Raw genomic sequence first — 227,890 nt, 5'->3', positions numbered from 1 at the left:
TGTAGTTTTTGGATGGAAATGTAAGATATGCAGACACAAAAGACGTTTGCAGGGCTTCCCTGGTGGCGCAGTGGTTGAGAGTCCGCCTGCCGATGCAGGGGACACGGGTTCGTGCCCCGGTCCGGGAAGATCCCGCGTGCTGCGGAGCAGCTGGGCCCGTGAGCCATGGCCGCTGAGCCTGCGCGTCCGGAGCCTGTGCTCCGCAGCGGGAGAGGCCACAACAGTGAGAGGCCCGCGTACCGCAAAAAAAAAAAAAAAAAAAAAAAAAGACGTTTGCAAATGATACAGTTCCATACAGTGTTAGGGGATATTACGGGCTCAGCTGTGGCTTCAAAATTCACATGTTGAAGCCCTAACCTCCAGTGTGCCTGTATTTGGAAATGGGGCCTATAAGGAGGCAATAAAGGTTAACTAAGGTCATGGAGGGGGGCCCGGCTAGGACGGGTCCTAACGAGGAGCCGCGGCCCTGTGATGACCCAGCGAGCAGGTGGCCGTCTACAAGCCGGAAAGAATAGCCTCGCCAGAAACCAACCCTGCAGGCACCTTGATCTGGGAACTTTCAGCCTCCAGAACCATGAGAAAATAAACTTCTGTTGTTTAAGCTGCTTAGTCCGCGGTGCTTTGTTATGGCGCCCTAATCTGACTCAGGCAGGGGATTAATATTTCACAGCAAGCTGATTTTAGCAAAGCTATGAACCTCAGTTTTCTCATCTGTGACGTGGGGATAGTACTAGTGCTGCCTCACAGGTCGGAGGACGACAGGAAGGTCCTTGTGAAGCCCTCAGCACACGAACGGGGAGCCCAGTGGGTGTTTGCTGCTACTAAGTTTATTGTTATCATTAAAGTTCTGAAGGATGAGTCCAGACACCCGAATGGCCCCCTGGGGGATGTTTGGGGCACAAGGAGGGCCTGACCCTGCCTGCACCTTTCCTCACGTCTGTCCCAGATTCCCGCTGTCACTCTGCCACCACGGCATCCAGTCCGTGTCTTCCCCAAGTGGCCTTCCGTTTGGTGGCAGCAGCCCTGGCACCACCCCCTTCCCTCCTGGCCCTCCAGAGGCCCAGCCAGTGTCAGGGCCGGTGGGCAGACCTGCTGGGCAGGGGCCCTTGTGACGGGCTGGCCAAGCCCTGCCCTCCCCACCAGACTGACCCCGCAAAGTGACTGGAGTTTAGGGCCCTCGGCCCCTTGCACAATGAGCCCAGCTGCCCTGCAGCACCACTCAGCGGTGCCTGCAGAGCCCCCGGCCTCCTGCCCACCCTGTCCCACAAAGGCCCCCTTCTGCACGGCCTCCTTCGGCCTCTGCTTGGGGACTGTTGCCCCCGGGGAGGGTCAGGCGTGGGCCCTCGGCCTCCTTCCTTGTGATCTCCCGACGCCTCTTAGCCGCGTCACTGTGCTATACTAGGGAGGGTATTTTTGCCTCTCACACCCCAAATTCCTCAGGGGACTGTTGGTTCGTCCTGGGATTCCCACCGGGAAGAGACTTGGAGTTGAGCTTGTCTGGGAGGTGGTCCCAGGAAACCCGCTGGGAGAGTTGGGGGGGTGGGTAGCGGGAGGCGGCCGGGGTGCCTGGAGCTCAGTCCCGTCCTGCCGGGGCCTCGGAGATCCCACCCCAAGGCCCTGCCAACTCCTACCCCACCAGGCCTCAAGTGAGAGCTGTTTCCAGAACAACAGAGCCCTGCACCTTCAGGCCAGGTGGGCAGGTGGCTCACGAGGGCAGAGAGACGTCCCGGGAGTCCCTGCGGGTCCCACAGCCGGGCTGCGGGACCTAAGATTTGCAGGCATGCACTCTGGGCCCCTGTGCTTTCTGTATGGTCCGCGGACGCCCCTTCACGGATGAGGAAACTCCCAAAGGTCAAGGCCACGCCTCGAGAGGCAGAGCCGGGCTGCAGACTCTGTTCTGAGCCGAAGGCCAGTCTCTCCATCCCATCGGTCTGTCTCTTTCAAACACATGACTGAGTGGCTGAAGGGCCGCACTCTGATTAACCCAGGGCTCCAGGCAAGAGTTCACGGCTCCACGGGTGGCCTGCTGTTTGGTACTGAGGTTATAATACCGCACTGCCAGGTGAAACAGTAAAATTCCAAGGAATGCAATTTGGTCTCTAATGACTCTGAAGCCTTGTCTAGGGCCCTCGGGGATCCCCCCACGGCTCTCGGATAACCCAGAGCCGGCGCTGCATGCCCAGCCCGGCCTGCCCTGCGCTTCACTCACACGACCCCTCGTGGGCTTCTGTGGGGACATCACGGAGACCCAGCAGCGGAAGGGGCTGCGAGGCCGGGGGCTCGGGGCTTTGTGTGCCCAGCTCAGCGCCCTCCTGCCATGTGCTCGGGAGCTGGGCCCGGGGGAGCAGCGGGGAGGAAGAAACGGGCCTGCCCTCCCGGGTGCTCAGCAGTGCTGGGTCAGGGGCGCGGGACCTCTCGCCCTGCTGGACGGCCTCCCCACGGCAGGCAGCCTGGCGGTCTTCTCCACCCTACACCGCCGAGGCCGGAGCAGGAGGGCTCACCTGCCTAAGATGCAGGCACTCGGGTGCACCTTGCAGAAGCTGCTGGTTCTCCCTCCTGGTGGGGCGTCAGGAGCGATGGTCCAGCTCCCAGGACCCGGCCGAGCAGGGCCACCGTGGGGGAGCGGCCACCGAGAAAGCGCCTCAGGGCCCCGGCCGGACCTGCAGGGCCCGAAGCGACGGAGCCACCGCTAACGACAGTCCTGCACTTCGAAGAGAAGCTGGCAAAGGGAAGAGATCTGGCGTCAGTGAGAGTCCGTCCCCCGACCCGTGAGACGCAGATGTTCCCTCCCCAGCGTCTCCCAAAGGCCATGCCCTGGCCTGGAGTTTGGCCCATAAGAAAGCCGTACTGGGTCTCTGTCCACTGTTCCTGGCACAGAGCTCCTAGAACCCTTGGCATTTCCCCTGCTGAGAAGGATGAAGGTGTCTTTCCGCACGTCGATGAGGTGACTCTGGGAAAGCAGCCAAGGATGGGGCTGGATGCCAGGGGAGCCACCGCGTGACCGAAGGCCCGGAGCGTGGGTCCCAGCCCGACCTTCCGGGAGCGGAGGGGGGCCGGAGGTGGAATCAGTCACCAGTGGCTCGTGATGTAGTCAATCACGCCCGCGTAAGGAATCCTCCGTAGAAACCCCGAAGGAGCGGGTTCAGAGGGCACCCAGGCTGGGAAGGCGTGGAGACTGGGGAGAGGAGGGGGGGTGGGGGGAGGGGCGTGGCAGCTCGGGACCCTTCCCCACACCCTCCCCGGTGCGTCTCTTCCATCGGGCTGCTCCTGAGTCACGTCCTCTTATCATAAGCCTACGATCTAGTAAGTAAAGGGCTCCTCTGAGTTCTGCTCTGGCAAGCTGCTCTCGCAAGTTCATCAAACCTGAGGAGGGGGGCGTGGGAGCCTCTGATCTACAGCTGGTGGGTCAGAAGCACAAGTGACAACCTGGCTTCAGCTGGCATCTGAAGTTGGGGGAGAGGTCGGGGGGGGCACCCCTGTGGGACCGAGCCCTTAACCTGGGGGTCTGATGCCCTCACAGCTCTAAACTGTTGTGCACTGTGCAGAGACTAGGCACAGATTTACAGGTGAATAGGGTTCATCTTTCTCCTGCTGGCGGTGAGTGCCAGCTCAGCTCCACCAATCACCTCACTTGCCATTAACATTAAAGTCTCTGCTGGGAGAGTTTCAGTTTTGCAAGATGAAGAAGTTCTGAAGAGGATGCTGGTGACGGTTGCATGGCAACAGGAGCGTACTTAACGCCACCGACCTGTACACTTGAAAGTGGTTAAGATGGTTACGTTTTATGTTATGTGTACTTTACCACAATTTTCTAATTTTGGAGCCTTTCGAAAACGCACAGGCCCTGATCAGGCCTCACCCACTTTGCAGCTGAGCCCCCTGGTTCTACCGTGAGAGCAATCTGAATTCAGGTTAGTTGCCAGAGCCTGAGCAGACCCCAGCTCTCCCGCCTCTATGTACTAAAGCACATAATGTTTTATTTAAAATCCCTTTCCTTTATTTCTCATCTGTATTACAGTGAGGGCAATATATTAATTTATTTAGATTACGTGTATAGGTGGGTAATGTGAACTGCAAATCATTAGAGGATATAAAAAGGGTGATATAAAAATATTTGTAATATAAAAGGAAGATATTGGGATGGGCAGCATTGAGAATATTGACTTTGTTTTGGATGCTCCAAAAACGTACGGCTTTACTACAGCCTCCTATAGTCTAGCCCTTCCTTCCCTGCCTGAGTCCTATAGTCTAACCTGCACTGAAACATTGACTCAGAGATTTCACTTCTTAAAGCTGTCCGTGTCAGTTAGCTTTTGCTGCACGAGAGACCACCCTGCCACTGCAAGGCTGGAAACAGCAGTCATATTTATCCCACGATTCAGTGGTCAGCGCTGGGGCTGGTCTCCTCAGATCCTCACCCGTGAGTCTGCAGTCAGTTCACGGCCACTTGGGTGGCTGTGCTCTGGGGCCCAGCAACACTGGGCCCACGCCTCTCACCCTCCACGAGGCTGGTTCAAGCGTGGAAACTGTGTGTCTTCTTGAGGCTGAGGCGTGGACCAGGCACTGCATCACATCTGCCATACCCTACTGGTCAAAGCAAGCCACAAGACCTGCCCAACCCAATGGACGGAGAAGCAACCCTGTTACTTGGTGGAAGCAGCTCCAAAAATCGTGGCCGTTTTTAGGACTCACCATGTGGGTCCCACCTCATTCCCTCTCCCTGCAGGTCTTTGCTCAAAGCGCCCCGTATGAAATAGCAGCACACCACCCACTCTCCCCACAGACAGCAGTCCCCATGCCTTACTGCTGTGGTTTTCTCCCAGCGCTTATCACCAGATCATATCTACTATATGAAATAGAAAGCAGACGCCTGGCCACTCGACGTGTCCTCTCCGCATCCCCTCGAGTACAGAACCATCTCGTCTCTGGGACCATGTCCTCTGGAGGGGAGGAGGGGAAGGAGCTTACACAGCATGCCCCCCTCACCCCCCCCCCGAGACCCGTGGGGCCTCCTCCCTTTGAATCCTCTTTCCTTTATTATGTGGAGCAATCCTGTGACCATGTTTTGATCCTGAACGTCCCCACCAGCTCCAATATTACCTCATCAGAAATTTTTTCCTGAATAAACGCAAGGCTTGGCCTCCGGTGAGTTCCACCTCTTCAAGTCCGATCAGCAGAGAGCTGAGGGCAGCGGTGTGGGCAACGGGCAATGCCAGCCCCGCTCCCACCGAGCCCTATGGCTGGAGCAGGGGTGCCCACACCCCAGCTGCCCTGCAGGGGTCATAGTGGCTGTGGTCGGACGCGTCCTCTGCTCGCCTTGCGGAAGGTCCTGAGAACGACCGTCTGAAGCTTACCGCTGTGGATGAAAAATTAACCAACAGTCAAGCTGAGAAAGAAACAGAAAATTTAGTTTGAGCCAGCCTGAGGATTACGACTCTCGGGAAACTCCGCGGACCGTCCTGAAGAGGTGAGGGGGGAGGCCGGCGTACGTGTGACTCGGACCAAGGCCTACGGGCAGCCAAGCACACGGCTTGGTAGGAGGTTTTACTGCTGTTCACGAGGGACAGATACCTTCACGGCTTTAGTGCTTTTCTAAGTGTGGGAAGAGGTACGAATCCAGGTTCATAAAAATTTTCTCCAGAAAATATCGAACCCTCTGAGGGTCAGTCCTGCCGGTGTCCCCCGAGCCCAAGTGCCTCATCCTGACCTTCGCCCTGAATTCCTTTCAGCGTGTCCTGTAGGTCAGCGACCGTGGTGGTTGATGACTTCATTCTCGGAGGACTGGATGGTGGGCAACCTTCTTTATGGCACAACCCCCTCCCTTTTGTCTTAATTTTGACCAAGGTTTGGGAGGCATGTCAGGACCAATTTATCCCATGGCGCTAGGAATGCCCATTCCCAGGTCAGGCGAGGATTTCCTCGATAGGCCACTCAACATGCTGTTACTGGACTAGGTAGGCCCCGTTAACAGTAGCCCAAAGCCTCTGGGCCGCCTGTCCTACTAGTCTGTTATGGTCCGGGATGTGGTTCCCTCTTGTAGCGTCTTCCCATGTCTAGAGTTACACTATTGCAATCACTGATCTTACAGAACTGTGTATTTGACAATTGTTTTAGGTCACCTAGTCATCATTATTTTTATCGGGTTTAGTGATGCAAGAAACAGTCATCTTGTAAAATAGGCAGAATACAAGTCATAGAGCTAGTGACATTAATACGGTCAGAAGTAAGTATCTGAGCTAAGAACTTCTTTTAGGTGCAGCCCAGTATGTCCCCAGGTCGTCTGACCGGTCTGTTCTGCACCAATCACTATCTTTAAGGGAAACGACAGAGTGGCCGTGCCCATCAGGTCCACCAAAGATGTCTGCACGTGCAAGGTGAGTGGGGGGGGGTCATCGTGACCTCTTAGAGGATAAGGAAAGAATGTTACCTTCTAAGGAGTTCCATGGCTGTCGCCAGAAGGAGGAAAATTGATTTCTGTGGCTGAGCAGATATTTCTGCCATTGGGGAGGTCAGGTTACACCCAGTGCGGACGCCCATGCACACTGGTGGGGAGGGAGGAGGCCAAAGGGCAGAGAAGAAGTTTATGTTTAATTTTTTCTTGTCTTGCTTTAAAGTATGAATTGTATCTCATCCCCACCCTGTGTAAAATCGTGTAAGACAGTGGTCATCACATTGTAAAAGGTGTTTGAGGAGGACTCATAAGATGAATTTCATTCCCTTCTCCGGAAACACAAGCTTGTTTCTGTCGCACAGGCACCGCGAATTAGGTCACTGATCAGGTTTCCTCCCACTCTCTGCAGCTGGAAAGCCCTGACTAAACTGTGCTCCAGCTTTAGAAGCGGATAGAGTTTCCCTGCAGGCAGCGTCGGTGCCAACCGCGTCCCTGCTCGTCTTCCTATTGCACTTCTCTGCCCTGATTCACCCACGCATGTTTCAACTGTATTATTTTTCTAAGCTGCCTTGAACTCTTCGGTCAACTCGGTGAGGACAAATGCATTTAAACATTATAAAAAGGGAGGGGCAAGTTCACCGTCTCCATGTAACGGGCTGCTGGCGGGTCCACGGCCTCAGGGCACCACCCTGCGGTATCCGCTTGTCCAGAAAACGCCCACCACCGGCTCCACCCGGGCCGCTTCCAGCCCGCCCCAGGGGAGGAGGGAGGGAGTGACTGACAGCCTGAGCCCTGACTCCCCTTGCAGGCCGTGCCTCGGGAGGAGCAGCTACCACGGCCACTGGAGCTCCATCCACTTGACTGGGCTCTGCGGCCACGGCCCGGCTGCAAAGGACGCTGGGAACTCTGCGTCCTTCACGCAGCCATGTGCCCGGGTACAATTTGGGAGTTCTATGACTTAGGAAAGAAGGGGACAAAGGGAAAGAAACGGCCGATAACTCATGTCTTATGCTCCTTACTGTGAGATACTAGAAAGTACATGTTTTCTCCACCCCAACTCCTGGCACAGAGCCCCTGAACCCTTGTAATTTCCTAAATGGTAAGAACACCGGGAGCATCTTTTTGTTTATTGAGGCGACTCTCGGGGGCTTCTGGTGGGGTTGGTCACCAGAAAGACGAGGCCAGGATGAGAAGCTTCCGATTCTCAGCTCTTCTCCTGCCCCCCACCATATCCTCCAGAGAGGGGAGGGGGGCCACGAATGGAGTTAATGATGGATCACACGTACATGAAGAAGGCTCAAGAAACCCCAACAGGACAGGGTCCAGGGGCTGAGCACATCCACACCGGGAGGGTGGCACCCCAAGTGCATGGGACAGAAGCTCCTGTGCTCAGACCCTCCCAGGCCTCGCCCTACGCGCTCTGGCTGTTCATGGTTCCTTTATCACATCCTTTAATAAACTGACAGGTGTACGTAAGTGTTTCCCTGAGTTCCGTGAGCTGCCCTAGCGAATGGATTGAACCCAAGGAGGGGGTCCTGGGAGCCTCTGCTTTGCAGCCACGTCAGACAGAAGTTGCAGGGACCCTGGGCACCCTGGTTGGGACTGGCTCCCGGGGGGCGGTCTTGCGGCGCTGAGCCCTCAACCTGCGGGTCTGACACTAGCTCCGGGCGGCAGTGTCAGAATTTGGTTAGATTGCAGGACACTCAGCTGGTGTCACAGAGAACTGCTTGGCGTGGGGACCGGCCCCCCGACATCTGGCGACCAGAAGGGACCTGTTCCGTGTGGAAGTGAAGGAGCCTCACTGGAGAGACAGAGCCAGGCCGGAGCACTGGGTGCTTTGCTCATATGCTTGCCCGTGGCTTCTGGAGGATCCTTGAATCCCTTCCGGAGACAGGATGCAGGACAAAGCCAGGCGCCGCCTCACACCTGAACCAGGATTCTCAAGTGCAGCTTAGTCGCCCGGCCAGCCAAGCCCCGGGCCACGGGGAGGAAGGTGTTTCCTAGCTCGACCTGGGCGAGGCCGGGCTGTGCTGCAGGCCCTGCCTGCTCTTCTGCCTGCGGGGCTGTTTTCAGGGATGCCAGGCCGGGCCCTGGGGACCCTGCAGGCTCTCAGCTGGCGGGGGTGGGGCAGGAGAGCAGCAGCGGAGGGCCAAGCGGGCTGCAGAGCCCCGACTCTGCTGTGGATGCCCTGGCCCCGTCAGGAGATAAGAAGGCAGGTCCTGTCCCCTCCACCGGGGGTCCTCACGAGCGGCCCCAGGCAGGGGACACAGTCCAGAGACGAAACACATTTCTCCCCTCTGTGGGCAATGGGACTGGAGACCCGGCACCTGGTCGGGGGCTGGCCCTGCCTTGGGCAGGCAGGTGGGCGTGGGGCGGGGTCTGGCTCCGGGGCTGCGTCGCCCCTCCAGGCGGGGTTGCTGGTTCGTCCTGACCCCTCCGAAGGTCTGGGGAGAAGGGCCGCCTCACGCGGAGAGGACACAGGGAGAGAGGCCGCCCCAGGGCGGAGCGAGTCTGGGACCCCTGCCGGCTCTGCGTTGGTGGGCTGTCCTGCAGGCAGGGGTGTCCGAGGCCCTCGCTCCTGGGATCTGAGGACAACGACGTCCACTCGGCCCCCTGGTTTACAAACGGGGGAAGCCGTGGGCGGGGGCAGGGAGGGGCTGTGCGGGGTAGTGTCTAGTGAAGCACAAGGAACCCCCGCCTCGGGGCTCTTCCTGTCACTCCCCAGGGAGGGCGGGGCGCTGTGGGCGGGGCGGACGGAGAGGTAGGGGCGGGGCGGGGGTAACGGGGGCGGGGGGGAGGGGAGGGGAGGAGCGGGGAGGAGGGGAGGGGGGGAGGGGAGGAGGGGGGAGGGGAGGGGGGGGAGGGGAGGAGGGGGGAGGGGAGGGGAGGGGAGGAGAGGGGGGGAGGGGAGAGGGGGGAGGGGAGGGGAGGAGAGGGGGGGAGGAGGGGAGGGGAGGGGCGGGGAGAAGCGCGGAGGCCCCTGGGCCCGGGAGACCCAGAAGACACAGGCAGGGCGAAGGGCGAGCACACCCACCGGGGCCAGCAGCCTGGGGCCCGAGCGGAGCCGGCCGCCCCCGCGGGGCCCTGGACGGCTCTGCTCGGCAGGGGGAGGGGGGGGGCGGCCACTTGCTGGGGAGGCGTCTGCGGCCCAGCCTGCTTCCTCCCTGGCGTCTCCCGGGGTCACCCCAACAGACGTGCGTCCTAATTTCATCTCAGCTCCCGGTTTCTGAGGCGGGAGCCGACACCCTGCCCAGGAGGGCGCCTGGCTCTCCCGAGCCCGGCCAGCTGGCCCGAGAGCAGGACTCGCGCGGAGGGTCTGGGCACACAGACGGGCCCGGACGCAGGGCGCCAGCCAGAACCTTTATTCGCACGGGGCCACTTTCTGCCCGAGCCGACGGGACAGGATGGGGGTCCCAGGTGGGGACAGGGGTGCAGGCAGGAGGCTTCCAGCACGTTCGGGGAGGGCCTGTGCCCTGCGCGGGGCGAGCCCACAGCCGGGGACACACCCTGAGGCCCTCCTCAGTACTCGAAGGTAACTGTCTTGACCCGCAGGTACTCATTCAGAGCCGCCTCTCCTGCAAGACACGGCGAGCCCGGGGGCAACGTCACGGTCCCCGCAGCGCTGGGGTCTCATGACCCCCCACCCCCGGAGTCATCTCCCAGATCCCCGTCATCTCATGACCCCGGTGGCCCCGTAGCTGACAAGGGCATTCTCCTCTCCTGCACCTTCGCACCCCCCCCTGCCCCGCTGCAAGCTTGACATCAGAGTTGATCCCCGACCGGACCTAACGCCCAGCTTCTGGCTTCCACAGTGGCAGGAGGCGGGGAGTGGGACCCACCCTACATTACAGAGCAGCCAGGGAAAGAGGGGTGCCGGGCGGAAGTCCTCTTCCCTGGGCAGGCAGGCCCGGTGACACCGTCTCTACACTGGGACTCACGTCACCACATCGGGCACGCTCGGCCCCCACGGGTTCCCCTCTCTGAAGCCTGAGCCCTGACAGTGGTCCCAGGCCCCACAATCCGGCCGTTACCTGCCTTCCTGGCCGCCTCCCCGCCCCTGGGCCCACTCCAGCACTCGGCCTCTCTCTGCAGCTCCAAGACCAAAGCTGGTTCCCTCAGGACCCGCCGTCCCCTCTGGCAGGAATGCACGAACCTGGGCCTTCAAGGCAGCTCCTCTAGCCACTCAGGTCTCAGCCCAGAGGACACCTCCTCAGGGAGGCTCACCTGGCCCCCAGCTAAAGCCACCCTCCAGCCTCCCGTTCAGATCGCTCTGTCTGGCCGGCCTCGGGCAGGATCCGGCTTCCAGCCCCATTTATCACCGACCCTCTCCCAGCAAGAAGTGAGCAGCCGTCTCGTCAGCTCCACCCCTGGCCCCTGGGACTGAGTGGGCTAACCGATGTTTGTTGAATGAATAAATGAAAGCGGGCACGATAAGGTTACCCAGGTCTTTGCCAAATCCCGACTGCTTGAACCCTCCGAAGGGAGCAGCCACGTCGGTCTTGTTGTACGTGTTGATGAACACGGTGCCCGCCTCTAGCTTGTCGCTGGCGTACAGGGCCTTGCTGACGTCCCTGGTGAAGACGCCAGAGGCCAGGCCAAACTCTGTGGCGTTGGCCCGAGACAGCACCGCATCCACATCACTGCAGGGAAAAGCCAGGAGGGCCTCCGTGAGGAAGGCAAGGGTCTAGCCCTGGACGTGGGACCCAGAGAGAGCTGCGTCCCCCGCCCCAGAGGGGAGCCCGATACGGCACAGGGCACACACCGGTCAGCCCCATCGACCAAACTGCAGATTCACAAGCGAAATAAACAATGTTTGCTATTCCAGCCACAGAGGTTTGGCTGGCTCATGACGCAGCCGTGGGTGCTCAGGGCTGAACCCAGCACACCGTGGAGACGCCCCGACAGATGCGGAGGACACTCCCGGGGGGCCCAGCCACCCTGCGGTCCCCTGGGGTCTCCACCCCCGCGGCTGCGAGGAGTCCGCGGGGGCCGGGCTGTGTCCACAGCCCCACCCGTCTGAGCTCCCCTCCCGGCCCCGCAGCTCATGCGAAGACCCCAGTAACAAGGGCAAGAATCAGGCTGTGGTGACCCGTAGGCGGGCTCCCTACCCATTGGCGAACCGAGAGATGATCATGACGGGGCCGAAGGACTCCTCCTGAGCTATGAACATGTGGTCCTCCACGTCCGTGAACACAGTCGGCTCGAAGAAGAAACCTGAGGCAGAGACAGAGGCGTTCGTGACACTGTGGGTGGCATTCCTACCCCAGGAGCACGAGTCCTGACCCTCACAGCCTCTCAACTAAGTGCTGTAAGGAAGTGAGGTGATGCTGGGAGCTGCTCTGTCCACCGCCAGGGCTGCAGCTCGCAGCCGGACAAAACCTGGGTTTTTCTAGTGACCTGTAGTCTGAAAGCACATCTGGATCCTGCGGCTAGTACAGCCTCCGGAAGGCCCTCCATCGGCCCCGTGGAGGGGAGCTTGGACAGTGGTCCTGGCGGACGGGCCCTCCCAGGACAGCCTCTCCATCCTTCCTGACCCTGCGGGGTGGGCGCTGCCTGCCCGGGGGTAGGAGCCGGTGCTCTCGGCCAGACACACCTTCTCCCATCCCGACTGCCGCCCCACAGGCCCTGGCGGCCCCACAAAACCATTTCTGGCAGCAGAAAGGCATTCTCTGACTACTTCTCCTCTGGACATAGAGCTGCGGGCCCTGAGACCTGCTGGACTAAGGTTTAGTTTGGCCTGATTCAGGGAAAACCAAGAGACTTGAAATTTTCTACCTCTAGTGTCTAGAAGAACAAAAAAAAATTTATCTTTAATAAAATACTCCATATTTTTATAAAATTTATAAATTACATTTTAAGAGTCATTACAATTTCTAAAACATGAGTCATGTATGAACACATGTTGACCCCTGGGGTGTGACCTGTATTCACCCTGTCTGCAAAGGAAATGCGCCCCCAGGTCCCGGTGCTCCGGGGTGGCCGGCCTCTGCCCACACCCCCGACCCCCTGCGCGCCGGGCCCCGGGAAGGAGGGCCGCACGCCCGGGCTCCCTCATCCTCTGGCCTCCGGTTGGCTGGGCCACCGGGAGGAGCCTGTATTCACAGCACTGCCCCCCATGGGGTCCCAGGAACTCTGCCCCCTGCTCTTGCCCATCAGGCCAGGGGGTGGTGGGGAGCGGCCCCCACGGCTCCTGGGTGCTGCAGCCCGAGCTGCTCCGCAAAGGTGCCTTCACGTCACGTCAGCCCCAGACCCTGGCTTCGTGGAAGCCCAGGTTCGTGGGGGCAGGGAAGCGGGCAAGCAGACAGCGGCGGCACAGTGGCTGCAAAAGCTCTGTGCAGGTGGGAGGTGCCCCGGGACGCCCGAGACCTGTGGGAGCACCACGGCTGCGGAGCGCGCCATGCCCGTTAAGGGTATTCGGCCTGGAGGGGCACGGCCAACTGAGCACAGGCTCCCAAAATAGACGCAGGCATTCGTGCGTGCCTCGAGAAGGCTGAGCCTTCGCTCTGGGGACTTCTCCAGCCACGTTTTCCCCGAGGTGATCAGTGCATGACGAGTGCAGGTGAAGCCCCTTCTGGACGGATGGAAGCCCCCTTTTTTGCTAATGTTTATCACAAGCTCAAGAACAATATGCCCAGTCATAACAGAAACTTTGGGTACAAACAGAGAAGTTAAAAATATTGTTATCAAGAAGTCAGCAGGATGAAGGAGAGACTGATCCCCAAAGGAAGAAACTAACCTAATCTTAAACAGAACCCAGTGTGCCTTAACTCCCCGAACTTCCTGTCTCTGCATATTATAAAAGCTGTGCATATACACAGTAAAATTGACACTTGTTTGCAATGGCCCCGTCCTCACGCTTTCCTCTTAACCTTTCTCTTCATCCCCTGCCGCCTGCATTCGCGCCCTCGGTCGTGCTGGCAGCGACGCACGGCCTGAGCCCGAGGTCAGCTGAGTGATGAGGTCACCAGGTGGGCACGCTCAGGAGGCGTCTGCTACGCAGAGGAGCAGGTACCACACCGGGCAGGAAGCCGCCCGGCGTATTTGGAGGGAGAGTTAAGGGCCGCAGGTTAGACACAGGCGGTGAGACACGCTGGAGCGAGCCTGCCTCTGTGGAGGTGCTCCCCGTGGGAGGTTTCGGCACGGGGGACACACAGCCAGCCGCGGCAGCCGCGTAAATGCACGACTGGGAGCTCAGGAGGCCCCCAGGACCCCGGTGCCGGTCCAGACTCAGGGGAGAGTTGCCACGATGGTGGCAGGAAAGATCTCCGGGTTTGAGAGAATCGGGCAGTTAATTAAGAGCCGGGGTCAAGAAAGAGAGGAGCCTGGAATCCGTCGCCTCCTTCCCTCCCTCGTGCCATCGGGCGGACAGGCCGGCGTGAGGCTCGGTGCCGGCACCGAGGGTTGGACGGTGAGGGTGTAGGAAACAGACGTGTGCCTGACAGGGGGAGCAGGTGGTCCGAGGGGAAGCAGCCCAGGTCGTCCGAGCCCCCTGCTCCGGCTTCGTGGGCTCGGTGACTGGATTGGACCGAAGATTCTAGAGGGGCAGGTGTGTGTCTGGGGTCAGGTCGGGGCTGGGGGTGCTGTGACGAGGTGGACTTGGCACCACTGAGACTGAGGGGCCTGGGTGACGTGCAAGCGGAGAGGTCCAGGGGTCAGGAGTCTGGGCGAGGAGACAAGTCCTGGGCGGGTCTGAGCCGCTGCAGGGAAAGCGTCCAAGCTCAGGACAGACCTGGGGCTTTCCCTACATTTAAGGGACCGGTGGAGAGGGCGTTTCCGGCCAAGAGTGGCCTTGGAGGGGTGATGGCCAAAGACAGGAAAACCATGAAATCCAGCACCACGGATCCACGGGAGGAAAGAGTTTCAAGGACGCAGAGACGCTTGGGCAACCAGGGCCACTCCAGCAGAGGTCCCGCCGGCTCCAGGGCCTCATCTGAGCAGCCCCACACCTGACCTGGGCTGGCAGGTGTCCAAACAGCCAAGGCGCCCCCCAGGCCCGAGGTCCCGGATGGGGGGCTGGAGCCTGGGAGCCCGGCCGTGCGCCGCCCGCCCCGGAGGCCACGCCGCCCGCTGCCTTGGCTCGCCCACGCGGCCGGGAGGGCCGACCGACCTGGCCGGGGGACTTGGCTCCCACCGCAGACCAGCGTGGCCCCTTCCTTCACGCCGCGCTGGCAATACTCCACCAGCTTCCGGACGTGGGCCTGGTGGTTCTGTGGCCCGTGGCTGGTGTCCCGGTTGAGGGGGTTGCCTATCTTCATCTTCCCCACCTCCTCCACCTGCAAAGGCCCCCGTCAGGGTCGCCCGGCGCCGTGGTTTCTCACCAGTCGCCGCCTGACCCGCCTCCCACGCGTGCCTCTTCTTCAGCGACCAAGCGCCGGCCCCCGAAGAAAGTCCGCACGCAGGACTCTGACTCCTGGCACCATGTTCTGGTTCCAAACCTGCCTTCCAGGCCGAAGCCCCCAGCGCACCCTCTGGCCAAGGAGACCCGGGCCTGGTGCCGGGGGCTGGACTGACGCAGGTGTGCAGAGAGGTGGGAGGTGGGGGGGGCGCGGGGGCAGCACAGCGCGGTCCTGCGCCCGACCTCCCAGACGGAGGAGCTGCGGGCCACGGGGTGGGGGGAGGGGACCGTGACGCCCCGTGACGAGGTGGGCACACAGAGCGGGGTGCAGGGGCTGCACCTGGACGCCCCCCGGCCCAGCCCCACGTCTGCCCGCCCGGGCGGCACCGGGAGGGCCCCGCCCGAACACGGGCCCCGCTGCTCACGTCAGGGGAGCTGCGGGGTTGCCGTTTCTTGCCGAAGTAATAAAAACCGGGGAAGACTTGTCACAGCGCCCCCGACCAGGCGGCTGGCGCCTGGCCCGGCCCTGGCTGTGCCCGCCAAGGCCCTGTACCCGGTGAGTGGGCAGTGCCCAGGCCCTGCGGCACAACTTACCACCCTCTGCACAAACTGGTCGTGAATTGAGTCCTCTACAAAGAGCCGGCCGGCGGCAATGCAGTTCTCGCCTTTGTTGAAGAAGACAGAGCTCATTCCCTTCGCAGAAGAGGGGACAGGGCTGGGTTACGACCCCCGGGCGCCAGCCCCCAGCCCCCACCGGACCCAGGCGCCCCCTGATCGGGAAGGGGAAGAAGGCAGGTGTCCTGACCTCCGGCGGCCGTCCAAGCTCACCGGCACTGGGCACCATCCCCAGAGAGGAGAGGCCACAGGGGAACAAGCGGGAAGTGAGGCCGCTGGGGGACCAGGCCAGCGAGGGGAGCACGAGAGGGCGTGCAGTGGGGGAGCCTGGACACCCCGCAGCCTGGGTGGGCTCGCGGGCATGACGGGGCTCAGGAGTGCACCCTTGGAGCTGAGCCTGGAGACGGGGTCTGCGCCCTACAGCAGGCGGCAGGGGTGGGCCTCTCGGGAGGGATGGTGCCCGCCCAGGCCCGAGTCCCGCAAAAACATCCTCAGAGGCCCCAGGGAGCCTGTTCTTTGGACCTGGGGAGCCGGGGGTGCGGGGACGGAGGGAGGGAGAGCCAGTCAGGCTCAGCGCTCCTGGAAGAAGCTGGGACTGCACTGCCCAGAGACACAGACAGGCCTCCGGCCTGGCAGCATCGGCCTCTGCTTGGCCGCCAAGACCCTGGGCCGACAGTCTCCCTCAGTCTACCCTCTAATGAGGCTGGAGCCCCTCCAGGCGGCGCCGGGCTCGCATCCTCCTCCGGGTCACAGCAGCACCTGGGAGGGGTGGGGGGTGTCTGGGCCCCTGCTGAGCGTGGCCTGACCGCCGGCTCCCGCTGGTGTGCAGAGGTGTGGCGACGACAGTGACGCCGTCAGGACAGCTGACCCACAGCGCCTGCCACGTGGACCACGGCCTCCAGGCCTGACAGCTGAATCCCGTACTCCCACCCTCCCCACCATCCCGGGGAGAGCGCAAGGCCCGGAAAGGCTGCGTGACCGGCCCGGCGCTGCCCGGCGAGTCCGTGGCGGCGCCGGACCAGTGCGGGCGAGCCGCAGCCGGGGAGGCCGGTGCCGGTGGGGTCCCGCCCAAGTGCCGGCGCTTCTGCTCGCTTCGCTGCGGGACAGGAAACCCGGCCGTGCCGATCTCAGAACAGACGGAACACTGGCTCCCGTCTCCCCATCTCTGAAGCCAACGGCAGTTAACCCTGCAGTTGTGAAACTTCCCGGGGGGTCTGTTCCGCAGCTACGTGCCACTCCTTGTCCCCAGGAACTCTTCCTTCCTTCTCTGTGGTCCAGGCTGACTGTGCGTCCGCCCGGGGACCCTGAGCCCCGCCCCCGGCCCTCCATGGCCCTCACCATCTGCACGGCCTTGCTGAGGTCGCAGTCAGCGAAGATGATGAGGGGAGACTTCCCGCCCAGCTCCAGGGAGACCTTCTTCACGTTGCTCAGGGCACAGCTGAAGGAAACAGAGAGTTGGCTAGCTGGGTCCCCGGAGCCCGGGACATGGGGTGCGGGGGGAGCGCGCGGTGGGGGACGAGGGCTCAAAAGGACGGCGGAGGGTCCGGGCTGGGGGGACCCCCATGTGACCCAGGCCGCGCCTTCTCCCGTCACCCTCCCCTTGTCCCCCCGCTTCCCCTGGCTCCCTGCCGCCTTCCTAACCCAGCAGCCCAGCCCAGCCCTGCCCCAGGCCTTGCTCCCACGGGCGCCCCTGCACCTCTCCCCTCGCAGACGAGCCTCCAGCGCGGCCTCCCTGTCTCCAGGCCTGACCCCAAGAGGAGGCCACGGAGAGCCACTCGGATGGGCCCCCGTGTGGTGCCCGCTCACGAAGGGGGACGTGGCCCCCACCTCAGGGCTGAGGGCTACAGAGAGGCCTGTGGGAGCCAGGGCGGGGGCAGGGCTGCAGCTTTAATCCCCACGGAGCTGCCCCGCCACAGATGGACCGTCCTGAGAGGTCCCACGCGTGACCCTCGGAGCACAGCAGTCAGGGCGCTCAGGTGTCCTCAGAGGAAGGGCTTGGAGACGCTGCAGGTCAGACGGCTAAGCAACCCCCAGCTCCTCTCCCTTTGCACCTGTCACTCAAAGTGCAGATGGCTGCCCAGACCTCACCCCAGAAATTCAGCTGCACTGGCAGGGGTGGGGGGTCAGGTACCCTGTGAGGCTTGGGGCAGCCAGAGCTGCAGCTGCTGCCCTGGGGTCCGGCCCCATCGACCTCTCTAAGCTCGTCAGCAGCACGGACCAGAGCCACCGACGTGCAAACTTCCTTCCCAGGACTGGGGGAAACAGGCCTGGAAGGGTCAGAGCTCGGCCCACGTCGTGTCATAAATCAGCGACACGACCCAGTGGGTTTGAGGCTGAAGTCCAAGCACTAAGCCGGGAGTGGGCCCTCGGCCAGCGCTGGTCAGCAGGAGAGGGCGAACGCCTCCCATACCAGCCGCAGGACATGGTAATTTTTGTCTAGTGGGCACATTAAAAGCAAGCTCAAAAGAAATCGGTGACATTAACTCTATTGTATTTAACCCCATCAATAATAATATCATTTCCACTGGTAACCTACATAGAAATTGTCGCGATGCTCTACTCTGTGCTAAGTTCCCGAGATCCGTGTCCCTCGCGCTCACAGCTCGTCTCAATCGTGGCCCTGGATCGCAGTCAAGCCCCTGCCGCTTGCTGGTCCCACCCTGCTGCACCGGCCCGACCGAGGGCTCGTCAGACCCATGCAACCAGGGTCTGCAGTGGCCCCTTCCCGTGACAGCTGCGGGCTCGGGCTCACGCACTGCACCGTCCACTTCACACGCGGGACCAGAGGCCGTCGGGCCCACAGCGCTGGCCCCTCCGCTCACTCCAACCGCCTACCTTTTCATGATATGCTTTCCCACCTCGGTGGAGCCCGTGAACGCGATTTTCCGCACGTCGGGATGGTCCGAGAGTCTCTGGCCGACCACTGAGCCTGGGGGAGGAGCGGGCGGGGGATAAGGATGGCCACGGTGCCAGGGCGAGGCAGGGGTCCGGCCACCCTCCTGCACCCCGTCCTCCCAAGGCCAGAGCTCGGGGCCCACGTGCCAGGGCCTCAGCACCCCGGGCTCACCGCGCCTTGGTCCCTGGTGTGGGCAGAACTGTATCTCCCCAAACTCACAGGCTGCAGTCCTGACCCCTGACCTCAGATGTGACCGTACTGGATGTACAGTCTTTAAAGGGGTGATTGAATTAAATGAGGTCATTAGGGTGGCCTTAAACCAATATGACCCATGTCCTTATGAGGAGACAAGGCCACACACACACACAGAGACACAGACGAGCATGTGGGGATGCAGAGGGAAGGGTGAGATCCCCCAACCAGTACTCACTACCCTCCTGTGGGGATGCCTGGACTCCCGGACCCGCAGGGACCCTCCCCAACGCGGCCAGCGCCTACTGACCCTCCCGGACCCGCAGGGACCCTCCCAACGCGGCCAGCGCCTACTGAGCCTCCCGGACCCGCAGGGACCCTCCCAACGCAGCCAGCGCCTACTGACCCTCCCGGACCCGCAGGGACCCTCCCAACGCGGCCAGCGCCTACTGACCCTCCCGGACCCGCAGGGACCCTCCCCAACGTGGCCAGCGCCTACTGACCCTCCCGGACCCGCAGGGACCCTCCCAACGCGGCCAGCGCCTACTGACCCTCCCGGACCCGCAGGGACCCTCCCAACGTGGCCAGCGCCTACTGACCCTCCCGGACCCGCAGGGACCCTCCCAACGCGGCCAGCGCCTACTGACCCTCCCGGACCCGCAGGGACCCTCCCAACGCGGCCAGCGCCTACTGACCCTCCCGGACCCGCAGGGACCCTCCCCAACGCGGCCAGCGCCTACTGACCCTCCCGGACCCGCAGGGACCCTCCCCAACGTGGCCAGCGCCTACTGACCGTCCCGGACCCGCAGGGACCCTCCCCAACGTGGCCAGCGCCTACTGACCGTCCCGGACCCGCAGGGACCCTCCCAACGCGGCCAGCGCCTACTGAGCCTCCCGGACCCGCAGGGACCCTCCCCAACGTGGCCAGCGCCTACTGAGCCTCCCGGGCTGCTGTGCAACGAGACCTCAGGGTCACCTCTGCGCAGAGTTCACGCGAGGCCCCGGATGACGTCTATTCCTCTGGCTGGTCTCCTCCTCTCCTGCTTCCCTGACTGCCTTCCTCCACCTCCTTGCACCCCACTTCCCTCTCCCCACTCTTACAACACCCGGTGCCTCTGGCTGCACTCTGGGCCCCCTTCTCCTCTCAATTCACGGTCTCCTCAGTCATCTCACCGCGGCTCACCTCTTCAAACGCCATCTGCAGGCTCACCACCCTCTCAGTCTCTATCTCAAGTCCAGCTTCCCTGCATCCCGACCCATCCATCAGTCCTCGGCCTGCTCGGCACCTGCCCTTGGATGCCTTACAGCCGCTCAAAGCCAGCGTGTTTGACCCCGACCTCCTAAGCTTTCCCAGACCTGCTCCTCCCCCACGTTCTCCATGTCGGGCAGCAACCTCTCTGTGCGGCCAGCCGTTCAAGCCAGCGCTCAGTCCCCACACCTGCCCTCCCCCACCCTCCACTAAGCAGCTGGTCCTGGGGCTCCTCCACCCCACCCAGTCCCCCCATCGCCATCGTCCCCCTGCCTCCACACCTGTGGAACTGCCTGTGCCCAGCGCACCAGTGAAGGTCCGCTTCGGAAGGTTCCGAGTAGGACACTTGCATTCTCTCTAAATACTTCAGGCTCCATAAGTGATTTCGACGCTAATTTCATTGCCCCCACTAATGTTTTAAAAAATCACTGTTTTGGGGAGAAAATATTTGCAAAAGATGTACCTGATAATGGATTATTATCCAAAATATGCAAAGAACTCAACAATAAGGAAACAAACAACCTAATTAAAAAATGAGCAAAATATCTGAAAAGACACCTCACCAGAGAAGATATTCATATGGCAAATAAGCACATGGAAAGACGCTGAACACCGTATGTTATCAGGAAAATTTAAATTAAAACAACAGTGAGACACCACTACACATCCACAGAATGGCCAAAATCCAGAACCTTAACAACACAAAATAATAATAACACAAAATTTAATAATAACAATAATAATATCACTGTCTTAGGCTATCCACGAAACATTTATAAGAAGCTATCATATAGTAGGTCACAAAGAAATTCTCTATTTTAGAAAGTAGAATGTTTACAGGCTATTATGAGCTGGATTGTGTCCTACCCAAATTCACATGCTGATATCCTAATACCCAGTACCACAGAATGTAATTTTATTTGGGAATAAGGTAGGTTGCTGTTGGGACAATGGTGTCCTTATAAAAGGGGAAGCTTGGATACAGACACGCACAGGAAAAATGCCAGGTAAAGGTCAAGTCACAGGTCAGGGTGACGCTCTACAAGCCGCAAGAGGCAAGGAAAGGGCCTCCCCCAGAGCCTTTAGCGGGAGCACGGAGCTGCCGACACCTGGATCTCGGATATCTAGCCTCCAGACTGTGAGCCAATACATCCCTGTTGTTTAAGCCCCCTGGCTTGGGGTACTTTGTTATGAAAGCCCTGGCAAACTAATATACAGGCTGAATTCTCTAATTATGACATAGTAAAGCTAGAAATATTAGAACAGAAGTTTAGGGGGGAAAAGGCACCTGAAAAAAAAAATCTCTCTTTACTTAGCAGGTCAGAGAGGATACCAACATTACAACGACGTATTTTTTAAGAGTAATAAAAACATAAACACAACATATTCAATAGGCATGAGGTGAGAGTCACCACCAAAGGCCAGTAAGAGGGGCCCGATCGGCAACTTCTCAGGCAAACAACCAAAACTGGTGAAAATTATTTAAAAAAACCCAACAATTTAAAGTCTCCGTAAATTTTCCTAAAGGCGGACAGCAAGCGAAGAGGCGTTTATTCAGGAGAGTCCGTGGCGCCTGAGCCGTGAACCGCTCTGCCCTGTCCTCCAGCCTAAGCGGGTGTGGTCAGGAAGGCGGTCCAGGGACGCGGCACCTCTCCAGGAGGGGAGGCCCGCAGTGCTTCTCATCTCCTGCAACCCCGAGTTTCAGACGCTATAAATTCTCTGTGAGTATGGCTCGCCCCTGCTATTCTTGTAGGGTGACGGCTCCCTCCCGGGCGTGGCAGGCCGAGTCTCCCGGGACCTCTTCCACCAGGTCCCAGCTCCTGCGCCTCTGCCCAGCGCCCGAGGCCGTGCCTTATAGATTTTGGCCCGGGGAAGAGGCTTTCTATAAAAACAGCTCCAAAACACTCCCCAGAGGAAGTGACTTTATTTGAAACTGTATGAGGAAGTTCAATCCTAAGGACATGCTCAAAAACACTGGAGATTTTGGAGGTAAACGATTAAGAGGAGGCGGGTAGCTCTATGGCAGCAATAAGATAAACCACAGGTCATCTAGTTTCCCAGAGAGAAGCCGGGAAGAGCCCTTCCGAGCAAGAACAAACCTCAAAGGCTGAGCGAAGAGACAGGAATTTAATCAGGTCAGGCTGGGGAGCAGTTTCTGCCCCAGGGTACTGTAGAAGACACTAGGGCAGCCAGCCTGCAGCGAGAGGAGCTGAGCAGCTGGTGTGATGCCGACAGAGGCGGACACATGAGCCGACCCGGAGAGGAAGAGGCCCCTGTACACCGGCCGCCGCTGCGCGACTGCACAGCCCACCGCGGCGCTCTCTGGGGGGCGACCTCACTGGCCGCACCCTGCAGGGGAAGGAGACGTCTCTGAAACCGTCCAGCAGGTCACTGAACAAATAAACAAGAAAATGGTGAACGCAAGCTCTGGAGAGGGCACGGGGGACAAGTACCCAGAGTTGGTATGATCTGTTAACCTAAAATATCTACTTTTTAACAAAAAACTTATGAGGCATGCAAAGAAACCGCAGAATGTGACGCATCACAGGAAAACAAGAGCAGGCAATATAAACTGACATGGAGAGGACCCAGACGTCACACTTAATAAAGACTTCAGGGCAGCAGTTATAAAGACGTTCAAAGAACTGAACAAAACCACATCTAAAGGCAGCTGTGATATGATGTCTCATCAAACAGAGAATATCAAGAAAGAACAAATAAAAAAACAGCGAGGAGCTAAAAAGTACAACTGAAATGAAAACTCAGTAAAGGAGCTCAACAGTAGCTTTGAACTGGCAGGAGAAAGAGTCAGTAAACTTGAAGACTAATGGAGATAATGCAATCTAAAGACTAGCGAGAAGGGACTTCCCTGGCGGCACTGTGATTAAGGATCCGCCTGCCAATGCAGGGGACACGGGTTCGAGCCCCGGTCCAGGAAGAACCCACATGCCGCGGAGCAACTAAGCCTGTGCACCACAACTACTGGGCCTGCGTTCTAGAACCAGCGGAGCCACAACTACTGAAGACTGTGTGCCTAGAGCCCGTGCTCTGCAACAAGAGAAGCCACCGCAATGAGAAGCCCACGCACCGCAACGAAGAGTAGCCCCCGCTCGCGGCAACTAGAGAAAGCCCGTGGGCAGCAACAAAGACCCAATGCAGTCAAAAATATATAAATAAATAAATTTATTTTTAAAAAAAGAATAGCGAGAAAAAGAATGAAGAAGAGTTCCTCATAGAAAAGTGGTGCAGCAGTAAGACCATCAATATACTCATAATGAAAGTGCCAGAAGGCCTGCAGAAAGAGAAAACCACAGAAAAAAATATTAGAATGAATAATGGCTAGAAACTTCCCAAATTTTATGAAAGACATTACTCTATGAATCCATGAAGCGGAATGAATTCCACATCAAATAACCACAAAGAGAACCCTACCCAGATGTATCATAGTAAAAATGCTGGAAAACGAGGACAGAGAAAACTCTGAAAGCAGCAAGAGAAAACTGACTTGTAAATAAGAGAACTCTAAGAACTATAAGATCAATAGCTGACTCCTCAGAAACAGCAGAGGCCAGAGGGTAGTGGGATGATACAATCAGAGTGCTGAGAGAACAGAACTGTCACCAAGAATCTTACATTCAGCAAAACTACCTTTCAAAAACTGAAGGCAGGGCTTCCCTGGTGGCGCAGTGGTTGAGAATCCGCCTGCCGATGCAGGAGACACGGGTTCGTGCCCTGGTCCGGGAAGATCCCACATGCCGCGGAGCAACTAAGCCCGTGAGCCATGGCCGCTAGGCCTGCGCGTCCGGAGCCTGTGCTCCGCAACGGGAGAGGCCACAGCAGTGAGAGGCCCGCATACCGCGCAAAAAAAAAAAAAAAAAAAAAAAAAAAAACTGAAGGCAAAAGAAAACATTTCTGGATAAACAAAAACTTACAAAATGTGTTGCTAGTAGACCCACCTATGAAAAATACTTAAGGAAAACCAGTGACCTACATGGTAATTCACATCCACAGAAAAAAAACAAAGGACACCAGTAAAGGTGATTATATAATTATAAAAGACAGGGTAAATGCGTATTTCCTTTCCTTTCTTAACTGATAATTCCCAAGTTGTGTAGTTTCTTCCAGGGCACACACACAGGTACAGAAAATGGAAAACATCTGGGGAGGCATCTGAACGCTAAACCCTTCCAGGTGCAGCTCTCCCCCACCGCAGGGCAGCGTCCTCCGCCTCCAGGCAGGCCTCCCCACCGCTGCCCCGCCCACCAGGCCGCACCACGTAGAAGGCCCTGTTTTGACCAAATGCACCTCATGCCCCCGACCACGGCCCTTACCAGGTCCTGGCAGGATGTTGATCACGCCCTTGGGAAAGCCAGCCTTCAAGGTCAGCTCTGCAAACTTCAAGGCTGTGAGTGGGGTCACCTGAGGAGGCAGGACAGGAGGGAAGTGGGCTCCTCCATCCCCTGCTGGTGGCCGTCCCCTGCCCTCGACACCCCACAAGCCAGCAGCCGCTCCTCTTCTGGAGGAAAAGGGGTAACTTTCCTCGCCTGGTTCGGTGGTCCACGCCCCCGCACTGCTGGGCCTCAGGCTGAGAGGTGCATCTGTGGGTGCCCAGACTTTGTGGGGGCTGGGTGAGTGGGGCCTTCCAGGGACAATTGCTTTGACCTCTCAGCATCCCCCACGCTAAAGAGGAAAGTTAAGGGTCACCTCGGGGGTTAGTGAGCAGATGTATGCAAGTTACTGGGAAATTTGTTATGCATGTTAATATGCCTGAGGAGTGCCTAACTCAGGGTAGATACTATAAACCAGTATCGTTTTGCTGGTTTTTTACTATGTTACTATCCTGGAGGCCAAATCACCCCAGCGGAGCTGAGTGAGACGCCCTGGGCCCACCACCCCAGCATCTGAGCTCCAGCTCCTAACTAAACCCTCCGAAGTACAGATGAGGGTTCGAGGCTCATGGGGTGGCCTCACCGCAGGGCACCCTGCTCAGGCGACTCAGCCTGCATGAGGGACCCCGTCACATGGCTTCTCTGAGAGGGGCCTGGGTGGCGGACACACAGAAGCTCCCCCAGGATGTCTGGGCCCTGAAGCACCAGCTTTAACAGCAGACACCCAGGGCTTGGAGCCCGGATCCCGGTTCCCGGGGCCGCACAAGGGGGCTGAGCTGGCGTCTGTGAAAGACCGCCGACCACTCACCAAGCAGCTGCACGCACAGCCCGGCTAGCCTGACTCGGCCCCGTGGCCCACACACCACCAGATCCGCCCAAGGCCGCCTCTGCCCGCCGTGCGCCGGCCCACGAAGGCCGCCCCCACCCGCAGAGCCCTCCCCCTTGCCCATCAGCCCTCGCAGGTGCCCCCGCCCTCCAAGCCCTCACGCCCCGCCAGGACGTGCCCGCACCCACCTGGGCAGGCTTGATGACCACCGTGTTCCCCGCAGCCAGGCAGGCGGCCGTCTTCCAGGACAGCATCATCAAGGGGTAGTTCCAGGGGATGACAATGCCACAGACCCTGTCGGACGAGGGAAGCGGGCCTTCACCTCTCCGCTCGGCCTGGGTCCCGCGTGGACCTGCCACCGCCGCCTCTCCACTCCGGGGCCAGGCTCCTGGTGCGGCACCAACGGCCCCGCAGAGGGGCCGCTGACACCTGCCCTCCCAGGCCCTGATGGGGCAGCATGTCCAGGCTGGCAGTGGCCCCTCTTCCCCGCAGGGTGTGATGGCAGGGGACACCGCACAGCTTCTGATGGGACACGGTCTAGGGACACAGTTAGGTACGGGCAGCACCAGGAGCTGGGGAGGTGACAGCAGGCAGGGGCTGGCAGACAGTCAGGGGTCACAGGGGTGGCCGGGGGGAGGCGGGAGAGAATCAGGGGTCGTGTGTGTGGACCAGGAGGATTCGAGGGAGGGTCAAGGGTCTCACAGGTGGTTGTGGATGAGGATCCTCCTGGGCATTAGGCCAGGGTCAGGGCCAAGGAGACAAGAAGGATGCAGTCAGCCTGGGGACCTGACGAAGCCCGCCTGCTATGCACTGAGAGCTGGTGTCCAGCGTCAGTGCTTCCCCTTTGTCCCAGAGAAGCCTCTGGCTGGGCGGTGTCTCCATGGGGGGAGCCCCCACGTCCTAGGAGACCTACTGATGACACCTGTGCTCCCAAGAGGCATGTGGCCCTGCCTCCTCCTGACCCCGTAGAACTCGGTGATGGCAGCCCCTCCCTGTGAATCAGACAGTTACATGAGCTTGTCCACATGGAGCCCCGTGCAGACCAAGTGACTGCTGTTTCATCATCGTCACTGCCGTCTTCACCATCATCTTCACCATCGTCTCCATCACCATCATCTTCATCACCATCATCTTCATCACCACCATCTTCATCACCATCATCTTCACCATCGTCTTCATCACCATCATCTTCATCACCTCCGTCATCTTCACCATCATCTTCATCACCTCCATCATCTTCACCATCGTCTCCATCACCATCATCTTCATCACCTCCACCATCTTCACCATCATCTTCTTCACCATCATCACCACCATCTTCAGTGTCAACATCTTAACCGTCGTCATATTCATCACCGTCTTCTTCATTGTCATCATCCTCACCGTCATTACCACCATCCTCTTCATCGTCAGCACCTCCATCATCATCAGGGAACGTTTCCCTAAACGACGGTGGCTCAGCTGACCCGGAAGTGGGAAGAGCACGCGCAGAGGCCAAGGGCATGGCGGGTCGCTGAGCGGCCACAGGGCTCATGGGCCAGGAGAGCGGGAGTGCAGTGGGGCCTGGGGCCGGCACGGGGCCCCCCACACCGTCCTGGGAGTGGTGGGGTGTGCTGAGGGGTTAGAAAGCTGGTCCTCACCCCACATACACCCAGCACACCCAGAGGGACAAGGCAGCCCCCAGGGAAGTGGGAGAGGTCACCGAGGAGGAGGAGGCTGAGGCTCCGAAGAAGAAAGCGCAGCAGAGACATCCTGCCCTCGAGGCTGAACCATGCCCTCACATCCAGTGCCCCAGGCGTGACCCGATCTGGAAACAGGGTCACCCCAGGTGTAATTAGTTAAGATGGCGTCTGGCTGGATTAGTGTGGGCGCCTAACCCCGCGTGACCGCCATCCTTATGCACCGAGAGCCCTGTGGAGACAGACCTGTGGAGAGAGAGGGCCGTGTGGGCGCCAGGGCAGAGCCCAGGGGCACCAAGGTGGCCGCCATCACCGAAGCCAGTGGGGCAGTCTCAGAGGGAGCCACCTCTACCGACACGTAGCCTGGGACCCCCCGCCCCCAGACCGCGAGACGACCAAGTCCGCGGCGCGAGTCTCGCAGGCTGTGCTGCTTGGTTACGAAGCCCCGACAAAGCCCCCCACCCGCCGGTACGGGGAAGGCCTCCCCACCGACTCGCCCGGCAGCCAGGCACCCGGGCAGGGTCGGCGTCCGACTCGGTCTGACGGGCTGGGCACCCTGTGCAGGGGCTGAGGCTCGGGGACCTCGCAGACTCGCGTGACCGGCACCCGCACCCGAGGGGGGCTCCGAGCAGGGTCCTGGCTCCACACTCCTGACACCTTGGCTGGGTAGCTCTTTGCTCGGGGGGGGGGTTCCTGCAGCCCCTGTGTCCTGACCCCATGCTCTCCCCCGGCACTGAGCCCCTCCCGGCGGCGTCTGCATCCACGTGCTGAGCCCTCAGCTCTGCCACATGCCGTCTCCTCGGGTGCCCGTCCCGTCCTGCGTTAGCGAGTCCCGCGCTGAGCCTCGCGGGCGAGACGCCAGGTCTCAGCGGTCATTGCCGGGTGGCCTCGGCCGAGGCAGTGGACATCGGATGGTATGATGGGGCCCCTCGCTGCGGGTTTAAAATCCCTCCCAAACCTAGTCTTTCCACGTTGACTGGAGGTCTGTCCTCCTCCTTGTGCCGCGGGCTGGTCTCGCCGAGGGTTCCTGTCCCCGCTGCTGTGTAGGAATTCCTTGTCCTTAAGTATACCCACTGGTCATTACGCTCGTCAGATACAATTTGGGGGCGTGCCCTCTCTTCCACCCGTGACCCTGACTGACGGAGGGTTACTGGAGGGATTAAATACAATTATAGCCTCAAAGTGGTTCAGCAGTGCCTGGCAGGGAACAGGGGCTGTGGAGGTGAAAGCTGTTTTCACCCTGAGGACAGGAATTTTCACTGGTTTTTCTCTTTGCTGCATCTCCGGCCCTCGCCATGTCTGGGAGGCAGTGGCTGGCAAATAAACAGCCGTCTGATAAACACGCAGAGAGGGGACGTCTGAGCCCCCCGCGCAGTCCTCAAACGTGCCCGGCGTGTGACTCACCCGATGGGCTCCCTCCGGGTCAAGGTCAGGTTCCGGTTGGGTCTGGCCTGGTTGACGGGGATGGTGGCACCCTGGAAGAAGCAGCAGCATCGCCGGGAGGGGCTCTGGCCCCGCACCCCCCTCCCCCTGCAGGCAGCCAGCCTGCGCCTGGGACCCAGGGAGGGACAGGGGCTGAGTCCCGACGCGCCCGCGTGCGCAGGACAGGACAGCTGAGGGGTCCAGAGCCGGGTGGAGCGGGCAGCCACAGGGGGTGAAGTGCTGAGCCTGGCTGAGTCCTCAGGCCGGAAGCAGGTCCTGCACGGGGACGGCCTCTGGGGCAGAGGAGGGCCAGGGTGGGGGCCAGGTGCCTCCGGGGGCTGTGCTGGCCCAGGAGGCCTGCGATGCAGAGGCTAACGGGGAGCGGGCACCGGGCAGACCCCCTCCCTCGAACTCACGCCTGCACTCGGAGTGGGTGAGAGCCCAGACCCGGCAGAGACACCGAGAACCCCGTAGCCGTGGGCCTCCCTGGAAGGGCTCACCCACCACTGCCTGCGGCAGGAATACCTCCAGCAACGGCCCCCAAGCGAGGCCCTGGCCCCCGGGACCCGGTGAGCTGCCCGTACGACGACACAGTATGACAGGGTGGCCTTAGGATGGGGAGAAGGTGCAGGTGGGCCTAGCACAACCACAGGAACCTCGGGGAGAGCCGGTGGCTCTCCTCTAGGCCTCTAGTCAGTGGCAGCAGAGGGTCACAGGGGTGGGGTGTGGAGGGCTGGGCGAGGACCAGAGAGAGGACTGCAGGAGCCCCGGCCGCAGCCCTGCCCCCTGGGCGCTGCTAACGCCTGGTCCTCCCCGGAGCTGCCAGCAAGGCCCGGCCCGGTGACACCCCGACACCGACCCCTGAGACCCTGGCACAGAACCCAGCCCAGCCCGACGCGCTTCCCACCCGCAGACCCGGGAGCGAATAACCGGCATTTCCTCAAGGCCACAAAGTTGTGGTGGTTTGTGGCGCGGCCTCCAGAGTGCCGTGCCGCCCTCGCGGTCCCTGCCGGCCCGGACGCCCGCGGGAGCCCCACCTGGATCTTGTCGCACCAGCCAGCAAAGTAGCGGAAGGTCTGGATGGACATGCCCACGTGGGTCCTCAGGGCCAGCGTGTAGACGGCCCCTGCGTCCAGGGCCTCGATGGTGGCCAGCTCTGCCTGGTGCTCCTCCATGAGGTCGGCCAGCCTGAGGGGCGCGGGGAGGGGGCTGGGCTCAGGCCTGGCACGGCCTCGCCTGCCCTTTCGGGGCCCTTCCTTGGGAGCCGGGGGCCCTGCCAGCACCGCCGCGCTCAGGTGCTGGCCTCAGCGTCCTCATCTGTGAGATGGGACGGCGGCGGCTCCTTGGCTGCAGGGCCGTGAGCGTGGTGCCCTGTCCCCCTCCTCTCCTCTCTCTCTTCCTTCCTGGTATATCGACGGATCCCCTCCTTCCTAATTACACCTCCTGCCTCTGCGACAAGAGTCCTTGTCCGGGGACAGCATGCCGGTGTCGAGCGCCAACCACCCCACGCGGCTGTAGCGGGGGTGAGGGGCGGCGCATCTGCACAGCCTCCTCCAGGCTGAGCCCACGTCCAGCCGCCCTCAGCGGTCCCTGTGGGCGTCTGCTGTGGGCGCCTGGGAGTTGGGACGCCCGCCCCCGGTGTGTGAGGGTCTCACGCATCAGGGGCTGGTGGCGACCACCAAGCCAGAGCGGCCCTCGGTCTTGCACGTGAGGAGTTCCGCTGTGGGATCAAAGCCGGCCGACCTGCCCGTTCTGCACCTTGCCACTGGGACAGCCGCCGGCACGGCCCCAATACCCCAGGACCCCGAAGCTGCCCACCGCACTGAGGATGCGGCCTCAACCCCTGCCTGGCCCACCGGCCCCGAGGCCCTGACCGTGTCCTCCCGGGACCACGGTGCCACAGCTTTCTTCCCCCTCCATGTCAGCTTCGTCCAGGCGCTCGGGTAAGTCAGCCCCGCCCGGCCCTCGGGAGCCTCGTGCGTGCGTGCGTGCGTGCGTGCGTGCCGTGGGCCTGGACGGCTCTCCCCACGCCCCCGCCTGCTTCCGCCCCGACCGACCGCGGCGCCTCTTTCAGGCCGGGGAAGCGACTGTGGCTCCCGCCCACCAATCGCACCCCGCAGCGTCCTGCCGGCGCCCTCCCGCGGCCGCCGCCCTTCAAACTCTCCGGCGGCCCAGACAGGCGCCGGGACAGGTGTTCCAGACTGCCTGCCTCTCCCGCGAGCACGGAGACAGCTCTGGCCTCCTGCCCGCCCCGACCTCCCGCTCCTGCCGGGTGCACGGCCCGCACGCAGCGTGGCGCTGGCGAGCGGGACTGGGGACTGAGCGGAAGGGCCCACCGTCACCGCAGAGACAGGGACGTGCCACGTCACTCTCCGGGTACGAGAGCGAAGCTAAGTCACTTTTTGAGAAAAACTGTAGACCAAACAGTGGAGATACCGTGTTGTTGGCGTTACAAGGACAAGGGTTCCATCAGCTACGAGGACAGAAGGCCAAAGACATAAACCAATATGAAAGTCAGCATGAGGTGGCCTGTGTGTGTCGGCCCCTAGGGTGTCATGTCTCCTGTCTTTTAAGGTGCTTGCAGCCTGAGATACCTTGGCTCAAAAGCCTGCCAGCGCCAACTTTTACGCATCCAGTTACTTTAAAAATAGCCCAAACGTGCACATTTTTAGCCACCGATGAGTGGATGCGTCCCCCAGGAACCTCACCCGACAGCTGTTACCACTGGTGAGACAGGCTGTGCAGTTACAACCATGGGCCTTCCCAGTCCTCTGACGCAGAGACCCTGGCGTGCGTGCTGCTGGGTGACTCTGCCTGGACACGGGAGCCCCTCTCAGGTCCCTCCCCCGCCGGGAGCGCCCCTGTTCCGCCACTACAGCCTCGGGGGGGCCTCCCGCTGCCGGGGTGCCGCCCGATGAAGCCTGCGGTGTGTTGCTGGCTCTCGTGGCCACGTCTTCGTCCTTGGTCAGCCCGCGATCCCTCCATCCGCCACACCTGTGCAAAATGCCACGTGCGCGTGATGTGGCCGTGTCACGAGTCCCTAAGTAATTGTCACCTGAGTTGCTGGGGGGCAGCGTGGGTGAGGGTGCCTTCTGCCTGCCAGAGCCTGGTCCCCGCACAGCACCAGGTCAGGGAAGAACGGGCAGGCAGCGCTGGCCTCCTGAAGGTCTGCGGGATAGACACCAGGAGGGGCAGACGCCGAGGTGCCGGGCGGCTCGCACCCCCTTCCCCGGCCCCTGACCACGGCGGCCTGGGCCACCACCAGACTCTGGGCCGGGGACCCAAGGAAGTGTGGGAGCACAGGGCGGCAGCTTTCCAAGGACGCCCGCCCGCTCTCCAGGGTCCATTCCGGCAGCTGGGTACACGGCTTCCCCGCCTCCTGGGGGTGTCTGGTGACTTTCTCTGACTCTCCCCCGGACCTTTCTGCTCGGTTCACCCGCCAGCAGCCCTCTTCTGGAAACACCAGCCCGCCTCCTGGGGCACCTGCTCCTCCCCAGTGGGACCGCCTGGCTCAAGGAGGGCGGGCAGCACCTCTCCTCCGTGCCTCACCCCCACCCGGGTCATGAGCCGGAGCGTCCCCGACCCTTCCCTGGACTTCCGACCGGGCCGAGGGCTTAACAGAAGGGGAACGTGAGACAGGAGACCCTGGCGGCCAGAGCCAGGCTGGGCCAGGACGCGCGGGACCAGGACGGCCCGCCCCGCCCCGCCCCGCCCACCGGCTCCTGGGAGCCCCACGCTGGCCCCGGCCGCCCGGCAAGCAAGCGGTGCCATCTGGGGCTCCTGCCTCTCAAGCTACTTCCCCTGGGCCTCAGGCCGTGGTCACACTGTCCTTCTGAGACCGCGTCCTCCGAGAGGAAGGCCCGGGACAGGCAGGTGGGTGCGGGCGAGGTCCCACCTGTACAGGAGGCGGCCCCGGTCCCGCGCGCTGATCTTTCCCCACAGCCCGTGCTCAAAGGCGTCCTTCGCAGCAGCCACGGCCTTGTCCACGTCGCTGACCTGGGCCAGGGACACCTGGCAGATGACCTGCGGTGGAGCGGAGCCCTCAAGCCCTGCCTGGCCACCTGGGCGGCCGCAGAGGCGAAGGTCGGCGGACAGGAGGGCACGGGCAGGGTCTGCACGACGAGGGGAGAGGCGGCCTGCAGAAAGGGCCGTGCTCCTACGTCCCGAGGGCCTTCCCTCTACTCTCCCGCTGACCCCAAACAGGGCGACGGACTCAGGCTGCAGCCGTAAGGCCGAGGGTCAGCTCAGCGTTTGCAAACCGAGAGCAGAGACCCATCAGTTTAGTGAGGCGCAGGCGGGAGGTTCGCTCCTGAAGTGACATAAGCTAGCCCAACACCCCGGCATCCCACGTCCCGAGGGTGCCCACCTCCCGGCAGCACAGGCCCCCATACCTCCCGCCACCTGGACGGGGTGGGAGGGCGGAGGCCAGCGCCTCCTTGCTGCTCACCACAGGTAGGCTGTGCCCTCCCTGCCCACGGCCCCGGCACCAGGCATCCACACAGCCTCCTGCCCGGGCTTCCCAAAACTGGCCCCGAGGTTGTGGCGGCAGCGCCTGACTTTCCTGCCTGAGGGCACCTGTCTGGGCCCACACACCCCGCCCATCACTTTCTTAAACTCCCCTCAGAGGACCGTTCCGAGGCCCTGTCTTCCGTGGCGCGTGCAGCGTTTTCTCGCCCCAGCAGAGGCCCCCAGCCGGGACCCAGAGGCCCCCAGACCGGGGAGGGGGAGTAGATGGGAGAGGGGGCATCGGGGGCCTGTGTGGGGCAAGGGGGTGCTGGGCCCGCACTCACACTTCCGTCTGTTGGGTTGATGGTCTCATAGGTCTTGCCGCCCTCGGCGTCCACAAACGCGCCTCCTATGAAGAGCTGGTGGGGCATTCGGAGGGTCAGCTTGTTCACGGTCTTTTCCACCTGGGGACGAAGGGCCACAGGCCGGAGCTGCAGTGTGGATTCTTTGCGAACGGGCATCCTTGATGCGCACGACCCCACCAGAGACACAGGGACCGCTCGCCCTGCACACCCCCCACAGATACTCAAGCAAGGGCCCGGGCTACTCGGTCTCCTCTTCGGATCCAGCCCTGCTGCCCAGGGAGCTGTCGTGTGGGCAGAGGTGGCAGCTGAGTGATAAGAAGAGATGGAGGGCCAGACTCCGCAGCTAGACTGCCCGGCTGGAGCCCCGGCTCTGCCGCTGACCTTGGGCTGGTTGCGTGGCCTCCGCATGCAGGAAGCGCCGGTGGGCCGACAGCACTTGCAGCCCCCAGACGTGATGCGGCCCCGACTCACTGCCCCTCGGGCCTGCAGTCCCACGCTGAACGCGGAGCCTCTGGGATGCCCCCCCCTCCTTCCGCAGTCATCTGTCCACATCCCTAAGGCCAGCCTGGCGTCCACCCTGGTCACCCATACTTTCTTCATCGGCCCTTGTTCCAAAGCGCCAGCCAGACAAGCTATCATAAAGCTAATTCCCACAGGAGTTGGTAGTCTACCGAGATACCCCAGGGATGGTTTTTCCACAGTTTCTTTAAAAAATACATTTGCAGTTAGTTACTTCCTCATACTTCATATATACAAGTTGAACGTAGAGGATCATTTGTTTTCCTTATCGGGAGAACATTCCCAATCCCTTCCTCCCACTCTCTCTCTCTCTTTTTTGTTTCAGCCAACGGAATTCCACGCAGGTGACTGTTTGCACAGGTGATGGAAGAAAGAGCTGAGAAGCCGCGAGTCAAGCCAGAGGCTGACACCAGCAGGAAGCCGCTGCCGTTGCTGGGAGGTGGTGGAGCCAGGACTAGGGGCGAGGGTCACCCGGGGGTACAGGATGAGTTGGCAGGGCTGGAAGCCACGCCAGAAAACCCGCCACAGGAGAAAGGGCGGGGAGAGAGAAGCACACTGTAAAAGTCCCTCGATACCCTGTCTCCTGTCTTGGGACCGAACTCGTCCCCTATACTGAGTCTTGGACAACAGTTTCCTCCGTTGAGTTTGTCCTACCGCCTGGCATCTTTAGGCGATTTGCAATTACCAAGGGAAGCCTGGGTCGCTAAAGCTTCTGGACATCCAGGCTCCCCCCAAGTGTCACCGTGGATCCACAGGTATGGGTGCCTGGGGGGTGTGCAGGCCGGGCCCGCGTGGGGGGCCCGGGACTCACGTGGTCAATGACGCACTTGCTCTCCTTGTTGTCCCCTCGCATCTTTCTCACTAACAGCTGGAGGAAGTCCCCGAAGGTGGTTGCCATGTAGATGTCTTCATTTTCTAACTCCAGGCCGTCACACAGCTCCTTCACTTCCTCAACCAGTCTGGAGGGAAGATGGAAAAGCGAGGGCCTGGAGGAGGCCTGGCAGGCCTGCCTGGTTCTAGCGGCAGAGGTGGTGGCTCATCTCGGCCCCCGAGACATGGGTGTCAGTCTAGAGTTAGGGTTAAAAGCCCAGTCTGGGGATTCAGAGGCTCTGGTTTCAAGTTCTGGCCCCACCACTTATGAATTTGTGACCTTGGGCAAGTGACCGATTGCTCTGAGCCTAGTTTCTTTGCCTGTAAAATTGGACCAATCATGGCTCCTCTACTATTTCCTGATGAGTAAATGAGACAATCCACGTGGTCATAATTAACTGAAGATTAATAATAATCATTGAAAGTGTGAAAAGAATGAAAAGACAAGCCACAGGTTGGGAGAACATATTTCCAAATCACATACCTGATAAAAGACTCGGCTTCAGAATACGTAAATAATTGTTAAAGTCAATTCTAAGAAAAAAAAATCCACGTGAAAATAGGCAAAAGATTGACCAGATGCTTCACCAAGGAAGAAATATGGATGGCAAATAAGCACATGAAAAGATGTTCCACGTCACTCGTCAATAGGAAATGCAAACCAACCACAACGAGATTCGACTCCGTACTTCCCAGCATATCTAAACTTCAAAGCCTGACCGTACCAGCCACTGGTGAGGGTGCAGAGCACCTGAGCCCTCGTACCCGGCTGCTGGGATTGTAAAACGGCGCTCTGGAAGCCACTTTGCAAAGCACTTTGGCAGCTCCCTAAAAATTAAACATCTACTTCCCAACACTTTTAGGTATTTACCCAAGAGAAATAAAAGCCCATTTATAGCCACAAGACGGCAGAGCAAGAAGCTCCCAAACTCCGTCCCTCCACCTAAACAGCTATTGAACGGGCAGGAACTGTCTGAATCAAATGCTTTGGATTTCTCGAGTCTCGTCGACACTTGCAGCTTCCAGGGGACAACGTGGTGAAGAGCCGGGGTGTGGCAGTAACTTCCAGCCTTTCCATCCCCAGGGCAAGAGGCGGCAGTGGCGGCAGGTCACTCCTGCCGTGGCCTCCTGGAGGCGGGGGTTGGGGGGCAAGGAGGACCTCTTCCTCCACACATCTGGGTCATGGGGTCCAAGTGCTGAGGCTGCTTTTGATCGCTGAGGGGCTGGCCAATCCCATACATGCTCTGCATAGTGTGTATGACCACAGGGATAACAGAAGAGAAACTTCAATGGTTACACACAGCAAGGAATACACACCATGCCAAGAAAAGTTTGCAAAAGTCACAAATGGATGGCTCCAACCCTCAACAAGCAAGATCTAACAACCTCCCCGGAGTGAGAGAATCAGATTCTCAGAGCGGACACAGCATTACACTCAAAATGTCCAGTTTGAGTGAGACATTGCAAAACATACAAAGAAACAGGCCCATTTACAGGAGAAAAGAATTTGGAAGAAACCATCCCTAGGGATTATTATCAAAGACACTTAAATCAACCATCTTAAATGTGTTCAATGACTTAAAGGAAACTAGGAAAGTGATTGTGAAAAAAATGAGAATATCCAGAATGATACAGAAATTACAATAATAAACCCAACGAATTCTCAAGGTGACAGATACAATAACTGAAATGAAACACTCACTAGAGTCTTGCAGAGCACGTCCGAACGAGCGGAAGAAAAGAGCGTGAACCTGAAATTATCCAGTATGAGGAGTAGAAAGAAAAAAGAATGAATAAGAGTGAAAATGAAAATGAGCCTCAGGGACCAGTGGACCATCATCCTCAGATCCTACTCATCATACCAGGTCCAGAGAAGAGAGAGAACGGGACAGGAAAAACATTTGAAGAAATGATGCCCCCAAAGTTCCCAAATCCGAGGAGACACATGAATATACACATTCAAGAAGCTCAGTGAACTCCAAGAGGGAGAAACGCAAAGAGAATCACACCGGGACACCTGACCGTCAACCTGCTGAGACCCAAAGACAAGGACGGGATTTGGAAAAAGCAGCGAGAGAGAAGCTAATCACACACAGAGGATCCTCAATAAGATTAAAACCTGATCCCACCCCCCCCAAAACCCATGGAAGCCAGAAGGCAGTGGGATGGCATATTTAAAGCCCTGAAAGAAAAAAAAGTGTCAACCAAGAATTCCATATGTGTCAAAACTATCTTTCGAGAATGAAGGAGAAATTAAGACATTTCCAGATAAACAAAAGCTGAGGGAGTTCATTGCTAGTAAACTTGCCCTAAAGGGAGTCTTTCAGGCTGAAATGAAAGGACATTAAACAGTAACTCAAAGCCATAAGGAAAAGTAAAGAGCACTAGCGAAGGTAACCACGTAGGTAAATAGGAAAGCCAGGGGCTTCCCTGGTGGCGCAGTGGCTGAGAGCCCGCCTGCCGATGCGGGGGACACGGGTTCGTGCCCCGGTCCGGGAAGATCCCACGTGCCGCAGGGTGGCTGGGCCCGTGAGCCGTGGCCGCCGAGCCTGCGCGTCCGGAGCCTGTGCTCCACAACGGGAAAGGCCACGGCAGTGAGAGGCCCGTGTACGGCAAAAAAAAAAAAAGGAAAGCCAGTATTATTGTACTTTTGGTATGGTTCGCAACTTCTCCCCTTTTACTGTATTACATAATAGGCAAATACATAAAACAAAAATTTAACACCTATATTAATAGGTATTCAATGTATAAAGATGTAATCTAGGATAATAACAATATAAAGGGTTGGAGTGACTATATATAGGATACAAGTGTTTATATTTTATTGAAATTAAGTTGGTATTATTCAAACTACATTGTTATAAGTTAAAGATGTTAACTGTAATCTCCAAGGTAATTAAGAAATAGCTTAAAAAAAAAGGGAATCAAAGTGGTATAGTACCAGAAAAAGGCAGTGATAGAGAAACTGAGGAACAAAAAGCATAAAAGACATAGAGAAAACAGACAGACAGCAGAAGTAAATCCTTTATCAGTAACCTGGTTAAATGGAAATGGACTGAACTCTCCTATTAAAAACATACGTTATAAGACTGGATAAAAACAGCATCCATCTATATTACCACAAGAGATTCACTTTAGATGAAAATATGCAAAAAGGCTGAAAGTAAAAGGACAGTAAAGGTATTCCATGCAAATAATAATCAAAAGAGAGCTGGGGTAGCCATACTCTTATTAGACAAGATAGATTTTAAATCAAAAACTGTCAAGAAAAAAAGGACACTGTACAATGGTTAAAGGGTCAATTTACCAAGAAGATATAACAATTATAAGCATATGCGCACCCAACATCAGGCCACCTAAATGTACAAAACAAATATGAAGATAATCGAAGGGAGAAATAGCATCACAAAAAATCCATGATATTTCAATACCTCACTTTCAATAATGCATAGAATAAACAAGCAGAAGATCAATAGGCAAACAGGGGACTTAAACCAGTCTGTGGATGAAACGGACCTAACACACATACACAGAATATTCCACCCAGCAGCACGGCACCAATTCTGCTCAAGGACAGATCACGGGTTAGGTCACAAAACAAGTCTTAGCAAATTTAAGAAGACTGAAATCATACCAAGCATCTTTTCTATCCACAATGGTAGAAACAAGAAATCAAAAACTGGAGGAAAACTAAATTCAAAAAAATGAGGATACTAAACAACACGCACCTGAACAACCAATGGGCCAAAGAAATCAAATGGGAAATCAAAAACTATCTTGAGACAAACGAAAGAGGAAACACAACATACCAAAACTTATAGGACACAGAGAAAGAGTTCTGAGAGGGAAGTGTATGGTGATCAGTGACCATATTAAGAAAAAAAATCTCAAATAAACAACCTAATTTTACACTTCAAGGAACCAGAACAAGAAGAACAAACTAAGCCAAAAGGTAACAAAAGAAAGGAAATGACAAAGATCAGAGTGGAAATAAATAAAATAGAAACCGGGGGTGGGGGGGGCAATAGAAAAGGTCAACAAAACTAAGAGTTGGCTTTTTGAAAAGATAAAAAAAGGAGACAAATCTTTAGGTAGACTATGGAAAAAGAGAAGACTAAAACAAAAAAATTAGATGAAAGAGGAGACAATACAACAGCTACCACACAGATAAAAAGCATCATAAGAGACTCCTGTGAACAATTACACATCAACAAATTGAATGACCCAGAAGAAATGGATAAGTTCCCAGAGACACACAACCTACCAACACTGAATCATAAAGAAACATAATCTGAACAGACCAGTAACAAGTAAGGAGACTGAATTGGTGAGCGAAAACCTCCCAGGGAAAACCTGGAGAGTCCCACCCACCATTTAAAAAGAATTAATTCCAACCCTTCTCAAACTCTCCCAACAAAACGTAAGAGGAGGAAACACTCCCAAACTCACTTTACAAGGTCAGCGTCACCCTGATACCTGAGCCAGAGAGTGACATCAGAAGACACAAAACTACAAGCTAATGTCCCTGATGAATGCAGATGCAAACTTATCCTTCTCCTTATACAAATTAGAACTTACGACCACTGTTAAAGGGCAAGAGGGACAGTTCACATGAAGTTGAAGACTGGGTGACCTGATCTGTGGTAACAGATCATCCCTGGGGGCCGCCGACTGGGGAGGGGCAGGAGGGATCCCCTGGAGTGAGGCTGGGGCCCACGTCTTCATCAAGGTGTAGCTTGTGAGATATGATCGTATCACATAATATGTATATTATACATGTGCTATAATGTGTGTGTTACACGTGTTAAATCGAAGCTACCAAACTGTCCTCTCAAGATCTGTGCACCTCACCGCACGTAAAGTCATTCCTAAAATTTAAAAAGACTTGCGGGACTCCCCTGGCGGTCCAGTGGTTAAGACTTTGCCTTAAAATGTAGGGGGTGTGGGTTGGATCCCCCTGGTTGGGGAGCTAAGATCCCACGTGCCTCGCAGCCAATAAACCAAAATGTAAAACAGAAGCAATATTGTAACAAATTCAATAAAGACTTGAAAAAAAAATAAACAACTATCCGTTTTAAAGAATAAAACGAAACAGAAAGAGTCGCAATCATGATTCCCTGACTGCCCGTGCCCCAGCCCAACGGGCCCACCTGTGCCAGGCCTCACCTGCCCGGTCCCTCCCCACACATGCTGGCTTTCACCAGGGTGTTGGGCTTGTGGCAGTTTTAAAAGAGCCGCACAGGGCTTCCCTAGTGGTGCAGTGCTTAAGAATCCGCCAGCCAATGCAGGCGACATGGGTTCGAGCCCTGGTCCGGGAAGATCCCACGTGCTGTGGAGCAACTAAGCCCGTGAGCCACAAATACTGAGCCTGCGCTCTAGAGCTCGTGAGCCACAATTACTGAGCCCGTGCGCCACAACTACTGAAGCCCGCAAGCCTAGAGCCCGTGCTCCGCAACAAGAGAAGCCATCGCGACGAGAAGCCCGCGCACCGCGACGAAGAGCAGGCCCCGCTCGCCGCAGCTAGAGAAAGGCCGCGTGCAGCAACAAAGACCCAACACAGCCAAAAATAAATAAATAAATTTACTTTTAAAAAGTAACTAAAATAAATTTAAAAATAAAAGAGTCACACATTGTTTGATCTTCCTCCCATGAGGGGTGGGTCTCTGTCCCACCCCTGCCCTTGAATCTGGGTGGGCTTGTGGCCACTGAGACCAGTCAGGCCAGTGGTCCGCACCTGTCTGCTTGCTGGCCTCACGTTTGCACAGCCGGGAGCCACCAGCTAGACGTCCGAGTCCCAGAGTGGCCGCTCTGGGGCCACGACATCCCGCCGGTCCACTCCCGGTGGGCCCGAGGCCTGCACGCATGAGTCCTTTCTGGATCCCTGACCTGCATGGTCTCCTGCCACTCCGTTTTAGGGGGACTCCTGACCCACAGACACCTGGGACACGCCCCCCACTCCAGGCCTTACCTGACGATGTCCACCGACGCGGCCCCCGACTTGAAGAAGTCAGTGGAGTCTTCCACCTCCGGGACGTTGGGGAGAATCCGTTTCCAGACACCCTGGAAGGCAGGAGTGGTGAGCACACGGCTCCCGGGGCCCGGGAGCGGGCGGCGGGGGCGAGAACCGCCGCGGTGCTCACGCACTGCCCGGCGCCAGGCTGGCCCGTCCGCTTGGCTCTCTGATGCTCCCGGGTGCCTCACGGCACTGGGGTGATAGCCTCGCTGGGGAAGCGGGAGCCCAGGCTGCGGTCCGCACACCCGCCTCACCTTGACCGCAGCTTCGCAGGGGCCCCCACGCTGGTCCAGGGGTGGGGGGGGGACAGATGTGCCGGAGCTGCCCCCGAGACCCACCCCCCGCCAGCCCCACCTGGAGGGTTGCCCGGGGTGGGTGTCCCCACGTGACACTCCCGGGGGGTGCTGCCACGTGGAAGGGAGAGCAAAGCGGGGGGTGGTTCTGTGAGTGAACAGGGCCACCGAGGGGGCTCGGGAGCCCTGGGTCTCGTCCCCACAGACAGGCTAGCTGGCTCTGTGCCCCTCTGTCCGCGCCTGTGGACGGCAGTGGTTCCTGCCCCCGGCCTCGTGGGCGAGCGTGGCAGGGCAGTGAGAGCCGAGCGGGCAGCACAGCAGGGCCGTCCTATGGGCCACGACGGGACACAACGGGACGACTGCTCTCCGGGCAGCTCCCAGCCGGGCCTTTCAGGGCAGGCGCCCGAGGGCCAAACTCAGGCCGGGCCCCAGGCTGTGGCCCCACCAGGACCAGCCCCCAGGGACCCCTAGGCTGACCCTCCCTGGCCTCCCTCAGGAGGCTGCCCTGGATCTGCTTCCGCCCGCCATCCTCCTGCGGACCATCAGCAGCCGTCCCGAGCCGTCCCCGCCCCACACAACTGCGCCTTCTCCCCGGGCCTCCACCCAGGCTCTCCCCCTCTGGTGACATGCTTCCCTGAACCCCCAGCTCACGCTTAATCCTGGGCATCCTCCACGGTCAACTGCTAAATCACCCCTCCCCCCAAACCTTCACTGACTGCGGTGCTCGCTCAGCCTGGGGCCAGCAACCACGGTCGCCGTGAGGGCGCTGCACGCCGGCCCTCCTGGGGGGTGTGGACCCCGAGTGGCCGCGTGGCCTTGTCCAGACCCCAGCTCGGCCCCTGACAAGCCGTCAGATGCAGGCAGCCTCCCCTGCCTTGGTTTCCCATCTGGACAAGGGGCTGGGGGCAGCCCTGGAATGAGGCTGGCAGGGCTCGGGGTGCAGGAGCCCACGCTGCCTCAGAGCCCGTGAGGCCTCTGCTGCACACCTGGAACTCAGTTTAGAGTAGCCCGGACATTCTAGAAGCATCTGCTTTTCTTATGACTGTTGGGCTCACGGCCAGCGGTACTGAGGTCCTGACAGGTGCCACTAAGCTGTTACCTCTTCTGCCACCAGCCTCAGCCATCCTGGTACCACTTGGCCACAAGCTCCAGTAGGCGGTCTGTCCAGCTGGCCCCGTAACCCCAGGGCAGGCTCAGGCCCAGGGCAATTGCTCCAAGAATACTTTTTGAATGAACAGGCTTTTTTTTTTTTTTTTTTTTTAATAGACATTCAGAATGATCAGCCTCTACCTGAGGAGGTGCTCGGTGCCCCCCGGACCGGCAGGCTCCCCCGTCCCCCCTTGCTGGGTCCTGCGTCTGCACTGGTCACGGGCACGCGGTGGCCCCGCGGCCGCCACCCGACCCTCCGCGGCTCCCCGGCTCTCAAGGCCTCGGCATTTGCCGTGCCTGCCGTCTCTCTCCACTCGGGTCTCAGCAGAAACCACCTCCCCACCCGGGGGGCCTTCCCCGAGCTCCCTCCTGCGGCATCCCCGGCCTCCAGGCACCTCGTTCCCATCACCGTTACCGCCCTCTGAGCACACTTCCCGTCGGAAATTATTTTATTCCCTTGCCTGGTCGTTCGCCGGCTCTCTTCCCTGCGAGAAGGGACACACGTGACAGCAGAGACGCCGCTGACCACCACACCCCTCGTGCCTGGACGTGCATCTCAAATAAGCAAACCCACGACCGGATGACTGAAGAGCTGAAGACCCATCGGGCGGCCCCCGAGCAACCCCGCTAAACACCCTCCAAACCGCGCCTTCCAGGGACACGGAGGTGCAGGAGAGGCAGGAGGGGCCGTTCTGGGAAGTGGCCGATGCCTGGACTCCAGGTGGGGGGGACACCGGGCCTCAGAGAGGGCAGTGGCGTCCAGCGGCACACGGGCGGGGGCGCCCAGAGTCCAGGGCGGCCGACTGTGACACCTGTGCTGGTGACCACGTGGGGGTCTCCCTCTCGGGAAGCCTTTCCGGAAGGTTCCGGGGCACGTGCCCTACGGCAGGACAACTGGGTCCTTCAGCTATTCCATTTGCCCACTGTTGACAGTGTGTCCCCGGAGGAGTCGGACCCAGCGGCCGAATCCTAGGTCCCAGTGGCACAGGAAGCGGGGGCAGGGGGCCTCAGGAAGCCCCGTGACAGGACAGGACCGACGCTGTGCCCGGGGCCAGGACATACGTCCTTAGAGGGTGTGCACAGCCCGACCCCAGGGGGCGCGATTCGCGAAACGCACCTGCTGTGCACGACCTGCCCCAGCAGACGGCAGCCCCGCAGGGTCTCTTACCCGCACAGCCTCCGCAGTGACCAGGTCCTCCTCCGTCAGCTCGAGGCCAGCGCTGTCTGCTCCCCTGAAGAACTGCGAGGCCGGAATCATCTTGCCCCCCTCCAGCTGGATGTTCTTCACCAGCAGCTGCAAAAGGAAGGCCGTCAGGACCCGCGGCTGCCCGAGCAGGGGGCACACCTCACTCCATCTCCCCCCGAGGCAGGCCCGGGAGCCCAGGCCCGGCGAGGAGGCTGCTGCCACAGGGACTCGCTCGAGCTCCTTCCCTGTCGCGCACCCCCCCATGCTCTCAAGCTCGAAAAGCTGTCATGGTTGGGTTACCCTACAAAACTGACGCCTACCCGTTACACTGCAGTAATTCAAGCACTACCTTGAAAGTCACTGGAGAAAACAACTCATCACCCGAGAGCCCAGCTTCCAGAAACTCCTAGAAACCTGGCACAGGTCACCGAAGCAGGTGAGCTCACGGCAGAGACCGCGCCTGTCGGGTGGCCGTGGCCTACGAACACGGCACCTTCTGCACACACCGGACGGAACCAGAGCCGGGTTCCCGGCTGACTGCCCACCCCTGCTGTCTTCCAAAGATGCTCTGGAACTTTCTGGAGCTAAAGCCTAGCCAGGCCCCAGCTGGAAGTTCCTGAACGACGCTCAACCGAGGGTGGGTCTGTGTGAAGGCTGCTTCTTTACTCTGCTGGATTCAGGGGGGCCTCAGGCCAACCCCTCCTCCTTCCTCAGCCTGCAGCTAGTGCTCTACACCTGCGCCCCTCGCACTGACCGCTGTTGGTGGGTAAGCATGGTCACGGCCACGCCGAGAAGCCCAGGGGCTCCGCCTCGCTGCCCCTCACCCTTCCCCAGGGGCCGCGGAAACCCAGGCCGGAGCGCCGCGAGGATGCGGGGGCATAGTCGGCAGAAGCAATTCCCAGCGCAGAGCCCGCCCGGGGGCCAGAAAGAGGCCGTCCGGCTCCAGAACCTGTGTCTTTGCTGAGTGTCTTCCTCTGCCCTAGCCACCTCCCTCGAGAACTCACAAGCTCTAGGACTCCTGTTTCAGATCTGCTTTGGGAACACGATCTGGGACAGACACGTAGCGTCTGACGGCGTCGGCCACGGGTACCCGAAACACCCAATCACTGCAGATTGCAGGCAGCCTCGGGCCAGCAGCGTGGGCACCCGGCGTGAGCTCACGCCAGTCCGAGCCAAGCTGCTCCACACCCACCCGGCCTGTACGAGCCACCGCTACATCCACACATCGACATCCACGGTGTTTGCTGAAATTCCCCGAAGTGCTCAAAGACCCCTGCCTGACCTCCTTCTCCTCTGGCCCTGGGACCTCAAGGCCCAGGTCTGCCCACCGCTGCGTGGGGTGAGCGCTGAGGCAGAGAATCACGGCTGAGTGGTGGGCCTCAGCGCCAGAGAGCTAGGGCTGGGCTCCAGCTCTGCCACAGGCTAGCCTGGGTGGAGATGGCCAGGTGATTTAACCTCTTGGCTTCAGTGTGCTACTCGGTAAAATGGGTATAGTACTGACACACGTCTCATACGGTCGTCGGGGAAACTAAATTAAATCGCCCAACTCTTTGAGAACGGTGCCTGGCACGCAGGCGTGCTATAAATATTTCGTTGCATAAATCGTAGCTGTCACTCTGAGCCGCACTCCTCTACGGTGAGTCAGAGCATGTCATGTGCCCGGTGTGGCTTCCTTGTTCAAAGGGAAGGCAACTGAGGCGCAGAGGTCCAGTGACCGCGCCCGGGGCCCCCGGACTCCAGTTCCGGGCTCCCCGGAGAGGGCCTCCCCAACTCTGACACCCACCCAGGGCATCCAGCTTGGGTGGGGGCACCTGGGCAGGAAGAGCCCAGGGCCAGCCTTCCCGGGACAGGGAAGAAGTAGGCCGACCCAGCAGTCAAGGGTCTTCCCTCCTGGAGCCTGTGGTCTCCTTCTCCCCTGTTTTCTCCAGAAAAGCCTGGAGTCCCCCTGTGGGGCCCGAGCCCCCGGACAGGCGTGTGTGGCCTTGAGCCTACAGTACGGACAGGGGACCCACAGCAGCAACGCTACCATTCGGTCGTCATTCCCGAAGAGGATGAGTCCCGCTCCGGTGACCACCCCTGGCCGATGGGCTCCTGGGATGGGCAAAGTCTCTCCCTCGGGCACCAGGCCTTCAGTGCTCAGCGTTGAGTTGAAAAACGTCAGCTTCTGTTGAGGACAGGAAAACCAGAAAGGTGCTGGATGAGAGAGGCCCACTGTAGAGGACCAGGAGGGGCTGAGGGGGGCTGGGAAATCATGGGGTGGGGGTGAGGGTCAGGGCACAAATGGGGGCACAGACGAGACCTGGAGAAGGCACTGAGGCCTCGGAGGGGCCCTACGTCATCGCACGTTGGCCCTTGACCTCCGACCCGGGGGGACAGACACCGGCAGGAGGCCTGCTGCAGCATCACTGGGTGAGGGTGCTGCCTGGGGACACCACCAAGCCCTGGCTACTGTGCAAAGGGTCTGGTGGCAGCGCAGGCAGCAGAGACCCCAGAAGGTCTGGCAGCCAGCCTGTGAGCAGGGGTTGGGACAGCGGGGGGCTTCGTGGAGGACAGGGCTGCCCTCGACGGGGCTCGGCCAAAAGGCCCCACCCCCGGGGCAAAGGCAAGTCAGGGCTGGGCCTGGGGTCTCCGAGAGCTGCTCAAATCAAACACAAATGCAGACCAGCCTTGAAAAGTCCCTGAGAAGACAAAACCATTTCAGTCACAGGAGCAGAGCTTAATTCAGCTTATTTTGCAAGTTGGTCAAGACCAACTTGACCTTAGTCACGTCTTGCTTGTGTCTCTGGAAATCGTAAGCAAAATTTGAACTGCTCCTCAAAATGGATATGAAGTAACCGTTAGCCAGATCCCTATCATTTGAGAAAATTCTTGTTATAACCAGCCACTGCCTCTTCAGTTCACAAGCTCACCAACAGACCGCGTGTGGTCTGAGGGCTCCTGGTTCCGGAACTGTCTTTTCCGTGTGTGCACAATAAACTTACTTAGCAGTACTTGGCCGATTCATCGGTTTTACTTCTGCTATTCTGGAACTTTTGACAGCCCGGGGCTGAGAGTCGAACAACCAGCACAGCTCGACCCCAGAGCTGCCGCTGGGTCTGGCGGCCTTGCTCTGCACCAGCCCCTCTCCTTCAGCCGCGGGTCCTGAGGGAGAGGCCGAGGGGGCCGGGGGCACCTGGCTGGGGTTGGGGGTCTGGGCGATGGCTATGTACCGCTTAGTTCAGCCACACGCTGATAGCTGTGCAGCCGGGGGACACACACGGAGCACTGCCCGTCCCGGCCACGCAGGGACGCACCTGCCCACAGGCCTCCGTCCAGGCACCCGGCACCTTGTCGTTCCCGCGGATCCAGTTATGAATGGCCTCTGCTGGCTGCTCCCAGTTGATCTGCGGGGCAGGATGTGTGTGCTCAGCGGTCCCTCCCCGCTCCCTGACCATCTGGGCGACCCCTCTGGCCGCCCCTCCGGCCCCGATGGCGCTGACACTGGGTGGAGCCCTGGGCACAGGCTGGGAAGTCTGGCTTCCTCCCGACTCCAGTCCGAGGCCCAGAGCTGGGCTGGGCCTCCCCCGGCCACCCGGCTCTGGGTGCGCGTGCAGCCGCCGTCTTTCACGGGATGGGAACTCCAGGATGGCTTCGGGGAGACAATGTTCTGTGGCCAAGACGGCCAAGGCCCTACACAAAGTGCAGGCCTGTCCCATCCCCTCCCTGCCCCCCAGCGGCTTCTCCTCACTTACAGGGCTCACACAGATCCCGACAGAGCACCCCGCGAGCCCTGAGCACAGCTACAGCCCGTGGGCCCACCCAGTCTCCCGACCTGTGACAGCACCGAGGAACTGAACTCCCTCTGGCGTCTCATCGCAGAGATGAGGAGCCAGCACCACGGCTGGTTTTTACCCCCTCCCCACCTCACGGCCCTTCTCCCTGAGGGCCCCGCCTACCTGTTCCTAAGGAGGAACCGGGAAGAACCCAAACAGACCCTGCGCCCTGCCTGCCCAGGTGCCCGCCTAGCTCATGCTTCCTGCCCTGGGGCTGCTCTTTCTTCTGGGCTTAAACAGGTACGTCCTGGCCGCCTGTTTTCCGCAGCCCGGGCACAGGCAGCCTTTGGGTGGGCAGGGCCCTGGCGCTCACCCGGGCTGCTTCCTTCTTCTGAATCCCCTCGTAGGTGGCGCCATCCGCAGGCTGAGGGAGCCTGGGGGCTCTGCCCTCAGCGATCAGCTTCACGGCCTGAACCTGGGGAGACACGGGTTGGTTGGCGTCCCCCACGTTAGGGCCCCCCCAACTCCCAGACCCTGGGTTCACACTTGAGTCTGGACCGGGCCACTCGCTGAACAGACCCACCCGGCACCACACGGGCACGTGACGGGCCCCCACGGAATGGGTGCGGTAGGGACAGGTAAAATTAGCTCGAACCCACTTCCAATCTGAGCAGTGAGTGCAAGACCGCGCCCTCTCTCCCACACAAGGCCCAAGACGATCATGTAAGCTAAAGCCCTCTCCGGGTGTAACACACACCAAGGTCCACGTTTTGGTCTAAAACCTTCCCTGTCTCTTAGGGAGAATGGCTCCTGGACTGCGTGATGGGCTTGGAGGTCCCGAATAAGTTAAGCGGGAAGCAGTTTCTCTGCTCCGGGAAAGAGGAGGGTTGTGAAGAAGAAGTCGGGAGGGAGGGGAGGAGAGCCAAGGCGCCGGGCCCGGAGGGAGGGAAGGTGGTGGTGAGAGCCCCCGGAGACCCGAGGCTGAGAAGCCAGGAGAACTCAGAAGCGTCTAAGGCAGGACTGCCCAGGGGGCACTTCCCTGGTAATGGACGTGTTCCACGTCAGCCCCGTGTGGTTTCTGGGGACCTGAAATGTAGCCAGTGAGCCTGATGACCTTGATCTTTAACTACAAGTCATTTAAATTAATTTAATAACCACCCATGACTAGCGGCTGCCCACTGGACGCTGCCCTGAAGGATGCTCTTGGTTGTTTTCTGTAGGATGAACAAGATGACCCCTTCCTGCCTCTCACGTCAAACCTCCAGCAGGTCTCCCTGCTCACTCCTGTGAACAGGTGGATCCAAGGCCGCATAATGGGGCCCAGGGCTGGGGACGCAGCCATTGATGTGCTATGGAAACGTCCCCATCTGACTTCTGTCCTGGCTGGCCTCCCCGGCTGGACACACCGCCTCTACGGGCCCTGCACAACCAGCTCTGACATCAGCCTTTTGGGTCGGCCCTCCTCCTCCTGCGGGAATTCAGTGCAGTGACCACACCTGGGCCAGCCTTGGCCAGAAGCCCCCAAGACTGGAACATGTGACAGAGGCTGCCAATCAGAGTGCTCCCCCATGCTGGCCAGTGATTGGCTTGGGGTCATCACATGACCTGAATCGGCCAATCAGAGTGTCCTCTGATTTTTTATTCATAATTCTAGGGGAAAGAGGGTTTCTCCTCCCCTGGAATCAAGGGGTGAAAAAGTTGAGACAACAGTGACTACTTTTCCTCCCACTTAAGGGCAACCTGAGGATGAAGCTAATCAAACGGAGGGAAGTAGGATCAGCGTGAAGAAATAGAAAGATAGACTCCTGTGACAGGCCTTAAGCCTCTGGATTCAGCAAGGCTTGATGGCATCCTGCCTGGAGTCTTCTATCTTTTTTTTTTTTTTTTTTTTTTAATCCGTACGCGGGCCTCTCACTGTTGTTGCCTCTCCCTTTGCGGAGCACAGGCTCCGAACGCCCAGGCTCAGCGGCCATGGCTCACGGGCCCAGCCGCGCCGCGGCATGTGGGATCTTCCCGGACCGGGGCACGAATCCGTGTCCCCTGCATCGGCAGGTGGACTCTCGACCACTGCGCCACCAGGGAAGCCCTGGAGTCTTCTATCTTAAATGAGCCAAAAATGTCCCTTTTTGGCTAAAAGCTTGTTGAGTTGTTCTGACAGTTGTAAGCACGAGTCCCGCCTTATACAATAATATATGTCCTAATCCCGCCTCTGAAACCCTGAAATGAGCGATCTCCCCCTCCAGAATCCTGGCCAGCTCAGGGCAGCAGGCTGGAGCTGGGCGGGGTGGGGTGGGGGTGGGGTGGGGGTGCCAGCAGGGGAGGCCCTGGGGGCAGCCTTACCATCCCTTTCACGCCTTCGGGGAAGAGGAAGCGGCTGTACAGCGTGCTCACAGTGTCGTCCGGGAGGATCTCGCACTCCTTCTGGAGCAGAAGGTCCCCGGTGTCCAGACCATCGTCTGCCCAAAAGATGGTAAACCCCCCCTTCTTGTCTCCATGGATGAGGGTCCTACGGAGCAGAGGAGTGTAACCTGAGTCCGGAAGGAAGGACCACGGAGAAGGAGGCCCTGGGGGCTGCCCCCGTGACCGCCGCCGCCCTGCAGCACACCCCATCTCCCCAGGGGAGGACCGATGAAGGAAAATGGTGTTTACTGATGCCGACTGCGTGCCAGGTATTGTGCTAAAAGCCTTAATGCCTCGTGTAACTTTATCCTCCCCACACGTGTAACAGCACCGTTTGCCCCTTTTACAGATAAGGAGACTAAGGCCCAGAGCAGTGAGGAGCCATGACTGGCGGTCAGGGAGCCTGAATCCTAATCGGACCAGGCTGACTACAAACCCGCTCTCTCGTCCAGCTCAGAGGTCTCCCCCCCACCCCCGACCGCTCCTCCGAACAGCTCCAGCCTCCAGATACGCACATCGCCTCCCGTCTCACACTATCTTGTTCAGGTGACTCTTTCGCCCATCGCTATCTCTTTCCAAGAGGGGGGCTGCTGAGAGCACCGGTAGCCGGTGGGGGGGAGAGCGGGCCTCAGGGAGCCCCTCGGGCCACTCTGCCCCGGCAACCCCGCCGCAGGGCGGGAATGCAGCGCGCACGGCGCTGCCTGAGCGCAGTTCTTGCTCGGGGATCGTGCTGCCATCTACCGCGTGGACGCCGTCCGGCGGCGCACACAGGCACCGCGTGCGCAAAGCCGCAGAGGGAAGCTCGGGCTGAGGCACGGGGACGACGCAGGCAGGTGGGGTGTCTGGGCCCCGTCTCACCAGTTGATGGCCGAGGCCCCCCGGTGCCGGGGGAGCAGACTCGGGTGGTAGATGATGGAGCCGTGGCGGGGGGCGTTGATGATCTCCGGGGGGATGAACTGGCTACAGAAGGGCAGCACGTTGAGCTCGGCTCCCAGGGCCTGGTGCGTCGCCACCACGCTGGGCAGAGCCTGGCCCCTTACCCGCCAGCGGGGGATCTTGAACACTGGCACTCCGTCCTGGTCGGCCTTCAGGCCTGTGGGACAGCGGGTGAGAGACTGCCCCCTACTGCTGCGCCCACTCCGACGTGCCACCTCTGCCTGCCCCGCGGGGGGGGCTCCCGCACCTCCGCCCCAAGCGTGTCCCCCCAGCTTCCCCCACTGCCCAGGGCAGCCCAGAGGGGACGGCGCCGGGCAAGGCCCGGGTCTCAGGAGCTGCTGTGCCGGGCCTGACCTCTGCTGACCGCCTCCCTCTCCCAGACGCCTGCCTGACCCCTGGCCTCTTTAGGTGCCCGGAGCAGGGCACCCTCCCCGTGGGTCTCACGTGCAGTCCACAGGTCCCCAAGTTCTAGAATGCAGCTTCCTGCCCCTCAGAGGTGGCGCTGCCCCTGCAGTCACTGGCCGCTTCCTCCGAGCTCCCCTGTGCCTGCCCCTCAGCCCCTGTCCAGCGCTTCCCAGCCCCTGGCTCTCTGGAACACGCCCGGCTGACGTGTGGCCCTGGCTGACCTCCCCCACCATCGGTCTCTCTGGCTCTGTGCCCTGGGTTCAGGGACATGGGTCAATGTAAGCAGACTGGGCCATGCTTGCAAAAGTTGTCCCCGCTGTGACCAGTGGCATCTGTGGACATCTGAGGTCAGGTCAAGCAGCAGCCCCAGCCAGGCTCAGAGCTGCTGTCAGGGGCCCCCGAGCGGCTACGGGCGGGACTCAGGCTGTGCTACGGGTTGCGGCGGGCTCAGATCTGGAGCCGAGGCCTGGCTGACGTGGGGGCAGCCTGCACGCCCCATCTGGGGAGACTCCCTATTCCTAATGCACCAAGCCCTGGGGCCTGGCAGCCCCGCGAGGCCCCTTTCCTCGTCCGGACCCACATTCTGAATCCATCAGGCCTGAGAAGGACCCGGGAGGGGCCTGAAGGTCTGTTCGTCGAGCTGAGGGCCCTGATTCCTGCTGCGCTGCTGAGGTGCCCTCGGGAACTTGTTAGAAATGCGACTCCCAGGTCCCTCCCGTCCCTCTGAGCAGAAGCTCCGGGGGGCCGGGGGCAGTATGGGGGCCTCAGCGCCCTGCTCAGCAGGTGCCCCCTGAGACGCGGTGCAGGGCACGCTCACGTCTGAGAACGCTGGCCGCGGAGACTGCCGCCTGGGGGCCTTTTCAGAGCGTGGGTGCCGCGGTCGGGGGGAGCCAGAGTGCTCACACTGAGGGCCCTGGGAGTAGGCCAGGCTTCTGCACGGCCCTTCTCCAGGACACAAGCCCCGCCCTGCGGTCCACCCGGTTCCAGAAAAGCCCGGCGGCCCACTGGCGCCTCAGCAGGGTCCGGGGTGGACCGCGAGCGGCCGCTTCTGGCCGGGGAAGCCCACAGCCCCACCCAAGACCCCGCAGGCTCTGCGCCCACCACCGCCCACGGGGCACCCCCTCCCCGTGCTCCCGGGCCCCCCACTCACCTAGGGGGTCCGCCTTCCCGTCCTTGTCGGGGACAGTGAACACGCCCACGACCTCGTGACCCGCCTCCCGCAGGTGGCAGTAAACTTCCTGGCCGAACAGGCTCTGTCCGATCACTGCGATCTTCATGGCGGCGGGGCCGGGCCGGGAGGACCTGGGAAAGGAATACGACCTCAGCGTCAGACAGGGCGCGCTGGCCCGAGGGGGCAGCCCACCCGCCCCCGCCCCAACCCCTCGGCCCAGCTCTGGGCTCCCTGGGCCGCCGGCCACTGCGGGGAGGCGGCCGCATGAGGAACGAAGGAAGAGGTCCTGAACGGTGGGCCTGGAGATACTGCAGCGTGAGTCGCATGCGAGCGCAGCCTCAGGGACTCCTCCCTGGAACCTCCAACACGGCACGGGGCCCTGCGTGTGGTGTCTTCCCAGGCGTATCTGAGCATGTTTCTGTAACTGACCAGTCCTGTCACCTCGGTCAAGTCGCATCAGCTTCAGTTTTGTCACTTGTTGATGAGAAAGATACTCCTGAAATGCTTCCAGCCTGCAGGCCAGGCTCTCCCTGGGCAGGAAGCAGCAATGGGCCCGGACTTCGGCTGCATAGAGACAGACGCCCAGTGGACGGGCCGAGGACGGAAGGTGGCGTGGGAGGTGCGCCAGGTGCCACTGGGCTGCGTGGGAAGACGCGCGGCTGGACCGAAGTTTGCTCATTCACTCACCACGCTCATATCCATAAAACCTATTCTCTACTTGATACGTTTCTTTAAATTATCTATCTACACAAACACACATTTCTGGAGAAAAGTTTATTGAAGTATTACATGCTTCGGACATACAGAAAAGTGTACAAACCGTAAGTATGTAGCTCAATGAATTTTTGCAAACTGAACACACCAGTATAATCAGCGCTCAGATAAAGAAACACTGCAGAAGCGCATTTAGATGACAGAGAGGTAGAGCGCGGCTAGACTCCATTTACATGAATGGAATCACACTGCGTGATGCTCTGTGCACCGTTTCCCCTGAGCACTGTCCACGCAGCTGCGCTGTGTCCGTTCTCATTGCTCCACAGTGTTTTCCTGTGCGTGTAAATAAACACGCTCATGTATCCATCCTGCGGTGGGTGGACATTTGGCTAGTTTCCAGCTTGAAGCTGTTACCAACACGGATGTGATACAGACTCTGGCACGTGGTTCTTACTGAATACAAGAATACACTTCCGCTGGGTGTGTACCTGGGAGTGGAGTTCCTGGGTCCCAGGTGTGAACGTGTTCAGCCTTACCAGCCTCTGCCAGGTTTCCAAAGTGCTTTTACCGATTTCCACGTGCTTTGCATGGCAGCCTCCTATCTGTTCATTTTACTGTCCTGCTGACAGGGACTGCAGCTGTCCTGCTGGGGTTTCCTTGGCGATTCCCTGATGGCTGATGAAGGGAGCACCTTTTCCTACGTTTATCAGCCACTTGGATTTCTTTTTGTCTGTTTTTTCCACTGGGTGACCTTTTTCCTTCCCGATTTTGTAGGAGGTTTTTGTTTGCTTGCTATTGTTTCATTTTGTTTTTAAATAATCTAGACCATGAGTCCTTTGTCAGATCCAGTTATGAAAAACATCTTCTCCACTTCTGTGGCTGGACTCTTTACTCTGTGGTGCCTTTTGATGAACGCAGTTTCTTAAACTCAATATAGTACCGTGCATCAAAATCTCCCTTTATGCTTAGTGGGCTTTCTATTCTGTTTAAGAAATCTTTCCTTCCTCCAAGTTCCTAGAGATGTTCTCTTCGCCTTCTAAAATCTTTACTGTCTGACAGGGGAGCAAAGGCAACACAACAGAGCGAAGATGGTCTTTTCAACAAGTGATGCTGGAACAACTGGATGTCCACACGCAAAAGATGAATCTAGACACACATCTTACGCACGTCACAAAAATTAACTCAGAATGCACCACAGATGGAAAAGTAAGATGCAAAAGTATAAAACTCCTAGAAGATAGCACAGGAGAAAACCTAGATGACTTTGAGTATATGGTGACTTTTTAGATACAACACCAAAGGCACGATTCAAGAAAGAAAAAAATAAGCTGGACATCATCAAGATTAAAAAGTCGGCAAAAGACACTGTCAGTGAATGAGAATGGTGGTCCTGTGTGTGGTGTGTGTGTGGTATGTGTGTGTGGTGTGTGTGTGGTGTGTATGGTGTGTGTGTGGGGGGTATATATGTATGTGCACGTGTGTACTGACAGAGAAAAAGCCTGAAAGGACTCACACAGAAATATTAAAAGTCACCAGGTAGGGTTCTGGGGTTTGGAAGTCTTTTGATGGTGGTAATTCTCTTTTTCTTTCCAGAATGTTTTATTTTTATTTTTATTTTTGAGCGTATATTACTTGTGGAAAAATAAAGGGGACAAAGAAGATCCCTTCGGAAGCAGGGAGGCAGGGTCAGGGAAGCCACCTGTGGAGCTGGTGGGGCAGGAGCCCTGGGCGAGGACAGCCCACCTTGGGCTTTGGCGACAGTTAAGTCAGGTGGGGGAGGCGCAGAGCCCTCGGTGCCCTCCTCCCAGGGACGCTGTGGGGCTGAGGTGGCAGCAGGGGGACCCGTCGGGCTCCCCAGGCCCCCAGCCCCAGCCCAGCGTCCAGACCCTGCCCGGGGCGTTGGCCCCCTGCTCCAAGCACACTGAATTCCGTCTCCACACTGAATTCCGTCTCCGGTACCTGAGGGAGATTCCGCCTCCCCTAGGCAGGTGGCAGGTGAGGGGCCTGGACACATGCGCCAAGGGCCCGGGCTCTGAGTACACGCAGCTAGCGCAACCCCCAAACCAGGTCGTGGGGCGGGGCTGGGGCTCTGGGATCCAAGCTCCCCACCTCCCCCCCACCGCCTCTCCCCCCCACCGCCTCCCCCCCCCCAAGAAGGACAGCGGCGCAGGCGGGGGTAGGGCTGGGGCTCTCCAATCACAAGAGGTCCTCGTTCCCGGCGCCCAGATCTGGCCAATCAGGGGGGACCATTCCCCATCCCGAAAATGGGGTGAGGGGCTTGGCGGGGGACAGCCGGCGCAGCGGGGCAGGACCATCTGGTCACCTTCGGTTCGTCTCCTTCCCTCTCCGGCCTCAGTCTCCTCTTCCGTACGCGGGGCTGATAAGCCCCCAGGCCGCCCCGCCCTCCCCCACGCCACCGCTGCACGATCCTCCGCAGGCCCTGCCCCGCACCGCGGTCCCGCAGCCAGAGGAACCCCCGCCAGGCTGGAGCCTCGGCTGTCCCCCGGGAGCCCTGACTCGCGTCCCCGCGGCCAGGCTCGCGCGGCCCCAGGCGCCTCCGCCGGGGGACCTGAGCCCAGCGCCCCCGGAGCCCCCGGAGCCCCCGGAGCCGCGAGCGGGGGCGGCCTCCCTCCCTGGGGCGCCGGGGAGCGGGACTCACCACGCACGGGAGGAGCGCAGGCGTCGCTGGCCAGAGCGGACCTCTGAGTCCGGGTCCGGGCAGGGGACGGCGCTGGTGCTGGTCCCGCCTGGGCGGCGGGGAGGTGGGGCCGGCCCCTGCCAGTCCCGGAGCCCCGGCCAAGGCCAGAGCCCGGGAGGGGAGGGGCCGGGGCGGGCGGAAAGCCCCGCCGCCGGGCGGGGTGGGGAGGGCGCTCCAGGGCTGCGACCCGCTCCCGGATTCACAGGGCTTTTGCAAAGGCCCCGTGGTTGTGAGCACCCCGCAAGGCCGACGGGATAAGTGGAAAGCGGCCCGGCGGGTCACTTCACTCACTGGCTCGGGAACTCTCCACGGGCTGTCACGGTCTTGCTCCGGGAAACGCACCCGTACTTCAGGAGGCCCCTACTTCAACGTCCCATCTTAAGGGACGCTTTCCCTAACCACACCCCCGCTAGGAAAGACCCCCTCGTCACATGACCACAGAAGGGCTTCAGCATTCCTTCAGGCACCCTCTCAGCCGCACGTCTATCACTGCTTTCGGGATTATCTGACTGGCTCCCCCACTGGAACACGAGGTCAAGGACGGTCTCAGCACCTGGCGTAGTGCCTTGTGTTTAGCAGGTGTTCAATAAAACTTGTGGAATAAATGGCTGGATGTGAGGAGCCTGGGGTGGGAAAGTTGTGTGAGAACGTTGAAGCTGGAACAGAGAACAAAGAGCGACAGGTGACACTGAAAGAATGGCTGGGAGATCGAACACCCCAAAACGGTGTTAGGGAATCAGAGAAGAAGCCACAGTCTTAGGGGGTGTACAGAGAGGAGGGGAGTTTAAGCAGCAAGTCTGGCAGCGCTGCCACCTGCACTAACATGGAACGCAGAGGACGTGCCAGGGGACCCCGGCTGTCCAGCTAGGGCCATTTCCAGGCAGAATGCTGAAGGTGCCTCCTGACTTCTTCTTGCTGCTTATACTAAATGTGAGAGAAGACAGGTAAGCCAAAGGAGGACTGTTAAATAAAAAGGAACCAGAATTTGCTGGTTTTCAAATTTCCTAGCTTCTCTGGATGTCAAGTGAGGCTAAGATTAACACACAACTCCCAGGTGAAGGGAGACATGAGGCATGGCCATGGCAGGAAAAGAGGGTCTAAAGATGAAGCCCAGTGTATGCTGTAAGATCCTTTGGTAAGTTCTCAAAAAGGTCAAAAGTGGCACCTCAGAGTATTCGGTTCAACGGTAGGACTTCCGGGAAGCTTAAAAGCTGTCATTCAGGGCTTCCCCGGTGGCGCAGTGGTTGAGAATCCGCCTGCCAGTGCAGGGGACACGGGTTCGAGCCCTGGTCTGAGAAGATCCCACATGCCGTGGAGCAACTAACCCCGTGCGCCACAACTACTGAGCCTGTGATCTAGAGCCCACGAGCCACAGCTACTGAGCCTGTGTGCCACAACTGCTGAAGCCCGAGTGCCTAGAACCCGTGCTCTGCAACGAGAAGCCACTGCAACAAGAAGCACACACACCTCAACGAAGAGTAGACCCCGCTCAACACAGCTAGAGAAAGCCTGCACGTGGCAACAAAGACCCAACACAGACAAAAAACAAAAAACAGAAAAAAAGCTGTCATTCAGCAGAAGCCCAAGGTAGAGAAGGGTGTATCTCAAAGAGGTTGAGTGGGTTTGCCAGCTGATCAAAGGACAGAACCTCAATAAGATTCATAGAAGACACACTTGGTTTTTAAAGGAATTATATTGGCAAAAGCTTGGACTGAAAGTATCAGAGACAGTGCAAAATGCAAAGAGACCCCTGGAACTCCCCTCCCCCACCCCCACATTCTTCTGGCAGGAAGCAGCCTGAGAAACCACACACGTGCAAACAGAGACCAGAATCAGACCGAGTCCGAATGAAGGAGCTTCCAGGACCCGCCCAGGGGATTTCAGGGCCGTATGGATGAGTGACACCTGTGCGCCTCCCAGTCCCGCCCCCTTCGAGCACCTGTCCCACTGTCGTGTGCTGGGTGTGGGCTGGGGTTGGGAGCGCAGACACCTGGTCCTTGAATCCACAGGTGTTCAGATTGAGAGCCGCTGTCCCCCAGGAGCCTCCTCCACATCAGAACCTGGTTCAGACGCAGACTCTGGACTTCGAGCCCCGCCTGCCATGGCTGGGATTTGGGGAGTGCGTACGTTTGGCGTGAGGGAGAACTGAGTAATTTGCGGGCTCTTGGAGGACTGCGGCGGCTTAGAGGTCTTTAACACGCCCCTTCAGGAGAGGAGTGCAGCTCCTCGAGCCCTTGGGTGTGGCCTGAACTCCGTGGCCCACTTCTCACACGTGCAACGTGGTGGGGGTGACGGTGTGTGACTCTGGGTCCATGCTTTCCAGACCCGATCCCTCGAGGAATGGGGCCTGAGGTCAGACAGCAGCAGAAGACAGCGCTCTGTGGGCGTCACAGCGCACCCACCTCTGCCAGCTCAGCTCGCTCTGCGCAATGCCCCCGCCCTCGGTCTATCCGAGCCTTGCTTCGGCTCAGGGATGGGCTCCTGCGGCCCCAGCCCTCCTCCCCTGGGATCCCACGTTCGTAGCACAACTCACACCCTAATACACTTTGCCATACGCTTGTCTGTCTTTCCACAATGGCAAGAGTCCTGAGGAGGGGGAAGGGTCTCCGTCAGCGGCCTTTAAAGAGGCCCCAGTGGGCAAGTGTGGATGGAGGATGCCCCCAACAGACAGGGTCTCTGCTGAGCCTTCTGCGGGCCCCTCGGTGGCCGGGAGCACAGTGGGGGCTTGCGCGGCCCTAGGCTGAGGGTGAGAGGCAGTCTAGGGGTAGCTTAGGGGGTGAGTGTGGCTCAAGCCAGGCGGACGAGTGGGCAGATGGAACCTCTTTCTGTTGTGTAAGGATGATTCAGCTGTCCTGCAGGGACTCAGGAGCCGGGTGCTGCGTGTAGGCTGGAAGGGAAACATTAACTAGGGAGGTCTGTGGCCTTTGGAAAAGCAAAGTCAGTGGCTGCATGACCCAAGCTTTCTTTTCCAACTTGGGGCCAGTGTTTCCTTTGCCCAAGTCCTAAGGTCTCCTGTTCAGGTGGAAAGTGAGACCCGCCCCCTCAACCCCTGCGTCTACCCACCTTGTGAATTATTCATGGTGTCACCTGATGCCCAGCCCCCATGGGGACTGAGAATTCAGGATGGTTTTCCTCCATATTCCCCCTTGAAATGGGCAACATGGGATTTTACATATTGTCTTGGTTCAAGGCTGGTAACACGATACCACAGGCTGGGCGGCTTATAACAACAGACACTCATGGCTTGGGGTTCTGGAGGCTGGAGGTCTGAGGTCAGGGTGCCAGCATGGTCGAGTGAGGGCCCTTCTCTGGGTCACAGACTTCTCTCGCTGTGTCCTCACGTGGCAGAAGCAGCGAGGGAGCTCTGCGCTCGCTTTTCTAAGGGCACAAATCCCCTTCACAAGGTCTCCACCCTCATGACCCGATCACCTCCCAAAGCCCCCACCTCCTAATACCAGCATCTTTGGGGGTTAGGATTCAACATACAAATTGGGGGAAACGGACATTCAGACCACAGCACAGACAGAGGTAAAGTGTGAGTGAACCTTCACAGAGCTCCGGGCTCTGAACCGGGATCCACCCAAGGACCTGGAAATAAAAACAAGTGTTTCTGGAGAGCTGGGCTGACAGTCACAGAGTGCACAGCTGTGCTCCTGAGAAGGGCTCGCTCGCGCAGGGGCCTGTTGACCGCTATGTAAAATCAGACCTTGGTGGGGGGTGGTTGGGTTTGTATCCCCAGCGCCTGCGACAGTGCCTGGGCTGCAGGTGGCCCCCCCAGGAGCTCAGTGCAGGGGAGCGAGTGAGAAAGGCAGAGGGTCGGGCGCAGTGTCCCTCCTGGAGGTGCTTGTAGCCCAGCGGGGGAAGTGCTGTGATCAGTGAGAGGGGAGACAGCAGGAGTGGGGCCTGGGCTGCACCAGGCCTCCCTGGGAGGATAGGGCCTGGCAGGACCCGGATGAGTTTAATCAGGAAACACCTGATTAAATCAGTTTAACCATCAGGAACCCCAGCTCAGGAGCTAGGAAACACGTGCAAAGACAGAATTGATCACAAGTTCATAATGAAACTTTCAGCTCAAGTTCAGCTGCAGCATCTCACTGAAGCCTCTGGTCTTCCCTCCATGCTGCTCTGCTCCTGGGACGCCGACGGTCACAGCGGCTCCTGCATCTCCCAGCACCGCACCCTGGCTGGGAGCAGCCGTGGTTCCGCTCGCATCTACGCACGCTGCCCGGTGGCACCGTCCCGCACGCACGTGCACGGCAGCAGGCGTGGGCTCACGTGTGGCCGCTGGGACGGCATTCTGGTGCACGTCGCAGGGTTTCACACCCCCCTGCCCCCCAACCGACAAAACCGTAGCGAAGATCCTTATGTGCTGGAACTTTTCTGAAGGCTACTTTTCCAAACGTTGAATCGCTGAGTTACGTGGTATGGACAGTTTTGATACCAGCAGCTATTACCCAAACGTGCTCTTCGGAGATGTTACAATATGTCACGCTTCCCCCTCACGCCGCAGGGTAAGAGAGCACGGGGGAAGCTGTCTGACTTTTTCAGTTCTGCCAACCAGGACCTCAAAACCAGAATCTTACTGTCGCTTTAAAATTGCAACTTTGGGCTTCCCTGGTGGCGCAGTGGTTGAGAATCCGCCTGCCGATGCAGGGGACACGGGTTCGTGCCCCGGTCTGGGAAGATCCCACGTGCCGCGGAGTGGCTGGGCCCGTGAGCCATGGCCGCTGAGCCTGTGCGTCCGGAGCCTGTGCTTCGCAACGGGAGAGGCCACAACGGTGAGAGGCCCGCATATCACAAAAAAATAAAAAATAAAATAAAATTGCAACTTTGTGACACCAGAGAAACACCCTATCACCTTTTACTACGTTTATGAATGATGTGGATTCTGCTTTTATAATTTGCCTGCATTTTCCCTCTTTTCTCTCTGTCTTTCTGTCAATTCACAGAAGCCCTCTGTATACTGGAAATAAGAAAAGCTTTTACGTTCTGAAACAAGTTCGTATGAAAAGTGAATCCTTTGAGACACTCTTGAATAATGGCGCGTCATACCCTTCAGGAATCGAAGGACCAGGACGTCCAGATGGAAAGGACTCGCCTGGTACCACTTCCACGAACGGAAGAGCAGGTGTCCACGCAATTTCAGAGCAGGGAAAAGGGAGGGCGCGAGACCCAAATACAGAAGGAGGCTTTCTCAGAAGCAAGAAGCACTGCTCTCCAAATTATGAGGGAAAATTACTTTCAAATAGTTCATTCCCAACTCCAACTGAGACACCCAGGGAGGATAAGGGACACTCTGAAGACAAGCTACTACTCAAAGTTACACCCAGACACACACACACACACGCAGCATTCTTGCCGAGAGGCCGCTGGAGCACGTGATGCAGAAAAACAACAAAATAAACCCAGAGGCAGCGGGATTTGGATCAAGGAAACAGGGTTCAGCATAGGAAGTAAAAAAGGACAATCTCGGGGTGGCTGGCCAGGCCGCACAAGCGTCCACAGAGAGGGGCTTGGACGGAAGCCCACAGACTCTACATTCGGAGAAGCACCAGGGAAAGAACATCGCTGCGCATGGGACAGGCCTGATGGGGCATTTCAGAAAAATAAAAAGTAAAGACCCATACGGTGAAATTGAGCACATCTTAAAAACGACCTCTAAGAATAACCAAGAATTGGACCGGGGAGAAAAATCACAATGTCCTACTGTGTCTCTGCAGTGCCTAGTGAGGCACAGTCATGACAGGTTCTTCAGTTTATAACCGATTATTCATTTTACCAAACCTTTGCTCTTCGTGTATCGGAAGGTCGGGGGTGAGGGAGACGGGGCAGTCAGCGCTGAGGACTGGACCCTCGCCTGTGTGGTGACGGACTCGCGGCTCTGGTCAGACCTTCTCCGCGAGCCGCAGTCCTGGACGCCTGCTGTTTGCAAACACTGACCAAGTCAGAGGCCACCTCACGGTCCTGGAAGGCCCGCTGCCCGGCAGGCAGGCACAGGGACAGGGGGGCGAAGCCAGCGGCTGAAGGAGCGGGCGTGCTGTGGACGCGGCGCCCGCGTGAGGCCGAGGGGCGGGAGGGGACGGGGTCCGGAGGCCTTCTCGTCCTGTGCTCTGAGTGCCGTTCACGTGTGTAACCGCGTGCACGTGCTGTTTTCGTAAAAACAGACGTCAACAGCCGGGTCATTCCAACTCCCTTCCTCCCTCACTCTCTCTCCTACGGGGACTAGAAAAGCACCACGCAGGGGACACGGTGTGATGGGCTGCGTCCCACGCCCTCGGGAGGGCCACCCCCCATCCCCTCCCAGACCCAGCCTCTGTCCACGGGGGACCAGAGGCACCTGCCGGGTGTCAGGCAGACCCCAGGGCACACTGGTCAGCGGCAGGCGGGGGGGGGAACCCCTGGGCTTGGCGTCGTTGCAGCGTTCTCGGTTACGTGTCACCAAGTGCAGGTGAAGAGGCGGGGAGGCCGGGACAGGGCCCAGGCAGGAGCTGACGTGAGGCCACCAGGCAGAGGCCACCCGCTGTCAGCTGCGTGCCAGCTCTCGGGGCTGGGGTGCTGCGAGAGGCGGTGGACAGCGGGCGGCCAGGCACCGGGCCCTGCTGCTCACGGACGACCCGACGAAGCTCCGCCAGTGTCAGGACCACACACCGCAGAGGACGGCAGACTTAGGGGCCTCCTTACAGCACGCACGGAGGGGGGCCCTCGGGCCTCGAGCCGGAGGTGTCCCCAGGACACGTCCCCCTTGCCCGGAGTCCAGAGCAGTCCCCAGTGTCCCGCCCCCCCCGCCCCTTCCGGCAGGACACGTGCACACGCGCTCCCTGCACTAAAACTCCTTTGTGGTGACACACGCTCCTGAAATGGAGTTTTTGTTTCTGCAAAGCAGAACGGACACAGACATGGCAAGGGGACGTGCTTCTTCATGGCTAGAGACGTTCACACCTCACCCCTCCTGTCAAAGCGCCGAGAGGCCTGGACCTCCCTCGGATCCAGCTGGACCGGCCACGGCCATCCCGGCTGGCCTGGGGGGCTGGCCCAGCCGAAGCCTGTGACCCCACGCCACCCAAGGTGGGGCTGGAGGGTGGGCAGGACTCCGCGGGCTCCCTGGACCCTACACAGACGACGGTGGAACGTGGCGACCAGAGCACCCCAATTCAACGTGCGATCAGGGCGGAGTCAAGAGGCTGCTCGATAATTACGTTTCGGAGAAGCAGAGTGCGACGAAAAACGACGGATGCACGCGAACGAGCTCACGTGCCTGTCAGACGTAAGAAGGCCGGTCCCGCGGGGCCAGCAGGAGCAGACTGCAATAAGCAGGTCGGAGTCCAGGACCGCGAAAGGACGGTCAAAAGTGAGGGCACTGGATTGGAAGGGTGTCTCTTAACCGGGTTTCTGTAACTTCTTTTAAAAGTGAAAATGGAAGAAGAAATAATAATAAAGGTCCACACGACCACCCCAGCTCCCTGCAGATGCAACTCCACACCTGTCCCAAGGGCCCGTGAAAGCCAGGCCTTCCCTGGAGGCCTGGGCGCCTAAGCCCTGCACCGGACGCGGCCGTCGGGTCACCACGGAAGCGCATCTGTCAAGGTGCGGCTGGAGGATGCTTGCCGGGCTGCTGTGGGAATGCCTGCCCATCCGGACTCGTCTCTGCTGGGTGGTGGCAGCCACAGCTCAGGGACCTCCAGCCCACGAGGCAGCCCTGGACCCGAGGGAGATGGGGTGGACGGCTAGGAGCTTCCCCTCCCCGGAGACGGCGAGAGATGCGTTTCCAAAGGCTCCTCGGGAGGCTCGTGGGTTGAACAAGCAGAGGCCACCCTGCCAGGAGGCTGTATGGCTCTGCGCTCGCCATCGCCTCCTCCAGTGCCGCCTTCCCAACCCAGGACCCACCCGTGCGCCCCGGTCCAGTACTCTCGCTCCGGTCGCCACGCCGACCTCAGTCCCTAGAACGTCGCGCACACACTGAGCTCTCCTGGGGCCCTGCCCTCGCTTCGGACCACACTCCTACTCACCGCGCAGGTCACGTTCGCGTCCCCTGCCTGGGCAGTGCTGCTCTCTAGGCACCGTCCACTGGGCAGGGCTGTGTGCACCAGCGCCTGGGCTGGGCAGAGCAGCTCACCATACTCGGCTGCGCAGGGCTCCCCCCCAGACACACACATACACTGCTCCACGCGTGGGGTACTGGGGAGCTGAAAGGGCCCGAGAGTTCTGCGGGGCCAGTCGGGGGGTTACTTGGCTGGAGTGTCTACGGACAACCCGCTGGTTGTGGCCAGGGGACGGCCCCCGGGTGGCCCCGAAGGCCAACGACAATCTCTCCGTGGCCTCTTCCTCAGGGGTGCCCGGGGCTCATGACCCGGGTGCTGTCTGGGGGAGCTCGGTGTCACCTCCGAGACCCTCTCTGCTGGGGCACTCCTGCAAACAGGGGCGTGGCACCCTATCCCCGGGCTGACGCATCCTCCGGCGAGCCGCCTGCCGAGGCAGGTCTGGCTAGCCTCACAGGCGGCTCTCCGTCTTAGGGGTTGCTCTGGTGAGTTTGATCCCCGAGCAGGGAGTTTGGACAGGGAAGGGCCGCCCCAGCTCTCCTGTGCTCTGAGGTTCGCCACAGGAGTGACACCGGGCTTGTGAAATTTCTCTGTCGGTCAGGTTGAGTAAGCCCCGCCGAGGTCACTGCCGGCACAGGAGCTGGTCACTGGGGAGGGAGCCGTCCCCAGCAGGGCACAGGAGAACCTTTCCCGAAAGGGTTTTCTGAGCTTCCTGGAAATTACTGGTGTCCCTAGCGGCAGATGGGCCACTGAGTTTAACCAACATTTGAACAAACACCCGCCGTGTGTTGGCCCTGATGAAAAGGACGAGGTTTCTGTGCTTCTGAGGTTCAACGTCGTCGGGGCAGGGAAAGAGAGCTGCCAAAGACCACTCTTTCTCTTGCTAACGGCGCGCTAAGCACCTGCTGTGCTGCAGACGTTGTTCTGGACGCTGGGGGTACAGAAGGAACACAGATCTCAAAACACACCTCGCCCTCCTGGCACTTACATCCGACGGCTGGCGGAGGACAGTAAACAGAACAAACACGGCGGGTACAGAGTATGTGAGACGCAGAGAAGTAAAGTGGGGAAGAGGAAGAGGCGGGTGGGGGACGTTGTCTTTTAAACCGGGTGGTGAGAGAAGCTTCAGGGGACAGTGACGGCGGGGCAGAGGCCTAGAGAAGGTGAGGGAGCCACGTGGGCCCCGGGGAAGGCCATACCCGGGGGGAGACACACTTAGGGGAAGATACACCTGCGGAAGGGCACACGTGGAAGAAAGGGGCACCTGGCGGAAGCACACGCTGAGCACAGGCTCTGGGGCAGGGCTGTGCCTGGCAAGCTCCTGGATGAAGGGGAATCGGGGTGCATCCAGCACCTGGGTCGTGGGGGGCCACCTTTCCTCGCTCCTCGTTCACTAAGGGCTGTGAGCGCCCGCTGTGGGCAGGGAGAGTCACATGGGGAGGGGAAGCTGAGGGCTGGGCCTGGGAGCAGAGCCGGCTCCCCCAGGCCCTTGCAGGCGCTGGCCCCCACTCCTGCTCTCCTCGGCCAGCTCCTTGGCCTCATCAAGGACCCTACTGTCCTCTTTCCCATCCCCTGGTATACTTCCTTCCAGTACCAAGCAGTGCCTGAAGTTGTCCACTTTATTAACCAAATCCTACTCACTTATTTGCCCCCTTTCAAGCCCCACGAGAGCAGGGACGGTGCCCTAGAGCAGCCCCAGCCCAGCGATGCTCAGTAAATGCCTGTGGGAAGCGTCCAGGACCCCGTGCCTGGGAGGGTCCTGCACCCGTGAGGCTGGTCCCGGTCCCGGCCTCCTCCTCTCCCAACCTTCGTTCCAGAGGAGAGGTGCCCTTCACCTCCCGGGCCTCCCAGGCCCCAGGGCTCTGGACCCCATCCTCCGAGACACCCCAGGGCCTCTTCCCTCACTGTTCGTTCTCTCCTCACCGCTCTCTGCAGATCACTGCCCAGCACTACGCTGTGTGCTCAGGTGTGCTCCGTGCTGCAAACCATCTCCCCCGTCTCCCTGCCGACCTCCCCCTCCCCTGGTCACGCAGACCTCTAAAACCCAGGCTCTGCTCACCTGGGGGTTGGGACAAGATTCGGAGTCAGCAGCCGTCAGAAGCGTCACGCGGGAATATGTGTGCTGTGCAGGTGGGCTTCTCCCCGAGAGCGCGTCTGTAGCCTTGGTCAGAGTCTCGCTCCCAAAGGATAAGAACCCTGGGATGCTCACTGCGTTCCTTCTGCACGCGAAGATTCCTTAGAAACTGTATTTCTAGAGGAGGGGCACCTGCCTTCTTCTCGGGGGCCGTCCGCCCAGGCCTGGGCTGGGCACCCACCGAGGGACACGGCTCAGTGGCGTCGGCTGTGCTTGTGGAACCCATGCCCGGGCCTGGGGGCTCCGTCTTGCAGGTGATTTTATGCTTTTTCACGTTGGCACATACTTCAAAGAATTTCCCAGTTATGGTCCAATCAGACCAGCTACCCTACTTTATACCACGTTTTCCAACCTCAGCACATACACAGTAACATTTTAACAGTTCAGAAGAACGTTTTCGGTCATCTGGAAGATGCAGGAAGCCCACGTGCACCTTGGCCGGAAATTTCCCAGCATGCAACCCTGCCAACGCACCCACTGCAAAACCTCTCCCACCTCCCTGGGGCCGTGCACCAGGAACCAGATGTATTCCAGGTGCGAACGCTGTTTCTAGATATTTTATTTTTGTTATTGGGGCTGTAAATGGGATCCTCACTCACTATATTTTGTACGGGGTCATGGCTAGTGTGTACAGATGCACCTTATCCCTGTGTTTGTCTTGTATCGAGTCACTTTCCTCTCTTCTCTACTCTGGTCCTGAGCACTTGCAGCCCCTCTGAGGGAGGATGATATTTCTCTGCCCCGTGGACACCAATTCTTGGCCAATGACTTGGGCGTTCAGTGCTGGATCCTGAGAGGGGAAGTGGTGTGTGCCCCTCTAAGCAGGAGCTCTGGGCATCGACTCCAGCTTTAAGACCACCCCCGCCACACACACACAGCGGCCTGAAACACAGCAGGCCACCACGCGATGACGCTGGGGGCAGGAGTTCTTCCTCGGGGTTTCTCAGGTCTTTGCTGGGGCTGCAAGTCCTCTGAAGGCTCAGCTGGGCTGACAGTGCAGCGTGGCTCAGTCGCGTCGCGGGCAGGCAATGCTGACCGCCACCTGGAACCTCCGCCGGGGCCCGTGACCGGAGCACGCGTGCTCGGCATCCCTGTGGGGCCAGGGCTGCTCTCAGTGACAGTCCGGTTCCACGGGGGAGCGACCAAGAACAAGCGTTCCCAGAGTGAGCGCGGCGGGAGTCCGGGTGGGGGTGACGAGGCCCATCGCTGGCCTGGAAGTCCCAGAACGTGGCTTCCCCCACCGTCTACCCGTCAGGCCAGGCACTGACACAGTCCAGAGTCCGGGGTGAGGGAAGAGCCCAGCTCTCGCTGTGAGGAGCCTGGCTGCGGGCAGCGGGCAGGACGCTGTCCGACGCCACCTGAGCCGTAAGGACTGTCACAGGGTCCTACCACGCTGCTTCCCCGCCACTGCGGAGCCGGCCCGGCCCAGACGGAGCTGCTGCAGCTCCTTCACTGTCCACCAGGCATACACTTTAAGCCAGGAAACACGCACCGAGCCCCCACTCTGTGCCCGAGCCTCTGGCCTCACAACCCAAGGCCCCTTCAGCCCCACCCAAGCCCAGGTGTGGAAGGGGTGAGGGGGCTTGGCTCCGTTTGTGAGGCGGAGTGGTGATAATTACTCTCTAACACTTATGTAGCAGCCACTGTAGACCAAACACTGTTTTAAGCACATCAACCAGCATCGTGTTTCCAGGCAGAACTTGAGGGGCACACGCATTAGGTTCAGGAAGCAAACGGGAGCATCGGCTGCTGTTTTCACCGTAAATTTCTGGGGTAGTGTAACAAAATAAAAACAAAGTAGAATACACAATAATTAGAAGAGATAAAGTACTACTACTTTAAGTTATGATTTTGATCCACAAAATCCCAAGAGAGTGAACAGAAAAACTACTAAAATTAGTAAGTACCATCCTGTGGGCTCTGTGGCCGGGCACGCGCCCCTTCCTCTCACTTCTCCCATCCGAGTCTCTGTGGAGCCTCCTGAAAACGGGGGGGTCCCCTGCCTGCCAGCTCGAAGGCGTACGAAGAAGAGCCAGAGAGAGTGGATGTGAAAAGCAGCTGAGACCGCACTTGCGGCACATAAAGGTTGGTGCCCACGTGGGACGTTCACGTGCTTCCGACGCTGTGATCCCCCTCGAGCAGGTGCGATGTTATCCTGAATGGTCCTTAGAGAGCCCCGGGCCCGGGGGACGCGGGGACGGGGACAGGCTCTCAGGAGAGAAACCACCCAGTGGAGGGGCTGATGGACGCTTGCCCTCTTCCTTCCTGCACCCCCCAGACCCAGTCCCACTTCCAAGTGCTGGTTTTGCTTTGGGGCCTGCAGATCCGCAGTGCACGCGGTTGTGGCGAGAAGTCGATCAAGACCCCTGCAGGCTGTGACACAAGCCAAGACTCTGGGTCCCTAGGGACCTGAGTCCTGAGCAGAGCGCTGCAAACGTGGATGGCAGGAGACCCACCGTCACCCCCGAGAGGAGTGTTCTCCAGCTTTTCAGTGGCAGCTGCCCTTGGCTCTGGTTCTCAGCAGTTTGTTTTCACCTCCTCCTCGATTCCGTGAGCTGCCCCATCGCTATGTGATCCTTGCTCCAGTTGACCACACACAGGTCCTGCCGCCTGCGATCCAGGCACTGCCAAAGGCAGCAGAGACCCGAGGCTCCTGGGAAGATGGGGAGTGGCCCGCGCCAGGCCCCGCGGCCTGCAGACCACAAACAAGCCCATGAAGCAAAAAACCCATTTTGCAGGTGAGAGAACCGAGGCTCGGAGAAGAAGCAGATGGCCCAGCGTCACAGCGAGCGAATGACAGAGGGAGAGCTGCAATCCATCCAGCCCAGGATCGGGTTCCGCAGCGCACAGACTGGTTCTTCCAGATCCTGCAAAACCTCCAGCCCAGCAGGCTCCTGGCCACCTGCGGAGGGCGAGTGCTTTTTCACCACCTGGAATTTCTCTGCTGGTCCAGGCGCCCCCGCCCCCCGCCCTGCCCCCAGGCCCGTGCAGGGCCTGAGCTGGACAGAGGTCTGGGGAGGCCGGTGGGCCTTTACAAAACCTCGGCCACATATTTCTCCTGAAGCGACGCCATCTGTTGGCATTCTGACAAAGGAGCCATTTGAAGAGTCTGGCTGTGGTTTCTTTTCCACACATCTCCTTTCTGATCACGATCTCTCCCAAACCGCCTGTCAAAATTCCCACCACGTTTTCCTACCTGGAAGCCCCATTTTTAAGCTCCGAAGACTCGAGCACCCAGTGTGGCTCTTTGTTCATCATTAAGGTCAGTTAGGCGGAGACACTTCCAAGATGGGCCAAGGTCCTTGTTGGAAACGACTCGCCACGCACAGACGAGGGGACTGTCCTGCCCAGGAAGGTGCCAGCTGGGAGGGGCCCACGCAGCCCACCGTGGGGGAGCCCTGTATGGGGCCCGGGTCCTCCCCTCCTGGCCTCAGAGGGGGTCGTTTCCAGCCCTGGCCCGGTGGCGAGACCCCACTGAGTCCCCCTTGCTCACCCGTCACACGATTTACCTTCAGAGCACTGTGTCTCCAACCCGAGTCCCTTGGTTTTCATGGCATATTTGGATACTATAGGCAAAATTATTAAAATTTTCTTTAAATCAAGTTATATCTTTGCTTAACATCCTTTGAAAAATATGTGTGTGTCATCACTGAAAATGAAAAACCAGCCTCTCACGTGGACGAGGGGTCCCGGCCCAACACGGGCCCAGGACGAAGTTCTCAGTCCCAGGTTTAAGCCAAGGCACAGTGAAGAGACGGGTACCTCCCCTTCCTTGGCCATCAGCAACCTGAGGTAAGTGTCCCCTAATTCCTGGCACATCTTGTGGGCACAGGTTCCCCTGCCTCAGCCTGAGCTCCACAGGAGGGGCTCTGGGTGGGCCCTGGGCTTCTCTGCTGCTCTGCCTGAGCCGTGTCCATCCCTCCCGACCCAGGCGCCGGTCCTGGGACCAGGACAGAAAGCCCACCAGGGGCCCAGAGCCCACAGGTGGGCCGACGCCTCGGACGGGCTGACACCTCTCTCCACGCGGGCTTAGGCCGCACATCAGGTCCCCCTCCGTGGGGTCTCAGGGCCAACCTCCCGGCCAGGGGCTCACCGTGTCCTGTGGACCTCACTGCCCAAGGGCCCCTGAACGCTCGCAGCCCAGGGGGTCAGCAGGACTGGAGGGGTCACTCTGAGCCTTCTGTGCTTGCTCCAGGAGACCCAAAGACCCTCTAAGGGGCTTCCCAGGAGGTGGGTCAGGCCACGTCGAATCTTCTGTGAGCCGGGTCTCCTGCAGGGGAGGCTGACAGGGTGGGGGCCCGTAAGTCCGGCCCGCGTGATGTGCAGCCCTGGCCCCCCGGGGCCTCGAGGTCAGCGGGGATGACAAAGGGCGGAGCTCCCACCGGTGCGTCTGCAGGAGCGCCAAACGGCACACGCGCGCCGGGCGCGGCTCAGCGGACCCCACAGCTCCGGGCGCCGTCAGAAAGAGCGGGAAGCCCTCTGTGTGTGGGGGGGGAGAGAGAGAAAAGGCGGGCCGGGCAGAGAACGAGGAGAACAGTGCGGCGTGGAATGTGTATTTCACCTGTGGTGAACCTGGCACAGACGTGCAGAGCTGATAAACGTGCCAGCAGGGGGCGCAGAAGAGCAGGTACACAGGGAGGGACAGTGAGGTTTTAGAAGTGAACATTTTTTTCATTTTGTTAAAAATCATTTTGATTTTGAACCAGGTAAACGTATGACCTGCTGCAAAAAATTAAGAGAGAGAGAGAGAGGGGGCATGGAGTCGGCCCGCCCCACAGACCCAGGGGCACCACCATGCCCTCCCCCAGCTCCTCCCCCCCACCCCGGACCTCTGGGCCTGCAGGACACCCCCAGCCCCTGGAAAACCCAGCCTGGAACCACACTAGGGTCTGAGATCAGGCGTCTTTGAGCAGGAGTCAGCGGAGCTGCCTCAGCTCATCTGCATGGCAAGAGCGTCCTGCCGCCCTGGCCTCAGTCCTCCGTGGCTGCCCTCCCAGAGGAGGTGAGGACAGCCAGCTCTGTCCTGCTGCAAATGGGAACAAGGGCCCGGAAACCCGGGGTGGGCCCCAGGGAGGGGACCCGCCGGTGCCCCGCTGCCTCGGCCTGCCCACCAGAGCCCAGGGAGCCACGGAGGGCCAGGGCCACCCGCTCTCCCCAGCCCAGCAGACCCGAGGGCCTGGCGTCCTGCCTGCTCCTCCTGGCTGCACTTCCAAGCCCACGGACTCCTCTCTGCCCCTCACCCTCCGCCATCCCATCTGCCTGCAGACCATGCGGCTGAGGTCCCAGAGACGCCTCCAGGATGGCAGCCAGAGTCACTCAGCCCAGAATTCCAAAGGGCTGTCTCCCAGGATGTGGGGCTTCCCGCCCAGGAGCTCCAGAGTCTAAAGCCACGGGGGAAATGCCTTTGTGATTCCTGGAAAGACTCCACCCCTCTTGGCCCCCACCGACACTTGCGCCAGTGGCGGCTAGAGAGCTTATCTTTGTGGGTACCGCCTCCCACCCTGATGGTTCCCCAGGCCAGAGTCTTTTTCTTTCTCACTTTTGGACACTCAGTATGCATGCAGGAAAACAGGCATCCCCTCGGTGTGCAGCTGGGTGAGCTTTACACGAACACACTCATGTCACCGTCGCCCAGACCCAGAGAGCAAACATTACAAGCTCCCAGGAGCCCTCTTGCTCCCCGATCTCCTGCCATCAGGGGAAACCCCTTCCTGAGTTCTGCAACCATTCGCCCGTTGGGCCTGCTTTGGGGCCTTTATGTGTGTGAATCTCATGGCAGATATTCCCTCGTATCCGTCTTCTGGGCAAGCGCACAAAAGTCGTCCGTCGGGTTCCTCCCTGCCACCGCCTGGCTCCCCGCCACGTGATGGACTGCAGTCTACTCCCCCTCCTGCAGAGGGCGCTGTCAGGGCCGTGAGGAACAGCCCTGGACGAGCTCTCGAGCGCATGCTTCCCGCTGGACGTGCACACACGTTTTGAGTGACACCCGGGAGTGGAGCTGCTGCTGTCCAGCGCCTTGGGGCAGAGCCTTGCCGTGAGTTTGCAGCTGGAGGAAGCCGCTGCACCGTTCAGTTACCGCCCGGTCACGTACCCAGGGGAGCAGCCACGCGAGGGAGGCCGGACCGTGACGCACTACTGCCCCCTGGCTTGTTGACCACAGGTGTGGCCGCGAGGTCCTTGGGTCAGGAAGGAGTTCAAGGCCCGGGCAGATCTTCCCGGCTCCTCCCTGCCGGGTTGAGTGTGAGGCGCCGGTCAGCCCTCGACACCCTCGGGAGGTACGGCCCGTGACCTGCCGTCTCCCGTCCACATCCTGCTTCCGGCCACACAGGGCCCTCGGGCGAGGGGGCCTCGGTCCCCTTCTCTCCACCAAGAGGACACACACCCTGCCGGGTGATGCCACTTGCTCAGCCTTGAGTCAGGGAGGGGTTGGTCCCCTGGAGGCTGTGGTTATTTATGTTTGCCTGGTTAGAACAGGATCAAAACCGCCAAACATGAAACAGAAGAAAATGCTGAAAAGTTAAACCTCATTCAATGAATTTCTATTCACCAGAAGACACTGTTAAGAATGAAAACAGCAACTAACGAAAGTCACCTTTTATCCAGTAAAGGGCTCATCATGACCAGAAAACGGGAAGAAGAACAAATCAATAAGAAGATGACGTAACTCAGTAAAGACTGGCTGCTGAAAGGCTGGAGGAGATATTTCACCAAGGGGGAGGTCCAGATGCTCAGTCTACACCTGAGAAGGTATTTAACATCCTCACTCACCAGGAAATGCGAATAAATGTCACCCCAAGAGAGCACGCCCCACCTACCAGAGTGGCTACATCCCCCGTATCAGGTGCGGCCGGGAGCGTGGGCCGTGCACTGCCGATGGAGCACGGCTGGCGCAGCCACGCGGGAAACCACGGGGGAGCGTGTGATGAGCAAACTGACCGCGCGAACCGGCACCTCCACTCCTGGTACAGAATCTACGGAAATGAAGGCTCACACCCCCCAAAAGCCACAGTCAGGAATACCCTCGACAGCTCTGTTTTTTAGCCCCAAATGTAAAACAACACAATCGTCTCTAAACAGCAGAAAGATCAACTAAATGGTGGTGTTTAAGAATGTAATGGCACACCACACAGTAACAAAAACAACACGAATCCTTGCAGCAACATGGGTGGACCTCACAGGCATACTCTTGAATTTTCATTCATACAAAACAACACACAACTGTGGATTTCATTTTTTTTTCTTTTTTTTTTTTGCGGTACGCGGGCCTCTCACTGTTGCGGCCTCTCCCGTTGCGGAGCATAGGTTCCAAACGCGCAGGCTCAGCGGCCATAGCTCACGGGCCGAGCCGCTCCACAGCACGTGGGATCTTCCCGGACTGGGAAATGAACCCGCGTCCCCTGCATCGGCAGGCGGACTCTCAACCACTGCGCCACCAGGGAAGCCCGCATTTCATGTTTTAAGATACAACAGCAAGCAAAACTGATCTACAGTGTGAGAGGTCAGAGCAGAGGTCTGGGGCCAGTTCCCTTGGAGCAGCCACCAGGATGCCCTCTGGGACCTCGGTGTCTTGATCTGGGTGCTGTCGCACACAATGTCCATCACATAGCTGTCCTCCTACGTGTAAAACTTCGTCCCACTGTCTCACGAGATTCGTGCATTCTGCTGGATCAGTTGCCCTTCAAGAGAGAGGAGAGAAGAGTGCCAAACCCCATCCTTCACCTTTTCTCCTCAGAACTGCCAGGCGCCAGGGTCACGGCAGCAGGCTGCTGACCACAGCCAGTCGCTGATGCTTTTGTCATGAGTGGAGGCCCTGGGACCAGCCCTGGCCCGGGAACAGAAACAGGGAACATCGATTCCAAGCTGAAGCTCTCCGTTGCCCGTGTTGGACCCTCCAGTCCCTGTTGCCCTGCTGCAGCTCCCCCAACAAAGTCCCAAGGTCATCACGGCCTAGACCACGCGTTACTGCATCGAGAACACGGCCTGGATGCGCAGTGGACTCTGGGTGAGGGACAATACAGCTTGACCGTGTGAAGCCACTGCTGTTTCAGGCTCGTTTGCTACCGTGCTGTAACCTAGCCTCTATCTGACACAAGCGTGTTTAGGAGCCTGACAGAGGAACAACAGACCCAGGTCTCCCAAGCCCGTTCTCAGTCTTGGCCAGGATCACACCTAGCGTCAGCCACCAAAAGCCCTACGTCCATATTCGATGGAACCCACTGTGGTGGCTCTGGGTGACGTTACCCCAGCGCTTCCCAGGGGTGAAGTGCTGGCCTCCGACCCTCTCAGACCACCCTCGGCGTGCCGTTCCCGCTCGGGCTGCCCTGAGGTGCCCACACTTGACGTAGGTCCTTGCCCACTGCCCAGGGCAGAGGGCCTCCACTGGGCGTAGTCAGGACCGGCAAGGTTTCTTCCTGGGCTACTTCCTTCACTGCTTTGAACTCTTGTTTCTTGGCAACACGATCGCTCCAGCATTTGGGGTTAACAGAAAACAGGAGGTGGTGAAATGATCCAACAACTCTGAACCCAGCCGTACACTGAGACGTGCAACCAGACACAGCACGCGGCGGTGGGGGGAAGGGCGGCCAGAACCTCCGCAGCAGGTGCGCTCGCCCCAGTGTGCACGTGAGGACTATGAAGAACCCACATTAGCTCAGCTCAGGGCTTGTTTCCCAGTGAGTTTGCCACAAACCTATGAAAGGACTTTGAGATTTCAGAGCTCTTGGCACTTCGAAACTGCAGTGTTGACTGAAGACCTAGGCTGTCAATCAACATTGCCCACAAAATTGGAGACGATGCAACAAGACCGAGAAATGAGGCAAAAGCTTTGGAAAGGAAGGAGACGAGTGTCATGATATTAACTGTCTGTTTCAGAACAGGAAGAGGGCAGTGGATTTCAGAGTTATGCTTTTTAACTTTGGTGTTGGCGTATGTAACACGCGTGTGCACGTGGCCACACATCCGTGCATGCGTGTGAGAGTGGGAAGCCGCCTTTCTCCTCTCCCGGATGGAGACCGAGGACAACACTCCCTGGCTAATAATTTCGTCCAGGCTTTTCCGGACTGTCCATTTCTAAGGCTTCCGCCGTGCTGCCAGGGAGCAGCCTGTAAAGGAAGGGGGTCTGTGGGCACTTTCTCTCCTGGCGAAGCCGGAAAGGGAAGCAGGAAAAGACCAAACTTCAGATCATGGTGTGCTTTACTGAGTCCATGGAAGGGGTGGGCTCTCTGCTAATTAAGAGGCAGTTAGGAGACGTTTCCTTCCTCAGTGTGGGGAGAACTAAAACTGGTCATTAAGCACACGTTTATATTTAATTCAAGAGATACTTCTATACCGTGCTCAGATTCATTTCTAGAAGGATTAAATACTTAAACATGAAAAATCAATAAAATTATTTCAATAAGATATACAATAATAATTCTAAAAACTTGGAGTAAAAAGTATTTTGTTTTTCAGAAGTCAGAAAGGAAAAACATAACTGATTTAATCATGTAAAAATGTGAATTTTTATGCTAAAAAGTACTGCAAATATTAAAAGAGGAAGAAGTCACTGGTAAAAAAAAATTCGCAACCAAAATGAACATCGCAGGGTGTTACAGGCTGAATTGCATCCCCTCCCACAAAGAGGTATGTCCTAACCCGCAGCACCTCAAAATGTGACCTTGTTTGGAAACAGGATCTTTACAGAGGTAATCTAGTTAAAATGAAGTCATCAGGGTGGGCCCCAATCCAATACCTTCCATCCTTATAAAAAAGAAATCTGGACACAGAGACAGACACACACAGGGAAGAAGGCCGTGTGTAGACAGAGGCTCAGAGTGATGCATCTTCAAGCCACGGAACGCCAAAGATCACCAGCAACCCAGCCGAAGTAGGAAGAGGCGAGGACTGATTCCCCTGCAGGCTTCAGCGGGAGCGTGACCCTACCAGCACCCTGATCTCAGGTTTCTAGTCTCCGGAACAGAGACAATTCATTTCTGTTGCTCTAAGACACCCAGTGTGTGGGACTGAGTTACCCTAGGAAACTAACACAGAGAGTTAATAGCATTTAGGTATAAAAAATTCTTAAATATCAGTAATAAAAAACGATGAAAATGAAATGTAAAGGTGATCACAGGATATAAACAAAGAATCTAGCAAATATCAAGTAAGACAGGAACCATGAAAAATAAAACATAAGAGGTTTGGAGCAGTGCATACCCAGGGCAGGGCAGTGGAGGTCCTGCCTCCAGTTCAGACACAGGAGGCTTGTCTGGAGACAACTTACAAAACCAACTAAAATAGAGTCAGCTTTTTATTATCACAACGCACTGGGAAGTCTCAACATTATACAATATAATTGTCCTCAAAAAAGTCTTGTGTTGTTCTAAGACTTACATACTTGCTGCAGTTACTGGTTTTTAAAAAAATGAATTTCTTTTTTAGAACAGTTTCGATTTACAGAAAGATTGAGAGAATTTTAGAGTTTCCATCGACTCCCTCATCCAATTCTTCCTAAAATTAACATCTTACATTAGTATGGTCTGTTTGTTGCAATGAACGAGCTACTATTGAGACATGATTATTGACTAAAGTCCAAGTTTATTTAGTTTCCCTACTTTTTAGCTAACATCTTTTTCTGTCCCAGGGGTACCCATTATATTTACTTATGTCTCCTTGGCCTTGGCTGTGATATTTTCTCATATTGTCCTTGTTTTAACGATCTTAACAGCTCTGAGGAATGAGTTTTGTAAATTGCCCCTTTATTGAAATTTATCTGATGTTTTTCTCATGATTAGACTGAGGTTATGGGAAGACCGCAGAGGCAGAGAGCCATTTTCATCACATCATATCAAGGTTACATGCCATAAACATGGCTTGTCACTACTGATTCTGACCTTTTGTCAAAGAAAGGTTGACTCTATTTATGTGGGTTCTCTACTCTGTTCCATTGATCTCTTAGTCTATTCTTTAGTCAATACTAGACTGTCTTGATTTCTGTAACTTTATATCAAGCCTTGAAGTCAGGTGGTATCAGTCCTCTGACTTTGTTCTTCTTCAATATTGTGTTGGCTCTAGGCCTTTGCCTCTCCATGTATACTTTAATATTTATGTATGTATGTATATATGTATTTATTAATTTGGCTGCATCGGGCCTCAGTTGCGGCATGCGGGATCTTCACTGTGGCATGTGGGCTCTTTCTTTGCAGTGCGCGGGCTTCTCTAGTTGTGGCACATGGGCTCCAGAGTGTGCGCTCAGTAGTTGCAGCACATGGGCTTAGATGCTGAGGCATGTGGGATCTTAGTTCCCCAACCAGGGATTGAACGCATGTCCCCTGCATTGGAAGGCAGATTTTCAACCATTGGACCACCGGGGAAGTCCCTATATACACTCTAGGCTCAGTTGGTTGATATTTGAAAGGTAACTTCCTGGAATTTTGATGTGAATTGCACTGAATATGTAAGATCAAGTTTGGAAAGACCAATTTATTGACGATAATGAGTCTTCCTTCCATGGATGCAAAATATCTTTCTATTTATTTAGATCTTCTTCGATTTTTTTTTCAAAGAATAACTACAAAACTCTACATTCTTGTTCTGGACCCTAGATCTTGTTCTAGGGATCCTGTACATATTTTGTTAGATTTACACCTAAGTATTTTATGACTTTTGGTGCTGATATAAATGGTGTTGCGTTTCTAATTTCAAAATCCAATTGCTCATTGCCTTCATACAGGAAAGCCATTGACTTTTTTATACTAAGCTTGCATCCTGCACCTTTGCTACAATATCTTATTAGTTCCAGGAGTTTCATTCAATTCATTGGGCTTTTTTACATATACAATTATGTCATCTGTTAACAAATACAGTTTAATCTCTTCCTTCCAAATCTGTATACATTTTCTTTTCTTGTCTTGTCTAATTGCATTAGCTAGGACTTCTAGCATGAAGCTGAATAAGAGTTGTGACAGGGGACATTCTTGCCTTGTTCTGGATCTTACAGAGAAATCAGGAGGTTTCTCACCATTAAGTATGATGTTAGCTGTAGGGTTTTTGTAGATGGTCTTTATCAAGTTGAGGAAGTTTCTATGTATTCCTAGTTTGCTAAGAGTGTTTTAAAATCATGAATGGGTATTGGAGTTTGTCAAGTGCTTTTTCTACACCTACTGATACCATCATATGATTTTTCTTCTTTAGCCCATTGATGTGATAGGTAACATTAATTGATTTTTGAATGCTGAATCAATCTTGCATACCTGAAAGAAACCCCACTTGGTCATGGTGAATAATTCTTTGTATAAGTTGTTGGGTTGGATTTGCTAATTTTTTTAATTAAAAAAAATTTTTTTTTGAACTTTATTTATTTATTTTTGGCTGCGTTGGGTCTTCGTCGCTGCATGCGGGCTTTCTCTAGTTGCGTCTCTAGGTGTGCGGGCTTCAGTAGTTGCAGCACATGGGCTCAGTAGTTGCAGCACACAGGCCCTAGAGTGTGTGGGCTTCAGTAGTTGCGGCGTGTGGGCTTAGTTGTTGTGGCTTGCAGGCTCAGTAGTTGTGGTACATAGGCTTAGCTGCTCCGCAGCATGTGGGATCTTCCCAGACCAGGGATCGAACCTGTGTCCCCTGCACTGGCAGGTGGATTCTTAACTACTGCACCACCAGGGAAGTCCTTGATTTGCTAATATTTTGTTGAGGATTTTTGTACTTATATTCATAAGAGATATTGGTGTGTGGTTTTCCTTTCTTGTAACGTCTTTGTCTTGTTTTGGTATTAGGATGATGCTAACCTCAGAGAATGAGTGAGGAAGTCATTCTTTGACTTCTCTTTTATGGACAAGATTGTGAAAAGTTTATATCACTTGTTCCTCAGATGTTTTTTAAAATTCACCAATGAAATACATCTGGGTCTGGTATCCTGCATTAGAGATTTTGAAATTCAAACTCTTGACATTTATACAATGGAATAAAGAGGATGAGGAAAGATATACACAATATGTTGATAAGGAAAAAAAAATCAAGTTGCGTTGACAGTATGAATGGAGTATTTCCATTCATACTGTTGTAAATTTATTCTCCCAACTTTTAGGAAAAATTTCAAACATACAGAAAAGTTGAAAGAATACATTAAACAACTGTGTATCTGTAGAGTCCCCACCTAGATAACAGCTATTAAAATGTTCCCATCTTTGACAGCTACATGTAAAAGAATGAAATTAGAACACTCCCTAACACCATACACAAAAATAAACTCAAAACAGATTAGAGACCTAAATTATAAGACCGAACACTGTAAAACTCTTAGACGAAAACATAGGAAGAACACTCTGACATAAATCACAGCAAGATCTTTTTTGATCCACCTCCTAGAGTAATGGAAATAAAAACAAAAATAAACATATGGAACCTAATGAAACTTAAAAGCTTTTGCAAAGCAAAGGAAGCTACAAACAAGACGAAAAGACAACCCTCAGAATGGGAGAAAATATTTGAAAATGAATCATCGGACAAAGGATTAATCTCCAAAATACATAAACAGCTCATGCAGCTCAATATTAAAAAAACAAACAACCCAATCCAAAAATGGACAGAAGACCTAAATAGACATTTCTCCAAAGAAGACATACAGATGGGCAAGAAGCACTTGAAAAGGTGCTCAACATCACTAATTATTAGAGAAATGCAAATCAAAATGACAATGAGGTATCACCTCACACCAGTTAGAATAGGCATCATCAGAAAATCTACAAACAACAAATGCTGGAGAGGGTGTGGAGAAAAGGGGAACCCTCTTGCACTGTTGGTGGGAATGTAAATTGGTGCAGCCACTATGGAGAACAGTATGGAGGTTCCTTAAAAAACTAAAAATAGAATTATCGTATGACCCAGCAATCCCACTACTGGCCATATACCCAGAGAAAACCATAATTCAAAAAGACACACGCACCTCAATGGTCATTGCAGCAGGACTTACAACAGCCAGGTCATGGAAGCAACCGAAATGCCCACAGACAAACGAATGGATAAAGATGTGGTACCTATATACAATGGAATATTACTCAGCCATAAAAGGAATAAAAGGAATGAAATCGGGTCATTTGTAGAGAAGTGGATGGATTTAGAGACTGTTATACAGAGTGAAGTGAGTCAGAAAGAGAAAAACAAATATCGCATATAAACACATATATGTGGAACCTAGAAAAATGGTACAGATGAACTGGTTTGCAGGGTAGAAATAGAGACACAGATGTAGAGAACAAACGAATGGACACCAAAGGAGGAAAGTAGCGGGGGAGGGGGTGGGATGAACTGGGGAGATTGGAATTGACATGTATACACTAATATGTATAAAACAGATAACTAATAAGAACCTGCTGTATAAAAAAATAAAATAAAATTGAAAAATTCCAAAAAAACCCCAAAACCAAAAAAAAAACCAAAAACACAAAATGAAATAAAATAAAATGTTCCCATCTTTATTCTCTATTGATCTATCTAAGCTCTATCATTTGAGTGTCAATTGAAGACATCGTGATGCTTCACTCGTAACTACTTCAGCCCGCATCTCTTGAGAATAAAAATAATTTCCTATAAATCATAATGCCATTATCACATCTAATAAAATTAACAATAATTCTGTAGCATCTAATAACTCATCATTATTTAAATTTCTCCAATTATTCTAAGAATTCCTTCTACAGCTTTTTCTTAAAGTGGGGATGCAATCTACATTCATGCATTGCATTTGGTTATTATGCTTTTCCAGTCTCTGTTGTTCTAGAACAGTCACCCAGCTTATTTTAAATGGCACTGACTTCTTGAAGAGCCCAGGTCTTGTAAAATGTCCCACATTCTGATTTGCCTGATTTTTTGTAATAGGATCATTTAATTTGTTCCTCCACTTTTCCAAATATGGAAATTAGGGGTTGGAGCTTAATTAAGTTCAGGCTAAAGATTTGGAGCAAAACACTTCATAGGCATGTCCTCTTCATATTGCAGCCTAGAGGGGGCACCCAGCGACCAGCTGTCCCACCATGAATGATTATACATGTGGCCACTCAATTATGCTGGTGAATGGCAGGGCCCCCACTAGAAAGCACAAGGTTTTCTTTGAATATCCTGGAAAAGGAAACCTGGGAAGGGCACCAGCACTGCCCACCACCAACACCCATCAACTGCACATTGGTTCACGGAAGTGCAGGTCACCCATGCAATGACATTCTCTGCAGCTATTAAGAAGAAGGTTTCAGTGGGTTCAAGGCATATTCTGAGCTACATAGGATAGAGGAAGATTTTCCTAAGCATGATATCAAACCTAGAACTCAGAAATTAAAAGACTGACAAATTTTACTGTATTTCAGGGTTAAATAATCCCGAGAATGCAAGGGTGGTCCAATAGGAGAAAAATCAATCAGTGTAATACACCACATTAAGAGCATAAAGGGCGGTAACCACGTGATCATCTCAGTAGATGGATGAAAAGCATTTAACAAAACCTGACACTCTTCCATGATAAAAACCACTCATTAAGTAGAAGGGAACTTCTGCAACACGATATAGGGCATTCATGAAAAACCACAGCCAACATCATACTCCGTGACGAAAGACAGATTTCCCTCTATGATCAGAAAAAGATAAGGATGCCTGCTTTCACAACCACTATTCAACACTGTACTGGAGGTTCTAGCCAGATCACTTAAGCAAGAAAAAGAAATAAAGGCACCAAAGTTGGAAAGGAAGAAGTAAAACTATGTCTATTCACAGATGACATGATATAGGACAATCAAAAAGAATTCACCAAAAACCCCCCCCAAAACCAAAAACCAGCAAACAAAAAACCCTACGAGAGCTAATAAACACATTTAGCAAAGCTGAAGGATATAAACGGTCAATATACAAAATTAAGTTGTTTCTATACATCAGCAATGAATGAACAAGCTAAAAAAGAAATTAAGAAAATAATTCTATTTATAATACCATCCAAAAGAATAAAATACCTAGGGATAGATATAACCAAAAAAGTGAAAGACTTGTACACTAAAAACTACAAAACAACGCTGAAAGAAATTACAGAAGACCTAAATAAATGCAAAGACATCCCATGTTCCTTGATTGAAAGACGTAATACTGGTAAAATGTCAATGATACTCAAAGCAATCTACATATTTTATGCAATTCCTGTCAAAATTCCAACAGCCTTTTTTGCAGAAATGGAAACGCCAACTCTCAAATCCATATGTAAGTGTAGGGGCCCTAAAGAGCCAAAAACAATTTTGTCAACAACCTAAATATAAAATGCTTAGAAGAAAACACAGGGTCAGTGGGCTCTTAGATTTGACACCAAAAGCACAAGCATTTCTCTAATGATTAATGATGTTGAGCGTTCTTTCATGTGTTTCTTGGCAATCTGTATGTCTTCTTTGGAGAAATGTCTACTTAGGTCTTCTGCCCATTTTTGTATTGGGTTGTTTGTTTTTTTGTTATTGAGCTGCATGAGCTGCTTGTAAATCTTGGAGATTAATCCTTTGTCAGTTGCTTCATTTGCAAATGTTTTCTCCCATTCTGAGGGTTGTCTTTGGGTCTTGTTTATGGTATCCTTTGCTGCGCAAAAGCTTTTAAGTTTCATTAGATCCCATTTGTTTATTTTTCACACCAGTCAGAATGGCCGTCATCAAAAAATCTAGAAACAATAAATGCTGGAGAGGGTGTGGAGAAAAGGGGACCCTCTTGCACTGCTGGTGGGAATGTAAATTGATACAGCCACTATGGAGAACAGTATGGAGGTTCCTTAAAAAACTACAAATAGAACTACCACACGACCCAGCAATCCCACTACTGGGCATATACCCTGAGAAAACCATAATTCAAAGAGTCATGTACCAAAATGTTCATTGCAGCTCTATTTACAATAGCCAGGACACAGAAGCAACCTAAGTGTCCATCAACAGATGAATGGATAAAGAAGATATGGCACGTATATACAATGCACTATTACTCAGCCATAAAAAGAAATGAAATTGAGTTATTTGTAGTGAGGTGGATGGACCTAGAGTCTGTCATACAGAGTGAAGTAAGTCAGAAAGAGAAAAACAAATACCGTATGCTAACACATATATATGGAATCTACGGGAAAAAAAAAAAAAGGTCATGAAGAACCTAGGGGTAAGCTGGGAATAAAGACACAGACCTACTAGAGAATGGACTTGAGGATATGGGGAGGGGGAAGGGTAAGCTGTAACAAAGTGAGAGAGTGGCATGGACATATATACACTACCAAATGTAAAACAGATAGCTAGTGGGAAGCAGCCGCATGACACAGGGAGATCAGGTAGGTGGTTTGTGACCACCTAGAGGGGTGGAATAGGGAGGGTGGGAGGGAGGGAGACGCAAGAGGGAAAAGATATGGGAACATATGTATAACTGATTCACTTTGTTATAAAGCAGAAACTAACACACCATTTTAAAGCAATTATACTCCAATAAAGATATTTTAAAAAATAAAATAAGTTCTAGGATAAATACAAAAACCTCCTGATTAAAAAAAAAAGCACAAGCAACAAAAGAAAAAAAATAGGTAAATTGGATTTCATCAAAATTAAAACTTATGGGCATCAAACGACATTCTCAAGAAAGTGAAAAAGCAATCTACACAATGGGAGAAAATATCTGCAAATCACATATCCGATAAGGCCTACTATCCAGAATATATAAAGAACTTTTAAAACTCAACAAACAAAAACACAAACAAATCAATTTAAAAATGGGCAAAGAACATGAATAGATGTTTTTCCAAAGAAGATGTATAAATGGCCAAAAGGCACTTGAAAATATGTTCAACATCATCAGTCACTAGGGAAATGCAAACCAAAGCCACAATGGTATACCATTTCACACCCAATAGGATGGCTATAATAAAAACAAAAACAAACAAGCAAACAAACAGAAAATGACAAACACTGGCAAGTGCTATGGTCTGAATGTTTATGTCCCCACAAAATTCATATAATGAAATTCTCATTCCTGATGTAATGGTATTAGGATGTGGGGCCTTTGGGAGGTACTTAGGTCATGAGGGTGGAGCCTCAGGAATGTGATTAGTGCCATTATAAAGGGACCCCATGGAGCTCCCTCACCCCTTCTACCCTGTGAGGACACAGTGAAAAAGCACCAGCTATGGACCAGAAAGAAGGCCCTCACCAGACCATGCTGGCACCCTGATCTCAGACGTCCAGCCTCCAGAACTGTAAGAAATAAATCCCTGTTGTTTATATCCTATCCAGCCTGTGGTATTTGGTTGTTATAGCAGCCCGAACAGTCAAAAATAGCAAGAATGTGAAAAAATGGGAACCTGTACGTTGCTGGTGGGAATGTAAAATAATTCAGCTACTATGGATGTGTGTGTAGGAGCTCCTCAAAAAGTTAAAACATAGAATAACTATATGACTCAGCAACTCCACTTCCAGGTATTTACCCAGAAAATTGAAAACAGATAAACACATGTTCATAGCAGCACTATTTTCCATAGCCCCAAAAAACCGTGCAGACAGCCCAAAGGTCCATCAACGTATGCGGGAATAAACATTGTGACATATATACAATGGAATATTATTCAGCCATTAATCTGGTGGAAACTCAGCTGAGTGTACCGCGATTCAGTCTTGACTCTAAACACCTGGGGTTAGTGTCAAGACTCCAAGGCTACCCCCACTTCAGACGCCAGCTGCAAGTCTCAGGGGTTCCGCAAGCCACCACACTTCTGATTGACTGGCTATAAATTCAGGCGTTCCTATGACACCTTCAGCTTCGATAATTCACTACAATGACTCACAGAACCCAGAAAAGTGTGAGAGAGGATGATTATGTCTTGAAGCTTGGTATTTCTAAACTAACACAGATAAAATCTGTAGAAGGTTCATGGAAGAGGAACCGTGGAAGAGTTCTGTGTGTGATCAGGATTGGCTAAGAGTAGAGTGAATTTAATTTAGTGAACTTTATGGTTAAAAGTAAGCTGGTGCCAGGCTAAAGTTTGATTTGCCCTCTGTTAAGAGAACAAAGTTTCCTGCAATACTTAGGTGCTCTTGACCTCAGATTGTAAGTTTCTTTCTCTAGCTAGCTTGGAGTTTTCCAAAGGGCCCCTGAGCCATCTCAGAAAGAGCTATGAAACCAATTAGGATTGCTTGGTATGTTAAATTACATTGTCAGATGAATGGTGATAAACATTCTTAGGTTATACTGTATGGGTAAGTGTCATTAAGGTAAATATTCCAGAAAAAAAGTTATATAAAGGTCCTAAAAATTGAATATGTTCTGGTATAATGTTATCAGTCACAATTCTAGTTATTATCTTAAAATGTTGCGTGTTAGGGCTTCCCAGGTGGCGCAGTGGTTGGGAGTCCGCCTGGCGATGGAGGGGACACGGGTTCGTGCCCCGGTCCGGGAAGATCCCACATGCTGCGGAGCGGCTGGGCCCGTGAGCCATGGCCGCTGAGCCTGCGCGTCCGGAGCCTGTGCTCCACAAAGGGAGAGGCCACAACAGTGAGAGGCCCGCGTATGGGGCGGGGGGGGGACGACACGTTGTGTGTTACAGCATTGTCAAGTGCATTATAATCCGATCTTTAATCAGGTTTTTAAAAAGTCTTTTGTCATTCATAAACAGTTATTGTTTCACTCTGATGCTTTTACAAAAATGCTTTATCTTCAAGGAAATTCATAGAAAAGACTTTTTGACAAGTATAGGTTTCTGATAACTTTTAGATCATATCACTGAACTGGGTAAATAAATTATTCTAATTGAAACCCTGACAGCTTCATAAAACTGTTAATAAGAGACCAAGGAGTAGTTACATAAGACTGAATGAACTGGTGAATATGGTTATAATTTTTACGGGCTCTGTCTGAAACATTACTGGCTTTTAATCTGTGTTTTCCAGATATAAGGAAATCCTTCCCCTCAAGCTAAGTATGACTTACAGCAATTTGGTAAAGTATACCTTCATAAGCAGAATTGAAACATTTATCTTTTCTCTCTACCTGATCCCTCCAGAGACTGGAAGCTCCTAGGTTCCCAGCAGCCTTATCAGGTGAATAAAGAAAGCCATCTCTTGACAGGTACAGGAATCTCAAGATATTTTGGGAATCTCAAGAAAAGAGGAACTCATCCAGCTCTACAGATAACGTAGGAAGAATCTGGTAGCAAGCCCTTGGCATGGCTTTCCTGGCCTTGAGAGGTCTTTTAAAAATTCAATCTGAGATTCCTTATAAAAAATTCCAGGGCTTCCCTGGTGGCGCAGTGGTTGAGAGCCCGCCTGCCGATGCAGGGGACGCGGGTTCGTGCCCCGGTCCGGGAGGATCCCACGTGCCGCGGAGCGGCTGAGCCTGTGCGCCGTGGCCGCTGAGCCTGCGCATCCGGAGCCTGTGCTCCGCAACGGGAGAGGCCACAACAGTGAGAGGCCCGCGTACCGGAAAAAAAAAAAAAATTCCAGCAAAGCCAATTTTTAAAGAATGTGTATGATCAACTACACTTATGGAAATCATCAGACCAAGTTTATTGAAACCAGACTTATTTTGCAAATAAATTAGCCTTATTTTGGCTATATTTGGTAGAAATGAGGGTAATTTTAGAGATAAAAAGATTATGTTTCAGTGGATTTTAAATTCTGGTTCTGTTAATTGAGGTCTGCATTTACAGTCTAAGACTCACCTGCCAGATAGCTCCTTATTATGTTACATAATTGTAAAGTTTAGCTGGATTATTAAAAAGACACTTTGTTTCTGAAGCTTATCACAGTGATCTATCCTCACATGAAGATCAAATGCCCCGTGACCTGCAACCAGGCCCTGTCAGAATTGAAAGCTTTTGTGTTAACTGTACTGTTGCCCCTAATACTTAGGAAGAAAAGGAAATTCTTTAGTTGTCCCAGAGTATAACTACCATGACATGTAACACTTCTCGCTGCTAAGCCCACGTGTACAATGTCTGTGTGACAATTTCATGACTGATAAAATGCACAGCCTATAAAATGTTTCTCCCGTCACTGTACCTCTGAGCTGGTTCATGGTATCTGACTAGTTTTCCCCAACGTGAATAGCTAGGCAAACGAATAAACAGAAGGGAGGCCTACCACCGAGGGACATTATGGGTCCAGGGCAGGCAGAAACCACCCTGGACAGAGAGTAAAATATTTTGATTTATTAAAGGAATTACAAACAAAAAGGGAAAAATGATAGAAAAAGTTTCCACATACTGAGGTATGCGTTATATGTGATTTATATATGATTTAACTTAACTAGAATAGTCTGCTTTTGTGGCCTATTGAATATGCATTGTACATCTCCTTTAATTATTAAGGAAAAATACATTTAGAAATCAAAATATAGTAACTGTGTTTTGGGCATCCTAAACAGAGCTGGATGGCCACTGTGGGCGAGACTTCAGACAAAGAACTGAAAACTTCAATTTTCTGAGCTGTATCAGACCCAAGGACACCTCCAGTCATTCTCAAAGCAGCTGCAACACTGGGATCTCTAGGTCTCCTCAGATCCTCTGTTGACACAAAGGAATAACCTTACACATGCAACACCCTGGGTCAGACGGGCTCTGGACCCTGAGCTCCTTATCGCCGCCGCGTCAGACTCCCCTCGGCCAGAATGCATACGCGAGCCTCTTTCTGACCCCAGGGTTCTGAAGACAACTAACACCGCCCCCAACTAGAATGCAAGGGTCGATTCTTCTTACGGTCCTTCCTGTTATCTCTCCCTGGCAGCTTAGAGTTTTCTATAACAGCACACGAGACGCCCAACAGGGCTGGAATTTTACGGACTCTTGGGTCAGCTGTCAGCCTCAATCCGGGAATGAAGATTGGCCCCTGGACCAACAGGGGGCCCCACTGACAACCGGGAACTTCACCAAACTCCAGTTTAATTCCTCTACGTCTGTGCTCCTACCCAGGGACATCAAGGGTGTCCCCATTACCAGTCCCACCCCAACAAAGGCATGTGCGTTAGTTGAATCCCCGTTTTCTGGGGGCCCAACCAATCTTCCCACCTGGAGCCTGGGTAACATGATCACACCGAGCCTGGAATGTGTCTGGCCTATGCAGTCAGTGCCCTGGATGTCAGGGCACCATCATTAGCCCGAAGATGACTAAAGAGAACCCCACAGAGTGTGTGCCCCCGAGGGGCATGTGTTCCTGGGCCCCAGCACAAGGGCACCCAGGCCACAAACTGCCTCCAAGAAAGCTCCAGCGGACGTGGGGCTGTCGGCGGTGTGCACCCGACCCACGCTACACTCAGGTTTAAAACTCACTCACCGGACTTCCCTGGTGGCGCAGTGGTTGAGTCCACCTGCCGATGCAGGGGACACGGGTTCGTGCCCCGGTCCGGGAAGATCCCACGTGCCGCGGAGCGGCTGGGCCCGTGAGCCGTGGCCGCTGAGCCTGCGCGTCCGGAGCCTGTGCTCCGCAACGGGAGAGGCCACAATAGTGAGAGCCCCGCGTACCACAAAAAAAACAAAACAAAACAAAAAAAACAACCTCACTCACCACTCCTCCCGGCTGCAGAGCCACTCTCCCGGGCAGGAGGAGAGCTGGGCTGGTGGCCGCAGGCGTGGTCGCCCCTGTAGGTGCCCGGGTGAGCCTGGCGGGAAGGCCCTCGACAGTGGCCTGGGTAACTGGAGAGCCCGGTTCCGACTTCAGAAGGCCAACCTTCACTGGACTCTCGGGCCCACAAGACACTCAGCCCCCGCATTGCTCCTGATTCCCTGCTGGCTGGTCCAGGGGGGCTTGTGCCCCAGCAAACACTTCCGCTGTTGCTATGGTAACATCCACGGTCAAACAGACAGGCGGCAGCCTCTGCGGGGAAGGCCGCGGGGCTAATCGCTCGGAGCCAGGGCCTGACTCAACAGGCCTGGGCGGCCTCCCAAGGGCGCTCCGGCTTCCAGGCCCCTCAGTTATTCGCCGGCCCTGGCTCTCTGGTCCGTGTGTCCTCAGTCTGCCCAGTGAGTTTTGTCTCTTCCAGAAGTGAGGCCATCAAGCTCCAAATGACGACGCAGGGGTACAAGAAAACGCGGCGACGGCCGGGTGACCACCGGGGCTCCCTCGGCTGGCCACGGACACCCTGCTTCTCAGCCCAGTGACCGCCTGCCGTCCCCTTGAGAATAAGGAGCAGTTACGAGGCAGGCGGTTGTCACCAAGGCACCTGAGGGAACGCGGGCTGTGGGCGGCGCCGGGAGGACAGGAAAACCGGAGGCGACGGAACCGGAAGCGGCCAGGTCCAAGATGGCGGCGGACCTGCATCCGGCCGCCCCTCCTCCAGGTGGGCTCGTCGCGGTACCTCAGCACCCAGGTGCACCTGCCGGGGCCCGTGAAGGACGATGAAAGACGGGAGTTCCAGGGAGAGGCCCCCTCTTCCCAGAGGACGATGCCTGTGCCGCCTTCAGCAACCCTGCCTTGAAAACCGCGCCCTGATCCCCAAGGAGAAGCCAGCCCTCTGCTTCTCCAGCCCTTTCTGGCCCGTGCGCTCCAGGCAGATCCTCCAGGCTTCCAGGGGCTTGGGCCGGTGGGGGCAGGCGGCAGGAGGGCAGGGCTAGGGTATTAGTGCCGCTTCCCGCCACCTCCCCGTAGTGTAGCTCTGTCCTCTGCTGCCACCGGCCCCTCCTGGACCTGCCCCTCGTGCAGCTGCAGCCATCGTGGGTCCAGGAACCACACACCTGCCTGCCCGGCTCCCGAGCAGACGGCCAACAGCGCCCCTGACTCAGCCCTCCCCTCTGCAAATCATCCCTTCACCTATTTCTCTTAAACTCTGTAAAGCATGTGGTCTGTCTGCTGCTGAGACGCGGATGGATACATCAGCCGTGTAACACCTGGCACCTGGGACCCTTTGCTGCAGGGCTTGCACCTGGACATACGGCCCCTCGGGCAACAGATACAAAGAAACTAGTACAAGGGAGTAGCAAAAATTATCGTATGCATGCTCAGTTGGGGCAAATTATGAACAACAAGATACAAAAAGACCAGAAATCCAACTGCCACTTCTGATGAGTCAGGAGAAAAAGCAGGGTCCTTGGCATGCACGCTGCACACAGCACCACCCATGGGGTGCGTAGACCACCTAAAGTCACCCCTCCAGACCGACCCCTGGACCCACCCCATAGAAGGAACCAGATCAACCACGCCAGGGAGCAAGCAAGGGCACCTGTTACTTGCTTTCACTCTCTCCAGCTATAGCACGAATCCCAATAAACCCTTGCCTGAATTTCTCCTCTGGCCTCTAATCAATTTCTGTTGATTAAGGAGGCCAAGAACCGTGGTCAGTAACACTTAGATGCAAGAGGAAAATGAAACAGTGAACCTGCTGCCAGCCAGACTTCTCTGCAGCTATCACGGGGCCCTGAGAGTCACAACTGCTGCGTTAGCCAAAAGGTGAAGAAGCAAGTGACACTACAGTATGTACAACAGAATCCATGATAGATATTTAGATAGATATAGACAGACGATAGGCAGATGATAGATACATTATAGATAGATGGATGATATATAGATAGATGATTGATAAATAAATGATAAATGATTGACATAATAAATAGATACACAAAAGATAGATGGATGAGAACATGTTTTATAAAAAGAGATTTGGGGGACTTCCCTGGTGTCGCAGTGGTTAAGAATCTGCCAGCCAATGCAGGGGACATGGGTTCAATCCCTGGTCCAGGAAGATCCCACATGCCTTGGAGCAACTAAGCCTGTGCACCACAATTACTGAGCCAGCGCTCTAGAGCCCGCTAGCCACAACTACTGAGCCCACGCGCCACAACTACTGAAGCCCAAGCACCCTAGAGCCCGTGCTCCGCAACAAGAGAAGCCACTGCAGTGAGAAGCCCGCGCACCGCAACGAAGAGTAGCCCCCGCTCACCGCAACTAGAGAAAGCCCAGGTGCAGCAACGAAGACCCACCGCAGCCAAAAAGTAAATAAATAAATAAATAAATAAATAAATATTTTTAAAAAGAGATTTTTGTAAGATTTATCTGGACATTGGCAGTGATTGTCTTTGACAGAAATACCTGGAGGCCAGGCTTCACTTTCTCCACTCCAGAGTTTTTTACTTTTCACAGTGTCCATTCCTTCTTTCTCTTTAGCGAGACAGACGGCATGGAAGGGTTTACTCCGTTGTCTGTTGTACATAAGAAACTACCCAAACTGCAGTGGTTTCGTTTTGCCCACAGGCAATCTGACCTGGCTTCACCCGGGCGGCTCCGGGCATCTGGCCGCAGGTCAGCAGGGGCTCTGCCCCCGGCGTTTGTCTGGTCATCAGCTGGGGAAACGCGGGAGAGTGGCCGGCGTGCTTCTCATCTTCCCGCAGGCCGGTCCGTGACACCGCAAATGTCCCAGGGGAGCACCACCCACAAGCACTTTCCAAGCCCCTGCGTGCCTCACGGGGTGGCTGCGGCCCTGTGGGGAGGCTGAGCAGTGATGGTGGCCCCCAAGGGTCTCCCCAGAGCCAGAGGCAGCCTGGGATGCTAAGGGCACTGGGCCTGGAGGGTAGCACCTCAGTCCTGGGGCAGCTCCAGCCCTCAGCCGGCCTCGGTCACCCACGGAGTAACAGTGACAGCGTCACTGCTCAGAAGGTTTAAGGCCAAGGCTCAGGACCCTGCCCAGCTCCGAGGGGCCCCCGGGCTGCGTGGCCACGTTCGGCAGGGCTGTGCAGGCTCAGGACGTGCCCTGCTCACCAACACCCCTCGAGTCCCTGACACCGTGGCCACCACCGCGGTCCCGAGACGGATGTTTTTTGTTAAGCTTATGCCTTGCTTACTTATGGGCCTTCCTGGCCCCAGTGAGTGTTTGGCCTTGCGACTCGGCTGAGTGGACGCAGTGGACGCGGAGACAGTGTTGACTGAAGACTGACACGTGTGGGGACCGAGGGCACAGGAGAGAGACGGGGAGGCCTGGGCCGGGGGCAAGGGGCGGGGGAGGGATCCAGCGCACAGCGGTCCTGGGTGCGTTCGAAGGCCCAGGCCACTGAATTCAAGTCCTATCTCCCCGCTGGCGGGCACCTTGCTGGGGGGTGGGTCTTGTGGGGCTCTTAGGTCTCTACGCAGCCGCCTCCTGTGGCACAGGCTCGCTCTTCTACCTCACAGCCGGTCCACACGGATGCAGGGGGCAAAGAGAGGGGCTTGCCAGCCTGTGCTCTTTCCGTCTTCCTCCTTCCCAGCCTCCACAAAGGGAAAAGGCCCCGTTAGTGCATCTTTTCCTGGAGGCCGGAAACGTTCTTCAATTGCCCTGCATCTCAGTGTCTGGAAGAGCACAGAACCGCTCAGCCCAAGAGCCCCAGGTTATGGATGGAGAAAGTGAGGCCCCGGGAGGTTGCACAGCGCCTGACGGAGCAGGGACAGTTCCTAGATCTTTTCACTCTCATGAAGGAGAAAGAGAGCAAAGAAAAGAGGGTGCCAGGCTTGGCCCGAGGCTGGCCCGAGGCCAGGAAGGTTCCTCTTCTTATGTGATGCAAGTGAGCTGGCAAGTCCCCTGAGGACCCTCGTACAGATAACAACAGAGGCACCATCCCGGCGCGAAGGGCCTTCCTCCTGGTGCCCTGACGCACGGACCAGACCAGGGCTGGACCTGTGGGCGGCCCTGCAGCCTGACCGGAGGGGGGCGGTAGAGTGCAGCAGACCATCTGGAATCCTGCTTCTGCTGGAAACCTCTGGGGGCCACGTTCTAGGGTCTGGGCAGGCCGCTCTAAGGTCCCGGGGAAAAGAGCCGCGGGCGGCCGGCCTGGCTGAGTCGGCACAGCCAGGCGCCTCTGCCGCTGTGTCAGGGCGTTGCGGACGCCGCTCAGCCCTGGGGTCCAAGACCTTGGAGGAGCCTGGGGAGGGCACAGAGGTCCCGGGGCCTGGACCTGCTGCAGGGCGGGAGGTGCCAGGCGTCTGTGCTGGTCCCACCGGGGCTGTGGGGCACACGGCAGAGCACCCAGTAGGCGCTTCAGCATGTAGCGGGCGCCTCGGCTCCTGCCCACCGGGCGCCCTCCTGGGCGGGCATGGCCGGCCAGTGTGTTGGATGATTTGGCCCCGTCGGACGGCTGCATGAGACCAAGTTCCCGCGTGTGCTTCCCCTCCCCGCTGGCCCTTTCATCCCATTGCACAATGGAGAGAGGGGTTACATCAGCTCGGCGGCCCAGGCCAGCGTGTGATTCAGCATTTCCAGGGCTTTCTGCTGCCTCTTGAGAAACTGGCTTGGACGGGGCACAGAGGGATGTGTGGCAACCCTCCTGCCAGGAGCAAGGCCCCAAGATACGCGGCCTCTCGCCCTGGCCTCCACGGAGCACGCGACCACCTCCTCCTCCCCTACTCCCGTCCTGCCGGTCCCGGCCGCTCCGCCCAGAGTCTCAGAGCAGAGAAAGGGCCTGTGAACAGCGGCCCCTGTCCCTGTGGGGTGAGCTGAGCTCCCCGAATGCAGGCCATGAGGCTTCAGCAGCGCAGAGGCCTGGCGCGGAAGCCCCCCAGGCCTCAATTAGACGTGAAACATGAGAGTAAAGAGCAATATAAGAAATAAAATCAACCAAGTTTTGATGAAATTAAAAGTTAGAGACTTTCTTTAAAAACTTAATGCGAAGTCCATGCGGTCGGATGAATTTTAGCCCGTAAAGCAGCATCTTAAAGGGAACTCATCCCTCCAATTAATCTCTCTCCACTTCCCATCGTAACCAAACCCCAATCCCAGTCATTTCAGGAACACTCCTCCCCTTTTCTGGGTCTGTGTCCATCTCTGTGGGTCGGGAAGGCATCGGCACCCAGAGTCGGGCCCAGGAAAGCAGGGGGCCAGGATGGGCGCGGGCATGACAGACTCGTGGGCTCACACCCTCTCCCCGGCATCGGTGGGAGGAGGAGAGGAGCAGGGCCACGCCATGGGGCGAGGGCAGGGAAAGGAACCCACAGGCAGCTTGGGGGTGTGGGACACTTCCCGGGCAGGTCCTCTTTCCACGGGGCCTGTTGCCCGGGTGTGAGGACACAGACCCCTTCAGAGACAGCCTCGCAGAGGGACGTAGCCGACCCCCCCCGCTGCGTCACCCTGCTGTCGGCAGGATAGCTGTGCAACTGTCCAAACGTCCTGTTGCACCTTGCACTGTGTTCTCATTATCAGAACAAACAGACCACCCAGGAGTGGACGTGCAGGTGCTGGGCCTGAACTGGCGGGGCGATGCCTCGGGGCTGGAGGACGTGTCTGGGCCACTCACTTGGGCTCTGGACCTCAGCCTGCAACCAGACGTCCACCAATGAAAGCAAAGGACGACGCAAACTGCAAGTCAGAAACGCGGGGACGTGTCATCAAAGACTCGGAGACGGGAGGTGGCCCGGGGCTCTGTGGGGTCAGAGCCGCCGGGAGTGGACCCCCCCCCCCCATCCCGAAGCCTGGCCACGCAGCAGCGGGTGTTCCTCCAAAGGGGCATCTCGGACAGAAGCGGGCAGCGCTCCGCTTGGCTTCACGTAAGCGCAGCGCCCGAGATGTTTCAAGCTACAGTCATGTATGAAGAATCCAAGGCTTGCCACCTCGTGGTCCCATTGGCCTTTCTCCCAAAACACTTAGATTCCCTGCCTGCCTCACGTTTAAAACGCGCATATGCCCAGAGTTCCAAGTTAGGGGAGTTCATCCAGTTCCTCCAGCCACTGGGGGCTGCCCCTGCCCAGGCTGGGGGCCCCGCCAGAAACACCCTGTGGGCCAAACACAAAGGTCGACTTGGAGGGGGGGGTCAAGCAGCCCCAAGATGAGCACAGCCCGCGAGAGGCGGATGGAAGGGTGACCCCCAGGAGGCAGCTGGGCAGGCCTGACGTCAGAGAGTCCCAGTTTTTCCAAAACGACAGAAACCTGGGGTCTATAGGAGATCAAAAGTTTTAAAATCATAGCAAGGCCAAACGGAGCGCATCTGTGAGCTGGATGCTCGCAGGGGGGTGGGGGTGGGGACTGGGGCGTCCTGAGTGACAAGCACTCGGCAAGTGACTCCTGGATGGGTGGGTGAATGGCGGGACCAATGAATGAAACTTTTGGCAGGGTGCCCGGTTCCCATGAGGCCCCGAGGGTGTTTACCCGTGGGACAACATGGCGCCCAGGGGGAGCTTGCCCACGGAAGTGCCGGAGCCCACAGGGACCGCAGGGTTGGCTGACGGCCACGGCAGCGGCAGCGAGAGGCTGGAGGGGAGGGCGCGCGCTGTGCGGCCAGGCCCAGGGGCCCTACCGCAGCTCCGTTTTCCTGGGCAGCGGCTGCCACTCCTAAAGCCCTCCTGTCACGGTTGGACACAAGCACAAAGGCACAAGCGCTGAAACCTCAGCTAGCGGGAGCCCCCGAGGAAGAAGCCTGGCCCCCAACAGCCCCTTGGGCAGCTCTTCCCAGGAGGCCTCGGGCCCCAAAGGCCAGGCCAGCAGGGCAGGGGCTGGGCTCGGCCAGAGAGGAATCGAGGGTGCTCCTCCCCCTGGGGGAGCTAGACGCGGTTTTCTGTGCCCAGGACTTCAGGGCCCTTTGCCTTTGGCTTGTCCACTAAGGAGACAGGCCGCTCACCGAGGGCCTCCCTCCAAGTGCGTTTGAAGGTCGTCTGTGTGTGCACTCCACTGCAATGCTTATGTGCACATGTAGGTAAGCACCTCGCCTGTGAATGCATGGCTCTGTGTGCGCAAACACCCTTACTATGTGTATTTGTTTGCGGAGAGCGTGGTGTGGATGGTATAGACCACTGTCTGTGTCCCACCTGCACTGCCTGCTTGTGCACAAAGGCCGTGTGGTCCCTTTAGTGTGTCGGTGCATTCTGCGGTGTGCGCGCGCGCTCGCTCCTGCGCACGTCCTGGGCTGAGGTGCTCGTGCCCCCGCCGCCCCGGAGGCCAGCGCCCCCCTGGACGTCGCCCCCCAGACGCGCTCAGCACCACCACCGTCTCCCCCCCTCCCCCCGCACCCCCGTGCCTTCCCCCTGCGGGCGGCGGAGCATCCGGCTGGGCTCTGGGCGGAGCGCCGCGCCCGGGGGAGGTCGGGCGCATTCCTGCGCGCGCTCAGGCCGGAATCGGTACATTCCATTCATAACACTCCCTCGAGCGGGGGAGGGAGGACGGAGCGGAGAGTTAGTGATTAAACGGAGGAAGAACGAGGCTCCGCTTGGCTGGGCGCAGGACCAGCGCTGGAGACGAGGAGCACGTGAGCTGCTTCCCGGGAGCCCGCCGGCTGCTCACAGGTGGCCTCGTGGTTGTGCTCGGATACGGCACCACGGGGCACTGGGCCCAGGGGGCCTTTGGGCGGCCGAAGTACAGGTAGTCTTGCTACCGCAGGCCCGCTCTAGGTTCTGTTGTCACTCCCATTCCACGGATGTGGAGACTGAGCCTCAGAGATGAAGGCGCTTGTGCCTGGTAGCGTCATCGCAGCAGCAACAGCCTTTGCAAAGCCCTGGCCCACGGAGGGGAGCTTTCGGTCGCCTGACGACGTCCACATCTCCCTCAGCTGAGTGCCGCCCTCCTCCGAAGCCCCCTATGCCCCTGCCACTCCCCTTGGCCCTGGGAATGCTGTCCCCTTTGCTTTGGGGAGGATCTCACCTCCCCGGCTGAGCTGTGCCTTCCCCAAGAGCGGGGCCCGGATCCCACCTGCGCTCGGCCGGGAGTCAGTGGCAGCTCAGCTGGCGGGACACTCTGACGTGTGGGACGTCAGGGCCCCGCCGGACACAGTGGCAGAGAGAACAGGCCAGAAGCAACTGAATCTGACTCGGCTCCAGGGGGACAGGGAGGTGGTGGGGAGGAGAGGGGGCTGTGGCCGAGGGGACGGCCCGCATGGCTGGCACAGCTGTGGCCTCGTCCCAGCGCTGAGCAGGGATGACGTGGAGTAGACAACTCAGTGCCCAGTCCTGGTGGCCCTGGCCGGGGCCAGGCCGCCGAGGGTGCAGCCTCTGCTGTGTGTCTGCGGCCAGCCGGGGGGAGCTGGGGGCTGGGGGAACGGCTGGCACAGGAGCTACGTGAAGAAAGGCTTCTGTGGGGGCCACTGATGGGCCTTAGCATCACGAGGACCATCGAGAAGAGAGTCACGTGTCCCTGTCCGCTGCAGGCTGCCATCCACCTGAGGCCCCGTGACCACCCCGATTAGCCAGAACGATGCCTAGAGGTTCTGTGATTGACGGGGGAGCTGCTGGAACAGGGGGGCCTACGGGTCCCGCTCAGCCAGCCAGCCATCGGCCACGCACCGGGCGGGGGCCTCTCCTGGGCTGGGAGACCTGGGCAGATCACTGCACCGTTCCAGCAGGTCACTGTGACCGGGCAGCCTCTGTCTGCTCAGTGTCGGTGGGCAGGGGTGGTCCTGGTGTCCCCGGGGCAGCGGCTGGAGTCGCTGGGCAAACGCGCTGGCCCCCTGGTCCCCACCTCACCCTCTCCCTCTCCTCTCTCCTCCCTCCTCCCCGTCTCCTTATCACGATGGACTTGTCTGGACCCGTCCTCCCAGGGAGAAGCAGAGTCACCTCCATTGGTGCCCACAGAGGCCTGCTGCTCCGCGGTTTATAGCGGGGGTTCTCGACGTTGGTCCAGAGAGCTCTGGGTCCCCAAGACCCTTTCAGGGGGTCTTGGGGTGAAACCATGCTCGTGGTAGTGCCGGGGGGTGTTTTCCTCTCTCACCTCTGCTGAGGGTACAGCAGCATCTTCAGGGTGACGTGCTGTCCTGCAGTCGCAGCTCCGACAGCCAATGAGACCTGTGCTGTGTATCCTTGCGTTTCAACGTTTCTCCATTCTAATTAAAATTAATTTATTTAAAAAGGGATCCCAGACCAGAATGTTTGTGAATCGCCAGGTTAAACTCGGTTCAAACCCAGGTTCTGTCCCTGACTGTCTACAAGGCCTGGAGCAAATACTTAACATAAGGGAGACGCGGGAGGGAGGAGATGTGGGAGCGTATGTGTGGGTATGGCTGATTTGCTTTGTTGTAGAGCGGAAGCTCGCACACCATTGTAGAGCAGTTGTGCTCCAATAAAGATGTTAAAAAAATACATATATATACACTCCAGGGGCTTCCCTGATGGCGCAGTGGTTGGGAGGCCGCCTGCCGATGCGGGGGACACGGGTTCGGGCCCCGGTCCGGGAGGATCCTACGTGCCGCGGAGCAACTAAGCCTGTGCGCCACAACTACGGAGCCTGCGCTCTAGAGCCCGTGAGCCACAACTGCTGAGCCTGCGAGCCACAACTACTGAAGCCTGCGTGCCTAGAGCCCATGCTCTGCAACAAGAGAAGCCACCGCAGTGAGAAGCCTGTGCACCACAACAAAGAGTAGCCCCCGCTCGCCGCAACTAGAGAGAGCCCGCGCGCAGCAACGAGGACCCAACGCAGCCGTAAATAAATAAATAAAAGAATATACTCCCCAAAAAACCACGTAAGAACCTGCAGCCCCTCTTCTTAAAGAGGGCAGAAAGGCACCTCCCTCCTGGTGCCCACACGGGGGTGCGGGCATGCGTGAGGCTGGAGACAGAACACAGTGGATGGTGCACCCCGCGGGTAAAGCCATGGGACTCTGCCTTGCAGACACCCCTCCGTCCTCTGGGGAAAGGCGGCCAGCTCCCTCCAAGGCCCTGGGCGCCCGTGGGGTTTGCAGGGACTCTTAGCAGCTCTTCAGAGTCTGGCAAACAAGAACGAGCCGAGCCCCTGGCCCAGGGCATTCACCCCGCCTGGCACTTTCCCCAGGCGGGCGCTCGGCCAGCTCCCTGAGCACACATTTTCCTGCATGTCCGAGGTGTGAGAAAAGTAACACGTTTGTTGTCGATCTTGCTGGAAAAGGCCTGGTTTTAGAAAGCGGTGTGTTTTGAACTTGTTGCAGAGTACGTTCTGTAAATCCTGACCAAAATACCAACTGACGTAAAAGAAGCTCCTTCACGGAAAAAATATTTTGCTTGGAGATGGACCCCCGGATGCTGATGGAGGGTAAAGTGCCTCCTTCCCCACGCCAAGCCGGAGCCATCGGGGGAGGAGTGCCTGGATTCAGCCTTTGCTGCCTGGGCTGCCACCTCCGAGGGAAGCCACGGGGGGAAAAGCTGTTCCAGCTGAAAAGAGAATTCAGTTTGGTGGCCAGTTACAAAATAAATATACAAAACCTGTGGCTTGCCCAGCGCCCTAAAATAACTGTAACAAAATATATTGGAAAAAAGATCCCATGCACAATTCAATGAGAAATTAGGAATCCCAGGAATAAACTAAACAAGGAAACACACACACAGGACAGGAGGCTCCAGCTCTCACCTGAGAAATAAAAATCATTGAGTTGATGGAGAGAAACACGTGTCTCTGGATAGAGAGACATACTATTTTTTTTAACATCTTTATTTGAGTATAACTGTTTTACAATAGTGTGTTAGTTTCTGCTTTACAACAAAGTGAATCACTTATACATATACATATGTTCCCATATCTCTCCCCTCTTGCGTCTCCTTCCCTCCCACCCTCCCTCTCCCACCCCTCTAGGTGGTCACAAAGCACAGAGGTGAACTCCCTGTGCTATGCGGCAGCTTCCCACTAGCTATCTAATTTACATTTGGTAGTGTGTATAAGGACATACTATTTTGTAAATGTCCATTTTCTAGCAGAAATATTTGAAAAGGAAAGCAAGAGGGTGGGGGGTGCAATGGTCAGAGATGAAGGCTAAAATCCTTTAAACGCTGAACTCCTGATACAAGAATGGAATGGAAAACAATAGAAAGTCTACATGTCAGCCTGAAGTTACACAAACATTTGATACATAAAAAGATGACCTTTCAAATCAGTGGAAAAAGCAAGGGCCTTTTTCAATTAACAGTTTGGGCAAATCGCCAACCTGCTGAAATTAAATAAAATTAGATTCCCGTTCCGTGTTCTAGATGGATTAAAGATTCAAACGTAAAATGAAACCATGAAAACACTAGAAGCATTCTAAAGTGAATATTTATGTAATCTTGGGGGTGAGGGAGAACTTAATAAACATGAAACCAAAGATTAAAACAATAAGGAAAAGGTAATGGGTTTGACCAGAAAACATTTCAAAACTTCATTGTGTCAATAAATACAAACAGATCGTCTCCTTAGAAATGGACTAGGGCAGCTTTGGCTGCAACCCTTCCAAGTTCTCATCAACACAGGAAAAACACAAAACTCGCCACATTCATCCAGGCAGCACATTTTCATCTATAGCTGTGAAAAAAAAGAGAAATAAAAACAGAAAAGCCCCTGCCGGAAGGGAGCTGACATGTACGATGAGAGAAAAACAAGCGAGGTAAACAAATGAAAAGACCTGCCCACTGAAAACGCAGAGGGAAACCCAAACCAGCGACTCTGGAGAAGCCGCCCGTGAAAAGGCAGGGCGAGGGCTGCCATCTCCCTGTGGTCCTGCAGGTGGTCATTTCAGAGGCACCTCCCTTCCCAGCCCTTTTAACCCTCTTCTGTACGTTTCTGTCTCCTCAAGCTACTTACTTTGCTTCCCCTCTTCCTTGAAAGGTTGAATGTTCACAGCGGGTCACACAAACAATTGCAGATGAACGCGTGATTTCGGAAGGTACTAGGAGGAAGTGTTCCTGATGGTAGGTGGTCCTTGGATGAGTGTTTTACATTTTAATCGTTTGCTATTTATTTTAAGGTCTATGAGGAAAGCACTGGTATTCCTTGTATGGGAGACCTACGGCGTTTCCTTTAAGATAAGTATGTTTAAGTAGGGGGTTGATTTGAAAAGCAAGGTTAAGGGCAGGATAACACACTTTGTTCAAGCACGTGGCCGAAGTCGCGACCTCGGGCGCGGGAGCGACCGCTCTCCGGGACGGAGGTGCTGCTGCGGGCCAGGGGCCGCCAGAGGGCCTGCCCCGCCCTTTCAGGACCTCCGGCGAGAAGCACTGCGGGGTGAGGGCTCCCCGTGAGGAGGTGGGCGGGGCGGTGGGGCTTGAGCCGGGGCGGGACGCCAGGGTCCTTGTGGAGGGACTGAGCAAGAATGAGGGCGTCTCGGCTGCGGGGAGACCCTTGGAGGAGGCCCCTTGGCCCCTGGGGCTTTGAACACAGACTCTGATGCCGGGCTCCTGGGCCCAAGGTCCCGAATCGCTCTGTGCCTCTGCTGGCCCAGGGCACAGGCCCGGCCGCCCGGCCACGCGGGGTCACACCCGCACGGGGGGCGGGGGGGACCCGCAGCCCGAGGCCCCAGATGGAGGCTCCCCCCCTCCCCGGAGCTGGCGCTGCTCCGAGTCGGCTCCCGCCCTGAGGGCGCAGGCACGTGGCTCCCTGGTCCCAAGTCAGCTCTTCCCGTCGGTCTCCTCCCGTTCAGGGTCCCCGGAGCTCACCTCCAGGACTCCCAGGCTCCCTGCCCCAGGGTCTGAGGCTCTCCGGCCCTGGGAAGACGGGACCAGTACCCGCTCTCCTTCCCACCCGCCCGGGGGGGAGCGCGAACCACCCCCAAAGGCCCGCGGGGCTGTTGTCCGGCCGGACCCTGCTTGCCCGGGTGTGAAACCAGACGGGGTACCTCGGGGCAACATTAACCCTGCAAGTGATGGGCGTGCGACGAGTGGTGAGCAAGAAAGGGCCAGGGTGGGTCTAAGGAAAGGAACCCGCTCACAGATACGGTGTTTTCAGACAGAGCGACAGCCCTGCCACCCAGTCTTCCGGTTCGCAGCAGCCTCTGCCTACTTTTCTCCTCCCTCCCTCCCTTTCTGTTTTTAAATAAATTCACTTCAGCACTAGAGTTGACAGCAACACTTCAGTAACTCATGGCACAGTCTCCCCTGTGCAGACACCACAGAGGCGATGCTTGTGAAACACAGAAAAGTTTCGACACTGCTGGAATTAGAACCATTGCTCAAGGCCCACGAGAAGCTCCCGCGCCCTGTGTGCTGGCTGCGCGTGCCCCAGCCGCTTCGCGCCCACCTCCAGCCTGCGTTCCGGGTGATGGGGGTCCGGCTGGCAAGGGGTACACTCCTTCATGGAAGGACAGTCAGACCGCAGGATCAGGAGACCCACCCCCGGGACAGCAGGGGCTCCTGGAAGCAAGGAAGTGCCAAGAGGTGGTTGCGGGGTAGGGCAGCCCATTCACTGTTCACCCCTGAGCATCAGCTTGGGGGCTTTGTGTTTCAGTCAATGAGGTAAGTGGGGCCTCTGCAAAGATCAGGGAAGACAGAGGACCAAAGAAATTAAGAAAGCCGGCAAAGAACCATACTCACAGGGGAAGAGGTATCCGTTGAAATGACCGGCTACAAAAACAACATGTAAATTGCAGGCAGCATTTGCAAAGCTATCTCAGTGAGATTCTAGCAAAGCTGGGAGCCCGTGGAACACGATATTAATGGTAATAAGGCAACAAGCTGAGATTAAATGGGAGATGCTGAGGGAGGGGCAGGCAGGAGTGACACGGGACGTGGGTGGGCTTCTAACTCTTTATGCCAAAACGGTTCCAAACCTGCAGAAGAGCGCGCGGGCGTGAGGACAGTCCGGAGACGCTCACGCTCTTCTCCCGGAGCGGCCTGTTGTTAACACTGCGCTACGCTTGCATCATCACCTCCTTTCTCCCTCTGAACTACCAGACTAGTGCAGTCCGTGAAACGTGACAGATTTAATTCTGCTGGTAGAAGAAAGCATCCCGCCCAGAGTACAAGGACCAGGGAGCAGAGGATGAAAGCAGAGAGAGCTGGCAGCCCAGGGGCCAGATGGCTTTGAACTCGGATGATGCCTAGTTTGGGAAGCTGTGACGGTGCGTACACTCTGTGTCTGTAACGCTCTCCAGGGTTGGAGGAGAGCCCCCCAGAATCAAACACATCAACCTCCCTTACGGCCCCCGAGAACATTCAGACCACAGGCTAAGTTCAGACCACAGTGGCTCGAGTCATTCCCATCAGGTTTGGCGACCACATGAGTCCAGGTCAGTTCGGGGTTTTCTGGCAAATGGTTATGGGCAGAATGTCCATTTTCAGAGCCTTGTGGACACTGGAGGTGCGGGTGAGGCACTGTGGTGGGTCCCCGTCCCCGGGCGGAGCAGATGTTCCAGAAGACCAAGGTCAATCGACACAGGATGCAGTAAACAGGACTCTCACGTGGGGATAAACAGCTCAAGAAAGCGGGCCGGGAGGGCGAGGGACAAAGTGGCCCCGGCAACGGGGAGGTCCCGCTGAAGTGGGACCCCAGGGCGTCCCACAGACAGCACGGGGCGGGTGGGTGTGGACCCTGGCGAGGTAGGGGATTCTAAGAGGGGCGCGGGCTACTCGGAGAGATGGCTTAAAAGGTTCAGTATCTGCTGGGTGGGGAATGGACGCTGGGAGGCAGAGGCGGCTGTGGGGAGAGGAGGAGAAAGTGAGGGACGGACGACAGATTTCGGAGGCAGAGCCGACAGGGAAGACGGAGGCAGAAGACTCAAACGGCTTCTCAGTTTGGGGCCGTTTTCTGAGATGGGTCTGGGGCGGCCAAGATTCGGAGGCGCGTGCTGGCCGGTGCTGCGGACAGATGGCGTCTCCCCAGGATGCAGGTGCTGAACCCCCAGTGTGGGGGCATCAGCTGTGCGGGTCATCAGGGATAGATGAGGTCGTACGGTGGGGCCCACGATGGAAGCAGCGCCCTCACGAGAGGAGACCAGAGCCCGCGCTCCCCTCCACGCCAGGACTCGGCGAGAAGGTGGCCACCGCGAGCTGGGGTCCAATCTGCCAGCACCTCGATCTTGGACTTGCAGCCTCAGGAGTGGGGAGGAATCAGGTCTGTTAAGTTCAGCCCAGGCCGGTGCCTTGTGGAGCCCGCACCCCTGGCCCAGGCCTGGACTTTATGGGAGAGGCCCGCTCTTTGGTGCTGTCGGTCCTCGGTTCAGAGCCACGACCAGCTCAGGGCTCACACAGGCCCTCCGTGCTGCCCCGAAGACGAAGCAGCAAGTGCACCCTCGGGACCGCGGGCTGCGTTCACAGCCCTGCTCGTCCCTGCAACGCGAGGCCCCAGGAGAGGCCGGAACAAGCAGCGCCGGGTACACGCGAGACTCACAGCGCACCCAGCGCCTGTTTCCAGCTGAGAGCTCGCGCACAAGCCCTTCGCGTTGAGATCAGGTGAGGTGCACAGAAGAGTTCCTGCCTCCCTCCCCCAGCTCCCCCCTCCCCGTGCGGGCCTGTCCCGAGATCACGCGTGTCCACAGCTGGGGAAAGACCAGGGCTGCTGCTTTCAAGGTCCGTCGTGGGGCAGCAGGGCCGCACTGCTGTGGGGCTGACCCGCTTTGCTCTCGCTCCACCTACACGTATTAGCTGGACTCTGTCTGTAAGGAAGACGTTAACTCACGTTTCAGCCTCAAAAATTAAGCCACGCTCCCTCGACGGAGCCGGGCCCGGAGGGAGAGCGAGGCTCCCAGGACAAAGGTTCCCCGAGCTTCTCCCCGCGCGCGGCCTGGCCCGAGCGCCCTTCGTCCCGGCTGGGACTGGTCTCCTCGCGCTCTGGCCTGTGCTTCCCGGGTCTCTGCCCGGAGCGAGACCTGCCACGTCCTTTGTGCGGAAACCTCTCTCTCAGAGCTGCACCTCTTACAGTCGGGGGCCTTGTGGGGGGGCCTCCCCTCCACACACACAGACACAACTGTGCAGGCACGCAAGGCACACACACACACAAAGGTACACATATGTATTCCCACACGGTGCACACACGTGTGACACACACTATAGACGTCAGGTCATTGTTTCAAAATATCAAACAGTAGGGCTTCCCTGGTGGCGCAGCGGTTGAGAGTCCGCCCGCCGATGCGGGGGACGCGGGTTCGTGCCCCGATCCGGGAGGATCCCACGTGCCGCGGAGCGGCTGGGCCTGTGCGCCGTGGCAGCTGCGCCTGCGCACCCGGAGCCTGTGCTCCGCGACGGGAGAGGCCGCAACGGTGAGAGGCCCGCGTACCGAAAAAAAAAAAAAAAAATCAAACGGTAAAAGAAGGTAACAGTAGCTCAGGCTGTCACGTAGCTCAATCAACCCTTCGAACAACTTTGAGCAGACACCGCCATCACTCCCCTTACAGACCGTGGCTTCCACAGCCCCAGGTGATAGGTGACGTATCTCAGGAGCGGCAGCTGGGAACCAAATCCAGCTCTTTGTACTCAGGCCTGTGCCCCCAGCCCGCTGCCTGTCTGCTGTTCTCAAAAAAAACAAACAAAAAAAGACTCATCCGAGAGTCGTTGGGCGAAAAGTTGTCCACATTTGTGCCTCTAGAGCCCGTGGCCAGACCGACCGCATCCCTCCCTGTCACCTCTCCTTCCTCCCAGAAAGGTGGTCAGCTTCACAGCCTCGCCTGCACCACAGGGGCCCCACATATCTCCTGTCTGTCCCCCGATGGGGCTTTAACGATCGAGGCCTGTCCCCTGGCGGCTGACCACCAGGTAGACCACCAAGCGGGCCTAGAGCTTCCACCGCAGGTTTGGACACGTCACCCAGAGTTGCCCCTCTGCTCAAAACTCAAAGTAGTAAAGAAAACGAACATCTCAACGTTTAAAAGAAGGACAAAGAGTTGAACAGACATTGCACCAAGGAAGATATAAGGATGGCAAATGAGTGCATGAAAGAATGCTTAGAATCAGGCAGCTTTAGGCCCCCGATTTCATTCTTCAGAGCTGTTTTGACTGTTCCAGCCCTGTTGCATTTCCATATAAGCATTAGAACGAGCCAATGTCTATGAAAAAGGTTGCTGGGAATTCGAATGCGATCGCCTTGAATCTATGGATCAATCTGGGGACAAATGACATCATGACAATGATATCTTCCAAACAAGGAACAGAGACTCTGTTTATTTAGGTCTCCTTTGATGTCTTTAAAAATGCTTTGCAGTTTTTAGCCTCTTAGATTTATCCCTAAGTTTAATATATGTTCTACTATAAATGGTGTTGATTTTTTATTTCAATTTCTCGTTGTTGCTAGTCTAGAGAAATTGATTTTTGTTTATTGATTTGTATCCTGCAGTCTCGCTAAACTCAGTAGTTCTAGTAGCTATTTTGTATAGTGCTTGGGGTTTTCCACACAGGCAATCATGTCATCTGCAAATAAAGACGGTTTTACTTCTTTTCCAACCTCAACGCATTTTGTTTCTTATTCTTGCTTTACTGCACTGGATAGAACCTCCAGCACAAAGTGGGCTAAAGTGGTGGAAGTGGACCTGCTGTCTCTTTCTGGTCTGAGGAATTTAATGGTCTTCCACCATTAAATACAGCGTTAGCGGTGGCCTTTATCAGACAGAGGAAGTTCCCTTTTTTCCTAGTTTTCTAAGATTTTTTAAAAAATCTGATTGGATATTGATTTTTTCAAACAGCTTTTCTGTTTCTACTGAGATGGTCATGCGGTTTTCCTTACTTAATCTATTAATATGGTGACTGATTTTTTTCAAATGTTAAATGAACTTGCATTCCTGAGACAGGCTTTGTCGACTTGGCTGCCCTAAACAGCACTCTGCAGGATTCGGTTTCGAGGATGTCTCCAGTTAGGGTGTCTGAAGACACATTCCTTCTGTGGTTTAAGCGGCCCAGTGTGTGGACAGGACGGAGAGATAATAGCACACATTCAGCCCTCAGTTCCTCAGTCCACCGCAGACCCCGCTGGCGATGTCAGGACTGCAATTCCTTCATTTGACCCTCAGCCCCATAGGAAGGCAGGAAGGCCCAGCAGCCAGTATACCTGCTGGGCAGGTAAGGAGACTGGGACCCAGGGAGGGACTTATCCCTCGAGGTGACAGCTAGAAAGGGCGGAAGCTGGTGGCAAGGCCTCAGTCTGTGGTCCTCACCTCCCCCTGCCTTCGGAGCGCTCCCAACACTGGACTCAGGGGAGCCGAGCCCCTCAACACCCATTGGGGGCAGGTCCAAGAGAAGTGATCTCCACGGGAGCCCTGAAACCTGAAGCTTGTATTGGCAAGGGTCCTTGTCCACCCCCATGGACCCGACGAGGCAGCTGAGGCTCCAGGAGCAGGGACACAGCGGAGAAGCCACGTCTTGGGGGGTGCGGAGCCCCTCAAAGTGCTCAGGCCTCGGCTCCCGGCCAGAGCTACGCCCCGCACAGAGATCTGCAAGGCATACAGAAGGCTCAGAACACATGCGTGAACATCCCAGAACGTTTAGCAGAGAAGCACCCGCCTAGCCCGCGGCCAGGCGGCGCCGCACGCATGGGGGCCGAGTGAGGACGTTAAGTGGGTCCCCAGGAGAGAAGGGGGTGTGGGCCACGCCCCCCTCCGCGCGCACTTGCGCCGGGCACTGCGCCGCTGCTCCGACTCCGACCGCCCGGTTGCACCTCCCGGGGGCGGGGGAGGGGGAGGGGGTGGGGGTGGGCGGACGCCGCCGCCAGGAGCGTCCGCGCACCTTAACGGAGCGCCGTGCAAGAGCGGGTTGCACAGGTGCGTTCGCGGAGGTCACGCAGCCCCGCCCGCCGCCTCAGCGTCGGGGGCGGATTCTGTGTTTGCTTTCCATCCTTCTCTAGGGGCTCAGTCCCTACGCGCAGCTGAAACGAAACAACCCGCGTGCGGCCGCTGACTCGACCCCACCGACCCCCTGAGAGGAGAGAGGCACCTTCAGCCTCCTCCGCTCCCTCCCCTCTCCTTCCCGCCTCGGCACAGCTCGCGCTTGGGACTTACATGTTTATTTTCATTCTTCCATGGTTACGTGGATTGACTTCCTACAGCCGCCGCTGCAGCACATTCCCACGACCGCTCCCACTTCTGAAGTCAGAAGCCCTAGAATCAAGGCGTCGGCAGGGCTGGTCCCTCCAGGAGGCTCCAGGGCAGAAAGTCTCCTGCCTTTTCCAGCTCCTGGAGGCGCCTGCGTCCCTTGGCTTGTGGCCCCTCCTCCACCTGCAAAGCCTGCGGAATAGCAGCGCCCAACCTCTCCCTCTGACCTCTGACCCCATTGCCACGCCTCCTTCTGACTCGCTTGAAAGGACCCACGTGACTACCCCGGGCTCACCAAATCCCGCGTTATCTCCCTGCGTCAAGATCCTTAACTTGATCACAGCTGCAGAGACTCCTGTGCCCCGTAAGGGAACGTACTCCCAGGTTCTGGAGATTAGCACGTGGACAGCCTTGGGGTCATTATTCTGCCGACCACACTAACGGTGTGACTTTAAACAGTATGTTTAACCTCTGTATCTTATCCCAGCAATTTTAGCAAAAGCTCTTGCTACCACCCACGTCATTTGCTCAACAAATATTTGTTCTGGGAACTGGGCTCACAGCATTGAACAATACAGGCAAAACCCCTACTCCGGAGGAGTTTATGTTCTAGTGGGGAAGGCAGATAATAAAATGAATGAGTGAGTAAATTATGTTCCCAGCACAATTGATTTTTGGATGATGATTTGGCAAAAGTTATGTGCCTGCTCTTTGACCCAGCAAGCCCACCATTAAAAGTTGCGTATGGAGGCTTCCCTGGTGGCGCAGTGGTTGAGATCCCGCCCGCCGATGCAGGGGACGCGGGTTCGTGCCCTGGTCCGGGAAGATCCCACATGCCGCGGAGCGGCTGGGCCCGTGAGCCATGGCCGCTGAGCCTGCGCGTCCGGAGCCTGTGCTCCGCAGCGGGAGAGGCCACAGCGGTGAGAAGCCCAGGTACCGCAAAAAAAAAAAAAAAGTTGTGTATGAAGCTGTGTGTAAAGTCTGTTCTGTTTTATATCATTATTTATCGCAGCAACACGTGGGAACAATCTAAAAGCTTATTAATGGTAAATAATTTACCATTTAAATGTAATTGGTAACTAAATCGTGGTGCCCAGAAACCAGAATTTATAGCTCAATGTGATGATATTTATTCTAGGATCTGGGTTTATAGCAAATCCTGTGCCCATGGAGCACAGTCTACGAACAAGTAAACCATGTGGTCTACATTGCTTTTTTCAAGGCAGAGGCTTCTCTGGGAGACAGGAGACCTCAAGCATTGCACACCTTCCAGTGTTTGTCTAACTGGGTCGGAGCCAGACTGGCGTAACGTAGCTACCTGTACACTGAGACCCCTTGCTTCTCTTCCTGTAACAGTATTTGGCGTCTGCATTCAGATTTTAAAAGCCACTTGCAGTTCTTGACTCACAAGTACGTGCTGCCTTTTTCCTCTGGAGTCATTTGTTTCCAGTGAGGCGTCTTGGCCCTCCGGGCTCTGACGCGACCTTGTGACAAAGTTGGGCGACCCCGCTCCTCCCTGCTCCCAGAGCCACCCCGTTCTGAGGCTGCTCTGGGTTTTACAGGATTCGCTCAGCTCAGAGTCCGGGCCTGTTCACAAAACCGACCCAGGAACCAGCGGGAAGAGCAGCCCCAGCACCAGGCTTGGGTGTCCGCCCGCGGCTCCTGGGGTCAGAGCGGACGGGCCAGCGGGGGAAGGGCCCACGGCGGCAGGAAGGCTCCTGGGTCTCAGCATCCAGACCTCCTTCTACCAGGGGCTCCTCTTGCAAGGCCCCCAGGGCCCCTCCCCCTGAGCTGAGGGCCAGCCCAGAGCGCTTCTCTGGGCGCTCCTCTGCTGGACGCCCTCCTTGGTGTCTGAGTCTCTCTCTTGTCTGTCGTGCAGCGAGTCTGCTGTGTTAAATGTGCTGACTTACTGCATCTTCTCACAGCGCTTCACACAGGCCGATGTAGCTGAGGTTCAGCGGGGCTGCGGGCTCACCCGGCCTGGACTCCACTGTCCCCTCTGTGACCCACCCGCTGTTCTCTCCTGCCCCCCGCTCCCCGGAGGGATATTGTCTTGGTCCCCCACTTGCCTTATGTGTGGACAGAGCTATAGTTATCATTATGTTATTTAGTTATATATCAGTGTATTGTAATCGTATTAGTATATATGTTACACGTTAGCGTGTTGTTATATGTTATAAGTATCGTACATATGTTACGTATCAGTATATGTTATGTATTAGTGTATTTATTATACGTGTTATGTATCAGTACATTATGTTATGTATTTGTATATCATGTGTTATATATTTGTGTATTATACATATTATGTATTAGTGTATTATACCTGTTACGTATTAGTACATTATACATGTTATGTATTAGTGTATTATGTGCTATGTATCAGTTAATTACATGTTATGTATTTGTATATCATGTTGTATATTCAAGTATTATGTATTATGTATTAGTGTATCATACATGTTGTGCATTGGTGTATTACAGGTGTCAGGTATCAGTATGTTATGTATGGGTGTGCCACACGTTATGCATTCGTGTATTATATATGCTGTGTATTAGCGTATCCTACCTGGTACATATTCGTCTGTTATACATGTTATGCGTCAGTATCTACGTCACCTCACCCCGTCTCTGATCCGGAACCGCCAGCGCTCGGCCCCCGGCTCTCTGCGCTCCACACCCGTCTCCCTCGTGTCCCTCCTTCGTTCACCACCAGGTTCCGGAGGGTCCGTGTGAGTCCGCCTCCAGGGCAGCACCCCTCCCGCAGGTTGAGTTCCGCTGCTACCCCTTTTCTTCCCCGGAGATGCTCCTTCGTCCGTCCCGTCGCTCTGTCTACCCCGTCCTGTCGCTCTCCTGTTTCTGCCCGAGATCTCTTCATGCCCTCCCAGGAGCCGCGGGACTTTTCACCCGTGGACAACTACGGGAGACCGCCGCGGATGCCTTTCTGGCCCTGCCGTGGGCCCCCGAGGTGTGCGTCCCTGTCTTCTGGACGCTGCTCTCTAGGCCGCCCTCCGTGTCTTCCTAGCAGCCCCCTGGCGTCCGGGATCCCTTTAGCCTGACCTCAAATGCAGCGAGGTCTTTTCAGACTTGGTGTTTGTCAGAGCCCGACGTTGCCCCGCTCTTGGGCCCTCACGTGCTGTTCGGAGCCCCCGTCCCATCGGCTGCCGAGCAGACAGCAGGCCCCTTCCTGGCAGCTCCTCTGCTGTGCCCACTGGCCAGGCCTGCAGGACCCTGAACTGTGGAGCGTAAGGAAAGCTACAACCCCTGCAAGCCCCGGCCCCGGGCCTGTCTGCTTCTGTCCCCCAACCCCACGGCACTTGTATGGACCCTGGGCCCCTTCAGGCGTAGACGCTGGTGACATCACAGGGTTTGTTTCTTGTTTACTTTCGTCCCTGAGGCGGGGACCTGCCATCTGCAGTCGTGCTTGTCACACAAAGCACCTGCGGCGTCTCCCCTCGTGACACCCGGCTGTCTCTGGAGGCCTGACTGTTGGTCCCATACCTGCCGTGACACCCATTCTGAGAATGTGGACAAAGCCACGGGGCCACCACGACTTACCCGCTGGGCGGGCACCTGGCCACAGCCGCACCCCTTCTCTGCCCTCCTTGCCCTGTCACGGAAGACCCCAATTTAGCTGTGCTCCTAACCTGACAGATTAAGGCTATGTCGTCCAGCTTTCCTTGCAGCGAATGAGGCTGTGTGACTAAGCCCTGGCCGAGGGGACGTCGGTGGACAGGCGTGTGCTGTGTGGGGGAAGCACAAGCCCCGGATTGCTCTTTGCAGGCAGGCGCGGGGCCCCCGGGGCGCCAGGCTCGAGGGCAGCGAAGAAGGTGCCGGGAGCCTCGGGGCTGCTTCAACGGAGAAAAAGAAGCTTCCGCGGTGCTGGGGTTTCTCTGTTACGGCAGCCTAGCCCACGCTGCCTGGTCCAGTCTCCGGAGATGTGCCTCCCCGGCCTCTGCCCGCCGTGCGGGATGGCCCCGTGCAGGGCCGGGCGGTGCCGGGTTGCTGAGGCTGGCTCTCTGCTCCGCAGCCTTCCAGATGCCTCCCTATCACGAACGCTTGTGGGCACACCAGGCCTGCAGGCCAAGACAAACACTCCTCTTCCGGCCACACGAGTCACAAAGGGGGACAAAGGGGGTGGCGGGGGTCTCCCAGAGGTGGCCAAGCCAGGCGCCTCCACAGCGCTCTGGACTCTGCAGCGCTGCCAGGGGCCACGGCACGGGACAGCTGAGGCCCGGCTCCCGGCCCTCCATCCGGCCAAGACTCAGGCTCACGCCCTGGAAAGGGTCTTCGCGGCTGTTCAGTCAGCACCAGGCTGCCACCTGGGGCTGTCACGCCCGTTGCGCGGGGTCAAGAGGCTCACGAAACTCCCCCAGAGGGTGGGCGAGGGTCAAGAGGTGGTCCTCGTCCCCGCCGTCCCTTCCCTCCGCGCCCCCGGCCAGCGCAGACGCGCAAGGGGGTCTGGAGCCCAGGCGGGGGGGGATGGCTTCACCACCCTGCACACACGGCCGGCCTGGCTTCGGCCCGGACAGAGGGCCAGCCGGGGGGGCCGCGGGCTCTGAGTGGGTGGCTGTGGGGGACAGGCACCGAGAGCAGGTGAGCGGTGCCCCGGGTCAGCGGCCAGCCCCACGCGTGTGTGTGCTCGCGGGCTCCTCCAGCGTGACCATCCCGATGGCCTGTGTCCCTCTTCTCTGGGCTCCACTGCTTCTCTGTGGATGAAGAAAGCGCTACGTTAATGCACCTGGAAATCAATGCCTCACTTCCCCGGAGCATGCTTGGCCACAGAGAGTACGTCCTGTCAGGGTCAAAGGGCAGAGGTCACAAGGCCGAGTCCTTTCCCCAGGACCAGGGCCAGTCGGGATGGGGAGCCCGTTCTCAGATCCCCTGTGCTGTGCTGGGCACACCTGCCAGCTCCACCGACACGAAAGACAGCTGGAGCGAGGGGTTCCCAGATCAGCAGGGACAATGGCCTCCACCTCCCGAGATGCAGAGCACACGTGCAGACATGCACACGCACACACGCACACGCCTCGCTCCACCTCTCCGCTGCCAACCCACGGAGCTTTGCCAGCTGCTCCGGGTCCGAGGGTGTCGCTGAGAACCCCCTGCCTGACGTGCCTCAGGCCCCGGGAAAGGACGGCCTCCACGTCGTGTGGACAGAGAAGTGGGCGGCCCCCTCGCTGCGGTGCCCGACGCGGCTGCCCCGCCCCTCCTCGCCAGCTCTCGGCCCCTCCTCGCTCGCTCTCTGGTCCCCACCGCCCCTGCTCCCAGCCCGCCAGGGCGTGCAGGTGGGCCCAGGCCTCAACCTTGTCTCCCCAGAGCTCGGAGCAGCTGGGCTGCGTCCAGGCGGCAGCCTCACCCTATGCGCTGGCCATCCCCCCTCCACGCGCCCCTCCACCTCCAGCGTCTGCCTCCACCCGGTCAAGACTCCTGATCGGTTCAGAATCGCAAGTGGAGATAATGTGCCACCCCCTGGAGGGGTTCGAGGGGGGAAGCGGTCTGCTCCACACCCCCGCCACGGTGCACACAGTAAGCGCACGACACACGCTCAATGCACTGCACGCAAGGTGGGAAGTGCCAAGCAAGGGTCTCAGACGGGAACTCGGGGGAGCGGTGGCCCTGTGGGCTGGACCTGGCCTGTGCTCTCTTCCCACAGTGATGCTGGGATGGGGCGGCCGTGGGTCTGTGGAAGAGAGGTAGCCCTCCAGGAAACCAGAATGAGCAGAGACCCAGCCCCTGGTGTGGAAGTGGGGCTGTGGGGGCCCCGCACTGCTGGGCCTGGGGCCGGACACCCAAGGAGGCTTTGTATCCCTCTGGGTCCAAACCAAGGTCCCCTGAGGGCTGCAGATGCAGACACGGAGACTCAGCACCCAAAATCACCCCCGTTCCTGGCAGAGCAGAGGAAAACAGCACACGAATGCCACAGTTATCAAGTTCTTTTTTCTTTTTATTGGCAAAGTAAATATATTTTTATGAAGGACCAAAGAAAATATATATAATTGTAACATATGTACACCAGCTTTATAGATTTTATTTCAAATTTACACAATGTTGACATGTTATTAAAAGATTTTATGTAGATGCACCTATGTACATTTTATTTACATACATTCATAGGATGTGAAATAAACCTCTCAAAACAAGCTAGTTCATTTGATATTAATTTCTAGACAAAATAAGGAATGCATTTCTAAATCAGGATTTTGGGAGGCTCTATCTAGCTCTTTTACACGCAATGCAGCGGCTCCCCTCTCCTCCTGAAGGTGACCCCGGAGGCTGCTGTCTGGATCTGTCTGCAGACGGGATGAGGGGCTGAGCCACACCGGTACCATCGCCCTGCGGCAGACCTGCACCTGTCCGTCTGCCCTGCACATTTAACTCAAGCACATGCACCGCCACCTCGCCAAGAGGGGGCCTGTCGCCCAATCCCACATCCACCCGGAGGCCAGGTCCTGCACCCCAGACCGCCCCACCGTACCCTCCATGGGTCAGGCCAAGGGGAAGCCACACGCACACTCCAGTGCGGCCCCGGACTTCTGGCCTACTTCCTTCTCCCCGGCACGGCTCCCTCCGGGAACTGACATTGCAAAACTGCACGTTTCTTCCTCCCCAGCAATCGAGTGCTAGCCCTGGCCCAGGCGGGGAGCCCAGCGGGAGAGGGGCCGGGCCGCAGGAAGGCACTAGGGCCCCCGGGCCGCCTCCGGGCCCCCCAAGGCGGGGGCGGGCGGAGGCGCCGGGTCCGCATCCCTGGGCTCCAGAAGGTGGCCTGGAACGACGTCAAGGAGTCCCTCTGAAGGAGGCCAATAACTTATTGCTACAGAGTACCGGGCGGGGCGGGTGGTCGGGCGGCGCCAGCCCGGTCAGGGTCAGGGCCGAGGCGCGCGGCTGCTGCGGGGGAAGCGGTGCACCTTGACGTGCTTGGACAGGTGGTCGCTGCGCGCGAACTTCTTCTCGCACACGGGGCACTGGTAGGGCTTCACGCCCGAGTGCGAGCGCCGGTGCCGGGACAGCTCGTCCGAGCGCGAGAACCTGTGGGACAGGCTGGTGAGCGGCCGCACCACCGCGGCCCCAGGGCCGGAGCGCTCCGGGGGCCGCTGGGAGGGTCACCGCCCCCGCCCCACCCCCCGTGCCCCTCCGGCCCCCCCAGGGAGGCGAGAGCAGCCGACAGCAGGCCTGCGCCCGTGCTGGGGCCTGAGGGCCGCTGGTGACCCCACAGGCCCCCAACTGCAGCTGTGCCTCCAGCCCCCCTCCCACCAGAACCTGGGGCTCCTGTGAGTGTCCGTACGGGCAGCCCTGCCCCGCGAGAAGAGACAGGCCCGGGGACGAGGCCCCTGCCCAGCCCTGCAGGGAGCTCCCAGCTCCTCTGTCGCTTCCGCCACAGAAGAGCAAGGGCCCTCAGACTTGGCCCCCACGACCCCTGGACCCTACTTTCCTAAAAGCTGGGCCCCCTGAGATGTCCCCGAGCAAAACTGCGCCCCTGCGAGGTGCTCCTGAGGGTTTAAATGGTTCCCCTGCGGCCTCCCTACTGCGGCCCCCACCAGCCTGGGAGCCCAGAGGCTGCTGGGGAGGAGCAGCTCGCTAGGGGACCCGAGCTGACCACAGGGCTTAGCCGTGGTCACCGCCTTCAGGCACTCCAGGCTCTCCCCACTCCCGACCCTGGGCCTGGCAGTGAGACCCCACCCTCCCTACACACGCTCTCCTCCTCTGTGCTCTGCCTACACGACCTGCCCTTGGCCTCTCCCTCCCCAGGACGTGTGCCCTTACTGTGGTACTGTTCCCTGTCTGGAATGCCCTTCCCTCCGACCCGCCCCTTAGAGCTCAGCTCAAATGTCACTTCCTCAGGAAAGCCCTCCAGGACTGCGTCCCGTCCTCAGCTCCCGTGGCACTAGGCACCTCTCTTTTCTGGCCCCCGCCACCGTTGCAACTTCAGTTTTCGACTTTTTGATGAACGTCAGTCTGTGCCACGAGACCGGCAGCTCCATGAGGAGAGACATACACGCCGTGGCCAGCCCAGTGCCCAGCACACAGGTGTCCAGCACACGCATTTATGAGAAAGAGCGGACACGGCAGCGCCCTCGGGAGGATGGAGAGCTGTCAGACAGTCAGTCCTCTCTAGCCCCAGAACACGCACGCACGCCGCGCGCACACATACATGCCACACGCACGCACACCATGAACACAGGCGCTCACGCTCACACGTGCGCACCACAAGGACAGATACGTGAACATGTGCACACGTAAGAACATGTGAACAGGAGCGCCAGGGCCAACAGCCCCGTCCGTGGGCCTGGGGCCACGCGCGAGGTAGGAGAGGTGGCGCCCGGGGGCAGCCGTCCCCAGCCCAGCCCAGGCCGGGGCTGGCGGCCCACCTTGGGCCTGAGCCTCTGTGTGGAAGCCGTGGCCCCGCAGCCTGTGGAGGGCCAGGACGGTGCGGCAGCACAAGCCCAGGGAAGCGTCAGGTGGAGGGCAGGAGGGCCTCAGCCCCAGATGGCGAGCCTGGCCCGGCGCCCCTCGGCCCCTCCGGAGCCCAGGGTCCTGCCCCGGCGCGACACGGCCAGGCTTCTGTGCTTGGAGGCTGGCGCTCCGCCGCCCATCCCAGGGAGCCCACCGGGGCAGGCACAGAGCAGCGCGCTCGGCTACCTCTGCAAATAAGGAACCGGCCCGTCTGCCACGTGAGGAAACTGAGGCTCAGGGCGATGAGGCCCTGATCCAGCATCACCAGCCACAGAGCAGCCGAGGCCAGAGCAAAGGTCCTGCCCGGGCCCCGCCTGCCCTGCCGCCCGCAGAGGGCCTGGCCTCCTCCACAGGGCCGAGCCAGGCGGCGTGTGCCACTGCAGCCCCACGCAGGCGGGAAGGGGCATCAAGGCTCCTGGCCGTCAGAGCCCGGGCCACCTGCCCCCAGCGGAGCCAGGCCTGCCCGAGGCGAAGGCTCCGACAACGGCCCCCACGGGACCCGCACCCGCCAGGCATGAGGCGTGGGGTCGGCCGCACCCTCCCGGCCAGGGAGCCAGGACCAGCCTCCCTGGACCGATGGCAGCACGGCGAGGGCTCGAAGGGGGCGAGGGGCTTGCTGGGGTCCCACAGCCGGTGGGGTGGCCCCATGGCTCAGGCTCCCCCCGCCCCCACGGCGAGCCTGCGTGGCCCCGAGCAAACTCGCCACCTGTCCTGGGCCTCAGAGTCTGTCCCCTCTCGTCCAGTGAGGTTCTCGGGATTCCTGCCCACCTCCCAGGACTTGTCTCAGGGGCCAAACGGTGACACGAGGGCCATAGCGGCCTCTCATCGGGGGATGCCTGGGAGGGGCAGGCAGCCGAGGGACATCCAGGCCTGAGAAGAGCTGTTCCCGGCCACACACCCCCGGCCTCTCCCTGTGGCACAGGGGCCCTGAGAAGGCCCCCGCCGTACGCCCTCCCCACTTTCTCCCGTACGGCAGCCGTCACCGGAAGGGGCCAGGCGGGCGGTAAGCTCCGCTACCTCCTGCCCGGAGCACCGGGCGTGTCGCTAAGCTCTCTGAGCCTGGACGCAGGGAGGGGCGGGCTGGCCTCAAGGACCGCGAGGGTGCAGAGGCCACGAGCGAGGAGGGCAGCCGCTTGGCGGCTGTGAGCTGGGCCCCGGGGAGTCACGACCACGATCGGTGCTGCTGGGGGGCAGGACAAGGAAGCACAGGGGTCCAGAGGACCCTCCGGAGCCGCCGCCTCCGTCAGCCGGAAAGCCACGGCTGTGAACAGTCAGGCTAAGGGCTGCGGTGGGTTGTGCGGTGCGCGCCCTGTCCGACAGCACCCGGGCTCTGTGACTGCAGGGAAGGGTGGCGGCTGCGGGGCCGCAGCTTCGGATCCTGTCCCCGGCTCTGCAGCCTCAGCTTCCCAGCCTCCCCTGGGGCCTCCCACCACGTGGGGCTGCCGGACGTCGTCAGTATCCCTGTTAGCTGCAGCAGGAGGGCATGGAACAGGACTTTCCGCCGCACGGAACCGCGTCCGGGGGCGAAGCAAGGAAGCCTCTAGGAAGGCGGCAAACGGCTCTTCCTAGACGGTCAGATCCAAATAGGGACAGTCTGGCCCCAGCCCCATCCAGGGCGCCGGAACCATGCCAGTACGGGGGAAGAACAGGGCATACTGGGTTCAGGACCAGACGCCGAAGGGAGGGGCGGTCGGTGACCTGGGCCAGTGACGACCTTGGGGGACACCGTTCACGGCCGAAAGGTGTGCAGCGCAGGGCGCGGGACACGAAGCCACAGCCAGAACCAGCCCCAGACGAGGAAGAGCGAACTGCTCGCCAAGACCACCAGGAAGAAGAGAGGGGCCTGGGGGTGGTGAGCTCCCCACACGGAGGGCAGGCCTGGCTCAGGGCGAGGTCCACCCCCCACTGGAGGTGTGGAGGGGGCTGCAGAGACCTCCTGAGGCTACAGGCGGGCTGCGGTCCTGGCTCTGCCACGTACCAGCTGTGTGACAGTGGACAAGTCCCTTAAATGCTCGGGCCACAGTTTCCCGCTCTCTAAAAGGGGACGACAGGCTGATGCCCGCTCACGGACTTGCTACGACTATGGAGCCTTCTCGGCACGTCAGGAGCTTTGGTTTCCGATGCCTGGCAGCTGACAGCAGGTGCCCAGGGAGAGGGTGAGGGCCTGGGGCTGCAGGCGGGAGAAGCGTGCTGGCCGCAGCGTGGGTGGTTCGTGCTCTGTCCCCGTGGGCGCGCGACTTGATCTTTCTGGGCTTCAGTGTCCCCCCCTGTAAAACGTGATGGTGCCCACACATCACGGGGCTGTTGCGAGGCCTCAGAGAGCCTGTGACATGGGAAGGACAAAGCCAGAACCATCGCAAGACTGACGACAGCCACCGCTGAAGGAGACTCCTGGAGACACGGGGCGCAGAGAGGGCCGAGCGCGCCTGCGCTGCGGAGGGGAGGCTGGCGAGCAGACCGTGTGTGCCCGTGGGCCAGAATGAGGGGCTTGGATAGGAATCTAAGTGTACCGAAGTAGGCCTAGAGGCCAGAGTGGGTAATGAGCCCCCCGTGGTAGGAAGTATGCAAGCAAAGTGTGGGGATTTGTGGAGGCAATTCCAGCTCTGAGAGTCTTAGAACAGTGCCTGGCACTCAGTGAGTGCTTGTGAGCGGGTGAGTGCCATGCTATCCCTGTCCTGTGCTGACGGAGCTGCCCCAAAGCCCATCTATCCTCCCACCCAACTGCTGGAAGGACTCCCTCCACCTCCGTCCCTCAGCTGGAGGCTACAACCATATTGAAGGGACACTCACGTCACGTGCACATTGCCAGGGGTTCAGGATCCCTGAAGACCAACCGGGGAGAAACAGCCCTTCCAAGGGGCGGGCGCCCTCAGCTCCCGGCCAGGCAGTGCGTGTGCCACATGTGACCCCACGAAGGCCAGACCCAGATCTGGGAGAAGCTCCAGGAGTGGCTGACGGCAGGGACGGCTCCCAGGGGCATCCGGGGAGACCTCCCTGTGCCAGGTAGCCACCATGCCTGCCCCTGCCAAGGGGGTCCTGGGCAAGACCCGGGCAAGGGCTCAGACAGTGGCAGAGCTGAATGCCCACCATACATCCCATTCTTGCTCATAGAGCTCCGCCCATGGGGAACTCAGTCCCTCTGAGGCCACCGTGCCGGGGCTGAGGGTCCCTCCCGTCTGCTCTCTGGGGCAGCCCAGAAGGGCGCACGCAGGTCCTCGCCTCCTGGTGGAGCGGCCGGCGGGTGGCCTTGACCAAGACCACACCTTCCCTCCCTGCGGCTCCACCCAGCCTCACTGAGCGGAGGGGCCCCTTCCCAACAGTCAGCAGTGGCCGGGGACAGTGCCCGGGAAAGTGAGGCTGCCCCACGTCTCCACGGCCCAGCCCTGCCACGAGAAGAACGCAGGCCGAGTCCTGTGAGTCTTGGGGGCCTCCGACCCGGAGCGCCGCTCGCGTGGAAGCCGGGCCGAACCCCTTCCGGGTCCTTCTCACACTCTGACCTCGTATGAGAGCGACCGCACAACCTCTGGGAAGGGGCGCTGCTTTGCACCCCTGCACGCACAGCCCTGGCAGGCAGTGGCAGGGAGCAAGTCCTCACTTGCCAGACGGGAGACGGAGGCCCGCCCCGGGGACCACCGGAGGGCAACGGCGGGAGTGGTAGATCGGGGCTGGGGCTCCGACCGTCGCCACCAGCTGCCCCAGCCCAGGCGTCCGGACGCCGTCTCCTGCAGCTGAGCCCCCGCACGGCCCCAGTCTGGCCACGGAACATGGCACCCCACCAGCCCACAGGCCCCACAAGCTGCCCTGCAAGTACACCCGGCCGGGAGGCGGGAGGCCCGCAGGGCTGGGGCTGGGGCTCTGGAAGAAGCCCTCAGGTCTGTGGGCGCCTTTGGAAAAGCCCCTTCTCTGGCCGGCTTGGCGCTCCACGGCGAGGGGCCGCCAGCATCACACCCAACACTCAGGTCACAGCTCCCAGCCACGCCACAGCCTTGGCCAGCTGGGACGCTGTGGCCAGCACCTCTGCCCAGGGGGCCAGCTCTCAGATGAGATCCCAGCAGGAAACAAAAGCTGCAAACTGCCCCCGTGTACCGCGCGCAGCCACGCACACACACGCCATCACATTCGGTCACGCAGCAGAGACCCACGTGGAGACGGCAAGGTGCAGACACGAGCCTGCACACACAGCCACACACCCCTCGTGAGGTCCGGTGGGGGAGAGCCACAGGGCTGCCGCCCGGCTCGGCCTCCCATGGGCTGGGGGGCCCTGGGCAAGCCCCTGCCCCTGCCCCTTGGAGAGCTGCTTTCCCCCACGGTGCCACAGAGTCGAGAGCCTGGAAGGAGTCTCCCGCCCTCAGCGCGGCACCCCTGGCCTGGCCCTCCGTCTCCCTTGGCCTTCCTGGCTTCTCAAACCCACCGCCAGGTCCCCCGTAGGGAGCGCAGCCCAGATGCCCCAGGACTCTGTAAAGACAGCTGGTGCCTCTGGTCGGGCAAGCAGCCTTTTCAGGCTGGGACTTCTCTAATCTGAGCCCTGGCTTCAAATCCCTTCTGCAAAGTGGCATGCCCTTGGGCAAGTTACTGAGCTGCTCTGAGCCTCTGCTTGCTCAGCTGGAAAGGGGAGTAAGGGGGGTGCTTACCCCTGGGGGCACCCCGAGGCACGAGGAGTGGTGCACACAGCTGCAGCCGCCCCGCACGATTCTGAGCTGCCCCGTCACTCCCACGAGAGCCCTTCTGCGTGGCCCAGCCCCTCTCCTCCAGCACGGGCACAGCCTTACCTGGTCACCGTGAGACTGCAGACCAGGGATCTGGAGGCACAAGGAAACCCCTGGGCGGTGTGCCAGCTCTGGCCCTGGCCCTGCCCACCCCTCTCTCCCCTTCCTAAGCAGCCTTATCCAAGGGTGGGGAATGCGGCCTCGGCAGCACACCCAGGGGCGTGGAGACGCCCGGCCTGCCGACGCCATACTGACCTCCAGCCGCAGCCCGGCCAGGTGCAGGCGAAGGGCTTCTCGCCCGTGTGCCGGCGCAGGTGGGCCTTGAGGTGGCTGCTTTTGGTGTACATCTTGCTGCAGCCGGGGAAAGTACACTTGTGCATTTTGATGAGTTCCGCCGCCGGGTTCTTGGGGAACTTCTGGCCCATGAGGAGGCCGGCGGAGCCGGGCCCCAGGGGTCCCGACCCAATGGGCTTGGCGGCAATGGGCACAGGGGCAATGCGCACGAACTTGGAGGGCAGGTTCAAGCTGGAGGAGGGCACCACCTGGGGCACCAGCGTGAACGTCTGCCCCTGGATGTTGACCAGGAGCTGGGCCACCTTGACGCTCTCAGCGGCCTGCCCGGGGGAGATGGGCTCGGCGCCAGATTCCTGCTTCACCTGCACCGGCTGGATCTGCAGCAGCACGGGGATGGGGCCGTCGGGGGCGGGGCCCCCCCCCGGGCTCTGGCTGCTGCCCACGGCAGCTCCCGGGGGGGGGGCACAGCGCTCTCTCCCACCGGCCCCAGGGTGGAGGTGGCTCCTGTGCAGCCCGGCGGAGAGCTGGCCGCAGGCCTCCAAGTCCTTGCTGTTGCTTTCTGGGGCCTCCTTCACCCCTGGCTCCATGTTCTCCTCCAGAAACTCTTCTATCTCCTCCAGGGTGGGCTGGAAGGGCCTCGGGACGTCATCGGGGTCTCCCACGGGAAACTCGGGGAAGCAGAAATGCTCCCCTTTCACAGGTGCCGGTGCCTTCCGCCAGGTCCCCCAGGCCATGGGGCCGCCGTTGGCCGCAGCGCTGCCACCACCGCCGCCGCCGCCCAGCGTGGCCTGGGACAGCAGGAAGTCCAAGATGCTGTCCTGGCCCTTGGCCCCGGGGCCGCCGCTGTAGCAGGAGCAAAGGGCTTGCGAGTCAGGACTGGCACAGGAACAGAGGCTGGAGGCGTCACTGTCGTCCTCCGAGAGGGGCGAGGGCAGCATGTGGTACGCCCGCCCGCCAGCCAGCCTGTCACCCAGATAACCAAGGGGGCACTTCAGCGACGAGAAGGTCTCGTCCACTGGAAGCAAGTGGTCCACCATGCTGGCGTGGCCGTGCCGGGGGCGGCTGCGGAGAGGAAGGAGGAGGCCCAGTCAGGAGGGCAGCACGCTCACCCGCCACCCTGGGGGCGCCTGGCCCGGCTCCGGGGCCAGCCGCAGCCTCCCGCTGCTGAATGTGTGGGCCCTGCGTCCATCCTGGCTCACGGGAGAACTCTGTCTGCAAGAGGGCTTTCTGAAATTGCACCACCTGTTTGCAAAAGTGCTCTCCAAGCCCATTGCACAACCCGGCTCTTGTGGTTGCACAGAGATTTTCCAGAACAATTCTGGGAAGGAACATGCGTGTGTCTGCCAGTGACGGGGTGTGAGTGCATGGCAGGGAGAGGGTGAGCGTGTGAGGAGGCCCTCTGCACCCCGAACAGCCAGGCGGCACCCCTGTCCGGCTGAGCAGTCACTGCCGTCCCAAGGACAACCGACCTCGGCCTCATTCCTGCAGAATCACTGGAGGGGGTAGGAGAATGGCCACTCGCCCTCTGACCCCCGTGTTGCTGCAGCTTGGGTAGGGTTGCCAGATTAAGCAAATAAAAATAAAGGCCACCCAGTTAAACTTGAAACTCAGATTCTAAAGAATGAACAACTTTTAATATAAGTGTGTCCAAACGTTGGATGGGGCAGGCTTATATTAAAGAATTCTTTCATCTGAGATGCAAATATAACTGGGCAGTTTGTATTTTAATCAGGCAAGTCTAGCTGGAGGCAAAAAATTAGACGCCCTCACGGGCTGTTTCCCCACCTGAAGGGGGGCAGGCCCCCGGCCCTCCAGTTCTCGGACCCCTCCTGTCTCAGCTGCCTGCTCTGTGAATCAGGGAAGGCAGGGACAGGCCTTCCCCAAACGCTCTCAACTGGGCCGGCACCTTCCCGGGGCTTTCCTAGCGGTGCAAGGGCCATGCCCTGTGGCGGTAACTCGAAGGAGCAAAATGCACCCAGGTCTCAGAGCCCAGCTATTATCTCCTTTGACTTCACAACACCTGCTGCGTGGGAGATAAGACCCCTTGGGCTGCACCCCGTGGAGCACTCACCACCTCAGGAAGGCCCAGTTCACGCCCTCTCCCTACTGGACCAGGGGCTCCATGAGGGCAGGCTGGGCCGTCGGGTCGCGGCTGTGTCCCCAGCTCCTGGTGAGGCAGCTGGTGCCCAGGAGGGGCTCAGAGAACATCAGCAGAGAGGAGAGGGGGAAGCTGAAGGCCATGCTGGGTCCGGTGTCCCGGGAGAGTCAACAGTGTCTGGCTGTGACAGGGCCACCTCTGCGGACCTTTGTCCCCACCCAGTGACCATAGCGGGGGGTTTGCTGAGGTTGAGGAAAAGGTGTTCTGCGACCAAAGCCAGAGAGTCTCTGCTGCCTGGCATCACGTCTGCACCCACCCCCTTGCTCTGTCTCGAGCACCAGTCCTGCACCTGGCACCCAGCACCGCCCAACGTGCAACAGGCCCAACCAGGGGCAGGGACCTCCCAGAGCCAGGTCATCATCAGCTGTGACCTTGGGCAAGCCCTCGCTCTCCCAAACCTCATTTTCCCATCTGTTCCGTGCTCTGCTGACCGTGTCCAGGAAGCTTCAGGCAGCTCCAGGAAGCTAAGGCAAGGTGGCAGCTTTGCACCCACGGCAGTTCTGCAGGAGAACGTTTGGCCTTTTGGTTGTAAATATTCCGCTAAGGATTTAAAACTGGGAGTTTAAAACCATACACTAGTCACCAAATCGGGCGCTGAGAAGGAATGGAAATGCCCGATAATGTGAAGAACAGATTCCACACGCGGCCTAAGACCCCCTCTCCCCTGTCGCCCACGCTGAGCTCCTGCCTCTGCAACTTGCCAGCTGTGTGACCTTGGGCAGGTGGCACAACCTCTCTGTGCCATGTGTTGGATGGGGATCCTCCCAACCGTGCCTAGTTCCCAGCAATGAGCTAACACACGCTGAGCACTCACTGCGGGGGCGGGCATCTGCCAGCACTAGCCTTCAGGGTTAGCCTCAGTGGGTGGGCATGTGGTCATCTGCCCCTCTGCTGTGTTGCTTAGGAATCCGGGGTCTCCAGCCTTCCTGGAACCACGACTGAGGCGGTAAGGGGCAGATTGGGCCAAGTTCCTGCCCCTGAAATGTGATCGCTAACTGAATAGTCCATGATATTAAGGAGTTACAGTTAATATTTTTAAATGTGATGATGTATTGTGGTTGGTACATACTTTTCAAAGGACGCCTTACATTTTAGCGATATAAACTGAGATATTCACACATTAAATGATACCAAAGAAACAGAGGGGGAAATAAATAAGTACGGTAGGGCGGGGTAGGAGGAAACTTATAGATTCCCAAGGAAATGGGACCCAATCTCGCCCCAGCAGCCCAGCACCTGGACCCTGCCCATCCGCCCCAGACCTCAGCTCCACCTGCCCGGTTCGCACTGGCTGTGCCCCAAGCTCACCAGTTTCATGGCCTCAGGCCAGGGCCCTGGCTGTTTCCCCTCCGCGGACCCCTCTTCCCCAGCACTCTAGGAGGGAGTGCCTTATTTAGATCTCAGCTCATAAGTCACTCCCCGTGGGACCTCCCTGACCACCCTGTTATACCACCCCACATCGCAGTCTTCCTAACAGTTGCCACCGCCCGAACTATCTTAGTTATGTATTTGGGTACCTCATTTTCTGTCTACCTCCCCACCAGAATATAAGCCGTTCTGACTGTTACCCCAGAGTCTGAAACAGGACCTGGCAGAACTTTGCTGACTGAGTGAAAGGGGTGGGGTGGGGGTGGTGGTGGGGAAGCAGCAGCAGACCGCCTGGGTCCTAACGCAGGGCTCATCAGGCCTGGGCGGACGCAGGCACTGAGAGCCCAGTAGGGGCTGCGGGGCGCCGGGCGCCGGCCCTGAAACACAGCAGCACGTGGCACGGCCAGAGACGCAGGCTGCGTGCAGGGGGAGGGACGCCCTGTTCCGGACTCCGCCCCTCCCCGGCCCGGCCAGGCCTGCTGTTTATCCTCCCGGGGACACAGCGGCTGCAGGAACAACATGTAATTGATAACAAGCCGAGCGCCGGCCAAGGGCCTTCCATTGGGTCAGCGTGCAAATCACGGGGGCGGCGGGCGGGGGCCGCCCTTCAAAATAAGAGTCTCCACTCCCGCGCCGCCCGCAGGCCCCAAAGTCGCGAGCCCAGCGTCCTCGCACCTGTGGGGCGGCGGGGCTCGCCACGAGCCACCCTGCCCTTGGGGGGAAGTGATTTCAGGGGCTCAGGCACTTGGGGATTTTGTCACCCGGGCCAGAAAACAGCGGGAGTCGGGGGGAGGGTCCACAGGGGGCCGACCGAGGGGAGGGAGAGCGAGCGGACCGCTGCGGCGCGCGGGGTGGCTTCCCCGCTCCGCTAGCCGCGCGGGGGTGCGAGTTCCTGCCGTGTGACTGCGTGTGCGGGGCGGGGTGAGAGCGGGGAGGGGCGTCCGCGACACACTCGCGCGTGGAGCCGCGTGGAGTCCCCGCGTGTGTGGGAACGTGTGTGGGAAAGGGGCGCAGGGGGAGCCTGGGGCGCCGCCCGCGCAGCACCGAGAGCCCCCGGCCCGCGCCCCCTCCCGCGGGCCGGCTGCGGTGACCGACAGTAACCCCTCCGCCCCTCCCCGCCGCGCGCCCGCCCGCCCGCCCGCCCGCAGGCCCCGTCGCGCCCGCCATATGGGAGGCCGGCCCGCGAGGCGCGCACGGACACGCGGGGCCAGGCGCCTAGGCAGCGGACCAGCCCGCGCGGGGAAAGTGCCGGTGGGCACGTGGGGTCGCTGACCCACCAGCCTGTCCGCCCCCGGCCGCGCGCGAGGCTCCCCGGCTCCTCCGACATTGCCTCCGACGCTCACGCGGAGCCCGGGACAGCCGTGCGGGCGCCCGGCCTGGCGTGCAGAGGCCCGCCCGCGCCCCCCGAGCTCCCCTGCGCCCCTCCGGCCCCCTGCGCGCCAGGCCCGGGCCACTCGCGTCCGTCCTCGCCGCGCCGCTCCCACCTGAACTCGGCGCACGGCCGGCCGGCGGCCAGGCCCGGGGGTCCCGGGGCCTTGCGGGCTGCGCTGGGGGCGGCGGCCGCGCGTCCTGCACTCGCTCTTGCTCGCCCCGGCCCGCGTCGCTGCGGCGGAGCCCCCGCCGCCGCCGCCCGCTCGGCGCTCACTCCCGGGCTCACGTGACGCGGCGGGCGCCGCGAAGGCTCGCAGGAGGCTCGGCCCCGGGCGCGCGCCCCATTGGCCCGCGCCGCGCGTCACGCGCCCCGGCCCCGCCCCCTCCGGCCCCCTCCCTTCGCAGTGGCCTCGCGGCGGCCGCGCTGCCCGTTCCCGAGGCTCTAGCCCAGGTGAGAACGTGGGGCTCCGAGAAGGGCCCACGCAGCGTGGGCGCCGCGGGGCAGCCCCGGCCCGACCCGCTCTCCCCGGCGCCCACCTGCAACCCCGGGCGGGCCAACAGGTAAAGCCAGGACTCGTCGGGGACGCTGCTGGAGAGATGCGGGCGGGTGTCCGGCTAGGTGAGCCTCCAGCTCCCTCGGAAGAGCGCGCGCGCTGAAGCCCGCAGCAGCGCCTCGGGGACGGGAAGCGCGAGACGCAGAGTGAACGGCCCAGGAGACACGTGAGCTGAGGGTGCCGCGCCCCCAGCGCGCCTTTGAACCACACCTGTCGGATCCTCAGCCAACATTTTACAGACGCAGAGAAGGACTCTGAGGCCGTGGTCCTCCCGGGCACACAGCTGGTAAGGAGGGAGGAGGGGTGAGCGGGCCCGGCCGTGTACCCCGAGAGGGCGTCTTCCGGACAGCCAGTTTGGTGGGCAGCGAGCGCCTTCTACGGAGCTTGCATCCTTCCCCTTCCTGGCTTGGGAGGCGGAGAGCGTTTTCCGTTCCTCCCCAGGACACTGCTAGAACGGGAACTGATAGCCAGGACCTGTCCAGGCGCTCTGGAATGCTGGGGGTCTGGGCTCCTAAGTACGTGCCGGGCACTGGATCCTGCATCCCGGGGCCCTCGCCGTGCACACAGCGGTGCCAGAGATGCAGCTTCTGCTACCGCGAGGAGCCAAACTGGGGCTTGGCTGGTGGGTTTGGAGGACGCTAGCGTCGAGGATGAGGATGATGAAGACGCTGTCTGCACTGTCTGAACGTTTATGGAGGCCGTGGCCAGAATCCGCAGAACAGACGGAGTTCACCCATTCCTATAGAAGAGACAGAGGTCTGGAGGGTTCAAGCGCCCCGCCTCGTCTCTGTGCAGGTATGAGTCGGGCACATCCCTGCCTGTCGTTGGTCCTTTGCTCCTCACACACTCTCAGGCCAGTGTCCCCCCATCTCTTTGGTGAAAATCACACCGAAAGGTCAGAAGAAGCTTGGAAACAGAGACACATCCATAGCTTCAGCACACAGGGAAGCTTCGGCACGGGCTAGTAAGAAGCTGAGCAGAGAAAGACAAGCTCTGTATGGTCTCACTTATATGTGGAATCTAAACCAGAAACAAAAACAAAATTATAGAAAAAGAGATCAGATTTACCAAAGGAAGGTGAGGGGGTGGAATTAGAGGAAGGTGGTCGAAAGGTGCAAACTTCCAGGTATAAGATGAATAAGTACTAGGCATGTAACGTACAACATGATAAACATAACGAATGCTGCTGTGTGTTAATATGAAAGTCATTAAGAGCGTAGATCCTAAGAGTTCTTATCACAGGGAAAAAAACCTTTTTTTCCCTCCTTTTGCTTTTGCTTTTATTGTATTCATATGAGATGCCAACTAAACTTATTGTGGTAATCATTTCACAAAATACGTAAGTCAAACCATTATGTTGGACACCTTACACTTATACAGTGACATATGTCAATTATATCTCAATAAAACTGGAGAAAAAAAAAAGAAACTGAAAAACAACCAAGATGCTGTGTTACAACCTAGATCACTCCCTAGTCCGCCTGCCGATGCAGGGGGCGCGGGTTCGTGCCCTGGTCCGGGAAGATCCCACATGCCGCGGAGCGCCGGGGCCCGTGAGCCATGGCCGCTGGGCCTGGGCGTCCGGAGCCTGTGCTCCGCGACAGGAGAGGCCACAACAGTGAGAGGCCCGCGTACCGCCAAAAAAAAAAAAAAAAAAAAAAGAACATTCCATGGCTCCCACCTCACCACTGCCTTCAGTGCCCTACAGGGTCGGCCCCCATCCTGACCCCAACCTTCCCTGTACTCCTCTCCCCCTTGCTCACACCCCTCCAACCACAATGGCTCCTTGTGGCCCCTCCGACGTACCAGGCACAATCCCACCTCAGGGCCTTTGTACTTGCTGTTTCTGCTGCCTTTATAAGCTCTTCCCCCGTGGCTCTGTCACCCGTTCAGATGTTACCTTCTCAGAGAGCCCGGCCTTGACCACCCAATCTAAAATGTTCACACTCTCCCTAATATTTCCTCTTTCCCTATCCTGTTGAACTTTTCTTCTTGGTGCTTATTCCCTGCTAACATATTATATATTTTATATTTTGTTTCATTCGCTTTTTGTCTCCTTCAATAGAGTGTAAATTCCACCAAAGCAGTGATTTCTGTCCATTTGGTCCCTTCACATCTCCAGCACCAAGCACACAGTAAGTGCTCAATTGTTGAATTAATGAATGTCTGCAAGACGTAAAGCAGGCATGGTCAGCTTGAGAGAAATTAAACGGTGCTGAGGAATCTATGCCAAACAGGTTAAGCAGTTGGTCACTGGCAAAATTAGGAGACCAGTTGTCCCCAAAGAGACCCAGAACACCCCTGAGTAGCTTCCAGGGAGCTGCTTTGTACAGGTGCCTCCCACCTGGCTCCTTCTCCCCCGCCCCCGCTCCAGCACCACCTTGGCCTGATTAAACCCATTCATCCCTCAGATATCAGCTCCCCCTTAATTTCCTTAAGGATGTCGTCCCATCTCACCCTTGCGTCCCACCTGCAGGCTAGCTCGGGGCTCACGTGCCTGTCCTTCGTGGCACAGGGCCTGGAGTAGAGGAGGGGCTCCATCGACTTGGGTTGGCTGAATGAATGAATGAATGAATGAGTGAGTCTGTGAATGGGAACGCTGCCAGCTCAAGTGCCTAAAGGTCCACCTGCCTGGCTACATGTAGCGCTTACCCCAGGTCCTGTCAGGGGAGGAAAACTCTCCTGATGTAGCGGGAAGAATCTGTTACCAGGAACTCCTTGCCAAGGAGAAGAGAAAGAGGCCATGTCGTGCTCTTCAAAACAGAGATGACAGACAAAGTGAAACATTTACAGTCTTATTTGTTGATTGCCTGTCTCTCCCACTATCTGACAAGGTCCCTAAGAATGTGGACTTGGATTTGTTTTCTTCACTGCTGTATCCCCAGAACCTAGGACACTTCAGAAATATCTGTCGAGTGAACCAAGACAGTCCCGTAAGTCTGTTGCACATCTCATCCCTTCTTGGCGTCTGCTTCTCGGAAGATGAGAACCGCACAGGTACAACTTCATGGGTTGTTCAAGCATTAAATGAATTAATTAGTACAGAACTTAGAAAAGTACCTGGAACTGAGTAGATATCTCTGACCCCCAGCCCCATGGAGCTCCCGTCTGCAGAGCACCTCTGTGACCTTCATCGACCAGGGCTTCTTAGGCATCCCGAGAAGGCTATGCTCCCTCCGACCACAGGGCCTTTCCACCCACTGCTGCCCTTGTTGTGGACACTGTGACCCTCCTTCCCCATTAGCTCCTACTCATTCTCTACCTCACATCTCAAATGCCACTTCCTCAGGGAAGCCTTCCTGGACTCCTTCCTGTGCTCTCCCAACACCATGTACCTCGCCTTCAAAGCATTCCTCAAGGTTTGTCCACTTATGTGTGTGCTCACTTAGTTCATGCTTGTCCCTCTGTAGCAAAGTCCTCACATACTCACTCTTCCCTTCCTAGAACTCCCAGTTCTCAGCAGAGCAGAGTTGCCCCGAAGAAAGCTTGCATTTCACAGCCTCCCTTGCGGCTGACCAGCAGGAAGTGTGGGAAGTGGCTCTGAGTTCCCTGCAAAGGGAAGGGCAGCCTCTTTCCAAGTCCTTCCTCTGTGCTGGCTGGAAGGCAGGTGGGGCGAGACAAGTGCAAGGAATCCAGAGGGGGTGGGGAGAGACAGGTACAAGGAATCCAGACCCGGACAGTGTCCCGGAGCTGCCTCTCCAACCTGGGCTTTCAGGAGAGAAAATAAAAGTCTCCGTTGTTTAAGCCTGAACTACTTTGAGTCTCTGCTGGGGAGACAGCTGTCCATCTGTGGGACAGGAAGCTCTGTGAAGGTAGGGAACGTACACATCTTGGTTTCACGATATCCTCCTGCACCTGGAAGGGCCTTGATTAGTGTCTGACACACAGCTGGCTGTGCTCTTTGGGGGCTGGGTCACTTCTGGGTCATCCTGGTGAGCCCGCGGCACCCAGCTTGTGTCGGTGGCGGGGCGTGTGTGTGAGCGTCCACTAGAACTTTCTGTGATGGAGAATGTCCCCTCCATCCCTGTTGTCCTGTAAGGTACCACACGTGGCTGGCGCCATATTGGGCAGTGCTCATGGAGCTGGCAGGGAGGATAGAGAGGACGTGGTGCAAATCAGCCCCTCCTCTAAGAGAGCACCCAAGCTGGGCGGACGTCTGCCCCAACCCTGACACAAGGCAGAGGGGCTCCGAGGCCCTGCTCCTGGCCCTTCGGGAGGTCCCGTTGAGGGATCACGTCATGGTGGCAGCAGAGCCAGTCACAGCCGCCAGACCTCCCTCGTCACCGAGTTCCGGCCGACTCGCCCACCCACCGTCACGGGCCCGGGAGGGAACCTCATCGGCCTCCCAGCAAGGGGACTCTAGCAGCTGAGCAGGTCCTGGTTAGACCCACCGCATGCCGAGCCTACGCCGGGCACTTCACAGCCACGTGCTCCGAGACGGGGCCCCCCGCACGCCGGGCCTGGTGCTGTGACACACAGGCCAGTCGTGACCGCCTCAACTCTTTGCATTTTACAGAAAAGAAAGCTGAAGCCAGAGAGGTAGAGCAACTCACCCAGAGTCACACAGCACGTGCAGCGCAAAGGCAGAGCTGGATCCCACGCCTACCTCACTCCAGGTGCCGTTCCCTTTCCTTGTCTCGGGGCTGCCGAGCTCGGCTGCTGGACACTGTGCGTTCCTGCTGCTCCCAGTACGGCTGGAGGCAGCAAAGGCCCCCACCACCCTGCAGTCCGCCTGGACAAGGGGTTCCACTCACAGCCCAAAGGGTCAGTGCAGCCTTTACACAGCCTCGATGTCACAGAAAGGTGTTCTCCTTGAAGGTGGCTGCCGCCCGCCCCACCCCCACCCCCCGGCAAAGAGACAGAGGAGGAAGGAGTCCTCTTGGGAAACAGTGTAATGGACACCCTGGTTGGACGGGGCAGGAGCCCCTGGGCAAAGGTTCAGTGGGCAGGGGCAGGAAGGGGGCCCAGCGCTGTACTATGCTCTTGAAACACATGATTTTATTCAACCCCCATAACTCCTCTCCTACTAGGTCCATTTTACAGATGGGAAAACAGAGGCACAGAGAGGTCACTTACTCAGGATCACACAGCCAGCAGGAGGCGGTGCCCCGGTTCCACCAGAAAATAACAAAGTAGTGGGAGTCTGGGAGGCCTGCTGCTTCCTGGAGAAGGCTTGAGACCCTGGGGTTGGGAGGGCAGGGGAAGAAGGATCTAGAGAGGTTCCCTAAGCAGGTGGGGAAGGGGTGGGGGCAGGAAAGGGCGGGAGCACAGCCCGGGCAGTGACGTCATGTCTTCTGTCACCGGGCCCCTCCTGTCCTCGTCCCGCAGCTCTGGAGGAGCCTGCTGCACCCAGGCTGGGCAAGCGGGGAGCAGAGATCACGGCTCTGCAGGTCAAGCAATGGCCGTCGAGCCGGGCTCAGCCAGGGCACTGCGGGGCGACAGGACCGAGGTGGCTCAGAGACTGGAAGCGGCAGCGTCGTGAATAAGGGGGGGGGGTGTCTGTCCTGCTCCACATGCGGAAGCCAGGCTCCCCGCCCTGGGCACTGCCCTCCCACCTGGTGACTCACAACCACCTACGTGAGCCCCGGCCGCTGGGAAGGGACGGGGCAGGGGGGGGCCGGGAGCCCAGAGACCTGGGTCGGTCCCCACCCCCCGTGGGTCTGTTTTCTCCTCGGCACCAAGAGTTTGGCCAAAACCACCTCTGAGGGGTTGCGTTGGGAGGACTCTGAACCCGCAGGTCTTCTAAGGCAGCTGAAGGACTTGTGAAATCGGGCTGCGAGCGGCTCCAGCACCTGTGGCTGAGGCCCGAGGTGGGCGGGTGAGGGGGGCCACGGCGCCGCGGGGTGAATCTATGACGCAAGACCAGCCACCGTGAGACAGGAGCCGTCAGAGAACCAGAGACACAGCTCCTGAAAGTGGAGAAACTTCAACCTCTTCACGAAAACCCAAGTGAGGCTGGTGTGCAGAGTGGACGCCCCTGAGAACCGAACTGAAGGTCAGACGGCACGTGCAAAAGTCCACAGCCGAGCTCAGTGTGCGCTGGGCGGCGATCGGGGTCACGTTCAGAAACGGAGGCAGGTGGAAACCGCCCCCAGCCCCTGCCCCCGCCCCCGCCAGGCCCGGGCCCTCCTGGAGGGGGGTGTGCACGGGGTGACTGGGGGTTAATGAGTCACTCTAGCCCGGCTAAAGTCCTCCAGGGTCAGCATGTGCATTTCAGGCCAACTGAAGCCTCACCACCCATTCCCCCCCCCCCCCCGCACCCCCGGCGCCCGTCCTGAGCATCCAGGCTCACTCACTCGCTGTCACCCGTTCAGGGCAAACAGCAAGGAACCAAGGGTGGGGCTGGGAAGTGACTGCCGAGGGGCACACGCCGGCCGGCTTCCCAGAGAGGGGGGTACGCGCAAGAGTCCTGGGCTGCCCTGAAGGCCAGAGTCGGAGGGATTCCTCCTCGCTTCAAACCAGTGAGGGAAACACTGGCTCATGTGAAAAACAGACGTAAGCAGACGTGGAAACGGCCTGTCCACGCCAAGGGAAATTTCTAACCTCGCCACTTGATCAAAGAAACACAGATTGAAACAACATACCCTTTCATCCGCTTGACAAGGATGTTTGAAAGTTATAATACTGTTGGAAGGAGGTGAAATTGGAACATTCCCTGAAAGCAGCTTTATATCACATACGTCACTCGAGTCAGTAAGTCTCCTTTTAGAACCTGATCACAAAGAAATGATCCGATTTGCAGTCAGATTTATGTACAGACTTCTTCTTGCCAGCGGTACTTACAGTTGAGAAAAATTGGAAACCAACTAAAGTCCAACAAAAGGAAAACGGATAATGCCCTGTCCGTGCAGTGGAATATCATTTATCTATTTCAATCAGGTTTTGAAAAGACTATCTGATGAAAGTTAAAGTGAAAAAAAGCAGGATGCAAAACTCTATAAAGGAATTACTCTAGACATGATTATGTAAAGAAAAAAAACATTTGCAGAAAAAATTAGAAATAGATATCAAAGTATTTACAGTGACGGTTTTTTAAAATATTTACTTTGGAGTGATGGAATTACAATTTATCTCTTTTTTAGCATTATCTCTTTCACTTTTCCAGATTTTCTATAATGAATTTATATTACTTCTATAACCAGAAAAAAATATGGTTTTGTTGAATGTTTGTGCAACTTAGTATGTTATTTTTGAAATAGTTTTTTTGATTAGCATAAAAGTTAATGTTCTTACTGCCCAAAATATCAGGAAATACAAGCAAGTATAAAAAAAGAAAAAAGAACACTCATAATCACATCATTGTTAACATTTCTTGCTATATTACAAAAATGGAAACATACACTGCTTTGGAGCCTTTTTAAAAAATGTGGCTAAAATCACATAACATAAAATTACCATTTTAGCCATTTAGGTGTACAGTTCAGTGGTGGTAAGTGTATTCACATCGTTGTGCAACTATCACCACCGTCTATTTTCAAAATTTTTCTTCTTCCCAAACTGAAGCTCTGTCTCATTGAACACCAACACCCCCTCCCCCTCCCTCAGCCCCTGGCACCCCGTCCCCCAGCCCCTGGTACCCACCCTTCTATGAATGTGACTCCTCAAGCGACCTCATATGAGTGGAATCGCACAGTGTCTGTCCGTTTACGACTGGCTTAGTCCAACAGGCAGAATGTCCTCAAGGTCCATCCATGTCGTCGCGTGTGTCAGGATTTCCTGACTTCTCAAGGCTGAAGAATATTGCATTGTGTGTACAGAACACATTTTTGTTCCATTCATCCATTGAGGCATTGGGGGTGCTTCTGGAGTCTTTTTAAAACACAACAACAGACGTGTACTTCTTTCTATGCCAATGATGATAGATTCATAGCTGTCATTTAAAAGAATCGCCGAGCGTTCTGTAGAGGTGGCTGCATCGTAATTCATTCCGTTCTTGAAGGACACGGATGTGGTTTCCGGTGGTTCACTGTCCTGTATACAAAACCGCAATAAATCCCCCCGGTGAGCACGTCTTTGTCTCCTCAGCCTACTACTTCTTACACATAAATGTGAGAAGTGAGGTTTCTGAGCCAAAGGGTATTTTTAGATTTGATATTTGTGACCAACTCATCCTCCAGAAGTTGTGATTATCTAGAGCCCTGCTGTTAGCGGGTCCAGGTCTTCATCAGCACCGAAGTGTATCACTTTATAAAAAGTGACAAACGTTTTGGTCCGTTTTTGCCAGTGTGACGGGTTTTTGGTTTTGTTTTTTTCCAAAAGCTGCCATTGTTTCCGTCCGCGTCCCCTGGATCACGGGAGAAGCTCGGCGTGGTTGGCACGTCCGATTGTTTCTCAGGGGCGGCTGCTGCCTTGTGCGCTGCCTGCTCCCCCTCTCCACTCTCTGGAGCCGCGTGGAGCTTTTTCTTCCTGGCAGGTATAGACTCCCGTGTGGCCAGGTGTGTGGATCCCGTGGCCCCATATGTGACTTCCAGGCCCCTGGAGCTGCAGGATTCCCTTATCTGTGTAGCCAGATGCTGTCATGGACCCTGCCTTTGGGGTCATGTCCTTGGGCACCGCGTGCAGATTTTCACACCTCGCCTGTGCGCAGCCCCGGGTCCCCTCCCTGCACCGTCTTGGTTCCGTGTTTCCATCAGCCTCTTTATTCTGATGGGGACGTGTGAGGTGGAGCCCTGGGTGCCTGCCCTTCCCCTCACCCCCCCCCCCCCCCCGCCCTTTCCCCGTCAGCACCTCCCCCGCAGGGCTGGCCTTTCATGATCCACCTGTGGGAGGAGAAAGGCTCTCCTTCTCTGACAGATGAGCCAGTCCCAGAGGCCTTTGCTTTCAGAAGAGGATTCAGGAGCGGCTACCAGGTGAGGGGGCGGACGCTGGCATTTCAGGCACTGCCACCGTCCCAAGTGACAGACAAGCCATCGTGGGACAAGGAGCCGCTTATCCACGGCCACACGACCAGTGCCACCCCGCCCCTGATTCGTGGTGAGTTATTACCAGCGCCAAGCTGCACGTCCATCTCGCGGCAGGTGCGCTGCATTGCGTCCCTCCGTCCTCCAGCCAGGCGGTGCCGCCTCGGCTTCCAAGGTCAAGAGGGCCAGCGGTGGAGGAGGATGAGGGTCTCCTGGTGCGTCTCGGCGAGCTGCTGGCGGGGAGGGCGGGGAGGCCACGCGGGGCCCAGGGCAGGCCGGGGGCTGCAGGTCTGTTTCCAAGGGCCCTCGACCCCCCTCCTCTGACTCCCAGCCCCCATCCTGGGTTACCGAGCACGCCAGGCACCCTGGGAGTGCAGCGCCACAAAGCCGCCCTGTCCTGGCAGCACTCACAGGCATGTACTGTGTGCCCAGAACTATCTGGGGACAGTGCAGTTAACAGTAGAGACCAGGGCCTACCTTCTGGGAGCTTTTATTCCCAGGGGAAAAGCCAGGAGACAGGTAACTACAGAGGAGGAAAAGTGCTAGGACAGTCACTAACACACAACAGGTCTCTGTGTCCTCATGGAGATTCTGATGGAACAATTGTCTCGTGATAGAAAAAAGAAGACGGGGAACCTGCCTCGGGTGGGCCAGCCTCGGAGGTCCTCTCTGAGGAGGTGATGTTGGAGTGAGAAGGAGCCCTGGGAAGAGCCGACGGAAGGGCGGTCAGGCCAAGAGAAGAGCAGGTGCAAAGGCCCTGAGGCAGGGCCTCAAACATGGGCCTGCATGTTTGAGGCACTGACAGGAAGCTGAGGCCTTGAGCCAGGTGGATGTGGGGGTGAAGTGGGGGCTGTGGAGAGGGGAGAGGGCAGGGCATGGGTCCCCAACATTTGGCATCCACGGTAAGACACCACCTTCTGTCTCAACCGGCTTGCACGTTACCCAAACAATACCCTAACTCGGGCCTCTGCTGTGAGTGCTGGCGATTTCTATTCCCTTACCTCTGCTGATCTCTCTGCTCCAGTGTCATTCAAAGAAGGGAGAAAAAGAAAGGAAGGAGGTTCAATGCAGTCAGTTAACCTCCCGACCCTTAATTTAACCAACACCCTCGTCGATGGTAATAGAGAGCTTTGTCTGTGCTCAGTCCACTGCTTCAGCTACGGAGAGGCTGGCCCAGGTCGGGCGTAGGGGTCCGCGCTGTCCCTGGTGTCCCCGAAGAACAAGACGACCCACCCGAATGGTGTGAAGTCAAGGACAGCGAGTTCAGCACAGGGCTCCTGACAGAGCGGCCGCGGGCGGCGGGCAGGCGGGGGCAGCCAGGACTGTGGCAGGAAGGAGGGGATCTCCCCGCCCTCTCTCTGTCCCAGCCCCCCACCGCCTGCCGGGGCCTCCTATTGGGTGAAGCAAAGCAGACACTCGGGGTGAGGCCCAAGGGGCGCAGCCCTGCAGGTCAGCCTCCAGGAGCCGCAGAGACCTGAGAAGGAGGGGCAGGTGCAGGGTGACCACCTGGGAGACAGAGAAGCGGAGGGAGCCAGCGCAGCGCTGGCGGCAGCGAGGGCCACGTGGCGGCAGCAGGGATGTCACGGCCTTGAGATGGGGGCGGCCGGCCCTCAGGACTGGCTGGCGGATTGGACGTGGGTCAGGAAAAGGTGGAATTTCCTCGTGGTGGCTCTTTGATAAAAACAAGATGCAAGACTGTGGTGGAGAGAGAGGCAGGGCGGGGTGGGGAGAGCGGGTTTCAGGGAGCACAGGCCTGGACCGGAGCCCGGCTCAGCACGGAGGCTGCGGGCAGGGTTGACGCTCAGAGTCTTTACCTGCTGGGAGGCACAGGCCCCACCGGTCAGAATGGAGCAGAGCTGGAGGTGTGAGGTGCCCCCTTCCATTTTGGGGCCACACATAGCCCAGGGGGTGCCAGGGCTGGGTCCAGGCCGGTGGAGTGGCTGGAAGTCGATGGCCCTGGGGGCTAGGAAGGGCTCTCTCCTCGCAGTTGAATGTTTCCCTAGCTGGTCCATCCAGGCCAGGGCATCCTGGGCACAGCACCACCCATGGCTGTCATCTGGGTTAAGGTGGGTTATGCTGGGATATTCTGAAGACAAAGGCAAAAAACATAGCAGAGGTGGAGCTCAGCCTGGGGTGGCATGGGGGGGACGGACAGCCCCCCTCCCCCAGCAGGAGGGAGGAAGACACGTGGCCTCGTCAGCTCCCACCCAAGGAGTACGGGAAGGGGAAGGGGCACGCCAGGCCTGGAGGAGGGACTTTTCCTCCATGGACACTAGCCATCTCTGCCAGCTGGAACCGAGAGTGGGCCATGGATCCTTTCAGGAAAGTGCTCTCAGAACAGTTAAGTCAAACATCAAAAAAGAGGATAAAATCAAAGAGGAGAGGAAAGGAAAGGAAGTATGGCACTCATTGCAGACAGCAACAAGCCCTGTGCATGAAGCTTTCCTCTCAGGCTTGCGCTGAGCAACGGGTTTCTTTGTTTGGTTCACAGCCAAGAGAGCTGGGAAGGCACTGTGCTGGCACGCAAGGACCCCCACTTCCTTCTCCATCTGCACATTGTACCCCAGAAGGGCAGCTCCCAGCACAGTCCCTCCCTCATGCCTGGGACCTCCATCCTCTGGGACCCCCCCCCCCCATCCCCTGGGACCTCCATCCCCTGGCACACTGCAAATGCAACCGCCTCTGACTTCTCATCTCCCTCAGTGAAACATCATCCTCTCCACTTGTTTTTGTCTCCATTTTACTGATAAGGACACTGAAGTCCAGGGATGGAGAATGGCCTATCCTGGCCACAGAGCCGGACCCCAAACCCCTCTGTGTTGCCCACTCGCAGGCACTGTCCCCAGGGACACCTGTGTGGGACAGAGTCTGAGGGAGGGGGAGGTTACTTGCGGGGGCGGGGCGCTCTGGGCCATGAGAATTGGGGTGAAAGGGCCAGAAAGGAAAGGCATCAGGGAGACTGTGTGTTGTAGCAACAAGGGCAGGCCCTGTTCCAGGGGCTGCAGGAGGGCAGCGAGCGAGACCAGCACGGTCCCTGCTCCTGGCAGTTCCGTGCATACCTGACCATGAACATGGGCTAGAGCATGAGGCAGAAGGAAAGGGGAGCCGGAGGCACAGTTAGGCTGGAACGTCGACAGGCTCCTCGGGAGGGCGCCCGAGGGGGGCCCGAGGATGAGGCCCGGCCGAGCGCAGAGCCGGCGCGCGCCAGGGCCCTGAGCTGAGACGCTGCGAGGAAGCCGGCGCGTGCAGAGCGCGGCCAGCCGGGCGGGCGGCCGCAGGGAGCGCAGTGGAGGTGCGCAGGCCGGGAGGGCTTGCTTCCAGCGCGGGCAGCGGGGCCGTGCGGGGCTCTCGGCCGCCCCACCCTCCGCTACCCCGATTCGTGTCCTGGGTCCGCCACGGTCCAGCACCGCCGGCTGCTCTCACACTCTGCCTCCCGACGGCTCACGAGTGGGTTCTACCGGGCTGGAAACCGAACGCCCCGCGTCCGCCCTGGGCGCAGCCGGGAGCAGGCGCGAAGGGAACGAGGCGTGAGCGGCCGCCAGGGTGCGCGCTGCTAGTGCGCTTTCGGCGCAGCAGTGCAATCCGCGCACGGCAAGCGGGTCAAACCGTACGAAAGGCGTTCAGAGAAGAGCCGCTGTCCCCGACCAGCCACCCTGCCCAGCGCCCTTCCCGGAGGCCAGTTCCAGGATATGCTGAGCAGAGAAGCACGTGCATTTTTAAAGCACAAAACGGACTCTCACGCACACTCACTGGCTTCGCAGTCTCTCCAGGCTTGTGCCCGCCGGGCCGGCGGGCATGTTCCCTGACCCGTCAGTCAGCTCCACCGTGCGGGCCGTCATCCCCGCCAGCCCCTGCTCCTCGGCGAGCCCTCTGATGCCACACCTGCAGCGGGTGCCCTGTGGGAGCAGAAAGTCTGGGCAGGTGGGGGTGGGCGATTAGGTCAAGGGTCTTTGCATTTTTAAAGTCGGATCAGTGGCAAGGCGTCCTTGATGCTTGACGGGAGACCCAGAGACAGAGCCGGTAACTGATGCCAAACCCCGCGCACTGGAAGGCCTGCTGCTCCACTCCTCGTGCAGGGGGGTGGGGGTGGGGGGTGGGAATCATTGCGTCCCCACTGCCAGGGGTGCTCCCCGCCCTGCTTGGGTAACTGCCGGTCAGGCGCCCAGTTCTTCGGATCCTCCCGCATCTTCTTCTCTGGCCCACCAGGAGCAGCCTCAGGCCATGCTCCTTCCTCAAGACCAAGACCTCTTCAACCGCCTGGAAATGGCCCTTTATCTGCCCCGGTCCTGGCTGGGACTTTTTCCCATGCCTCTGGCCACGTTTTGCAAAAGCAAATGTTTCTCATACAGCACTGGGCAAGTTGCCACTGTTGGAAGGCCACGGAAATCCAGGGGCTTGGACAACTAGGGCCCCAGAAGTCAGAGGTGGTCTGTGGTCTGGGCGCTGGGGCATATGGGGATCTGGGGTGCAGGCCGCCCCCTTCAGTGCAATGGCTGTGTAACATGTGCCTGCATCAGTCCCAGCTGGGCGGCAGGAGGTTAGCAAACAGCCTCAAGCCTCACCCCCAGAAAGGCTGATTCGGGGCCTGGGAATCTGCATTTTCAGGAGACACCCTGCTGGTTCTGAGATCCACAGTTCCGTCAGGGCTACTCAGAGTCACCGCTGTGTGCCGGGTGCCGCCCAGGCATTTGGGCCACAGCAGCAAACACACAGGCAAAGATTTCTGCCCTCAGGAGCTTGCCTTCTGCCAGAGGAAAATGAAACAGACAGTGGAAAGGATCAGGCAGTAAAGGAGAGGGCAGGTCAGAAGGGAGACAGGCTGTGGAGAAATGAGAGGTGGGGGGGGTGAGGGTCTGCTGGGGGCCCAGCTGCAGGCGTGTGCTGCAGTTTGGAACCCGCAGTGGGAGTAGGCCCCGTTGAGAAGGTGACGGAAGCCTTGAAGGCAAGGAAGCAGGCAGTGCCAAGGTCCTGAGGCCGGCAGCCTGGAGAAGCTGAGACGTCAGGGAGGCCAGTGCGGCCACAGCAGCAGCCTGGGGAGAGCCATGGAAGGTCAGGGGTGGGGAGGGAGGAGCCAGACCAGGTGGAGACTCTTAGGTCTGAGGCAAAGCGGCACCGCGGGTGAATCTATAACAGACGCCTCAGCGGGCCGGGAGCACGGGCAGGGCCAGGTGCCTTCCAAGTGCTGAGCCAGTATGAACTCATCTAATGCTCACACAGCCTGGTCCCCTCACGGTCCTTGTGTGGAGGAGACCGAGGCACAGAGAGGTGCAGTGACTCTCCCCAGGACACACAGCTCGAAGGCAGCTGAATCCTGATCTGATCCTTCAGGTCGTCTGAGGCCGGAGCCCAGGCCCTTGACAAGCCACACTTTTCAGGCAGAAAAGCCACAAACAAGCCCCAACCTGAGGGCAGACGTTCGTAAAGAAACTAGAACACTGGGCCCTCATCAGAGAGGTGGGCCAGCACGGGTTGGAGCGTCGGGCAGGGAGCAATCTGGGGTGGGAGCACCTTGCAGGCATTTGGGCTGGAGAACAGGCCATGGGTGCAGGGAGCACAGCACTGGCCATGGAGGGATGCCCTGGAGGGGGTGGGCCTGCGGTCAGGGCCTCTGGGGGCTGGCGACCACTGGGAAGGCAGAGCGGTGCCAGGACCGCCAGGCCTGGCTCAGAGCCTCATGCAGCCGTGTGGCCTTCACATACTTGGACCTGTCTGGGCCTCAGTCTCCTCATCTGGGAAACAGAGAAGGAGACGCCGGCTCCCTGAGAGGAGCCTCTGGGCCAGCGGGCTGGATCCCCACCGAGAGCTGCAAACCTGAGCAGCTCCCTGCCTTTGGCAGAGGGGGACCTGCTCGGCTGGTTGTGAAGTCATTTGTCTTCTTCTTCGCCCAGGTTTCTGTCACTCTGAGGCTGTGTTTTGAGGGTAAGTTTGAAGCTCTTGTCTTTGAAAGTGATTTCGAATTCCCAGGAAGCTTTTAGGGTTTCAGTGTTTTCTCTTGAAATACACAAAAAAGGCCCACGTGTGAGTTTTCACGTTCATTCTAACGGGCGCACTGGGGGCGTCTTCCAATCCACGCAGTCCCCTTCCTTCCTGACTTTTTTCTTCCCGGATCCTCTCTCCAGACACACGCAGTGCCCTTCCTGTCCTGCTCCCCCTGGGGGTCCCCTGTGCCTGGAGAGGTTGCCTGCCACCCTTACCTCCTCAGGCCTCTGTCTCACAGACAACTTCCGCTCGCCGACCAGCGTTCAGAGAAGCACCCCCGTCTCCCAGCGCCCGCCAGGCTTGCCTTGGACCCACTGCCCCTTCTCCTGGCCAGCGGCCCACTGGGCTGTTAGGCGCTGTCTCTCTGTCCACGAGAAGGTTAGCTCTTTGAGGGGAGGGAATTTCGCTTCTTCTGTTCTTTGCTGCGTTCCCAGCGTGCCTGGCGGGGGGTGACAATTCAGTAACTCTTTCTTGAACGACTGAAGGAATAATCTCAGCCTGCTCAGGCTGGGGCCCACCCCCGGGAGGCCGTCCAAAGCCCCTTCCTGGGCCCCAGCGCCAGCACCCGCTCCGACCTATGGCCGGGGCAGAGCAGGGCCCGCCTGGGCCCGGGCTTCCTGCACCCCCTGCCCGGTTCTGGGCGGCTTCACACGCTCCCCAGGTGACCTCGCCTGCCTGCTTCATCTGGGTCCCTGGCGCCTTGGAGCGACTCGTGGCCGCTGCACAGCCGGGGCCAGCACAGGCCTCACAGGGCTTTGCTCTCCGAGCTCCCATCACCCCAGGTCACCAGCCCAGTCCGGCAGGACGCGCCCAGAGGAGCAGACCCCCCGCTAGTGCTCCGTCCTTGGGGAGGGCTGCCTGCTGCCGCATCCAACTATGCTGCTGTGAACGGGAACAAACGTCGGGCGCTGCGAACATGTGGGATGCTCACCTTCTGTTCCGGTATTTTAAAATTTATTTAGATTGATTGACTGGATCATGTTCTCAGGCACAGGGCTCACCGTCACGTCCTCAAGTCTGCTTAGCCGGCAGCTGGCACGAAGGGGGGCATGCCAGTCACACAGGCTACACAACAAATACCCCACAACTGACTGGCTCAAAACAATGACATTGGGGGCTTCCCTGGTGGCACAGTGGTTAAGAATCCGCCTGCCGATGCAGGGGACGTGGGTTCGAGCCCCGGTCCGGGAAGATCCCACATGATGCGGAGCAACTGAGCCTGTGTGCCACAACTACTGAAGCCCGCGTGCCGCAACTACTGAAGCCGATGCACCTAGAGCCCGTGCTCCGCAACAAGAGAAGCCACCACGATGAGAAGCCCGCGCACCGCAACGCAGAGTAGCCCCTGCCCACCGCAACCAGAGAAAGCTCGCGCGCAGCAACGCAGACCCAACGCAGCCAAAAGTAAATTTAAAAAAATCAATAAATTTATTAAAACAAAAACAAGAAAACAATGACAATAGTTATTTTGCCCTTAAATCTTCAATCTAAGTAGGCTCAGTGTGGACAGTACACTTCTGCTCCATTTGGCATCAGCTGGGTGGTTGGAAGTCTGGAACCTGAAATTATCTGAAAGATAGGTCACTCGAGTCTGGGACTGATGCTAATTCTTGGCTGACGCCTTAGCTGGGGTTACCAGCCAGGACACCCACATGTGGCCTCTCCACGTGGCCAGGGCTTGCTCACAACAAGGAAGCTGATTTACAGGGCTGAGAGTCCAGGAGCGAGAGTCCAGAGGAAGCCCTATCATCTTTCACGACCTAGCCTGGAAAGTCACACCACCTGACTCCTGCTGCTTTCTGTTCGTCAGGGCCGTCCGAGGACCTGCTGAGGCTCTAGGCTGTCCTGCTAAAGAGTAGCAGGGTGATGGATGAGCGTTCGGGGCTGGACATACTGCTCTATTTTTGGAAGATAGTATCTGTCAAAAGGGGCTGCAAAATGCGTTCAACATCCCAGGAGGAAAATTACTCCTACTTAGAATTCTGTACCCAGCCAAACTATCAAGCAGGTGACTGTCTGGAAATGTAAACTCTCTGAAGTTTTCCTTCCATGACTCTCTCAGAAAGCCACTAGAAGAATGCTCCACCAAAGCAAGAAAGTAGACCCAGGGAGCAGGAGACACTTTCTTGCAAGGAAGAAGGAAGGGAAGTCCTAATGTGACAACCAGCCGGGAGGCCAAGAAATCAGCCAGTCAAGGTGAGAGCAGTAGGGCGGGCGGTCCCAGGAGGGATCTATGCCAGAAAACACACACACACCTAAGGCACTGATGGAACTGCCTGTGTGTCTATCCATTAGGAAGTGATATTTAGAGCTGTTGTAATGATGAGTGATCATGGCATATAGAATCAAACAGATGACAAAGGGACCAACTGAATAAAGTGGGGCCTGGACGCAGGGTATGTACAGATACTTCATATATGGCCACGATCGAAGTGCGGATAGAGAAAAGGATAGACCCTAGTATATGGTACTGCAGTAATCCGCTAGCCAAGCAGCGGAAAAGTGAAAGCGAGCCTCTGCCTCACACTATACTCAAAAGTAGTTTCCAGGTGGATTAAAGACAAAAATGTGGCAGGCAAATCTATAAAATCTTTAGAAAAATGAAGATATTTGTGACACATATATCGGACCAGGGATGAGTGTCTATAGGACCTAAGGACTCCTGCAAAGTGACAGGGAAAAGACAGCAACTCCACAGGAAAACGAGCAACGACTTCCAGAGACGCTCCACAGAACAGGGGAGGCTGAGCGCCAAGAAGCACAGGGAAAGGGGTTTCACCCACCACCCTCGTCCCCGGGGACGTGCAGGCTAAGAGCACACCGAGATGGGACTCCCATCAGGCGGCAAAAACGACAATTCAGGGTGTTGGCAGGCAGCAGACGACAGGGAACTTAGAACCCCTGCTGGTGGAGTGTAAACGGGCACCACCGCTGTGGGAAAGTCCAGCGTTAGCCAGTAAAGCTGAACGAACACCCACCTTCGGCCCGAGCAGGTCCACCCACATCTCGGCATCACGTGGCATGTACAAGATTGGTTTTTGGAGCATTGTTTGTATGAGAAAAAACTGCACCGAATCCAAATGTGATCGGCAGGGACTTCCCTGGCGGCCCAGCGGTGAAGCTTCCACGCTTCCACTGTGGGGGGCACAGTTTCCATCCCTGGTCGGGGAACTAAGATCCCTCATGCCCCGAGGCGTGGCCAAAACAGCAACAAAACACTAATGTCGTCGGCGGTCAGATAGATCAATAACTTGTGCTGTGTTCATACCATGAAATGCTGCTACGTGGCAATGGACATGGGAGAGCCACAGGCACGTGAACATACCTCCTCCCAGGTATGAGCTTTCCTGCTTTCTGCGCAAGAAAGCTCATCCCCCAAGAATAAGGACAGATGCCTCCATTTCCATGAAGTTCACCCACCATGTGCCAGGGAAGACTCAACAAACTCTCTCAGAATACAAAGGTGGGTGACAAAACTACAAAGCCGGGGGGTGGGGCACAGCCCAAAAGTCAGGATGGGGCCACCAGGGATTTCTAAGGAACTGGCAACGGTCTGGTTCTTAACCTGGGTATTTGTTCCTTTTTAAAATTGTTATTCTTTGAATTGTACATATATTTTATACAATCTTCTGTTGAATTTATATATTTCATAAGTCAAAAAGTGGACAAATAAAGAAGGTGGAAAACGGAGGATTTAATTTCAGGGAGAACAGACAAAAACGTCATGTCTCACAAGGGAACCACACTGATCTCGGCATAAATCGGAAAAGACTGACTCCCAAACCCTGAATCAACCGTGGGGAGTCAACTGACACGTATCTAAAACTGATAAATTGAGAAATCAAAGCTTAGATGATTTAGGAATATGGAGAAATGAACCAGAGGAAGCAGCCAGAAGAATTTGAGAAGTGGGCGAGGAAGTGCTGATTTGTATTATATGGTATAAAGAAATATTTGTTGAGCACTTAATAAACAGTTGTTGGAGAGACTGCAGATAGGTCCTTGAGAAATGCATATGAAAATGATATTGAGGACTTTTCTTCCCATCAGATTTGGCAAAAATGAGAAAGACCGGTAACACTCAGTGTCGGTAAATGTTGAAGAAGCTAACACTTCCCAGCGACACTGGAGGAAGTGAAATCGGCACAGGCCAAAAAAGAACAGAACAAAACAAAAGAATACAACCAAAGGGCAACTCGGCAGCACCGATCTGGATGTGAAGTGAGCCCAGCACTCCTTACACATTTCTGTACAGGGACAGCACTTGCTGATAACAGAGGGGAAACCGGGAGGGGGTGCACGGATCTCCGGTGGGCCAGCCGTTCCACACAAACGCTAGTGGCCACCACGTGCCAGGCCAGGCACCTCGAATCGGGCAAGCTCTCCACAGGCTGCCTGGCGACAGCTTCGTCTGAAAAGCAAGTCCCACGAAAGTGGGGGTGGGAGGATCCCACTCCCCAAAGGACGGACGCCCCCTGCAAAGCCGAGGGCTCTGGAGAGATGCGGGTGCAGCAGACCCCTGACCGTCCACGCCTGACCCCCTTCATTGGTGTCACTGGGATTGTTACCCCCATAACATATTTGTGCATTTCTTGTCTGTTTATTCAGTGGTTTAAAATGTCTGTGAGCCCAGGGTTGGGTTTGGGGCTGGTCACATCCGGGTTGGGTTAGGTTTCATCGCTGTTGGTTTAACGGGTGCTCTGACTAGCGTCAGTAGATAGGGGTTTGGGGTTAGAAATGAGGTTTTCACTAAAAGGCCCAGCAGAGTTGGGGTAAAAACGCCTCGGGTTAGTGGTTGGGGAGGACGGGGTTAAAAACGTGCGCCGGAAACAGGATTCCGAATAAATGAAGTTTCGGATGGCGCCCAGGCTGCAGCGGTGCTGGAGTCTGAGGCAGGCTGCAGATTTCCCAGCAGGGTTTAAACTGGAGAGGGAGGGTGTTCGCACGTGGGCGCAGGGGCTGCCCAGGCCTTGCTGTCCCCCGCTCCGGCATCTGCCTGCGGCTGTCTGCAGCAATCCAGGAGGACGCCCGGAGGGGGCGGCCGCGTGCTCGTCGCGGGCGCGCGGGACGCCGCGCGGGAGCCCCGCCCCACGCCCACCGCCAGCCCGAGAGCAGAGCCGCGGGGCGCGCGCTCGTCCGCCGACAAGGTCGCCGTCTGCGCCTGACGCGGGCCCTCGGGGCAGCTTGTTTACCAGCCTGCGTCACCCGGGAACCTTGCACCGCTGCCTGGCACAAAAGGTTCTTCTCCTGTAAGTCCCCTTGGGCGGAAAGGGCGTTCGCCAGGGCCCGGGGCTCAAACTGGTGCAGGGCGACACCCCGCGGTGGGTTCGGGCAGCGCGGCCCGGCCGCTCCGCCCGTTTCCTGCTTTGCCCAGCTGGGCTCTACGCACACCTACGTGCGTCGGCCTCCCTTCCTTGAAGCAAATCGGATCGTGCTTTGCCTTCTTTGTGTCCCTAGACCCCAGTCACGGCAGGAACAACATTCCAGCCCTCCGTGACCTGGCGGGCAGCTGCCTACCTTCTCCTGGGGCCGCCGCCGGCCTCTGCTCTTCCGCCACTGCCTTTACCACCACACTCTCTGCACCCCAGCCTCAGAGGGTTACCGCAGTCTTTCCTGCTCCTCCAATGCCCTATGTGGACCCTGTGCATCCTTTAACCAGCTCAGAGTGAAGTCACCCCGGGATGCCTCCCCTGATGATTCAAGCCAACTGATCTTACTCCGGCCTCCAAGCCAGCCTTTCCTTACAGCTCACACTCAACACTGTTTCTCTTGTACTGCAGCCGAATGTGGATGCCAAAAGCCACCCCGCTTTCTCCCCAGACGCCAATCAAATTATCTGTCCAACTGAGCTGTCAGGAAAGCAGTCTGATGACAGTGGCATAAAAAGCGTGCCAGGCCAGGGCACTACAAGGGCACGTGAGGGCACTGGGGTGTGGAGGGGGCCCTGAGGGGAGGCAGGATACTGCTTCAGACTCACTTCCACGACCTGGCAGCTTCCCGTGGTCCGGCAGACGGGAGTAGTGTAGCCCACAGCCGGACTGGAGCTTAATGGCAGGGGGAGTGGAAGCAGCACACGTGGGCCATATGGCCCACGGACACCCCGGCTCACCGTGGTGTAGACTTTCTCCGCACCCTGCAACCTCTGAGACTGGAGGAGGAAGAAAAGGAAATCCAGATGCAGGAGGCCTGGGCAGTCAGCATTCTGACCGCCATGGTACCCAGGCAGTCCCGAGTGGGAGTGGCCGAGAATCCTCCTGTGTTCCTGCTGGCTGCATGGCTACTCCTTCCTGCTTCCACTGTAAGCCTACAGACACCCAAGGGGTATCAATGGATGTGTCCCACGTGGTCCACATCTGTTTACTGCAGGAGCTGTGCCACACCTGGGAGAGGGGTTCTGGGGTCCACTTGAGTCACGTGGGCCCAGATGTCAGGCCCGCCCGGAGGCCGACAAGCACAGATGGGGCTGGGGAGGGACACCGCCTGGCTGAGCAACCCACAGAGTCCATCTCCAGCCGCAGCCCCGCGACCCGGCCCTCCCCAGCTGCCTGAGCACCATGTCTCGCCAGGCAGGTGGGAGGAGGCTTGCGTGGCATTAATGGGCTGGGCTGTGGGGTCACACTGCCTGGGTTGGAATCCCAGTTCTGTGGTCTTGGGCAAACAGCTTCAAGTCTCTGACCCTCAGCTTCCTCACGGAGATTTCGGCCACTCTGCTGGGATGCCCGATAGACCTCTGCAGTCAGACACACCCCTCAAACACACTGTGATACAGGCAGACTAGCATTTTTGAGGCCCAACTGGGGGCCGCTTCTGTGCTAACACACAACATCCCTCCTGGGTCATTGGTATTGTTCACTTTTTTTTTTTTTTTTTTTTGCGGTACGCGGGCCTCTCACCGCTGTGGGCTCTCCCGTTGCGGAGCACAGGCTCCAGACGTGCAGACTCAGTGGGCATGGCTCACGGGCCCAGCCGCTCGGTGTGGGATCTTCCCAGACCGGGGCACGAACCCGTGTCCCCTGCATCGGCTGTAACATATTCTCCCCCATACATACATACATGCGTCTGCACACACACACAAATCCCATGTGTGGCTTAACACAATAGAACTTCCCTCCTGCCTTGTACGAAGAACACTGTGGTTACTGCCTGTTGGGTCCCACTCCTCCAGGGGTGATTCAGGGATTCTCGCTCCTTCCACCCGCGGGTTTCCCCCCTCCCACTCGTGGAACTGGTCTCCCCACCCACTAATCCTGCCTTGGCAGACCCAGGAGCTGCTGGGACGCCCACTGGTACTGCAGTACTGGCCTGCCTGCAGACTGTCCAGAGGACCCCAGAGGGCCCTACATGCCCTTGTCAATCTATAAATCCCCGAGATGCATGGGCAGAAATGGTGGCCACGGTCAAATCTCAAGGACGGGCCTCCTGCTGTTTTGGGGGGAAAGGGGGCCCTCAGCCGGGAAGGCAGACTGCAGACCCTGGTGCCCGTGGCCACAACAGCTGGTGAATCTGTGCAATTTAACTGGGATCCCTCCCTGTTTTTACTGACAGATTTGTCACTCTGCCTTTGTTTTATGTCTCATGCACCGTCTGGAGCGGTGGTCGTCCAACCTGGGCCAGCACCGCCATCACCTCCTGGAGGGCTTGTTACAGCCCAGATCTCGGGGCCCCGCCGCCCCCATAGCTTCTGCTTCGGCCGGCAGAACATCTGCTTTTCTAACGAGTTCCCAGCATGTGTGAGGCTGCCTCCCGGTACCACACTTTTAAGAGCCGCCCCTCTAGAAAGTGAGGTCCACTCCGCAGGAAGGACCAGGTATATTTTTGTACCACGAGCAACCTGGTGCCCGGTGAAAAAATGAATCAGAGAAGGAAGGAAAATGAGGAGAAGCGGGGCGGAATGGTGAAGACCGAGGAAGGAAAGAAACCTGGGCCCAGCGCTTCCTCTGAGCTGCGCAGTCCCCACTGCTGCCCGTGGGCAGCACGGCCCACGCAGCCTTTGTGACGTCACGGCCCCGCCCGCCGGGAGAATGGTTGCCATGGCGACGTAAACCGAAGGCCTGGGCTCGGGGAGGCGAGTCCAGGTGCGCAGAGGCTTTGGAGCGAGCGCCGTCGTGCGGAGCCCGTGAGTGCGTGCTGGACCCCGGCTGGGGCCGCGCGGGGTCGGGGCGGAGTGTGTGCGGGGGGGGGGGGGGGTCGGGGCGGGGGCGCGCGGGGTCGGGGGCGGACACCTCGGGCGCCCTTCCAAGCCCCCGTTGCAACGCTCTCCCCCTTCCTTGGCCGTACTTTACTGGCCTTATCACATACCCAGCCACCTGGGCACCCTTCTTGCCTCCAGGCCTGGGCACCGTTGCCGTGGCCCCGCCGGCCCAGACGGGGGTGTGTGTGGGGGGGGGCCCGTCCTAACCCCAGTACACGGTTCCTTTTGTGGAGGCTGCAGCCGCAATGTGGCTGGAAGGGTGCAAGCTTTGGAGTCAAGGAGTCTTGGGCTGGAGTCCCAGCCTGGGCCCTTCCTGGCTGTGTGACTTCGGACAGCTTGCTGCTTTGCCTCCGCCTCTGCAGAATGCAAACTCGTTCAGTACATAGTTAAGAAGCACCGTGGCGGGGCCAGAGGCTTGATGAGCTACGAATGAGTGTCTCACCCCGTCCTCATGGAGCTTACGTTCTAGGGGGAGATAGGCAATCAACCGACTGTCACAGTGATAAATCAGATATTGGTAATGGGTCAAATGTGAGTGGACGGGGTGTTGAGAAGATGCTTCTCCGCAGGGGTGACGCTTGACCTCAGGTCTGGGTGTGGGGGAGGCCTGATCTGGGAACAGAAAGACTAGGTAGGGCGGCTGGAACCGAGCCAAGGAGGGGAGCGAGGTCAGAACGCGAGGAGCTGCAGGCGTGGGCCTCGTGGTGCGCCCTCAGCGAGTGCTGCTGTTCTCAGCCGCCCAGCGCGTGGGTCGGGGGCTGGGGGCGGGCCCAGCTGGCTCAGGCCTGTCTCTCTCCCCAGGTTGGAATCTGCTTTAGCCAATGGCAAGCTTCTCGGTGAGCGCTTCCTCCTTAGCCCCGATGTCCAAGGTCCTGCCTCCTATGGTCTCCAAGGGCATAAGTTTCAACAGTAAGTTCTGGGCTGGGGTGGGCTCTCTTGGCGTCAAAAGCACCTGTGGGGGCCTGGGCAGTGAGGTCTAGATGTAATCAAGGGCCACAGCGATTCTAAATCAGGCCGTGAACCAGAAATCACAGGTTTGCCAGGTTCCCTAGAAACTGCATGTTTTATTTCCTAGGGCCACTGTAACAAAGCCCCGCCCCAGGCCAGGGGCTTAAATAACAGAAGTGTGTCTTTTCACAGTTCTGGGGCCCAGAAGTCCACAGTCAAGGTGTCGTGGGCAGGGCTGGTTCCTTTCTGCGGCCGTGAGGAGGTGGGTGGGTGGGGGTTCTGTCCTATGCTCTCTCCCAGCTTCTGGGGGTTTGCTGGCGATCTTTGGGGTTCTTGGGCTTGTAGAAGCATCAGCTCGGTGTGTACCTTCATCTTCGCTTGGCGTTCTAAGTGTGTGTGTTCCAAATTTCCCCTTTTCCTCGAGGACAGGAGTCATACAGTATTAGGCACCCATAGTAGCCCAGCATGACCTCGTCTTAGTTACATCTGCAGCCACCCTGTTTCTGAATAGGCTGACGTTCTGAGGTCCTGGGAGTTAGGATTTCATATATTCCAAAGCATTCATTTGGCGGGGGGGACACAATGCACCCAAAAACAGGCTTTGAGGAAGGTGCCGCCGTGGAGGTGGGGCTCTCAGCTTTCCGCAGACCGGTCCTGCTGTGAACCCCCTCCCCCTCTGGAGGCACACGTGTGAGGCCAGGCGCTCCTGCAGAGTGGCACGTGAGAGGCCGCTGGGGCAACACGTCCACTGTCTGCGCGCTGTACGTTTCTTCAGCTTTTGGTTTACTTTTCCTGTGGCTCGGATTCAAAAGTGTGTCGATGGCCCCCCTTGTGAAAAGCCCTACCTGCCTCCCAACGCGGCAGCTGCCATGTCTCTGTCTCCCTCCACGCGTGACACCCGCCACGCTCACGCCTTGTGAACGTACAAGCAAATGCACACAGACAGCCTGTGCTTTCGCACACAAACGGCCACACAGCAGCAACGCTTCCTGGGCCTTGCTTCCCGTTAGCCCAGACGTTGTGGAGACTGTTCCTTATCACAGCGCGAGCTCCCTAGTGCTTGCGGCAAATAGCGACCCCACGCGTGCAGGTAGCAGAATTGTTTCACTGGTTTGCTGTTGGTGGGCTGCCGTCAGCAGCGGTCGCGCTTTTACACCGTGCGCTCTGCCTCCCTCACTTACTCTGCTCCCTACTAAATTCAAAAATGGAGGCTGAGATGGGGTTACCAAAGAAATTTTTTAAAAAGATAGCTTTGTAATGCTTACAGATAATAAATCAGCTCTAAATGCACACACCCAAAACAATGCAACACAGTGGCGCCCTCACAAGACAATCGAAAGCTTTGTAAACTATGCTGATTGACTCTGTGGTACCAGGGTCTGGTTAGATGGCGGGCGCTCTGTGACCCTCAAGATTCTGTGATTGTACCCGTGGAGGTGACAAGCAAACAGGGGGCATCCCTGAGCTGGGTGGCCTGGTCTGGGTAGAGGGTCTGTGCTTTAGGGAGGAAACCAGGCCAGGCCGGCACGGCCAAGCCGACAGACCCAGGGCCTCGGCGGGCCGGGCTGGGCAGGGGTGCTGAGCAAGGCGGGTGAGGGAAGTCGACCTGGGTGAGGGTGTGTCGACTGGGGCTCAAGCCAGGAACGCTGCTGAGCCTGGCATCCTGGGTTCAGCCACAGGAGCTGGCGACCATGGTGGGGGCCAGGAAGATTCTGAGCCCTCGGCGGGGGGGGCTTGGGGACACAGAGCTCTGAGTCCGGGCCAGGTGCAGAGGGGGCGTCTGGACCCCAGCCACAGCCAGAGGCCGCGGGCAGGGGCCCTGGAGTCAGACACACCCGTTAGCTCGGGTCACCTCGGTCAGCCTCGGCTGCCTCACATGTGGAGTCAGGAGCAGCCTGTCTTCCTGAGGGCTGCCGCGGGGAGGGTGGGCGGGGCACGCGTGCAGCCCTGTCATCAGTAGGCGCATCCGTGTTGCTCGTGCCGTGTCTGCGCCGTTGCTGTCAGCACACCCACCGCCCGTCCTCCGGGGCCTGGGCTGCGCTCTGCGTGTGTGGGGCCAGAGTTGGACGAGATGCTGTAGGCTGCAGGACGAGGGGTGGCCGGGGGTGTGGGATGGAACACGGGCGGGGTGGGCTCTGGGTTTGCTCCTCATTCGCGTGTGCTTAGTAAGTGCTGGCTGTGTGGGGCGTGGGGCCTAGGCCTTGGGGACTCAGGTGAGTAGCGCTGATGGAGATGCCCGTCGTGGGACTTAGGTTGGGGCGGGGGACACGGATGCTGGGAATCGGGCGATCGTTCTACGTCTGCAGCAGCCGAGGGGGCGGGGAGGCCTGTGGGTCCCTGTCCCGAAGGATGAACGCGCGGAAGGGTGTGCCGGGCAGTGGGCGAGGCCAGCAGAGGCCCCGACGTGAGGGTGAGCACGAGGGCTGGTGGAAGAGACAGGAGGCCAGTGTGGAGCAGCGTGTAGGGCCTGTGGGCGTCGGGGGGCCGCTGGGCTCTGTGGGGGTGACGCGGAGCGTCTGAGCAGGACACGGCCCAGTGTCTGGGTTTTACGACCCTGTGTCTGGGGTGCCATTCCATCCCTCTTGGGCAGGGGGCCACTGGCCACGGCTCCCTCGTGACCCTGGGCAAGGCCTGGCCCTGGCATAGAGGGCAGAGAGTGCCGGTGGGACCTTGGCCTGGCAGAGCGGCCGGCCACGCCGGAGTGCGCCCCAGGCTCCCCAGTCGGGGCTGGCGGGGGCGGGGCTGCAGGACCCCAGTGCAGGGCCCCTTCCGGGAGACCTGGCCTGCAGCGGGTCCCGCATGTCTGGGGCGCCTCGCGGGGGCGGGGCCTGGGGGCCGCCGCCGAGCGTATTTCCCCGCGTGGGTGGGGGGAGGGCCAGCTGGGCGGGGTCCTCCCTGCCGAGGCCCGGCTGTCGGGCCTGCCTGCGCGCTGCGCCAGCGCGTGTGCGCGTGCCTTCGCCCGCCGCTGCTGACCCTGGGCATGGGGGCCCGGTTCAGTCGTTGACTTTGGCGGTTTAGGAGCCCTGGTTTTAAGTGACCCAACCTTCATATGGGGAGCTGCAAGGTCCGGCCGGGCTGGGGTGCAGAGGTCGAGGACACGGAGGCGTCGCCTGCTCTCGGAGAGTTTGGGGGATGGGGATAGGCAGCTCTCCTCTCTGTGCTCGTCCCCGCTGCTGGGACAGACCGGCACGGTCCCCTGCGCAGAAGGCCCTCCCCCTGGGGCTCCCGTCTCAACGACAGGAGTTGATTCAGCCTGAGGCCCCTCGGTGAGCCCCGCGTGCAGTTGAGTCACGGGGCGGCCGCGCCTTCCCCACTCTCCTCGCCTTGCCCTGCTTCATTCCCTCCTTAGAACGTACCCCGACCTGCCTGGCCTTTCCTTACTTACCTCGTTTCTCTGTCTCCCCGGTAGAGTGTCTGCTCCATGAGGGCAGGGGCCGGGGCTGCTCTGTACCTCTTCTGCTGCTGCGTCTCCAGAACGGGGCACCTAAAAAGCCTTCAGTAAAGTTCTGTTAGGCTGCAGGCTTTCCCCAAAGACCAGGAGCTTTCATCACTGCCTTTCAACACCGTGCTGAGGTTTACCAGGGCATTTAGACAAGGAAGAGAAGGAAAAGGCCTTCAGATGGGCACGGAGGAAGGTAAACTCTCTGTTCACAGATGAAATGATCCTGTATGTAGAGAATCCCCAAGAATCCCCAAGAAAGCTATTTGTGCTAATAGATGAATTTAGCAACATTGCAGGGTGCAGGGTCAATACTCACAAGTTAGTTGTGTTTCTGTACACCAGCAGTGCACCGTCCAACACGGAAATTAAGGGGCAGTTCCATCCACACCGGCATCGAAACGCACAAAGTATCTGTGCGTGGGGTGACGTCATGGGAGGTGACCCAGCAGGAAGACCCGGGAGTCACTCTCTCCACGCAAACGAGTATTGAGGACCCCCGACCGGAGCTCCGCAGCTCCCAGGAGAGAACCAAATGAAGAGGCTGCGGGATTCTGGTGAACTCTGGCGTTTGGTGGAGGGGCTACCGGCCCCCGGTCTCCAGTCCCGGAGCAGCGGGGAGGGTGGCCTGAGTTCCCGCCGTGGCCTGTGGGTGCCAGGGTGGGCAGCAGGGACCTTGTCGCCCCAAATGGGGGCTGTGTGTTTGATCGGTGAGGGCCCACACAGAGAGGCTGGTCATCGTTTCAACCCCGCAAGCCGGCGTCACTTCCCCGCCGTGTCTGTCGGGGGATTTAGAAACGGGGCCCCTTCCCCGGCTTTGGGAGCCAGACACTTAAGGACAGCTTTGGGGCTTCCCTGGTGGCGCAGTGGTTGAGAGTCCGCCTGCCGATGCAGGGGACGCGGGTTCGTGCCCCGGTCCGGGAACATCCCACGTGCCGCGGAGCGGCTGGGCCTGTGAGCCGTGGCCGCTGAGCCTGCGCGTCCGGAGCCTGTGCTCCGCAACGGGAGAGGCCACAGCAGTGAGAGGCCCGCGTGACGCAAAAACCACAAAAAAAAAAGGACAGCTTTGATGAGAGGTTAATATCCAAAATACACAGAGCGTCCTAAAACTCAACAACGACGAAAAACAAACAACCCGGTTAAAAAGCGGGCAGAGAACTTCACGGACGCTTCTCCACAGAGGAGGTACAGACGGCCAACGAGCGCACGACGAGCAGCGACACGCCATCAGCAGGGGCTCCCCTTCCTTCCTCTTGGGCTGTGGGCGCGGCTGCTTTGGCCGCCCCCCTGCCCCACTGAGCCCAGGCCGGCAGGGGTGCTGGTGGCCGGGGTGGAGTTGCCTGCAGGGGGCATCCCAGGAACTAAAGGCTTGCGACTTTTCTGTACCCGAGGGAACCCTCACACCCCTCCACGTTCCCCTTCGTTTGTACCAGTTCCTCAACTGCTTCCACTGGGTACCAGGACGGTTGTGGACCAAACCAGCCTCGTGAGGTTGGGATTCAGGGCTGGAAGGCAGAAGGGAGCAACCGGTGACTCGGGTGCTTTCAGAGAGGAAGACGGGAGCTGAGAGAGAAGCAACTTCACACTGTCGGGTATGGGGGGAGTCGGGGAGCCCCTCTGTGCAAAGGCCCTGGGGCAGGAACCATTCGTCCTGTGTGACGGGCCTAGGGAGGCTGGGTGGCTGAAGTGCGGGGGGCGGGGGACGAGGCGGAGCTGCTCAGCGAGCACCCCCGGGGCTTGATCTGGGCAGCCGTCCTTCACGTGCCCACCCATTTAACCGTCCACATCCACGCTCTGTGCCCGCAGGACGACACACCAGCATTCACCACACCTGGCTCTACCGAGGGCTAATTCCGTTCCCAGTGTTCCTTTTCCCTCCGGCACGGCAGTCGACACCTGTGCCTGATTGCCACGTGTCTCTGGGATGAACTAGAAGGGGGATGGCGGGTCAGGGGGCCAGGCGCAGGACCCAGGCTGGCCGCTCGGGACAGCACCCAGAGAGCAGAGCTCAGGGCGGCACTGGGGGTGGCGGGAGGACGCCTGGAACGCACCCCTCGTCCTCTGGCTCTGCCAGAGGGGAGAGAGGAGCTGGGGGCCGCCGGGCAGCACCTGCCTACCTCGAGGGTCTCGCCCTGCTCCCTGTGGAGCCGCAGCCCAAGGACGGGGAGGGCCTGACCCCATTCACAGCTCCATCGGGAAGCGCAGATCCACGCCTTTCTCTCGTGGCACCTGGGCCACGGCGTTTCCTTTAGAACCTGCTTTTGCTGCATCCCATAGGTTTTGGATCATTGTGTTTTCTTTGTTATTTGTCTCTAGGTATTTTTAAATCTCCTCCTTGATTTCTTTAGTGATCCATTGGTTATTTAGTAACATATTGTTTAGCCTCCAGGTGTTTGTGGTTTTTTACAATTTTTTTTTCTGTAATTGATTTCTAATCTCACAGTGTTGTGATCAGAAAAGATGCTTGATATGATTTCAGTTTTATTAAATTGACCGAGGTTTGATTTGTGACCCAAGATGTGATCTATCCTGGAGAATGTTCCGTGTGCACTTGAGAAGAAAATGTAATCTGCTGCTTTGGGACGGAATGTCCTGGAACTATCAGTTATGTCTATCTGGTCTAATGTGTCATTTTAAACTTGTGTTTCCTTATTAATTTTCTGTCCAGATGATCTGTCCATTGGTGTAAGTGGGGTGTTAAAGTCACACTATTATTGTGTTACTGTCGATTTCCCCTTTTATGGCTGTTAGCATTTGCCTTACATATTGAGGTGCTCCTGTGTTGGGTGCATATATGTTTACAGTTTTTACGTCTTCTTCTTGGATTGATCCTTTGATCATTATATAGTGTGCCTCCTTGTCTCTTATAACATTCTTTATTTTAAAGTCTATTTTATCTGATATGAGTATTGCTACTCCAGCTTTTTTTGATTCCCGTTTGCATGGAATATCTTTTTCCATCCCCTCACTTTCAGTCTCTGTGTCTCTTCAGGTCTGAAGTGAGTCTCTTTTTTTTTTTTTTGTGATATGCGGGCCTCTCACTGTTGTGGCCTCTCCCGTTGCGGAGCACAGGCTCCGGACGCGCAGGCTCAGCGGGCCATGGCTCACGGGCCCAGCCGCTCCGCGGCATGTGGGATCTTCCCGGACCGGGGCACGAACCCGTGTCCCCTGCATTGGCAGGCGGATTCTCAACCACTGCGCCACCAGGGAAGCCCAGAAGTGGGTCTCTTGTAGACAGCATTTATATGGGTCTTGTTTAAGACACACAGCGAGCCTGTGCCTTTTGGTTGGAGCACTTAATCCATTTACATTGAAGGTAATTATCGATACTTATGTTCCGACTGCCATTTTCTTAACTGTTTGGGGTTTGTTATTGTAGGTCTTTTTTCTTCCCTTCCTCTTTTGTTCTTTTGTGGTTTGATGACTATCTTCAGTGTTGTGTTTGGGTTGCTTTTTCTTTCTTTTTTTTTTTAAAAAATAAATAAGTAAATTTATTTATTTATTTATATTTGGCTGCACTGGGTCTTTGTTGCTGCACGCGGGGTTCCTCTAGTTGTGGCGAGCAGGGGCTACTCTTCATTGTGGTGCACAGGCTTCTCATTGCAGTGGCTTCTCTTGTGGATCAAGGACTCTAGACACGCAGGCTTCAGTAGTTGCGGCATGTGCTCAGTAGTTGCGGCTCACGGGCTCTAGAGCGCAGGCTCGGTAGTTGTGGTGCACGGGCTTAGTTGCTCCGCGGCATGTGGGATCTTCCTGGACCAGGGATCAAACCCATGTCCCCTGCACGGGCAGGCGGATTCTTAACCACTGTGCCACCAGGGAAGCCCCTGCTTTTCTTTTTTTGGTGTGTGTCTATTGTAGTTCTTTGGCTTGCATTTCCCATGAGCAGTGTATTATATACAAGGTTGTCTGAAGTTGCTGATCTCTTAACTTCAGATGCAGTTCCCATTTCCTGCATTTGTGCTCTCCTCTTCCCCTGGTTGCTGGTTTGATATCATACTTGTGTGTGGATGATCTTCTGCTTTTACTGCATGTTTGCCTTTACCAGTGAGCTTTCCCATTTGTGCTTTTCTTGTTTCTACTTGTGGCCTCTTTTTGTCCCCCTCCTACCTAGAGAAGTTCCTTTAGCATTTGTTGTAAAGCTGGTTTGGTGTGCTGAATTCCCGTAGCTTTTGCTTGTTTGTGAAGCTTTTGATTTCTCTGTTGAATCTGAATGAGTGCCTTGCTGGGTAGAGTAATCTTGGTTGTAAGTTTTTCCCCTTTCATCCCTTTAAATATATCCTGCCACTCCCTTCTGGCCTGCAGAGTTTACGCTGAAAAAATCAGCTGATAACCTTATGGGGATTCCCTTGTGTGTTATGTGTTGCTTTTCCCTGGTTGCTTTTAATACTCTTCTTGATATTTAATTTTTGTTTGTTTGATTAACATGTATCTTGGCATGTTCCTCCTTGGGTTTATCCTGTATGGGACTCTCTACACTTCCTGGACTTGGGTGACTGTTTCCTTTCCCATGTTAGGGAAGTTTTTGACTGTAATCTCTTCAAGTATTTTCTCAGGCCCTTTCTCTTTTCCTCTTCTTCTGGGACCCCTATAATTCGAATGTTGGTGCATTTAATGTTGTCCCAGAGGTCTCTGAGACTGTCCTCATTTCTTTTCTTTCTTTTTAAAAAAATTAATTAATTGATTAATTAATTTATGGCTGCATTGGGTCTTTGTTGCTGGGCACGGGCTTTCCCTAGTTGTGGTGAGTGGGGGCTACTCTTCGTTGCGGTGCGCGGGCTTCTCACTGGGGTGGCTTCTCTTGTTGCAGAGCACAGGCTCTAGGCGTGCAGGCTTCAGTAGTTGTGGAGCACGGGCTTAGATGCTCCGTGGCATGTGGAATCTTTCCGGACCAGGGCTCGAACCCGTGTCGCCTCCATTGGCAGGCGGACTCTCAACCACTGTGCCACCAGGGAATCCGTGTCCTCATTTCTTTTCATTTTTTTTCTTTTTATTCTGCTCCTCGGCAGTTATTTCCACCATTTTGTCTTCCAGCTCACTTATCCGTTCTTCTGCCTCAGTTATTCTGCTATTGATTCCTTCTAGTGTGTTTTTCATTTTAGTTATTGTGTTGTTCATCCATGATTGTTTGTTCTTTAGTTCTTCTAGGTTTTGTTTTTTTGTGGTACGCGGGCCTCTCACTGCTGTGGCCTCTCCCGTTGTGGAGCACAGGCTCCGGACGCACAGGCCCAGCGGCCATGGCTCACGGGCCCAGCCGCTCCGCGACACGTGGGATCCTCCCGGACCGCGGCACGAACCCGCGTCCCCCGCATCGGCAGGCGGACTCTCAACCACTGCGCCACCGGGGAAGCCCATCTTCTAGGTTTTTGTTAAACATTTCTTGTATTTTCTTGATCCGTGCCTCCATTCTATTTCTGAGATTTTGGATCATCTTTACTATCATTACTCTGAGTTCTTTTTCAGATAGATTGCCTATTTCCTCTTCATTTATTTGGTGCTGTGGGTTTTTACCTTGCTCCTTTGTGTGCAACATATTTCTCTGTTGTCTCATTTTATCTAACTTACTGGGTTTGAGGTCTCCTTTCCACAGGGTGCACGATTGTAGTTCCTCTTGCTTCTGGTGTGTGCCACCTACTGGGTGAGGTTGGTCCAGAGGCCTGTGCCATTATCCCCTTGATAGAGGGTTTGATTGGTGTTGTGGTGACCAGCGCCTGCCCTAGATATTGCGCAGGGCCTCCCCTGGGTTCTGTGGTTGTCACTGCCCTGTCAGGGGCGGGGTCTGCTCCCTAGTTATTGGAGTGGAGGCCCCCAGATCTGTTTCTGAGCTGTGTTTCTGATCTCCGGTGTGAGGTAGGCAGGATTGGAGCACTCCCACTGGGAGAGAAGCTGCTGAGTTTCCCTCCACCGGAGCTGTTCACCTGTGTGTGTGCTCTGTTGTGTCCCCTTTGGCCCGTTGTGTGGGCTCACAAAGTACACTGTTGTTGGCGCTGCTCTCAGTTCTGTCTTAACTGTGGGCGTGCCGGCGGCGGGCCGCGGTGACTCTCGGGCGTTGTTTTCACCAGGCCGCCGGCGCAGATCCAGTGAGGTCAGGTCCCAGGACTGCAGTAGTCGTGAATCTGGACCTGTTGTGGGAGCTACGGGGGCAGCTCAGACTCTGGCCTGGCGCACCCCGCCATGTGTACGTGCCCACAAAGCCTAGAGCTGCTAAAGCCAGACCCGTCCCACCCGCAGGAGCACTTGTTCTTTCAGTTGTTTCACAGGTGCTGAGTTTAGGAAGCTGTCAGTGGAGGTGTAACGCAGCTGCGAGGAGAGCTTTCGGCTCTTCTTCCGTAGTCACGTGGCCCCCGGGGCTCAGCTGTGGTTTCAGCCGCAGCCCTGCGTGTGTTCCTCCCATCAGAGCCCACGAGCCGAGGCGGCGATGGTGGTGAGCGGGTGCCCAGGCGGGAGGGTGCCGGGTAGCGACTGAGCACGTGAGCTTGTCCAGGGGAGAGCGGGTGCCACGTTGGGGTGGGGACGGAGGAGGTGGTGGTGGGGGGCGCCCTCCCTGGTACCCCGTGGAGGCAGGGGCCAGCGCCCTTTGCACGTCACTCAACAATGGTGCCTCTGGCGCCTCCTCTGTGAGCATCCCGGTTGCAGAGCTGCTCCATCCCGTCCCCTCAGGCTGTCTCCTCACAGCCGACATCAGTCCCCTCCCCCGTCTGCTCTCCAAACCCCACGTTCCGGCACCGAGCCCGTGTCGGCACCGGTGGACGCGCTCTCGGGCTGAGGCTTGCAGGGCTGTGGCACGGACCATCTGTGTAGGTCTCACTGTGTCCTGCCTGCAGCAGACCAGCTGCTGGGCTCCTCGCCGAGCCCCGAAGCTCCCCCTCTGTCCCAGCTGATCTCCCTGCCGGTGAGGGGGCTTCCCTGCATGTGGGAGCCTCTCCTCCCCTTCAGCTCCCTGCCAGGGGTGCGTGTCCCGTCCGCTCCCGCTCCTCTTCCTTTTCCCTCTTCTTTCTTTCATCCTACCCGGTTATGGGGGGAACTTTCTTGTCCTTTTCGGTGTCCAAGTTCCTCTGCTAGTGTTCAGCAGGTGCTCTGTGAGAATTGTTCCATTTGTAGATGTGGTTTTTTTTTATTTTTATAAATTTATTTATTTTATTTACTTTTGGCTGGGTTTGGTCTTCGTTGCTGCGCGCAGACTTTCCCTAGTTGTGGAGAGCAGGGGCTACTCTTCATTGCGGCGCGCGGGCTTCAGATCGCGGTGGCTTCTCTTGTTGCGGAGCACGGGCTCTAGGTGCGCAGGCTTCAGTATTTGCAGCACGCGGGCTCAGTAGTTGTGGCTCACAGTCTCTGGAGCGCAGGCTCCGTAGCTGTGGCGCACGGGCTTAGTTGCTCCGCGGCATGTGGGATCTTCCCGGACCAGGGGTCGAACCCACGTCCCCTGCATCGGCAGGTGGACTCTCAACCACTGCGCCACCAGGGAAGCCCCTTGACTCTGCTTTTTTTTTTTTTTTTTTTTTTTTTTTTTTTGCGGTACACGGGCCTCTCACTGCTGCGGCCTCTCCCGTTGCGGAGCACAGGCTCCGGACGCGCAGGCTCGGCGGCCACGGCTCACGGGCCCAGCCGCTCCGCGGCACGTGGGATCTTCCCGGACCGGGGCACGAACCCACGTCCCCTGCATCGGCAGGCGGACTCTCAACCACTGCGCCACCAGGGACGCCCCCCCATTGTATTCTTCATGCGTTTCTGGGGAGAGGTGAACTCCACGTCCTACTCCTCCGCCACCTGGAGGGCCCCCCGCTGTGAACATTCTTGTGTGTGCCGTTCTGGCGCTATTTCCCCTGGGGGTACAGGGAGGAGTGGAATTGCTGGCTGGGTGTTAAGCTTTCGTAGCTGCCTCTGAACAATCCCCCAGAGCGACTGTAGCAGTTCACAGCCCACCAACAGGTGTGAGGGTTCCATTGCTCCACACCTCTCCCGCACCAGGCACGCAGACTTCCTTTTTGTATGACCTGGTCCTTTGGGTGTGCGTGAGTATCTCACGTTCCCCGTGACCAGCGAGGGGGTTACTTACGTTTATGGGCCATTGATGACTCTGTGCTGTGAAGCACCTGTTCCTCCTGCTTTCGGCCCACTTTTCCACTGGGTCGTCCGTCTCCTTATTTTAGTGATTTCTAGGAGCCCTTTACGTATTCGGATTACAAATCCTTGGCCAGTTCTAAGTGTTGCAAATACCTTCCCCCACTGTGTGGGTTGCCTTCTCTCTCAGTGGTGCCTTTTAATAAACAAGAGTCTCTACTTTTGTAGTTCAATTTACCGATCACTTCCTTCTGGTTAGTACTTTTCAAGTCCTGTTTTAAAACTCTTTGCTGACCCCCAAGATCATGAAGATATAGGTTTCTTGTATCTTCTATGCATTTTTTTTCATTTCACAAGAAGATCTACAAACCATCTCTAATTGATCTAATTGTATCCATTTTGTTTGTAGGTTTTTTGGATTTTCTACTCTACTTCATCACCTTGAGTGACATTATTTTCCCTCTCTTTCCAATCCTTACACCTTTTATTCTTTTTCTTGCCTATGGCATCAGGAGGACCCTCATTACAACACTGCTAAGATAGGCATCCATGCCTTGTTTCCAATGTTGGAGGGACGTATGGTCTCTTGTGGATACACGGATCAGCTTCCCATTGTTGCTGTAACAAATTACCACACACTCTGTGGTTTAAAACACACAAGTTTATTAGGGTCCTAGAAATCAGAAGTCCGCAATGAGCCTTACAGGGCTGGAATCAAGGTGCCCCCAGATCTGGCTCCTTCTGGGGCTCCAGGGGAGAACGTGTTTCCCGCCTTTTCCAGCTTCCAGAGGCGCCCGCGCTCCTCCACCCCCGAGAGCAGCATCTTCCCGTCTCCGAGGCCCGTGGTCCGTGATCACATCTGCGAAACCCCCTTTCTGCGTAAGGGAACACGGTCACAGGCTGCGGGCTAGGGCACGGACGTCTTTGGGGGCCTTGAGTCACCTCACCATACTTCCTTCCATCAGATCAGCGATGTCTGCTTCTATTGCTAGGTTGCTTCTATTCAAGACTTTTATTCAAAGTTAAGTTTTGAATCTTAAAACACACTTTTACTGCATCTATTGAAATGATCATATAATTTTCTTCCTCATTCTGTTAGTGGGGTGTAGTACGTTGCTTGATGTGTAAATGTTAAACGGACTGAGTTTCTGGAACAGTCTGCCTGGAATGGTCACCATTCTGGGTTTGGGGCTCGTCTTCACATCACCCACTGATTCCCTTCACGTTAGCGCTAAACATTCCCTTCTTACCCGAATGCAGATGCAGTCTCCGCTTCGGGAGCTGGTGTCGGAGGAGCTCCCTGTGGCTGCGTGGCCTTGGGGGGCTTCTCACCTCTCGCTGCCTCTGTTTCCTCACAGGGGTCGCAGTGTGTCCCACCTCGTAGGGTCATTGGGAACATTAGTCCAGTTGGCGTCTTGCGCAGAGGCCGGCTACACCGCCAGAGGGCAGGGTGGGACTGACACAGCCCCTGCTGGCTTCCTCCCGTGGCCTGGGCCAAGGAGCAGATCGTCTTTCTCTCTTCTCCTCAGTCCGAGCGCAGCTCACTTTTTAAAACTCTTTTCTGATAGGAGCTAATTCTTACAGAAAAGTTGAAAAAAGAGTAAACGATTTTGCAGCATGCGCGTATTTAGGCTTCTCCGACCCCTGCTCGTGAGGGATGCAGATGCAGCATCCTGGGCGCGTCCGGGGTCAGGATGCAGAGCCCTCTCACCCGGGCTGGTGTGGAGGCTGCCAGGCTTCTCCACTGCCGGCTTGTTTCCCTGTGGGAACGGACACATGTCTTGCGTGGAGGTGCTCTGAGACTCTCAGGGCATAACTTCATGTCCCTTTGAGGGCATCCTCTTTCTGGGGCTGAGGGCGTAAAACGGGACCGACCTCCGGGAAGGCAGGTCAAGCTAAGTCTTTGAAGCTTGGAGCCTGCTCACAGCCCTCTAGCCTCCCTTCGGAAAGTCACCCCGAGGGCCAGTCAGTGATGGCGCGGTGGAGGACGGAGGGTGTCCGGGGCGGTGACGTGGGGACCGCATTTGCCCTGCGCATGTGCCACGTGGAGCAGTGAGTTACGGTAGCCCTTCATATTTCCTTATGCTGTTCACAGAGAATTAGTAACTTTAAAGTTTGCTTTTTTAAGGAAGGTATGGAATTATCAAAAATGTGTATTGAAAAGTATTAGGAAAAAAATACCCCAGCAGTTGTTTAAAATGGAGGAGTTCTTTTTTATATATGACATTTTCTTTTACTTTCACGATTTAAAAAAAAAAAAAAAAAAAACCCTGTTTCTTCTAAATCAAGGGTAGTGGGGGAAGAAGCAGCCATAGTTTTAAGCCTTTAGTTTGGTGCCCTGGGTTCCATCTTCTCTGGCACCGGTGAGCTGTGCTGTGGGAACCCTCCCCCTTACTGCTGGGAGAGAGACAGCAGGGCTGGGGTCCTTGGCAGCCCTCACCTCCCAGATTCCTGCCCTGCCTTCCCAGACTTCAGGCGCTCTGCCCTCACCAGCTCCCAAGCCCAGCCTTCCCCTGGGAGGCTCAGGGAGACCCCTGCACCCTGCAGGCAGGTGCCTCAGCTCCGGGGTCAGCTGCTTCCATCACTTACAAAGGGCAGGTGGAGCTTCTCTCCCCTGTGGACCGGGGGTTCCCGAGACTTTAAGTGAGAGAGGACAGAGGGCCAGGAACGTAGCACAGGTCTGAGACACAGGAAGGTCTGTGTTCACAAGGTCTCCTTCAGATGGCAGGGACAGAAGCTCGAGTCCAAACAGGTTAAACCAGACAGGTAAGTTTATAGAGCTGGAAGGTTCAGGGGTGGACTTCAGGCACAGCTGGATCCAAGAGAACATTCGATGCTCGCTTGTGCTTTCATGGAAGCTCCCTTGCTGTGCTGGGAGGGTGCCGGGACCCCAGAGGCCCAGATCCCTGGCTAGAAGAGCTGGCTTGTTTCTCCAGCGAGGCATCTCCCTCCCCAGGGTCTGCAGTGGTTCCCGACCAGGCAGCTAATCCTTTCCATATGTCTGGGGATGTGGATTTCTTCTTACTCAGAGACCTGGAGCGGAATAAATCTCTATCAGTGAGTATCTATCCAGGAGCAGCCTGCCACCCCTCCTTCCCTCACAGGGCAGCAGCCAGACTGGCCTTTGCTCAGGTCATTCTCTCTCTCTGCGGTAGTCAATGGCTCACCACTTGTGGTGAAAACAACTCACAACCGCCCGGCCCCAGGCCTCCTGCCAGCTTCCTCACCGCCATTCCTGGGCTGTTGTCAGGGTGGGAGATTTTCTGTGGCTACGGCCTCAGCCAACATGCCTTAACCTCTGCCGTGCCCTGCATGAGATGCTGTCCCCTCCTGAGACTCTCCCTGACCACCTTCGAGGCCCTAGGAGACCCCCCGCATGCTCTAACCTTGCACAGTCCGCTCTCACTGGAATTCTGGGAGGCGAGACACACACACACACACACACACACACACACGCACGCACGCGCGCCAGGCCGTGTTTCCGGGACACACTCTCACACGCGCAGGCAAGGCCTGCGTCCCCGGCTCCCTCATGGGCTGACTGTGTCCACCCCGGCTCAGGGCTCAGCATCTGAGATTCCTTAGAGCAGTGCCCCCGCCCCCCACCCATGACCCCGACCAGGACCAAGGACGCACAGGGACATGCAGGTCCTCCAACCCCACCCCTCTGCCTAGGATCCAGGGGGGCCATCCGTGTTCCGCGCCTCCTGCCTGGAAGGAGGAGCAACGGAGACACAGCCACTCTGAGCGGTGCTCACGGCAACACGCACACACGGGGCTTCCCCTTTCTCCACCAGGGCCAGCACAGCCCGGACTTTCTTCTCCCAGCCTGGCCCGGCCTCCGCGAGCCTCTGCCTTCCTTCCAGAGCCCCTGTCCCCACCTCACACGCGTCCGCCCAGCACCGCCCCCGACCTCCTCACGCTGGCCCCCAGCAGCTGCCCGGCATCTTTAGATTGCAGACCTTCTGCCGCTGGAATTCTAGCGGGTGACATTTTCCCAACTTCATTGTACGTGGATGTGCAGATTAGGGTCCCGCTACAGACTAGAGGTGGAATAGGTGTTGCACGCGGCAGGACCAGCAGGAAGTAGAATTTGACCAGGGGAAGCCAAATGAAGACACACGTGAGGGCTTATCTGATCAGGCAGTCGGGGTCCTGAGCCAGCAAGATCCCCAGGGCTTGGACAGCAGGAGGGGCTGGGCGCTAGGCCTCGGGAAGAAGGGTCCCTCACCCCACCCTATCCTGAGACCCTCCCAAGTGAAGGGCTGGGGCAGCATGCAGTCCTGGGGGTGGCTGGCCAGAGGCCAGGCAGGGTGGAGAATAGGTAGGGAGGTGCAGACCCCCGCACATGACTGCGGGCTGCCCACAGTGAGTAGGGAGCTTGCAGATCAAACCTGGGGTTTCTAGTTTCTTTTGGAAACTCCGAGGATCTAGTTTCCCTCAACATCGGTTTGTCAGGATTTAGCAAATCACAATACAAGACGCTCAGTTTAAGTGTGAACTTCAGACAAACGAGGATCATCTCTAGTGAGTGTGTCCCTGCACCGCTCATCTGGAATGCGCGTCTGAGCTGGCGTCCCCGCCTCCCCGTCAGCCCCTGGGCAGCTGTGCTCAGGCACCCAGAGCAGTTCCCGCAGGCTCACAGCCCCAGGGTCTTCTCCGCAAGTCACTCCGCACGTGCGCCGCCACACCGGCCAAGTGCGCGCTTCCAAAGCCTCTGCCGCCCGGACAGGGCGACGCGGAGAGAACTGGTGGGCGGGAGAGGGTGGGTGGGTGGCTGGCCCCGTCCAACCCCGCCCGAACCCGTTCCCCTACACCGCCCACCCCAGGATCGGGAGCAGAAAAAGCAGCTGCGGGTGCACGAGAAGATGACCCACTCGTCCAACCTGGCGGCCAAGCACACCAGCCTGCGGCGCGAGCTGCAGCTGGAGGCCAAGGTGGCGGACCAGGAGGCGCGCGCAGAGAAGCTACGCATCTTCCAGGAGCAAACGGCCTGGACTCTCTCCATGACCCGAGGTGCACCCCTCCCCCTGCCCCCAGCCCCGAAGCCCCAGAATCCCGTCTCCGCCCTTGCGGTCTGAGCGGTGCGTTTAAAGGTCTTGGGAGATGCAGGGCTGTGGTGCAGTGTGTGTGTATGGCCGGGGTCTTCTCTGTGCCTGACCTTTGCCTCCCGGGGTACAAGGATCAATTCCACATGGATTGCTGCTCTAAAAGCCTTTGAATCCCAACATGGCATGCATTCTGAACGCTGACTTGCACGGTGAATGCAGGCTGGACAGTGTATAAAATGTAGGCATTACCCTTGGTGGCGAGCATCTGAGCTTCAGCCCTGAATGGCTTCTCTGTCCTGGACAAGTCGGCTTTGTACCGCAGCTTCCGCTCCTGGCTGGTAACAGTACCAGCCTCATGGGTGCTCAGATTCAATGTCTTCAACTGCAGGTAGTGAAACGAAGCTATGTGTGTGTGTGACCTGTTATTATTTTTATGACCCTGTAGGAAATTTGAAGTACTAAAAATGCACTAATACTCTACCAGTGAAGTATAAACCACTAAACTAGAAAGAAGCAATTGAGATCAGTGTGTCCTGGACCCCATGGGCTACAGGGGCCCTGAATGTGAATTTGAGTGTGGAGAGACCCCCGCCCCCCCCCCCCCCCCCCAGCCTCTACCCCTGACGCCCAAGGCTTGTTGTTTTGGGTAGGAAGCCTTGAGCTTACTTGGACGTTTTGTGTGTGGAGCTCTGCACCAGGGAAGCAGCACTGCATGTGTTTTGTCTCTGCCTCTCTGTCCATTTCTAAGACCTGGGAGCAGCAGGTGGTATCTGGGTGGGGAAAGCTGGACCCAGCAGGTCTGACTTCCAGTAAGGAGCCCAGGGAGGCCAGGCCAGACATCTAGACTGAAAACGGAGCTTGTGTACCACGCCGGGTTCTTAGGGAAAGGAGAAGATTTGAGGGAAAAGGCCGAGAGCCCCACGGTTCCATCCACAGCTAGGGAGCCTCCAGGCCTTCCTCTCCAGAAAGGCAGGGAAGGAGGCCTGCATGGGCCTTGAGCCCAACTGCGATGCCTCCCTGCTTGTACTCCGGAAGGCGGTCGTGATGCCCACGTAACTTCCGCCTGGCTGAAACCCTGCCAGGGTAGACTTAGCTGCTGTCCACGCTGTGCCCTGGAGGCTTAAGGCACCCCAAGGAGAGGTCATGCTGCCCCATTTTTCTCTCACTGCCCCCATTCTCTCACTGTCCTGGCCAATAGACCTTTCATTAGTAAGTCCAGCCAGGTAAAACTTCCAGGGTGGGCGTGTTCAGAGCTTCACTCCAGGTGAGAAGGCTGCTACAGCAAGAGAGGCTCGAGTCAGACATACGGAAGGAATTCCCACCTGGCCAGTCTCTAGCCATGGAGACTGTACTGTATCAGCAGAGCCTGCTTTCCTTTTGCTGGAGCCAGAGCTGGCTCTCTCGCGATCCCTGCAGTAATCTGGGCCTCACAGCAAGGCACGGCTGCAGACCAGCAGGCTGGCCCCCCACCGCCTGGCTGTGCCCACTCCTCTTGTTGCAGAAAGGAAGATGGAACCTGATAACTTAAAGAGCTACATCAACCAGAGGCGGGAAATATTCCTCATCCAGGTAGGCTGGCTGCCCCGCGGGCCCAGCGGGCTGGCCCTGTGAGTAGCGTGACTCCCACTTCGGTGCCCTCAGTACGCCCTGGATGTGAAGCGGAACGAGATCCAGCGGCTGGAGAGGCTGGCGGCCAAGAAGGAGGCCGAGGCGGAGCGGGCGGAGAAGTTTCTGAAGAAGCACACTGCTCTATTTGACGAGTTCGTCAGGGAAAACCACCGCAGCTCCATGCAGGCCCTGAGAGTGTGAGCTGCCTGGACCCCGGCCCGCGCACGCTCACCGCCCGCCCGACCCCGACCCCGACCCCGGCCCCGGCCCGCGCACGCTCACCGCCCGCCCGGCCCCGACCCTGACCCCGACCCCGGCCCGCGCACGCTCACCGCCCGCCCGGCCCCGACCCTGACCCCGACCCCGGCCCGCGCACGCTCACTGCCCGCCCCGGCGCCGACCCTGACCCCGGCCCGCGCACGCTCACCGCCCGCCCGACCCCGACCCCGACCCCGGCCCCGGCCCGCGCACGCTCACCACCCAGCCGGCCCCGACCCCGGCCCGCGCACGCTCACCGCCCGCCCGGCCCCGACCCCGGCCCGCGCACGCTCACCACCCAGCCGGCCCCGACCCCGGCCCGCGCACGCTCACCGCCCGCCCGGCCCCGACCCTGACCCCGGCCCGTGCACGCTCACCGCCCGCCCGGCGCCGACCCCGGCCCGCGCACGCTCACCGCCCGCCCGGCCCCGACCCTGACCCCGACCCCGGCCCGCGCACGCTCACTGCCCGCCCCGGTGCCGACCCTGACCCCGGCCCGCGCACGCTCACCACCCAGCCGGCCCCGACCCCGGCCCGCGCACGCTCACCGCCCGCCCGGCCCCGACCCTGACCCCGGCCCGCGCACGCTCACCGCCCGCCCGGCCCCGACCCCAACCCCGACCCCGGCCCGCGCACGCTCACCGCCCGCCCCGGCGCCGACCCCGGCCCGCGCACGCTCACCGCCCGCCCCGGCGCCGACCCCGGCCCGCGCACGCTCACCGCCCGCCCGGCCCCGACCCCGGCCCGCGCACGCTCACCGCCCGCCCGGCCAGGCCCCTCCGTGGCAGCTCCCCCGCCTCCCGCCTTGACTGAAGGCGGAGTGGATACCCTTCTTGAACACGCTGTGATTGACTCCATCCCCTCCCCGCCCCCAGGGCTGAGAAGGAGTCCAAAGCGAAAATGGAGAAGATCCTCGAGATTCGTGATCTCACCGCCCAGATCACGAACATCAAGAGGTGAGGTCAGGCAGCAAGCTGGGCCCTGCGCCGTCCCCGCCAGCACATCTCCGGGAGCCAAAGGAGCCCCATACGACACACACCTCTGAACCTCGGCTCTCTCAGAGATCCCAAGCCCTGTGGGGGTTTTTCAGATGAGGCAGCCGAGGCCAGGAGAGAGTCGGTGGCCTTCCTGAGGCCACACCACCGGGACAGGGCTCGCTCCACCCTGAGAGCAGCTGCAACTCAGGGGGTGTGAGCCGCGCTGGTCCCGGGAGGGCGGCCTCCTTCCCCGCACACGGTGTTCCGGCGCCTGTCCTCCAGGAGGGCTGGGAGCTCTGGGCCCGGCCTCCCTTACAAGGGGCCCAGGGATGGAGCCTGACTTCGCCCGTCCCCTCCCGGGTCTAGTCAAATCTCCAAACTTGAAGACATTCTGCAGAATTACAAGGCCTACAAGGATTTCCTGTACAAGCTGTCGCCCAGGGAGTGGCTGGAGGAACAGGAGAGAAAGCGCTTGGCTCTTTCAAGGACCAAGGAGGCGCTCGAGGCCTCTGAGGAGAACTTGCTCTTCTCTGAACTCGAGGACAAAGGTAGCAGGAGAGAGAGGGCGTGCCGGGTGTCCCTAGAGCCTGTGTCCAGCTGGCGCCAGGCCCCTTCCCCTGCTTGCAGAGCCCTCCGGGCTCAGCCCATACGCTCCTCGGAGAATCGCCGGCTCTCAAAGCAAACCTTCCTCCTGCCGCTGAGGGGGACCTCAGGGAGGGTCCTGGGGAAGTCTGTGCCCCTGAGCTATCTGTGACTCCTCCTTTGCTTCCTGCAGGACCAGAGATCAAGGACCAGACGGGTCTCAGAGGTATGTGGCTGCCCCAGGCTGGAGGGGCCCTGCTCCGGGCTGGGGCAGACGGACAGCCCTCCTCTGCTTCCTCCAGAGGAGCAGGGTCCAAAGAAGCCCGCCAAGGTCCTGCAGGTGACACAGCTGAGGCAGGTCCCGTCCGGCACTGTCAACCACCAGGAGGGCACCCAGCCCAGTGTGCCTGGCAAGCTGGACCCCAGAAGGTGAGTGGGCTTGGTGGGGTGGGGGGGGCGTGACGGAGGTGACTGGCCTGCTGCAGAGTGGTCTCCAGTGGCTCTGGCCGGGGGCACCCCAGCTGGGGGGAGAGGGTGAGGAGGGGCTCTTTCTATCCTGGATGGTCTGGAGTCAGACTTAAGCCTGAAAAGCAAGGTGTTTCCCAAGCAAAGCTTTCTTTTTGTCTGATTTGGTGAACTTGAGCTGGGCTGGCCCAGTTGGGTGCTGGTGGGACAGGCAAAGGTACAGAGATGAAGCAGCTAGGTGGGCGCCTTGGGTCAGGACGCACCTGCCCGTGCCCTCTGGGGCAAGAGTGCTGGCTGGCAGCTGGCAGAGCCCCCGCGCCTTTCGAGAGAATCAGGAAGTCTGGATTTTCATATAGAAGTCTCCAGTTTTAATTGTAACAGTTACTTTTAAGTCTTTTAAAAAAACACGGTAGGGGACAAACAGAAGTGAAAGAGATGCAGACCTGGTGACTTGCCCCGTGGTCCCTCTGACACCCGCCTCTGGCACCACCAGGCCCCCCGGGCTCTCCTGAGTCTCTTCCTGCAGTGCCGATACCCGCCCTCCACCCCCGCTGTTCTCCAGCTGTCACCGGTGACAATGGGGCAGACCTCCTGCCCCACTCCCTCCTCCCTGCCCCCTCCAGCCCAGCCACCCCAAACCCCGGCCCCTCCTGCAGGGCTGCCCGTGTGGCGGGGAGGGCACTCGGGCACTGAGCAGCCAGGCAAAGCTGGAGCCCTGGCTCTGCTTCCGGCGCCTGCCCTCGGGTGTTGCTTTTTTCTCTGATACTGTAGTGTTATTGACATGTAAACAGCTGCACAAGCCAGGCACGTGCAACAGGTTAACTGTGGTCCCTTAAACCCCTGTCGGTGGTGCTGTCTCCAGTTGAAGAGGTTACGTGTGTGTGCTTCCTCGCCCTAGGCTGCCCTCAGCCCTGGAGCTCCCACCAGCAGGCTCCTGTGGGGACAGATGCTGAGAACAGAGGTCTGGGCCCTGCCCTCTACTAGCCATGTGACCAGGGCCACTGAGCACATGTGGGCGGGTTGTGGGCTGCACAAGGCACTCGGCCGAGAGGACAAGTGGGGGCTAAAGTCCAGCTCAGCCCCAGGCTCTGTCCTCCTGGAAGGAGGATTCTTAGAAAGGCACCTTCTGGGCCCAAAGTGTCCTAGCGGCGACCCCGGCGGGTGACTGGCTCTCTGCGCAGCGTGTTTCTTATTTGCCGAATGGGCATCAACGTGCACACAGGGCGGGGCACAGGCCCGGGAGTGTGTTAGCTGTTGGCCCTGTGCTGTCATCTCCGTCCTTCACGAAGGTCGGGGCCTGGAGTCTCTCAGGCCTCGGCCCAGCTCGCCCCGGCTGCAGGCCGCCCTCGCCAGCTCCGGGGCCAGCAGAACCTGCGCGTCTGCGTAGGGTGCGGGCTGGAGCAGGCCGGGAGGGGCGACAAAAGCAGGTTTGAGGCCGGTCCGGGGCCCCCTGCAGCGTCGCGGCCCAAGCAGCCATTCCTGTGGCCTCCGGGCCTGCCCGGCACGGTCCCTGCCCCGTGGCGCGCGTGTCACAACAGCCATGTGTGTGGGACCAGCAAGGACACGTGCCGCGGCCGAACCTGACAGAGGAGGTGGGCGGGAAAGGCCCACGGTGAACGGGGAGCCGCAGGCGCACAGCTGCCGAGCCCCTAGCGTGTGGGAAGGAGCCGGTGGGGCAGGAGCAGAGCTGCCCCGGGAGGCTGCGAGCTGTAGTCTGACCGGAATGAGAGGAGCTAGCTGGGTGCGGACCCTCTCCCCCGGGCTGCTGTGTGACAGCTGGGGGCCGAGAGGAGCCTGGCGCCACCGCCCCGGCAACTTGAGGGACGGGGGGAGGGGCGAGGGGCGGGCGACGTGGGGCGTCACGCCCTCAGGCCTCCCCGACCCCGTGTCTCCGCAGGGACCGTCTCACCCTCCCCGTGCAGGAGGACCCTGACAGCGACGGGGAGGTCAGTGCCCGCTTTGGGCGGGGGCCGCGGGAGCCGCGGGAGCCGGGCCCGCGCTGGCCAGCAGCTGCACGTGGCTCTGGTTGCAGGAGCAGGAGCTGGAGCTGTACTTCACGGAGCCCCAGCAGCTCCTGGATGTCTTCATCGAGCTGGGAGAGCAGAGCCTCTCACTGGTCCAGAACGCCCAGGAGGTGGAGGAGGCCTTGGAGGAGCTGAACCTCACCCTGAAAAACACCCAGATCCGCATGTAGGTCTCACGCCGCCGGGCGCCCGGGCAGCGAGGGGGCTCTGTCACTGGCTCTCCTCCTGGGACCTCCCACAGCAACCGGGAGCTGGGCTGTGCACTCCCCACCCTGTGCATGGCTTCAGTTTTCTGGAAAGCTCCATTTGAAGATTTAAGGCCTGGCTCTGGGGAGAGGGTGTGTCTTCTTGGGCGGGGGGCTGGGGTTGGGAGCAGGCCAGGCCCCTCCCCACCCTGGAGCAGCCTGTACCCAGAGGGGGAAATCTCCAAGGCCCTCTTGCACAGGGGCTTACTGCTGACACCAGGCCCCCCAGAGCTGGTCTGCGCAGGGTCAGGCTGGGGCACCACGTGAGGCCTGCTGGGAGCCAGGAATCATCCATTTATTCCCAGACAGTGACTGAGCACCTATTCTGCATCAGGCTGGGGTCTAGGCTCTCCAGGGATAAGGTAAGGCCCTGCCTCGTGAGCTCACAGCCCATGGGAGCAGACTTAGAGGTTCACAGATTTGACTTGTAGGTAGTAACACATGCTAGGAGGAAAAGAAAGGGTGACATAAGAAGGAGGCCGAAGTGGAGGGTCGCAGCGGATGGGAGAGGGGAGAGGAGGCTTCCAGGGGAAGGTGTCCTTTAAGCCAGGCACTTCCTGAGCGATGGGAAGCCACAGGGAGATCTTGGGGGAAGAGGGCTGCGCGCAGAGGGAAAGCACGTGTAAAAACCCTGAGGTGGGTGTGGCCCAAGGCTACGATGTCCCAGGGGAACCATGTTCCCGAGTGCTCATGTCTTGCTGGCCTGCATCCTGCCTTGGAGAATTTCCTACTGAGAGCCTCCAGAGTAATACAGAAACGTAAGCTCTCAGGGAAGACTGTTTCCTGCAACCTGGGAAGTGGCAGAGATACAAAGAGAGATGAACTGGGGGGAGGCAGGCGGCCTCCCAGACTCCCAGAACCTGGTAGAGGACATACACAGGCACCCATGTGCGTCATAGCAGAATCCCGGAGGGGCTGTCTGGTAGCTGGTCCTCAGCCAGCTGAGCCATCCCCAAGATCACCAACAGTTTGTTTTCAGGGGGGTCACAGCCCACATGCATTTAACTTCCATGAACTCAACCATCGTTTCTAAAAAAAAAAGGAAGAAAGTAAAAAGAAAAAACTGGGACTTCCCTGGTGGTCCAGTGGTTAAGACCTCGCCTTCCAATGCAGGGAGTGTGGGTTCGATCCCTGGTCAGGGAGCTAAGATCCCACATGCCTCGCAGCCAAAAAACCAAAAACTTAAAACAGAAGCAATATTGTAACAAATTCTGTAAAGACCTTAAAAATGGTCCACATCAAAAAAAATCTTTTAAAAAAACTTTAAAAATACAACAAATAAACAATTTGACTAGGCCTGTCTATTAAGGAAATTGTATCAATAATTAATAACCTTCCGTGGGCTTCCCTGGTGGCTCAGGGTTAGAGAGTCCACCTGCCAGTGCAGGGGACGCAGGTTTGAGCACTGGTCTGGGATGATCCCACATGCCACGGAGCAACTGAGCCTGTGCACCACAACTGCTGAGCCTGTGCTGTAGAGCCCGCGAGCCGCAGCTACCGAGCCTGCACGCTACAACTACTGAGCCTGTGTGCCACAGCTGCCGAGGCCCACATGCCTAGAGCCTACGCTCCACAACGAGGGAAGCCACCACGATGAGAAGCCCGTGCACTGCAACAAAGCCAAAAATAAATAAATAAAAATTAAAAAATAAAAAAAACCTTCCAAAACACAAGTTACCAGGGCCAGATGGATTTACTGGTGAATTCTGCCAAACATTTAAGGAAGAGATAACAGTTTTCTACAGTCTCTTCCAGATGATAGAAACAGAGGGAATACTTCCTAACTCCTTTTCTAAGACCAGCATTCAGCGTTAACCTACCTAGTAACAAAACCAGACAAAGACATTGCAAGAAAAGTATAGTATCTCTCATGAACAGAGATGTAAAAATCCTCAACAAAATATTAGCAAATTGAATTCAACAATGTATGAAAAGAATTATACACCACGAGGAAGTGAGATTTTTCCCAGGGGTGCAAGGCTCCTTTAACATTTGAAAATCAATTAATGTAATCCACCACGTCAAGAAGCTAAAGAAGAAAAAAGCACGTGATTATTATCAACAGATGCAGAAAAAGCATTTGATAAAATCGAATACTCATTCATCATAAAAATGCTCAATAAACTAGGAATAGAGGAGAATTTCCTAAACTTGATATAGGATGTCTACAAAAGCCCTACAGCTAACATCATACTTAAAGCTTTCTTGCTCAGATCAGGAACAAGGCAAGGATGTCCTCTGTCACCACTCCTTTTCAACATTGTACTAGAAGTCCTAGCTAATGCAACAAGGCCAGAAAAGGAAATTAGAGGTATACAGGCTGGGAAGGAAGAAATAAAACCTTCTTTGTTCGCAGAACGCATGGTCATCTGTGTAGAAGAAATGAAAGAATCAACAAAAAAACCTCCTGGAACTAGTAAACTATTATAGCAAGGTTACAGAATACAAGGTTAATATACAAAAGTCAGTCACCTTCCTGTATATTCTCAATGAACAAGTGGAATTTGAAACTGAAGATATATTAGCGTCCCCCAAAATGAAGTGCTTATATAGCTAACAAAATATGTACAAGGTCTATATGAGGAAAGCTACAAAATTCTGATAAAAGAAAGCAAGCCGTGTTTATGGGTAGGAAGACTCAATATTGTCAAAATATCAGTGCTTCCCAACTTGATTTATAGATTCCATGCAATCTCCATCAAAATCTCAGCAAGTTTTTTTATGGATATTGAAAAACTGATTCTAAAATTTATGTGGAGGCAAAAGAGCTAGAGTAGCCGACTCAGCATTGAAGGAGAAGATCAAAGTTAGAGGACTAACACTACCCAACTTCAAGACTTAATTGGCAAAAGAATAGACATAGAGATCAGTGGAACAGAATAGAGAACCCAGAAATAAACCCACATAAATGTGATCAACTGATTTTTCACAAAGGGACCAAGGTCACGCGACGGAGCGAAGATAGTCTTTTCAACAAATTGTGCTGGAACAACTGGACATCCACATGCAAAAAAAAAAAAAAAAAAAAGAATCTAGACACAGACTTTACACGCTTTGCAAAAACTAACTGAAAAATGGATCACAGACCTACATCTAAAATGCAAAACTATAAAACTAGAAGAAAATATACGAGAAAACCTAGATGACCTTGGGTACGGTGATGACTTTTTAGATACAACGCCAAAGAAGACAGTCTGTGAAAGAAAGAATTGTTAGGGTGGACTTCATTAAAAATTTAAAATTCAGGGCTTCCCTGGTGGCGCAGTGGTTGAGAGTCCGCCTGCCGATGCAGGGGACGCGGGTTCGTGCCCCGGTCCGGGAGGATCCCACATGCCGCGGAGCGGCTGGGCCCGTGAGCCATGGCCGCTAGGCCTGTGCGTCCGGAGCCTGTGCTCCGCAACGGGAGAGGCCACAACAGTGAGAGGCCCGCGTACCAAAAAAAAAAAAAAAAAAAAAACAAAACAAAAAAAACAAAACAAACAAACAAAAAAATTTAAAATTCAGCTTTATGAAAAGCAATGTCAAGAGAATGAGAAGATAAGCCAGAGACTGGGAGAAGATATTTACAGAATATATGATAGAGGGCTGTTGTCCAAAATATACATTGTTAAACAATTTAATATTGTTAAAAAATTGTTAAAATTTTAATATCGTTAAAATTTCACAATAAGAAATAACCTGATTTAAAAAGTGGGCTGAAGATCTGAACTGTCACCTCATCAGAAAAATAGTCAGATGGCAAATAAACACATGAAAAGATGCCTGGCATCGTATGTCCTCAGGGAGATGCAAATTAAGGCATCAATGAGAGGGAATTCCATGGCGGTCCAGCAGTTCAGAGTCCGAGCTTTCCCTGCCAAGGGCCGGGTTCTATCCCTGGCCGGGGAACTAAGATCCCACATGCTGTGAGGCGTGGCCAGAAACAAACCGACAACCGAAATACCATTACACACCCATGAGACTGACCCAAGTCAGGACACGGACAGCAGCAGGTGCCGCTGAGGACGGGAAGCAACAGGAGCTCCCGTCATCGACGGTGGGCGCGCCGCACGGTGCGGCCACTTTGGAGGACAGTTGGGCAGTTTCTAACGAAACCCTGGGATGCGGCACTCATACTTCTTGGTGTTTACCCGAGGCGTTAAAATCTTACGTCTACCTAGAAACCTGCACATAGATGTTTATAGCAGCTTTGGTCATAATTTACTCAAAACCTGAAAGCCACCAAGATGGCCTTCAGGAGATACAACCAGACAGTGGAACGTGATTTGGTGCTAAAGAGAAATGAACTGTCGAGCCGTGAAAAGACGTGGAAGACGCTTAACTGCTTGTGACGAAGCGAGAGAAGCCGACCGAAGAGGCTACAAATCCGCAGGATTCCAACTCTACGACGTTCTGGAAAAGGCAAAACTATGGAGACAGTGAAAAGCTCAGCGGCTGCCAGGAGTTGTGGTGTGGGGCGATGACTCGGGAGAGAGCACAGGAGTTTTAGGGCAGTGACCGCACGGTCTGTGACACCACAGTGATGGGTGAAGCCCACATCCGCAGGACGTACGCCTCCGAGAGCGAACCCCAGCGCTAACTGTGGATTCTGGGTGAGAACGATGGGCCCATGTGCGTTCAGCAGCACAGTTTGTTGCAAAGACTATCTTTGCTCCATCGTATGATCTTCGTCCCTTTGTGAAAAGTCAGTCGACCCATGTGCCAGGACCACCCTGGTGCAGAAGGTCAATAGTGGGGGAGGTGGGGGGCGGGGGAAATTCGGGAACTCTCTGTACCTTGCCCTCAGTTTTGCTGTGAACCTAAAACTGCTCTAAAGTATGAAGTCTGTCTTAATTTAAAAGGACATACAGCAGCAAATGAGCAGTGTATTCCCACCGTGGAAGCAAGAGTGGCCGTGTTAGAGACAGTGTCCTGAAAGTCTCAGGAGGGCCGCAGTGGAGTCGGGCGGGGCGGCCCAGGGCTGGGCTCACGCCGTGGCCCCAGCAGGCGGGCGAGCGGGCGGATGGACGGTGCGGCCTGCCCACAGCGCTCTCACTGGGTGTCCACCGCTGCTGTGACAAGTTAGTGCAAACCGAGGGCCTTAAAGCAACCCAGAATTATTCTCTCACGGTTCTGGAGGCCAGCATCGCGAAATGCGTCTCGCTGGGTTAAAATCGGTGTCGGCAGGGCTTCGTTCGTCCCAGGGGCCCCGAGGGAGAGCCCTTCTGTGGCCTTTTCCAGCTTCCAGAGGCCACCTTGCCCTTGCATTTTCAAGCCAGCAGTGCCCCTGGAGGCCTCCTCCCCTCACACTGCTTGACTCTCTTTCCTGCCTCTGTCTTCCGTTTACAAGGACCCTTGTGTTACAGTGGGTCCAAGCAGATAATCCAGAGCCATCTCTCCATCTCAAGGTTAGCTGGCTAACAGCCTTAATTCCATCTGCGACCCTGGTTCCCCCTTGCCAGGTAATATGATATATTCACAGGTTCGTGGGATTAGGGCCCAGACATGTAAAGGGGGCCGTTACTCACCATACAAATCTACTGAGCAGTGAAAAGGAACAGACCGTCAAGCCAGGCAGTGATGCGGGTGGACCTCACACACTTCATCCTGCGGGAAAGGAGCCAGGCACCAGAGAACACCTACTATCTTGTTAATCGGGAGTGCTAGAACCAACCGTGTTTGTGATCCGTTGCTGCATCGCACGTTACCCCGAACCTTGGTGGCTCAGTCTAACACGCATTTATTACGTCAGGCTTTCTGTGGGTCAGGGACCTGTGCACGGCCGGGCTGGCTCCTCTGCTCCGGGGCCTCACGGGGACTGCCGTCCAGGTGGAGGCTCGGCTGCAATCGGCCCAAGGCTCTGAGCTCCGAGCTCGTGCACACGGCCGTTGTCAGGATTTGGCTCCTGGCTGGTTTTAGGCCAGAGGCCACCCTCAGTCCCCGCCATGTGGGCTCCTGGATATGGCAGCTTGTGTGCAAGCCAGAAAGCCAGCGGAGAGAGTCTCCTAGCAAGACGGAAGTCAGGGTCCTCCGTAACCTGGTCACGGAAGGGACGTGCTTGCTATCACACTCCACTGGTGAGAGCAAGTCGCTGCGTTCAGCCTGCGTTCAGGGGGTGAGCATCTTTGAGGAGCCAAAATGAGTGGAGACTTCAGCCCATCAGGTGCCTTTGGCTGGGGAAGGGGAGGGAGGAGACCGAGGGGCACGGGGAGGTTTGGGGCTGTGCAAAGGCCCTGTAGCTTGATGATGCTGGTCCTTAACACAGCGTGTACGTTTGTGAAGCCGCATCGAATGGTATACATAAAATGGGTACATTTCTGATACGTAACTTAAACCTCGATAACAAAACATTATTTGGTGAATTTAGGACCGTTTTGAAGATCTGTCATGAGGTGGGTTAAGGTTTATAATGTTTATAATTGTTATATCTTCTAGCTTCATTGAACCTTTTATTAATATATAATTTATTAATATAGAATGTTCTTCCTTGTCTCTTGTAACCTTTTCTGATTTAAAGTCTGTCTGATATTAATGTGGCCACTCCTGCTATCTTTTGGTTATATTTGCATGGAATACCTTTTTCATCCTTTGACTTTCGACCTGCTTGTATCTTTGGGTCACCAGTCTCTGATAGGCAGCACCTAGCTGCGTCATGTCTTTTTACCCATTCTACCAATCTCTGTCTTCTGATTAGAGAGTTTAATCCATTTACATTTAAAGAAATTACTAGGGCTTCCCTGGTGGCGCAGCGGTTGAGAGTCCGCCTGCTGATGCAGGGGACGCGGGTTTGTGCCCCAGTCTGGGAGGATCCCATGTGCCGCGGAGCGGCTGGGCCCGTGAGCCATGGCCGCTGGGCCTGCGCGTCTGGAGCCTGTGCTCCGCAACGGGAGAGGCCACAGCGGTGAGAGGCTCGCGTACCACAAAAAAACAAACAAAAAAAAGAAATTACTAATATGGAGGGACTGATTTCTGTCATCATGCTATAGCAAGCTTTATAGCTCTTTTTTAAACTCTCTCATTTCCTGTATTACTGTCATCTTTTGTGTTTAGCTGATTTTTTTTGGAGTGAAATATTTATATTCCTTTCTCATTTCCTTTTGTGTATGTTTTATAGCTCTTTTCTTTGTGGTTGCCATGGAGATTACATTTACTAACCTAAAGTTGTAAATAACACTCAAATTTGAATCTATATCAGCTTAACTTGAATAACATACAAAAACTGCTCCTTTACAGCTCCGCCCCTCCCCCCTTTTGCTTGCTGATGTCTTCATACATTGTGTGCCCCAAAACATAAGCTAATAATTCTTTAAATGCGTTAGTCTCTTAAATTATGTAGAAAACAAGATCTGGAGTTACAAACCAGCAAGTTTCAGTAATAGTTTTTACACTACTGATTTTTTCTTCTTTAAATATATTAGTCTTATAAATCGTATAAATAACAGAAAGTACAGTTACAAGCCACTGTTACCGTACTACTGGCTTTTGTTACTTGCTCATGTATTTACCTTTGTTGAGATTTTTATTTCTCCACGTGGCTTCCAGTTACTATCGGTAACCTTTCGTTTCACCTGGCAGGACTCCTCTGGGCGTTCCTTGCAGGACAGCTCTAATGGTCACCAAGTCCCTCAGCTTTTGTTCATCTGGGAATGTCTTGATTTCTCTACTTTTTTTTTTTTTTTTTTTTTTTTTTTTGCGTTATGCGGGCCTCTCACCGCTGCGGCCTCTCCCGCCGCGGAGCACAGGCTCCGGACGCACAGGCTCAGCGGCCATGGCTCACGGGCTTAGTTGCTCCGCGGCATGTGGGATCCTCCCGGACCAGGGCTTGAACCCGTGTCTCCTGCATCGGCAGGCGGATTCTCAACCACTGCGCCACCAGGGAAGCCCCGATTTCTCCACTTTTAAAGGACCCTTTTGCCAGATGTAGGATTCATGGTTGACTTTGTTTTTTCCTTTGAACACTTTGAATATATTGGCCTTCTGTCTTCTGGCCTCCACAGTTTCTAATGAGAAATGTGCTGAAAATCTTATTGAAGATCCTTTGTATGTCGTGATTTGCTTCTCTCTTGCTGCTTTCAAGATTCTTTGGCTTTTGATTATCCTGTGATAGTTAGTTATAATGTGTATCAGTGTAGGTCTCTTTGACTTCCTCTTACTTGGAGTTCCTTGAGTTTCTTCGATGTTTATATTCATCCAGTTTGGAAACTTTCCAGCCTTTATTTCTTCAGATATATTCTCCACCTCTCTCTCTCTCTTCTCTTTCTGTGACCCCCACAAGGCATATATTGCTCCTCTTGATGCTGTCCTACAGGTTCCTTAGGCTTTGTTTGCTTTTCTTCAGTCTTTTCCTTTCTGTTCCTCAGCCTCCATAGTTTCCATCATCCTCTTTTCAAGATCACTGATTGTTTTTCCTCCCTGCTCAAGTTTGCCTTTGAATCCCTCTAGTGAATTATTTATTTCAATTATTGTGTTTTTTAGCTCCAGGTTTTCTTTTCTGATTTCTTGTTAAGTTTTCTACTTCTTTGTGGATATTTCCATTTTGTTCACACATCATTTTCTTGACTTTCTCCACATCCTCTTTTAGTTCTTTGAGCATCTTTTAACACAGCTTTTTTTTTTTTTTTTTTTTTTTGGTATGTGGGCCTCTCACTGTCGGGGCCTCTCCCGTTGCGGAGCACAGGCTCCGGACGCGCAGGCGCAGTGGCCATGGCTGACGGGCCCAGCCGCTCCTCGGCACGTGGGATCTTCCCGGACCGGGGCACGAACCCGTGTCCCTGCATCGGCAGGTGGACTCTCAACCACTGCGCCACCAGGGAAGCCCTTAACACAGCTTTTTAAAAGTCTTTGTATTATACCTGCCATCCTGTTTTTTTAAGGAACAGTTTGTTTTTCCTGTAAATGGGCCATACTTTCTCATTGCTATGTGTGCCTTGTGAATTTTTGGTAAACCCTGAATATTTGAGTCTAATAATGTGTTAACTCTGGAAATCACATTCTGTCTCTTCCCCAGAGTTTTCTTTTATTGTTGCCATTGTTTATTGGTTTTGTTTATTTCTGATTGTTGTACGCTATCTTTGTGCTGAGAATCAGCCTGAGGTGTAAACTTAAGGTCTCAGGTCTTTTCTGAGACTTTCCCTTGTCTTGTGTGGCCCCTTTCTAATTTTCCTCCCATATATGCAGTTGCTTTTTAATGTCTTTGTCCTTTAATGTCTGGCTCTCGAAAGGGGAAAGGAGCGAAAAATGAAGTGGGTGCGGGGAGAGCTCCAGTCCTTTAAATGCCCTGGAAGTCAAGTCAGCCAGAGGGAATCAGAAGCAGCAGTCAGTGATCAAAGCACAGATCCTCATATTTGGAGGGCAGGGTCTTTTTTGCCCACCCTGGTTCCTGCGAGCTGTGTGCAAGATGCTCCGGGAACACCTGCACGGATGCTGCCACAGGGATGGAGGTGGGGGATAGGTAGCTGTTACTGTGCTCAGTGCGGAAATGGACAGAAATTAACACAGTTTTACATCGGAGTCTTCCCCTAGAAACTGCAAGCCTCAACAGACTCCAGAGTTACAGAAGAGCTCCATCACGGTTCTGCTGGTGCAACAGTGGTCTGGATGGGGAGGTAGCCTCCTGGGGCTGTACCATCCTCCCCTACTTCAAAATATGTTATTTTTGTTCTTTTTGCTGCCATTTCTGCAGGAAAATGGTAACTGCTTCTCTTTTGCATGGTCTTTGAATGACCTTTATTCACATTTGGTTGCGCTTGCTTTTCTCTCTTTCTCTCTCTCCTTAATACCAGTTCAGTAAACTTTCTGAATATATGTCCCCAGATATTTATGAAGGGATTCTCTTTCTTGTTACTGTCTAAAAAAACCTACTATAACTTCTCCAGTTCAGCCCAGTGGCTCTAAGAAAATTTCAAACACATAAACATATACAAAAGTAGAGAGGTGGGACTTCCCTGGAGGTCCAGTGGTTGAGACTTCACCTTCCAGTGCAGGGGGTGCGGGTTCGATCCCTGGTCAGGGAATTAAGATCACACATGCTTCGGCGCCAAAAAACCAAAATGTAAAACAGAAGCAATATTTTAACAAATTCAATAAAGACTTTAAAAATGGTCCACATCAAAAAAAAAAATCTTCAAAAGTAGAGAGTATGGTATAATGAGTCTCCAGGATCCCATCACGAGCTTCACCAGTGATCAGCTTGTAACCAATCTCCCTTCACCTGGACCCCACGCAGTTCCCTTTGTCCCATATTATTATTATTATTATTATTATTATTTTTTTTTTTTTGCGGTATGCGGGCCTCTCACTGTTGTGGCCTCTCCCGTTGCGGAGCACAGGCTCCGGACACGCAGGCCTAGCGGCCATGGCTCACGGGCTTAGTTGCTCCGCGGCATGTGGGATCTTCCCGGACCAGGGCACGAACCCGTGTCTCCTGCATCGGCAGGCGGATTCTCAACCACTGCGCCACCAGGGAAGCCCTCCCATATTATTTTTTATAAATTTATTTTTGGCTGTATTAGGTCTTTGTTGCTGCGTGCAGGCTTTCTCTAGTTGCGGTGAGCAGGGGTTACTCTTTGTTGTGGTGCATGGGCTTCTCATTGGGGTGCATGGGCCTCTCATTGTGGTGGCTTCTCTTGTTGTGGAACATGGGCTCTAGGCGCGTGGGCTTCAGTAGTTGTGGCATACGGGCTCAGTAGTTGTGGCTCGCGGGCTCTAGAATGCAGGCCCAGTAGTTGTGGTGCACGGGCTTAGTTGCTTCACGGCATGTGGGATCTTCCCAGACCAGGGCTTAAACCCATGTCCCCTGCGTTGGCAGACAGATTCTTAACCACTGTGCCACCAGGGAAGTCCCTCCCATATTATTTTGAAGCAAATTCCAGGCATTGTGTCATTTAATCTTTAACTATTTCAATAGATACTTCTAAAAAGATGAGAGCTCTCTAACCACAATACCATCATAGCATTAAAAAAAGAAATCCTTAATATGGAATATTCAAATTCCATAAACGGAGTTTTTCTTTTTTTTCTTTTCTTTTTTTTTTTTTTTTGCGGTATGCGGGCCTCTCACCGCTGTGGCCTCCCCCGCTGCGGAGCACAGGCTCCGGACGCGCAGGCCCAGCGGCCATGGCTCACGGGCCCAGCCGCTCCGCGGCACGTGGGATCCTCCCGGACCAGGGCACGAACCCGCGCCCCCTACATCGGCAGGCGGACTCCCAACCACTGCGCCACCAGGGAAGCCCAACGGAGTTTTTCAATCATTAATTTGAATTAGAATCCAAATAAGATCAATACTCTGCAATCAGTTGTATCTTTGAGTCCCTTTCAACCCATAGGTTCCTTCCCTGTGTGATCACTTCTCCAGTGGCAAAATGCTCCTCAGATGCTGTGCATTGGATTCCCCCAGGGATCTTGCTTTTTTTTTTTTTTTTTTTTTTTTTTTTTTTTTTTTTTTTTTGTGGTACGCGGGCCTCTCACCGTTGTGGCCTCTCCCGTTGCGGAGCACAGGGTTGCGGAGCACAGGCTCCGGACGCGCAGACTCAGCGGCCATGGCTCACGGGTCCAGCCGCTCTGCGGTATGTGGGATCCTCCCGGACCGGGGCACGAACCCGCGTCCCCTGCATCGGCAGGCGGACTCCCAACCACTGCACCACCAGGGAAGCCCAACGGAGTTTTTCAATCATTAATTTGAATTAGAATCCAAATAAGATCAATACTCTGCAATCAGTTGTATCTTTGAGTCCCTTTCAACCCATAGGTTCCTTCCCTGTGTGATCACTTCTCCAGTGGCAAAATGCTCCTCAGATGCTGTGCATTGGATTCCCCCAGGGATCTTGCTTTTTTTTTTTTTTTTTTTTTTTTTTTTTTTTTGTGGTACGCGGGCCTCTCACCGTTGTGGCCTCTCCCGTTGCGGAGCACAGGGTTGCGGAGCACAGGCTCCGGACGCGCAGACTCAGCGGCCATGGCTCACGGGTCCAGCCGCTCTGCGGTATGTGGGATCCTCCCGGACCGGGGCACGAACCCGCGTCCCCTGCATCGGCAGGCGGACTCCCAACCACTGCACCACCAGGGAAGCCCAACGGAGTTTTTCAATCATTAATTTGAATTAGAATCCAAATAAGATCAATACTCTGCAATCAGTTGTATCTTTGAGTCCCTTTCAACCCATAGGTTCCTTCCCTGTGTGATCACTTCTCCAGTGGCAAAATGCTCCTCAGATGCTGTGCATTGGATTCCCCCAGGGATCTTGCTTTTTTAAAAAAAATTTTAGTATTTTTTTAAATCGAAGTATAGTTGATTTACAATGTTGTGTTAATTCCTGCTTCACAGCAAAGTGATTCCGCCACACAAGATACATATATATATATTTTAAATATTTCTTCCCATTATGGTTTGTCACAGGATACTGCACATAGTTCCCTGTGCTCTACAGCAGGACCTTGTTGTTTATCCATCGTGTATATAACAGCTTAGATCTGCTAACGCCACACTCCCGCTCCACCCCTCCCTCAAGCTCCTCCCCCTTGACAACCACCAGTCTTTTCTCTCTGTCTGTAGTCTGTTTCTGTTTCGTAGATAGGATCGTTTGTGTCATATTTTAGATTGCACGTATAAATGATGTCATATTTGTCTTTCTCTTTCTGACTGACTTCACTTTGTAGGATAATCTCTAGTTGCATCCACATTGCTGCAAATGGCATTATTTTATTCTTTTTTTTCTTTTCTTTTTTTCTTTTTTTTTTACTTTTTGGCCGCACCCTGTGGCACATGGGATCTTAGTTCCCCGACCAGGCATTGAACCTGTGCCCCTGCATTGGAAGCACTGAGTCTTAACCACTGGACGCCAGGGAAGTCCTATTACATTCTTTTTTATGGCCGAGGAGTATTCTATTGTGTATACGCAACACATCTTCTTTATCCATTCGTCTGTCAGTGGACACTTAGGTGGTTTCCATGACTTGGCTATTGTGAACAGAGCTGCTATGAACACGGGGGTGCACGTATCTCTTTGGATTAGACTTTTGTCTGGATATATGGCCGGGAGTGGGATTGCTGGATCACACGGTAGCTCTATTCTTAGTTTTCTGAGGAACCTCCGTACTGTTCTCCACGGTGAGTGGCCGCAGCAGCCTGCATTCCCTCCCATGCTGTTGGAGGGTTCCCGGGGATCTCGTTAAGCGAAGTCTCTAGTTGAGCAGCTCCTGGGTGGGGCCTGGACCCTGTGTTTCCGGCAGACGTGCCGGTGATGTGCACGCTGGTCTGAAAGGACCGACACTGAGCACTGTGTCCCTATGCCCTGCGTTTCCTGAGTCTTTTCTCCTTTACCAGTGGGATCTGCTGGCAGAGAAAAGCCTGTGACCCAACAATTTGACATTTAAAGAGAACTAGTGGGGAAAAGGTACCTTTTTATCCCAGGTACCTGGAGAAGGAATAGAACAACAAAATTACCCCCCGGCCCCCAACCTGGTCCGTGTAACAGAGGTGCCGGCTGCAGGGTCACTCGTGGCTCCAGGCACTGGACGTAGAGGAAGCTTTACAAAACGGGCTAGAACTGGGTGCAGTCACGTACCCTTAGGAGATGCATCGCTGACCCCAAACGCACCCGCCCTTGTGGTGGGCACTCAGGGTTGGAGGGGTGTCCGGCCTCTGTTACTGTCCCGGGCAGCCTGCGTGCACCCCACAGGGGCCCGGGGGGAGGGTACGTGTGAGCTGCCTGTGGCCTCTCGGGCCATCCACCTCTGAGGGTCCAGGAGAGCTGGCCAGGCCAGGTCAGGATCCCTCATGCTCAGGCTTCTGGCCTCAGCCCCACAGCCATGGGGCTGGAGCCTGGGGGAGCACCAGGAGGCCGAGGCCCGTAACCCTGTGATGGTGCATGTGACAGACCAGTGGCCCCCAGCGGGCAAAGGAGCAGCAGCCCGTGGCACTTGGCCTGTAAATGAGAAAACGTCAGTAGGTTCCATCAACCAACGGGCAGAGCCACAAGATCGCCATAGGGGTAAGGGACACCTGTAGGCCTCCCGGCACTGCTGGCTGAGGGGCCAACGCCCTGCTCGCTCTGGCCAGGACTTGCATGCAGCTGCCCGTACTGGACGGCCCCACGACAGCCCTAAGAGCCAGGATTCCTGGTGCAGAAACCCCAACATACGATGGTCAGTGTCTGCTGTGATTGTGGAAGATTTTTTTAAAATTTCACCGTGTTATTTCCTGTGAAAGTTGATTGTTGCTATCATATTCCTAAGAGAATTGAAAACATGTCCTCCCGAAGCCCTGTCCTGTCAGTGTCCATAGCAGCATTATTCCCAAGAGCCAAAAGGTGGAAACCACCCAGATGTCCAGTGGTGAACGAATCCATTGGCAAAGTGGGGTCTCTCCACACAATGCACTATTGCAGTCGTCAATGGACCACAGGGGTCACAGAAAGGAATGAAGCTCTGATACGCGCTGCAACACGGACAGACCTGAAAACATGCTGAATGGAAGATCCAGACACAAAGGGACGAATGTCGTGTGGCTCCATGCTGATGACACATCCGGGAGACAAAGTAGGGGAGACGGAAGAGTGGGAGTGACCGCCTGGGTTTCTCTCCAGGTGGTGAAAATGTTCTAAAATTAGACTACGGTGACGGTTGTGCACCTTTGCAACTCTACTAAAAAGTTGAATTGTACGCTTGAAAAGAATTTTATGGCAAAGTATGTACCCCAATGAGGCTGGTTTTTGTTTTCGTTTTTTTTTTTTAGTGTGGATTGTTAAAGATCTTACATTTTCCTCGTGCGTCTCACCAGCGCCTCTGACCCTGGCCCTCAGCACGCGGCAGAGGCCAGCAGGCTCAGAGACGTGCCATTCCCCCATCCAGGGACCGGGATGTCAGGCAGCTGAAGCAGGGCATCAACACGCTGACGACGTCCATCGCCAAGGAGGAGAAGATGGCCGCGGAGCTGGAGCTCAAAGCTCGCATCTTCCATTTTGGCGCGTATAAGGGTGATCAGGAGGTAGGGCCTCTGGATGGACAGACGGCTGCCCGTGGGCGCTGGTGGGCATGCGGCCGCAGGCCGGGGTGGGAGGGTGGGGGCGTTCATGGGCACCTTCTGGGGCGGGGCCCAGTGCCCAGAGCTCGGAGGGTGGGAGAGCGAAGCCCCGGGGGCGTGGTGCTGGGGGGCTGCCCTGGTCCCTTGCCACCGTCCAGGCTCTGGGCCTGACCCAGGGGCACCACTGGACAAGGCCGTCGGCCTCAAACCGGCGCCAGCCACGTGTTCACACCCCGTGGACAGGCAGCTCCCCGACACACCTCCCCCATCCCTTGCTTCCTCCAACGACTACATCAGCTTCTTGAACACGCACGGTGTGTCTGGCTGTGACCCTGCCGGGAGGAAGGCAGGCACATCCCCAGCCCGGCTGGGAGGGTGAGAGAATTCTGAGGGCGCAGAGGCCAGGGATGTGTCCCGGGACCGGGACTGGGCACAGCCCTCCTGACAGCATGCCCGGGGCCCAGGGTGTGGACCTGGCCTCCCAGTTCATTCAGATTCCTGTGGAATGCCTGTTGTGTGCCAGGCACCGGGCCAGGTATGCGGGATGCTCCGAGGGCAGGCCAGGGGTCCGCGCCTCCTGCAGACTAGTGGGCGCTGGCTGTGCCCTGGGCCTGGCCTGCGCCTGCTGTTCCTCTCGTAACCAGCCCGCGGGACGGGGGTGTTGAGTTTTCTGAATGCCAGGACAGGCTGAGAGAGGGGGGGACCACCTGCCCAGGGCTACACAGAAAGCAGGTCAGGGAACGTGGTCCTGGGGGGAGCTGAGGTCAGCGCGGGGTCAGAGCAAGGAGGGCTCCTGGAATAGGGGCCTGGGCCTCAGTGGGCACCCCGAGGCCCAGGCGTGAGCCCCAGTAGGCGCCGGGACTCGGGATCTGGCTGACCACAAGAGGGTCAAGGGGTCAGGCACTCTGGCCGAGAGAAGTCCAGGCGTCCAGTTGTGGCCCCCACCCACCCACTTCCTGAGCCCCACTGCCTGCCGGGCAGGGCCCTGGGAGGTCAACCAAGCCGCAGTGAGAGGTCTGGCAGGCTGTGGCACAGCGCCGGCCCAGGCCCGCGTGGCCACACTGGAGGGGGGCCTCCCGCCTCGCAGGACAAGCTGCTGGAGAGTCTGAACCGCAAGGTGCTGGACGTGTACCACCACTGTGTGGGCAGCCAGCAGGAGTCCGGCCTGAGCACCGTGGAGACGCTGGTCTCCATCGAGCACCATCTGGTCGAGCTGCTCGAGAACCTGGAGGGGGCGCCCCAGGTGAGGGTCGAGCAGGCCGAGAAAGCCAAGGAGAAGGAGCGCCGTTTGAGGTGAGGTCCCGCCGGTCGCGCAGCTGTCTCTCGGCGGGAGGGCCCGGGGGGGCGAGGGGCCCTCACACCCCTGCCCCGGCTCTGGGCTGGCGCTGAGGACAGAGGTCGGACGCGGCCCTGCCCGCGGAGCTCCCGAACCAGGGCAGGACGTGGTGCTGCGTGCTGAGGGAGGGGAGCCGGTGTCTGGAGGTGCAGATGGGGCGGCACGCTCAGCCCGATGGAGAAAGTCCCTCTTTGGGAGTGGGGCGTGTGGTGGCGTCGAGAGGCCTGGGAGCCAAAGCGAGGGTGCGGCCAGCCCCCCCCCCCAGCCTGTCCTGGCATTCACAAAACTCGACACCCCCGTCCCACGGGCTGGTTACGAGAGGAACAACAGGCGCAGGCCAGGCACAGGGCACAGAGGGTGCGACCAGCCTCCCTCACAAAGTGAGGGAGGCCTCGCCTCCGAGGACAAGGGACGGTGACAGGCACTTTGCTGGCCGGACTGGAGGCGGAGAGGAGCTGCACTGCCGGAGCCCGGGGTCGGGGGGCGGTGGAGGGGCAAGGGGCCGACTCGAGAGCAGCTGAGGGGAGCCGAGGTCAGCAGGGGACGCCTGGCCCCGAAGGGAGGCCCGTGGAGCTCCCCACGGGCCCGGTGGGGTGCAGGCCAGTCCCTGGCCACCTGGGCCATTTGGTCCCAGCAGAGCCCCGAGACACGGTCGCCCCCGAGCAGCCGTGTCTCCGCCACGTGCACAAGGGCTCTTCCTGTGTGTCCCTGGACCCTGCTCGGGCAGGCACTGGACAGAGGTTTGACAGCCACAAGTACAGAGGAGGACACGGGACTCTAGAGCTTGCTGGGGCCTGGCCCTTCAAGGGTGGCGATGGGGAAGCAGATCAGTGACCAGGGATGAGGAGCCAGGAAGTCGGGTCTCCCGCGGGGGAACAAGGGTCAGAAGCCAGGCCCTGACCCCTGGCAGGGAGGTGGGGAGGAGAGGATAGTTTGCTCAGAAGATGGAGGGCTGTGGCCTGGGGGCCGTGTGGGAGGGAGCTGGTGACTCGGTGGCCTTCCCTGGGCCTCTGGTCACGAAGCCCTGTCTCCCTGCCACGCAGACTCCGGGAGGAGAACCTAAGGCTGCAGAAGCAGGTCCAGGAGGAGCGTGTGCGGCGGGCCCAGGCTCGGGCCCAGGCCGAGGTCCGGAAGAAGGTACGCAAGGTGGCCCAGGGGACGCGCCGGGGCCTGGGAGGGGTGATGGCCTGCAGCAGCACCCCCCCCGGCTCACCCCCTTTTGCAGACGCTCTTGCTGAGGTCCCGGGGGGGGGGGAGATGGGCCAGCAGAGCGGGGTCAGGGTGGAGCAAGTTCTCCCGTTCGAGGCCCGCCGCCCCACCTGCTCCTCAGGACCTGCTTCCTCTGGGTGCCCTCCCAGCCCTGCCCGGCTGCGGGTCCCCCACCCAGAACGCTGCCGCGCACAGCTCAGCCCCCGCCCCGGAGTCCCACCTACGTTCCAGCCAGACCGCAGGCCAAGGTCATCACCCCTCAGTAAGGGCCCCCCAACAGCTGCGTCCAACACCACAGCAAGCGGGCTGGAGCGGCCTCCGGCCTCCGGCGTCAGGATGCGGGGTCCCTAAAGCAGGCCTGAGCCTGAACGCGGCCCCCAGGGCAAATGAGGACCCTGCGGGGTCTCCCGTAATCCTCGCGGCAGGAGACACGGGTCCTTTAGCCTGGCGTTTCCCCTGAGTTTCCAGGTTTCCCCCCTTCTCGCCGCATCCCGGCTCATCCCGGGGGGCAGGCCCGGTCCAGGCTGCTTAGACCTCCCCCCCAACGCCCACGGTGGCCCCGGCCCGCCCGCCGGCCACGAGTGGCCACGAGTGACCAGAGAGGCTGGCGTGGGCCCTGGGCTCCTAGCGCGCTCGGGGCGGGTGTGCAGGCCTCAGCCCCGGGGCTCCGAGGTCGGGCGCAGGCTCACGGCGCGCCCGTCCCCGCAGTGGGGCAGGAGGCTGGTGAGGCGCTCGCGGCCGCCCTCCCTGCACGGCAAGGACGACTCCAGGTGCGAGCCGTTGGACAAGGACGAGGTGGAGAAGCTGCTTTTCTTCACGTAGCCCACGGGCCACCTGCTGCCTAGGGAGGAGCGCAGGCGCCGGGCGGACGCGCCGGGACGCGCCCGCGCCGGCCCCTCGCCCCTCGCTCCCGTGCTGTCCCTTCGGTCTCGCGAGAAATAAAAGCTCCGTCGCTCTGGTGTCCCGGGGCCTGTTTCCGGAGGCAGACGCTACAGCAAAATGTCAGTGTCCCCTCATTCGTCATTTAAATCGGCAAATAATGAGAGAAGAGCCCATTTTGCACGTCAATTCAGTCAGCTGCTGAGACAGAGAGTTCCTTCCCGAGGTGAGGCTTGGGACAAACCCCAGCTCCGCCCTGAGATGAGGTGTAGGATCCACCCCGGTTCCCCCGTGAGGTGAGGTGTGAGATAAAACCCAGCCCCGCGGTGGGTTGAGGGGTGCGATCAACCCCAGAACTACCTGAGATGAGGTGTGAGGTCAACCCCAGTTCCACCGTGAGGTGAGATCTGGGATCAACCCTAGTCCCCGTGGACTTGAGGTGCGAGAATGACCCGAGCTCTACGTGAGATGCGCATGGTGAGATTAAGCCCTGTTCTACCTGAGGCGGTGTGGAGGGCCACCTCCGGCTCCAACCGGAGGTGAGCTGTGTGGCGTGCGCTCCCCCCAGAGGTAAAGTGGGCCGCCAACCCCAGCTCCGCGTGAGGCGAGGCGCGCAATCAACTCAAGTCCCACCCCAGGGTGAGGCGGGGGCCCACCTGCAGCTCCACCCTGAGTCGAGGTGCGGGGCCGGCCACAGCGTTTCACCGTGGTGAGGCGTGGAAACGGCCCAGGTAGAACCTGAGCTGAGGTGTGGGATGCACACGAGCTGCGGCCTGGACGGAGGTGTGGGGTGACGCCCAGTCCCAGCTGAGGTGAGGGGTGAGGTTAAACGCTGTTGCACCTGAGCTGATGTGGAGGATCTTCTTCGGCTCCAACCCAAGGTGAGGTGTGGGAGCAGCTGCATTTCCACCTGGAGGTGAGGTGTGGGGTCAACGGCAGCTGCACCCAGTTTGACATGTGGAGTCAACCCCAGTTCCACGCTGATACGAGACGTGCAGTCGACCCTAGCTCCCCAGTGAGAGAGGTGTGGGAACAGCCCGACCCTCCCTGCGGCGAGGTGTTGAATCAACCCAAATTCCACCCCGAGGGGGGCGGATCAGCCGAAGCTCTGCCGCGTGCCGAGGTGTGGGATGAGCTCCAGCTCCCTCGGAGGTGAGGTTTCGCATCAAGCCCGGCACCGTCCTGACTCGAGGTGTGAAATCAACCCCAGTTCCACCCGAGGCCAGATGTGAGAGCCAACCAGAGTCCTACTTGGGGTGAGATGAGTTAAACCTCAGTTCTCCCTGAGGTGAGGTGTGGGATCGGCGCCAGCTCCACCTTGGCTTGAGGTGTGGGGTGAACCCCAGGTCTCCCCTGGGGGGAGGTGTTGCATCAGCTCCAGCCCCACCTTCAGGCGACATGTGGGATAAGCCCAGCTCCACCTTGACGTGAGTTCTGTGCTCGGTCCAGTTCCACTCTGGCTGAGGTGCGGGATCAACGCCGTTTTCATTCTGGAGTGATTTATGAGGTCACCCCAGGTCCGTCTGCGTGCGAGACATGGTCGATTAGCCCGGAGCGATGGGGCAAGAATTGTCTGCTGCTGCTTGGAGCCGAAATGAACATACATAGAGTATTTATTGTGGACATTGAGTGTGCCTGGACTGAATGTTGAATTTAAAAGTTTTCTTTCTAAAGCGTAAAAATTGGATTTTGCAAAATGAGTGTATCTGAGAAGTTGGTTATTTGCACACACCGTCTGTCAAGAGCGGTTTTCAAATGCACACAGTGAGGGCGCAAGTACGCTTATCTGAATGGTATTGAGTGAGTTGTAAGGCGAGAAGGCTGTGTGGGGTGGAAATAGTGGCTGTTGAATAAGTCCTGAGACTCCCCCTGGCAGGGTGTCCTCATTGGGCGGGGATGGCTGGGGAACATGAAGACACGGGGTCGGGTCAGATCTTAGAGGAGCTGCCAAAGAGCTCTGTCCCTGCTCCTTCCCTGTCCAGGAGAGGGAAACCCCAGAACACTGAGAGGAGAATCAGTAGGAGGGAAGAGGTCTCCGGGTCACAAACAGGACCTGCTTATGTATTCTTATTTTAGGGTCCATTTTGTTAATGTGTGTCTTCACTAAGAAATCACCACTTTGCTCTAGATCTTTAGTTTGGTGCAAGACGTTTCTCTTATTCTACAGAATTGTCACATTTAGTGAACAAACACTGATACTTTATTATTAACGGAAATCCATATTTGATTCAGTTTACCTTTACTCTACCTTTTGTGTTCCAGTATCCCATCCAGGGCACCACATGACGTGTAGTCGCCATGTCTGTTTAGTCTCTTCTGGGCTTTGACAGTTTCTCAGACTCACCTTGTTTCTATGACCTTGACAGTGTGGAGGAAGACTGGTCAGGTTGGTGTTTTTCTTGTGATTAGACTGGGGTTATGTGTTTTGAAGAGGCAGATCACAGAGGTCAAGTGCTTTCTCATCACTTTCTATTAAGGGAATAGGCATCAAGGCAACTTATCACTGTTAATCTTACTTGGACTCCTGGCTAAGTTACTATGTGTCAGCTTTTCCCACGGTGAAGTTACTTTTGTCCCCGTGTCCATACTTGTGTCTTCTCTTGGATGAACTTAGTTTGGGCAACCCATACTTCTGTAGAAGGGAGTTATTTTCACCTCCTTGATGGGTGGCCGAGTGTCTGCATCAAATAACTTGGATTCTTCTGCATAGGAGATTTTTATTCAATCTGATTTTAAAAAACAAACCTATGCAATCACTTATTTTTACCAGTGTGGACACCTGGGTAGGTATTTTAAGCTCTTGGGTATAATCCAGCACTACAGTTTTTGGTTGTTCAGTTTATTCCTGCTTTGGCTATTGGTTCTTTTCCTTCCATCTTCTTGCGGCAATGATTATTTTTATTTTTTTGGTACCGCTTTGATTACTTCTTGGGTCCCATTTCTATGAGACCTCTGTGGGCAGGAATTAAATTTGTTTCTTTTTCTCCTGTTGATCTGTCTTGTGTCAATTTTATTATTAGTCCAACCACAGGAACTCAGGAGGGATAGAGGGGAAAAGGTCCCCCTCCCCAACAGTATACACACCTCATTATAAAGATTTCTGTGTGGAACTGTCTGTATCCATAGTAAACGAAAGGTGAGTTTATAATAATACCCCCAACATGATCCATCCTTACACGGATGCTGTACATCTTCTCTGTGATCGCGAAACCCGTTCTCTGTGCGCCAGCGCTGAATTGAATTTTGGAGACCGAGTTTTGGGTGAACTAGAGGGACAGGGAACTATACTCAGTACTCCGTAGCCAAGTTATGACGTCTTGCATTTATGGGGCCTTAACGATCTAATGTCCTAGAAAGAGGGGACTGCACCAGGGTCCCTCTGCGTGTGAGCTGCTCTGCACGCAGGGGCTCCAGGCCGGCCAGTTTCAGGGGCAGCTGCAAAGTGACCCCTTCCAAACCGTGCTCTCTCCTGCGCCCTGGACAGGGGGGCACATGGCCCTGTTTGGGAGCCTCTGGTGTCAGCTGGGTTCTCCCCGGCACACGTGGAATTGTGCATTTGTGGTCGACACAAAGGTTGGGGTTCTCGGGCACGTTGTAAGGGTGCCCTGAGCTTCCAGGCCTCCTGCAGGAAGGGCTGCCCTGTGCCCCCCGCCCTTCCTGGGAAGGACCTGCCCGTGATTTTCTGAGCCGAGAATCTGACTCTGTTCTACTTCACACACAAGTTATTTCTGTGTGTCTTTAAGATACGCTAAATTTTGCAGGAATAAAATAATGAAGTGATTCTAGCGAACCTTGTTCTCATAGTTATTCAGAACTTTGCCAAGAATTCTCTGACATTTTGGTTTTTTTTTTTTTTTTTTTTTTTTTTTTTTTTTTTCTCTGACATTTTGGAAAATCAAATCTTCTGGTAAAAGGGGCTCAGAGTTTTTGAATTGCCAGTAAATACACCAGGATTGCTGTCCGCACAGTAATTCAAATTATGTAGAGAGATTCCTATTTGTCCTCATTTAAAAATATTAAATATAAAAGTTGAATTGAATGTTATCTGCCTTTTCTTAAATCTAAACTGAAGTAAAATTTAAGCAAGCATCTGATTACTTAGTGTAGTTGAAGCCAAACACTCACCTATTAAATGATGTATTATTTTATTTAAATGTATTTATCTTGAATTCTCCTCTCTGTTGTAACTATAGCTGCATAGATACACAATATACATAATTATACTTAAATTATTTGTGTAGAGAGATTATCTTGTCTTTGCATCTGATTTCAGAAGGTGAGGGGAGTGTTACAAAGTACTTGATATAAAAGGGGTGCGGGTCTGACGGGCTGACAGAACCCCCATGACGTAGCATTTCATTCCCACTAAGGTGCTAGAATCGAAAAGACAGACGATAACAAGGGGAGAAATCGGAACCTTCAAACACTGCTGGTGGGAATGTGAAATGGTGCCACCATTTTGGAAAACAGTCTGGCAGTTCCTCAAAGTGTCAAACATGGGGTCACCACATGACCCAGCAATTCCACTCCTACGTACAAACCCAAGAGACAGGAAAACATGTACACACGAACACCTGTGCACGCATCTTCATAGCAGCATGACTCACAGCAGCTAAAAGATGGAAACCACCCAAATGACCATCAACAGGTAAATGGAGAGCAGATACACACAATGTGGTCCATCCACACAATGGAATATTACTGAGCCACGAAAAGGAGTGAAGCACTGACACTCACTACAATGTCGATGAACCTTGAAAACACGACGCTCAGTGAGAGAAGCCAGGCACAGAAGGACACTCTCTTAGTCTGCTTGGGCTGCCATAGCAAAATACCAGGCTGGGGGCTTCAACAACAGAAATGTATTTCCTCCAGCTCTGGAGGACAGAAGTCTGAGATCAGGGTGTCAGGATGGTCAGGTTCTGGTGAAGCTCGTTCTTGGCTGCAGACGGTGTCTCTTCACTGTATTCTCACATGGAGGAAGGGGCCAGGGGGCTCTCTGGGGTCTCTTTTATAAGAACACTAATTCTGGGCTTCCTGGTGGTGCGGTGGTTAAGAATCCGCCTGCCAATGCAGGGGACGTGGGTTCGAGCCCCGGTCCGGGAAGACCCCACATGCCGCGCAGCAACGAAGCCCGTGCGCCACAACTGCTGAGCCTGTGCTCTAGGGCCCGTGAGCCACAACTACAGAAGCCCTCGTGCCACAACTACTGAGCCCGTGCACCTAGAGCCCGTGCTCCGCAACAAGAGAAGCCACCGCGATGAGAAGCTCGCGCACCGCAACCAAGAACAGCCCCCGCTCGCCGCACAGCAACGAAGACCCAACGCAGCCAAAAATAAATAAATTTATTTTAAAAACCCCACTAATTCCATTCATGGGGTCTCCGCTCTCATGACCTCATCACCTCCTCAAGGCACCATCTCCTAATACCATCACCTTGGGGGTTAGGATTTCAACATGTGAATTTTGGAGGGACACGAACATGCAGCCAAGAACAACCGGAAACTGTATGATTCCATTTATAGGAAACATCCGGAACAGGCAAAGCCACAGAGACAGGAAGTGGGCTAGTGGTGCCAGGTGCTGGAGGATGGGGACGGAGTCTCCTTTGGGGCCGAGAATGCTTTGGAACCAGATGGAGGCAGTGCTTGCACAACGTTTGAACGTGATAAATGCCACTGAGTTGTCTAATGGTAAATGGTGACTTTTATGTTACCACGGTTTTTAAAAAACCATCGTCCATCCCATCAACAACTTGACCCCACGGGGGACTCGCATTTCTGCTGAAACACCCCACCTGCTTGCCCGCGTGGTTCCCGGGTGACCACGTGGGGACCGCGGAGTGTAAAGGAGGGCGTGAACGACCCCACACCGGCACGGTCCAGAGGCGGACCCAGGGCTCAGCCCACGTGTACACGCATCCCCAGCAGCGCAGGACAGAATCCACTGGGAGGGCTGGCCGGCTTTATCATCGAGTGTGAACAGCCTCGTGGGGCCGGTGGCCGTGCACTGGTGACTGACTGACCGCAGCCCTGGACGCCAGGGCCTGTGGCCTGACTCCTCTCAGCCCGGAGCTGGGGCCTACCAGGTGAAGTGGACAGGGCTGCTGTCAGTCCATGGTCACTGCTGGAACACGGGCACGGCTGCAGAGTAAGGCAGAAGAAGCACCTCCAGTTACTTGAGAAGCTCCTGGTAGAAACAAGAGTTTTACATAATGCACAGGAGCCATGAGAGGTTATTTTCCTAGGCGAGCTGGTAACACTGCCCCGTGCACATGGGACACCGCTGCCCTGCTCACTTTCCCCACGGTGGTTGGAGTTGAGCCCTTCCGTCCTCCCCCACCAGAATTGGCCTCCAAGGCCTCCTGAGGGTCCTCCCCGAACCCGGAGGATGTGTCCTGCCTGAGGCCCCTGACACTATATACTCCCGCTGAGGTCGGCCTGCAGAGGTCACGCAGAGGTCGGAGCAGTCAGGTCCCAAAGCAGCTGCCTGCCTCGGTTTTCGGGCTCACGATGCCCTGTCCGTTCCGTGGGCACTTCTCGTTCCCTCCATCCGCTAACACCTCACTTACTACTGTGGGTTCAGTAGTGTCCCCCGCCCCCAATTTATATCCTTTCTGACCCCAGAATCAGGCCTTTTTTCTGAAACAGGGTCTCTGCAGGTGTGGTTAAGATGAGGTCATGCTGGATTAGGGAGAGCCCTAAATCCAGCAGCTGGCGTCCTTATAAGAAGGGGGAAATCTGGATGCAGACACAGAGGAGAAGCCACGTGACGATGGAGGCAGAGGTGGGGGTGATGCAGCCCCAAGTCCAGGGGCGCCAAGGATTTCTGGAGACCAGAGAAGCCGGGAGAGGCCAGGGCAGATTCCCTGAAGTTCCAGAAGGAGCCAACCACACCTTCATTGTGCATTTCCAGCGTCCAGAGCTGCGAGAGAGAAATCTCTGCTGTTGTGACGCCCCCGGCTTGTGGCATGTTGTCACGGTCGCCCCAGGACCCCCACACCTGCCAGACGATGAGACACGAGGCATCGGAGGAAAGAGCCCCTCGGTATCTGGACGAGCATCTCTACACACACGTGTGGGTGCTGAAGGTGGAGGACACGCAGCCGCCTCCGCACCCGAGCTGGGCGTCGCGCTCGCTCCTGTCGTATGTGCGGTGGGTGACCCGCCTCTGCTGATGCGGGCGCCCCACCTGCAGGGCAGGTCCTCTTGCCGAGTCTGTGGAGGGGGGTGTCGAGCAGGGGTGACTGAGGCCTGTGAACGTGTGGGTCAGAGAGGTCCTCCCCAGGAGCCCAGGCACAGTGAGCCCAGGACGTGTCCACCCCTCCCCTCCTGTACCCCACGGAGTGAGGAGAAAGCCCCAGAGACCCCCGAGAAGAACATGACACCCAGAGGACGAGACCATCCACAGACCGGGGACTCAGTGTCCACCTCATTTCCCTGCAGAGAACAATGTCTTCACCGCGGCTGCAGACTGCCCCATGTCCCCACGCACCCAGCTTCCGTGAGCCAGCCAGCCAGAAAACCCCCTTCCAGGGTCCCCTGTATTAAGAGACCCAGCCTTCGGGGGAGGGGGGCCGGCCCCAGGGAGGATGCACGTGCTGCAGCGCCGGACACTCACTGCTCCTCGACACGCGCCTTGTCCTACGTGGTCTGAGGTCCCACGTGGCTGTCCTTTCGCCCACCGTGCAGGGGGAAGGTGAACCAGAATGTCCGGTCCTGTGTGTCTGACATGCCCCCGCTGGCCCCCCCCCGGATATGAGGCTCCTGGTGGGAGAGAGCGCAGCCTCTCAAGTCCTTCTCTTTGGTGTCAGGTGCAGGGACCGCGCCTCTGCGACCCGGACGCCTTGGTGAAAGCGGGCACCGGCGGGGGCGCCCTCGCTGAAGCAGCAGAAGAGGAAGGTCGCCGTCACCACGGAGGTGACGCTCTTCAAGAAGTACTCGCTCAGGGGAAGCACTCTGCGCAGGCGCAGCCACTGCGCAGGTGCGGACGTGGGAGCTGCTGGGCACGCGGTGGGGGAGGGGAGCTCCACACCAGGCAGGGTCGGTGGCTCGAGCCCGTGGCAGCACGGCAGCCCCGGGGTGCCCTGCCCGCTAAGACGCCACGTGGACCTGATCACGTGAGTGTGCACCGCACCTGGTCTCAGCCATGTCTGCCCACTGCTGACCCGTCACGTGTGCCTGATGTGACACACACAGCTGTGCTCAGCTGCTCGCTGCAGGCCCGTCACATACACTTCCTCACACACCCGCTCCCTGCTGCCTGGCGCGCCCAGCCCACGTGGGTCGAGCCCTCCAAGGAGCTCGGGGTTGCCCTTCTGGGCCTCGTCGGCCGGTCCAGTGCTGCCGCTGCGAAGGGGAGCCTCACACGGGCGCTTCCTGGTGTCCTTCGCACGCGGGGCCTGAGCCGCACTCCCCCGCCCAGTCTGTTTCCAGGAGACCAGGCGGGCTCAGACCTCTTCGAGGGGCTGGCTGAGCTGAGCGCCGTGCTTGTTCCTGGGCAACATTACAGTTATCTCAGGCTGAAGGGGGATTGTGTACCCCCCAGGGAAAGAGACATCCACGTCCTGACCGCAGGGGCTCAGGACATGACCTCATTTGGAAGGAGGGCCTGGCCGTGTAACTGGGTGGAACAGGGGCCTTAGGGTGGTCCCAGTCCTGTGTAACTGCGTGCTTACATGGCGAGCGGAGACACAGACACAGAGGGGAAGCCACGTGGAGATGAAGGCAGACATGGGAGGGGTGCAGCCATAAGCCCAGGGATGCCTGGAGCCCCAAGAAGCTGGAAGAAGCAGGAAGGACCCTCCCCTGGAGCCTCAGCCCTTTCCAACTAGACAGTTAGTACGAGGGGGGCTGAACTGAAGGCAGCACCGTGGTCCCTGACCCGTGTGTCTCGCCCGCTTGGCACGGTGCGGAGCAGCCCTCACGAGACGCTGACGAGCGCGTTGGTTTCCCATGAGACCGCGGGACGCTGGTCCTGCAAACAGGCAGGCCCATCTCACCCTTCCTCCTGGGCTCTGGTCACACAGGGCAACTGTGCACCCTGGGGGGCTGGGCTTTCAGCCTCTGCACAGGACCCCTGGGTGTTGGTTCAAAGTTCAGCTTACCGCCCGAGACTGATGGAAGGTGAGAACCTCATCAGCCGTGTGCGGGGCAGGCAGGGAGACACAGTTAATTATAGACTTGAAAACAGGGTGAGGGTGACTCAGCCGTGGAAAAAGAGTGAAGCGCTGACACAGGCTATGATTTGGATGAACCTCGAACACATGATGCTCAGCAAGAGAAGCCAGACAGAGAAAGACAGTTAGTGGATTCCACTTACACGAGACATCCGGAACCGGCGAGCCCACAGAGACAGAAAATGGACTGGGGATTCCGGGGCGGTGGGAAATGAGGGGTGACCGCTAAAGAGTGGGCTTCTGGGGAGAGGGTGGAAATGTTGTCAAATGCATTGTGCTGCTGGCTGCACAAGCCTGTGAATATGCAAAAAACCACCGAGCTTTCTACTTACAATGGGTTAACTGTGTGGTATAAAAATTCAATCTCAATAAAGCTGTTATCAAAGAGTGAAAAGCTGGAGGCTTCCATGCCCACCTCCAGCATGTGACAGCGGAGGTGCGGGGTCGGACAGGACTTGTGTGTCTGCAAGCCCCATGTGTCCAACCAGGTGGTCTGAGGGCACCTCGCGAAATTCTCCCTGTGGCATCAGAAGCGAGGGGCGCTAGTGCGGCCAGGCCTCGGGCAGAGAGGCTGGATTCCGTGGCCTTGCCGTCCTCTCTTAGGGACTGTGCTATGGTCTCCGTAGAAGGAGGTGGGTCAGCTTGGAGCCCGGTTCCCTCTTCTGCACGTTTCTTCTTTCTCTCCCCTCAATGGTGCCGGCCGAGCTGTGCCAGAACAACCAAGGCAAAAGCATAGCGCACAGAGTGACTGAGAACTTTGACCAGGGGCCGCGGACTCCTCAGAGGCAGTGACCCAGGACTGAGGCCCCCGAGCGTCCTTCTGAGGGTCGTGGCCCCGGTGTCCCTCTCACGGGAGTTGCTGTCAGCCTTGATGGTCGAAGCAGCCATGGTATCGAGATTTCACTGGTAGAAACTATTCCTTTTCTTCCCTGGGAGGAGCAGGTCTCCTTCTACTTTGTTGGGGAGACTCCCTTTTTACTAAACAAAAATGATAAGCTGTAAGTACATATTAAGGTTTAGGTTATATACATGTAAAGAATAATCATAAAGATCAAGGAACAGAACACGATGAGTGGACACCCAGGAGTGCCCTTCCCTCGCCACAGCCTCCTCCCCACCGTGAGGGAGCTGTTCTCCTGATTTTGTGCCAGTGACTTGTCCTCAGAGTTTTCGCCCAGGGACGCATCTCTGCGCAACGCAGCCCAGCTTTGCCTAGTTCCAAAGTCGGTAAAGGCGTGTACCGTGCATGCTGCCTTATTGCTCTTGATGGCGCAGCATCGTGTCCATGGGATTCCTTCACCTTGTGAATAGAGATTTTTAAAAAATAATTTTTATAGTTTTACGAACTTTAAACAAAATGTGCTCCATTGCTGTGGAATATTCCTTCATAGGAGCGTGCATGGTTCATTTCTGCATCTGCTTGTGATGGCCTTCATGTTCTTTCAGGTTTGGCTCCTGTGGCTGCGGAGTCCATGTCCGTGTGTCCTGGTGCAGTGCCGGTAGGTTTGTGTTCAGCTGGGAGGAGCCCTGCGGGTCTGCGTGCGTGCGCGGACTTCGCTCTCTGAGGCCCGATTGTTTCAGAAGCGGTTGCATCGGCCCGCTGCGTGCCAGGCTTTCCATTGCCCCACAGCCTGCTGATAATTGATACTATGTCTTTCATGTCTGCATTCTGGTAGGTGTATGCACAGTATTTTTCTTATGGTTTTAATCCCTCGGTGGTTAGTGAAGTTGTGCATCTAGTAGTATTCATACACTATTTCCTGTTCGTTTTTAAAAAGTTTTAAAAATTGTGGTTCAATACGCATAACATAAAATTTAGTATCTTAACCATTTTTAAATGCCATTTCAGGGTCAATAAGTAATTGGCGCTGTTGTGCAAACCTGACCGCCATCGTCCTCCAGAACTTTCTCATCTTGCAACACTGAAACAGTCCCCATTAAACACGCACTCCCCATGCTCCCTCCCTCAGCCCCTGGCACTCAACATGCTACTTTCTGTCTCTATGTTTCTGACTGCTCTAGGGGCCTCGTGTGAATGGAGCCAGCACTGCGTGTTGTTTTGTGTCTAGCTTACATCACTGAGCATAATGCCCTCGAGGCTCATCCCTGCTGAAGGCTGTGTCAGAATTGCCTTCCTTTTTAGGCTGAACAACATTCCCTTGTATCGATGGACCGTGTTTTTCTTCTCCATTCATCCATTAGTGGACACGTGTAATATCTACATTCATTTCTCATGTCATAATAATTGTGGAATAACGTCAGAAAGTCCTTTGAATCTAAAGTCATCTGCCATTAACTCCTTTCTTAAACTTTTTATTGTGAAAAACATCAAAGCTAAGAAAAAGGGAAAATACATGTCAGCTTCACCTGTGTTCAGGAATTAATGCTTTACGGATTCACTTTATTCCCTGTGTGTGCGCTACGTGTGTTCATGTGCCTGTTTGCCTACATATGCTGTGCATGTGCATAGGTATGTGCACTGGCACACGTTAGTGTGTGCGTGGGTACATGCGTGCGTGTGTGTTCATAGGCTAGTGTGTGAATATATTTGTGCTGTGCGCGTGCGTATGTTTGTGTGTGTGCTGTGTCTACCTGTGCGCACACCAGTGTGTTTTCTGGAACCACTTGCAAGTTGGTTGCAGACTGAATTGTGCCCCAGATATGTCCGCACGCATCTGCTCTAACATTCCTGCTTTTCCACATAAAGATCAGAGCTGTCAGGGATTTAAATGGATGAAGCAGGATGTCCTGACACAGGGTCTGTCTTCCAATGACTGTCACTGTCTGAGTGACATCCTTCCCACCTTCTCTAAGTCCCATTCAGGGTCCACCTGAGGCCCCCATTACATTCAGTCACCTGCCCCAGGTCCCCTATAAACTACAATGTCACAGTTGGAGAGTCTGCCCAGGGCTGGGGCGGCCCCTCCTCTTGGCCTGGCCTCCAGGCCCTGCACGTGGCTCCTGTGTTCCCATCTGTCAGCCAGACCCCGACTTGGATGGGGCACCACATGTTTCATCACAGGGTCCCATCGCCCAGTCAAGGGGGTTCATTCTCCCCAAACGGAGCATCAGGAGTGGGAGGCGTGACAGTCCCCACTGAGTCTACTTCATGTGAGACCCTGTGCTGTTGAAAGAGCAGGTGCCCTGCCCTCGGGGGTGGGGGCTGGGGGGGACATTTGGCCCACGATGGGCTCTCGGGTCCCCGGGTGGGGCCAGCCAGTGTGCAAGCGTTTCCACGGTGGGTTCTCCTCTCCAACGGCATCTGTGCCCCTACCTCTCCCCGTGCCTCCCGTCGAAGATATCACGGTGCCCGGGACGGGAGCCATGGGAGCCGTCAGCCACTGCCCCCTCTACACACACACACACACACACACGCACACGCACACGCACACGCACACGCACACACACATGCTTCAGGGAGGCAGGACTTGAGCGCGGGGCTCTCAGCGGCCCTGAGCACCCCACGCGGAATCGGCCAGTGGAATGGACAGACAGGCTCTCCTGGCCCGCACCATGCAGAACTGTCCTGCCTGGGCCTCCTGTGCGGCCGCCTCCTTCTGGAAGCCTGGGAGGCTGGAATCAGGCCACTTCTTGTCTGGCCTGGCCGCAGACTGGGCTGCACTCTAAGAAATTCTTGGATCACACGTGGATCCTGACCATCAGGTGGCCAGAGACACTGGTAACATTTCTGTTTTGCCTGTTGAAATGTTTAATGACAACGATATTGTTCAGTTTCCTGATGTGGGTGTCCAAAGATGAGAGACCCATATGTGTGATCTGTACCTCCTATGAGATCAGCCCTAAGCTAGTTGAAACATGATCAAGTCCTGTCTACACGGTAAATTTAGACCTCTCCATGTGCTGACTACTGTTTATGTTTAGAGCTGACCATGTGTTGTCTATAATAAGAAGATTTAGACCTGACCATGTTCCGTGTATGCTAGGAGTATGGAGAGCTGGGAAGAGAGCCGGCCTGGCCTCAGTACTGGGAAGCTCCGTGCCTGCATTTGAAAGTCAGTGCTTAGATGTCTGGGTCTGGAGCCGAGGTGGGCTTGTCTAGGTAACACCCTCTCTTCTGAGTGTGGTGACCTGGTCCTCCCAAGGGCAGTGCTATGGTCAGGGCCATAGTCTTTATTCCTGCAAGGTTCACCTTCCTTGGGGCTCGTGGATAATCCTCAGGAGGGCTACCTGCTGATTATTCCAATTTACCAGCACGTGCATGGTGCGAAGGGAGGCAGGTTTAGCTGGTGAATTGATTGCAGGCCACGCAGATTGGGCAAAAGGCCGATGGGTAACAGCTGAGGCTGCTGCTGAGCTCTCCTTCCTGTCTGCCGTCCCTAGTCAGCAGCGTCCAGAGCTGCCCTTCGGCTTTCAGCCCTGCTGTCCTGTGAGTTTTCTCAACAAGTAAGTGAGACAAGAAAGTGAGACTGTGCCTGCCAGAACCAAGTAATGTGTTCAACTCTAGCATGAAAGCTTTAAAAAGAGGTAAAATCACACAGAACCAAAGTGAAAAGAGGAGGACTTCTGTGGGACAAGTGTGGGGACAGGAGACCCACCTTACACTTTTTCTCATCCCAGCAGGTCCCAGGAACCCAGCTTGTTTCCAAATTCGGGAGCCAAGAGCAGAGCCATGGTGCCCTGACCAAGGGGACATGTGACCCCAGGTGCACAGTCTGGTGAGGTGAGGTCACCCTGGAGGCTGTGCACGTGTGACCCCAGTTGGGGGAGTCTGCGGAGGGCAGTTCACCCTGGGACTGTGGACATGTGACCCAGGTGGAGGGGTCTGAGGAGGTGGGGTCACGTGTTGAGAGAGAACGTGTGACTTTAGGTGCAGGGTCTGGGGAGGTGGGGTCACCCTGGTGAGTGTGGATGTGCTACACCAGCTATAGGGTACGGGCACTGTATGGGTCTCACCACATCTGCATGGGTCAGGATCACATGTATGGGGAGACCCCTATGTGCTCTTTGCCTGCAGTGTGTCTTTACCCCTTTGACATTTCCAACCTCTGCGTTAAGGGTGTTGCCCTGATTAACCGGTGGTTCCTTTTCTTCCCTTAATCTTGTCGCATTCATATGAGGTCATGCATGTTTGAGTGGGGTGCTGCTCTGTGTGCTGGTGAGTGACAATGTTCGGTGGTGTCATATGAATATCATAGCATATCATATGTCTAATCTATGGGGGTCACCACTGCCTGGGTCTCCCTGGACAGAGGTGAGGTGAGCACAGACTAGGCCCCCGTGAGAACGGTCTCCCATGTGCCATGTGAGGGCACCGTGATGGCCCCTAAGGTAGGGGAATGTGTTTGGGTCTCCGACATTTGTGATGAACGGGAGTCGAAATGGACTCTGATTTTAAAAGACGTTATTTTATGAATTTAAGTGAAATAAAACACACGTCACATACCCTTTACCATCGTCACCATTTTAAGTGCACGTTTCTGAGGCATCAGATCTATTCACTTTCTCGTGGAGCCATCACCACCACGCCTAGAACTTTTCATCTTGCAAAACCAACATTCCACAACCATGAAAGTCTCACTCCCCACCCCCTCACACTGGCCCTGGCACCGATGTCCCCTTCAGTCCCTGAGTTGTGGACTCCAGGGCCCCCACTGGAGCACAATCCTGCAGTGTTTGCTGACGGGTCATTTTGGAAGAGCTGACTTTCAGTCTGAGGCTCTGCCTGTTTGCATCTGAAGAATCTGCATTTAAGGAGGGGATGTATGCGGAAGGGGCGTAGGAGGGACAAAGGTGTCCGGGATGCAGTTGAGCCAGGACCTGATCAGCTGCCTTTTGTGTCCTCTGGTCGCATCTCTTGGTCTGGGCCTCATCTGCATCATCACTGTCCCCGCTGGCACCCCTGGGTGTTGTTGTCTGAGTGAGATTCCCCTGGTGCCCCTGCTCTCCTCCCCTCCTCCTGCTGGTTGGGGAGCGAACTGCTTGCTGGGTGGTCTCTACTCCTGAGGCAAGAAGGACCCCGTAGCATGGACCTGCAGAGTGTGGGTGTGGTCCCCACAGCATGGTGCCCACATAGGACACAACATCGGGGCGTGACAAGTGCTAGGTTGCCTCATCACTGACAGGGAATGTTGCCAAGATCCTGCTCGGGAGGGCGTGATGGGTGACCTGGAACCCCAGAAGCTCATTAAACAAATAATGGCCCATTCCTATCCTGGAGCTTGGAGAGTGCATCCCCATGGGCTCCAGATTCACCCCACGTCTCAGCCATATCCCTCTGGCCTGTCTTTGAACTCAGGAAAATGAGCTCTCTTGTCTACAACATAGGCCTGGTCCTGTTGGTATTAGGATTCTTTAATTTAGGCGTCCTGGGATAGCAGCCCTTTTTAGGCCTGAGAAGGAACAGCTCAGGAGTGTACAACAATTTCAGATGAAACTAATATTCAATGACTATCTCTAACTCCGTGGTTGTTGACTTCTATTAGTCATTATTCTCCTGGTTTTAGCCCTGATGTGGGGATTACAGAGGAGCCAACATTTAAATCTTCATAATCTGTGTATTTGTAGCTTCAGTATCATTACTGACCCATCGATTTTATGGTTTGGGAAGAGTTATTGATTTCATGTATCATGTAAAGGATTCACAATGATGATAGAGCAATTAAGATTACAATAATGGCTGGTAAACTGTTCACATTTTCTCTACCTGTGCATCTATTATATGTATATGAGTTAGTTTAGTTGTCAATGTTAGAGAAATAATATAGAGAACTAGTTTCAAAACTCACTATTAATGTGTGATGATGAGAATGTAAATGTTCTTCCATAATCGGTGATGTTATATCTTGAGATCCTAGATGAAATTGATATGCCTTCGTGATATACAGGATTTTAGCCTCTGATTTAAGTTTGACAAAGCTACATCACTTTTTACTTTTATCTCATTTATTGAGAAAGACATAATTGTTATGGTGTTGGCTTGAAAGTGGTTGAAAAGGACTTGAGACCTTCCTTATTTTATATTTACATAGGTAGGATCTTGAAACATAGGATATGGTGGAGGACATTTATGTAACAATTCTAGGTTAGGAGTATCCGTTTCTAGTGCTTAGCCTTCTTGTTTAGATGCAAATGCTTTTCAAAGTATGAAGATTATGATTAGCATTACTGCTGCTATTGAGATGAGTGAGCCAAAAGACACAATATTTCATGTTGTGTGTGCCTCCGAGTAGTGAGACTAAAGTAATGACATTCCTGAGAGGCCAGAAAGTGCTGCGGGAAGTCATATTTACTACTACAAATATACGCGTGAAGTGACTTTTTGCTCATGCTGAGTTCACTGTGTAACCTGAGAATAGTGGGAATCCGTGTAGGAAGCCTCCCGTAATAGTGAAGCCCGCTCCCATGGACATTAGGTCATGGAAGTGTGCTGCTACATAGTATGTATCCTGGAGGATAGTGTCCGGGGATGAGTTCACTAAGATGATTCCTGTGAAACCTCCTACTGTAAAAAGAAAAACTAAAGCCTAAAACTCATAATATATTGGAGGTCATATAATATTACCTCCGTGAACAGTTGCTAACCAGGGACTTCCCTGGTGGTGCAGTGGTTAAGAATTTGCCTGCCAATGCAGGGGACACGGGTTCGAGCCATCGTGTGGGAATATTCCACCTGCCGTGGAGCAAAAAGCCCATGTGCCACAACTACTGAGCCTGCCCTCTAGAGCGTGAAAGCCATGCTCTGCAATAAAGAAAGCCTTTTCAGTGAAAAGGCAATGCACCGCAGCGTAGAGTCGCTACTGCTCACTGCAACCAGAGAAAGCACACTCCTGTCGGGATAGAAGCAATTATGGTAGCCTTTGCAAAGTATGCTCCTGAGTGGACAGCTCTCCCTATGGTAAATATATGATGGGCCCACAAGAGAAATCCTAAAAAGCCAGTGGGCATGACTCATACTATTCCTAAATAGCTGAAAGGCACCTTTTGTCCTAAATAGTGTGTAATGATGTGTGAATTTATAACAAACCCTGGTAGGCCATGAATACAGACTTCAGGGTGACCAAAGAATCAAAATAGGTGTTGGTATAGGATTCGGCCTCCTCCTGCAGGGTCAGAGAAAGTAGTGTTGAGATTTCTATCTCTTAAGAGTATGGCAATTCTGGCTGCTCGGACTGAGAGTGGTAATTATAGTAATATGGCTATAGTTGGGGAAGATTAAACAAATAATGGTGTTTGGTATTGGGTTATGACTGCTGGTTTTGTATGAAAGACTATAGTAATAAAAGCAATAGCACCAAGAATTGAGGAGACACCTGATAAATGTAAGGAGGAAATGGTTATGTCGACAGAGGCTCCTGCGTGGGCCAGGTTGCAGGCTAGAGCTGAATACACGGTCCACTGGTACCAGAACAAGCTTCTACTATTGGTGATATGAGTAGGAGTAAGAACGATGGGGGAAGTAGTCAAAAATTTACATGGTTTACTCGGGGAAATGCTACCTCAGGTGTGCGAGTTATTAGTGGCCCAAGTGAGTTTTCAAACCCTGCAATATAAGGGGTACAACAATAAAGAAAATTATTACAAGTGCAGGGACTGTTATGACCACGTTACAGATTTGTGCATCTCCAAGTAGCGCTCCAGGTTAGCATAGCTCAGCCTGGATTAATATTCTTAAGGTGCTGCCTGCTACTCCAGCTCAAGCACCAAATAGTAATTATAAGATGCCGATATCTTTGTGATTTGTTGAAAATAATCAACAGTGTATGAACAGAGGTAAAATGACTGAGCTAGCATTCGACTGTAAATCTGAAGACAGAGATTGAGCCCTCTTTCTCACAAACCCTGTGGTGAATCAACAAATTGAATTGTAATTTCAGAGAAGCAGCTTCAATTCTGCCAGAGATTTTCCTGCCTTTTTTCTTTTTTTCTTTCTCAAATGAAGAAGAAGCAGATTGAAGCCAGTTGACTAGAGGATTTGCCTGTTAACTAAAGTTTCCTGGGGTTAAAACTCATCAGTCTCGTAAAGATTTGGCTTAACTACAATGTTTGCTTTACATTCAATTGATGTAGGATGAAGTCTTTCAATCCTTATTTTTAGAAATTAAGTAAATTTTACTTGTTTTGGGTTATGAAAGCTCTTGGTCTGAACTAACCTAAATTCCTAGTCCAGCACGGATGGAATGGGTGTTATGTGGAGTAATTGTCTGGGTTTTATGATTGGTAATGATAGGAAGGTTATTTCTTTGAATGTTCAATGTGCTTTGTTTTTGTGTTGTTTCATGAAGGGAATACAGTTAGTGATGTGGAGTATGTTAGCTGCAAGTAGAAATATATGCTGAGCACTGCTGTGATGGCTATTAATGTTGGTAGAATGATGTTGTCATTTTCGTTATCTCTTGGATAAGTATTCATTTGGGTAAAAACCCTGATAGTGATGGACTATGTCCTAATGATACTATAATGGTGAGGAAAAGGATTGTGATGGGAGGTGTTTTACCTCATGTGTGTGATAATGACACTCTTGTAGTACAGGCTCTGGGCATAAATAATAAGAAGAGAGTATTGTTATGATATAAATTAGTATGTTTAGGATTGTTATAATCGGAATATACTTTATAACGGCTGTTATTCATCCTATATGGGCAATTGATGAGGAGGGTTTATTTTTTTCCAGGTGAGTCTGACTAAATCTCCCTCAGCCTCCAGCTATGATTTATAATATCACTATGATTAATAGTATATTTAGGTTGATGGATGGTGACATGTGGTATAAAACTGACAGGGGTGCACTTTTGTCATATTAATAGCATCAGGCCTGCTGTTCATGGGACGCCTTGTGTGACGTGAGGCACTCAGAAGTGAAATGGGGAAAGTCCTACTTTTGTGACAAGGGCGACTGTCATGAGGGTGGATGCTGCTGGATGAAAGATTTTTGTTATTCGTTGTGTTCCATGACCAGAGTATATTAGATTAATGATACTAGCCGTTATAAGTAGCATTGATGTGGTGGATTGTTTTAGGAAATATTTGTTGGATGCTTCTGTAGCTTATGGGTTTGTGTTTTTTATTAGAATGGGGATACCATTAACCAGTGTGAGCTTCGTATACAATTATATTTCCTGTGATAATGGTCAGTAGAATGATAGTAAAAACAATGAGAGTTTATTAGTACAGGAAGGATCTACGACAACATGTTGGGGGTATGGGCCTGAAGCTTACCTAGTGAACCTTAGTATATAGCATGTGCTGTAATGTGGTAACATGGAGAATATAAAATTCTTAGGAAGAATTCAATTCCAGGAATAAGAGCATTGAAACCTCTATAATTTACTCTATCACAGTAACTCTTTTGTCAGACATATTTCTTAAGTTTGTGGTGGGTTGCCTGGTATGATGACAGGTGGTGAAAACTCTCATATACATCGGGCTAATGTTAGTAGAAAAAAAAATTTTATACGAGATGTAGACGTTGATCATATCAAAATTGTGGGTAGGATGCTCAAATTCATAGAAAGGAGATTGTTAGATGTGTTTTAATGATGACTTGGGGTGTATATAATTCTGGCACCTAGGGATTGTCGAATGCTCCTACAAATGGATTGTTGTGGAAATGTTTATTATAAGGAAATTGACATATTGTCTAGCAAGGAAGAGGTGAATGGGCCTGCTACATCTTCTACATTGAAGTCATATACAGGTTTTGATTCTACTTCTGTTGAATCAAGTGGGGCTTCATTGATTCTCTGCTACTGCGGAGATAATAAAATTCTGAGTAGGGGTCAGAAGAAAATAGTCATAGGTGTTCCTGTGTAATAATTACTGTTGAAAGTGTAAATGATCCATTTATCAGTAAGACTGAGAATAGAATAACTGCTACATTACTTCATATGAGATTGTCTATGCTACTGTCCCTAGAGCTCCAGTGAGTGAATATGGTGAATGTGAAGCTCATCCAGAACTGAGGATGGAATAAATGGCTAGGTGTGATATGGCTAATATAAAGAGTATGCCTACATTTATATTAATTAGTGGCTAAGATATGGGAAGAGGAATTCATGTTGTGAGAGCCAGGGTTAAGGCTAGCATTGGGGCAATAATATATAAATTGATGCTGTTGATGGACATAGTGGTTCTTTAATAAGTAATTTGAATGCCTCAGCAATGGGTTGTAATAATCCATGTGGGCAGAAGATTTTTGGCCCTTTCTGGATTTGTATATAGCTTAGGATTTTCCATTTAGTTAATATGAGGAATGCTATGGTGAATTAAATTGGGTAACTTGTGAAAGAGTGTTGATTATAAACATATTCTTAGGAAGAGGACTTGAACCAGTGCAGATAAAAGTTTCAGTTTTACATAATTACCGGGCTCTGCCACCGTAACAAACCCTGCTCTACAGTAGGGTATGTATAAATTAATTGAATGTAGATTATGTCATCATTTAGTTTGAAGACATTGTGTAAAGTAAGCCGTATTGCTCTTGTCCTTTCATACTGGAAGAAATCTGCAATAGACAGAAACCAACCAGGATGGCTCCAGTCTGAACTCAGATCATGTGAGACTTTAATCATTGAACAAAGAGACAATTAATAGCAGTTATACCATTGAAATGTCGTGATCCAGCATCAAGGTCAAAAACCATATTGCCGATATGAACTCTAGAATACAATTACACTCTTATCCCTAGTAAAACTTGTTCCATTGATCAGTGTTTGAGAAGAACAGGTGATAAAGAATTTTGACTAGCTGGTCTAAATTGTAATCACTCAGAGGTGATTTTATTCTCTAAAAATAAATGGCACACAGGCTCAAGGTGCACCAGCTTCAGTAGTTGTGGCACGCAGGCTCAGTAGTTGTGGCCCACTGGGTTAGTTGTTCCGTTGCACGTGGGATCTTCCCAGACTAGGGATCGAACCCGTGTCCCCTGAATTGGCAGGCGCAGTCTTAACCACTGCATCACCAGGGAAGTCCCAGAATCGCCGTCTCCCTTTTAATACACCTTAAGCCCAAAGAATCCATGGAAGATTGTTACAGATAATAAGAGAATAAAATATTGTAAGGACTATAACAGAAGCATATAGTACACTGTTCATATAGACACATCCCAAGCAGTTACAAAGTATATTAAAAAGGAGGCTGCAGTTTGCAAAGAATAACATAAATTATAACCACAAATTCCCAATATTTCCTGAAACGTTGCAATCTGAAACCCTATTGTAGGAAGCAGAACATTCCAGGAGACATTCTACAAATGAAGGACTCTAAACCCTGTGGGTGGATAAGGAATTCTGAAAGGAAGGTATCCTCACCCAAGGAGAGCATGATCCTATACTTTTGTCACATCAGATCCCTGTACAATTCCCATTGATCTCGGTCCAGGCATTCCCAGTCCTCTTGAGAGAAATCTATGGGCACATCCTGGGATGTCAGCAGTCCCTGAAATTAAAAGTACACATGACATGTGGCCACGGGAAGAGTTCATAATGTGACCCAAGAAGAAAAGAGCAAATTAAGAGAACTGGTTTTAATTTAGAAGAGTGTCTTCTATTATCCACATATATATATATATATAATTTTTTTTACAAAGTATCTTTCCCTATTTCTAACTACAAAAAAGAATATGTCATGTGATCCATAAAACCAGTATAGAGACTATAGTCATCTGGAAAAGAAATGATAAAATGGTGGTTTCAACACGGACATATGCATTTTTGAGTGTTTTATTTATATCAAACTGGATAAAATGTGCGTATTGCTCAGACAGAAGAGAAATGTCGAGGTAGAAATGTACCTTTCAACTATTCATGGGTCCACAAGTACACTGGAGAGAGTGTAAAATTGCAGATTCTGATACAGTAGGGCCGGTGGGCCTGAGTTCTATTTTTTAAACGAGCTCATTTTTAACTAGTGATGCCACAGTCTCTGATTCATTAACGACAATTGTGAATAGCAGAGACATAATAAGGAAAGGTAAACATTCATAGTTAACTTCTAACTTCAAGTGTGTTATGGATTTCCCACGTTTAATAGGATAGTAAGCACAGCAGCAACCACCGTTTGTGAACATTCACTGTAGACCGTGTGTTATCTTTCTGACTTTTTGTGTAGGATTGCAGGAAAAAGGCCTGCGCTGCGGCCACAGTGGGCGGGGCCCTCAGGCCGGGCCGCCCCTCCAGGACCCCCGACGGGGCCCTGAGCTCCTGGCGGCTCCTCCCCCGGCGCCCCGCTCCCTCCCAGGAGGCCTCAGGCAGAGCGGCCCCACCCGCAGCGCCCGGAACGGAGCCCGCGTTTCCTCAGAGCTGGAGCTCCCGGCTCGGGGTCTCTTCCCTCCGCCGTCACGGAGCTGCCCCGGAGCCCGAGGGGAGGGCGGCCTCACTGACGCTGCCGGCTGCGGAGGGGCCCCGGCGGCCGAAGCCGCGACAGTCGTGGGGACGGCGGGCCGGGTAAGTGGGTCTGGTGCCCGGGCGGCCGCGCAAGAGCAGCTTCTGAGGGGAAGGGTTTCGCGGCCACCCGCCGCTGCTGTGCAGAACGAGCGGCCTCGGGGTCTGGTCCCGGGGAACTTCGGCCCCTCCTCTCGGCCCTGCCCTCGGCCTGGCTCGCGGGGCCCGGGGGGCGTGGGGAGAGGGCGGCTGAACGTCCTGAGGGGACACGGGGCGAGGGAGGCGCAGGGTCCGGCCGCAGCGTCAGCGACCCTCCTCCCGACGGCGGGGAAAGCGGCGAAAGTTCCTCCCGAGGCTCCCAGGCCTCTTGTTCAGCCAAGGCCCTGTGCGCCCCTTCCTCCCTGAGCTAAAGCACCCGGGGGGCGGGAGGGGACAGGGCGGGGGGCTGGCGCAGGTGATGGGGGACGGGAAAAGGTGATTGTCAGCTAAGGAGAACCTGCTCTCCCAAGGTGAGCAATGCAGGGCTTTCCTTTGTATGCGAAGATGCCGGAGTCAGGCTCACGAATTCCTTCCTTTGATATGCACCTCAGCTCTCTGGGGCCTGCATCCTGTATTTGCATATCCTGAGTTCCTCAGCCTGCCCGCTCACATTGGAGAGGATGACTGTGGCATCTTTTGTTTACTGAGGTGGCAAGAAATATTCCATTTCTCACAGGCTTGAGGGGCAGACAGTGAAGAAGCGTCGGAGAGTCTCACTTGGCATGTACTTTGGTTTACATATAGATAATAGTTATACTTACTTAACTGTGCTAATAGAGAGAGGCTCTGGAGTACAATCAACTTGTACTACTGCCCTCTATGTATTAATTTCATCAATATCATAAGATAAATGCCTGTAGAATTGACTTAATCCAGTTAAATAGCATAATGATTTTTAAAGGAAACATAATAGAAATATAACAACAAAACCTTTACCACTACAGGCTGGGTCTGGAACAAGGTAAATAAATGTTCCATTGTTAAAATATTGAAAGAGTATTCAATAGAAATATCAAGAAAAATGACAAATAATAAGGGCAGCAGAATGTTGAAATGTTCTATCTTTATCATTAAAGTGGCAGAAAATCATTTATGAGCAGGCACTGGGGCAGAAGATGCCTGATTTTATATCTTTGTCATAGTTGTGCAGTTGTTTCAACAAGTAACTTAAAGACACAATGGAAAAGCCAGGAGGTTTGTGCCTGAGATCATGTTGATGTGAAACCCGGGATGGCCGCCTTGTGCCAGGTGAGTTAAGTTTACCTCGCAGGTAGACCCCAGAGCTCCTGAGAAACAAGGGCTGGAATTTTCCTGCTCGGTGCCCCTTAGGTTCTGTGACTTGATTTATTGTGAGTCATGTTGGGAGAAAGACCTGATCACAGGAAGAGGGTGGGAATAGAGTGATTTGAGGAGCAGCTGACAACATTCATCACAGCTCATTGCCTGAATGAATTTTAAAGAAACAGGAAAACAAATGATTCTTATGGAATCAGAGAATGTGAGGGCTGGACAATCCCAGGAAATGAGGAACACCCATCCCGTTTTCCAGATGAGAAAACAGAGGCCCAGCAAGTTGAATCCCTCAGCCAAGTTGCGCCCGTCTCTCCTCCCCACTACATGGTTTGTGTAAGCAGGACTCTTCCTGTCTTGATCACTGCTGAACCCCGAAAAGGGCCACGCATCTAGTAGCTGCTCCAAAATTTTTGATTGACTGTATGAACAATGCTATTTCTTTCTTTCTCACTCTTATTCAGGATTGTGCCAAGAACTCCCCAGGTTGCAATGTAATTCGATAAATGTCAATATGAATTGAGTTTTGTTGTGATGAGGACTTAGGCTTTAAGGTAACAGACTTGGTTCAGATCCTGGTTCTGCCACTCAATAGCTGTTTGGCTTCGGGAAAATTACCAAACCTCTCTGAGATTATTTCCTCCTTTGTAAAAGTGGGGATAAAACTATCTGAGCCAGCAGAGCACCTGCATGAGACATGTGCACTAAATGTTGGTCTTTCTCACTCTCCCACGCCATCTCTCTGTTCTTCCCAGAAAAGTTGTACAGAAGGATATAGTACTTAAAAAAAATATTTATTTATTTATTTATTTATTTTTGGCTGCGTTGGGTCTTCTTTGCTATGCATGGGCTTTCTCTAGTTGCAGCAAGCAGGGGTTACTTTTTGTTGCAGTGCGTGGGCTTCTCATTGCAGTGGCTTCTCTTGCTGTGCTTGTGGTGGAGCATCGGCTCTAGGCGTGTGGGCTTCAGTAGTTGTGGCCTGAAGGCTCAGTAGTTGTGGCACATGGGCTTAGCTACTCCGCGGCATGTGAGATCTTCCCTGACCAGGGCTCGAACCCATGTCCCCTGCCTTAGCATGCAGATTATTAACCACTGCGCCACCAGGGAAGTCCGATACAGTACTTTATAAAGAGGGGTTTTAATTTAATTCGGATAGTGTACATTTTTCTCGTAGAAAAGATTATTCCACTATAGAGACATTAGCACGCAATACCACTACAAATGCAGTATTCTATGGGTTAGATATTATCAGTAAATTTTATAAGGAATTGGACAAATGCCAAAACACTAGCAACTGTTGAGTAAGAGGATTCAAATCTGGGGTGCCCCCACCCCAGTTTCAAGAGCAGCATGTGATTTTCAAATCCATGTTTCATCTGGTCTTTGTTTCTCATCCATCCTCTGGGTTTGCCTTTGTCAAGAAGGCTCAGATCCTCTGCTTTCACAGCCTCGCGGCTGGCTGTGCCCCAGCTCCCGTCCTGGAACCTCTGCATGCATGGCTGTGCCTGCTCTCCCTGTGCATCACCAGCTTTGCCTGGGAGCTGCTGCGTCCTGCACTGCTTGCTGTACCCCAGAGTACCTAGACCCTTCTGGTACATGAAGTACACCCTCATACCATGTGTGGGATCAAAGTGAAGTTCCCAACTTTGGAAGTTGCAGGCTTGAGGGGCACACAGTGATTTAAAGTCGGGTCACCTGACTTAAAGGGGGGGGGTTGATTGTTTTAAAGCCAGGGCAGCTGACTTAAAGTCTGCGTCCCTCAGCTGCAGGACGAGACCAATTTTGGCAGTGCACGGGTTCGCTCCAAGCCAGCACTGCTGTTCAGGAAGAGCTCCAGTAGCGCCTTAGTGCAGGGGGACTTGGTCCGTTGTCTTCCCCTGCCCTCAGAGGGGGGCCACCTGCTCTTCTGGAGGAGAATCAGGGAGGGGGAAGTGCAGAGTCCCGGCTGGAGTTGCGGCACCCCTTGTCTGATGGCAGGGAAAGGGGGGAGGGGCTTTGTGGTGTCCTGGGGCTGGACTCACCAGGTCGACTCAGCCTCTCAATCTCCTAACCTCCCCCTACACACTCCACAAGAGTTTCCAATAATATGTAATTGCGCTTTAGATTCTCGGTCTTCAAACTCATACCCAGGCTCCCGGGTCCCTTGATTCAGCCAATTCCTCTGTGCTCTCTCTTCTATTAGATACAGTCCCAGAGGGAGGGGCCCCGGCAGCACTGGCCTCAGCCGAGTGCATAGATCCGGGGCCTGTGCTCTCACACATGTGCGAGGACCCTTAAGGCGGAATGGAGGGGGCCAGTTAGAGGCAGTCCTTGCTGCCTCAAGTGAGTATGGATCACCGTCGGGTGGGGAACCCGCTGAGACCTGAGAAGTACTATTAGGAAGATGTGTTCCTTCCCCGGCTTCAAGGACGTGGGTGGGCTTCATGACTCCAGTTCCCCTCCAGGCCTCCAGGTCCGGCTGCAACCCAGCGCCCTTGCAGACCTGCCTTCCTGTCCCAGAACGTGCCAGGCTCCAGGAAGAATCCAGACTGCAGAGATGGTGCCTGAGCGCTCCAGCTTAAGAAGTGCTGTCCCTGGGGACCCAACAGTGGAGGCAGGAAGGGTGAAAGGAGTAGCGGGGTGGGGTAGAGAGGGGTGGCTGCTCTGGGAGACGTTGAGAGAGAAATATCGCCCCCACACCCCCTGCAACTGACCCACTGATGCCATAGGATCTCAGGGCCCTTTAGTCAGAGATGCCTCTGCTTCTTTACTCCTGTGTTCAAAACTATGCAAAACCAACTCTTCATCCTCTTGCTGCCTTGCCAGGACGTTTACAGCCCTGTTCTTTTGAAGCACTCATTCCCTAAACTGCAGTTTGGAGCTGCCCCAGCTACTTAGAAGTGTTCTCCTTAAACTGAGACTAAATCCTACTCTTTTGGAAAAACGACCTTCACTTCAGAGAAGATCGTCTTTTCTGCCCATTCCCTCCTTCTACTGCCCTCTTAAAAACCCCTGTGCTTAAAGAGCTTGGTGATTTATTTTTTGCTTGATGTCAAAAAGAAACCTTCCCCATGCACCCCAAAAAGCTTTCCTGGAAAATAGGTATTTCAAAACCATGACAGTGTTTTGCAGTTAGTATACACTGGGTAGACTGCCTAGCAATCCCTCCAAGTGGCAGAGGTGAGCAACACCTTTACTTATTTGATTGGATGCCCTTCAAATTGAGGAAGGTCCCATTCTTATGGGACCTGAGCCCTGGATGGCTGTGGCTGTGATTAGATAACTTCTGGTGATTTTATTTCCCTTACTGAGCTGCTGCTTCTAGGTTACATTCATTTTGTTACCTGTCCATTTTTAAAGAAAGACTGACAAAGTCACTGTAATAGGTCAGGAGCCTGAGCTCAGGGTTGGTCAAAGGTACTCACAGGGAGAAAGGTGGATAAAAATAGGTGGGTAAATGTCCTGGCAAGTACAGCCAGGACACCCGTGTTCACCGTACTAATAAAGGCCCGAATCTCCTCATTTATCTCCCGTGGGAAGTTCTGATGGTTCACAGGATCAAACTCAAATCATATTTAAACTAGGGCATATTCCTGAGCATAAAAGGAAGTATCCATCCTTAGCAGGAGTCGCTGCAGAGGAATAAAGACGTAGAGAACGGACTTGAGGACACAGGGAGGGGGAAGGGTAAGCTGGAACGAAGTGAGAGAGTGGTATGGACATATATACACTAGCAAAGGTGAAGTGGATAGCTAGTGGAAAGCAGCTGCCTATAGCACAGGGGGATCAGCTCGGTGCTTTGTGACCACCTAGAGGGGTGGGATAGGGAGGGTGGGAGGGAGACACAAGAGGGCGGGGATATGGCGATATATGTATACGAATAGCTGATTCACTTTGTTATACAGCAGAAGCTAACACAACATGGTAAAGCAATTGTACTCCAATAAGGATGTTAACAACAACAACAACAAAAAAAAAAACCCCAAACTAAGTCAATCACGCCAACGGAGACATTGTATATGCTTACAGTTCAAGAAATCCACAAGAGAATCCTTTATTCCGTATCCAATGAATGGTCCATTCGAAAAGAAAAAACACTTTCTAAAATGTTGCTTTTCCATTTATTGTTCAGAACATTTTTATACCTCTTCATTTCTTACTATTCAAAGCCAAGTCACCCGAGTTACAGGGAAGCAGCTGATTGATTTAAAGTTGGGTCATGTGATTTAAAAACCAGTGGCAGTTGATTGATTTAAATCCCAGTCATATGACATGAGGAGAGGGTGCTAAAAACTGTTTTCTCATCTCTGGCTCAGAAGATCATATTTACCTTGGTTTTTCTTATGATTTAGAAAACTTGAGCTGTCTCTCCTTGGAATCGTCAGGAGAAAAATATAGTATTTCAGGTTCATTCTTGAAATCAACTTCTCACTGTTAAGGTGTATTGGCTAAAAGATCTTCCTTCTTCAAGAGATTCCATACCTCTGTAGGACACTTCATTGTAATTGGAGAAAAAAGAAGAATGAAATCAGGCCAGCAGCTGCAGGAGGCCAAGGCAGCCCCCAGGACTAGGGAAGGGGGAGGAGGAAGGGCTGAGAGTTGCCATTAGAGCAGACAACCTCCAGAGGGCGCTGAAGCACAGGCACAGCCCGCCTGCCACTTCCAGTTCGGCACTCCAGGGGCAGATTTGGGCTTGGAGATGGGGTTGCTGTAACCCCAAGGAGCTGAGCAGAGAGGAGGAGTTGATTAATAGTCTCCTCTGACCCTCTGGCCAAAATTGCCTGGCTTCACAGGGGGGACAAAGTTTCGCTTTCAGCAACTGATGGGGCACTTCCAGGCTGCTCGGGTTGCCAGTGGCCCGACAGCCTGACAGGCTGACTGCGGTGTGACCGCCCTTTGTTTCTCCAGAATGTGTACATCAGGAGGTGCACGGTTGTGGGAGCCTATTCACCGCCACCCCCCCGCAAGGGGGATGGCACTTTCCCTGGCTGTACCCTATGATCACCAGGTACTTGAAGTGAATGCAAGAGTTTTGACTTCAAGGAAAAGCTCACATAACTGCTTCTGCCTCATCATGTGTGGGATTTACTCTAATGGAAGGACATTATAAAGAACAGGTAGAAAACTCACCCGTTGGTCTCCTTGTAGGAGTTTATTTTGCATGAATCCCTCCTACATGAGTAGATAGCAGAGGTTTATTTTTGTTCCCGTGTGTGTGTAGTTGTGGCAGAAGTTGTAGGTATGGTGATTTGAAGCCCTCAAAGAAATATTCTCAGAACTCTCAAGACTTCTCTTGATTGGAACCGAAAGAGACCTGGAAAAGGAGGGAAAGAAAAGGAGGAGGGAGAACGAATGGCTGTTTCTCAGTAAATTCACCTTCCTTGTTGATTGTTCTGTCTTCTTGTTTCTTTTCACTTCTATGTATGTCTAATGGAATAATGCAGAAAGGCTGATTTTATGCTTTAAAAGATTTTACATCACAAAGAAACTAGAAGTGGCTAACAGAACTTATTCAAATCAATTTGACATGGAGACTTTGATATTAAATTTGTATACTAAAATGGGTTAATCCAAATTTTCTCTTTCTTTTAGAGTGAATATTTGTAAAATATTTTTGTAGATAATAATTTACCCTAGATATACAAAATTGTGAGAATGGGTACCATTTTTCACCACTTAAATGATTTCTTTTATTTTTTATTTATTTTTATTTATTATTATTATTTTTCTGCAGTACATGGGCCTCTCACCATTGTGGCCTCTCCCGTTGCGGAGCACAGGCTCCAGACGCGCAGGTTCAGCGGCCACGGCTCATGGGCCCAGCCGCTCCGCAGCACGTGGGATCCTCCCGGACCGGGATACGAACCCATGTCCTCTGCATGAGCCGGCGGATGCTCAACCACTGCGCCACCAGGGAAGCCCATGATTTCTTTTAAATAAATAGATTATACACTTCAAATGCCAATGTTGTGTCTTACATGTTGTTTTTTAATTCCTTGATTTTCAAAACTTGTGTTTATTTAATTGATTCCTATCTAATAATCTGTGTCTCCCTTTTATTGTTCCTTACTTTATATTTTATTGATCTATAGTTAATATACATTATTATATTAGTTTCAGAGGTACAACATAGCGATTCATAAAAGTTTAGGTTCTTCTCCACTTATACTTATTATAAAAGAGTGGCTATATTCCCCATGCTATACAGTACATCACTGTAGATGATTGATTATATACCTAGTGATTATACCTCCAAATCTCCTACCACTCTTTTGCTCCTCCACCCTATCTCTCCCTGCTGGTAACCACTAGTCTGTTCTTTAACCTGTGAGGCTGTTTTTTCTTGTTGTTGTTGTTGTTGTATTCAATTTTTTAGATGCCACGTGTAAGTGATAACCTACCATGCTTGTTTTCTCTGCGGCCTATTTTACTAAGCATAATAGCCTCCAAATCCATCCATGTTCTTGCAAATGGCAAAATTTCATTTTTTGCTGAAGTCATCATAAAAAATCTGTTTTATCCCCTAACCTAGTGATGAACACTGAGTTTGACTCTGTCTCTTGGCTATGGCAAACAACACTGTTACGAATATTGATGTGCAGTTATTTTTTTGAAATAGTGTTTTTGTTTTCTTCTGATATACCCAAGAGTGAAATTGTTGGATATTATGGTAGTTCTCTTTTTAGTTTTTTGTGGAACCTCCATTCTGCTTTCCACAGTAGCTGCACTACTTCACCTCCACATCAAGAGTGTACATGTGTTTCCCTTTCTCCACATCCTCACTAACCTTTGTTATTTGTGATCTTTTTGATGACAGCCATTCTGACAAGACTGAGGTGATATATCTCGTAGTTTTGATTTGCATTTTACTGCCAATTAGCTATGTTTAGCATCTTTGTGAGTTCTGTCTGTCGATCTGTATTTTTTCCTTGGAAAAATGTCTATTTAGGTCTCATTTTTTAAAAAAGATTGTGGGTATTTTTTTGATATTGAGTTGTATGTGCCGTTTCTGTAGTTTAGATATGAACTCTTGCTTGGTCATCTTTTTGATGTTCACGTCTTATCATGTGCAAATATTGTCACTACTTCAGCAGCTTGTCTTTTCATTTTGTCTTTGGTTTCCTTTGCTATGCAAAATCTTTTAAGTTTAGTGAAGTCCCACTTGTTTATTTTTGCTTTTGTTTCATTTGCCTTAGTAGACTGAACCTAAAACTGTTGCTGTCATTTATGTTCAAGAATGTTCTATATTTTCCTCTAGGGGTTTTATGGTTTCTGGTCCTACGTTTAGGTCTTTATTCAGTTTTGCATTTATTTTATATATGGTGTGCTAAAATAATCTAATTTTATTCTTTTCCATGTAGCTGACCAGTTTTCCCAGTACCCCTTATTGAAAAGACGTGGGCTTCCCTGGTGGCGCAGTGGTTGAGAATCCGCCTGCCAATGCAGGGGACACGGGTTCGTGCCCCGGTCTGGGAAGATCCCACATGCCGCGGAGCGGCTGGGCCCGTGAGCCATGGCCGCTGAGCCTGAGCGTCCGGAGCCTGTGCTCCACAACGGGAGAGGCCACAAGAGTGAGGCCCGCGTACCGCAAAAAAAAAAAAAAAAAAAAAAAAAGAAAAAAGAAAAGACGTGTTTTCTCCATATTTCCTGCTTCATCATAAATCAATTAAATAGAAGTGTGTGGGCTTATTTCTGGGATATCTATTCTATTCCGGTGATCTTTGTGTCTGTTTTTGCTCCGGTACGATTCTCTTTGATTACTGTCGCTTTGCAGTCTAATCTGAAGTCAAGGTGCGTGATGCCTCCAGCTCTGTTCTTTCTCAAGATTGTTTGGCTATTTGGGGTCTTTGTGTTTCTATACAAATTTTCAAATTACTTTTTCAAGTTCTGTGAAAATGCTTTGGTATTCTGATAGGGATTGCATTAAATCTGTAGGTTGTCTTTGGTAGTAAGTTTATTTTCACAGTATTAATTCTTCCATCCACACACATGCTATATTCTCCCATCTTTTTCTGTTGCCTTCAACTTCTTTCACCAACGGCTGATAGATTTCTGAGTACATGTCTTTTACTGCTTAGGTGTGTTTGTTCCTAGGTATCTTATTCTTTTTGGTGTGATTGCATATGGTATTGTTTTCTTAATTTGTTTCTTTCTGACAGCTTTGAGTTTTGTTTTCTTCTTCTTTTTCTAATTCCTTCAGGTGTAATGTTAGGTTGTTTATTTGATGTTTTTCTTGTTTCCTAACAATAAGCTTGTATCACTATAACTTCTCCCTGTGAACTGCGTTGGCTGTGTCCCATAGATTTTGGATCATTGTGTGTTCATTTTCATCTGTCTTGGGTATTTTTAGAATCCCTCTTTAATTTCTTCAGTGTTCCTTTCTTCTCCTTTTATTCTCTTCATCTGTGATGTGAGGACTATCTTTAATGTTATGTTTGGATTTCTTTCAGTTTTTTTAAATGTGTGTGTGTGTGTGTGTGTGTGTGTGTGTGTGCGCGTGTGTGTGTGTGATTATTGAAGTTGCTGAGCTCTTAATTTCACGTGGACACTAACAGCCCTGCACTGTTACTCTGCTCCACCACAGTTACTGAATTGGACCTTATATTTTACATCTACTTGTCTTGTGTGTCCCTTACCTTCTTATTGTGAATATAGATGATTTTATTAGTATTTTCTTTCATCCTTCCTATTAGCTGTGTTCATGGTTGATTTACTACCTGTGTTGAATATTTGCCTTATCCAATGAGGTTTTTCCTTTAGTAAGTTTCCTTTCCTAATGTTTATGTTTCAGTCGTGGCCTTTTCTTTTTCACTTAGAAAAGCCCCTTTCAGATTTCTCATCCCGCTGGTTTGACGATGCTGAGCTCTTTTAGTTTTGTTTCTCTGTAAAACTTGAGATCTCACCACCAAATCTGAAGGAGAGCCTTGCTGGGTAGAGTATTTTTGGTTATAGGCTTTTCCCTTTCACGACTTTAAATATACCATGCCACTCCCTTCTGGCATGCAGAGGTTATCCTGAAAAGTCAGCTGATAACTTGATGCAAGTTCCCATGTTTGTAACTTGTTGCTTTTCCTTTGCTCCTTTTACTAGTGTCTTTTTCTCTTTATTTTGTTGCCAGATTAATGACAATGAGTCTTGGTGTGGTCCTCCTTGGCTTGATCCTGTTTGGGCCTTACTGTGTTTACTGGACTTGGATGTCTGTTTTCTTTCCCAGGTTATGGAACTTTTCAGCTCTTATGTCTTCAGGTATGTTCTACATTGCTTTCTCTTACCTTTTTGCTTCTGGGACCAGTATGATGCAAATATTAGTACACTTGATGTTGTGTCACACGTCTGTTCAACTTTCCTCATTGCATTTTAATCTATTGTTTTCCCGTTCATCCTCAGTGACCGCCCGTGCTCTGTCCTTCCGTTTTCGGATGCATTCCTCTGTATCATTTAGTCTACAGTAGTTTCCTTTTAGTGTATTTTTCATTTCAGTTACTGTATTCCTAATCTCTGTTTTGTTGTTCTTTAATGGTCTAACTCTTTCTAAAAACATTCTAACTTCTTGCTCTGGATGTCCATTCTTCTGAGTTTTTTGATCATCTTTACAGTCATTACCTTGAACTCTTTGTTGAGGAGATTGGCTCTCTCCACTTCACTTAGATCTTCTTCTGAGTTCTTATCTTGTTCCTTCATTTGGATCGTGTTTCTGTATCACCTCATTTTTCTTAACTTGCTGTTTTTATTGCTCTGTATGTAGTAAGTTCATTTCGTTTCCTGACCTTGGAGAAGTGGCTTTTTGTAGGAGAGGTCTTATGTGTCCCAGCAACCCACTGTCCCCTGGTCACTAGAACTATATGTTCTAGGTGTACCCCCTATGTGGGCTGCTTGGGCTCTTCTGTTGTGGTGGGCTGACTACTGTGGATGGTCTGGTAGGCTTGGCTGCCCCCAGAGTGCTTGTTTGCCAGACCCTGCCTTGTGTGGAGGCTGTCTGTGCTGCTTGCTGAGGCTAAATCGTGAGGCAGCTCGCTGAAAAGCTCTGGGAGACACCAAATCTAGTGCTGGTTCACTTCTGGGTAGAATTGCAGTGCAGGTGGTACCAGGGCTAGTGCCCAGTCCCTGGTCCTGGGGCTATGCTGGTGACTGGGAGGAAGACCCAGGTCCCGAGTTCTGGCTGCAGGCCCCAGGAGTCGCAGAGTTGGTGTTGGATCACTGTCCCTGACACAGCTCTCTGCAGGGTCTGGGCTGTCCCTAGTCTTGTGTTGGCATTCTGACGGGCAGGGTCAGGACCCAGCTGAGCCCGTGGTTGCTTCTGGCCTGCAAGGGAGTGTTCTGGTCACACAGGCTGCTGGGCTGTGGTATTCCTGGGGCCGGTATGTACCTGTTGGTGTACGAGGCCGATCCCACTGCTGGAGCAGGTTTGCGGTTGTGTAGGTCAAAGCTCCATCCAGTCCCTGGGCAGTAATCACCTGCCGACGGTGAGGCTGATTCCAAGGCCAGAGGAGGCTCACTGGTCAGAGGGGTCAGGGACTCTGGGGCTGGCGCCTGTCCACTGAGGTCTGGAGGCTGGTCCTTGGGCTTTTGGTGGCTGGGCCCATGTCCAGGGGCAGCTGTGCACTGAGGGTCTGAAGGCATCGTGTTCGCTGGTGGATGTGGCTATGCGCCTGCTTAGTTAGTTGCTTGGCCTGCAGCCCCCTAGTGCTTGTGTGTATAGTGTGGTGGAAATGGGTAAGGCTAGGTCCTGAGGCTAAATAGATAGAGGGAGGATTCTGAAATTTTGCTTGCTGGTGCCAGTGGCCGCGAGGTAGAAGGAGCTCCCCCAGATGGCTGCTGCCAGTGTCCATGTCCCTGAGGCTGTGCTGTAAATGCCTCTTGCGTCTCTGGGAGACTCTCTAAGATCAGGGGGTAGGTGTAACGCAGGATCCTTGCAAATGACTGCTTCTGTTCTGATTCTCGGATCACGTGGGATTTTGTGAGCATCTTCTAAGAGTGGAATCTCTATTTTCCCACAACCCTCTGGCTCTCTGGAAAATAAGCACTACTGGTGTTCAAAGCCCAACTTTCTAGGAACTCTTCTTCCCAGCACAGGATCCCTGGGCTTGGGAGCCTGATGTTGGGTTCATACCCCTTGCTCTCTGGGAGCCCCTCAGAAATTGTAATTATTCTCCCATGTGTGGGCCACCCCCAGGTGGTGTGGGTCTTGATGCTATTGAGATGTTGCCCCGTCCTTCCTGCCTTGCCGAGGGGCCTCTTATGTCTTTAGCTGTAAAACATCTTTCATGGTGAGTCCCGCCCTTTTCTTCAGTTGCTGCTCTGTAAACAATTGTGACTTTGGTGTGCGTCTGAGAGGCATCCAGCTCTGAGTTTCTGAATGCTACCATCTTGGACAGTCTCTCCACTTCATTCTTAAATCATATTATTTAATTTTTCTTAGTATCTTGTTTGATTCGTGACAGTCTGAAATTTATTATCACTCATGTTTACTTCGCCTGTTTTAAAAAATTGAATAGTGCATTCATTCAGTTTGAAATGAAGGTAGTGACCTGTGAATTTCCATACCTCAAAACTCAAGGATAGGACAAAAGCCTTTTCTACCTGTGTTACCCTCAAACTGTGCACCCCAGCCCAGCTTGGGGATTAACCTCTTGTACCCATGCTCACCTTCTGCTTTTGGACCGTAAACCATCACTGCATCTGTATGTGTGTTGACAACGTGAACTCTAGTCTTTCCAGTTTTTGTGTTTTGTTTTTTTGGTTTAGGGAATGGTCCTACTATGAATGTACATTTACTGGTCTGCTGAAGTTCATATATAAACCTGTCAAACACACATTACCAGAATTGGAATTGCTTGTATATACACTTTGCTAAATTTTAGAGACAATGCTAGAACAGAAGTAAATTGTATTTCAGGTCCCACAATATTCTCACACCATGAAAACCCTTCCCTTTTTCATATATCTGTGTGTAGTTTATCTTTATACCCATACTATATTTCCCAGAGATGGGTAAGTGTTATGTTTCTTGCCAGCACATTTACCGTATTGTTCAAAGTGAGATGTTTACTGGTTTTAGCATGATCATATTTCCATGAACTCGCAAATACAAGATCTTCTCTCACACTGTCTTTTACTCCCTGCTGTTTTATATTGCCCTCCTAATTCTCAGTCCTGGTCTTTCTTTATGTTCTTCATCAACCTGGATAGGTTATACTATTTTCTCCTCTATTCAAGACCAACAGAATAGAATAGAACACCTAGAAATAAACCCTGATATATGGCCAAATGATTTTTGACAAGTTGCCAGACTTTTCAAAGTAAAAAGGATAGTATTTTCAACAAATGGTGCTGAGAAGTCTTGTTGTCAACGTGCAAAATAAGGAAGATGGACCCCTTACCTAACATCATATGCAAAAAATAATGAAAACGTATCAAGAAACTAAATATAAGACCTAATAAACTAAACAGTCTTAGAAGAAGACACAAGACAAGAGCTTCATGACATTGGATTTGGCAGTGTCTTCCTCAGTATGAAATGAAGGAACAACAAAGGTACAGCTAACAAAAAATAAACAATTTGCAGTACATAATTAAAAAATAATGTGTATGAAAGAAATGTAAACAGAATAAAATGGCAACCCACAGATGGGAGAAAATATTTGAAAGCCATCAATCTGACAAGAGATTTCTCTTCAGAATATACCAAGAACTTCTACAACTCAACAAAAAGCAAACACCCTGATTCAAAAATGGATAAAAGACTTGAATAGATGGTTCTTCAAAAAGATGTACAAACGACTAAGCACTTGAATAGATGCTCCATATCACTAAATGCGTGTTTATATATTTGTGTGCATGCATACACACACACACATACACAAGCAGAAAACAAGTATTGGTGAGGAAGTGAGGGAGTAGGAAGCATTGTGCTGTGTCAGAGGGAATGTAGAACGATACAGCTGCTTTGCAAAAGAGTATGGCAGTTTTTCAGATATTGAAAAATAGAATTACTCCATGATCCAGGAATCTTACTCTGAGGTATACCCAAAGGAACTGAAATCAGGGTCTTAAATATTTGTACTCTAGTGTTTAGAGCAGTAATAATCAGAGTAACTAAAATATGAGAGCAACCTACGTGTTCATTCACTGGTTCCTGGATAAGCAAAGTGTGGTATACTCATAGAATACAATATTATTCAGTGTGAAGAAGGAAAAGATCTAGGAATGTGCTACAACATGGATGAATCTTGAGGACATTTAGCTTCCAAAAATGCCATTTTTGTGACTTTTAGTGAGTCATAACAATACAACTACTTATTTCAATTATATGGGGTACTTAGTGTAGTCAAAACCATAGATCTGGGAGGGTAATGATGCTTTTCATGTGTTTATGGAACAAAAAGGAAAGTTAG

The 227,890-nt window shown here is 55.6% G+C and overlaps 3 protein-coding genes and 2 long non-coding RNA genes across 28 annotated transcripts; 3 read left to right on the top strand and 2 right to left on the bottom strand.

Annotated features, from left to right (window-relative positions):
• Window positions 1-9,512: 9,512 nt before the first annotated feature.
• On the bottom strand, window positions 9,513-107,281 carry ALDH1L1 (aldehyde dehydrogenase 1 family member L1). Of its 4 annotated transcripts, none has more exons than XM_067043239.1 (23): window positions 106,590-107,281; window positions 51,478-51,629; window positions 49,845-50,079; window positions 48,927-49,092; window positions 46,960-47,061; window positions 46,128-46,217; window positions 44,861-44,998; window positions 42,817-42,942; window positions 40,162-40,253; window positions 34,135-34,282; window positions 32,784-32,903; window positions 31,889-32,016; window positions 29,031-29,181; window positions 27,976-28,046; window positions 25,081-25,186; window positions 24,010-24,097; window positions 18,177-18,270; window positions 16,680-16,779; window positions 15,321-15,419; window positions 14,499-14,664; window positions 11,500-11,605; window positions 10,832-11,031; window positions 9,513-9,966 (listed from the first exon to the last, which is right to left on the bottom strand). In XM_067043239.1, exons 1-23 carry the CDS (start codon window positions 106,601-106,603, stop codon window positions 9,911-9,913), a joined length of 2,748 nt encoding a protein of 915 aa, XP_066899340.1. In that variant the 5' UTR covers window positions 106,604-107,281; the 3' UTR covers window positions 9,513-9,910. The 4 variants fall into 4 exon arrangements, 2 of the variants coding, with proteins under 2 accessions (XP_066899340.1, XP_058934121.1); XM_059078138.2 differs by lacking the exon at window positions 106,590-107,281 and adding an exon at window positions 54,872-55,023; XR_010842404.1 differs by lacking the exon at window positions 14,499-14,664 and having other exon boundaries at window positions 9,744-9,966.
• A 455-nt stretch (window positions 107,282-107,736) lies between these two features.
• Window positions 107,737-125,533, bottom strand: KLF15 (KLF transcription factor 15). 6 transcript variants are annotated; one of them, XM_067043242.1, is made up of 4 exons: window positions 122,666-123,058; window positions 122,148-122,416; window positions 120,038-121,138; window positions 107,737-111,331 (listed from the first exon to the last, which is right to left on the bottom strand). In XM_067043242.1, exons 3-4 carry the CDS (start codon window positions 121,111-121,113, stop codon window positions 111,013-111,015), a joined length of 1,395 nt encoding a protein of 464 aa, XP_066899343.1. In that variant the 5' UTR covers window positions 121,114-121,138; window positions 122,148-122,416; window positions 122,666-123,058; the 3' UTR covers window positions 107,737-111,012. The 6 variants fall into 6 exon arrangements, with proteins under 6 accessions (XP_066899343.1, XP_066899344.1, XP_058934125.1 ...); XM_067043243.1 differs by lacking the exons at window positions 122,148-122,416; window positions 122,666-123,058 and adding an exon at window positions 125,511-125,533; XM_059078142.2 differs by lacking the exons at window positions 122,148-122,416; window positions 122,666-123,058 and adding an exon at window positions 125,087-125,237.
• Window positions 125,346-133,778, top strand: LOC136794944 (uncharacterized). 3 transcript variants are annotated; one of them, XR_010842406.1, is made up of 8 exons: window positions 125,375-125,424; window positions 125,535-125,813; window positions 126,225-126,322; window positions 127,593-127,662; window positions 128,362-128,524; window positions 128,619-128,886; window positions 128,972-129,339; window positions 130,044-133,773. It is a non-coding gene; the product is annotated as an uncharacterized lncRNA (long non-coding RNA). The 3 variants fall into 3 exon arrangements; XR_010842407.1 differs by lacking the exon at window positions 128,619-128,886 and having other exon boundaries at window positions 125,346-126,322; window positions 129,243-129,339; window positions 130,044-130,143; window positions 130,558-133,778; XR_010842408.1 differs by lacking the exon at window positions 128,619-128,886 and having other exon boundaries at window positions 125,384-126,322; window positions 129,243-129,339; window positions 130,044-130,143; window positions 130,856-133,777.
• A 476-nt stretch (window positions 133,779-134,254) lies between these two features.
• Window positions 134,255-141,516, top strand: LOC136794945 (uncharacterized). The gene is made up of 5 exons (XR_010842409.1): window positions 134,255-134,500; window positions 139,756-139,881; window positions 140,316-140,346; window positions 140,645-140,784; window positions 141,369-141,516. It is a non-coding gene; the product is annotated as an uncharacterized lncRNA (long non-coding RNA).
• A 4,127-nt stretch (window positions 141,517-145,643) lies between these two features.
• On the top strand, window positions 145,644-200,245 carry CFAP100 (cilia and flagella associated protein 100). 14 transcript variants are annotated; one of them, XM_067043224.1, is made up of 17 exons: window positions 145,644-145,655; window positions 147,952-148,526; window positions 149,399-149,506; window positions 164,002-164,102; window positions 165,875-166,061; window positions 167,598-167,665; window positions 167,738-167,901; window positions 168,838-168,918; window positions 169,306-169,487; window positions 169,715-169,747; window positions 169,824-169,950; window positions 171,884-171,932; window positions 172,019-172,176; window positions 187,078-187,213; window positions 188,337-188,542; window positions 189,629-189,722; window positions 198,487-199,938. In XM_067043224.1, exons 3-17 carry the CDS (start codon window positions 149,419-149,421, stop codon window positions 199,315-199,317), a joined length of 2,505 nt encoding a protein of 834 aa, XP_066899325.1. In that variant the 5' UTR covers window positions 145,644-145,655; window positions 147,952-148,526; window positions 149,399-149,418; the 3' UTR covers window positions 199,318-199,938. The 14 variants fall into 14 exon arrangements, with proteins under 14 accessions (XP_066899325.1, XP_066899332.1, XP_066899326.1 ...); XM_067043231.1 differs by lacking the exon at window positions 145,644-145,655 and having other exon boundaries at window positions 147,278-148,526; window positions 198,487-198,656; window positions 199,866-200,245; XM_067043225.1 differs by lacking the exon at window positions 145,644-145,655 and having other exon boundaries at window positions 147,278-148,522.
• Window positions 200,246-227,890: the final 27,645 nt, after the last annotated feature.

This window comes from Kogia breviceps, chromosome 10 (assembly GCF_026419965.1).
Source record: "Kogia breviceps isolate mKogBre1 chromosome 10, mKogBre1 haplotype 1, whole genome shotgun sequence".
NCBI classification, from domain to species: Eukaryota; Metazoa; Chordata; class Mammalia; order Artiodactyla; family Physeteridae; genus Kogia; species Kogia breviceps.
This window is presented reverse-complemented; position numbering and strand designations above follow the sequence as displayed.

Excerpts from the sequence above, each read along its gene's own strand:
- KLF15 (XM_067043243.1), bottom strand. The coding sequence starts at position 121,113 with ATGGTGGACCACTTGCTTCCAGTGGACGAGACCTTCTCGTCGCTGAAG. Across the intron at positions 111,332-120,037 it reads TGGCCGGGCTGCGGCTGGAG|AGAAGCAGTGGAGCCCAGAG; the intron begins GTCAGTATGGCG and ends CTTCATCCACAG.
- ALDH1L1 (XM_067043239.1), bottom strand. Across the intron at positions 47,062-48,926 it reads CCGAAGGCGTGAAAGGGATG|GTTCAGGCCGTGAAGCTGAT; the intron begins GTAAGGCTGCCC and ends GTGTCTCCCCAG. Across the intron at positions 16,780-18,176 it reads GGAAAGCATATCATGAAAAG|CTGTGCCCTGAGCAACGTGA; the intron begins GTAGGCGGTTGG and ends TGTTTCCTTCAG.
- CFAP100 (XM_067043224.1), top strand. The coding sequence starts at position 149,419 with ATGGCAAGCTTCTCGGTGAGCGCTTCCTCCTTAGCCCCGATGTCCAAG. Across the intron at positions 169,748-169,823 it reads GGACCAGACGGGTCTCAGAG|AGGAGCAGGGTCCAAAGAAG; the intron begins GTATGTGGCTGC and ends TGCTTCCTCCAG. Across the intron at positions 188,543-189,628 it reads GAGAAGGAGCGCCGTTTGAG|ACTCCGGGAGGAGAACCTAA; the intron begins GTGAGGTCCCGC and ends CCTGCCACGCAG.